We start from the raw sequence: 288,358 nt of genomic DNA, 5'->3' as shown, positions 1-288,358 counted from the left end.
AACATCCTTATAGAATATGATGTAACACTATAGATCAACTTACCTCAGAATATATAAAGCAGGGGTGTCAAACTCAAATACGCAGTGGGCCAAAATTCAAAACTGGAACAAAGTCGCGGGCTAACGTTAATATTTATTGAAATATATTTATTCCTCCAGATATAAGAATGAATCTTTTCTTATGGACTCAAACACATTTTGCTAAAAAACTGAATATGGAACAAGCAAAGCTTAATACTAAACAATATATATATTAGCTGTATAATACCAGTAGGCCAGCTCTGATAGTAATTTGGTATGGCTTCACGGGCCAAATGTAATTAGGCTGTGGGCCAAATTTGGCCCGCGAGCCAGAGTTTGACATCTATGATATAAAGCATATAAACAATTACAGCAATATGATGCAACAAACACAGCAGTGCTACTAACCCAAAATACTCAAAGCTTCATAGAACTGGAACAAACATTTATTTTTAGGTCCATTCTGCTGCTGATACATACTTTAGGTTTCTGAATATTACACTTGTTGCTGCCTTTCATAGTGTGTAACTTGAAGGCCCTGAGTACTTTCTCCCACACTGAAAACACTGGAATGATCAAATTATTTGAACATTACCTAATAAGACTGATTCAGGACAGACAATTAGTTATTTTAAACTTTTCTAGCAGTCCTTCACAAACAGGGAGCAGTCTGTCTATTCTCTCCATCTGTCAGCTGCTGCTGGCTCTTCCTCCTCCTCTTCCTCACACACTGCTGAGTTTGTCCTGGTGGATCATCAGGGGTGCAAAGCCTCACACGTGATGTGCAGCAGTGGGTCCCTCAGTCTGTCCTCACTCTGGACACTTGCAGTTGTCACACATGGAAATCAAATGTGTGATAAGCTGCAGGATTCAAACACAAGTGTGACTTATAAACACATGTTCATACTTTTATTACACAATCAGAGAGAAAGAAACAGAGAGCGAGTGCAGGACAGACAGACAGGTGACAGTCTCAGGTGTATACACTGCTACAAAACAGCACAAAAGAAGGAGGATTTAGTGTTTGTGTTATTACGAAACAAGAAGAGTTCCCAGATGGTACAGTGAACACATGTGTGACTCCTGCGATTAAAGCATCTTTCTTTCAGCTTAACGAGTGAACCGTCAGCTCGTTCAAACACACGTTAAAGTCAGTTTGGCTCGACACCACCGAACAGAGGCAGCAATATAACATAGCTAACATTAACAGTGCAGTGGATCCTGCTTGTGCCGTGATATTCAGGACTGCAAACCGAGCAACATCACTGACTTTCAGCTTGTGGTGTTTGTGGATATATGACTGACTTTAATTATCCACAAAATCATCACAATCTCTGTAAGACTAAGGTCGACTTTATATATATATCTTTTAAAGTAAAGGCTTTAAAACCAAGTTAATTCTGAAAGTACAGACATCGCTAATGTCACATAACTTTCCCGACATGTGGCCAACAATAATGGTTTAATGTTCTTCATTAAAAAAATATTTGCGCATAAATAAGTGACTTAATATTCAGTACTTACTTCTGAAAGTTTACTCTTCCTCCGCTCCACTTCCACCGTTTTTTTTCGGCAAAATTATCCACACCACCACCGCACTATGAAGTCTGGGATATGTTGGGCCATGAAGGCTACACCGACCCATCCTTAAAATTCAGGGAAATTAAGGACGCATTTGAGGGCCGCATGTAGAACAGCCTTTGAATTGGGACAGCCTTCTCTTGTCGCTGTGACATAATCGGCCTTAAAATGCGGCCTTTAAGGCTGCAAACCCTAAATCCGGTCATTGGTACTTCCTGGCTTGTGTAGTTACTAGGTAACAAAAGCTCAACACTGCCCCTAGCGTCCTGGAGCACTTCCGTTGTGTTTTGGAATTTGCACGTGTTTTTGAGTTTGCAAGTGTTTTGGCTTTTGCAAGTGTTTTAGATTTTGCAAGTGTTTTGGAGTTTGCAAGTGTTTTGGAGTTTGTACGTGTTTTGGAGTTTGCATGTGTTTTTTAGTTTGCAAGTGTTTTGGATTTTGCAAGTGTTTTGGAGTTTGTATGTGTTTTGGAGTTTGCATGTGTTTTTTAGTTTGCAAGTGTTTTGGATTTTGCACGTGTTTTGGATTTTGCAAGTGTTTTGGAGTTTGCAAGTGTTTTGGAGTTTGTACGTGTTTTGGATTTTGCAAGTGTTTTGGATTTTGCAAGTGTTTTGGAGTTTGTACGTGTTTTGGATTTTGCAAGTGTTTTGGAGTTTGTACGTGTTTTGGATTTTGCAAGTGTTTTGGAGTTTGTACGTGTTTTGGAGTTTGTACGTGTTTTGGAGTTTGCAAGTGTTTGGGATTTTGCAAGTGTTTTGGAGTTTGCAAGTGTTTTGGATTTTGCAAGTGTTTTGGAGTTTGCAAGTGTTTTGGATTTTGCAAGTGTTTTGGAGTTTGTACGTGTTTTGGAGTTTGCATGTGTTTTTTAGTTTGCAAGTGTTTTGGATTTTGCAAGTGTTTTGGAGTTTGTACGTGTTTTGGGTTTTTCATGTGTTTTTTTGTTTGCAAGTGTTTTGGATTTTGCAAGTGTTTTGGAGTTTGTACGTGTTTTGGAGTTTGTACGTGTTTTGGAGTTTGTATGTGTTTTTTAGTTTGCAAGTGTTTTGGAATTTGTATGTGCTTTGTCTCTAGGGGCCACCGTACCTTAGGGACTAAGTAAAGCGCTATACAAATGCATCCCATTTACCATTCCTGTTTTATTTTGAAGGACTATGTCTCATGTCAGTGTTTCTAGTTTCGCTTCCTCTGTCTCGTTAGGTCTCATTCCTCCCAGCTGTGTTAACCTTCTGTCTCTAATTCCTTGATGACTTCTTCAGTGTATTTATGCCCCATGTTTCTTTGTGTCAGTGTTGCGTCGTACCCTCAGATTGTACCTGTGTGTTCCAGTTTGTGTTTTCCCTGGTTTGGTTTATGTTTTTGTTTTCTGCCAGCAATAAAGCTGTGGTTTTTGAGTTGCATTCAGTCTCCAAGTCCTGCATTTGGATCCTCACTTCCGCCTGCTCTCACACAGAGCCCTGACATTTTTATATAATACAGACATGAGTAATATTACCTGCATAACCAGGAGCAGTACTTTATACAGATAACTGGAACTACTATGTGAATAAAATGAGGATTTTTAGCTGGGCTGGGTCATAACTCAATTCATAAGAGAGCACCCTGAACAGGTGTCCAATCTGTCGCAGAGCTAACATGGGAAGATAGACTCACCTCCAGTCCAGATCGCCTGGAGGAGACCCACTCAGAGACAAGGAGGCGCATCACATAGAAATCCCCAAGTGTTTGCAGACAAGTCGACATGCAAACTGCAGGTAACCATGGTAACCTGCTAATAAACTGCTGCTAACAACTAAAGCCATCACATTAAGGTGTTTGGGTGTCTATGAATGAGTTCACTTGACAAAGCCAGCAACCAAAAAGGTGAATAAGACGCATTTGTCCCTCGTACCGAGGGTCGCATCACACCTGATATGATGGACGACTCTCGAGCAGAGTGTGGATGACATCATCTGAGGATCCTGTGAATGCTGCCCTGACAGAGCACTGACTGACATTTCAGTTTGAACACTCTCTTTAAATAACACTCCTACAGAAGGAGTGAAGCAGCTCTAATTAAAATGTTCAACTGATGACTTTCTAATCAGCTCACTGCTGTGTCTTTAAACAGAGAGATTATTTTAGTCAGCACAAACTCAAACAGTCTGATGATTTCTGGGCGATTTCAGGACAAATATATTTGTTATGTTGTGGCTTTAAAGTCTGTATTTGCTCCGTGATGGCAGCTGTCAGAAACTCGGACCCCTGCTGCTCTGCGACATCCATCTGCAATCATCCCGACGATCAACCTCTGGGGCTGCCATGCTATTTCCCAAAGACTGCCCGAGCAGAAGCTGATATTTTACAGATCATCTCCTGGGAATCGTGACATTCCGATCACATCATTATTCCTGGATCAGCTGTGAGAGCTGAGCTTCACCTCCTGTCATCTGTCTGCTGCACAATCGATTCCCCGGCTGAATGTTTTCGCTCCTGCTGGAAAAAACGCCGCCGCTCGCCTCAGTGCAGACCGCTCACTTATTTTTAGAAACAACAACCAAGGACACAAAGTGCCCGAGAGGTTTGTACCGGAGCCGTTCTGCTGGGGAAAGAGGGCCGTGATTACTGGGATCCTGTGTGAAAGTGAGGATTTGTTTCAGCTGCACAGTCACAGCAGCTCACACCAGCCCCTCTCAGCTTGCCTCCACCTGCAGCGCTCACTTATAAAAACTCGAAAGGCACGGGTGCCATCAGAGGACTAAACTACTTTGACTACTATAAAGTATTTTTACTTGAATATTTATTTAATGCAAGGTTATGTTTCCACTAATCGTGTTGGCTGCGGGGACGCTCGGCTGAATAAAGAGCCCGCTTCAAATAATGACACTTTTCAAGTTTCACAGTGAGACTTTCACACCACCTTCTTCTCTCAGAGGTGAAGCCTTTCATTCCTGGAAATATTCAAGTAAATAAATCTCGTGCTCCTGTATTTATTCATTGAAATACAGGAGCACGAGATGGCTCTCCACATGAGACATGAGATTCTCCTTTGCAGGATGGAGCCGAGCAAGAGTCCCGCTGCTCCACCCTAACCACCCAGGAGGCACTGGAAGGACACCATTGTTTGCTGGCCTACACCGATGCTTGGCAGAAAATAGAAAAGTATTCATATTTTTATGTTTCCGTGAGTGTCGAGCACTGCATGAAGTTGCTTTACATGTGATGACAGATGTCATGTTTTTTGGTTACGCTCCGTGATATTTGTGTTTTCTGTTATTCATTGTTCCATGGCTTCCTGTTTATCTGAGCCATTTTCTCATCCTTCTTTGGGTTAAATCCTGTTGAACTTTGCCTGTTTCTGTGTTTTCACTTCTCTCCATCTCTGCATCTCACCAGCTTCATCCTCAGCTTCTCATTGTGAGGTCGTCCAGAGGCCTCCGGCCTAAAGGCAGTTCAGCACAGCCGGGATGTCTTTCCCTTTTCTGCCTGAACGTGATGATAGTCTAAGGATGGTCACGTGACACACGAGTCAGCCACATCTGACCAATCACAAACAGGAGACATCACAACATCATACAGGCTGAGCGCACAGACAGTAAAAAATGTGGACGTAGCCACCCTGACGTCCTGTCAATCATTAGCTGGTACCTAATCAGCTGGTAGCCAATCAGAATATCCTAGAAAATTCTCCTTTGCAAAACTCAGAATGACCAAAATCTACAAAATTAACTTTTGAATGTTTTTTTTATTCAGAACAAAAACAAGCGCCTGACCCAAAAACCCCCAGGAAAGTGCTATTGAGGTCATGGCCGATTTTCCACAGACTTGAGGTTTTGCAGACACAACGTTAGCTTGTTCGCCTTATTGGGCTGACAGTCATGTAAATGAGACCCCAGACACACAGACCTGCAGACCCAACTGAAACCACCGGGTAGCAGGGAAACATGTTGCCGTGTTCGCCAGCAGTCAGAAAAACATGTTTCTGTTACATCTAATATGCAAGACAACTCTAAGGTTATATGAGAAACCTCAATAAGACCACAACAAGTGTCTCCCCTTGATGGTCATTAGAAAGGGTGCAGGTTTAATATTTAAAAAGAGTTTTAAAAATGAAAACTGTTAACAGACTACCACAGTTCTGTCATTAAGACGGGGAGGGTGTGACTGGAGTTACAGCTGCATGGTCATTAAAACACTTTCTATTGTTCGGCTGCAGATCCGCTGATGTTCATCGGTCAAGAGGAGGAGACACTTGGATGCAGGCCATCAAGCACAAAGCTCAGGTGCTCTGCGTTGGGATCAGATCGCTGCAGTAAGACATGAGGAACAATAATATTGTTTATGTGATTCTGAGCCAGAAGAATTTTGTATGACTGTCACCTGCAGACCACCCGGCCTGCGAGCAGGACCTCCTCTGCATGATTGTGCAGTTCTGGGTGTTTCTGTGTCTCTGTAATTCCCAGAAACATTAGAACGAGCCTCCAGCACCACCCGCCACGCTGCGAGGATATGACTCTGTGATTGAGTGTGCAGGCAAACCGCGCAGATTATTATTGTGCATGTGGATAGAATGAGAACTGAGTGTGAGTTTTCCCTTTGCTCAAATTTAATTAGTCTTTGCATGATGATATTCGCTTCACAAAATAATATTTGTGCGCCTGCAGGAATCTTCCTGTTCTCAAAAAGGTCACGCTATGAAATAAATGTGATGATACATGATAACAGCATGCTTTTATGTTATTTAGCTGATGAGCATGCAAGCATTTCTGTGGCTTTTCAGATATATTTAGCTGCAGGATCATTGTTTTCTCCTTAAATGAGCTTCGTTTCATGCCATCTGAAACTCAGACCCAGACTCTCATAAATACTGTTCAGAATAGAACTTCAGCAAAAACTCAAAGTATGCTGGATCATATAATTCGAGAGGCTGGTATAGATTTGACAGATAGAGGCATAGATCTCATAATAACTTCTGGACATTTCCCAGAAACATATGTTGTTAAAAGAGGCTCATTATATGTTTGTAAATGTTAAAATCTGCACCTTGTTTTAATGGACAGATGGGTGGAAATGATACTCCAAATCCTGCAGTCCTGCAGGGACCATGAACGCCTCAGAAATGGCTTTACTGTGGTCAGAGATCAGGTGGGCTCATTTCCTGACAGATTTCCATCCAATCATATTTTAGAGGAGTTCTCCTGGTTTGAGGAAAGAAGGCAGTTTAAAACTCTTCAGCATCGGGTTCACCTTGTTTCTTATAAACATCTATGAAGTAAATCCCACCCACATGTAGAGGAGTGGCTAAAAATCCCCCAAATTATTATTATCATGCAGTTATTTCTGCACACGGGGGGTCACACAGGACACCAGAAGCAAAGGTCCACCCTTCACTGATGCTAATTTAGATAATTTTCCTCAATAAATGAAGGCTTTGTCTCATTTTTATCCTGAGATCTCATTAAGTACTTGTAGTACATGTGAAGATGTGTTTTAGGATATTCACGCAGAAATACTTAAAAAATAAATCGAGGGTTCTTAAACTTCCCACTTCAGCCGAGTGCACCTTCACAGCAGAGTCACCTGTGACTAATAATTTTATCTGAGGTGCCATAAAATCTGTGAGGACACTCGAGAAAAGTTCACGTACTTTAAGCCTGAACTTCTTGAGTGAAGGTGCTGCACTGCACGCCTCCTTTCACACACTGTCCTATTTTCAGCGTGTTTCTGGGAGGATTTCGCCTCCTTGGCAGATGTTTGTTTCTGTCTGAGTTTCCATTTGTTTTGCCCTTCAGTGCAGATTAACTTTAAGCTGTTTCCATGACTGTGTGAATCCATTTAAATAATCTTTACATGTATAGATCTGCACTTTAAACGCCTGTGAGTAATTACAGTGGATAGCAATGTCAGCCGTGATGCCATCCCATTAATTACAGTTATTATCCGGAAGCGCAGGTATGCTGCATCTACATAGATACAAACGGTTCTTAGTGGATCGCCGATCAGCTGTGATTAATAAGAGGCCTGAAATAAAACAGCGTAAAGAGTGAAAAAAATATATAATTACAGGAGGAAACAGAACAACAGCCTTATCTCATGGAGACAACACCCACACCTGCTCTCACCTCTGACTTTTCCACAGAGCAGAACAAGAACTGAGACTAGAAGTGAACTCTGCTCTGTACGTTAGCCTCTGATAACGAGTGTCATCGCTGCTTTCACTCCTCAGCCAGAAACATCAGCCTCACACATCGTCACAACCTTTTTTGGTTCGTTTTCTAGTTTGAGTTTCTTGTTTCCAGTTTAGTTTTGTATTTGATGTTAGAGTTTTTCCAGCAATAAAGGCGCCGTTTTGAGTTTATTCTCTGCGTATGAGTCCTGCGTTTGGGTCCTACATCCTTCCTGCCACACAGCAAACATGACACCAAGATTCCTCACAGTGTTACTGGAGGTCAGGGTAAAGCCATCCAGGGTAAAGAAGTAATGGTTGGACTGCAGCCTCTGGGATCAGGTGTCCCACAGTGACTATTTGAAGAGAAAAATCCCTCTCAGTGTGGACATGAAGCTGCGGATCAGGAGTTTTTGCAGAGTAAACCAAAACACGCAGCAGTGGATTAATGACTAAGATCGTACTGTGGACGGATCATCTCATGGTGTCATGATCAGGCTGTGTGCAGGCAGGAGAGGACCCAAACGCAAACTCACGGGAAAACAGGACTGAATTCAAAATACAGCTTTATTGCTGACAGAGGATAAAGGCGATACAAAATAACATGAAACTAAACTGGGAAGTACTAAGGAACTGACTCACGAGGAAAGACACGGAGGGGCACACAGTCATGTGGGAGAACGCGACACAGAACTGAGGGAGACGCAGACATAAATACACAGAGGGTTAATGAGGGAAGTGGGAGCACACGGGGAACACAGCTGACACTGATAATCATAACAAGACACAGCAGGAGTAAATGCAAAACTGACGGGAGACTGTCAAAGTAAAACAGGAAGTACACAGCGGTTCAGACAGGAGGAGAGAGAGCACGGATATAACGGGCTGGGGAAAACATGGAATAAAACACAAGGAGGGGAAAACAAAGGTTCACAGAGGGGCACACAGGGGGTAACCAAATAAGGAACATCTTAACTAAACAACCTAGGAACCAAGGCATAACTAAAGAACAAAATACAAAACACACAAAAACTAAGAATACTGGGCCAACATTGCCCAGGACCATGACACATGGTCTGTTTATGGCATCAACGTGAACCCTTATCCTCCATCATCATGTGTTTCCATCAACCACGCAGACTTCACCAACCCTCCAAATGTCTGGTTGTAGTTCTCTTGGCTGTAAACTCATTTTTCTGTTCAGCAGAAATAAACAGCTGAACAGGCTTCAAACATGATCCGTGCTCTTGTTGTCTGTTACCTACTCTCAGTGTTGTTCTGTAGTAATTATATGGTATAGTTTGTAGTTTTTATGAAGATTTGAATAAACATCACCCAAACATGAATCTGTACATTAGTGCTCTGCTCTGTATGAAAATCTGAGCTGAAGCTTTCAGATTTCCAGTTGTAAAAGCTGTAACTGAAATAATTCATGCTAGTCATTCTCATTTTGTCCCTAAGCTTTCCACAGCACTGAAACGGGAGAGAATAAATCCATTATTCATAATCCACCTCTTTTTAAGTTTCAAAGTCAATAATATATTTAACAACACACTCCCAGTTTGCTCCTCTCGTGTCGGCATCACAAGGAGTTAACCGTTGGTCTTCTCGAAGTTAATTAGCCAGCGGTGTTTGGAAAAACCTAGAAGGTCATTTTTTGGAAAGCTCTCACCGAGACTTCTCTAACCATGAAAACATTCTGTTTAATAAACTCATTTGCAGCACAGCAACAGGACGTTTCCTTTTAATCATTAAGTGGATGGATTTTATTCATTTAGAAGGTTAGAAGAGAAAAATAACTGCAGATCCTCGTTTTCCCCGCATACAGGTGCCATTATAATAAAGTAATCAATGTTCTCACCTGTCAATCATTAAAATTTTCTGGCTGATTAATGCGCTATCATTGTTTTGTTTTTCTGTGAAGTCTTACTGAGAGGCCTGAATACTAACTTCAGCTGTCAGATAAGGTAACGCAGTAATCTTTCCCTCTGAAGCTGAAAATGGTTAAATTTACTCCATGCAGGTGCTTCCATGCAGGTTAATGCAGGACGACCTCCCCCCTTTGCCACATCTGCGTCAATGACATTGAGAAAGAAAAGAATTTGCGTAAAGCTGCTGACTCAAATCCTATTAAAATTCACCAGGTTGTCAGCTCCTTTGTTTTCTGCTTTGATTTGTGCTGAGTGTGGCTCTCACACAGGGGAGGTATTCTTCATTGTTTGGTCTGTGTCGCCTCAAGTTATGCTTTCATGAGCTGAGGAGACGCCCGCCTCCAAATCCCCCTGCCTCGTCCTTTAACAGGCGGCTGAGGCAGGAAGGCTTTGAACAGAAACACACATTCAGTATAAACACGAACACATCCCTTAACAAGCGTGAATTCTTTCATTTTTCTCCACGCAAACACCAATAATCACACTCTGATTTGCATGTTTGGTGTGATTGATGGCGTTTAAAGCCACACAGCACAGTGTGTGAATCCAGACCTGGATGATCAAACTGGGATCTGCTCGAGGAAAGATGTGATGCAGAGGAGAAATGGCTAGTTTTTGTGTAGGTAACAGTGAGTCAGTATGTTCCTAATTTGAGTCAGTGGGGAGCTGGAAAAGATGAAAGCACAGTGCTGTTTCCAGTTTCCTCCTCACACTGAGATCTCCGTTTGACAAAACACAAAGTGCGGTTAAAAGGATCAGAGAGTTCAAGTCGATTTTTGTTTCTGCAGCTACTTTTTCTGTTTTTTTAGTTAGCGTTTGGCAGCAGAGGGCCGAACACTCGCGGCACGGAAACAGGAAAGTGATCAAAGCTGTTCTGAACCAAACAAATGGGTTAAATTGGCCAATATGGCTTCGAACATAGCGGAGGAATTTATTCTGATCCAAATTGAAAATCTTTGCATGGATAATTGAATAAAAAAGACATTTTAGAGGGAATTATGAGGTGTGTGGAGAGCAGATACAGATCAGAGTCGAGTCTCAGGACTGTGGTTTCTGTAGCAAAAGCTTTAGTGCATTTCATCCAAACCTCTATTTAAAGCTTTTGATTCCAACCAAGGATGCAAGTCCTCCAGGATGTTCTTCTAGAGGAATTTGAGATACTCTACAAGTGCACCCTGAGTTAATGCTGGTACTACTTCCACAAGATTGTATAATTTAAAGAATGAATGCACACAAATGATGAGAGAAATGGGACAGACTGAGACCACAATCAGTTAAACAGACTTTGTTTACACAGGTACAGGAGACAATAAACTAGCAAAACTGCATAAACTGAATTTTCTTTATGAATTAAGCTGTAATTTTTTAGTTATTTAGGCATTTTTCTCAAATGCTGTGATTGCAGAGAGGCATGCCGGGAAATATATTATCTGTACTTTCTGACCTTGCTTGGTTGTTGACGTCAACTATGCAACAAGTTGTTTTTGGTGAGCGTTTTATAGCCCACTTAGTTGGTGCAGTGGCATTTTAAATTATGTTTAGCGAGCAAAGCTTCCTAACAGAAGATGAGTATACCTCTAACCCAGCCATGGAGAAGGTCACGTCTGGAAGGACAATCCACTTAAATTTTTGGCCAAGTCAAACATGTGGATAGTAAAGAATGAGATTTCAATACTGGATTTCAGTAACCACCTTCAGTATTGGTCAACAGGGTGGAAACTGTACTACTGCTGGCCAAAGACAAAGGAAGAGGAGAGGGGGAAAGCATGTTACAAGGCAGTGAGAGAGAAGGAAAGGCAAGAGTTTTAAAGTAAGAGTATAGACTTTAAATATCGGGACTATGATTGGTAAAGAGAGAGAAAAGACCTCAGAGAAAATTCATGGATTCAGTGAAGGAGGACTTGCAGAGGGTTTGTGATTAGAGGAGGATGCTGGGATAAAAATGAAGGCAGATAAGCTGGTGTGACGACCCCTAAAGGGAGCAGCTGAAAAAAGAAGAAAAACACAATTTATATGTTAGCAAACGTTATAAAATATGCGATCATACTGTAAAATGTGTGTGTCATTCTCTTATAATCAGTATTACTGAAGGAGAACGAAATGTCAAATTGCATCTTATGTAGAGACAGTTATTAATGCTGGCTTATAAAATCATAGTATTTTAAGGATAGAGAGCTTATTCTCTGAGCACATGACTGTTGCATTTGGTGGTAGATTCCAGAATGTGGATAAATTGCATTCGGAGTACTTTTTGCTGTGCTTGCCCTCTGTGTTTGTGCTACTGCAGTGCTGATTGAATGCTTTAGCTCCATTTTTCCATCATAGTGAAAATAATATCTGTTGCTGAACTGAGTCATCAGTGATCCCTGAGTTCCTTATTTCTTCTTTCTTTTCAGGTAAAAATCAACTATATCGCTTAAAAATATGTTTCCAAAAAAGGAAACCGCATTCTTTATTGCATTCAAATCATTTTTTTCTCTCTGATATAAGTTTAATTTAAACATTTCATTTAAAAGACCAATAAAGTTATCATGAACAGACGAGTAAGGTGCTGGAGGTATAGACCACAAAACGTTTAAGCAGGAGGTTTTATTGCCATGTAGGACAGCTCAGTTTATTGGTGTTTTGTTTTTTGAAATTTCCGTATTGTTCACTTCAGTTTTGTGACCCAAAGAGCTCTGTTTGTTCGTTTAAAAAAAAAAAATCTTGTCCTGTCTGGCAGCTTTTGCAATCAGAATTATGATCTGAGTGCTCGGTGATGATGCTGAACACATTTTGTTTTTGCAAGTTGTATGTACCCTATCTCCTCAGAGGCTTGGCTGAACTGCACAAACACCGTCACTCCTGCAGCGATTATTAACATCTGCAAGTTTAAAAAACATTTACTATAAACTCCAGTTCTTTGGATGTTTGGATTCATCATCATGCCGCGAATGCGATGTTATGCTCTTCGTTTGTGTTTGTTTGTCACATTCAGCAGAAGTTGCTATATACCACCAAAATTTGTATCCACAACAGAATTTAGTTTGTCTCACCACTAAATGCAGGGCAACTGCATTTCGTTGCCCTGTACCTGTGCAATGACAATAAAGTTAAATTCTAATTCTAAATTCAGAATGCAGAGTTTAAAAAAAGCGCTGCAGGTCCTAATAAATAATAACAAACTTTACTTTCATGTCACCTTTCAAAGTGCTTCAGGAATAAGAAGCAAACAAACTGCAAATCAAACTTTATAGAGGAGATTCAGGTGATCAGCTGTAGGTACAGGATTCAAAGAGATTCCAAGTGATCAATAAATAAAATTAAACCTAGACAGATTAATTAAAAGCAAACATAAAACAATTAAGATACATTAAAGGAGAGTGTGATTAAACAAATGAAGGGCATCATAGAAATAGCTCAAATCTCCTCGGTGGGATCATTAAAGAGATTGATACCTAACTTTTGTTAGGTATGATTTATGATTCATGATTTATGAGCTGAATCATCGTACATTTGCTACAGTATCATACAATTGGTATCGATACTATTGATACTGGAGTGCTCTGCTCTAGTTCTCAGCCAAGATTGTTGGATGACCAGCAGAGCCTCAGCTGAGAACCTGTTGTTACAGCCAGGGGCTGTGCTCAGAGTGGCACTTAAAGGAGATTAAAAGTCAACATTGAAATCTTAAATTAATTGTTTCCTTTTTCAGGTTTCAGGAAGAAGTCTGGCTGCGGCAGTTTGGATCAGCTGAATGAAGAACTGCAGTAATCTGACCTAATCTAGCTCTAATTTATTTTTTGTACAAAACTCAGCTGACCTTTCTGAGTCTCCTAAACTGAATAAAACACAAATGGACAAGTGACATGCTTACTGATTCATGCTGGTGGCAGGAAAGACACTGGCCACAAATATTTAGAAATGCAAAAGAAAAAGACCGTTTGAGGCCGATGCATAAGAGGAAGCATGAATTAAAACCTGAGTATGACTCATGCAGATCTACTCAGTTGAATTCACAACATAAAACAATCATAATAAACAGAACAGTTCCTCTTTGCAGGTAAACTCCACATAAATGTGTTAACATAGAGCAGGTTTGGGTCCACGTCCAGAATAAATGCCTCTAACATTTCGCAGATGGATTGTGAAAACAATGTTTTTCCGAATTGACAGCCTCTCAACCTCCCGAGTTCAGAGGATAAACTGTCCGCAGGACCGTGGGATGTTGTTAATATTCTCAGGTGTTATCGTCATCATCGGACCTCTGTCTGTGCATCCTGCACAGCTGACATTATGCCAAAGACAAAGACGCACTGCTGAAATGTCCAAAGTTTAAATGAGGATGGCCTTGCATGCCGCCGACTTCACCCGCAGCTATCTTCTTGCCATTTCCTAAAAGGAATGTAATTTCTGCAAAAATCAAAACAAAAAGCCAAAACAAATCTTGTCTGAGGCAATTTTCAGCTATTTACTTGTCAGGCCAAGCTTTTTAAGATGCCAGATTGCTCAGAGACGAGTGCAGACAGCAGCTGACATTCACAGATGCAGACAAATTACACATGGACACTTCAGCTGCAGAGAGAGCAAAGACAAAGACAAGTGCAAAATATTTGAACACAATTACTGATCCCGAGACGGAGTCAGATCATGCCATCGATTGCACGCTCGTCTGAGAAACCGCTGCTATTAAAAGATGGGACCTCCTCAGAGAAATAAGAAGCCTTCACAGAACATGAATGGTTGGTGGAACAAAGATGACAATGACTCTGACCCCGACCAACCACACCTTTGATGGAAAAAACCTCCCAAAATTAATCAGTTAGGCCATTCAACACCACTGGTAAAGTTTTCACGCAAATCTGCTCATCTTAATACAAAACAGGAAAGAAATACAGGTAACACTTCCAGAGAGAAATGGCTGCAAAACAGTTGAAATGCACTCAGTGGATGCTTCTTCTTGTTACCTGAGGACTCTGATTTCCTCGAAATATCATCAAATACTTCTTCGTCATATGAATCTTCACACGGCATTTGTCGAGGTGGAACCTCTCTTTCTGTTTGTCTTTAATACAATCAGGTCATTTTGTGTGAATTGCATATATATAGAGATAGATATAGAGGGTGGGCCATTTATATGGATACACTGTAATAACACGGGAATGGTTGGTGATATTAAAGTCCTGTTTGTGGCACATTAGTATATGTGAGGGGACAAACTCCTCAAGATGGGTGGTGACCATGGTGGCCATTTAGAAGTCGGCCATCTTGGATACAACTTTTGTTTTTTCAATAGGAAGAGGGCCATGTGACACATCAAACTTATTGGTAATGTCACAAGAAAAACAATGGTGTGCTTGGTTTCAACGTAACTTCATTCTTTCATGAGATATTTACAAGTTTCTGACCACTTATAAAATGTGTTCAATGTGCTGCCCATTGTGTTGGATTGTCAATGCAACCCTCTTCTCCCACTCTTCACACACTGATAGCAACACCGCAGGAGAAATGCCAGCACAGGCATCCAGTATCCGTAGTTTCAGGTGCTGCACATCTTGTATCTTCACACCATAGACAATTGCCTTCAGATGACCCCAAAAATAAAAGTCTAAGGGGGTCAGATCGGGAGACCTTGGGGGCCATTCAACTGGCCCACGACGACCTTTCCAGAAAACTGTTCATCTAGGAATGCTCGGACCTGGCACCCATAATGTGGTGGTGCACCATCTTGCTGGAAAAACTCAGGGAACGTGCCAGCTTCAGTGCATAAAGAGGGAAACACATCATCATGTAGCAATTTCAAATATCCAGTGGCCTTGAAGTTTCCATTGATGAAGAATGGACCCACTATCGTTGTACCCCATATACCACACCAAACCATCACTTTTGTTGTTCCAACAGTCTTGGAGGGATCCATCCAATGTGGGTTAGTGTCAGACCAATAGCAGTGGTTTTGTTTGTTAACTTCACCATTCACATAAAAGTTTGCCTCATCACTGAACAAAATCTTCTGCGTGAACTGAGGGTCCTGTTCCAATTTTTGTTTTGCCCATTCTGCAAATTCTGTGCGCCGATCTGGGTCATCCTCGTTGAGATGCTGCAGCAGCTGGAGTTTGTAAGGGTGCCATTTGTGAGTAGCTAATATCCGCCGAAGGGATGTTCGACTAATGCCACTCTCCAGTGACATGCAGCGAGTGCTACACTGTGGGCTCTTGCTGAATGAAGCTAGGACAGCCACTGATGTTTCTTCATTAGTGACAGTTTTCTTGTGTCCACATTTTGGCAAATCCAACACTGAACCAGTTTCACGACACAGTTTGCTAACTGTAGCATGGGAGATGGGTGGTCTCGTAGGGTGTATTGCATTGAAATCTGCTGCAATGACCTGTTTACTGCGTTCACGAGATATCAACACAATTTCGATCCGCTCCTCACGTGTTAACCTCTTCGACATGTGAACAAGGAGAAACCTGTAAATAACTCATGAAAGAATGAAGTTACGTTGAAACCAAGCACACCATTGTTTTTCTTGTGACATTACCAATAAGTTTGATGTGTCACATGGCCCTCTTCCTATTGAAAAAACAAAAGTTGTATCCAAGATGGCCGACTTCTAAATGGCCACCATGGTCACCATCCATCTTGAGGAGTTTGTCCCCTCACATATACTAATGTGCCACAAACAGGACTTTAATATCACCAACCATTCCCATGTTATTACGGTGTATCCATATAAATGGCCCACCCTGTACATATACACGTGTGTGTGTGTGTGTGTGTGTGTGTGTGTGTGTGTGTGTGTGTGTGTGTGTGTGCGTGTGTATAGGTCAACAGCTGGTTTTGACAAGCTTCTAAAGTGTGTTAGACCTGGCCTACACTAAACCGTCCTAAACCTGTCAAGAACCAGTTCAAACAGCTTGACTCTGACCTTTACGGGCAGAAAGCATCTGACATTTTGTCACATTTATCACAAAGAGATGTTTCAGATGGTGCTAACAGGCTAATCATCGGCACTGAAGGATTTTACTGAACGTCTTATTTACTCCAGCAGAAGAATGCAGGGATCAAACCAGTTGGGTCGGCAGGAGTCTGACCTACAACAACCATCTGACGTAAACCGTCCACATCAAAGTCCCAAATACAATGTGAAATGTCACTCAGCAGATTGGTTGGATTCAGAGCCGGTTTGGAATATTGGAATATTCCTTTTGCACATGCAGGCTTTCTTTTGCTTCTGGATGTGGATTCGCCATTCATTGACTTTTGAATTAACATTTGCTTTAAAAGACAAAAAAACCTAGCTGTAAACTTCAGATCAAGACTGGCATAGTCGCTAGACCATTACCCACTGACGCCTAGATTGTAGCTTCATGACTGCCATGATCACAGAGAATTTCTAACACCAAAACTGAAGCTCAGCCTTCTTGGACGTCTGTTAGTACATCAACCTCACAGCAGCCATATTATTGGTCAGATGATATCATTAAAAATGCTCAAAAAAGCTCCAACAGCACAAATATGGTCCAGAGGTCCAGTTCAGGGACTCCAGTTAGCTGGGGTGAAGACTAGCAGAGAATAGCTTAATATAGTTTAAACAGGTGAGTTATAAACACATGTTGTTATAAACAAGCAAATTGTCCACAGAGACCAAACAGTTTGTGTATCAGGCTGTAATGGTTTAATGGTTTAATTATTTATATAGCACATTTAATTACAACAGGAGCGTTGACCAAAGTGCTGTACAAGAATACAACATACATAATAAAAAAACTGTACAAGAATACAGCATACCTAATAAAATAATAAATAACTCTCATGCTGTATTAAAAGACAGTAAATAAAAATGCGTTTTAAGATAAGATTTAAAAAGATTGACAGTGGGAGCCTGTCTGATGTATAGGGGTAAATTATTCCACAGCTTAGGCGCTACGACTGCAAATGCTCGATCGCCTCTATGAACCAGCCTCGACCTTGGTACAGCTAAAAGCAAAAGATCACTTGATCTAAGAGATCTAAAGGGGGTATAAGTCTGCAAGAGGTCAAACAAATACCCGGGAGCCTGTCCATTCAGGGCTTTGTAGGTCAACAATATAATTTTAAAGTTAATTCTGAAGTGGACAGGGAGCCAATGAAGAGAGGCGAGCACCGGGGAAATGTGTTCACATCCTTTAGTACGTGTCAGAAGACGAGCTGCAGCATTCTGGACCAACTGCAGCCTTGCCAGGAAGGTCTGGCTAACTCCAGCATATAAGGAGTTAGAATAGTCCAGCTGGGATATAATAAAAGCATGAATCGCCCGTTCGAAGTTTTTAAAAGATAAAAATGATCTCACCTTAGATAAAAGCCTCAGTTTGAAGAAGGACCGCTGTACAACTGAGCTAATTGGCTGTAAACACGTTTATTTCTGCTGGAAAGTTTTAACATGGGAGTCTATGGGAACTGACTCACTGCTGCCTCTGCTGGACGGTAGAGAAACTGCAGGGTTGGCCAGCTTGTTTCTGTGGGTAACTCTGGGACTTGCTGCTGGCTCTGATGTATCTGTAGCTGATGTATATCGGTGTTGTTTTTCTCAGAGTGTAAAACTATTCTTTGTTTCAGGATATTCCGTTTAGCTGAGGGCAAATTCGAGTTTCTGTCTTCACATTTTCCTTTAACAGTATTTCCAGTCTTTGTTCGCTGATTATACGAGCTTGTTACAGCTGCTACAAAGACCCTTATTATGCATTAAACTTGATTTAAACAATGTCTTAATAGAAGGATAACTGAGTGTCGAGCAGTAGACTGGAGGCTTGTTACTGGCAGATGAGATTCCTCTGAAAGAGCTTCAGAGTGAGTATTGATTTTGTGTTCTTGTATCGGTGCCTGTAAGCCCGGGGAAGGGCTGGAGCCAGATTTGGGCTGTCTCCATCCATATTGATTCATATCTCGCTGAAGTATTGGGGTGTCACTCTGTTTTGTGTTTTTGGCTCTGGGTGTTTGTTACCACGTCAGGCCTGCCAAACAAGTCAGAAAGAAAGAGACAAGCTGAAGGTAACATGTGGGTCACATACAGAGAGTGTCACTCTCAGAGCTTCAGTCTGAAACATAAAGCAGATAAAATAGTTCCAGTGACCCTTTCAGTGAAGTATGCGTTGACTATGAACACAATCAGTTTCATGTATTAGCACACTGTTTTCAGTTGGAGTTGGACCCACCTACGAGGGCGAGATGCCGGCTGGTGGCTGCTGCTGATCTACAGCTGGGACCTAATAGTTTTCAGTGCTTCCAAACCTGAAGGCAGCAGGTGAGGTGAGGACTGAGACTGCAGTGCTCGTCTTCTATTATTCTTTTTCTTTACATTCATTGTGTTGTGCAGTGTTTATTTGTCTCCCAGGGTGAGACTGTCAGTGCATTCTTCTACTGTAACATCCTAGGGCATCTGAGGGAAAACACTCAAAGGAAACAGAATGAACTCTGCCAGCCTCAGACTGAAAACAGAGGTTTGTTTCTTGCCCACGCAAACCTGAACGGTTTCACCTGAACGATGCACCAGGTTTACCTGCCTGCAGCTTCTTCCAACACCTGGAGACGACCATCAAGTTAAAGGAGCTGCACCAGTACAGGACGACATTCCAGGACTGCCTCTGAAAGATCTAATTATTTAAGTCTCTATGTATTAAATTTATATTAAATCTATATTCTCTGTAATGGCCAGCAGGGGGAGACTGCTCAAGGAAATGTGATTGGACACACGCAGTGTATATGACAATAAACTTGTTGAATCTTGGACAGAAGCCTGTGGGTTAATTAGTTTGAAGTCTTAATGAATGCACCATGATGTTTACTCTGTGACTTAGACCCTGTTGGTTAAAACATATAACTCAGTTTTGCAAATAAAACAGCAATGGGAAGCTGAAGGCCGTCGACTGTTTGGTCTAACTGGGCATCTTTAACCCCATTAGACCTCTTTGAACTGATGTAGAATCAGATCAGAGTGCGCTTTCAGCTCAGTGGTCCCGCAGGCTTACACTGAATGACTGTTCAAGTATAAGCCTGTTTTTAATGGTTTTATGTCTTAAGCACATTGAGTTAATGTGCTTTATAAATAAAATTGCCAGGATTGTGGTGATGTCACTGTTTAGAATAGAATAGAATAGAATAGAATTCAACTTTATTGTCATTGCACATGCACAGGTACAGGGCAATGAAATGCAGTTTGCATCCATCCAGAAGTGCTTTAGTGATATAGATATATTACAATATATATTAGCAATGGTATAGATATGTAAGTATATTACAGAAATGGGTCTATTATGGTACGTTATAATGTACACGGTATGAAGTATGTTGTGAATATTCTATAACTATAAGTATGTACAGGCTGTAGTGAGTACAAGCTATGTACAGGCTATGAACAGGATATAAATATGAAAAACTATACAGAATATGAAATAAATAACTTTACAGAATCTGAGATATACAGCTATACAGAAATGGGAACTATGCAAGTTGTAAACAGTTGTAGGATTAAAGATTATCGAATGTACAGAATGATTATTTACACAGAGCTATACAGTAGTGCAGTTAAGATAAGTGAGGGTGTAGATAGTTTCTACAGAGGCTGTATAAAGTGCTAGTGGTTGTGAGTGGTGGTTCAGTCCATGTTATTATTGTGTGTTTGAGGGTACAGTTGTCCATTGTGGGTGTGTGTATGTTCAGTCCATGAGTTTAACGTGGGTCAGATGTCAGGAGGCAGAGTTCAGGAGTCTGACAGCTGTGGGGAAGAAGCTGGTGGTCTTAGTCCGGAGGCTCCTGTGGCGCCTCCCAGAGGGAAGGAGGGTAAAGAGTCCATGTGATGGGTGACTGGGGTCTTTGATGATTTTCCCAGCCCTTTTCAGACACCGCTTCCTGTAGATGTCTTTTATGGCAGGAAGTGGTGCTCCGGCGATGCGCTGGGCAGTTTTCACGACCCTCTGCAACGCCTTCCGGTCCGAGGCAAAGCAGTTCCCGTACCAGACTGTTATACAGTTGGTCAGGATGCTCTCGATGGTGCAGCGATAGAAGTTCACCAGGATGTCTGAGGACAGGTGGTTCTTCCTCAGAGTCCTCAAGAAGAAGAGGCGCTGGTGAGCCTTCTTGACCAGCTTGGAGCAGTTGGTCGTCCAGGTGAGATCCTCGGAGATGTGGACTCCCAGGAACTTGAAGCTGCTCACACGCTCCACAGCCGTCCCCTTAATGTGGATGGGTGGATGTGGGTCAGCATTCCTCCTGTAGTCCACGATGAGCTCCTTGGTCTTCTCGGTGTTAAGCAGCAGGTTGTTTGTCCGTGACACGACCAGTGAGACTAGTGAAATGGGTGCTGTATTCCAAACACAGCCATTTCTGTGACCATATGCAGACATCAGATCGATCCAAGAGTAAAAAAACTGATCAAGTGAGTGTTCATAGCAGCCCAAGCTGTGAACTCACAGGGATCAGTGCACACACACACACACACACACACACTCACACGCGGTCATTTGAGTTTAATATGTGCGCTCAGCGCTGGATCAGAAGAATCGTATCTGTGTCTTTCAAAGGGACTCTGTTGAAGGTTAGTCAGTCACTCTGCGGAGCATGAACCAGGGACGACCAAAATAGCATCTCTCTATTATCTAAACAAAATTATTTAGATAATATTATATTAATATTTACCAGTGGTAAATAATAATAGTGGTAAATAATAATAATATTATTTACCACTGACAGATTTACCAGAAGTCCTGCTCGGTGTATCTCTGTATCCTTTGGGTTTGTTAGTGATGTGTCGGTCGCGAACAAAATGGCTCTTAGAGCCGGATCTTTGACGTGAACAACGCGAGCCGGCTCCTTATCGCGAACCGTGGGGTTTTTTTTCTTTCTCTCACCCTCTCTCTCTCTCGCACTTTTTTCCCGCTTCACTCTGCACGCGACCCTTGTGTTTTGCGCTGGGAAGAGGGGGGAAGGGCGGTAGTTACACTTGCAGTAGCGCAGGAACAGAGCGGGAGGGAGAGACAGAGAAAGAGAGCCAGGGAAACAACGTCACATTAGAAAGGTATAGTAATCATCCACAACTATTTTCAGTTGCAGATGATAAAGGATTCAGAAAGTTTATTCATGCAGGCCCATATGACAGAGAATATGCATCTTCTTTTTGTTTTCATATTTTAATTTATATTTAATTGCATTGTGGTTTGCAGTGTTTTGTGTTGTTTCACTTTAAATTTGTTTAAAAGGAAAAAGCTGAAAATTTAAATAGTTAAAAGTTGTGTTGAATAGTTGGTTTTTGTATTATATTGTGGCGTGTTGGGGAGCAGCTAGTTCTCTCCCATTATCAATCAATCAATCAATCAATCAATCAATCAATCAATCAATCAATCAATCTTTATTTATAAAGCACTTTTCATACAGAAAAAATGTAGCACAAAGTGCTTTACATAGTTAAAAGCAGCCCACCCCACCCTCCAACTCACTCCCCACACTCTCAATACACATATATCCCCCCATCCCCACCCACACACACATACACACACGCGCACACTTAAAGAGTAAAAATTGGGCTGGGCTCGCATGAGCCAAGTGAGGAAACATTATAACAGAGAGCCGTCTGCACCGGGAGCCGGTCACAGACCGCAGCCTCCAGGCTGGGCACACAGCAGGAGGGAGGCCAAGGAGCCCCCCAACCAGGCTGAGAGAACCCCAGAGACCCAGCAGCCACGGTCAATAACAGCCCCGGTGCAGAGAGCGCCCTCTGAGGAAACACTGGAGATATGACGCAATACGATATATACAGGGTAAAATGATAAAATAAATAAGAACAGGATACAATATAAATATAAATAGAGTAAGAAGATTAAAAAATGAATAAGAATAAAATCAAAAAATATTAGGTAAATCCTAAATTAATAATAGAATAACAGGATAGAATAAATAAGCATAAAAAATAAATAAACGCTAAGTAAAAGCTAAATTAAAAAGGTGGGTCTTGAGCCTGTTCTTAAAAACATGTACGTTCTCTGCGGCCCTGAGCTCCTCCGGCAGGCTGTTCCACAGACGAGGACCATACCACTGAAAAGCTGCCTCTCCGTGAGTATGTGTCCTGACTTTAGGGACAATCAAAAGGCCAGTGCCAGAGGACCTCAGGGTCCGTATGGTAAAAGCAGATCTGAGAGATAAGAAGGCCCAAGACCATTAAGACATTTAAAAACCAATAAAAGAACTTTAAAATCGATCCTGAAACACACGGGGAGTCAGTGCAGCGATTCTAAAACCGGTGTAATGTGGGCCCGCCCTCTGGTCTTCGTCAGCACACGAGCTGCCGAGTTTTGCAAGAGTTGTAAAATTGAAATATTCTTCTTAGGAAGACCAGAGAGCAGGGCATTACAGTAATCAATGCGACTGGTAATAAAAGCATGCATCAGCATCTCCGTGTTGGCCCGAGAGAGAATAGGGCGGACTCTGGCTATATTTTTTAGATGATAAAATCCAATTTTGGTTACATGTTTAACATGTGGGATAAAACCAAGCTCAGAGTCAAAAATAACACCCAGGTTTTTCACTTGTAGCGAAGGACATAGTGAAAATGCCTCTAATTTAGACAAGAGTTTCTCTCTCTGAGCCTCAGGACCGACAATTAAAACTTCAGTCTTGTCCTGGTTAAGCTGTAAAAAGTTTTCTGCCATCAAAGATCTTATATCCAAGATACAGTTAAAAAGGGCATCCATTGGTCTGGTGTCATCAGGAGACACGGAGATGTACAGCTGCATGTCATCAGCGTAACTGTGGAAGTTCACTCCATGCCTCCTGATGACACTGCCGAGAGGCAACATATACAAATTAAAAAGTACAGGGCCTAGAACCGACCCTTGAGGCACACCACATGTCATTTCATGGATCTTAGAGGAGCATGTATCCATACTCACCATAAAAGTTCTGTCAGAGAGATAGGAAGTGAACCAGTTGTGTACAGCACCAGAGAGGCCCACCATGTGTTTTAGTCTGTTTAAAAGAATAGCGTGGTCTACTGTATCAAAGGCTGCGCTTAGATCCAGTAGCACCAGGACTGAGAGCTTTTGGGCGTCCCAGTTACATCTAAGATCATTTAAAACCTTTAGGAGAGCAGTCTCTGTGCTGTGGTTCACCCTAAATCCAGACTGGAATATCTCCAGGATCTGTCTATCATTGAGAAAATCAGTAATCTGAGTAAAAACAAGTTTTTCTAAGACTTTACTTAAAAATGGTAAGTTGGATACAGGTCTGTAGTTATTAAAATCATTACAATCCAAATTGCTCTTCTTCAGAAGGGGCTAGATATGTGGTACAGGGTAACTGCGGGGGGGGGGGGGGGGGGGGGGGGGGGGGGGGGGGGATCTAATGGGGGACTAGATCAGGTGAGGATGTAATGGCCTTGGGACATGTGCTGCTGTTTAAATGTTCTTGTTTTATTGTTTATGGTTACGTTACTTTTAACTGTTATCTTGAATGTTGTGTTTACGCTGTGGTGCAGAGCCACTGACAGTTGTTGTTTTGTAGAGAGAGTGCTGTACCATGAGTGACTTCTGTTGTGCTGTTGTTGAACCTTGAGGCACATTGTAGCACCGGCAAGTGTTTTAATAGAGAGCTCCCCCTACGAGCTTGGGGTTGAATAACAAGTTCAATCTCTCTCTGTGAGCTTCTTTGTTAAGATTCCTCTGCATGCCACAATATGATTTATTTATTACATTTTATGCGGAGTGAATAAATAAAAGTATGTTTACAGTGGCCCCAAGAGACAAAGCACGTACAAACACGTTCGAACTCTGAAGCACGTACAAACTCCAAAACACGTAAAAACTCAGAAGCACATAAAAACTCAAAACATGTACAAAACACAACAGAAGTGCTCCAGGTTGCTAGGCGGAGTGTTGAGCTTTTGTTACCTAGTGGCTACACAAGCCAGCAAGTACCAACGACCAGATTTTGTGTGTGGTAGTAACAGGTAAATGACCTTTTTTTTTTTAAATTATTTGAATATATATGAGTGCTTGTGTATAAATACACAAGCAATACACATATGCTTTCAATTGTGTAATTTAAGTGATCTAGGTAGCTCTGTTTTGGAAGTTCAGTTACCGCTAGAAATGTGTTTTGGAGTTTGTACATGCTTTGAAATTGTACGTACTTTGTCTCTAGGGGCCACCGCATATATTTATATATAAACATTGATAAATAAAACCACTTTTTTTTTTTACAATTAATAATTCCTTTTGTGCATAATTTTATATTATTGTTAATAATAAATTAAAGCAAAAAAAAAAAATCAACCCGAAGAGCCGGTTTGGAGCTGAAAGAGCCGGCTCTTTTTAGTGAGCCGAGCCGAAAGAGCTGGTTCTCTAAAAAGAGCCGGAAATCCCATCACTAGTGTTTGTGTGTTGTGTGGTGTACTATTGTACGATTGCTGTGTGATTTATTACTATTACTGAAGGTCTTCATGGTCTTGATGTATTTGTGTTCTTGATGTTTGTGTGTTCTTGATGTTTGTGTGTTCTTGGTGTTTTTGTGTTCTTCATGTTTGTGTGTTCTTGGTGTTTGTGTGTTCTTGATGTTTGTGTGTTCTTGGTGTTTGTGTGTTCTTGATGTTTTTTTTTTGTTCTTGGTGTTCGTGTGTTCTTGGTGTTTTTGTGTTCATGATGTTTTTGTGTTCTTGGTGTTTGTGTGTTTTTGATGTTTTTTGTGTTCTTAGTGTTTGTGTGTTGTTGGTGTTTGTGTGTTCTTTATGTTTTTGTGTTCTTGGTGTTTTTTTTGGTCTTGGTGTTTTTGTGTTCTTGGTGTTCATGTGTTCTTGCTTTTCGTGTGTTCTTGATGTTTTTTTTGTTCTTAGTGTTTTTGTGTTCTTGGTGATTTTGTGTTCTTGGTGTGTTTGTGTTCTTGATGTTTTTTGTGTTCTTCGTTTTTGTGTTCTTGATGTTTTTGTGTTTGTGATGTTCGTGTGTTCTTGATGTTTTTGTGTTCATGGTGTGTTTGTGTTCTTGATGTTCGTGTGTTCTTGGTGTTTTTGTGTTCATGATGTTTTTGTGTTCTTGGTGTTTGTGTGTTCTTGATGTTTTTGTGTTCTTGGTGTTTGTGTGTTCTTGGTGTGTTTGTGTTCTTGATGTTCTTGATGTTTGTGTGTTCTAGATGTTTTTGTGTTTTTGGTGTTCATGTGTTCTTGGTTTTTGTGTGTTCATGGTGTGTTTGTGTTCTTGATGTTTGTGTGGTCTTGGTGTTTTTGTGTTCTTGGTGTTTTTGTGTTCTTGGTGTATGTGTGTTCTTCAGATTACAGAATGCATGCCCCAAAATGTATTTTGTAACGTATTCCGTTACGTTACTGAATGAGAGTAACATAGTCTGAATACTTTGGATTGCTTAAGATATTATCATGCTTTTTACAACTACATGGGTGTACTATTGTACTATTGCTGTGTGATTTATTACTATTACTGAAGGTCTTCATGGTCTTGATGTTTTTTGTGTTCTTGATGTTTTTGTGTTCTTGGTGTTTTTGTGTTCTTGGTGTTTTTGTGTTCTTGATGTTTTTTGTGTTCTTGGTGTTCGTGTGTTGTTGGTGTTTGTTTGTTCTTCATGTTTGTGTGTTCTTCATGTTTTTGTGATCTTGGTGTTTGTGTTTTCTTGATGTTTTTGTGTTCTTGGTGGTTTTTTTTGTTCTTGGTATTTGTGTGTTCTTGGTGTTTTTTTTGTTCTTGGTGTTTTTGTGTTCTTGATGTTTTTTGTGTTCTTGGTGTTTGTGTGTTCTTGGTGTGTTTGTGTTCTTGATGTTTGTGTGTCCTTGGTGTGTTTGTGTTATTGGTGTTTTTGTGTTCTTGGTGTATGTGTGTTCTTCAGATTACAGAATGCATGCCCCAAAATGTATTTTGTAACGTATTCCGTTACGTTACTGAATGAGAGTAACGTATTCTGAATACTTTGGATTACTTAAGATATTATCATGCTTTTTACAACTACATGGGTGTACTATTGTAGTATTGCTGTGTGATTTATCACTATTACTGAAGGTCTTCATGGTCTTGAGGTTTTTTGTGTTCTTGATGTTTGTGTGTTCTTGGTGTTTGTATGTTCTTGATGTTTTTGTGTTCTTGGTGTTTGTGTGTTCTTGGTGTTTTTGTGTTCTTGATGTTTGTGTGTTCTTGGTGTTTGTGTGTTCTTGGTGTTTATGTGTTCTTGGTGTTGGTGTTTTCTTGATGTTTTTTGTTTTGTTGGTGTTTGTGTGTTGTTGGTGTTTGTGTGTTCTTTATGTTTTTGTGTTCTTGGTGATTTTGTGTTCTTGGTGTGTTTGTGTTCTTGATGTTTTTTGTGTTCTTCGTTTTTGTGTCCTTGATGTTTTTGTGTTTGTGATGTTCGTGTGTTCTTGATGTTTTTGTGTTCATGGTGTGTTCGTGTTCTTGATGTTTGTGTGTTCTTGGTGTTTTTGTGTTCTTGGTGTTTTTGTGTTCTTGATTTTTTGTGGTCTGTGTGTTTGTTTTTGATGTTTTTTTGTGTTCTTGGTGTTTGTGGGTTCTTGGTGTTTGTGTGTTCTTGGTGTTTTTGTGTTCTTGATGTTTGTGTGTTCTTGGTGTTTGTGTGTTCTTGGTGTTTATGTGTTCTTGGTGTTGGTGTTTTCTTGATGTTTTTTGTTTTGTTGGTGTTTGTGTGTTGTTGGTGTTTGTGTGTTCTTTATGTTTTTGTGTTCTTGGTGATTTTGTGTTCTTGGTGTGTTTGTGTTCTTGATGTTTTTTGTGTTCTTCGTTTTTGTGTCCTTGATGTTTTTGTGTTTGTGATGTTCGTGTGTTCTTGATGTTTTTGTGTTCATGGTGTGTTCGTGTTCTTGATGTTTGTGTGTTCTTGGTGTTTTTGTGTTCTTGGTGTTTTTGTGTTCTTGATTTTTTGTGGTCTGTGTGTTTGTTTTTGATGTTTTTTTGTGTTCTTGGTGTTTGTGGGTTCTTGGTGTTTGTGTGTTCTTGGTGTGTTGTGTTCTTGATGTTCTTGATGTTTGTGTGTTCTTGATGTTTTTGTGTTTTTGGTGTTCATGTGTTCTTGGTTTTTGTGTGTTCATGGTGTGTTTGTGTTCTTGATATTTGTGTGTTCTTGGTGTTTTTGTGTTCTTGGTATATGTGTGTTCTTCAGATTACAGAATGCATGCCCCAAAATGTATTTTGTAACGTATTCCGTTACGTTACTGAATGAGAGTAACGTAGTCTGAATACTTTGGATTACTTAAGATATTATCATGCTTTTTACAACTACATGGGTGTACTATAGTACTATTGCTGTGTGATTTATTACTATTACTGAAGGTCTTCATGGTCTTGATGTTTTTTGTGTTCTTGGTGTTTGTGTGTTCTTGCTGTTTTTTGTGTTCTTGGTGTTCGTGTATTGTTGGTGTTTGTTTGTTCTTCATGTTTGTGTGTTCTTCATGTTTTTGTGATCTTGGTGTTTGTGTTTTCTTGATGTTTTTGTGTTCTTGGTGGGTTTTTTTGTTCTTGGTGTTTGTGTGTTCTTGGTGTTCAATTCTTCTTGGTGTTCGTGTGTTCTTGGAGTTTTTGTGTACTTGATGTTTTTTGTGTTCTTGGTGTTTGTGTGTTCTTGATGTTTGTGTGTTCTTGATGTTTTTTTGTTCTTGGTGTTTGTGTGTTCTTGATGTTTGTGTGTTCTTGATGTTTTTTTTTGTTCTTGGTGTTTGTGTGTTCTTGGTTTTCATGTGTTCTTGGTGTTTGTGTGTTCTTTGTGTTTTTGTGTTCTTGGTGTTTGTGCGTTCTTGATGTTTTTGTGTTCTTGGTGTTTGTGTGTTCTTGATGTTTTTTGTGTTCTTGGTGTTTTTGTGATCTTGATGCTTTTTGTGTTCTTGGTGTTTTTGTGTTCTTGGTTTTTGTGTGTTCTTGGTGTTTTTGTGTTCTTGGTGTTTTTATGTTCTTGGTGTTTGTGTGTTGTAAATGTTTTTTGTGGTCTTGATGTTTGTGTGTTTTTGGTGTTTTTGTGATCTTGATTTTTTTTGTGCCCTTGGTGTTTTTGTGTTCTTGATGCTTATGTGTTCTTGATTTTTTTTATGTTCTTGGTGTTTTTGTGTTCTTGGTGTTTTTGTGTTCTTTATGTTTTTGTGTTCTTGATGTTTGTGTTCTTGATGTTTTTTTTGTTCTTCGTGTTTTTGTGTTCTTGGTGTTTTTGTGTTCTTTATGTTTTTGTCTTCTTGATGTTTGTGTTTTCTTGATGTTTTTTTATGTTCTTGGTGCTTTTGTGTTTTTGATGTTTGTCTGTTCTTGGTGTTTTTGTGTTCTTTATGCTTTTGTTTTCTTGATGTTTTTCTGTTCTTGATGTTTTTGTGTTCTTGATGTTTGTGTGTTGTTTCTTTTGGGTCGAAAATTGGTCGACGCATCGGGCAGTGGACGACCCGAGGGCTTTTCTCCACTGCCGTCATTAAGGGTTACTGATCATCTTCGCCCTGATTCAGTCGATACTGAGGTTCACTTGCTGTTTCCGTTGCATTTGGAGTTTTTACAGGGTGGGGTTGCTAGCCCCACGCCCAACCCTCCTCCTTTCTCATCCGGGCTTGGGACCGGCAATGGCGTCGAACATTTATGGACGATCTGAGAACTGTCGACATTGCCTGTGACGAAGCTGAAACAGTCGCTGCTGACCGACATCGATGGAGATCACTAGCTGCCCGATGCGCCGCCCGGCGTAGGAGGAACTAAGTCTAAGTAGTAAGTAAGTAAGATATTTGTGTGTTCTTGATGTTTTTTGTGTTCTTGGTGTTTGTGTGTTCTTGATGTTTTTTGTGTTCTTGGTGTTTTTGTGTTCTTGGTGTTTTGTGTTCTTGGTGTTTGTGTGTTCTTGATGTTTTTGTGTTCTTGATGTCTTTGTGTTCTTTTTTTTATGCTGTTGATGTTTGTGTGTTCTTGATGTTTTTTTTGTTCTTCGTGTTTTTGTGTTCTTTATTTTTTGTGGTCTGGGTGTTTGTGTTCTTGATGTTTTTTTGTGTTCTTGGTGTTTTTGTGTTCTTGATGTTTGTGTGTTTTTGATGTTCGTGTGTTCATGGTGTGTTTGTGTGTTCTTGATGTTTTTTGTGTTCTTGGTGTTTTTGTGTTCTTGGTGTTTTTGTGTTCTTGATGTTTGTGTTTTCTTGATGTTTTTTGTGTTCTTGGTGTGTTTGTGTTCTTGATGTTTGTGTTCTTGGTGTGTTTGTGTTCTTGATGCTTGTGTGTTCTTGGTTTTTGTGTGTTCTTGATGTTTTTGTGTTCTTGGTGTTTTTGTGTTCTAGATGTTTTTTGTGTTTTTGGTGTTCGTGTGTTCTTGATGTTTTTGTGTTCTTGATGTTTGTGATTTCTTGGTGTTTTTTGTGTTCTTGGTGTTTATGTGTTCTTGGTGTTTGTGTGTTCTTGGTGCTTGTGTGTTCTTGATGTTTTTTGTGTTCTTGGTGTTTTTGTGTTCTTGATGTTTTTTGTGTTCTTGGTGTTTTTGTGTTCTTGGTGTTTTTGTGTTCTTTATGTTTTTGTGTTCTTGATGTTTGTGTTTTCTTGATGTTTTTTGTGTTCTTGGTGTGTTTGTGTTCTTGATGTTTGTGTTCTTGGTGTGTTTGTGTTCTTGATGCTTGTGTGTTCTTGGTTTTTGTGTGTTCTTGATGTTTTTGTGTTCTTGGTGTTTGTGTGTTCTTGGTGTTTTTGTGTTCTTGATGTTTTTGGTGTTCTTGGTGTTTTTGTGTTCTAGATGTTTTTTGTGTTTTTGGTGTTCGTGTGTTCTTGATGTTTTTGTGTTCTTGGTGTTTTTGTGTTCTTTATGTTTTTGTGTTCTTGATGTTTGTGTTTTCTTGATGTTTTTTGTGTTCTTGGTGTGTTTGTGTTCTTGATGCTTGTGTTCTTGGTGTGTTTGTGTTCTTGATGCTTGTGTGTTCTTGGTTTTTTGTGTTCTTGGTGTTTATGTGTTCTTGGTGTTTGTGTGTTCTTGGTGCTTGTGTGTTCTTGATGTTTTTTGTGTTCTTGGTGTTTTTGTGTTCTTGATGTTTTTTGTGATCTTGTTTGTCATGGTTCTGGGTCATTTTGACCCATCATTTTCTGTTTCTTATGTTTTTGTGTTTTTCTCAATTATGATTTATGTCTGATTCTTTAGCTATCCTGTTTTGACGAGTACTATAAATCGATGTTTCAGTTTTGCTCTGGTCATGAGTTTAATTTGATGTTAATTCTTCTTTAAGTCTCTGTCATCTCTGCGTTCCATGTGTTATATTCTTTCAGCCTGCCTCTCAGTGTCAAGTCTACATCTTTGTGCTTTGTTTTGTGTTTTGTTTTATTTTGATAATCCCAGTCTGATGTCAGTGTGTTCAGTTTTACGTCTCCCCTGTCTCTTTAGTCTAATTTCTCACAGTTGTGTCTCTCTCCTGTTTCCCATTCCCTGATTACTCCCCTGTGTATATAAGCCCTGTGTTCTCCTTTGCTCTCTGTTGTGTTGTTCCCTCACCATGCTGTGCTGGCTTCCGTGCTCCTTGAGTTTCCAGGTTTCCCAGAGTTTTTATTAATAGTTTTTAGTTTCTAATGTGGTTTTGTTTTTTGCAACTTTATGTTTTTGTGGAATTCTTTCTACTGCAATAAAGTAGCCTCTTTCAGTTCGAGTCCTGCGTTTGGGTCTACATCCTGCCTGGGACATTGGTGTTTCTGTGTTCTTTGTGTTTGTGTGCTCTTTGTGTTTGTGTGCGTTCTTATTTTTTTGTGTTCTTAATTTTTTGTGTGTGTGTGTTTTCTTTTAAACACCTTCATGTTAGCTTCCCACACAAACACTTTTGGATCAGCTCTGCCATTTTAAAATCTTTTTATCAACAAACCTCAAGACTCTAAAGTTCCTGTTTGGACAACGATGACATTTTCAAACGTTTGAAATTTGAAATTTAACTTGTATTATTAATACATTTTAATACATTTTAAAAGAAACAGGAGTGTTCTTAAGTTTAGACCATCTCTGTGCTACCCCTTTGCATGTGTTTCACTGTACACGATTCATTTTTTCTGGTTTTCTTTTTCTCTCAGGTTGCTGGTTGTGGAATTTGGAGCTGCAGAGATTTGAGCTGTGCTCCAAAAGTGCATGTTGAAGGTACCTAATGCTTTCATATTATTTACTTTTTCCTTAATACGCAATTTTAGATTTTGAACTCTCTTATTTGGTCTTTTAGGTTATGAATGTGGTGTTGTAAGCTTTGCTCTTTAAACAAACAAATAATCAAAACAAAGATGGATAAGACATTTGCACACAGAAGAAGAGAGGTGATTGAAGAGATGCCATTCATCGCAGAGTTCAAGAGCAGATGGCCGGCCCTCTTCAAAGTACCTGAGGTATGAGTTTGAGTCTTGGTTAAAAACTGGCCGTGAACAGAAAAGTACTGCTACAAAGCTGATGTCACCGAGCTGATGTCTTTTCAGCTTAGTGCAGCTAAATTGTGTTGTGAGAAGGGCAGCTCCAATAGAATGAAAAATTTTGGGAAAACAGGACGTTGCTAACATGATACACGTCAGTTTCCTTTTACAACTAAAGTGCAAAATTTGTGCATTTTGTGATTTTTTTTTTTTTTTTTTTTTTTTTTTTTTTTTTTTTTTTTTTTGTACTGCATGGGTGAGGCACTCTTTTGCAGCCACCTGATTCTGCCGGTCCATCTATAAATGTTTTGGGTGGCATGTTGGAATAACTTATGTCGATTTAAAAATCTTTTTTTTTCCTTTTTTGTAATCGTAATTGATTTTGCACATTCCCATCTGATTAACCAATTCCCCCCCCCCCCCCCCCCCCCCCTTTTTTTTTTTTTCTTTAAATCAAACCTGGACAGCACCAGAACTTTTTGTCTGGGATTAGATCAGGTTTGGTCTGGATTTAGTCCCGTTTTGAGCTGAACTATTTAAAAAATTTATTTTTGAACTTTGTAGATCAATGCGGAGTTCACCCGAATCACCACAGTTCCACTGCTGTCCACATTCATGAGCAGTCTTGACCAGTACTCTGACCAGTTGATGAAGATTCTATGAAAAAAAAGGAGGGGAAACAGCGCGGCGGATCACAGCAGCGTTGTCTGCAATTTCACAGGTATTCTGTCTTGTTAAAATGTTCTGTAACTAATAGATTAGTTGCAGGTTGATCTCAGGTCTGGTTATTAACCTGTATTTTTAACTTTCTTGGGTCATTTCATGCTTGTTCTCTCCTGCGTTATACTTTTCATCTCGCTTTTGGCTTATATTCTGGATTTGGTCCTGACACAAAGCAGAACTAAGTAACTCATGCCCCTAGAGGCCATAAGTGCCGCTGCTGGCATTGTAGCTTTTTTCTTTTCTTTTTTTTTGTTACTCATTAATTGTCCAAAGGAATAATTAGCTACACTGAGAAAAGACAAAGGCAGACAACATTTCACATTTCGCCACAACTCAGTGACACAATAGATTATTTTTTTTCACTCTTGGTATAAATACTGCAAATGTGGTGGTAGCCCACATACCTCATATTAACGTGACAGTGTGTAGTTTTTGTCATTAATTTTTGGAAATCTCTATCAAAATGTTTTTGATTCCTTTGAACAGCACTCCTATGCAACAACACTTTTCTTCCTTCTTTCGGGTGGTACACCACGCTAAAGCTGCATTTTCCACGACCCAATGTATCGCAATCAGTGTAATTGGACTCATAACTTATAATCTTTATGGGTATGAATTGGTAAGCTTCTCATTCTCTAACACAAAATACTACTTGCTTGCAAAAAGCATGTTTAAAATTTACTTAGAAACAATTATGAATTGGTTAAACAACAATAAAAATTGACTTAAGTTCTGTGGGGGTCTCTAAAAACTTCAAAAAAGTAATTGTGCTGCATGTGTTGTTTTGTTTAGAGTTCCCGAATTGAAGTGAAGCGTGAATGCATCCTTAAAGCTGTGATTATATACCTGAATGAGAACCCTGAAAATCTCATCAAAGAGTACATGGTAAGTTTATTTTTAAAGGGATATTCCACCCCTCAGTAAAATTTTGACTGTCATAATTCCCAGAGTTTTGTAAGTTGAAAAATGTATTTTCTAAACAGGCCCCAGGCATTCTCCTGATCTGGCAGCAATCAGTTTTCTTTAAATTAGCTTACAACAATAAAGTGCATGGGAAATACTAGGATTTTGTTTCCATTCACTTACATTGTTTTATGCGAAACTAAAGAAAATGACCCTGGTCAGCAGAATATTGATAATATTATTAATGCATACTCCTTCTGCCCTCTGTCCATGTTTCATGTATCTTCTTCTTGGTCTTTATTTGATAGTCTTAAATCCACATTTTTCTTTGGTCTGTTCTCCTCAGTCTCATTCAGGGATATGTGTAATTAGGGTAGTGTGGACCATTTTAACTAAAATGGAGTGAATAGATAGATGATGCGATGACCAAAATACAACTGATTTAAAATATTTCTGTCCTTTTCAGGCTTTCAACGTGATGGAAGCTGAAGAGCTCGAGAGGATGGATTTGGGTGTTTATAAAATAATCCATGAAGGAGCACAGCCTGATGACTCCCTTGAAGATGTTGGCATCATTATCGAGAGATGCACCGTCTTGCAGGATCTTCACGATGTGGCGAGCGGGTGTGCACTTTTGTTTGGGCTAATTTACTGCCTCAATCTGAGTTACCCAAAGCCACTTCGCTACACATTTGAGTTCTTCCAGAAGGTGCTCATGGGACTGGAAGACAAAAAACTGTCTAACAAAATACAAGTGCTGAAGAACAAACTCTGCCAAAAGGAGACGCAATGACTCTTCTAGATCAAAATGTCCCCCAAAATAAGTGCTCTGTTTCACTGTTTAAAAGTTTATAAATTGTATATATGTTGATCCTTGTTTGTAAATATTTTGTCATAGCTTTTAATATTTAAGAGATTTACTGAATGCTTTTTTTTTTTTTTTTTTTTTTTTTTGATTGTGGAAAAGAAAACATAATTCAGAAACTGAGTTTTTTGAACTGGGGACAAAATTACCCAGATGGATATATTTTCTTGTTTCACAACATTTTCTTTAGTTTGAGTTGCTGTGGTAATTCTGCAGACTGTAGCCATTGCAGACCTACAACTGTACTACACTGCACTGTCACTTAGTTGAAACTGGAAAGTTGTTTCAGATGTTTACATTTTATTTTACACACCATTTAATGTTGCATTATGCAGTGTTGTTTCCCTGTTTAAGCTTTGCCTCATTGAAGGCTTTTGTTCAAGTTGTTAAAGCAACACAATTTATTTTGTATTTACACTTCATATTAGTTCTCGTGTACCAGGTTTCCATTGCAGGTCAAAGATCTTGAGTGTTATAAATGTTAAAGTGTATGTGCAAACAAATGTGAAAAGGTTCTAAGGTTGTCACCTGTACTCAAGTTAAGTACTGGATTTTTGGTCTTAGCATTTAATTAAGAATATTTTGAGATTTGCTATACGCATTTTTTATTGTAAAATTTATTATATAATAGAAAACTTAAAATTCTGAATCAGATTTTTGTAACTGGGGACTAAATCGTTTTTACCTTTTTGTGTCACTTAAATATTTTCTGTAATTGCATTACATACAGTGATTTAAGTGATTTACAATGTCACTTTGTTGAAACTCGGAAAGTTATTTCCAATTTTTAAATTTTGTTCATGAACTTTAAGCATTTAATATTGCCTTATGCGGTGTTGTTCCCTGTAGAAGCTTTGCCTTGTCAAGGCTCACAGTAAATAAAGTTGTTGATGCAGCACCCTTTTTTTGCATTTACACTTTATGTAAGCTTTGGCGTAAGAGTTTTCTATTGAAGTGCAAGGATCTTGAATGTTATAAATGGTAACGTGTGAGCAAGTGTAAAAAGGTTCTTGAGTTGTCACCTGTACTCTGTAGTTAAGTGTCAGACCTTTGCTGAAGACCTCTGAAAGGTCCAAACACCTAATTACAATGTATAGATGACAACTCAGGAACCTTTCTAGACTTGTTTTGTTGATACCTAAACATTTAGCATATAGATGAAACTATTAATTAAATCATAATTAATCAAATTAATTAGGTCCAAAACGCAATCTAAATGGTGCCATTAAATTCAAATTAATATTGTCAATTGAACCTAAAGCAATACAGTTAATAAAATGAACAAAGTGTTTAAATTCTAATTAATGGTGTTAAATAGTAACAATGAAAGGAAAGCTGTTGCTTTTATACAACAATTTCACTTCTGATATACATCACCATTGAAATTGCAGATAACAGCCATATTGATTTATGTTTAATTGACCAGGTTTTGTGGAAAAGATTGCCTTAACTTTGTCAATTAAATCCAACGTTTTATTTCTTAGAGTGTGGAGGCTAAACTTACACCCCAGCCCAGGGGAAACCGGTGTGCAACACAAGGAAAATTAAAAAAAAGAAAAGAAAGGAAAGTGCCCCCACACTCCCTGCTCTCAAGGAAGACGAACCAAAAACTGCCACAGATTTACAACAACCAGTCAGTTTATTAAGTCCCAAAAGGTAGCGGGCGTCAGGGTGAGCATGGCCAAAACAACAAACAAAACTCTCTAGAAATGAAGTGCAACTGGCTTACTTACACGGAAAAACCCCCACCTGCCTCCCTAACCAAAAACAGGAGAAAAGGTTCCAAAAGAAAATGGCTTCTCACCTCTAAATCTACTGAGTAAAAGTATTTACAACTATTTACAACAAAACTATTTACAACACAGCAAAAGCTTCTCATTCCAGAATACAGATTCATATGCAGCCACATGCACAGTTCGTTGGGAACAGGAAGTAGTTGTGAGGCGTGTCCCGGTTCAGAAGGGTCCTCGTTTATAGCCGGCCTCTCCCAGTCCTCCATCAATGGTCAGCCTACACCCAAAACCCACATAACATCAATGACACAGGACACAAACTATGCCGCCCTCTGGTGTGGCCGACAAAGTGCAAAACATCCATAACACTGAATCATAATATACCCCCCTATCCAAGATCAAACTTTTCGTCCTCAACGGGAAGTTTGATTCATGATCTAGACAGCGCATCAGCCATGACATTATCTAAGCCCTTCTTTTAACAGATTTCAATGTTAAAGTCTTGGAGGAGTAAAGACCAGAGCATGAGCCATTGGTTGCTGTTCTGCATCTGAGATAAGAACACGAGGGGGTTATGGTTGGAAAATACAATGGTTAGTAGAGGATTGGACCCAAGGTACACTTCGAAATGCTGCAAGGCGAGCAGCAAAGCTCTAAGCCTCCTTTTCAATCATGCTATAATGTAGCTGGTGTTTTATGAATTAAAAAAAAAACAAAAAAACAGACAGGATGATCAACGCCATGTTCATCCTCCTACAGGAGCATGGCGCCAGCCCCCAAAGCGCTGGCGTCCACCTCGAGCTTGAATGAACATGTAGAGTCAGGGTCAGTAAGTACAGGATCAAACCCGAGGAAACTGACATGTCTCTGACCACACGAACAGTGACTTAGGACTGGCAAGGCTGGTAAACGGGGTTACTACCTCAGAGAAGTTTTTGCAGAAACTACGGTAGTAACCGGCCATGCCTAAAAAACAATGCAGCTCTCAACGCATTTGAGGAGCTGGGAAGTCTAATATTGCCCGCACTTTCGCGGCAAAAGGGAGGACTCAATTCAGTTCAATTCAATTCAAATTTATTTATATAGCGCCAAATCACAACAAAAGGCGCCTCAAGGCGCTTCATAGATACAGAGAAAAACCCAACAATCATATGACCCCCTATAAGCAAGCACTTTGGCGACAGTGGGAAGGAAAAACTCCCTTTTAACAGGAAGAAACCTCCGGCAGAACCAGGCTCAGGGAGGGGCGGCCATCTGCTGTGACCGGTTGGGGTGAGAGAAGGAAGACAGGATAAAAGACATGCTGTGGAAGAGAGACAGAGGTTGATAACAGATATGATTCAATGCAGAGAGGTCTATTAATACATAGTGAGTGAGAAAGGTGACTGGAAAGGAAAAACTCAATGCATCGTGGGAATCCCCCGGCAGCCTACGTCTATTGCAGCATAACTAAGGGAGGATTCAGGGTCACCTGGTCCAGCCCTAACTATATGCTTTAGCAAAAAGGAAAGTTTGAAGCCTAATCTTGAAAGTAGAGATAGTGTCTGTCTCCCGAATCCAAACTGGAAGCTGGTTCCACAGAAGAGGGGCCTGAAAACTGAAGGCTCTCCCTCCCATTCTACTTTTAAATACTCTAGGAACAACAAGTAGGCCTGCAGAGCGAGAGCGAAGTGCTCTAATAGGGTGATATGGTACTACAAGGTCATTAAGATAAGATGGGGCCTGATTATTTAAGATCTTGTATGTGAGGAGCAGGATTTTGAATTCAATTCTGGATTTAACAGGAAGCCAATGAAGGGAAGCCAAAACAGGAGAAATATGCTCTCTCTTTCTAGTCCCTGTCAGGACTCTTGCTGCAGCATTTTGGATTAACTGAAGGCTTTTCAGCGAGTTTTTAGGACATCCTGATAATAATGAATTACAGTAGTCCAGCCTGGAAATAATAAATGCATGATCTAGTTTTTCAGCGTCACTAAGAGACAGGATATTTCTAACTTTAGAGATGTTGCGCAAATGGAAGAACGCAGTCTTACATATTTGTTTAATATGTGCGTTGAAGGACATATCCTGGTCAAAAATGACTCCAAGGTTCCTCACAGCATTACTGGAGGCCAAGGTAATGCCATCCAGAGTAAGAATCTGGTTAGATACCATATTTCTAAGCTTTTCAGGGCCGAGTACAATAATCTCAGTTTTATCTGAAGTAAGAAGCAGAAAGTTAGCGGCCATCCAGGTCTTTATGTCTTTAAGACATTTCTGCAGTTTAACAAATTGGCCTGTGTTGTCTGGCTTCATGGACAGATAGAGCTGGGTGTCATCTGCATAGCAGTGAAAATGTATACTATGTCTTCTAATGATGCTGCCTAAGGGAAGCATGTATAATGTAAACAGAATTGGTCCTAGCACTGAACCCTGTGGAACTCAATAATTAACCTCAGTGTGTGAAGAGGACTCTCCATTTACATGCACAAATTGGAGTCTGTTAGATAGATATGATACAAACCACTGCAGTGCAGTACCTGTAATACCTACAGCATGTTCTAATCGCTCTAATAGGATATTATGATCGACAGTATCGAACACTGCACTGTGGTCTAGCAGGACAAGCACAGAGATGAGTCCACTATCTGAGGCCATAAGAAGATGGTAAATGGTAAATGGTAAATGGCCTGTATTTATATAGCGCTTTTACTAGTCCCTAAGGACCCCAAAGCGCTTTACATATCCAGTCATCCACCCATTCACACACACATTCACACACTGGTGATGGCAAGCTACATTGTAGCCACAGCTGCCCTGGGGCGCACTGACAGAGGCGAGGCTGCCGGACACTGGCGCCACCGAGCCCTCTGACCACCACCAGTAGGCAACGGGTGAAGTGTCTTGCCCAAGGACACAACCAGAGGTGTGGACTCGAGTCACATGACTTGGACTCGAGTCAGACTCGAGTCATTAATTTTATGACTTTAGACTTGACTTGAAAAAATGTTCTAAGACTTGTGACTTGACTTGGACTTTTACACCAATGACTTGGGACTTGAATTGGACTTGAACCGGTTTACTTGAAAAGACTTGATATTTTACCCCAAATATAAAATTTAACATGCATATTATATAGAGATTGAAAATGTGACGTCATTCACGGGTAGAACCGCAAAGGATTCTGGGAACTCGTGGCAAGCGGTACTAGCGCACGCAGGCTTTCAATTAAAATCAGTTACACAGCGATAAAAAGAAACACAAAAAATGGCAAGAAGCCGTTGTATTATTAACTGCAATAGCCGGTCGCATGACAGCCACGGGAAGCCGACGGGTAAAGAGATCGGTTGTTATCGGATTACGTCGTTGAAGAGAAACTGTTCAAGACATGTTTCCGAAGTAACAAAGACGCGACGGGTGGCCTGGATTGCAGCCATTCAAAGATCAAATATAACGTCCCAGAACACTCCAGCTCACAGGTTAGTCTGCTCCAAGCATTTACACGAAGGTCAGTGTTTTTTAGTAGTTAATACGTCATTTTCATAACATAATTAGTGATATAGGTTACAAGCAAGTCTGGCGCTGAACAGAAATTGTCGCGCTATGCTCCTTTGTTTATTGTGCATAAACAGTGAATTGTCCTGACACAATATTGCGTTTCGCTTCTGTTATTATGGTACATTGACAAAAACATATACTTTTATTCACAGGATAAAACAGGTTTTTTGTATCACTAATTGCCCAGTACGATTACAGCATACAATATTGTTGTCACTGCTACATTTCTGTGATGCTACCAGAAATTATTTCCACTGCTAATTAATTACCGTTGAGCTCAAAGGTCCTATTAATAAACGGTTAAGGAATGTGTATTTATGACGACAATTTGTGAGGCTGGTAAACTTATGATACGTACTGTTGTGATATTTTGATACTACAGTTATCATTTACAGGATATTGTTTTGTAGTAATATTATACAGGAGAACTGTTACTCAATAAGGCCCATTTACTAGTTGTTTTTCTCTTTCTCTCTGACCCATGTATTGATGTGTAAGACTCACAGGCTGGTACCCCAAGGTCGAAAATACCACAGAGACGAGACCACTTCCTTACTCCCATCCTCCCTTCCTTATAATTTAGAAAAGAGCTTGTTAAAGGCCAGGTGGTTCGTTTCAGAATTCACTAATGAAAGAACTCTGTATTCTATGTCTAGGAGTGTATTTTGCTGGGATGATCATAAATTGTAGCTGAACTGATAAACTACACAAAGGATACTTCTTTGCTCACAAGGCAGGAAGACGTTTCCTTATTTGGTCTGTACCGGTTTGAACTGAGAACCTGCTGACACACGAACCTTTTTTTCCTCTATATAAGCTGTTATGTACTAAATAAACCTTTGAGTCGATTTGGGAAGGCAACCTGAAGCAGTCTGTGTTTCCTTGTTCTCCCAAGCTACTCCCGACGTCGTAACTAACCCAGCTGAGCGGCATACCTGAGTGTTACTTTGAATAATTAGGAATCTTATAAGGAAAGGACAAAACTCTGCTTATCGGTGCTCACGCCTTGGAGGGAAACCGGGACGGAGATTTTCTCTTCACGTACGATGGTCTTTACTTTCTACACGGTGCATTTCAAGGTCCTGCACCCATCCGTCGGTAAACTGTACCTGGACTTGTTGCAGTGACCTGAAGTTACTAAACTTCATGAGTGTATGCACTCACTCCAAGAACCGTATGATTATAAATATGCATATAAATATGCTACGATGAGATAGCTGACTTCATCTAACTAGCAAATGTTGTCCAGGCTACGTTGGTGATGCAGTTTTTTTTAATATGTATGATATCTTTGTCATGCGATTTTAAAGCCGGTCCTACAACCGCATCCAAGAATAACATGCAGCTTATCTCAGAACTGTCGGTGAAAATTATTCTTGGAGCTAGGTTTAATTGAGCTGCATTTTAAAGAGGTGCAATTTCACAATTTGTGTATATTTTCTAAGTTCACTATTTTGTCATGTGTTGAGAAAAACACAGATTTTAAAATTACATGGTCTAATATTTACATTTAGCATATAACTGCAACATTATTTTTTCGTTTTTTTTTTTTTTTTTAAAGACTCGAAAGGACTTGAAATTCAAAGTTTCAGACTTGTGACTTGACTCGGACTTTTACACCAGTGACTTGAGACTCGACTCTGACTTGCCTGACATTACTTGAGACTTGAGGATAAAGATTGAGACTTACTTGAGACTTGGTCCCACCTCTGGACACAACGACCGAGACTGTCCGAGCCGGGGCTCGAACCGGCAACCTTCCGATTACAAGATCATTTGTAACCTTCACTAAAGCTGTTTCTGTGCTGTGATGAGCTCTGAAACCTGACTGAAACTCTTCAAATAAGCCATTCCTCTGCAGATGATCTGTTAGCTGTTTGACAACTACTCTTTCAAGGATTTTTGATATGAAAGGAAGGTTGGAGATTGGCCTATAATTAGCTAAGACTGCTGGGTCTAGAGGTGGCTTTTTGAGTAAAGGTTTAACTACAGCCAGCTTGAAGGCCTGTGGTACATAGCCAATTATTATTTTTTTTTTTAATTCATATTTTTATTAAGGTTTCAAAAGCAGGCATTCACAGTATGTACATCATGTAAGCATTCTTCATACTTAGGTTATCTGCCTTAAATACTGAAATAGTATTTTAATTTACATCCAAGTCATAAGGGAAGAATACTTACAACGATAGAAGTAATTGAAACCATCACATAATCCGAAAATCAAAAAACAAAAAACAAAACTAACAAACCTAAGAAAAGAGAAAAAACAAAAAAAACAAAACAAAACAAAAAAAAGAAACAAAAAAAAACAAAAAAAACAAAAAAAAAAAAACACGGATGTGTTGGTATGGGGTGATCCTATAAATATATATACATACATCATAATTATTGGTTTGTAATAGTAAAATCTGGCCTATGAGGCGTGATATATTTAACCCAGTTTTCCCAATATGATGTAAATTTCTCCAGCTTGTGGTTAACAGAAGCTGTTATCTTTTCCATGTTATAAATTTCCATTGTGATTTCCATCCATGTACTTATGTTTGGGCTCTCTGGGGATAACCATTTTCTGGTGATATTCTTTTTACAGGCCACCAATAAAATATTTATTAAATGTTTATCATATTTAGGCCATTCCTGAGGTATATATCCAAAGAACATAGTCTTACTCTCGAGAGGTATTTCACGTTTAAAGATATCCTGTAAGGCATTATGTATTTCTCTCCAATAATCCCTCAAGATTGAGCAGTCCCAGAAAATATGGTAATGATTTGCACTTTGATTTCCACAGTTCCTCCAACAAGCAGGGGGGTTATCATCATAATGAGACTTCTGAGAAGGTGTTATAAAGTATCTAATTAGGCACTTCCAGCCAAATTCCCTCCACTTTTGTGAGCTGGTACACATCCACTGATATCTCCATATTGCCGTCCATTCTTCCTCTAATATTTTTATCCCTCCTTCCTTCTCCCATTTTGTTCTAATATATGAAGTCGAATGTGGTTTCAAATCCATTAGACCCTTATAGAGACATGATACAATTCTATCAATAGTTTCTGAGTTATAGCTTTTTATAAACAGTTCCATCAAGCGTGTGTTTATCATTGTTACGTTTCTCATCTTCGTGTCGGCATAGTGCCTTAACTGCAGATATCGATAGAAGTCTTCTTTTTCTAATGAAAATGTTTTTCTAAGCATGTCAAAGCTGAACAATTTTCCATCCTTCATTATACTGCACAGGGCTGTTATGCCCTTACCTGTCCAGTCCTTGAATCTAGAATCCAGTTCATTAGGTTTGAACTCTGAGTCGTAAGCACACCATTTAAGAACTGTAATATTGGTCTCGAGTTTATATTCCTTTATAATAGTTCTCCATGTTTTAAGGGTCCTTTTCACCCACATGTTATCAGTATTTTTTATATAGGTTTGTAAGTTATTGTCAGCTAGAGTTGCCTGAATAGGTATAGACAGCATTTGTTCCTCAATGGTTTTCCATTGGGCAGTGTATGATTGGTTACACCAGCATATTATTGCTCTCATCTGCGCTGCAAAATAATAATATCTGAGGTCAGGGAGGCCCCATCCTCCCTTTTGCTTAGCCAGCTGTAGTGTTTTAAGGCGAACCCTTGGTCTTTTACCTTGCCATATATATCTAGATAACATTTTATCCCACTCATTAAATTGACTTTGGTTAATCTCTATTGGTAGGGTTTGAAATAGATACAAAAATCTTGGCAATACATTCATTTTAATAGAATCAATTCTTGAATTAAAACTAAAGAAAGGAATTAAATTCCATCTTACTATATCTTCCTTTATTTTTTTGTATAAGGGTAGGTAGTTCTGTTCGAATAGTTTTGTAAGGTCTTTCGGTAAATTTATGCCTAAATATTTAAAACACTCCGTTTGCCATACCAGAGAGTAGCTACATTTTATTTCTTCTGGTGGGCTGTAGTTATATGAGAGTAGCTGGGTTTTACCTATATTAATTTTATAGCCTGATAATTGGCCGTATTGTTCAAATGACTGCATCAGCTTGGGTAAAGAATATGTTGGGTGTCCAAGGTAAATCAAAATGTCATCCGCGTAGCAAGCCAGTTTATATTGTGTCCCTTTGATAAAAATTCCCTTAATGTCCTTATTTTGCCTGATGGATTGAGCTAGTGGTTCCAAGTATAGTGCAAAAAGTAACGGTGACCATGCACAGCCCTGTCTAGTGCCCCTTTTTAGGGTAAAACTGTTGGATAGGCATCCATTAATTTTGATCCTGGCTGTAGGATTATCATATAATGCTTGTATCGTTTTAATAATCATATCATGAAAGCCAAATTTATATAGTACCCTGTAGAGGAACTTCCAATTGACAGAGTCAAAGGCTTTTTCAGCGTCTACACTCATCACAATTGCTTTGATTTTGTGTTTTTGTATATGGTCCATAATGTGTAGTGTCTTTCGTATATTGTCCTGTGTTTGGCGTTGATGTATGAAACCTGTTTGATCATTACATATCAGTGTTGGTAGGAACTCTTCTAGCCGTTTGGCCATGATAGATGTGAAAAGTTTATAGTCCACGTTAAGAACAGAGATTGGCCTGAAAGATCCACATTCCATTTTATCTTTGCCTTCTTTTGGTATAACTGAAATAATTGCCTCCTTCCAACTGGGGGGCATTTGTGCCTTTTTCAAAACCCAATTCAATGTAGGCAGTAAGACAGGTATCAGTTCCTTTTTAAATTCTTTATACCACTCTGCCGTGTAACCATCTGGTCCTGGTGATTTACTTAATTTAAGCCTATTAATTGCAGCTTTTAATTCTTCCTCAGTTATATTCATTGTCATTGCTTGATTTTGTTCTTCATCTAGAGTGGGTAAGTCTAGAGAGTTCAGAAAGCTATCCATCTGAGCTTCAGTCCCGCCCGGGGCTTCAGAGTATAGGGTTTTATAAAATCTTTCAAAGGCTTCCTGTATTTCATTTAATTTATTTTTTATCACTTTTGTACTTGGGTCCCTAATTTTATAAATTGTATTTTCCGCTATCTTTTTTTTCAATTTCCACGCCAATATTTTGGTAGATTTAATGCCACTTTCATATTGTCTCTGTTTCAAAAACATTAAATCTTTCTTGATTTCTTGTGTGGCTATATTGTTAATTTCGTTCCTAATGTTTTTGATGTCCCTTAATATATCCTGTGTTAAGTCCCTTTTATGTCTTCTTTCTAATTCCTTTAGTTTCTTACTCAACTCTTCTAATTTTCTATTCTTATCTTTTTTCCTAAATGAAGCTATTGCTATAATTTTCCCTCTTAGTACCGCCTTCAGAGTATCCCATAGTATGGGAGGTGGTACTTCTCCGGTATCATTGAACTCTAAAAAGAGACTAATTTCTGATTTAATTTGTGCCTTGAAAGGTGAATCATTCAATAGACTTGAGTTCAATTTCCATGTATTATTTTTTAACCGTAAGTTAAAATCAATGGATAAATATATTGGTGCATGGTCACTTATATCTATCGTTCCAATTCCACAAGTATATATTTTATCCTTATCTTTACCAAATGTTATAAAATAATCTATCCTTGTATAAAGAGAGTGTGGGGCAGAGTAGTAAGTATAGTCCTTTCTATTAGGAAAAAGGTCTCGCCATATGTCCATTAATCCTACCTCCTCAAAAAGTGCATTCACTTTGATATATGGAGATTTCATATCGTATGTTTTCTTGCTAGACGAGTCTAATTTTGGCTGCAGGTGTATATTTAAATCCCCTCCACAGATCAAAAGGCCTTCTGTTTCTGTTACCATAATATTAATAATCCTTTGGAAGAAGCTAATATCACTCTTTGGTGGGGCATAAACATTTAAGAGGGTGATCAAATTCCCATCTATTTTCCCTTTTACTAGAATAAATCTGCCCTCTTTATCACCCATTTCAGATACTTTTTCAAAGTTTAATTTGCTTGAAATAAGGATTGCAACTCCTCTCCTATGTCCTGATTTGTATGAAGAAAAAAACAGATTAGTAAAACCCATTCTCTTTAATTTTACGTGCTCCTTATCTGTCATGTGGGTCTCCTGTAAGTAGACTATATGGGCTTGTTCTGCTTTCACTTTAGTTAGGATTTTAGTACGTTTAATTGGATTTAACAGCCCATTAACATTGAAAGATATAAATTTTACTTTATCACTAGCCATATGTAATCAGCGTATGTCCATAAAGCAAGTAAAATTAAACTTATCAGATCTACTCCCTAAACAGACAAACATATCAAACATAAACATCAAATACAGAGAAAAAAAACAAACAAAAAACTGTGATTCCAAGGCTGGGGTCTCTAAGAAATGACCCTGTGTAGAGCTAGAGAAAACGTCTAGCTGTGGAGGAAAGCCTCTCCCATATATGGGCTGAGGGCCCCCATCATGGCACTTGAGGCGGCAGAAAACAAAGTCGTTGTTCATTTCACAAAAAGTGTGTCCTTATGTGTCTCTCGCTTATATCTGTGTAGTCTCATCCAATTGGGGTAAAGATATTCTCACAAAACATCTTGAAATATATTTAACACCACGTATTTTTACCTCATTTTAACGTCCGACAGTACTTATAGCTCCTCTGGCGAGGGCATGATCTGTCTTCTGAAGGTTCGCAGTCTCGCCCTGATATCTTTCTCTCGCTCGTCGTCTGTCCCTCGCTGAGTTGGACCTCTCGTGGTTTCCCAGGCGGTACGGGACAGCTGCTCGACCAGACTCTCCTTCGGTGTAGTCACATTAACTGGAAGTCCTCTGTCCTTCATGTCTGTAGTCGCCTCCTCCGCCGTCTGATACAGAACTATTCCATCCTCATAAAACACTCGTAGTTTTGCCGGGAACGGAGTATGGAAGCGGATGTTTTTCTGCTTTAACACCCGCTTCGCCTCTACGTACTCCTTTCTCTTCTGCAGTACTACTGGAGGGTAGTCATGGTCAAAGAATATCAATTTCCCATTCAGAAAAACTTTCTTCTTTTCCCAAGCTCTACGTAGGATCTCTTCTTTAACCCTATAGCGGAGAAATTTGACTATTATTGATCGCGTTTTATCTTGCCTGTCTCCGGCGGGTCTTAAAGCCAGCGCCCGATGTGCTCTCTCGATGCCAAACTCCTCGTTAGGGTTTATCTCCAGAGTGTCCCGCAGTAGTTTTTCCACAAAGTCCACCATAGACGAGCCCTCGGCTCCTTCCGGGACATTATAGATCCTTAAATTTTTTCGTTGGGATCTTCCTTCATAGTCAAGTAGCTTATTTTCTTGTTGATGCATGACTTTTATCATCTTATTCAGAGTCTGTTCCAAGTTTTGAACACGGTCTTCCACTTTTTCAATTCGTACCTCTGCCTCTGTTATTTTTTGATTAACGCTGGTAATCTCTGATTTAATATCAGTTAATTGTTCTTTTATGTCTTTTCGGAAGTCCCGAATCTCCTCCAGGATTTTTGTCAAACTTACGTCGGCACTTGAGAGAGCTGGGTTAGCATTAGCTTCGCCTTCTTGTCCCTTCGTAAGAGAGCTGCTCCTCAAATTTTCTGCATCTGCAGTTTCTGCTGCGGTGGTTTCTTTGTTTGCACGCGTCTTCCCCATTCTTGCCCCTCTCATCTATTCGAGTATTATTTGTAGGTCTAGTATTTGATGTTCTGAAGGGACGAAATAACTATTTTCGCGAGGGAGCTATTGCTTTAGCCTGCCATTCGGGATGGTGACGTCACCGGAACCCATATAGCCAATTATTAGAGATAGGTTGATCATGATCGAAGAATTAATTAATGGCAGGACTTCTTTGAGCAGTTTTGTAGGAATGGGGTCTAAAAGACACGTTGATGGTTTGGAGGAAGTAATTATTGAAGTTACTCAGAAAGATCAATTGGAGAAAAAGAGTCTAACTTAACATCAATGGTACTAAGAGTAGCTGTAGATAATATTACATCTGTGGGATGATTATTGGTAATTTTTTCTCTAATGATAAAAATTTTATTTGTGAAGAAGTTCATGAAGTCATTACTAGTTAACTTTAAAGGGATGGTTGGCTCAGTAGAGCTCTGACTTTTTGTCAGCCTGGCTACAGAGCTGAAGAGAAACCTGGGGTTGTTCTTATTTTCTTCAATCAGTGATGAATAGCAAGATGTTCTGGCTTTGCGGAGGGCTTTCTTATAAAGCAGCAAACTATTTCTCCAGGCTAAATGATGATCCTCTAAATTTGTGACACGCCATTTCCTCTCCAGATTACGAGTCAACTGCTTTAGGCTACGTGTTTGAGAATTATACCACGGAGTCAGGTACTTCTGATTAGAGACCTTAGTTTTCACTGGAGCTACAGTATCCAGAGTCGTACGTAGTGAGGAGGTGAAATTATTAACAAGATAATCGACCTCTGTTGGAGTAGCGTTCAGATAGCTGCTCTGCTCTGTGTTGGAACAGGGCATTGAAGATGATAACAGTGGGCGGATTATATTCTTAAACTTAGTTACAGCGCTTTCAGAAAGACATCTACTGTGATGAAGTCTACTCTCCAATTCTGTGTAATCCTTTATTGTAAATGTAAATGTTATCAGGAAATGATCAGACAGGAGAGGGTTTGCAGGAAACACTGTTAAATGTTCAGTTTCTATGCCATATGTTAAAACAAGATCTAGAGTGTGATTAAAGTGGTGGGTGGGTTCTTTTACATTTTGAGAGAAACCAATTGAGTCTAATAACAGATTAAATGCCATGTTGAGGCTGTCATTTTTAGCGTCTACATGGATGTTAAAATTACCCACAATAATTATTTTATCTGAGCTCAGAACTAAATTAGATATAAAGTCTGAGAAATCAGACAGAAACTCTGTGTAAGGCCCAGGTGGACGATAGATGATAACAAGTAAGACTGGTTTCTGAGTTTCACAGCTGGGGTGGACAATGTTAAGCATCAGGCTTTCAAATGAATTAAAAGTCTGTCTTGGTCTTTCATTAATTAATAGGCTGGTGTGAAAAATTGCTGCCACACCGCCCCCTCGGCCTGTGCTAGTTAGAATGACTCGGGGGTGTTGATTCATTTAAACTAACATAATCATCCTGCTGCAACCAGGTTCCTGTAAGGCAGAGTAAATCAATTTGTTGATCAATTATTAAGTCATGTACTAACAGAGACTTGGAGGAGAGAGACCTAATATTTAATAATCCACATTTCACTGTTTTACTCTTTGGTTCAGATGTGGATACTGTATTGTTCTTTCTTTGTAATTGTTTATTTTTAAGTTGTTTGTTGCTGGTTTTTAGTTTGTTTTTTGTCCTTTTTTGACAGTCTCTATGGAGATGGGGTTTTTTTTGGGGGGGGGGGGGGGGGTGTGTAGCAGGAGGAGAGAAGCTGCAGAGAGGCGTGCAAGACTGCAACTCTGCTTCCTGGTCCCAACTCTGTGTCGCGGGGTCCTCTTTTAATCCTCTCCCGGACAACAAACACAGGCGTAGTCGGTAAGGTCTTTTAGTGTGGATAATTTATTTAGCCGGCCTCCCCAGTGCACAGAAAATTATTTACAGCAAATAGAATTGACTTGGGTCAGTGTCAACAAAACGTCTGTATACCCGACCCAGCCTGCATGTTACCCTCCTTGTAACAGCTCACTGGACTCTCTCTCCCACCCCGTATGACCTGTCTCTTATATCCCGTAGCCCCTCCCCCTAGACGTAACAATCATTTCTTTATTATTACTTTAATCCTCACTGTCCCCCCTCAGCTTCTTTCCCACTGTAGTCTCACAACACACATGTATATACAGACTCTTAGGCAACTTCCAATCAGCCTACAATGTTTCACAAAACATTAAAACAATCCAAACAAAGGATGCAGTTCACGTGATCGTCCAAGCCCACGTGAACCCATTATTTAAACCCCGGAACACCATACCATCGGCTTGCATCATCCCGCATCATTGAAGATCACAGCGCGTCTCCTCGACCGACTTTATTAACAAGGTGAGGGGAAATAAGTTGGCCACCCTCTATGCTGCTCCAAATCCCCCCCCCCCTTCACCCCTTTTTGTTTATTGGTGTCTGTTAGAACTAATGGTGGCGGTGCGTATATGCGCCCCGATCAGCTGTCTGCGGCTGGGCGATGTAACGCCGTCACATCATCCCCTTCCACCCGGAGGTGGCCGATGTGCGGCAACCTGGAAAGATAATCTGCCACCACATTGAGCTTGCCTGGTCTATGACGGATGGTGAATCTGAAAGGCTGCAGTGACAGGTACCAGCGGGTGAGTCGACTGTTATGATCCTTCATGGACTGGATCCAAGTGAGCGCTCGGTGATCGGTTTCCAGCTCAAACTCTCTTCCAAGTAAATAATACCTGAGCTTGTCCAACGCCCACTTAATAGCTAAGGCCTCTTTTTCCACCGTCGAGTAGTTGGTCTCCCGTGGCAGCAGCTTGCAGCTTAAGTATAGGACTGGATGTTCCTCTCCAGGGTCCCCTTGAGCCAGCACTGCTCCCAGGCCACTTTTGGAGGCATCCACCTGGACCAAAAACCTCTTTTTGAAGTCCGGGCTCCAGAGAACTGGGGTCGTACACAGGCAGGTTTTCAGCCCCTGGAAAGCTTGTTCACATTCTGCGGTCCATATGACCGGATTCCGTTGGTTCTTACCGGTCAACGCAGTAAGAGGGGCCGCAATGGTTGCAAACTGGGGCACAAACCTTCGGTACCAACCAACCAGCCCCAGGAAAGACCGGACCTCCCCTCGATTCGGGGCATGGGGTAAGCATCAAACTCAGAAATGGCATTAAGCTTCCGGAAGTCAATGCAGATACGTAGGGAGCCATCTTTCTTGAAGATAATGACCACCGGGCTACACCATTCAGAGCAGGATGGCTCGATCACTCCCAGCTCCAGCATCTGCTCCACCTCCTGTCGCAGCTTACCCACTAAGTGTTGTGGAACCCGGTATGGCCGTTGGCGGATGGGATGTCTCTCCTTTAGCCGTATCACATGTTCCACCAAGGTAGTCCTGCCAGGGTTAGCTGAACACAGCGATGGAGTCTCCCGGAAGATTTCCAGTAGCTCAGCAGCCTGCTGTAAGGTCAGATGAGCCAGTACCGGAGACATTGGATCGACTCCCTGCTCAGGTTCGCGCTGTCCTTCTCTGGGCACTCCCCTGGCCATCAGTGCCTCCATTGGGGCCTGATGGGGCTGCTCCGCCCATTCCTTCAGGAGGTTCACATGGTACGTTTGCTTCTGTTTCCTTCTCTCCGGATGATGAACCTCATAAGTCACGGGTCCCATTCTGCGCAGAATGGTGTAGGGGCCTTGCCATTTCGCCAGCAGTTTACTGTTGGATGAGGGGAGAAGTAACAACACTTTTTGACCGGGCTGGAATTCACGTTGCCGGGCCTGTTGGTCATACCAGATCTTCTGGCTTCGTTGAGCATCTCGCAGGTTGACTTCGGCCTCTGCCTGGTATCTCCCCAACCGATCTCTCATCTCCAGCACAAACTGCACCACTCCTTTCTCATTTTGAGCCGAAGCAGGAGTCTCCCAACACTTCCGGAGGAGATCCAAGGGCCCCTGCACGTCCCAACCATAGAGTAGCTCGAATGGTGAGAAACCAGTGGAAGCCTGGGGAACTTCTCTGTACGCGAACAGCAGGAAAGGTAGCCACTGGTCCCAGTCTTTCCCAGTGTCTGACACAAACTTCTGCAACATCCTCTTCAAAGTTTGGTTGAACCTCTCCACCAACCCATCTGTCTGTGGATGGTAAGGTGACGTCCTGATGGCAGAAATGCCTAGCTGCTTGTGGAAGAGCTGCATCAACTTAGAGGTAAAGTTAGTCCCTTGGTCAGTCAAAATCTCATCTGGTATCCCCACCCGGGAAAACAACTGTACCAGTGCACGCAGAACATTAGGTGCCGTGAGCGCACGCAACGGGACCGCTTCTGGAAAACGGGTCGCATAATCACACACCACCAAAATGTACTGATGACCCCGGCTACTTTTTACCAGCGGACCCACAATATCCATAGCTATCCTACGGAAGGGTGTGGAGATGATTGGAAGGGGCTGTAGCAAGGCCCGGTCCGATTTGCGGGCTGGACATGTTTTCTGACATACAGGGCATGTACGGCAATAATTTTGGACATCAGTGTACATCGACGGCCAAAAGAAACGAGAGCTAACTCGCAGATAAGTTTTTTGGCGACCCAAATGACCTGCCCAGGGGAGGGTGTGTGCTAAGTGCAAAATGAGGGATTTACAACTAGCAGGAATCACAAGCCGTTGGTGGTCCCCGTCAACTGCATACAACACATTTTTATCAAGAATAAACTTCTCTTTCCCTCCCCATTTCCCCGTTCCTCCTTCAATCACATTAGCGAACAACACATTTAACGTTTCATCCTCCCTTTGCAACACAGAGATATTTTCGGGCACATCCCATTTCATGTTCTTAGTGTCCGGCTCTTTTGACCATAGCTGCTTCTCAAAGCGGCGTTGGCGGCGAGATTTTCCTGGCCCTTTCGTGCCACCATCGCACAGACTACTGTCAAAGTCTGGCAGGGGTTGGCATTCAGCCTTCGCCCGGGCCCTAGTGACCACCGGGCCTAACACATTCACTTTAACCTTCCCCGCTTCCCCCCTCTCAGTCTCTGTGGCCCGTTCTTCTTTTTCTTGCAACAAATCCATAAGCACAGGCAAGTCCATCCCCAGAATAACCTCTACCGGCAAATTCTGTACCACCCCAACTGACAATAGGTATGGCTGTTCATTAATAGTCACTGTTACTTCCACCTTTGGGTATGGGTGTTTATCACCATGCACACATAACACTTCTTCTTGTCTGCTGTAATCCACACAGTTCACTGGTACCAAGCTTTGCTTAATTAATGACATGAAACTACCAGTGTCCAGCAAAGCAGTAACCTGCTGACCATTTACTATCACTTTTTTATAGCGTTGCACATCCACTGGCTGGACCCTTGTAGGCTCCGCCTCCAGTCGGGGTGCATAGCAGGCCCCCGTGACTTTGGCCTTCCGAATAGGGCACACCGAGGCTTTATGGCCTGGCTGCTGGCAATAATAACAAAGAAAGTCCTTACCCGCTCCTCGTAGATTAGATACCTTGGGGATCCCGGGTGGCTCGGGGTTGCTCTCCCTCTTCAAAAACCCCGACGATGGCAGTGGTGGTCGCTGTGGCGTCCCAGACGAGCGTGCAGGTGGTGCTCCTTTACGCGCGTTGATGTACTGTGACACCAGCTTAGCAGCGGCCAGTCCATCTGCTGGCTCATGCTCCCTCACCCAGGTCCTCACCTCCCCTGGCAGTACTCGAATTAACTGCTCCAAGATGATCGCTTCTCCCATCTCGTCCTTCGTGTGCTGCTCTGGTCGGAGCCAGCGTCGATAAAGTCCTTTCAGGCGATAATAGGTCTCGGTGGGGCTCTCACCAGGTGGAATTATATTAGAGCGAAACCGCTGCCGATACGTTTCCGGTGAAATGTCAAATTTAATTAACAAGGCAGTTTTGAGATCTTCATACCGATGGGCTCTTTCTTCATCCATTGCAGTATAGGCCTCCAACGCCTTCCCCGCTAGCAGTGGAACTAGCCGACAGGCCCATTCGCTCTCTGGCCATCTCCATGTTCTGGCCACCCGCTCAAAACGCAACAAATAGTTCTCAATATCTTCCCCCATCTGATAAGGCGGGATCTTCGGCCCCGCCGATCGCCTCCACTCTCCCCCTGACGGGTCGATACTGCTAATCCCTCCTTGGGACTGACGAGAGGGAACCTCCGCTGGCGACTCCCCGTATTCCCTCTGCCGCGCCGGTGTAGGCAGTACCATTCGGGGGCTGCTTGCTGTTGCCGTGCTTGGCGTAGCCGTTGCTGCCGTGGTGCTAGCTCCAGCTAGTGCGGGACCTGGGCTTTGCTGACCAGCCACATCTGCGGGCAGCGGCGCATTAGGAGGGAAAACGGTCCTCAGTCCCCTGAGTTCTGCCAATAACACCGTCTCTCTCCTTTGCTGTCCCGCCAGGAAGTCCCTCATCATCGCAATCAGTTCTCCATCACGTGCTGCGGTCGAGGTTGTAGGCAACTCCGGACCAATCCTGCCGGAAATCTCCTCCTCCTCTGCTGAAGAAGACGACGCCGGCACTGTGTCCCACGCCAGCTCCTCTGCTGTCTTCTCCCCCGGAAGCTCATGCTGCTGGGACCGCAGCCCTGTGCGCTTCGCTGGGAGGCGCGTTTTCCTCTTCCGACTAGCCATCCCACTCCTGACACCATATGTCGCGGGGTCCTCTTTTAATCCTCTCCCGGACAACAAACACAGGCGCAGTCGGTAAGGTCTTTTAGTGTGGATAATTTATTTAGCCGGCCTCCCCAGTGCACAGAAAATTATTTACAGCAAATAGAATTGACTTGGGTCAGTGTCAACAAAACGTCTGTATACCCGACCCAGCCTGCATGTTACCCTCCTTGTAACAGCTCACTGGACTCTCTCTCCCACCCCGTATGACCTGTCTCTTATATCCCGTAGCCCCTCCCCCTAGACGTAACAATCATTTCTTTATTATTACTTTAATCCTCACTGTCCCCCCTCAGCTTCTTTCCCACTGTAGTCTCACAACACACATGTATATACAGACTCTTAGGCAACTTCCAATCAGCCTACAATGTTTCACAAAACATTAAAACAATCCAAACAAAGGATGCAGTTCACGTGATCGTCCAAGCCCACGTGAACCCATTATTTAAACCCCGGAACACCATACCATCGGCTTGCATCATCCCGCATCATTGAAGATCACAGCGCGTCTCCTCGACCGACTTTATTAACAAGGTAAGGGGAAATAAGTTGGCCACCCTCTATGCTGCTCCAAATCCCCCCCCCTTCACCCCTTTTTGTTTATTGGTGTCTGTTAGAACTAATGGTGGCGGTGCGTATATGCGCCCCGATCAGCTGTCTGCGGCTGGGCGATGTAACTCCGTCACATCTGGATAGTCATATTTTGGACTCGACACTGTCCTACTTGCTTGCCTAGGTAGGTTACAACAGCCTTTCCAAACTGACATTTAGCCAAGTTTAGTGTCAGAGAGGGATCACACAGGTGGTCAAATATTTCGCTAAGGGTTTTGAGGTGTTCAGTCCAGGTGGATGAATAGGCCACTATATCATCCGAATACACTTCAAAATTCCGGACTCCACGTAACACAGTTTTCATCAGTCGCTGGAATGTGACTGGGGCATTTCTTAACCCGAACGGCATGACAGTGTAGTGCAAAAAATTATCAGGTGTAACAAAGGCACTGATTTCGGCGCACGTTTAGTTAACAGAACTTGCCAGTATCCCTGTGGATGTGAGCGCATCTTGATGTGTTATTGGCTGCTTTGGAACATTGGAGCGTTACACCGCTACACGTTACACTGCTACACGTTACACTGCTACACGTTACACAGCGTTTTACACCCTAAACATGTGTTTAGGGTGTAAAACCTTGTGATAGATTCTCAGGCATTGCTTCTTTATAAAAACAGCTTTTCTTGGAGGAGGTTATCAGTCGAACAAATCTATACCTTCATATGTGAAAACTAAGTGATGGAGGAGCTCTGTGGTGGAGCTGCTGCGCCTGAGGTGTAAAATCCGACGAAGGCCTCTGCCCCCTGCTGGCCAAAAAAACTTGAAGGAACCCGACCTAGCAGCTAGAAACCACAGTAAGAAGAGGTGAGAGGAGTTGACTGCCTCCACCTTCCACAGCAGACTCACGTGAGTCAACTCTGCATGTCGGGCTGACTCCGCCTCCGAGGCCAGCATCCTGTGGTGAGGCTGTTAGAGCGCTTCACCCTGCTTCTCCTGCCTGCATATTGTCTCCTTTCTTGCCGTCGGCCTGTGATTATCTTCCCTCCACTGACGTTCAGCGTCTGATGCCGGAGGTGCTCAGGAGCAGCAGCGTTGCCATCATCTGTCACGGCCCTGCTGCGCCCTGTGTTTACGCTCAGTGGGAGCTGCTCTTTGGTATTCAGTGGCGGCGATGGCGACAGCGGCAGGAGTTCGGTCAGCGGGCTGTCGCTTTAGCTCGCTCACACCGCCTGAACGCACAAACACGCTGACAGAGAGAGTGTTTATGCACATTTACACATGATGCAATACATGAAGTGTGTGTCTGTGCGTGTGCATATGTGTGTGTGTGTATGTGAGAGAAAGAGTGTTTGATGTGTTGCAGTCACAGCAGGAGGCAGAAAGGCCTGCAGTGTTTGTCAGGATGCGTGCGCACCTGTATGTGTCATGACATTGACACAAGTGGAGGAGAACCAAGTGATGCAAGTCGGAATTTCACCACATTGATACTACATGATTGCTGATTGATGAGGTAATATTTAATAGATCACAGAAACTCAAAAACACCATAAGCCAGTTTTAAAGAAAGCGCTGTGAATCTGCACCAACCGCTAAAAGCGTCCCCCTTCACCTGTGTTCCACCTCTAAGCTGAGCTTCATCAAATTTGTGCTGGTGTTCCGCATTCCTCCGCCTTGGCTCTCGCTTCAGGGGAAACAGTAGCTATTACTTCAAGTAAAATAATAATAAGAAATGCAATTCCATTATAAAAGAATATTTTCATTTCACTTCATTTATATGCATTAAAGCCCAAATTTAAAAAACAAACAAACAGACTCTCCTGTTATTAGTGTTCCCTGTAACTAAACACTGAAAACAGCCAGACACAGTCATTTAACATCAGAGCCAATACTTAGCTCAAGCCTGTATCATTAGTGAAGCAGCTAATGTCAGCTAACATTAGCCAGAAGAAGTCTAGTTTTATCTAATAAAGCCTGTCTGACCAAACAGGGCGTTGATAATTGGGTTAAAACTATGGGTGATATCAGCAGGACATTTGAATCTGATCCACTTTCTTCTGGCTAATGTTGACTGACCTGCTAGCATGAACTGGAAACTAACATCCTTTAAATTACTGCCATCTTGTGACGGCAGTTGGAAATTGTCTCTGGAAGCAGGGCTCCATGTTAAGCATCTGTCGTTTTGATAGCACGTGTGTGTCCAGTTAACAGTGGCTAGTTTACATGTATGTTTTATGAATAAATGTCTGTTCTTTGATGAGAAACCGATGCTAACCACTGACCACAGAGTAGTTAGAAGCTTAAACACCTGCAGAAGTAATATTATTCCATTTAACACTTTCACTAATTTTATGAAAGAAACGCATAATTACTCACAGAAAGGTGAGGATGTCCATGCAAAGCGCAGCAAGACATACAAGTCTGTCAGCATACAAGAATAGCATGAAAGAATAAAAGATCGGCAGCATAAAACCATGAAAAGGCGTTTTAATCTGGTCCAGTTTGTTAAACAGTGGAGGAAGATCATCATCAGGTTGCACGCTGCTGTTATAACGGCGTGTGCGCGTTATACACACTGCAGCAGGTGTGTGTGAATGCGAGTGCATGCGGCAGTGTTTGCAGCACCAAAGCCTCTGGGAGCTAAATGAAGATAAGGGGATGAAAACGAGGTGGGGGTGTTGGTGGTGGAGGTGGAGGTGGGAGGGCTAAATCTGCAGCTGCAGACTCACATGCTTTCTGACTGCTCTCCATCCACATTTTGTCTTTCATATCTGTATGCAAACACGCTGTAGCTGTCCTGGTGATGAAAGGAAATCGCTTTGATTGCTTCTGTATAATTTTTTGTTGCGAGTAGAACAATACAGGCTGCCAGCTTTGGTGTTGATGCAGTGTAGGTGTAGAGAACAACCATTTAAAGTCATTCTGCTGCTGATGAAAAACACTGGATTCTCAGTTTTCTTACTTTGTAGTTCTGAGAATCTGAAAAAAAAAAAGAATCTCACTCTATTTGTCTCTGCTTTTATGGTCTTTACAATCATTTGGAAATGCAAGGTTTTCACCTGACACCATGTACTAGTGCTCCAGTGTGAAATGTTCCCACAGTGTCTGCTGGCCTTGGATGATTCAATAATACATTCATCTTCACACAAAGGGAAAGTTTACATTTTGTAGCTGAAAATCCTGAATAGAAACAAAGGAAGAAATCTTATTTTTTTTCATTGAATTAGAAAAAGTAAAGTGTGGAATCTTTACCAAGAGAGAAACTCTGAACAGAATCAGCAGTTTGTTGTTGTGCCGAAGTTAACTCTGCTTTATAGCTGCTGAAGTCTGTTTCTGTCAATTTCATGAATATCCAAAGACTGTGCACTGATTATGTAGATTATTATGAAGACAATAATTAATTATTATGATTTATAAAATAAAGATCTTATTATCAGCAGCCAGTTAACACAATAAACCTCTGGACCGTGTTTGTGCTGTTGGAGCATTTATGATTACATCATGTGACCAATATACCAATACAGTATATGGCCATTGTACTAACAGAGCGTCCAGCAGAAACTGGATGTTACTGAGTGTTGATTAGCCGGAGTTAATTCCAGCTGACAATTTGGTACATTATGGCACATTTCTGACTCCCAAAATTCAAGATAGTGGTAACCAAAACTCTAATTTCACTGGCTGGGCCCACGTCCTCATTTTAGGTTTGACAGCGTTTCAGTAGGTAAATGTGAATGCTTGGACATGAATTGAGCTGCGGTTTGGGGAAGGCCTCGAAGGAGACTGGCGATGGCTCCCGGGCCTGGCAGATCCCCATGTACTAAATAGGAGTAAAGAAGTTAAAGAATTGAAAAGGGGAGAGAGGGAGGGTGGGGCACGTAAGTGAGAATGAACAGCTTGCAGAACTGGGGGAACCTATATAGATGAGAACCGGAAGGAGCGTATTTGGAGCTGTGGTCCCGCTCCTGAAATTCCGATAAATAATCCAAATGATAAATCCACAATCAGTGGGTTACATCATGGTAGCCATGTACATTGTTTAAGTACAGTCTGTCCCCAGGAGGTGCAAAAACAAAAAAACTAAATAAAAGTGTGGCAGCTCAGTTCTGTAGTTTTGTCAGACCCTGGAAGTCTCTGCTGATGCAGTGCATGTATTTTAAGTATTCAAAGATAAAAGCCACAGTGGATGTATTGCTTTTATTGTCTGCCTCCTGCCTGTCAACTGTAATTATATAGCAGTCACAGCATCAGTCCTGAGCGCTCAGAAACACATTTAAAAACTGGACTGTATCCATAACTACCACCTAGACTATGTGTGTGTCAGAGGAAATATTTATGTGTGCGGGTGAAATAGCTCCTATTAGAGCTGTGGGTTGAGATAAAGGTGAAAAATAAAGTGCATGTAGAGACAGGGATGGAGGGAGTCTAGAAGACAGACAGAAAGACGAGCGGCAGATAGACAGCGAGATAGAAAGGTAGGTTGGCTTTGCATAAACTCTGTAGGGACACAAGGGTAGTATTAAAAAAGTTAAAAGAGAAAACCTAATTAATGTTATCTGAGCGTCCCCACGGAGGGAGTCGAAATTAAATTAAATTAAATCAATGTCAGCTCGGAGGAGGCAGCGAGAAAGTCTCCAATTACAGCTCAGAGCTTTGTTACCTAACCAACATGTCTCACACTGATACCGCCTCTCAGGTGTGCTTCTTCGTGTGTGTGTGTGTGTGCGTGTGTGTGTGTGTGTGTGTGTGTGTGTGTGTGTGTGTGTGTGTGTGTGTGCATGTGTGTGAAGACAAACATAAAACAGAATGCCGAAGCAGCAGCAGGAACAAGAGTTTGCTGAGAAAAGGTGCAGAAGGCGTTTTTTCTCTTTTAGAAGAGCAGTGAGCTCGTGCAGCTGGAACATCAGCTGTTCAGGTAATAACAGAAGAAATGTCAGCAGGTTGATGGATAAGACACAACGTACTCTATTTATCTGCAAATTTGGCAAAATCCTGGAAAATTGCTGCCTACTTACAGCCTGAGCTAATCCAAAGGATAAAGAAGGTCATGGACATGAGCTTGTGGGGGTTTTTTTCAGCCTGGTGTCTCCCGTAAATTTCAGTAAAACTTACAGGTAGGGATGGGTACCGGTATCCGGTGCCATGATGGCACCGGTTCTGACATAAACGGTAGTAACCAGACCAAAAAGCAGCGCACATTTCGGTGCTTTATTTCGGTGCTTTTTTTTCCTGAGCTGTGATACACTTTAGATTCTAGCCAATCATTTTATGTTTCCGAGGATAGTAGGCGGGCCCAGGTACGTACATTCTTTTAGAGCAGAGCTACAGATTTAAAAACGCCCAAGGCGAAGCGGTCGAATTCTGGCTGTACTTCACAGCAAAAGATGCAAACTCAGCAGCCTGCAACAAGTGCTTTAAGCTGATACTGTGATACTGTGCAAAGGAGGTAACACCTCGATTCCGATGAAACACCTGGCAACGCATAGCGTTTTTTTTTTAACCCTTTAAGACCTACCATAGAACCAAGTCCGCCAGAGCTTATAGTATATTTTTACATGCTGTGGAGCCATTTTTTGGAGCATTTCAAGTTGCTATACATCAATACAACCATTATAGCCCAAATTTTAATAATATGTCTGCATTAAGTGCATAGAAATTACCTAAATTGCAAAAAAGTGCAATAAACTACAAAAAAATTGAAAATCGTTTTTGATTTTTTAACATATTTCTAGTTAGAGAAATTTAAGAGGCTTATCCCTCAAAACTGTAAATACAAAAAAGTTGCACAAACTAGTTTCCCACCAAAGGAAATTTATTTTAAGTGTCTTCATAGTTTTATTTTTGAGATACACCAATTTTCATATACTGCAGGAAAAACGAAAAAATATATTATAGTGCAAATTTGCAAAATAACAGCATATGCATCACAGTAAACTATTTCCAGCAGTGCAATAGGAGTCCTCAGCATCCCAGAAATGACACAGAAAGTCATAAAGTCAAACATAACTTTGAAAAACACAAGTATAGGCTCATAAGGCCACGATGGTAAAAAACTACATTTCCACAAAATGACGTCACTTCCGGTTTCGGGCAGGTCATGCGGTCATGTGATAGTTCATGCCGATGGACGTAGGAAGTGTTACAAACAGCTGATCGGATTGGCAAAGCGTGTTTCTGGAATATTATGTTTTTGTTGCTGCAAGTGCTTTTTATGCAGTTTTTGCAAAGCTATATGTGGAAGGAAACTGTGACCAAGGACAAGCTGATGGCATAAGATGTAAGTACAACTCCTCCGGTTTCATATGCAAAAGAAAATTATTGCGCTAGCTTACGTGGTTGCAGTGCTACCGGGATTTAAAAATAGTTACGCAAAATGGAGCATGCCCGCTCCGACTGGCTTTAAAGGGTTAAAAGCAGAGAAATGTGCCATATTTGATAGCTTGCTGCGAGACCTCACACCGAGCACATCTATTGCGGGTGTGGTGCCTGTTATTGGATGTTAGCAACATCCCCCAAAAACCCGAAGATTAGAGTCCTGGCCCCTAGCCCTGCCAGTGTAGCAGAAATGATGACAGATGATGATGGCAGCAGCAGCCGTTCTTCTCTGTGTGAGTAGCTTAATGTTGTTCGTGTGTAGGGTTGCCAACCGTCCCTTAAAAAACGGAATCGTCCCATATTTCGAAACAAAAGTACAAGTCCCGTATTGAGCTAATAAGGGACGCAGTTTGTCCCGTAATAGGCAAGGCAAGGCAAGGCAAGTTTATTTGTATAGCACAATTCAACAACAAGGTGATTCAAAGTGCTTTACAGAGACATTAGAAACAAGAACAAATAAAAAGCATGATTTAAAATTGATTACAGCCCAGCATTAGAGCAGCAATGTGATAATCAAAAGTAGTCTATAACTTTTAATGGAATTAACGCTTTGTTTGAAAACATAATTCCCAGCCCCTCTCCTGCTTTGTGACCAATGAGCTGACAGCACACTTATGACAATTCGAGTATGACAAGTCAGATTACCGCTTATCTCATTGGTCGAGGAAAGGTCGCTTACGGAGAAAATACTGGAAGACAACAGATGACCACAACAAGAAGCATGGCCAACAGGGAAACAAACGCCAACACTGCGGTGCAAGTCTCGGACGACAGTAAACCTAAAGCTGGGCAGACACTGTGCGATTTTCAAACTGCACGATTGACTCGCAGGGGTTAGAAGTTGGTAGGTCACGATGCAGGGTCTCACCCGATGCTCTGATGCGACCTGAGTGCTCACACTGTGCCTCCATAAAATGAAGGTTATAACAGAAAATCTGTCGCTCTCTCTCTCTCTCTGTCTTTCACTCACACAGACACACCACCACCATCAACTTTGCTAAATTGCTAATGAAAAACATTGATCAGGCAGCTGTGATTGAGCAGCAATGTAGATCCAACTATTTTCACGGTTGTTGTGGTCGTGATAATTTTGTCATGCCACATCGAAAAGGCTCGGATGAGCTTTCCAAAGTTCTACAAGTTGTGCCTCCATCGCTTGTGTCCAGATCACACGCTGCACAGCCGTGCTGCACCGTCTTTTTCACTGACGTTTACCTGTTTGCGCGTGAGCAGTGTGAGCGGCTCACGAGCGATTGATGATCGGGAGCTGCTCGAGGTGTTAATCGCTTCTCGTTACCCCACGTATACTACACGATGCACGATGAAGGCCAAAATTGGGCCGATCACCAAATCGGTCGCACGACTCAAAAATCAGCTCAAAATGGGCCAAAAATCGCACAGTGTAAGCCCAGCATTAGAGCAGCAATGTTTGTTCCCCTCAGAGAAAGAAAAAAAAGGCTGCAAAAGTACAGGGAGGAATGAGAAAAGGGAAACACCTGGCTGGAAAAATGCACGATAACACCTATAAAACGCACTGCACAGTGTGCCGGCGCACTTTTTCCATAGGCATGCTTCTAATGGTGGGCACATGAAGAACATAAGGGGCGTGAAAGCTTGGGGAACCCTTAACCAATTTTTTGTCCACCAGGCCACGGCAGAAGCAGATATGGTATGTAAACATTGGTTTGTTTTTTTAAACCCTCTGGTTAAGGTTAATATGGGCATGTGCAGTGAATATCAGCGCTATGTGGCCAGAAGTGTGATAATATAATTTATTTTGTGTAATAAACAACTGCAAGGATAGATGATTACAACAAATAGATGACTAATACATAAAAGTAATACATAGATGAATAATGATGATGAGTTATGATGCGTAATCATGGGAACAAGCGGGTTTACAAACAGGAGCAGCTGATTAGCATTAGAAAAGCTGAAATAATACCTCAACTGAAGCCAATTGTACTAAATGCACTATATGTGCACTGTTACAAGAATATTTTTGTTCTATTGCTTTCTATTAATTTATATAATTTTAAGTTAAGCAGGACAGAGTTCTTTTAAAGAAAGATTTACTTATATTCTCAAAAGTTAAGCATAACAGGCTTCTGTTTAAGAAAGAGACCTGTTTTACTGTGTTAATGTTGTCATTTTGAGCTAAAAATAAATGGCTAAATGATCATTTGTTTCACATATGGTCATATCACAAAGAAAATGCATCTGCTTAAATCAAATTCAAGTCAAATGGTTAAAAAATAATTTCACACACAAAAAAAAAGAGCTACCACACTGGGAAGGGTGAAGACAACTGGGTTGCCCGGCCCTGGCCACGAGGTGTCCCTTATTTATTTTTCAGGGAGTTGGCAACCCTATTCGTATGTAATTTACGTTGAGTAGGCTAACCACGTTATTAAATTAATGCATGTAAGGTGAACTAGCAAACATCATCATAGCTACATTCGGCTGTCTTCTTGTTTGATGGCAGATGCTCCCTTCACCCTGGCCAAAAAGGCTAAAATGACCAAAGAAAAAGTGGGAAACAGCTAAACATGAGAGGTTTAGGACAAAGTTTGTGTTTTTTCCATTGTTTAAGCACTGCTTCCAGCCAAGAGTGATACCATATATGCCCTATAGCTGCAGAAAAGGCTAACATTGTTATCTTTTTACAAAAAAACAGCTGAACATGAGAGGTTTTAGGACCAATTTTGTGTTCTCCATTCTTTAAGCACTGGTTTGAGCACCGTTTAAGCACCGGTATCGGATAAAACCTAAACGATACCCATCCCTATTTACAGGTGTAAAAAGGTCTCTGTAGAGGCGAGCTCCATCTACTCTACCTATGTGAAATTTGGTCGTGATTAAGCAGTGTATTCCTTGTATCATTTTCCCCAGGAATGTTTTCCACTCCCTTGCCTGGGATTCTGAGGTGTTCCCAGACCAGATCCAGCAGTTTCTTAGTCTACCTCTGAGCTTTGCATGCCCGCCAGATTCTGACACAGAGAGAAGAAAGTCACACAATAGAGAGAGTCATTAAAGGTTTGCTTGTCTGAGTGTTGAGCCGTGATAGACTGTAGGGAAACGCGTCCTCATCATACTGAACATGAGCAGCGTCTGTAGAGTGGGAGGGAGACGGTTAGGTATGCTTTGTTTATTAAAGGGCAGTAACTGAAAGGGTTTGCAGGATGAGGTCTTATTTGAGAGTCCAAGCAAGCAGAGCTCAGGAGGAGGTACCAGTGGGCAGTGGAGATCTGTGAAGAGTGGGCAGTCAGGTGAGTGGCAGGTAAGCCTTAAAATCCACCAGGGGCATTTGCCTGTGTGGGTGACCAAAGCTTGAGACCAGTCAGAAACTGTGCCGGCCTCTTTTACCTGCAGTCTTGTTCTTCTGGTCAATACTGAGATATCATGAACACAGAAGACTGAATGATTCAAAGGCTCACTTTACTGTTACAGGATTTCCTCGGCCTGTCTGTAGGGCTCACAGGAAACTTGTGTCTTATCTGTATATTATCTGTATATAATCTGCTCTTATTGCACTTACTGCTTTTGCACTTATGATTAGATGCAAACTGTATTTTGTTACCCTGTATTTATACATGTGTAATGACAATAAAATTGAATCCTTATCCTAATCCTTGTATCTGAATCTGTTCACTTTGGTCATTATTGAGAGCTCAGGATGACAATTGAGGTAACATTTAAGCTTCACTTTAGTCCAGCACAGCGCTCACATTACCACTGACCCTGCAGATCCACTGTCCAGATCCCAAAATTCATAAACTGCTCCCTTTGGGGGCAACGACTCTTATTCCACCGTGTTCCAGCGAACCACAGCTTTATCCACATCACTTCACGCTTGGTGCAAACTGAGGTGGATTCTGACTAAGCCAGCAGAAGCACATCGCCTGAAAATAAAAGCAAAGGCCTTTCTCTGAACGAGACACTGTCCACTCACCCAATCAGATCCGTCATTATCACAAACACACAACACACAACACTGCATCAACGGGACTCTTCACAAAAGGAGTCCACCTCTTCTTCAGCTCATATTCTCAGCAAATTTAGATCAGTCAAAGCAGAGAGGAAAAATCTCCTCTTTGGCCTCAGAGTTTGTCAGCCTAAAGGAACTAAAACAAGAAGGTCATCAGTCTTTATGTAAGCTAGCACCTTTGGTGGTCTGAATCTGATTGAGTTTCAGTTTGTGATACTAAGCACATTTAACATTCCCCGCAAAGGACACTTAACCAGAGGGAAGTGTTTTAGATTCATAATGATGAAGATGATGATAATTATTAACATATTATTACTCTTTCAGTCATCCTTCTGAGCTCCATGTGATGTCCTTATGCTAAAGTAGCATAATTTTCTGATTCAAATGTGATTTAACATGATCTGAGATTTAATTTCAGATTCAGTTTGGAGGAGAATTGATTTAGCGTGCAAGGTGGATATTAAACCTGCAGAGAAGTTGACGCTGGATGTCTGCAGCTTCAGATATAATTACACCTTAATTAAATGAACAAAGCTGAGTGTGAGGTACTGTAAAAGCAAGGAAAAGGTGAGAGTGGAGGGGTGGCGAGGATTCAGATGTGACGAATCAGACGCAGGTCACCATAAAGTAATGAAGACGATTACAGCAAAGCAGCCTGGGAGGCCTCTCAGAAGACCTGACTCGGGTGACGGCACGAGGGTTAAGTCTGATCTTCATGGTCAGAGTTCAGTAAAGATCCATTTCTGTCCTCCACACATATAATCTGCACAAACTGACCACTGAGGCTCGTTACTGGACCTCAGGATAGCCTTACAAGACCTAGAAATGTAAAAGGTTCATATTTGGACTGTTTTCTGGATTTAAAGAGTCATTTCAAATGTTTTAACTGAGAAAATGTACCATTTAAATAAAAATATGAGCTCATTCGAAGCAACTACAGGGCCATTCTTGGACTCTCACTGGAGAGTCTACTGCGAAGATATACTCCAAAATCATGTCCAAAACTCGAAAACGGAAAGATCGCGTTAAGTTACAAAGAGCAGAAGGTGGAAACGCTCACCACTGTTGTGTCATAAAAAATCTAATGATCAATTTTGACGTTTAAAGAGTTTAGATCGATCAGTTGTTTACATCACTCAACACAAGCAGAACTGCATTACAAAATCAGAAGACACATCGTCCACATTCAGAAGCACATCTCTGTATAGTGACTGGTTATGGGCCCAAAATGTGGTCATAAATATTTTGTACTTGTAAATCGGTTTTGTATGTGTAAAAAAATTTGTGTGTGGACTTAGCCAAAAAAAACCCCCTGCAAGTTACAAGTACGAATTTTGACCCTAGTTTTCTTCCTTTCATCTGATTGGTCAATGGATTGTTACATCACAAATGTAACAATCCAATCAGAGAACAGATGGGTTTGGCTGTCGGAGGGGCGCTTTTTTTGAACTGCAGGTCTTTGAAGGGAATAAATGCCCTTTTACATGCCAACCCAGCGTTTTCCTTCATCACCACGAAGGAAAACAGTCTGTGGTCGTCCGAGTTTGGTGATTTTTGTGTCACAGGTCTACGTGTTTAATACAGGGACTTCCACAGCCTTTTCAACAGCGCTGCGGACCGTGGGGTGGGGGCGGGCAGTGTTTTGGAAATGACAGTCTTCATTACAAAACACTGCCTGCCCCCGCTTTCTTCGTTATGAATTAGCATACATGTTTTTATTGAACATTTGAAGAACCAGCAAAAAAACCCAAACTCTTGTAGAGGACATAAAGTCAGAGATAGAAAAGACAAGGAGCAGGTGCATCTAGTACAGGTAGAGCTGCTGCAAAAACCCACAGAGCCCAGCAGCCAGTGCAACAAATTCTGGATCCTTTGCTTTTAGTTAGCATTAGCAGCACATCCTGCGTCCCATGTGAAAGGACTTTTATGCTGCGCACTGTGACTCACAGCAATGGTCCCGGGTCAGCCCTGACTTTGTGTTAAACTAATCCTAAAGTAATAATGGTATTTCTAACCACTGATATACCACAACTTTACCCTTTCAACAACTGCTGAAAATTAGTCGACCTAGCTGCTACCCTTCAAGGACCTGCAGTTCAAAAAAGCGCCCCTCTGACAGCCAAACCCATCTTTTTTTTTTTACACATACAAATCTCTTTTACGCACACACAAATTTTTTTTACACATACAAATCTTTTTTACGCACACACAAATTTTTTTTACACATACAAATCTTTTTTACGCACACACAAATTTTTTTACACATACAAATCTTTTTTACACACACACAATGTCATGGTCCGTGGTCCTGTGTCTGTGGAATGCGTGATGCTCGGGTAGCCACACCCCCGGGCTGGGCCATCACCAGCACACCTGCTCTCCATCACGGTGATTACACGGAGATCCACTTAATCCGGCGCTGACGGATGCTCCACGCCAGTCCGTTAGTCATCCCCACAGTGGTAACCAGACTTCCACGAAAAGTGTGCGTTCTCTTCTGCTTGGAACTTTGTTTAACCTGCCTACTTCTGTCCAGGTTTCTACTCGGCGTCTGCTACCTGCCTGTCCTCCGACTGGATCTCGCGGTGCTCACCCGGCCCACTCGCCATTCCCACGGACTTCCTGCCCCCACGGACTGCCACACTTCCCTCCCGAGCTCCCACGGTCCCGTTCTATCGTAAGCCCCTACTCTAACTCAGTCCTGATATGTTTTCCCCGCTTCCTGGCTCCCTAGTAATCATCTCCCCTTTCTATTGCAGCCCCCCGCCGTCCCGATCCCGGCTTCCTCGTGTCATTGTTTCCCCGGGTTTTTAGTTTCTGTTTTGCTCTCTAATTTCCCCGGGTCGCCTTTCGTTGTTTCAATAAAGTGTCTTTCTGTTAGCTCGGAGTCTGCGCCTGGATCCTTTCGTGCCCGCGCACCACGGCCCATGACAGACAAATTTTTTTACACATACAAATCTTTTTTACACACACACAAATTTTTTTTAAACATACAAATCCTGATTTACAAGTACAAAATATTTATGACCACATTTTGAGCCCATAACTGGTCTTATGATTTAAACAGGCAAATGTTCAGCATTCAAACTACAGGTGAAGAATAGTCAAACCAGAGGTTTCCCCCTTTATGTCGAGATCAGCTAGTCAAGTACACATCTACACAGCATGTTAACAAACCGTGAAAAAAGCCACACAAAAAAATGAATGATTGCTGGTAAGGGTTTCTATACATTAGTATTTACGAAGGGTATGTTGTGACTTACCTTCAAAATTACAGTGGTCCCTCGCTATAACGCGGTTCACCTTTCACCTCGCTGTTTCGCAGATTTTTTATTGCAAGTTTGCATGCTTATTTTTTAAGTCACATTGTGTCCTGCGTCCTGATCACTGCAGACGATCTCCTCCATGACATCTCTCCTGTACAGTACAGAATCGCTGCATCGATCGCTAGCAGTGTGACTCTGAAGTCAAAATATCGACAAGTCGATGAACATCATTTACAGATATATTGGGTAAATGCCCAAGACATCTATAGAAATGTAGATCGCCGCTTGATTCATTCATTTGCTTAACTTGTTTTGGACCGTAAACAGGGACGAATAGGACACCGGAAACAAAGCTCCCCACAGGAGTTTCCCCCCCGGAAGTAGCATATGCTAACGTGCACATAGTCAATTACGAAAAATAGAGAGAGCATAGCCTAACATATGAAACAGGAAAAGACCGCTGTGTAATCCCTTTATTTCAACAAAGTAACACTATTCTGAATATCACCTTTTAAAACGGTAACTGTAAGAATACAGTTACTCATATTTTGTATTTTAAATACGTAATGCTGGTACATGTATTACGTTACTCCCCAACACTCATTCTTACATTGAGTGTAACGATAAGTAAATAACTAGGCACAGGAAACTTAAAAGAAGATAGGAGGATGCAATAGAGACAACAAGGAAGACAGGGCTATTTATACACATGGATGATGGCAGAAAAATTAAACCCAGCTGAAAGTAATGTAGTTAAGTAGATTTTGGGGTAGACTTTTACGTGATGTCCTTGAATGCAGCGCACCTTTCCAGCTGATAATTAGAGGCCTTATAAGAAACGGCTGCGCTTCACTACCACACGGAGGCATTTGGCAGTCCGTTCCCATCCAAAGTGGCCAAGAGCGTTAAGCGGTTAAGCATTGTAGAGCGGTTTGATTTCTCCAGGAAAGCTGCTCATTTCAGTATTGCCCTTTAGAGAGTGGATTGTGCCACACTGCTGTAGCCATGTTGTCATTTTGCAAACGTTTATGGACTGGCCTTAACTGACTCCGGGTTTTATGGTCTTTTACTCTGAATTGTTTGATATATTTTAATCATGTTTTTATAAACCATAACTGTACCTTAGGGAGTATTTGTTTCGTTTATATCTCTTTTACTGATTTGTTTAATGTTTTATATGTTTTGTTGTTTTGTTGCTTTAGTGGAGGTCATTTATGTCCACTGTGAGCGACCATCTTTGAACAGAGGCGGTGGCCTACGACATCAACTATGCATCTATAATCCAGTTTTGAGATCCCTTCCCAGACGCCTTAACACCCACTCACACCCTGGGCCATCTGACCTCAGGAAATCACATTATAGGGTGGGTCCAGGTTTCACAATGAGCTCATCCGAAACCCTGGCTGATTGTGACCTACTCCCGTTTTCACACAATGGCTCATGTGATTAGGTAGAGGATCATCAGGGGTCCTTTTGTCCCTCTTTGGGGAGAAACTCCCACAGGGGTTTAAATCTGGGACTCTCTACCATTTGACCATTTGAAGAAGCTTCTTGGATGAGAGGTGTAACATCTTCAAGCAACTTTTTTAAGTTGCTTGAAGACGCTTTTCTTTCCAAGCTCCTTAGACTACAATGACCTGGATGACTGAGAACCTTCACAGATATATTTCCTGGGGTGTAACTCCCTCCCCAGGTGGCATTGTCAACATCCCTTAGTCACCTTCACTGGTTATCCCTTCGCACCTTATAATCTTGTGCGCCTCATGTATGAGTTCTGATGCTTACTGCCCTCGAACTGATTTTTACTGAAGTTGGGCTAGCTGGTATATAATAATGTGCTACGTGATCGCTAGCGACACACCTATGTTAGCATAACATAAACACAGTGAAGCTGGAGGAGGAACACTAACTTTTTTCCACTCCATAAAAGTTAATGTGAGGGTTCCCTATGGTTAGGGACAAATGCAATCGCATGGCAGGATGCTATGAAGGGACCAAAGTTCAGTCAGGAGAAAAACTGAAATAATTCATCAACAATATGAGGTTAGTCATTATTATACTGCAACAACATGGGAATAGAGCAGCTGCGAGAGAATTCAACATTAATGAATCGGAAGTGGAGGAAGCAAGCAGAATGAGTTGAGTAAAGTTTGACTTATCTGATTTTGTTTTGCTTAATGCGCTTTATAATCCAGTGTGCCTTATGTATGAAAACGGACCTGTTCGTGGACAGTGCGGCTTATAATTCGGTGTGTTTTGTGGACCGAAAATTATGGTATCTAAAGTGTGTTCTCACTACATCTTCCAGAAACTAGTGTAAGTAATCCCAGCCAGATTTATCTGAAAACAGCCTAAGAGCCATGCTTCGGGTTTAAATAGATAAAGCTACCTCTCCGTTGAGTCTTATCATATGTCTGTATTATCAGTGGCATGAAAACCTGTTGTTCCTGTTCTGACAGCACTAAGAATCAACATGTCAGTAAGACAAGCTTATACACCATTAGCTGCTTTTCTGCTTCACTTCCTCACTGATTTTGTTGTATGGCACCATAAGTGACTCCTCATAAAAAGCTAATGACTATGTGCAGGCAAAAGCATTCAGACAGTTTAATTACAGAGTAACGTGCAGCTACAATACATTCTGTATGTCTTCAGCCTGAAAAAGGTAAGACTCAATGAAGCTTTTAACACTTAAACTCCCAGAGACCAGACCAAGAGCGATGATGCTGCTGGGTGTTTGGCTCTACAGTGGTCCACAAGCACTGCACAGCAGACGTTAAAGAGACACGATGCCTTTTTCTTATCTGGACGGCTAATATAGGAGAGGGTTGATGAAACTCTGAGTGAAATTTTAACTTCAGCAGGGGATGACCATTACTGCTCATTCAGTGTTGATATGCTGCTCACACTGGGGACATTTACAGCTCAGTGAAGCTGTGAGGATGTGTTGAGGCTCCAAGTCTGGTCCTCATCCATGACTCTGGAATCTAAGAGTCTTCTTCACAAGTGAGGGAAGAAAGCAGGTGGGGCATCTACAGTTACGTGATAAAGAGAGAGTTGAGCGTGAAGGTGAAGCTGTTGATTTACCCTCACTGATGGAGCTCTGGGTAATGACCAAAAGAATGTATCTGAAGACACAAGTGGCAGAAATGAGTTTCCTCTGATGGGTGAAGGCAATCGAGTACGGCTGCTACTCCTCCACATCAAAAGTGGTTCCGCATCTGGAAGCAGCAGGATGCCTTCTTGGACTTTATTCGTATTTCAGCAGACATAGTCACCATATATTAGGTAACAATACAATACAACAGTCTGTTATCAACGTTGACGTAGTTTTTCTGTTTTCAGAGTCACCTTTGGCCTGGAGTCACACAGCTTCTGATAAGGGGAGAGTGATTTGGGCCAGATTTGGATTGCTATTGATCACATTGTAAACCTCTGGCCTTGCTTTCCCCACAGTGAGCGCTGATTCCTCCTCTAATGACTGTGGGTGTGATTCACTTCATAGCTCGCCTCCGTAATTGTCCCCCACTAATGTTGTCCAATCACTCTATCTCGGATGTATCCTCTGACTTCACCTCATTAATCAGTGTTAATTATAAATGCCTTTTCTAGTGGCTGTTGTAATTGAATTAGTGCCAGGAGACCAAGGTAAAAGAGGTCAGCGTTGCAGCAAGTTCGGGTTTGTGCTGCTGCACAAGAGGGAAAAAAGAGCAACAAAAGAGAGAGAGAGGCAGAGAAGAGCAATCAGAGAGATGAAGTTTTAACGAGAAATAGGAATGAAGGCGTGGATAAGTAGAGGGCATGTAACAGGGAGGGTGATGAGAATGGAAATCATGGCAGACTAATCCTGAGAGCTTGTTGTAAAAGTGATTTCCCAGCAGACTGCATCTGGTTTGAATTGTCACACTTTCTCCACTTAATTTTCACACACAGGAATATTTCTTTTTACCATCCAATATTTGCCTCTTGCTTGAGTCTGTGGCACAGAGCAGTTCCTGTTCAGACATCATGATATAGATTCTGTGGGTTTCGTCTTAGTCTATTTCAGTCTGTTGTAGAAAGAAAATGCAAAGCTTCTTTGTAGGAGCTGTTATCTCAAACGCCTCTTGTGCCTTGTGATGTGAGGGTGATTGTGTTGCAGCCAAGCCAGTGCCACTGCAGAAACTCCTCCACTGTTTGTGAAATCTGGCATTGGCCAGCATTCTGCTGCAGGCTGCAATTTCAAGAACATCCAGACAGCATGCTCAGAAAACTTCTAATGAACCCAGCTCACTACTTTAATGTCACAACAAGTCAATGAGATCTCTGATAATAGGCTGTTAATGGCTGCTAATCAACACAAACACCTATTTATAAATGCATCTGTCCACCTCTCTGTGGTCATGGTATTCCAGTCATGCCTCTGCCTAACAAAACCCAGGACATTTCAAGTACAAACAAAAAGGATAATCTCCTCACTGTGTTCTGGGTCCAGACGATGTCTGGAAAAGCATCAATGAAGGGGACTCAGGAGGACCTGAACCATCTCAGAAGGGTCCTTTTAACATAAAGAGACTCAGCTCTGAACTCCCCTCTGGACATCTGAATGATTACACTCAGACCTCAAAGAAACAGAAAGTTCAAAGCTGCAACACATTGTCCTGGAGCAAGAGCTCACATGGAAAGATAGACAGAAAAAGAAGTAACCTCCAGGGTTAAAAATTAAGCCAACTTGGAAGTGCACTCTGTCAAATTACCTGTTGAGGCTGGCTCCAAAACGGAGTAACGTACTTGGATTTAGAAATGATCAGATTAGATTTGATGGTCACAGGTCAACGTGACTGCAGGGGCCTCTTTCAGCATGATAATCAGGAGTGTTTTAGACATTTTTAGCAACATTTTAAGAAATCAGATCCTTCAAATTTCTTCAAATCTTAATCTCATCTGGGCATCTGTGGAGTGTGCTGGAAAGCAAGCCCAAGCCACAGAGCACCAACCATGAAACTTCACATCCAGCAGATTCCACTCCCTCTGGTTCCGATCTTTGACTTGCTGCCCTCAACAGATGAGACTGTCTTACTCTGAGCAAACTCCACTGGAGGCAGAGTTTTTACAGTTCTGTGACTAATTACTTTCCCTGATGAGATTCATATTTTGTGACAGAAGTCTGCTAATTGCTGTAATCCTCCCTGCAGGTTTCAGAGTAAAATTATAAATGCGGAGTCTTTGTGTTTTGATCCATGTCACCTGAGGTTCACAAAAACCAGGACAGCAGCTTCAGCTCCTGCTCTGAAGGAAAGGCCAACCAAGGGCTAGTCTGAGGAAGCGATGCTGGTTGTTTGCTCCTTTTCCGGTAAAAATACAAATCATTTCTAAATGAGTTGTATTTTTACCGGCTGATGCAGAGCTCCGTGTTCCCTCTGCAGCTCCTTTGATCTGTTTTGGCAAATTTGACATAATGAGGGGGCTGCATGCTGCCCTTTGTGGCAGTGTGCTGGTTGGGTGAACACATCACAAATTGAATGCATTATTTAGTTTATTATAAGGAAGAAGAAGCTGGACATGTTCTTAGCTCAGGCTTCATACTGCTGCTTGGTCCAGTGTTTACATGCACTTCATACTAAAGTATAAATTACCCAGTAGTCTGTAACTTTACTATGAAGAGAGCATCCTGGAGGAAGAAACCTGCATAATTTCACTCGAGATTACAGGGAAACTAATATGAATGTTTTTGAAGAAAAACAAGCAAAAAGGGAGTTTGATCATGTAAATCTTTTTTATCTAGATTTTTGATTCACTACAATTAAATCTGGATGCTTTTTATTATTGACAGTTATTTATTTTTTTTAAGTGAGCTGTGACTTGTGAACTTTGTTTAGATTCTGAAGTGATGCACTAAAAATGCGAGAACTATTGACTCAAACCACTGACTATGGACAGGAGCTAAAAAACCTTTTTACAGATAATTGTGTTCTCACTGAGAACCATTTGCTGGGAGTAAGGGCGCCCTCCGTTTGCGAGGTGCGCCTACTGCTCGCGGCACAGGGAGGAGAGGGCGGGGCGGGGCGGGGGGGGATTCTCTGGCTGGCTGGAGCAGCATCTAATAACCTCCAGGGTTTGATGTTTGATGATTTAACGTCTCACACACAACCTGTCGAAAGGGGAGGGGGGCCGGCTGCTTCCAAATAGAGCACATTTCCTTCATAATGTTATAAATCCAAGCCCATTATGTATTCATGATTTGAATCCTGGGTTGTGCGAAATCCCAGAAATAAACCCTAGACAAAGCATATCTGTGAACTAAGGTGTAGGTCTATTAGGTTATGTTGTGGCAATCCTCGAGTTGGGGGATTTGTGTTCATACTGGAGTGCAAAATTAAAACCAATGGAAGATGGACAAAAAAAGTTCAAAGCCATCAGGTGATCAGTTTAGAAAAAATAAAAAAGAAGAGGAAGGGAGTGTTCGCCCAGGGCGCCAAACAGGCTAGGACCGCCACTGATTCTGAGCTATCTTAATGTAATCTGACATTGCATATTTACCTTATATGTTTAATATATATGTTTTATACATTTAGCTGTTGAATAAAAACTAGAAAAAGTTGCATTTCCTGCGAAAATACTGTGTGAATGCCTTGTAGTGGAATCTGAAAAAAGCAGAAGAAGAACTATCTGCTGAAAACACTGTGTGGAAGCTTTTGTCTTTGTTGAAAACTGCTTTATTTGAAAGGGTAGAGTGAGTGCAAGAGGAGAAGACCTAGGGCATCAGCTACAGGTAGGATTTGAACCTGCGCCACTTGGTCTCAAGGCGGCTGCTTATCTCACCGAGCCAAACTGGTTCTCAGGTGACTGAAACGATATGAAACTGAAATTTTTCCTTAAAAGAGGTGAAGATTCTTAAAATTCTGTTGAAAAGAGCAGAAGAGGCTGAGATTTGTGCTGAGAACAGGTGAAAAAGCTGAAAATTCTGCTGAAAAAAGTGAACTTGTGGAATTTTATGGTAAAAAGACTTGAAGAAACTGAGAATTCTGCTGTAAACAGGCCAAGAAGCTAAAAATTCTGCTGAAAAGACTTGAACTTTCACTGTGATTTTCATAGCTCTTTGTACCTCCGTCGATATGACGAGAGAAGAAACTGCTTCATTTCCAGAGAGGTAAACTTTTATGTGAATGGTGAAGTTAACAAACAAAACCACCGCTATTGGTCTGACACTGGATGGATCTCTCCAAGACTGTTGGAACAACAAAAGTGATGGTTTGGTGTGGTATATGGGGTACAACGATAGTGGGTCCATTCTTCATCAATGGAAACCTCAAGGCCACTGGATATTTGAAATTGCTACATGATGATGTGTTTCCCTCTTTACGCACTGAAGCTGGCACGTTTCCTGAGTTTTCCCAGCAAGATGGTGCACCACCACATTATGGGTGCCAGGTCCGAGCATTCCTAAATGAACAGTTTCCTGGAAAGTGGATTGGTCGTCGTTGGACAGTTGAATGGCCCCCAAGGTCTCCCGATCTGACCCCCTTAGACTTTTATTTTTGGGGTCATCTGAAGGCAATTGGCTATGGTGTGAAGATACGAAATGTGCAGCACCTGAAACTACGGATACTGGATGCCTGTGCTGGCATTTCTGCTGCGGTGTTGCTATCAGTATGTGAAGAGTGGGAGAAGGGGGTTGCATTGACAATCCAACACAATGGTCAACAATTGAACACATTTTATAAGTGGTCAGAAACTTGTAAATATCTCATGAAAGAATGAAGTTACGTTGAAACCAAGCACACCGTTGTTTTTCTTGTGACATTACCAATAAGTTTGATGTGTCACATGGCCCTCTTCCTATTGAAAAAACAAAAGTTGTATCCAAGATGGCCGACTTCTAAATGGCCACCATGGTCACCACCCATCTTGAGGAGTTTGTCCCCTCACATATACTAATGTGCCACAAACAGGACTTTAATATCACCAACCATTCCCATGTTATTACGGTGTATCCATATAAATGGCCCACCCTGTAGAATGGGAGACAGAGCCTTCAGCTTTCAGGCCCCTCTTCTGTGGAACCAGCTTCCAGTTTGGATTCGGGAGACAGACACTATCTCTACTTTTCAGATTAGGCTTAAAACTTTCCTTTTTAACCCTTTAAAGCCAGTCGGAGCGGGCATGCTCCGTTTTGCGTAACTATTTTTAAATCCTGGTAGCTCTGCAACCACGTAAGCTAGCGCAATAATTTTTTTTGCATATGAAACTGGAGGAGTTGTACTTACATCTTATGCCATCAGCTTGTCCTAAGTCACAGTTTCCTTCCACATATAGCTTTGCAAAAACTGCATAAAAAGCACTTGCAGCAACAAAAACATAATATTCCAGAAACACGCTTTGCCGATCCGATCAGCCGTTCGTAACATTTCCTACGTCCATCAGCACGAACTATAGCATGTCCGCCATGTCCTGGCCGAAACCGGAAGTGACGTCATTTTGCGGAAATGTAGTTTTTTTTACCATCAGGGCCTTTTGAGCCTATACTTGTGTTATGTTTGACTTTATGATTTTCTGTGTCGTTTCTGGGATGCTTAGGACTCATGTTGCACTGCTGGAAATAGTTTATTTTGATGCACATGCTGCTTTTTTTGCAAATTTGCATTATAATATTTATTTTCGTTTTTCCAGCAGTATATAAAAGTGTATTTCAAAAATAAAACTATGAAGACACTCAAAATAAATTTCATGTGGTGGGAAACTATTTTGTGCAACTTTTTTGTATTTACAGTTTTGAGGGATAAGCCTCTTAAATTTTCTAACTAGAAATATATGTTAAAAAAGCAAAAACGATTTTAAATTTTTTTGTAGTCTATTGCACTTTTTTGGAATTTATGTAATTACTATGCACTTAATGCATACATATTATTAAAATTTGGGCTATAATGGTTGTATTGATGTATATCAACTTGAAATGCTCCCAAAAAGGGCACTACAACATGTAAAAATATAATATTAGCTCTGGCGGACTTGGTTCTATGGTAGGTCTTAAAGGGTTAATAAAGCATATAATTAGGGCTGGACCAGGTGACCCTGAATCCTACCTTAGTTATGCTGCAATAGACGTAGGCTGCCGGGGGATTCCCATGATGGACTGAGTGTTTCTTCTTCACTCAGTATGTGTTTATACATCTCTGCATTTAATCATTAGTTATTATTAATCTCTGGCTCTCTTCCACAGTGTGTCTTTGTCCTGTCTTCCTTCTCTCACCCCAACCTGTCGCAGCAGATGGCCCCGCCCCTCCCTGAGCCTGGTTCTGCTGGAGGTTTCTTCCTGTTAAAAGGGAGTTTTTCCTTCTCAATGTCACCAAAGTGCTTGCTCAGAGTCTGATTGTTGGGTTTTCTCTGTATTATCATAGTGTCTTTATCTCACAACAGAAAGCATCTAGAGGTGACTGCTGTTGTGATTTGGTGCTGTATAAATAAAGTTTAATTATGTTAATAGAGGTGAGGATAAGTGAGATTCATATACCAGGACATGTGAGTGTATTTCATTATCCTGCCATGGTCTCACTCTGGATATTTTATAGTTGGAAACAAAACATAACTCTGCCACTGATCTCACACAACACTATGATTACATGTATGATTGAGTTTTTCCTTTCCAGTCACCTTTCTCACTCACTATGTGTTAATAGACCTCTCTGCTTTGAATCGTACCTGGTATTAATCTCTGTCTCTCTTCCACACCATGTCTTTTATCCTGTCTTCCTTCTCTCACCCCAACCGGTTGCAGCAGATGGCCGCCCCTCCCTGAGCCTGGTTCTGCCGGAGGTTTTCCTTCCCACTGTTGTCAAAGTTCTTGCTCATAGGGGGTCATATGATTGTTGGGTTTTTCTCTTTATCTATTATTGTAAGATCTACTGTACAATATAAAGCGCCTTGAGGCGACTGTTGTTGTGAAATTGAATTTAATCTAATTGAAATTCTCCGGCTAAGTCCCTCAGAGTGTCCACTATGGAAATAAGCTGACTGTCATGAATGCTTTTTTTTTTTTTTTTTTTAATTTAAAATTGTGATTTTTATTTTGAATCTAATATGTTTAATACAAATTATGCCATCTTCCAATTTATCAAAGCTCTTTTTAGGATAAATAAAGTGATTGTCAGGCTCTTTCACCATCATCTTAGTTCCCTTTTTCGATTAGCAAGGAACAGGCTGTATCTAACATGTCTACTATAAATTGAAGCAAACATCAAGAGGGGATTGATTGTCATGTTTTGCAACAGCCTGGTCATGCACTGTTTAGCATCCAAAACACACTCCCAGTTGCTTAATTCTTCTGAGAAAAGCCCTCGATAACTGATGACCCAAACTGCGTGTCACAAATAACAAAGAAAACAAAGGTTTGCAGCATCGCCACAGATGTTCGCCTGTTTCTGTCTGATTTCTGTGTACTCAGTGTCTGAAGGTGAACTAAAGTTACCTGTGAGGTGGAGGTTTTTAAATAGGGACGGGTGGGTGCTGCCAGCCAGTAGGCCTGTAAATGTTTGCAGCCTGTTCTGGGGAGGTGGATGGAGGGGGGTCTGTTACCACAGTGGTCCAAAAAAAGGCCCATGAGGTGTAATTAGCTGAACCAAACCTTTTTATAAAATACCCCGAATGTTTTGCAGTTCTCTGAAACCTAAAACTCCTGTATAAATGTTACAGATCGCACCGACACGTTGCTTTCCCTGGATGAACACCAGCTTCTTGTAGACTCTGTTTGTACCCCAGAGACATGCCACTGTAACACATCAACCCTTTCGTTGACAATTCAGAGTGTTTATTTTATTTTATTTTATTTTTTTTTCATGAATGCTTTTTGATGCTTACTGCATGCTCTTCATTTTTAGATGTATTAAGCGTACTGTGCTGCAGTGGTTTGAATCATTTTCATCCAACAGGGTATAATTCTTTGTTAATATAAAGAGTCTTCTTCACACTGGAGTTCGTTGGGGTTGTGTACTCAGACTTATACTTTTTTCACTGCAAAAATTTTCATTACCCACCAGATGATACCCAGCGTTATCCATGAACCCAGAGTTCTTCCTTGCCTTTTTCACCAATTGCTGCTCATAGGGAGTCGTCTGACTGTTGGGGTTTGAACTAAAAAAACTGAAGATGTTTGAACAGGCTTTTAGAAATGATAGACTAACCCTCATGACCAAAACTCTGAGTTTCCAACCTCACCTTTACAGGTTAACCACATCTACAGTTCTTTGCTTGCCTGGTCATGTCTGTCTGGCTTTTCAGTCATCAAATCAATAGTCACTTCAAAGTGTATTATACTTTAAGATAAAGACCCTACTATAATACAGAGAACACCCAACATTCAGACAGAGGACAATGAGCTGGAGGCTGAAATGTTTCCATCTGTGAGACTCTCAGCACATGAAGAGGAACCTCTGCTTGTGGTGCATGAATCAACCTGCTGTTGCAGAGAGAGCAGAACCCCTTATAACAGGGGTGGGGGAACTCCAGGCCTCAAGGGTCGGTGTCCTGCAGGTTTTAGATATGTCCTTTATCCAACACAGCTGATTTAAATGGCTAAATTACTTCCTCAAATGGTCTTGAAGTTCTCCAGAGGCCTGATAATGAAGTAATCATTATCACCTAGGGTGATATCTAAAACGTGCAGGACACTAGCGCTTGAGGCCTGGAGTTCCCCACCCCTGTCTTATAGCATAAATGATGGGAAAAAACCAGAAGAGTTATCCAATAAATGATTTTCAGAAAGTTTGTTTGATGATAAACATAGCTCACACACACACACCTGTTGATTGCGCATTCAGCCCCACTAGTTTCACTATGTTTAACATAGGGAAGGAATTCCTTATGTTCTGTCACTAGGTGTATGAAAAGTGATGGACAGACTTCCTCGTCAAAGGAGCTTGCAAAGACTTCCTCAATTTGGGGGAGTCTGTCCATGCTTTTTAAAGATAAAGCAAAATTTTACACCTGTGTTCGCTCACCATGTGTCATTTGGTATTTCTCCCACAAGAAAGCGATGACCATATTAAAGGCCCACGATTGACAGCAACTGACAGGGGCATTCGAAAACAGTAAACAGTCAGTTAATCTTTTAAATCTCATTTAAAAAATCTTTAAAAAAAAATATGAACCTATCGCTATAAAATTATTTTTGTTTCTCGGGTACTTATAAAGATGTTTGTTTCCTATCACTAGTTGGATGTGTTTTTGACCCCCCTCTTATTTCATGATTTGGTTTGTTCCACGTGCACGTGCTCCTGGACTGCAGTAGGATGGCTCCATTAAAAGTGAAGGCTGGGTTTGAAAAAAATGAAAGAGGGACAGGTGGAGTGAAGTGAAGTGAAAGAAACTGCCGCGTGTCCCAGTGGTAGCTAGCTTACTTCCTCACTAACAGGAAGCATGTGCTCGGTGAAGCCTGACCCTTTGTACACGTGTGCACTACGTTACTTACGTGGTGCCACACAGATCACACCTCTAGCTCAGGCTCAGCTGTCCCACTCACATCTCCCCACAGCCACACTGCTGACACTGAACCAGCCCACTGACACCTGAAGAAACAGGGAAGCTCTTTTAACTTAAAACGTGTGTCTGACTGCAGGAGGACCCGTGGGAAATGTATTTTTATTCTACACGCTATTTATTTCATAATAATAATACATTATCCCTATAACCCACATAAACAGAGCAGTTATGGAGACGTGTGTGTTGCTCTGCACATATTTTGCACACGGATTTACTTTGTTTGAACACTAAGATCCAAAGGATTATTTAAGTTATATTTCCCAATACTTAATATTATGAATACAATGTTTTAGCAGTAAAAATACTTTACACCATTTTATAGATGAGAATGAAAAATTATTTCTGTTCAAAGGTTTATGTATATTTAATTTGTATTTTGTGTAAGGTACCAATCAACAGAAATAAAATTTAAAAAAATTAATAAAATTATAGTATTGTTATCATTAAAATAATTAAAAGCATATATCTCATCAACCTTGCATGAAATCATTAATTCTATTTATCCATTTTTCATGTCTGCACAGTGTTTGTGTGTGGTGCCCAAAAGTGATATTATTATTTATGTCCCATATCTCTGGTGGCACCCCTGGTGCTAAATGACAGAAAACAGACACAAAATGACTCAAACTCAAATTTATTCAGTTACTCATAAAAAACTCAGTCAGTCAGTGTGACCTAAAATTCTTGATCCGGGCTCGATTAAAACAAGTTTTTAGGGTATTGACTCACTGAACAACACCCTCAGTCCAAATAGAAATATGACAACAACAAAAAAAGAGAATAAATGATGCATTCACACAATAAAACGTGTTTGATACTTTCGTATAGTCTGGTCCAGGGGTCGGCAACCTTTCTGATGGCGAGTGCCATTTAAAATTTCCTCAGAAGTCAGTGTGCCATATGATTGCATTAGGAATAAATTTAATAACGCTCTATATGAACAGTTACACAATATATAGAACCACTTTAAAGAATTATATTTGTTTGCAGATGTTGACAGCTATCAGCGAATAATATCAGCTATTTTGAAACAAATCCATAATAACAACTCCATAAAAGCAAATGAACTGCACAACAGACAATACAAATCCTATTTATGGTCTCCTCACAACAATGATAAGAAAAATAAACTAAGTCAATATGGCATGTTTGTTAATACAGAGACACACATGTTAATGTGATCTCTGGTCTCCCACTCAGAGACACAGGTCTCCAAATGTCCAGCATTCAGACGGCTACCTGAGGACTCATGTGAGAGAAAATCTGCTCACACAGACATGTAGAGCCAAATACTGTCAATAAGGCCTCTGCAATGTTCTGAAGACAGTTAAACTTGTCAGGCAGTGATGTCCAGCAGGTGAAAATGCAAGCTCCATGAACACGCAAAGCTGTGGATTCCGGCTGCTTCGATGTTGCATTAACTGGCATTAACTCAGCCAGTTAATGCGAGACAAATCTAGCTGCTCATTAAAGATTTCCGCTTTGATCAGAAAATAGAACATTGGTCCATACACCTGAAAGTCCCAAAAATGCATTGTGTCTCGAGTCTACGGATGTATCCGTGTGTTTCCGTGGTGCTGATGCTGTGCTGAGCAGAAAGCTCCTGAAGCTTTTGAAGTGTCGGAATGTGGAAAGTTAACAACGTCCCTCTCACCAGTAGGCCAAGTTATTTTTAGCCAATTACAAGTTGAATCTGGTAGTTGGGTTTGTTAGCTAAGATACCGTCATTAAGAAGAGGCACAACTAATGTGTCTATGCGAGCTGATTTGCGATGTGCACCGCTGGCGCAGCCATTTATTTTTTAATGCACCATCTCAGATTAGTTCACTGCGTGTCGTGCCCAGGGCTGGACTGAGACAAAAAATCGCCCCGGGCATTTTGACTAGAGACCGGCCCACCAGGTACTAAAGCCATAAAGCCTTTGAATGAAAACAAACGCTGTTGTGACAGTGATGTACACAGTCTTGTTGGTATATTAATGATTTCTATACATTTTACATCAGATAAAAACTTTGGTTGTAAGCTTCAGATAATTATTTAATAACAGCAAGACATTTTAAATGAGAATAAGAAAGTATTTCTCTGTGCCCCCTCTCCCTGTTAATGCCCTACCTGGCCCCCCTGGCAAAACTTTGCTAGACCCGCCCCTGCACAGTTACCAGCTGTCAGCTACATAGAAAAGGATCCTGGTGTTATTTGTCTCTCAGAAACAGTTCATAACTTCCCTTCAACTCATTCATGTCACCTAAACCTGTTTCTCCATCACCTGTTCAGCTCTGATGATTCAGTAAGGACATCTCCTGGTTTCATCTTCATGTTTCCCTCTCACCAGATATACAAACCGATATCATGACCAGCAGCTTTACAGCTGTGGCTCCAGCAAACATCAGCTGATACTAGAAATTAATATTAAATAAATTCTAACAACAGCTGATCAAGCTTAAACGTGCTGCTGTTGTTTAGCGCGACATCTGGCGGTTTCCTCTTTCTGGCGCAAAGTGGGCGATAAACAAACGAGAGAAAAGCCGATCAACTGATCACTGATCAGTTTAATGATTGAAGTAGAAACAGGAGAGGGAGGGGAGAGAATGAGAGAAGAAGAAGAGGCAGCTGACAGCGTAACGACAGAATAACTCCAGCTTTGTGTCTTTTTCCATTCTAGCTGAAGTCCGGGACAAACTGCATCCCTTCTCAGCTCAACACAAAATGCGTAATATTTTCTCTGAATACGGGACGATTCCATTTTTTACAGGAAGGTTGGCAACTCTACTAACTAACCTTATGAATAAAATAAAGTTCATTATCAGTTACATCATAGCACCGTCCCAGCTGTATAGAAACTCCATCATGCTAGCTAGTACGCAGTACGAGTTATTCTAACTGACTGTAAAACGTCAGCACAACAAAAATAAACTGCACCTAAACTTGGTTTATATCTGACCCAGATAGACTGCAGGTCATAACTTCTTACCTGAAGTTCAGTTCACCTGACACTCGGACCGGCGGCCGCCTCGGGTCTCTCCTCCTCCTGCCTCCCCTCTCCCTCATCCACCTGCTGGCCTTCACCACTTGTTAATTTTACTGAATCTGTGGAAGCTCCACAGATTCAGTACCAAACTACTGAGTTATTTTTACACACCGGCCAGGATCTGGCCAATCCACCACCTTTCCTTGTTTATACCGTTGCAAAGAAGAAAAAAGTCACCGGGCCACTGAGCAAATGCCCGGTATGCCCGATGGCCAATCCAGCTATGGTCGTGCTATTAGTTAACCCTTCGCGTGCCAACTGTGGCACGCGTGCCTAGGGTTGCCGACCCCTGGTCTGGTCTAACCAAGTGACCTAAGTGACCCAGCATTAGGTGATATTTTAGCATTTGTCACTTCTGGCTCCAAAAAAAACAAAACAAATGAAAAACAACATAGTGGTTGCTACAAGTCCGGAAGCTTTGTTGTTTATGTCACAGAGCCCACATCTGTCTGTGTATAACATCTGGATGCCAGAAGCCTCCAGGCTGTACTCAGGGTTTAGACTGAAAATAGTTTTTTAATTGATTTTGTCTACAGAAAGTAAAATTAAAATGACTTTTTGTAAGAATGAACTCTTAAGTTTGCCCTGTGTTTTCTTTGTTACACTTCCTCATCTCTGGAAGCACAAAAACACATTTTATCATTTGTTGTTTGTTAAAGTCATGCTGACCTCACGCTTCTACAGCCAAATAATGTGAGATCAACAATGAGCTGGAGTTAGGAGTGAGCCCTGTGATGCTGCTCATTGGGAGTGTATTTCAGCTCCTGCTGATATGACTGATCACAGTGCACGCTCTGAGAGCTCAGTCTGTGTATTCATAAGTCTTCTTCATGAGCTCTGAGCCTCTCTGTTTTTTTCTTCCTGGGAGACATGAGCACCTACAGGCGGTGAATTTAAATGTGTCGGCCAGGGATGATAAAGGCCGACTGTCCATCCATCTTCACTGCTCAGCAGGACGAGTGCTGCTGCTGGTGCTGTTGCTCGACCACAATCAGAAGCACATCCTGAACCAGTATCAGAGCGACGTCTGTGAGCTGAGACACAGAGTCCACAATCTGCAACTATCAGTCAACCACACACACACCTCTCTCTCTCACACACACCTCACACACACACACACGCACACACACACACCTCTCTCACACACCTCTCTCACACACACACACACACACACACACACACACACACACACACACACACACACACACACACACACACGATTATTTACAAAATTAAGGCAAATGGATTGTTGGGATAAAAACTATAATTAAAATAAAAATATTATGTAAAACATTTCACTAAATGCTTCAAGACCACATAAAAATAACTCTCTAAGTCAAAAGTTCAGAAAATAATAAATGTATATATATAAATAAATTATTATATCTGATTACTCCCCCTAAAAAACCCAAATATTAAAACAATATTAAATAATTACATACACAGATTAAAAAGATTTTTAAAAAAAAGCAATAATCAGAACAAGAATCCTGAAAAAGAAATAAAATTACAACAGCATTATGGAGTTGGAGAGGAATTAGAAATAAAAGACATAATAAATCTACGTGATATATTCTTTTTTTTTTTTTTTTTTTTTTCTGCCTGTCCCATTTGGTTCTTTAGCCATCAGAATTGTTGTCTGAAGACCAACAAGGATACCCAATGGATTTACTTTGCCAAATGGATCATCGTGGCATTGCCGTATTGGTCCATTTGGTCGATCTTTGTTTTTATTATTTATTATATTTTATTTTCAGATGTTACAGACGGGACAGACATGAGTGAGAGATAGGAAAGGGAGAAAGAAAGAGGAAGGAAAGGAAAAACAGAAGGGGAGAGGGACAGTGAGAAAGGGGGGGAGAAAAAAAAATAAAAATCTCCTGGATCACCTGTTGAGAGAAGAATAGAAAACAAGCAAAAAAAGACCAAAAAAACAACAACAACAAAGCAACATACTAAACACAACACCATCGCATTAATCTAGCTAAGTGTAAACAGCAGTAAATACTAAATATTCAATGTTGTTGTGCAGCACGCAGGACAGATGTGCTTCGAAGTAGCAGCCAAGAAAGGTGTAATTTGGGTCTACGAGCAGTGAACACCCATGGGCATACCTGTGTGGATCAGCGCGCTTGTATTCCAAAGGTTTCTCCATGTAACGATCTGCTAGGGAGTGTGGGGGGGGCCACAGCCCCGTCCTCCAGGGTGTGATATATTCTAAAATAATAAAGGTAGATCAAAAAAAAATATGTTAAGATGAAATTATAATAAAAAATTAATTATAGTTATGTGATTCTAACTTTAATTTAATTTAATATAAGTTTAAAAAAGGGAAATAAGGAAAAATATAACTACAGCACAAAAAGGTAAATAATAAAACGAAGAATAAAAATAAATTAATAATTAATAATGACAATAATTAAAATGTAAAATAACAAAAATAATTACACTAAAACTATACATTCATATGTAAATAAAAAATGAATATAAATAAAATGTATGATTAAAATATAAAATACCTGGGACATTTTCAATAATAAAAGATAAATAAATAAACAGTCATTACAGTAATAGCAGATCGTGTCTTTCAGTCAGATGACGTTGCTCTGAGGTCACACTCCGGGTCAACGTAAGGAGTAAACGCGCGTGTGTTTGACACCCGGAGAAAGGGAGAAAGAGAGAGACAGAGCGAAAGAGAGTCTGAGTTTTGGGTGAGGAGGGGGTGAGGAGGAGGAGAAGGAGGTTTCGAGGTTTTCCTCAGTGCTCGCACGCGCTGGGCTTGCTGAAAGACGCACGAGGCTGCTACTGGAGTAGATTCTAACCGGCGGGAGACGCGCGTGCCGTTACCCACCGGGCAGCTCCGGTGTGTGACTGTGTGTGTGTGTGACAAAGAGGAGGAAGAGTAGCGGACAGAGTCACATTGAGCCCGGAAAGTTGGAGTACAGCTGCGGAGTGATCGGGGGCAGCTGATGTTCTTCACCGAGGACAGAGCTCCATCTCCGGGAGAGCCGCTCCGGAGCATGCGCTCCTGCCCAGACTCCCACGCTTCTTCGTCTTCTTCTGCGTCCCTGCCGGGGCTGCTGTGAGCCCAGGACGGCGGGGTGGGAGGGGGGGATCCCACCGTGTCCGGGGTTCGTGCTAGTGCCACTATGTCGGTGGCAGTCCGCGTGATGTGCGGAGAGAGAGAGTGAGAGACCCCGACGCTCAGAGCGAGAGAACCATGACTTCCTGTGGGATTACAGCAGCACGCGACATGATCCTAATCGGCGTCGTCTGCCTGCTGCTCGTGCTCGGTGAGTACACCTCCGCTGCCCGCGTGCACGCGCACAGGTGAGGGCAGAGGCTCGGTTTACGCCTCTGTCAGTCAGCTGGGTCTAAAGATGCTCTCGTGCTCTGAAACACCGAGTAACCGTCAGCAGGAGTACTCGGATACTCACAGAGATACTCCATTACAAGTGAAAATGTTGCAGTGCATGAAGTTAACTTTTAAATCTCCGCAGACAAATAGCGCGCGCCCTTACCCTCAGACCCATGTACCAGCCGTGACGTGTTAGAATAGTACAGAGTACTGTGTGTGCAGAGTACTGTGTTTACAGAGTACTTGGTGTACAGAGTACTGTGTGTACTCTGCTGTACATTCTGTTTGGATTTCTATTATGTTTCTATTGATCATCAGAGCCATAAAGAGCATCTTTGTTACATTCAGTAAATGAAATATATTCAGGTGAAGTACTCTCTGAGGTACTGCCATTTTATCCCTGACAGGGTGTAGTTATTTGTACTCCTAGGGGTTTGACTACTTCTACACCTCTGCCTTACTGTGAGCTTCTACTAAAAGATGCTGTTACCATGCTTGATACCAGGACTGAGGACAGCAGGTCTTGGGAACATTTGTTCTGATCCTGAATATTTTAATCTGAACTTTTTACTGCTGCACAAACATCCACGTACCCCTGAAAGGTCACATCGTTACCCCGAGGTCCAGTAATTAGCTCTTTGTGTGGCCCTCACCTGTGGGAGCTGTTCCTCTGCCCCTGGTTCTGAGCACTGGTCTGATGTGTTGCAGCTTGTTGAGGTGGAGCTGTGGGGTGGGTGACACAAGCTTGTGGTGCTGGAGCATTTCTGTCTGCAGTGGAACAAACAGAGTGTGGAGCCGTGTTTTTTCGTGCCACCTTTTTTTTGTGTCTCTGCAGAGTGTAAATGCACGTTTCATGAGAGCAGCACAGGATTTTGTCCCACTGTTCCAGCAGGGGGCGCCTGGTGCCCTACTGACCTAGCACTAACCACAGGAAAGTCTGTAGAGTCATCCAGGTTATTTTTTACAGATACAATGTGCAGATGTCCCCTGCAAGCATCGCGTCAGGTGCTGATAAAGTGTGAGATGAGGGGAGCCTGCAGAGTGTCCCACAGCTTCCATCAGTTACTCATCATAGGAGACTCAGTGAAGGCCAGCTCAGGTCTCAGGTCTCAGGCGTCAGTCCCGGTCCAGTCAGCTTAAAGGTGTAGCATTGTTCACCAGCTCCAGCAGCTCCACTAGCTCCGGTTCTGAGGTGGCTATGTTCCACAGTGCTCTCCTTAGACCAGGTGAACAGGAAGAGCCTCCTCGAGTGATTGTGAGGATTAAGGAGGACTTCAGGGACCACAGCCTGTGTGGGACATCAGTATTCACTGCAGACCATAGAAAGCATATAAAGATGTGGATGAACCCACAGTAACAGCCTCGTTCATGAATGTTTTCACACGGATTACAAAGAGTTTAGGTTCATGGTTAGTTGAGAGTAACGGGTTAACGGTCCACCTGGCTGTAACAGACAGCTCACCTGTAAGAAACAGCTGCCTCTTCGAGAGGTGGGCTTAGCTTTAGTTTGCACTGCTCTTCACGTCATCATTGCTGATCTCACCACCTCAAACTCTGGGACGGCCGTCAGCTTTCTGAACTGTAAAGCCTTTCAGATGAGAGCTCAAACATCTGCAAGGACAAAAACAAGTTCAGCTCAAGCACCTGATTGTCTTCTTCAAATCCCAGAATCAGGAAGCTCTGAAACACATCTGACAGTTAGAAATGGTCCAAAGATGTTCTCCAGATGTTCTCACTGAAGGATTTCCCTGCTAGAACTTTAGACAGAAAGAAAAAACTGAACAGCAGCAATATTTGGAGGGCAGGTTGAGGTATATCAGTCGTTACCTGCAGAGCTGTGGTTAGGCTCGTATGAACACAGAGAAGATGGAGGATAAGGGTGAAAATCTTCCTAAATGAAAGTTCACTTTGAGGTCCCTCAATGGGCAGAAGGCACAAAGAAGATGCCAAACGAATCAAACTTCAGCCGAGAGAATGGGTGAGATGATCTGTCCACAGCATGAGGTCAACCATTCATAGTCTGGATTACTCACTGTGAAAGCCATGATCCCCAGCTTCTGGTCCACATGTGAGGTTTCAGGAGCTGTACCAGGGACGAGTAAAATGGAAGGAGGAGCATGCTGCAGCACTTTCACTTTTACTTTGAAGGAGAACTACAGCTCTTTGCACTTTTATTTTGAAGAACCGCAGTTCTTTGCACTTTTATTTTGAAGGAGAACTACAGCGCTTTACATTTTTAATTTCGAAGAAGGACTATGGTGCTTTGCGCACTGAAGGACAAAGATCTGAATGTGTGTTTGTTCCACATCGTGTTTCCTCGCTATAACACAGCCTTTATATTCATTCACAGAATTATTATATGATTATGCTTCTGGTTATCATAGGTAATTTTTGGGACTGTGAAATGTCAGCGGCATGTAATGTAATAGTTTACTTTTACCCTCCTGCCTGGTTTTGTGCCGGTTAACCGTTAGATCGTGTTGTTTGTTGGCGTTCAGCATGTTATGTCTCTAAAATAATGACTCCAGCAGCTCACACACACACTTCCTGTTTCTGAAAACCCTCGAAATCCCACGAAATGCACACACCTGCTATCTGCGGCTGCCGACAGGTAAACATTCATTTATCTGGTCCCTGTGATGCTCGCTTAATTGGATTCACCCGCATGCTATTGTCTCTGCTGGACGGAAGCTGTTGAACTGCCTGACAAAGGCCACGCTCGACACAGATGGAGCTGAGTCTGTGCGCCCTGGAGGAGATGTCGAACCGGATTAGTGTGGGATATTTTCTTGAGGACATCCGCGCAATGCCTTCTAATGTTTCCTATTTCAGTTTCATATGTTTCTGTCACAGCTAACGGCCGCTGGAACAACAATAATCTACAACAGGAAGACATATATGATATGATGCTCTATGAACACGTGCTGGCTTTATCCTCAGCTTCTTATCAGGAGATCACCTCATCTCGATCCGAGATCCATCACTGAGCCTTCAATCTGCAATCCTGAGTTACAGCTGAGAAACTGAGGCATAGCATACAGACACACCTCCACCTGCACCAGAGGAAAAGCCTGCCTGAGTCTGCAGAGACGCACATTTATCTGACGAATAGCCCCATTAATATTTTTACATTTAGTTTTAAACGAGCTCTGTTTGAACTGATTAGTTTGCTATGTTAAAGAGGTGGAAAAAGATCACAAAGAAGCAATAAGTGACAGTAAACAGGTGCCAAAAACTACAAAGAGACAAAAATATTGGAAAAATATTTAAAAAGACCATACGCACACACAAAAATTTAACAAAAAGCAGAGCAGAGACACACGGTGACTCTAATGAGACACAAAATGACTGCAAATAGATAAAATGATCACAAAAGTAAACAGGAAGTAAGTGAAGCTAACACCTCTGTGTCTAACTCCCGCCTTCTCCCTGTTTTCCTGCAGATGTGTGCGTTTGTGACTCGGAGCTCGGCACCCCCGGCTGGAGGGAACCTCTAGACTGTGTCCGAGCCTCCGAGCTGTGCAACCAGAACAGCCAGTGCAGCTCGCGTTACCGGATCATGCGCCAGTGCCTGTCGGGCGGGGACAAGGAGCGCAGCGCCATGCTGGCCTCCAAGGAGTGCCAGGGGGCGCTGGAGGTGCTGCAGGACTCGCCGCTCTACGACTGCCGCTGCAAGAGAGGCATGAAGAAGGAGCTGCAGTGCCTGCAGAACTACTGGAGCATCCACATGGGCCTGACTGAGGGTAAGCCTCCCATGCTGGGCCCTGTCCAGAGCTAATAAAGCCTCCTGCTGCCGCCGATGGAGCACAGCAGCTTGCTGGTGTTTTTATGTCAGGTCTTCTCTTCACACGCTGAGGTCGTCTGTTGGCCTGAAGCGCAGACAGAAAGTAGAGAAAGTTTTACTCAGTGAGCACTTGCAAACAGCAGCTAAAGACGTGAGAGAGTGCAGGGGAGCAGCCTGAAGTCTGATGTGACAGGAAGTGTGTTTATTCAGGAGACGCTCAGACATCATCACCAGAGTATGAAGAGATTTGACAGGAATGGGGAATGGATGAGTTACACTGTGTCTGCAGTGCGAGCCCTGCTGTTTTTCATCAGTATAATTTGAATTGGCTGGATTCTTCATGCTCCTCTGGATTGTCAGGGAAGCATCACTGATCCCTCAATCTCTGCAGGTTCTGCATCCTGGGCAGAGTTGTTTTTCTGGCTGTTTATGTGTGATGGACAGTAGATGTAGTGAAATTCTCAGCAGCACGAGCCACCCTGAATCTAATGACAATGGGATCGTGTCTGTGCAGTCAGGTTTGAGGGAGTTATTACTGATTGTTTGACAAAATTGCTGCAATCATGTTGATTAGTGGGTGACCTTTAACCTGGGCCAGCTGCTGGTTCAGATCGACTCATATTTGTGCTATTTTTTTAAGATTACTCTTATTTCACCAAACTATTATTTCATTATTGATGCTGGAGTTTTAGGGCCGATATTGATAACCATCCCACCATCTATCGAACGCCTGGTTTTGGGTCCATGAGGCTTGGTTGGACACCTACTGAATAACATGGATCTGCTGCTCAGTGAGCCCACCGCCCCAGAGGGCCTGGGGTTGGGTGGAGTGTGAGCTGGGCTGTTGACAAAAGTGGGATTGGTGTTTATGGACCCCCAGACTGGACTCAGTTAATGATTTTTAAAATCCAGATGGTAGTTAGCTGTAAATACATGAAGTCAAAGAGTGTTGATTTTATCTATCGGTAAATCTCGTGTAAAGGCTCAGAGTAAAGATGCTTTACTACCATTTAGTTTCTATAATAACAGACAGTTAGCTGTAGCATAGCTTCACAGCATGTATTCGACATGTGACTTCATCACATCCAGGTCAGGTGTATATGAAACACAGTTCATACAGCAGAGCACTGTACCCCAGGCTGCCTACAGACCCCCACAGTGTCTGTGACCTGTGGGTGTCAGGCGTCCCTTCCTCTGCCATGTTTCACTGAAATCTGCAAAACCCAAAAACTCTCAGTCCAAATAAACCTGCAGCAACGCTGAGGTTCACCCGGGGCTGTGTTCCAAACTTTGTCAGCTCTGACTTTGTGATTTTACAAAGGGAGGGCGGCGTGTTTGTTTAGCTGTTTGGTTTTCTGCAGAGGAACCTAAAAATGATTTTAATCCTTTTAAAGTGTCCATCGCGAGCGCTCCAGCGGTGCGCCGACAGACGAGCCTCTGACGGCTTTCCGAGATGCTTCTTTGGGAATTTTAGCACAACAAACGAGCCGCTCACATGAAACGCTCGCTCGCTGCAGAGCTGCTGCGTTCTCAGTCACCTGGATAACGCCCGTGGCTCGTTCACATCCCACTGCCACACACACACACGTGCACACAGCCCGTTGGCTGGCCTAGTTTAGGTCTCGGCAGTGGCAGAGCTCATTAAGAGCCTTTGTCTTTGTTCTCCTTTCCATTGAGGATGTCTCTGTAGTGCCAGCAAAGCTAGCAAAGTCTCCACATCACACACACACACAATGCTGTGCGGAGACACACAGGCCGTGTGTTTAAGCCTGACAAAGTTGTAATGTACAGAAACACAAACATGCTGTCTGACACGCAGCAGAACAAATATCTATACCCACTAACACTGCACGTGCTCACACGGCTTTCCTTCGTGCTGTGTTTATGTGTCTGAGCTCTGCAGTGTGTTTCAGAGTCTTTTTGCATTAAAGCATCACATCTTAACCTGGCGATCAAACATCTTGGTCGCACACAGCTGAAGGTGGACCAGTGAGAAACGCTTTGAGATCCAGAGACAGAGTCATGTGCAGTTCTTAATGATCTTCCAAACCTTTATTATTTCCTCTGCACTGATCTTGTTCACTAAAATCTCTCTTTTAGTGACTTTTAGCTCAAGCTAAACCAACAGTGAATGACTTTTAGGGAGGGGCAACGGGAGTGTTTGGTTTATTGGACAAAATTAAATGAGCTTGCCTTGTTTTCATCATCTCTAAAAGCCAAATTATAATCTGATCAATCCTCCAGCCCTGCTAGAGGCTGATGACCAGAAACACTGTGTTTATTCAAAGACAGGACCTGAGCGTGAAAATTACAATGCTAGCTGTCACAGAATATGTCCAGTTTGGACCCTGAGAGGAGGTGGAACTGAAAGTCAGTCCTCAACTGGGCCCAGCTTGCACAAAAGCAGAGGAAAAAGAAACAGGAGCCATGACTTCACACTTAAAGGTAAAGCTTGCAGAGTTCAGAAACCATCAAGCTTCCAACACAGAGCCTCAGTAGAGGCGACTGTGCATCTGAATGACTTGAAAGTATTTGGCAGAAGTTGCCGTCCTCTTTCAGAAGAGCTGGAAGCCTCTTGGGGAGGTACTGAAGATGGGTGTCCAGGTTTGGTGAGATGTTTGAGGATTACCTGGTTACTTAGCCTGATGATGGACACCTGGATGAATTAGGGTTGGGCGATTGGACGAATATATTGACTATCGTTTTTACAGGGGAGATTTATTTGCCCATCAGTAAGTTTGCTAATAATGATGGAGCTAATAGAAGCAGTCAACAGAAAAAAAAAAATAGCGCTGTTTTAACAGCACCCTCTTTCATCTGTGAGCAAATGCACCCTCCTCAGAGTGCGCCCAAATGCTTGTTGATGGAGCTGCAGAAGCTAGTGATCGCCGCATACTCAGCCGGATGGTGGACACGTACATGCTCATGCAAATTAGTCGCGTTTGAGTACTTTGCTCGCACTATACGTCTGGACAAGTGGCACACCACTTTGGTTACATCCTTAGGTTTACCTCTTTCATCTGGTTTAGAGCCAAAGAAATCCCAAATTGGCGACTTTATATTTTTTTAGTGCTGTCAGTGCTAACTAACGCGATTAACAATTAACCCATCTGGAGGGTTAATTGTTAATCCGACCCTACTGAGTCAAAATCCCTGAAATGTCTCTGTCAATGCATATCGGGCAGTTTGTCCAAAAGTTTGTTCATTCTGCGCTCCAGATGGGTTGAGCGCGTTAAAATTTTTAATCGTGATGACCATGTTAACGCTGCATTAACGCGTTTCTTCCTGTCAAAAGGGAGTTTTTCCTTCATGTTGTTGCCAAAGTACTTCCTCACATGGGGTCATGTGATTGTTGGGATTTTTCTGTAATCCTGTAGGGTCTTTACCTTACAGTATTAAAACACCTTGAGGTGACTATTTTATTGGTGCTATATATAAAATTGAAAATAAAATTGAATTGAATCAATAGTTATGTTTTTTTAGTGGGTATGAGGGATGATGATCAGTGCTACAAAGCTGTCGCATCAGAGACTACAGTCCTCTCCAAACCTTGAACAAGGTGACAACTCAAAGTTAAAAACTCAAACAGTGTTTGTGCACTTTCAGCTAATGAGCAGGATTTCAAGGGTGCAGGTAAATGGCTTGATGTGGCGCGCAGCCTTGAGTCATGAATCTTAAAAATGATTTGAACATGGCAGCAGTCTGTGCAGATTGCTAGGAACGTCAGCGTGACTACAAAGAAGCTTTAAAAGGTTTCTCACAGGAAAGTTCATCTGCTGCTCGCTTAATTACATCCTGCTTCTGATGGGTTTATAAAAATTGTGCTCCTGTAGTTCTGGCTTCCAGCTATATTTTTCTTTCATGTGACACTGAACAAAAGATTTTCTCTTGCACTGTTTGTCTCGTTCATGCATGACGGGCAGGAGGGGATGTGTTGGCTTTTCAGCTTAAAACTTATAATAGAAGTCAGGAGGAAGAACAGGTGAGACTGAAAAGACTCCGAAGTTTCTCCCAGTACGAGGTTCAGCCTGTGTTTATGTGCCTGGAGAGGTTGATTTAGGAGACAGGTTCAAAACTCAGAGCTGTGGTCATCAGAGGAGCCAGTCTTTAACTACATAATGATAATAATAATAATAATAAGAACAACAACAACAACAACAAAAATGTCACTAAGAAATAATGATAATAATGATAGTAATAATAATAATAATACAAATTTTACAATGACTGTTACATCACACACACACAGAAAATCTACAAACACAGGAGTGAAACTAAAGTGTGCAGCAGACATCCAGTTTGAGATCTTTAATCTACTCTTAGGTTTTTAATCTGATTCATGTTAAAATTAGTTCTCGGTCTCAAACTTGGTCTTTAGTCTGATTTTCATTCTTACATGTTTAATCTAGTCTAAAGATTTTAGCCAAGTCTTTATGTGTTATTCTGGCCTAAATAATCATCAGTAAATTCCAACCTAATCAGGATTAGTCCTGTCAGATTATTGGATTTTTGGCTGCTAATAAAAAATAAACCTTGAAACTAACACACAACGAAATGTCTTTTGTTTTGGAAATGAGAGGTTGGGGTCGCTGAGGGCCTCACATAGATCATCTAGTCCTTAGTGTTACATTTAGACCTGAGTCTTGTCTTTAGGCCTAATTCTGTAAATTTCAGTCTAATCTCTGCTCACTGCTGGGCTCAGCGCTGTGTTCAGGAGACCTTCCAGACATTTCTACATATTTTCGTGAAGGGTTTTCCTCTCGAGACTGCAATGCTTCCACCGCGGAGGTTATTTGTGTGTTTTTAGTCAAAGATTTACTTTAATTGTTATTAAAGTTCATGTAGATGGGCGAAGACTCTGTCACTGTGTGATGCTAACTTTCAGAAATAATGCTGTCACATCCTCTGAAGTGCGTCTTCACTCCTGAATGTAGTCTTTAATATGTGATGAAATCTTTACTTGTCATTGTGTTTCTGAGGGTTTATGGTTTAGTTTGTTGCCTCACTCTGGTTTTGGTTTCTGTAACGTGCCCACCTGCATTCCAGCAACAGCCAGTAATCGTTTCTTTTCTTGCAAATATTTTGTCGATCCTTTTGTTCAGAGCACAGAAAGAGAAAAGAGTCAGAAGTGAAATGGTCTCTGAAATACCAGCATGCTCTGGAAATGTGTTTAAATTGCTAATTACACGTAGTTCACTCCTGCGTGACGCTGCTTTTATAGTCTGATACAGAGTCTTTCACTTAGTCTTAAATATGGTCTTTGTGAGTCACTTGAGTAAATCAGCAGCCTGTGGCTTAATTAGGAGAGCTGTGATTGACGGCAGCATCCAGGTTTCACTTTGCAGACTCTCCAGTGAGTGTCTCTGCCCGGCAGATCCTCCGAGAGCTGCCGGGAAGGTGTTGAAGGGAAGGGTGGAAATGAGTAATGAGCTGAGGGACAGAAAATTGGTTGTGGGTGGAGAGTGCCGAGTCCAGAGATGGAGGACTGGAGTCTTTCCTGAAAGCTTTTCCTCTGGCATTCTTTTCATTATTCGTTCTTTGAGGGCTGCAGAAGAAACACTCACCCAGGAGGAACAAAGTGGGGTGACAGAGACTCTCAGAGGTTTCCTCCCACCTGTTATTATGTTCACTGTGAATGTGAAGGAGGTGAGTGGAAGCACCTTAATAGGAGAAGGAAACTTACAAATTATCAGAAAGTGAGGCACAGAATAAAAACCTGGATATGGTTAGAGATGCTGAATAAATCTATTACCACAGTAGCTATGATGATGACGACTGTGATGTCACCATGACTCACCTGTGGAAAGACCTGCATCATCTGTTGATTTAACATTTTGCCTGTCATTTTGTTACCGTATTTTCACGACCATAAGGCGCACTTAAAAGTCTTAGATTTTCTTCAAAAAGTGCGGCGCGCCCTATGTGTTGTAAGGAGGACGTAGTAGAGAACACCATGAGAACGTTAAAGGGTGAAGTGTGGGCGTTGATCGTATATACCGGGACAATCGCACATACCTGTATAAAAGAACAGGTATGTGCATTATGCAGGACATCGTTGTTTTAACAACCCTGAAAATGGCAAAGAGACACGCTTACGAAGCACAGTTTAAACTGAAGGCCATCAGCTACGCGGAGGAACATGGAAATCGAGCAGCGGCGAGAGAATTTAAGATTAACGAATCGATGGTTCGCAAATGGAGGAAGCTGGAAAACAAGGTCCGGCAGGTCAAGAAGACGCAGCTGAGTTTCCGCGGACATAAGGCGAGGTGGCTCGAGTTGGAGGAAAGACTCGAGCGGTGGATCATCGAGCAAAGAGCGAGCGGGAGAAGCGTTTCGACGGTCACCATTCGGCTAAAAGCAGTTTCACTTTCACTTTTTATGAAACGGTGCCATTTTTCCATCCGGACCAGGACTACGGTAGCGCAGCAACTTCCAGCGGATTATAAGGAAAAGCTGGCCATCTTCCGCTCCTACTGCAGCAAACACATCGGCGACAAAAACATCCAGTCCAGCCACATCACAAACATGGACGAGGTCCCGCTCACTTTTGACATCCCGGTGAGTCACACTGTGGAGAAGAAGGGGACCAGCACGCTAGCGATACGCACAACGGGGTATGAAAAGTCTTCTTTTACTGTTGTGCTTGGCTGCCATGCTAATGGACAGAAACTGCCGCCTATGGTGATTTTTAAGCGAAAGACTTTGCCTAAAGAGAAGTTTCCAGCAGAAATCATCATTAAGGCAAATGAAAAGGGCTGGATGGATGAGGAAATGATGAAAGACTGGCTGAGGGAGGTGTATGTAAGGAGACCAGGTGGTTTTTTCCACGCATCACCATCGCTGTTGATCTGTGACTCTATGCGTGCCCATCTCACAGCCGATGTGAAAAAACTTGTGAAGCAAATGAACTGTGAGCTTGCTGTCATTCCGGGAGGCCTGACAAAGGAACTCCAACCGCTGGACATCGGTGTGAACCGCCCGTTCAAAGTAAGGCTGCGAGCGGCCTGGGAGCGATGGATGACCGGTGGAGACCACAGTTTCACTAAGAGTGGAAGGCAGCGCTGGGCGAGTTACGCCACAATTTGCCAATGGATTGTAGATGCTTGGGCTAACATCTCTGCTGGCACTGTTGTTCGAGCTTTCGCAAAAGCCGGCATCATTTCCGAGGAGCCGCACGGCATGGAAAGTGACTCTGACGGTGAAGACAGTGAACCTGGCATGTTTGATGGAGATTTAGCGCAGCTGTTCAATTCAGACACAGAGGATGAGGACTTCGATGGGTTTGATTGATGATAAAAATGTGAGTACCAAACTTTGTTTTGCTCCTGCTTTATTTTTAAATACGCACACTTGTATGCTTGTGTGTTGTTGATGATGACGATTATTGGTAATAAAAATGTGAGTACCAAACTCAGTTTTGCTCCTGCTTTATTTTTAAATATGCACACTTGTATGCTTGTGTGTTGTTGATGATGACGATTACCGGCATAAGGTACCGAATTCAGGTTTGCTCCCGCTTTATTTTTAAATACGCATACGGTACTTGTATGCGCCCTATGGTCCAGTGCGCCTTATGTGTGTGTTAAATACAGTAAGGGCACACATAACTGAGACTGCGCCTTTTAGCACAGTGCGCCTTATGGTCGTGAAAATACGGTAATATATTTCTTTATTTTATTTACACGGACTTAAGGTGGACTGATGATTGAGGATTTCATCACTTGGCTTGCAACACACATCTGTTCGCAAGACATAGCTATAGTTGCACACATTACAAAACCATGGCAAAGCTAATCCCATTACCAGGAATGGGTTTGGGGGGTGGGGTCACAAATCCATCTGTGAGCTCTTGCTTGTCAGGTGAACGTGTAAAGCATTAGTCTATGGAGGCCTGATGGTATCAGATTTCTGAGTAGGATTATTTCAGGTAGTCAGGTATGACTAGAAGGTGAAATGTTATTTAATTCTCTGAGAGCTACAAGAGCATCCTCTTGGTGGGCACCAGTGAGTGGACCCGCAGTTGTTCTAGCATAAAGGTAATATAGAATGGTAAACAATCATCACGTCTTTAAACAGAAAACACCATTCAGCTTTTCCATCTGAGATGCAGTGATGATGACTGTAAGCCGGGGCCCGAGGGCAGAATGATAAACAGCATCGAGGGCCTTAAGAGCAGCTGCAGAGCCATGCCCATAAATCATATCGCCATAATCCAGAACAGAGAGAAAAATGGCCTTAGCTACTTTTTTCTGTAAAACACAGGGAGGTTAGTTCTTTGCAAAACAACACACGTCTGAGCTCCATCATTTTATTTTGTTTGCTTCCCTCATGGGTCTCATGGCACTTTTGCCTTGGACCAGACGTTCACAGATTTCTTTCCTGCAGACCTTTGCTTGACCCAGAATAATGTCCTGCTCATTGGTAGTAGCTTGAACCGGATTGGCCAAAGCAGAGGTTCCCAAGGTGTGGGGCCCGCCTCCTGGGGAGGCGCAGAGCTATTGCAGGGGGGGCGCGGTATGAAAAGAGAAAAAAAAAAGAATGCTTGGACACTGCTAGCATAATGAACAAATTTTTGACGAGGCTCCCACACAAACGCAAAGCAGGAGATGAAGCATCGCCAAATATGTTTCCAAACCAACCTCCTTCCAATCCAAAGACTAGAAAATATGATGAAGCATATCTTCCCTTTGGCTTCACCTGCACAAGTGCCAAGTTAGGTCTCTGCAATACAATTAGTTTTCCCTGCATTGGAAGCACGCGCTGGGCTCTCCAAATCACAGACAAACAGTATCCCACATTTTTTATTTTTAGTTCACAAACACCATCCATCCATCCATCCATTCATCTTCATCCGCTTTATCCGAGGCCGGGTCGCGGGGGCAGCAGCCTAAGCAGAGAGGCCCAGACCTCCCTCTCCCCAGCCACCTCCTCCAGCTTATCCGGGGGAACACCAAGGCGTTCCCAGGCCAGCCGAGAGATATAATCTCTCCAGCGTGTCCTGGGTCTGCCCCGGGGCCTACTCCCGGTGGGACATGCCCGGAACACCAACCCCGGGAGGTGCCCAGGAGGCATCCTTGCCCGAACCACCTCAGCTGGCTCCTTTCGATGTGGAAGAGCAGCGGATCTACTCTGAGCCCCTCCCGGATGGCCGAACCTCTCACCCTATCTCTAAGGGAGAGGCCAGCCACCCTTCGGAGGAAGCTCATTTTCGCCGCTTGTATCCGCGATCTCGTTCTTTCGGTCACTACCTACAGCTCGTGGCCATAGGTGAGGGTAGGGACCTAGATCGACCGGTAAATTGAGAGCTTCGCTTTTACACTCAGCTCCCTCTTCACCACGACGGACTGGTACAGCGTCCGCATCACTGCAGCCGCCGCACCAATCCGTCTGTTGATCTCTGGCTCCCTTCTCCCATCACTCGCGAACAAGACGCCGAGATACTTGAACTCCTCCACTTGGGGCAGGAACTCATCCCCGACCCGGAGTGGGCACTCCACCGTTTTCCGGCTGAGAACCATGGCCTCAGATTTGGAGGTGCTAATCCTCATTCCCGCTGCTTCACACTCGGTGCGAACCGTTCCAGTGCGAGCTGGAGGCCATCACCTGATGAAGCCAACAGAACCACATCATCTGCGAAAAGCAGAAATGAGATTCTGAGGCCACCGAAGTGAAAGCCCTCCGCCACTTGGCTGTGCCTAGAAATCCTGTCCATAAAAATTATGAACAGAATCGGTGACAAAGGGCAGCCCTGGCCGAGCCCATCACCCACCGGGAATGAGTCCGACTTATTGTCGGCAATGCGAACCAAGCTCTTGCAACAGTTGTATAGGGATCGAATGGCCCGTAGCAATGGGCCAGACACCCCATACTCCCGCAGCACCTCCCACAGGACACCCCAAGGGACACGGTCGAATGCCTTCTCCAAGTCCACAAAACACATATAGACTGGTTGGGCAAACTCCCATGCACCCTCAAGTATCCTTGAGAGGATAAAGAGCTGGTCCAGTGTTCCGCGACCAGAACGAAAACAGCAGTGTTCCTCCAGTATCCGAGGTTCGACTAGCGGACGAATTCTCCTTTCGAGCACCCTGGCATAGACTTTCCCAGGGAGGCTGAGGAGTGTGATCCCCCTGTAGTTGGAACACACCCTCCGGTCCCCCTTCTTAAAGATGGGGACCACCAACCCGGTCTGCCAGTCCAGGGGTACTGCCCCTGATCTCCACGCCTCTACAATGTTGCGTGGAGTTCACAAACACTTCTTGTAATAAATAACTACTCCTGACATTTTGGAGATGTTAGCTCTTTATACAGTAAAGTTACAGTGGGATACAAATAATATCAGGCTGATCCTGCCACAATTTGTTCTCCCTGTCCAAATCACAGTATCCCACAGTTGTTTATGTTTTTAAACCCATTTTGCACAGAGAGGCATTTTTGAAAAATTTATTGATAGCAATGTTGAATATTATTACAAACGAAAAAACAACTACACGTAAAATAATGACGCCGTGACGCCTCTGCCTTTCTAAATGGAGGGACAGTAACTGTGTGTGTGTAATTGTAAGCGTGTAAAAACTGAAGATAGTAAGATTAACAGTAACAGTATTTTGTCTCTATCTGTCATTGTAGAAATTAATCTCATGCAAACAATAACGTGGCGCACAGCGTGGCGTGAAAAAAGGCACATACCTTTGACGTTGCGTGACAAACTCTGTATTCCTCGTCCACACGTAACGCAAAAACTGAGTTTTAAAACATTGCCGTTTTCGTTTATTCAAAACGCCGTTTACGTGTGGACGAAAGGCCCAAACGCATAGAATCAGCTGCATTTTCAAAAATACCATGTAGGTGTGGACGTAGTGTAAAAGAATTAGAAGTTTATTTCATTTCTACGTGTAATTTATTGCAGTTTACTTGTATTTGCTTAATTGTTTACTAAATGTTTGAGGTGTGAAATAAACCACGATGGAGGTTATTTCACACCTCAAAATATGGGTGTGTGTGGTTGGGTGGTGGGGGGGCGCGAAGATTTTTCTTGTAATACAAAGGGGGTCTAACAAAATATGTTTGGGAACCACTGGGCTAAAGTATCGAAAAGTTTACATCAGGTCCCACTAGGGTTGGGCAACATGTAAAAATTTTCCAAGCGACAATTGTCAGTCCAATAACCGACGATAGGCAATATATTCACGCATGTCCAGACTTTTTGATGGGAGGAGCAATGTAATCATGCACGGACTGATTTCTGTGTTTGGACAAACTAATTGCCAAATTGCACACTGGAGGAAAAGGCTCAGATAGAAATGAACCGTTATCTCAGCGAGGAGGTCGTAAACGGAGAAGACGATCCACTGGCTTGGTGGAAAAGGCATGAAAAATGTTTAGAATAGAATAGAATAGAATTCAACTTTATTGTCATTGCACATGCACAGGTACAGGGCAACGAAATGCAGTTTGCATCCATCCAGAAGTGCTTTAGTGATATAGGTATATTACAATATATATTAGCAATAGTATAGATATGTAAGTATATTACAGAAATGGGTCTATTATGGTATGTTATAATGTACACGGTATGAAGTATGTTGTGAATATTCTATAACTAAGTATGTACAGGCTGTAGTGAGTACAAGCTATGAACAGGATATAAATATGAAAAACTATACAGAATATGAAATAAATAACTTTACAGAAATCTGAGATATACAGCTATACAGAAATGGGAACTATGCAAGTTGTAAACAGTTGTAGGATTAAAGATTATTGAATGTACAGAATGATTATTTACACAGAGCTATACAGTAGTGCAGTTAAGATAAGTGAGGGTGTAGATAGTTTCTACAGAGGCTATATAAAGTGCTAGTGGTTGTGAGTGGTGGTTCACTCCATGTTATTATTGTGTGTTTGAGGGTACAGTTGTCCATTGTGTGTGTGTATGTTCAGTCCATGAGTTTAACGTGGGTCAGCTGTCAGGAGGCAGAGTTCAGGAGTCTGACAGCTGTGGGGAAGAAGCTGTTCCGGTACCTGGTGGTCTTAGTCCGGAGGCTCCTGTGGCGCCTCCCAGAGGGCAGGAGGGTGAAGAGTCCATGTGATGGGTGACTGGGGTCTTTGATGATTTTCCCAGCCCTTTTCAGACACCGCTTCCTGTAGATGTCTTTTATGGCAGGAAGTGGTGCTCCGGCGATGCGCTGGGCAGTTTTCACGACCCTCTGCAACGCCTTCCGGTCCGAGGCAGAGCAGTTCCCGTACCAGACTGTTATACAGTTGGTCAGGATGCTCTCGATGGTGCAACGATAGAAGTTCACCAGGATGTCTGAGGACAGGTGGTTCTTCCTCAGAGTCCTCAAGAAGAAGAGGCGCTGGTGAGCCTTCTTGACCAGCTTGGAGCAGTTGGTCGTCCAGGTGAGATCCTCGGAGATGTGGACTCCCAGGAACTTGAAGCTGCTCACACGCTCCACAGCCGTCCCCTTAATGTGGATGGGTGGATGTGGGTCAGCATTCCTCCTGTAGTCCACGATGAGCTCCTTGGTCTTCTCGGTGTTAAGCAGCAGGTTGTTTGTGTCGCACCACTCAGCCAGACGATCCACCTCCTCCCTGTAGGCGGCCTCATCGTTGTCACTGATGAGGCCAATCACCGTGGTGTCATCTGCAAACTTAATGATGGTGTTGGAACCATCAGCAGGTCTGCAGTCGTGGGTGAAGAGGGAGTAGAGGAAAGGGCTCATCACACAGCCTTGTGGTACACCGGTGTTCATTGTGATGGTAGATGAGCAGTGGTTATCCAGCCGGACATGTTGGGGGCGGTTGGTCAGGAAGTCCAGTAACCATTTGCAGATGAGGGAACTGATGCCCAGGTCTGTCAGTTTCCTGATGAGTTGTGAGGGGTGGATTGTATTGAATGCTGAACTGAAGTCTATAAACAGCATTCTGGCGTAGGTGTTGTTGTTGTCCAGGTGTGAGAGGACAGAGTGCAGTGCGATGGAGATTGCATCCTCTGTGCTCCTGTTCTGGCGGTATGCGAATTGGTGGGGGTCCAGGGTGGGGGGGAGACAGGATTTGAAGTGTGCTAGGACCAGCTGCTCTAAGCACTTAGTGATGATGGGGGTGAGTGCTACTGGGCGGTAGTCATTGAGGCAAGATGGGTTGGAGTTTTTGGGTATCGGGACGATGGAGGTGGATTTGAAGCAGGCCGGTACCACAGCGTGGGCCAAGGACAGATTGAATATGTCTGTGAGCACTCCTGCAAGCTCCCCAGAACACGCTCTGAGAACACGCCCGGGGATGCCATCAGGACCTGCAGCCTTGTGGACATTGATCCTGCTCAGCACCGCTCCTACATCGGTGGGGGAGAGAGTCAGAGGTTGGTGGTCTGGCGTCATGTCTGCTTTGGTTGTGGTTGTGGGGTTCCCTCGCTCAAAACGAGCATAAAAGTTGTTGAGCTCGTTGAGGAAGGAGACATCAGAGGATGCGGGGGAGGGTTTGGTGGTCCTGTAGTCTGTAATGGTCTGGAGTCCTTGCCACATTCGTCGGGGGTTGGAGTTGGAGAAGTGTTCTTCTACCTTCTTTTTGTAATGGTGTTTGGCTTTTTTGATGCCCTTCTTTAGATTAACCCTGGCTGTGCTGTAGGCGTGTGCATCTCCTGACCTAAAGGCAGTGTTGCGGGCCTTCAGGAGGAGACGAACATCCCGGTTCATCCAAGGCTTCTGGTTGGGGTACATGGTGATCCGTTTCTGGGTGGTGACACTGTCTGTGGTTTCGGAGATGTAATCCAGTACAGATGAGGCGTACTGGTCCAGGTCTGTGTGGGTGAACATATTCCAGTCTGTGTTTTTAAATCTGTCCTGGAGCACTGCCTCTGTCCCCTCTGGCCACACTTTAATTGTCCTCACAGCAGGTTTCACACGTTGGATGAGTGGTGAATACCTAGGTGTAAGGAACAGGGAGAGATGGTCCGATTGTCCAATGTGGGGGAGGGGTGTGGCTTTGTAGGCTCCAGCCAGGTTGGAATACACATGGTCTAAAGTCTTGTCTCCTCTGGTGTGGCAGGAGACATGTTGGTGGAATCTGGGGAGGACTGACTTTAAGTTGGTGTGGTTGAAGTCGCCAGCAACAATAAAAGCAGCCTCGGGGTGTTTATTCTGGTGTTTGTTAATGGCTGCAGAAAGTTCTTTCATGGCCAACCTAGCATTAGCGTCGGGGGGGATATACACGGCAGTGAGTATGATCGAAGTGAGTTCTCTGGGGAGATAATAAGGTCTGCATTTGACCATTAAAAACTCCGCATTAGGTGAGCAGTGACTCTCAGTAGTAGTGGAGTTCATGCACCAAGCATTGTTAATATAAATGCACAAACCTCCACCTCTGGTCTTGCCGGAGTCATCTGCTAGCCTGTCGGCTCGGTGTGTGTGGCGTCCTGCTAACTCGATAGCATTGTCCGGGCAGCTGTTGTTCAACCATGTTTCGGTGAAAAACATGACATTTGAGTCCATAATCCGTCTGTTGTTAGTGATGGAGAGCCGTATCTCATCCATTTTGTTTGCCAGAGAACGGACATTGGCGAGGAAAATACTGGGTAAAGGCAGCCGGTGTGGTGTTAGCTTTAGCTTAGCCCGTAGCCCTCCGCGCCTACCTCGCCTTTGTTTACGATCTCGGCGCCGTCTGCGTGCACTTCCGCCCGGCCGGGGAGAGTGGGCAGCCTCCGGTGTTCTGGAGATCTCTGGGATGAGTCGGAGATCGGCGATAAAACTGTTGGAGTTGTGAGTCCAGATGTCCAGAAGCTCTTGTCTGCTGTAGGTCAGCAACGCACAGCAATTCTGGACGAATAATCCGGTTAAAAGTAGATAAAAAACCGCTAAATAGCAGATTCTGGAGAGACACTGAGCCTCGCGTTGTTCACGCGCCGCCATATTTCCCATTGATGTCACACATGGTTCGGAAATATCTGCGTATACCAGCCACAAGCAAACCTTCAGAACAGGTCTTTCAACACCACCTATTGTTAACCACCTGCGCACACTGCCAAAACCTGATAAAGTAAACATGCTTGTTTTCCTGTCAAATATGTCACAAACGGTTGCGGGGACACAACGGGCTGGAGAGCACCGGCTTGACCTGGGACACATGAAACACGTTATGAATGCGCATGTTGTGCGGTAACTTGAGGCGAACAGACACAGGGTTAACAATGGCGTCTATGGCAAAAGGGCCAATGAACTGGGTTGACAGTTTTTTAGATTCGACCCATAGTGGCACAAAGCGAGTAGACAGCCATACCTGTTGTCCCACAGCATACGCCGGGGCTGGCATCCGACGGTGGTCAGCGAGCGCCTTGTTCCGTTCTTTAGTGCGGAGTAGGATGGCTCGAGTCGCACGGCGGCACCTACGGCCTGTGAGCCTGCACAGAAGGAACGGTGTGCTCACCTTCAATAGCAGGAAGCAAAGGCGGTTGGTATCCCAGGGATGCTTCAAAAGGAGACTTGCCCGTGGCAGTGGAGGTGTGGCTGTTATGCACGTATTCAATCCACAGAAGCTGTTCACTCCAGGTCAATTGGTTATGGGAGGCGACGCAGCGGAGGGCAGCCTCAAGCTCCTGGTTAGCCTGCTCAGATTGTCCATTACTCTGTAGGTGAAACCCGGAAGAGAGACTGACCTTTGCTCCCAGAGTGGAGCAGAACTCCCTCCACACTAGGAACGTAAACTGCGGCCCTCTGTCCGAGACGACATCCTCGGGGATCCCGTGGAGCCGGAACACCTGGGCGGTGAGGAGCCGAGCTGTCTCCAGGGCCGTGGGAAGTTTCAGAAGGGCGACGAAATGAGTGGCTTTGGAGAAATGGTCGACATGAGCAGATGGTATTGCGGTGTTACCTGAAGAGGGCGGTAATCCAGTGATGAAATCCAGGGAGATATGTGACCATGGGCGAGCCGGTGTGGGGAGAGGCTGAAGAAGGCCCGGGGGAGGACGATTCTGGGCGCACGTAGAACAGGCTGACACATATTCCCTGGTATCCTTTGTTATACAGGGGCACCAAAAGTAGCTTCGGAGGAAGGATACAGTGCGGAGGACCCCCGGGTGGCACGAGAAATGGGCGGTGTGAGCCCACTGGAGAACTTGAGGGTGAACAGATGTAGGAATGAAGAGGCGGCCGGGCGGGCCGGTTCCCGGGTCCAGCTCAGATTCTTGTGCCTCCTGGATGAGCGACTCGATCTCCCATAAAACTGCCCCAATAACACAGGCGGACGGGAGGATGGGTCCAGGGTCCGATTCCTCCTCTGTGCTGACAAACTGCCGGGAAAGGGCATCTGGCTTCATATTCCGTGACCCCGGCCTGTAGGACCTTCCGGCATAGTGATAGTGAAATAAAAGCGGGTAAAAAACAAAGCCCACCTGGCCTGCCGGGAGTTGAGGCGTCTGGCCGAACGAAGGTACTCCAGGTTCTTATGATCCGTCCACATGATGAATGGCTGCGCTGCTCCCTCCAACCAGTGCCTCCACTCCTCCAGGGCGAGCTTGATGGCCAATAGTTCCCAGTCTCCGATGTCATAATTACATTCTGCGGGAGAGAGGTGGCAAGAGTAGAAGGCACATGGGTGGAGCTTGCCATCCTCCTGCTCGGACAGGACCGCTCCCACTCCGGAGTCCGATGCATCCACCTCCACAATAAACTGCCGGGTGAGGTCCGGTTGACGGAGAATGGGCGCTGCAGAAAGCCTCTCCTTGAGCAGGGTAAAGGCATGCTGCGCAGCAGAATCCCACTGGAAAGAAACTTTGGGAGAAGTAAGTTTAGTGAGTGGGAGAGTGATTGTACTGAAATCACGAATGAATTGCCTGTAAAAGTTTGCAAATCCCAAAAAACGTTGCAGCTGCCGACGATTTGGAAGGTCGGTCCTTCAGTTCCTCCTCTCGATGACATAGCCCAGAAAAACCACCGAGGTCACGTGGAACTTGCACTTCTCCCCCTTCACAAAGAGCCGGTTCTCCAGAAGGCATTTGAGGACCTGCCTCACGTGAACTTGGTGCTCCACAAGCACCTTTGAAAGCATGTCATCCAGGTACACAAAAACGATTGACAAAGTCACAGAGCACATCATTAACCATGGCTTGGAACACTGCGGGAGCATTGGTTAGACCAAAAGGCATCACGAGGTATTCAAAGTGGCTCAAGTGGGTGTTGAATGCAGTTTTCCACTCATCCCCCTCCCTGATACGCACCAGATACCTCCTGCATAGAGCCCACTCACACCTGGATGGGGGAAAAGGCACGGTCAGGATCCTGTTTCTTGACTTTTCCAGTGCCTTTAATACCATCCGGCCCTGTATGCTTCAGGAAAAACTGAACAGGATGGAGGTGGACCCCTGCCTGGTGGGTTGGATCTCCGACTACCTCACCGACAGACCACAGTACGTCAGGCTGAAGGACATCACGTCTGACACTGTGGTCAGCAGCACAGGAGCACCACAGGGAACTGTGCTGTCCCCTCTTCTCTTCACCTGTACACCTCTGACTTCTGCTACAACTCTGAAGTATGCCACATTCAGAAGTTTGCAGATGACACAGCCATCATGGGGTGTATCTGGGATGATCAGGAAGAGGAGTACAGAAGTCTGGTGAGGAACTTTGTTGCATGGAGTCACACAAACCACCTGCAACTCAACACCTCAAAGACTAAGGAACTGGTTGTGGACTTCGGGAGGTCCAGAGAAGGTCCACTGCCGGTTCAGATAGAGGGGGAGGAGTACCTCGGGCTGTGGGTGGACAATAAACTGGACTGGTCATGCAACACAGAGCACCTGTATAAAAAAGCCCAAAGCCGACTGTACTTCCTCAGGAGGTCTGCAGGAAGCTCCTGAGGATGTTTTACCAGTCAGTGGTTGCTGGAGTACTTTTCTATGCTGTGGTGTGCTGGGAGAGCAGCACAGCAAAGAAGGACTCATCCAGGCTGGAGAAACCAATCAGGAAGGCTAGCTCTGTGGTCGGCATGAAGCTGGACACTCTGGTGACAGTGGCAGAGAAAAGGACACTAAAAAACTGCTGGACATTATGAACAATGCTGGGCATCCTCTGCACACGGCCATTAACAACCAGAAGAGTCTGTTCAGTGACAGGTTGCTTCTCCCCAAGACAAGAACTAACAGACTTAAAAACTCCTTTGTCCCACACGCCATCAGACTGTTTAACTTCTCTCTGGAGGGGAGAGGGAGGGGAAACAGGAGGACAAAGGAGGGGGGAACAACTAAGCTGTAGTGCCTCGTCACTTCACTGTGCAATAACTTTTGTGCAATACTTTTGTTAATAGTCAACAGTGCAAAAGACCTCAATACTTGAAATGTGCAATTCACTTGTATTTTTATTTTTATTGCTATTTATTCTATTTATCCCCTTCGTATATTTTATTTATATATGTCTCTGTATTTATATATGTGTGTGTGTGTGTGTGTGTGTGTGTGTATATAATATTCTGTAACTCTGTAACTTCTGTCGGTGCTGTGCTTTTGGAAACCGAATTTCCCAGAGGAACCCGCCCGAGGGATTAATAAAGTTTTATCTTATCTTATCTTATCTTATCTTATCTTATCTTAGCTTATCTTATATTATCTTATCTTATCTTATCTTAGATGGTAAGCATTGCGCAAATCCAGCTTGCTAAAAACAGTCATGCCTTGAAGCAGCTCAAAGGCAGAGGAAAGCAACGGCAAAGGATATTTGTTTTTCACAGTGATCTGGTTCAGGACCTGATAATCTATGCATGGCCGCAGAGACTTATCCTTTTTAGCCACAAAGAAAAACTTGGCCGTGACAGGTGAAGAGGAAGGGCGAATCAAGCCTGCCACGAGCGACTCCGTGATGTAGCGCTCCATGGCGTTTCACGGGCGAAAGCCGTGAGCGTCCCAGCTCCATGGGCTCCTACTCCTCTTCACTGGCCTCAGATTCACGCAGCCCACAAGTCGCTGTGGAGGCTCCGTGAAGCCCCAGAGGTTCATAACGGGAGGGTGCGTGTGAACTCCAGTGCGCGCGTACTCGATTGTCCACTCGAATACACAGGGTCATGAGAGCAACTAGGGAGGAAGGCAATTCACAAAGCATCAGTTCATTTTTGAGTTCATCAATAATGTTAGTCAGTAACGCACTCTTGAGTGGCTTTTCCCCCCATTTCATCTGCTCAGCCGAAGTGGAAGAGAGCATAGAAAAATTGGCCATGCTCCGCTTACCTTGTTTGAGAGCGAGTAAGCGTTGGCCAGCGGCGGCTGCAGTGGACTTTTTGTCAAACACATTTTAAAATTTATCAAGGAAGTCAGAAAAGGACATTTCAGGGGTAGCGTGAAGCACTGCTTGCGCCCAGGTCAGTGTGCGATACTGGAGTAACTGGTCAATATAAGCAATTTTAGCACCATCACTAGAAAAAACTTGCGGCTGCTGACAAAACTGGAGGAAACATTGAGTGAGCAAACCAGTGCATTTACCAAGTTCTCCAGAAAAAGCTTTAGGTGTAGGGAGAAATCTGTCTAATAGAACAGGTGTAGGAGCTGGTGGTGTGGCACTTACAACTGGTGCTGGCGTCTCCTGTGGGGGGTGCGGCGGCGGGTGGATTCACCGCCAGAGGTGTTTGCTGAGCCACAGCCTGCGTGAGGTTTGCAAGCTCACCTCGAATGTGGATAAACATTTGCTCCTGACGCTCCAGCATCGCTGCCAATGTGGCAAGAGTGGGGGTCGAGGTCGCTGAATCTGCTGAGTCCATTTTTGTGGCTGGATGATTCTGTCACAAACTGTTGCAGGGACTCGCTGAGCGCAGAGCAGGTTGTCAGTTCCAAACACAGAGTTTATTTACAAACACCAAGTGCAGAATATATACAGTGGGGGAAATCCAGGGTTCTGAGGGTCCAAGGGAAAGGTCCAGGGGAAAACTCTCTTGCACTCGTTCTCTTCTCCTATACTCCAACACACACACGTCCACACAGCGGGGAGGTCACGGGTCCGGGGGGGAGAACTATCACACAGGAAAGGCAGGTTAGACAAAGTCACGAATCTTACACAAGCTAACGTTCACAAGAGCTAGAGAGGATCACTAACGTGTCTCACACAATCATCCAGCGACGAGAAGTCTGTGTCCCAGCCTTAAATGGTAGAGACATAATGGCAACATAACAGTGACAGGACCGGGAGACCGCAGTGAGCTCCGCCCAGGCAGAGCGGCAAAGGAGAGAGAGAGAGCACTTTACTGTATACAGAGCTAACATCTCCAAAATGTCAGGAGTAGTCAGTTAGTCATTACAACAAGTGTTTGTGAACTAAAAATCAAGAATGTGGGATACTGTTTGTCCGTGATTTGAAGAGCCCAGCGGTGCTCCCGACTAAGGGAAAACCAATTTTGCAGGGGAGACCTACCTTGGCACTTGTGCAGGTGAAGCCAAAGGGAAGATATGCTTCACCATATTTTCTAGTCTTTGGCATAGAATGAAGTTGGTTTGAAAACATATTCAGCAATGCTTCATCTCCTGCTTTCCGTCTGTGTAGGCGCCCCATGCTAGCAGCGTTGTTTTTTTTTGTTTTTTTTTCCCTTTTCATGCCGTGCCCCCTCTGCAATGGCTCTGGGCCCCACACTTTGGGAAGGTCTGCACTAGTCTATGTATCACTTTCATCTTACTAGTGACTTGGACAAGATGACAAACAGAATCTCATGCTGAAGATGCTGTCTGGTCTTCATGAGTTTCATTGTATGTGTATATGCATGTAGGGTTAGTATGGTTAATGCATTTTCTGTTTGTGTGTGTTTTATGTACCTCTCATCACGTTTTCATTATTCTTATCACTGCTTAAAACAACACACATTTCTCTCTCTGTTTTTTTTTAACCCTCCTTTCTTAAAAAAAAAGAAAGTGGGATTGCAGTTGTTTCAGGCTGAGAAACACCAAACACTCTTCATGTTATCATTCATATTTCATCCATACAAATATTTTATTTCTTTGGCCACTGGGCAGGTGACCTGCAGTATCACGTCTGCCCCAGCTGGATACCTTTTCACACACACTGTGACGTCAGACACATTCACCCTCACTTTTGTTTTGCACACAATTTCACTTCATTCTTCAACGGTCTACACACCACGTGCTGCCCAATAAATACTTTACAGTGTATTTCATCCTCTTTCAAGGGAGACTTACTCAGTTTATTCTCCATTACAAGACAACAATCAGCCACACTCACGCAGACCACGTCTGGCCCGCACACACACAAAATAGACACATACAAGAGCTCTGACCTCCTTTCGGTGGAGAAAACCAACACTCAACGCCCTCAGCGGCGGAGAAAAACGTTTTTAACTCTCCTTCTATTCGGTGGAGAAACCTGCTTAGACCTCCTTAAAATTGGTGGAGAAACCATCTTAAATCTCCTTACAAAAATTAAAAACACTGGCGGAGAAGCCAGACCTCCTTGAAACTGGCGGAGAAGCCAGACCTCCTTAAAAAAAATTACAGAAAAAAACTGGTGGAGAAACCAGGTAGCTTGCGTCTACACGCACAGCTTGCGCACTCATGTACCTGCGTTTAACCACACGGTCACGTAGGCGCTCTCTATTGTTTTAGGTTTGCGTGAAACCGCGCAACCAGCGCTCCCCCGGACCCGCGTCTGCACGCGCAGTCTCAGTGACGTATAAGGCCTTTTCTACTCACTGTTCGTGTTGTTTTCGTTCATCGGAAAATTCTCTGGATCCCGTCAATCGCCATCCAACCCGAGGGGAGTTCAGACGCAAACTGTCCGGCCTGGTGACAAAGTTAAGCACCAGGGCTTTCGTCAGGCGTCCCAGACGCTGGCTACTAGCAGACTACGGCGGCGTCATCTCCCTCTCCTCGGTGGATGCGATGTGTTGGGTTCCAGCTCGGAAGGACCAAATAAATGTTGGGTCAGTGTTTCCACAAGTCCCGCTAATTCTAGAGACTTATTCATCATGAAGAAAACAAGACAGTCAGCGATCGATCGATTTACTTGCAAGGGAGGCCTCGTCGGTATCTCAGGAACGCACTTCGAATCCTAGCACAAAATGACCCCATATCCGGCCTCCGCTTGCTGCCTTTTATTGGGAAAACAGTTCACACAATACACATCACAGCAAAAGCACCTCCCACCGTAAAAACCCCAAATCGTTCTAAGACAAGGCACTATGTGTGTGAATGTGTAAACATCTATATGCATGTGCAAGAACGTGTGTGTGTGTATGCATGTGAGAATGTGTGTGTATGTGTGTGTGTGTGTATGCATATGAGAATGTGTGTGTATGTGTGTCTGTTTGTGTTTGAGTGAGTGTGTGAGAATGTGTGTCTCTCTGTGTGCGTGATTTCCAACTGTTTCTAACAACATCCTTAGTCATAAAATGGTAATCTCCCCCACACCCAATATATGGTTCAGTTTCTTCTTTGGCTCTCGGAGGAGGCGGACGCACTTTTCCTCCTCTCCCTTATCGTCCCTGCTTATGTCCTTGTCTAGTCTCGTGGTTTTTTTTGTATTTTCCCTGGAACATTCTCTCACAGTCTGTTCTCTAAAACCTAAAAGAGGAATTATGGATTGGATCATCTGGTCCTTAAATGCAATTGACACCCCTTTCTCAACGAGAAGTTTGGGCTTGGGTGAGCCTGAGTGCTGAAGATATCTACCTATAGTGGGGCAAAAAAGTATTTATTCAGCCACCGATTGTGCAAGTTCCCCCACTTAAAATGATGACAGAGGTCAGTAATTTGCACCAGAGGTACACTTCAACTGTGAGAGACAGAATGTGAAAAAAAAATCCATGTATTCACATGGTAGAATTTGTAAAGAATTTATTCGTAAATTAGGGTGGAAAATAAGTATTTGGTCACCTCAAACAAGGAAAATCTCTGGCTCTCACAGACCTGTAACGTCTTCTGTAAGAAGCTTTTCTGTCCCCCACTCGTTACCTGTATGAATGGCACCTGTTTGAACTCATCATCTGTATAAAAGACACCTGTCCACAGCCTCAAACAGTCAGACTCCAAACTCCGCCATGGCCAAGACCAAAGAGCTTTCGAAGGATACCAGGAAAAGTATTGTAGACCTGCAGCAGACTGGGAAGAGTGAATCTACAATAGGCAAGCAGCTTGGTGTGAAAAAATCAACTGTGGGAGCAATCATCAGAAAATGGAAGACATACAAGACCACTGATAATCTCCCTCGATCTGGGGCTCCACGCAAGATCTCATCCCGTGGGGTCAAAATGATCATGAGAACGGTGAGCAAAGATCCCAGAACCACACGGGGGGACCTGGTGAATGACCTGCAGAGAGCTGGGACCAAAGTAACAAAGGTCACCATCAGTAACACACTACAACGGCAGGGAATCAAATCCCGCAGTGCCAGACGTGTTCCGCTGCTGAAGCCAGTGCATGTCCAGGCCTGTCTGAAGTTTGCCAGAGAGCACATGGATGATACAGCAGAGGATTGGGAGAATGTCATGTGGTCAGATGAAACCAAAGTAGAACTTTTTGGTATAAACTCAACTCGTCGTGTTTGGAGGAAGAAGAATACTGAGTTGCATCCCAAGAACACCATACCTACTGTGAAGCATGGGGGTGGAAACATCATGCTATGGGGCTGTTTTTCTGCCAAGGGGACAGGCCGACTGATCCGTGTTAAGGACAGAATGAATGGGGCCATGTATCGTGAGATTTTGAGCCAAAACCTCCTTCCATCAGTGAGAACTTTGAAGATGAAACGAGGCTGGGTCTTCCAACATGACAATGATCCAAAACACACCGCCCGGGCAACAAAGGAGTGGCTCCGTAAGAAGCATTTGAAAGTCCTGGAGTGGCCTAGCCAGTCTCCAGACCTCAACCCCATAGAAAATCTGTGGCGGGAGTTGAAAGTCCGTGTTGCTCGGCGACAGCCCCAAAACATCACTGCTCTCGAGAAGATCTGCATGGAGGAATGGGCCAAAATACCAGCTACTGTGTGTGCAAACCTGGTAAAGACCTATAGTAAACGTTTGACCTCTGTTATTGCCAACAAAGGTTATGTTACAAAGTATTGAGTTGTATTTTTGTTATTGACCAAATACTTATTTTCCACCCTGATTTACGAATAAATTCTTTACAAATCCTACCATGTGGATTCATGGATTTTTTTTTCACATTCTGTCTCTCACAGTTGAAGTGTACCTCTGGTGCAAATTACTGACCTCTGTCATCATTTTAGGTGGGGGAACTTGCACAATCGGTGGCTGACTAAATACTTTTTTGCCCCACTGTATTCGGAACCATGGTAGCAGGGTTCTGGCTGATCGGAGCTGGCTTGGCCCTGGCTTATTGAAGAATTAAGAAAGTGGAACCGGCTGTTCAAACCCCCACAAGGCTGCCTGCTGGGATTGGAACGATGGGGGAGGCGTGAGTTTCTCAAAATGGGCTCATTGAGTCAGCACGGATAAGATCTTGGAGAGGCTACGGCTGCTGTGAATACTCAGAATAAGATCTCTGACTGCAGACTGGATACATCTCGGAAGGGCTAGCCCAGAATAACGTCTCTGGGCGCAAATTGGATGACATCTCGGGGAGGCACACTGCCGTGGGTTCTCAGAAATTGGCTCCTTCAGCACAAGAAATGACAACATCACAGAACGCAAGTATGGCGAAGCTCGCGGCTCTCCAACGGGAGATTGAGAGACCAGTGTTGGACTGTAGAACTGCTTTGAAATTCATATGAGTTGTTCGCACTAAAGTAAAAAATACCATCACTTATGCGGATACCCCTTTGGCGCCAGCTGCAAGGCCGGAGCTGAACAAAACACCCTGATAACGACTGTGTTTAGTCTGTTCCTTCCCATTCCATGCAAGGCCACCTGGGTTGGCTGGAAGACTGTTTACTTAGCCTGGCAGAGCGAAGGACACTGTCTCAGCTGAACTATGGACACGCTCACACATACATATACTGATACTGATAAGCACTCACTGACGCATCACCCTCCCTACCCCGGATCCAACGCCACCTCCAACGCTTACCTCCCCTCTGATGTGGACATCGTGTCACGACCTGCAGGGTCGGCAAGGCACTGATCAGCAATCTCTCTCCCCCTCCCCTGTTTTGCCGGGGCGGAACTCATGGCGGGTTCACGCCCTCGGCCCACGCCCTCCCGGATCATGCACACCTGGGCCTCATCAGACCAGCTGGTATATCAGAAGGAGGAGATCAGCTGTTCAACGCTGGATTGTTGTGAAGACTCCTGTCAGTACACGTCGAGCCCTAGTTTCCCACACTTCCGCCTCAGAAAGTAACACTTGTCTCTCTGTTCTAGATTCCCCGGACCCGTCCCCGTGTTTCCCCGTGTGGAGCGTGTATGAGGTGGCTGGTCACTAGCGGAGAGAGGTTGGCGTGAGCGTGTGTGTGATCCCCTTGTTTTCCCTGGAGCCCTGGAACCCGTCCTCGCACATCTTGTATATAGCACTGTCCTCGCACTGCCTGTAAATACACTTGGTGAAGATATTTGTGAATAAACTGTCTCTGTTACAACACACTCCGGAGTCCTGCGAGTGGATCCTCAGAGCAACCCGTGACAGTAACAATCCAGCCATACTATGGATCCAGCGGACTCAGCTCTACAACCCACCCCTCCTCCAGAAGCCGTGTTGGAGCGACACGAGCAGATGCTACAACACATTAACCAACAGCTGATCGCACTCACTCAGGCTCTCGCTCAGCACGTTCCGCTGCCAGGTCCCGCTATGCCACCCCCGTCTGCTCCTGCACAGCCGCCGGCCCCGGAACACTCCACGCCACCAGCCCCCGCTTCCGCGGAACCCCTGGAACGAGCTCTACCGTCACCGGAGCCATTCGCTGGTGAGTTCCACAAGTGTGCTGGTTTCCTAACGCAGATTACGTTGCAGTTTAGGCAGCTGCGGCGAACGTATGAAAGTGATGGAGCTAAGATAGCCTTTTTCGTTCAGTTACTCCGCGGTCAAGCCTTGAACTGGGCCCAAGCAGTGTTACGGACTAGCCCGGAGATTACCTATGCTGATTTTCTCTCAAAGTTCAAAAGTGTGTTCGAAAGGGGCACCGGAGCTGAGGCAGCGGGCCACCGTTTGCTGAACTTAAAACAAGGAAGACGGAGTATGGCGGACTTCTCTGTGGAGTTCTGGACACTGGCTGAGGAGACGGGATGGGGGCAGCCTGCGCTGATAAGTACTTTATTGAACAATGTTTGTGATGTCCTTAAGGGCGAACTGTTAATGAGGGAGCTGCCCAAGACTCTATCGGAGGTGATCGCCTTATGTGTTAAGGTTGATGAACATTTGAGGGCGCGTCACCGCGCCAGCAACTACGGTTCCCAGAGGCCTGTGGGGCGTGCGGAGTCAGCTTCCGGCGGAAGCGGAAGTAGCGATCGGGAAGTGGACCGCGGCGACGAGCAGGAGCAACCCATGCAGATCGGACGCTCTCAACTCTCCCCGGAGGAGAGGGCACACAGATGGCGATCCGGTGAGTGCTTTTACTGCGGCCGCAAGGGCCATCTCGCCAAGGTCTGTCCTGCTCGGCCAAAAGACCCCGCCCGCCGGTAGAAAGGAGGATACGGGTGGGCGAGGTCTCCTTTTCACATTCTCCTCCACGCTTCATGCTAGCCGCTAAAGTGACTGTCCACTCTGCCTCTCACTCTCTTCAGGCGCTGATTGACTCTGGTGCGGAGCAGAGCTTCATAGATGCTTCCCTGGCTCTCAAACTTAAGATTTCCGCACGGGCATTACCCCACTTGTTGCAGGTCACCGCTTTAAACGGTCAACGTCTTCCCGACATAACTCATGTTACAGAACCCGTGTCCCTAACGCTGTCTGGGAATCACACTGAACTGCTGCAGTTTTATGTCTTTGAAGCCCCTCTCACGCCCCTGGTGCTAGGATTTCCATGGTTACGCCAGCATAACCCCGTGCTCGACTGGAGGGAGGAGAGGGTTCTGGGGTGGGGGGAGGAGTGTCACATGACCTGTTTGACAGCAGCTACTCCCGTTAAAGCAGCTAAACCACTACCACACGAGCCCCCTGACCTTTCAGCTATCCCGTCAGAGTATCATGATCTCAAGCAAGTGTTTTGTAAGGACCGCGCCCGCTCTCTTCCCCCTCATCGCCCGTACGACTGCAGTATTGATTTGCTCCCGGGTGCACCCCTTCCCAGTAGTCGCTTATACAGTCTCTCTCAACCTGAACGTGAATGCATGGAGAAGTATATTAATGAATCCTTGGCTGATGGACTGATTCGCCACTCTTCATCCCCTGTGGCTGCCGGGTTCTTTTTCGTCACTAAGAAGGATAAAAGCCTTCGGCCATGTATTGATTTCCGGGGTCTCAATACCATTACTGTTAAGAATAAATACCCTCTGCCGCTTTTATCCTCCGCCTTCGAACTCCTGCAGGGGGCGACCATTTTTACTAAGCTCGATCTGCGGAATGCTTACCACTTAGTCAGGATGAGAGAGGGTGACGAGTGGAAAACGGCCTTCAACACGCACCTGGGCCATTTTGAATACTTGGTCATGCCGTTTGGACTGACTAATGCTCCAGCTGTCTTTCAGAGTCTAGTCAATGATGTTCTCCGAGATTTCATCGATCGTTTTGTGTTTGTGTACCTTGACGACATTCTCATCTTCTCCCGCTCTCTCCCGGATCATGTACATCACGTCAGACAAGTCCTGCAACGCCTCCTGGAGAATCGGCTGTTTGTTAAAGGGGAGAAGTGCGAGTTTCATGTGAGTACTGTGTCGTTTTTGGGCTACATCATTGAACGGGGCGATTTAAGAACCGATCCAGCTAAGGTACAAGCAGTCTTAGACTGGCCCACGCCGCCTAACCGTAAGCAGCTTCAACGGTTCCTCGGTTTTGCAAACTTTTATCGGAGGTTCATTCGTGACTACAGCAAGATTGCTTTGCCACTAACCCGTTTAACTTCCCCTAAGGTGCCTTTCTGCTGGGATGATCAGGCTCAGGAGGCTTTTTCCCGGCTAAAGAAACGTTTCGCGTCGGCGCCCATCCTCCGGCAACCGGATCTCAAGCGGCAGTTCATCGTGGAGGTGGACGCCTCGGATGTAGGGGTCGGAGCAGTTCTCTCCCAGCAACTAGACGGTAAGCTCCACCCTTGTGCTTACTTCTCTCGTCGTCTCTCTCCTGCAGAGCAGAATTACGACATCGGGGACAGGGAGCTGTTGGCAATCAAACTCGCCCTGGAGGAGTGGCGCCACTGGCTAGAGGGCGCAACAGAACCCTTTGTGGTATGGACTGACCACAGGAACCTCGAATACATCCGGTCGGCTAAACGACTAAATGCTCGACAAGCCAGGTGGGCTCTGTTCTTTACCAGATTCTGCTTCACCATCACCTACAGGCCCGGCTCCCGGAACGTGAAACCCGATGCCCTTTCCCGCCAATTCACCACCTCAGAGGACCCCACCCGTGAGGCTCCCATTCTCCCTCCCACGTGCGTTATCGGGGCCCTGTCATGGGAGATCGAGTCCGCCATACGGGAGGCCCAGCGGGCGGAACCGGATCCAGGTACTGGTCCCCCGGGAGTGCTCTTTGTTCCCACGTTGGTTCGCTCACGAGTGCTACAATGGGCCCACGGCGGAAAACTCACCTGTCATCCGGGCGTTCATCGCACCGTCACCTTCATCAAGCGGTTCGCCTGGTGGCCTACATTGGCCAAGGACGTCCAAGACTTCATCGCTGCCTGTCCAACCTGTGCCCAGAATAAGCCGGTCAACCAGCCTGCTGCCGGCCTACTTCATCCCTTGCCTACGCCAAGCCGCCCCTGGTCCCACATTGCGGTTGACTTTGTCACTGGTCTTCCGCCGTCATCAGGTAACACAGTCATCCTCACCGTTGTCGACCGTTTCTCTAAAGCTGCCCACTTTGTCGCTCTCCCCAAGCTCCCCACTGCCCTGGAGACCGCCCGGCTTCTGTCAACTCATGTGTTTCGCCTCCACGGGATCCCTGCTGAAGTGGTCTCGGACCGAGGCCCACAGTTCACGTCACGTGTTTGGAGGGAGTTCTGCGCCTCCTTGGGGGCCCAGGTTAGTCTCTCGTCAGGTTTTCATCCACAGACCAACGGTCAAGCGGAACGGGCCAACCAAGAACTCAAAACGGCTCTCCGTTGCTTGACGTCCACTAATCAGACCACCTGGAGTGAGCAACTGACGTGGGTGGAGTACGCTCACAATAGCCTTACCTCGTCGGCCACAGGCGTCTCCCCGTTCGAGGCCTCCCTGGGGTACCAACCTCCCCTGTTCCCTGCCATCGAAGGTGAGCACTTTGTGCCCTCTGTTCAGCAGCACCTGCGGCGGTGTTGGCGCGCGTGGCGGGCCACTAGAGCTGCCCTTCTTCGCACGGCGGACCGGAACAAACGGCAGGCGGATCGCCGCAGGTCCCTGGCCCCGGCCTACTCACCTGGACAGAAGGTTTGGCTCTCGACCCGGTATGTGCCTCTCAGGACGGAGTCGCAAAAGCTCTCCCCCTCCTTCATTGGCCCGTTCGAAGTGGACTCCATTGTTAACCCCGTTTCTGTGCGTCTCAAGCTCCCCAGGACCATGCGTATCCACAACGTGTTTCATGTCTCGCAGATCAAACCTCACTGTTCCAGTCCTCTGTGCCCTCCTTCCGGACCCCCTCCGCCCGCCCGGGTCGTCACTGGCCGTCCGGCCTTCTCCGTGTCTCGGATTATGGACGTCAGGCGCCGGGGCCGTGGCCTGCAGTATCTTGTGGACTGGGAGGGCTATGGCATTGAGGAGCGTTCCTGGGTCCCGCGGGCGGCTCTGCTGGACCGGGCCATGGTTCGGCGGTTCCATGCGGCGCACCCTGGGAAGCCTGGGGGTCGCCGGGAGGCTCCCGTTGGCGGGGGGGTACTGTCACGACCTGCGGGGTCGGCAAGGCACTGATCAGCAATCTCTCTCCCCCTCCCCTGTTTTGCCGGGGCGGAACTCATGGCGGGTTCACGCCCTCGGCCCACGCCCTCCTGGATCATGCACACCTGGGCCTCATCAGACCAGCTGGTATATCAGAAGGAGGAGATCAGCTGTTCAACGCTGGATTGTTGTGAAGACTCCTGTCAGTACACGTCGAGCCCTAGTTTGCCACACTTCCGCCTCAGAAAGTAACACTTGTCTCTCTGTTCTAGATTCCCCGGACCCGTCCCCGTGTTTCCCCGCGTGGAGTGTGTATGAGGTGGCTGGTCACTAGCGGAGAGAGGTTGGCGTGAGCGTGTGTGTGATCCCCTTGTTTTCCCTGGAGCCCTGGAACCCGTCCTCGCACATCTTGTATATAGCACTGTCCTCGCACTGCCTGTAAATACACTTGGTGAAGATATTTGTGAATAAACTGTCTCTGTTACAACACACTCCGGAGTCCTGCGAGTGGATCCTCAGAGCAACCCGTGACACATCGGGTCAGTTGGAGGCGCAGTCGAAAGATTGCAGCAGTCCCAGATCAGATGTACACACTGGAACTCTTTCCCATGTTGCTGTCTGTGTTTATTGTGCTATGGTGTGTTGATATCTGTGCATTCCTGTATTATCCTTTTGTGTTACACATTTCAATGTTTTTTTTTCCTCGCTACCTAGCCTGACCTGTCTCCCCAATGTGATGTTTGTGTATTGTATGTACGGTCGGCAAGGTCTGTCATCTCGGTTGTGGGCAAAAGACCTGCAACTGACAAATAAAGGCTATCTCATCATCTCATCTCATCATCAGTTCCTGTATTGTTTCACCATGCACAACACAGTGAAGCCACAGAAGGGCAGGAAGCTTACCACACAAGAATCAGATCTTTCAGATAGGATGTATCTGCAATAAAACCTCCCCCAGCACAGAGTGGCTGGAGAGGTGGTCAGAGACAAAGGAATGACTTTGATCCTACTGCTTGAACTAAGACTTTACAAATTTAAGAACCACAATGACACATTCAACAATTTGACTTAACAATGGGGACCATGACAGTACCCACCCCTCAACTGGAGCCTCCCGGCGACCCACCAGGCTTTGCACAAAAGACTTAACTTTATATCACAGATATTTTTTTATGTTCACTGGAAGAGATATTTTGACTTTTAACATAGTTTTTATTTAATTTTGTATTTGTTGTTTGGCAGAGTGTGTAAGACAGATAAACAATAGAACAGCCTGTAAACACAAAAGAAGCCAGTTTCTCTTTGTTTCCTTCACCACCATTGTGTTTTTTTATTTAAATAAAATATTTTTGTTTTTTCTTAACATAGGCTAAAAGTTTTTTCTTAACACCAAAGAGCCCTCTTTGGTGGAGATGCCTGAGCCAGTCAAATGAAGTTTCATTCATTCTGACCTCTCAGTTTTCCTTCCATAGCTTTTTTATTTGGCTTTTCCAAATAAGCAGAAATTCTACAAACACAGGTCGACTGTGACCAACCCCGAACCCCAAGGATTACAGCTTTCATTGGCTGAAACATAGACAACACCTGGCTGGAGGGTCTGTGTGAATGCAGCCTCTGACCTGCAGTTCGGAGTGTGCTGCGTTTCATTTACTGCAGTCTGAAGATGAAAACAGTGCAGACTCTCTCACACCTTTCTGCTGTGAGACAGTCATCAGGATCAGAACCTAAAGTTTGAGCTCTGGCTGCTCTGTAGAGCCAATATCTGAAACATGCAGTACACCGTCTTCAGGACCAGACGTCTATGCTGTTTGTCTGATGGATCTATTAAACATGTTGCTGTTCAGCAGACATTTTATTTTGGTCCTAACTCTGGATTCATGGCCTCCTGTGTGCCGGAGAGATTTTCCACCCTTCTGCAGCACGCGCTCACTGAGGTAAACAGGCCGAATCTGTGACATCTCAATTAGGAGGCGTGAGGCACTCTGCTCTCCTCTCCGCTGGCCTACTTTAGACTTCACACTGATAAAACGGCTGTGTTTGAATACCGCTCGCAATTTGGGTGGCTCAGAAAGCTCATCATCCATCCTAATTTGTGTTGTTATTCAGCAGCCTGCAGGTGAGGGCAGCAGCAGTCATGTTATTTATCACGTCAGCGCAGACCACTGTACTCATATTTATTTTACCCTACTCAAATTCAATTTATGATACATTTTATTTTGAAAGATTTAAAATGGTTCTTTAAAGAACCATTTTTAAAAAGGTCCTTCAAATCGTTCTTTTAAAAGAGCATTTTAAAGAACCTTTTTTGAGTGGTTCTTTAAAGAACCATTTTAAGTCTTTCAAAATAAAATGTATCATAAATTGAATTTGAGTAGGGTAAAATAAATACGAGCACAGCATAGACATATATTAATGGTTTATTGTCATTTCGTAATATACCAAAAGACAAAAAGGCATTTTAACCCTCAGCACAACATCACTACTAATACATGTCACATATTAGTCATTTAAACAGTAATAATTAAATATATTTGCTATACTATAAATAAATATATATATAAATACTATATCTACAGATAACACCACAATTAATACATGTATTGTTTAATTAATAAAACATCAGAAAGTGATAAAACACATTAGAAATAGCAACACCTTCAAAACAGACCAATAAATCAACACATTTTCATCAGCAGATGTTTGCATGTTCAGTAAAAATATTTCAACAAGTTTATGATTAAAATTATCAATGAACTTCAGCCTTACGTTATGTAAGGTAAGTTTCATGTTGGACTCACGGTCCTTTGTTAGTCCAGTTTAGGACAATGTCTCTGACATATGTATCATATCAAATATATGTCATATCAAAACAAGCCCACACCTGCAGTTGTTTCAGTTTTTCACAGGCGTTTCCTATCAGCTGGCAGTGTTGGGTAAGTTACTTTAAAAAAGTAATTAATTACTATTACTAATTACTCAATCAATATTGTATTTAAAATACTTATCTAATTACTGTGTCTGAAAAGTAACTTAATTACTCAATAAGTAATTTAACTAAATACTTATTAAAATCCCCATAAACCTTGAGTGGACAAACAATATAAATTAAACTCTTAAAATAATAAATCATTTAAAAATACGAGTCAACATGAAATAGTTTCGCCTTTTCGCTTCCTGAATCATCTTTATTACATTCTATTAAAATAAGCATTCTTTAATATTTACATTTTTTAGTAAGGAATGTAACTTTCCTTAGCTAGGAAACACAATTTCAGAATAACAAATATATTTTTCTGCAACATATCTGAATAACAAAAAAGCTTAACTTAAGAAATGTTAAACATGACATATTTCACGCAGTAAACATTAAAATTTTTACATTTTCAAAGCAATGAGTAACATATTCATACATAATGTATGTAATCATGTCATGCGATTCAACAAAGTGAAGTTAACTCTGAACTTTGGTTAACAAACAGAATTCCTCTGAAACTTCCTCAAACCAATGAGCACCATATTTCCTGCATGCTGTATGCACTCATGTTTTCCAAAACATTTTTTGTACTACTTAGCTGTGTTGTTTTTGAAAAAGTTGTTGTATCTCATTAATGTAAGTCTCTCAAAGCGTTCACTTGACAGTCTGTTCCTTCTGGGTGTAAGCACAAGATTGCCGAGACTAAAAAGCCTTTCGACTGGTGCGCTTGATGGTGTGGCTGTGTTGTTCCTCAGTGAAATGGCCTTAATCCTGGGAAGCTGGCTAAGAACACCCAGCTCAGACCCAGCAGATTTCAAATATTCCATCACCTCTGTTTCAGCAGAGTAGGTAGAGTCGTCCTCCTCAAATGAAAAAAAGTCATCAGTGGAGTCAGCAGGGTTCTTGTGATCTTGAGCAGGTTGTTGGTCTTCAAGAGACAACCCACGGCACTCTGTAGTAAGCATTGCCCTAACCATGTCTTTTTTCTCTTCTTCTCTGATCCAGCGTAACTTAAATTTAGGCAAAGTGACTGCAGCCAGGAGAGCTTCTTTATTGTCCATCATTGAGGAAAAGCGCACCTTGATCGCCTATGAGAAAAAAATACATCAGACACTTCACATAAGAGCATGATAAATAAAACAAAAATTTATTTTAGGGTAATGCTATATATAGATTACCTTAACAATGATATCAGGGAGGGATGCTGTCAGCTTAAGCTCGTCCTGCAGTGCCAGCGTCCTGGACATTAGAATCTCCAGAGTTGGAAGAAGGATTCCAAAATAGCAGTTCTCTTCTCCTTGCAATATGTCTAGTGCAACAGTGAGTGGCTTCAACACGATACAATACTCCTTTAGGAACAGATACTCCCGATCAGTGAAGCATTTGATTCCAAACTGAGTGCAGACAGTATTTAATTCAGCAAGGGGAATGTCAGTGATCCTGAACAGAGCATCGTGAAATGAATTCCATCGTGTTGAAACAGGTACTATGAGTTTTTTCTTGAAAAAATTATCTACCAACTCTTAAGCAACAGAAGAACGGTTTGCTTTTGTCCACATTGCAGAACACTTTGAAGTTGCACTTCTGTAGATTAATTTTGCCTCATTTTCTTGAAGCCATTTCTCAACATCATGAAAAATTAAGTTCAGTGTGTGTGATGCACACCTTAAGTGTGGAGGGAGAGAAAACTATCCTTCAGATTCTGTGGAAAGGGTCTGCTCAACATCAGTAAATGTCATCTCTTCATCTTCTTCCGATTCCTCATCAGAGTCTGATTTTTGGAACATTCTGAAAGCTTTGATAAAATTGGACCCGTTGTCTGTCACGGTGGCTGTCACTTTAGAGTTCAGTCCATAAGCCGAATGTACTTGCTCGATTTCATTGCCGATGACATCATATGTGTGTCTCCCTCGAACTCTTTTACATGCTAGCGCAGCATGTCCTCGTACAAAAGTAGAAGGATCAATCCAGTGTGCCGTCATTCCGAGAAAACTTTTGTTATGGTTCGTCTAAATGTCAGCAGTCGTGGAAATATATTCCAAACTCTCGAATGTCTCTTTAAGCTCCATTTCCATGTCAGCATAATGGTAAATGGCCTGCATTTGTATAGCGCTTTTCTAGTCCCTAAGGACCCCAAAGCGCTTCACACTACATTCAGTCATCCACCCATTCACACACTGGCGATGGCAAGCTACATTGTAGCCACAGCTGCCCTGGGGCGCACTGACAGAGGCGAGGCTGCCGGACACTGGCGCCACCGGGCCCTCTGACCACCACCAGTAGGCAAACACGGGGTTAGTATCTTGCCCAAGGATATTTGGCATGCAGCCAGGAGGCAGCCTGGGATCGAACCACCGACCTTCTGATTAGTGGCTGACCTGCCACCTGAGCTACAGCCACCCTTATCTAAGTAAGTAAGTAACACTTATCTAAGTAAGTAGAAAACGTTTTTCGATCATGCAGTGCTGCTTTTTTGCCACACACAGGTATTTTGTTTAATATGCACCTAAAAGACAGAGACTCTACAGTACGCAGCGGTAGCATCTCTTCCACAACATAACCTGCAATCATTTTCTTAAGCTCACCTTCAGACACTTTCTGTGTTGCTGAAGTGAAATCAAGTTTCGTCTGCTTAGCAGGAGTTGCCGCGGTGTTATCCATGGATGATGAAGATGGCTCACTCGGCAGCACAGACAAAGCCTTCTGTGTCAGGTGCTTCAGCAGATTACTTGTGCTATTGACAGCGGCCGATAATTTTTTCTCCCCAGGACACAGCTTACATATTACCGTAATGTTCTTGTCTGCTTGTTTTAGAAAAGTGAAGTGACGGGAATATTTCCATTTCATAAAACAGGCCCTCGCTTCAGCTGAGTCCGACATCTTCGGCTGTAGAATACGACTATGCGGCAAACTGGCGCGAAATGACGTACAGCTGCACTACAGCGATGTTAAAGCGGCAGAGTTTATTTTTACCTTTAGAAGATAAATTATTGAAATTAAATAATGATTTTCAGCGAGTTTAGTTATTTTACAATGTAACGCAAGTACATAGTAAGTAACTGTATTTAAAATACCTAAAAATGAACAGTAATTAGTTACTCTACTTTTTCAGTGGAAAAGTAATTTAAATACAGTAACGCGTTACACCCAACACTGTCAGCTAGTCAACCTCACTCAGGCGGACATCCATATCAGCCAACCAAATGACAAGCTCCTCTGTCACGATCTGAGGGGACAGACCGTGCAGTGGTGTGTGTGGTGGACCCAGGTGCGAACACAAGAGAGTAGACCGGAGTAAACTTAAACTGAAAGCGAGCCTTTATTGTGGCTGATGACAGGTCTCAACACAAAGCAGAAACACCGTGACTAAACTGAACCTAAACTAAACTGGGAAACAGATACTGATAAACTAAGGAGACTCAGAAAACCATGACGATGATTGTACAGACTGGCCGTGAGGACATGGAGGGTGGAAACACAGACGACGCGACACAGACTGTATGAAACACAGAGACTAAATACACATGAGGGATGATCAGGGGAAGTGGCCACACATGGGAGCACAGCTGACACACATGAACTTAACGACGGGACAGGAGAAGTGAAACTGAATACACTGACATTGAATACAGACTTTCAAAGTAAAACAGGAAACATCGAGATTAGACATGACATGAACTAAACATAACCACGCAGACATGACGCATGAACCAGGGAGACTTAGTACAGGGGGAGATGACATAAACAACTAAGGAACAAAGGACTAAACAGCAATCTCAAAATAAACTAGATGAGCTAAACTAGGGCACAAATGAATACAAAAGATACATAAAACTCAAACACTGGGTCGCTCGACCCAGGACCATGACATCCTCCCTTTGTGCTTCAAATCCCTCCCACTCTGAGACAAGGAGCTGAGAGAGAGAGGAAAGAGTCAATTATACGGAAGAGAGAAAAGTGAAACCGTCCTCAGAAGGTCTGACTCGCTGGCTCACTGGCGTTCACGTCATCCCTCACCGATGCCAGCAGCCGAGTCTGCAGGGTGCCCTGGAAGAGCTGAGTTAAGGTAGACTCCTCATGGTCAGGCTCTCCAGCTGGATGATCCGAGGTCTCTCCTCTCACCGCTGCCTCTGAACACAGAAACACAAATTGCATCTGAAGCAGGAGGTGCAGATTTTTTTTGCTATTCTTTTCTAAATCCAGGCTAGATCACGTGGAGGTATTTGGAAAACTTTTTTGGCCAGCGGGCGACTGTTGTCTTGCAGAAAGTCAAATCAAACATACGCGATACACAATCAATTCACAAGAACACATTATAAAAAACAAGTCCAGTTCTTGCCTGATTTCAAGTGAATTCTGCATCAAACAGGGTAAAACGAGTGTTTGCAGCAAATGTGAGCACAAAGCCTCACTTTGTACAAGCCTGCTATTAAAGTTCTCCTCTAGCAACGTAGCAATAGCAATAAAGCAAATGTTGAGGCTTCAAAATACTAAGTCCATAAACCAATGGCTGACATGGGTTTTATCATAAGGGTGATAAATATACAGATTTCAGTCTGTCTTAGAGATTTGATGTTCATTTACCTGCAGATGCACTATACGTGCTATACTATACTATACTATACTATACTATACTATACCATTTGACCTTAGAACTGAAGAAGCTTCTCAGATGAGAGGTGAAACGTCTTCAAGCAACTTAAAGAAGTCCAGACGCTTTGCTTTGCAAGCTCCTTTGAATACTGTTGGGTGGTTTGTAAAGTTTACAATAACTAGTATTATCATTATGCTATATGTTCAAAAATATATAATGTACTGTTCTCTCTATGTGTTAAACTCCCTGAGTGTGAACATAGATAAACAGCCAGCCAAACTACTTTTCAAGAGCCAGGAAGGTGAGCGTCCAGAATTCATCAGCAAGTACCTGTACTCGTCTCCACTGGCACTTCAAAAGTTCTTTTCCAACAAACTCGCCAGCTGGAGGTGGTACACCAGGTTTCTGCGTTACTATCATAGCAGGAGTCAGCAGCAGTGGTGAAGAAGGATCGGAGGAGACTGGGATTAATGGCCTTGCATTGATTATAGCAGACACCTCTGCCATCAAGGTACAGAGCACTTCATGAGTCAGGGAACTGTGTTTACCGTGAGACAACATGGAGTCCAGTATCCTCCTGGTTACACCAATCCCACACACCTCCCATATGCGAGGCATGTGTAGGGTTGAACTCTCATGTACAGCCGTGTTCGTAGAGGTATCTCAGGATCTTGTCTTGACTCTGATCATCTTGTCTTATTCCTAATTCAGAACATGCTCCAACAAAGTTTGTACCACAGTCTGACCTCAGCTGCTTCACAGGCCCTCTTAAAGCAAAAAGTCTGCGTAATGCATTGATGCAGCTACTTGAGTCCATGGACTCAATGACTTCTATATGCAGAACCCTGGTACTCATGCACGTGAAAAGGATCGCCCATCGCTTACTCTGAGCTGCTCCACCTCGAGTTCTTCGGGTGATTACCTCCCACGGACCAAAAACATCCAACCCTACATATGTAAAGGGAGGAGACATGCTCAGACGTTCTGGGGGAAGGTCGGCCATTTTCTGGACTTCCAGTTTTCCTCTCTGCTTTTGGCAGACAATACAGGGATGGATTACAGAGCTAATCAACCTTTTGCCAGCAACAATCCACAGGCCTTCCGCTCTGATTGCCACTTCTGTAAACTGTCGTCCTTGATGTTTTATCTTTTGATGGTAATGGGTCACTAGCAATTTGGTCACATGATTCTGTTTTGGGAGAATGATTGGATTTTTCATTCCAAGACTAACAGTGGAGTGTTTCAGACGTCCACCAACCCGTAAAAGACTGTTGCACATGAAAGGGTCTAGCTTGAGGATTGTGCTTGTCTTTGAAATTGCTCTATTCTCTTGCAGTGCAACATACTCTTCTGGATAAGCGTCCCTTTGGACCAACCTAAGTATGGTCAGCTTTGCTGCCTCCAGTTTTTCTGGAGTATGAAGTTTGTTGCACATATGCCATCCTCTACATGTATTTGGGGGGTTGGTACTGAATGATTGAGTCTGGTGGCTCAAGAAGGCAATCGCTCTCAGTAAAGACCTCCAGGTGGAGAAGCGTTGGAACCTATTTGAAGTTAACTTACCCTCGGTTATATGGGTAGCACAGGATGTCAGCTGTGGTCTTACCTCCACATCTGCATCTGGTCCCACCAGCTCAAAGGGCTCATGTGTTTCAGCCACAGGAGGCTTGTGAAGAAAATCTGGACCTGTAAACCACATAGTCTCTCCAAGCCGAGATGCTGGACCGATCTGGTGGCTAGGTCAGCTGGATTCTGATCTGTTGGCAAGTAGTTGTCTGTCGAATTCGGTGAACATGATTGTGCACATACACATAGAATCATTTAGAATCATTGTGGATGTATCCGAGAACCACCTTGCTGTTACAGAAAAACTTCACAGTATCAGGTTTAAGATCGAGTTTCCTGAGGATTAGTTCTGCCACTTTGACGGCCAGCACTGCACCACAGAGTTCCAGGCGAGGGATTGTGGGCTCTGGTTTAGGAGCTAGCTTGGCTTTTCCAAGTACAAAGCCGACTCGACACTGTCCGTCTGTAGTGATGACTTTCAGGTAAGCTACTGCTCCTATGGCCCAGTTTGAGGCGTCAGAAAATACACACAGCTCAGTATACATGGCAGTGGAGAGGGACTGTTGTATGTAGGCACGAGGAAGCTGAAGATTACTTAAATCCTGTAGTGATCTTCTCCATGTTTCCCATTCATTTAACTTGTTTGTGGGAAGTTCTGTATCCCAGTTGCATATGTCAGCTGAAAGTTCCCTTAGTAGTGCTCGTCCTCAGATGGTCACTGGAGCAGCCAAGCCCAGTGGGTCGAAGAGGCTGTTAACTGTCGATAGCACTCCTCGGCGAGTGAAGGGTTTATCGTCAGCTGCAACCTTGAATGTGAAGTTGTCAGAATCTATCCTCCAGCACAGACCAAGGCTTCTTTGTGCTGGGAGAACTTCCTCATTTAGCACCAAGTCTTTTAAACCTGTAGCCAGATCTTCAGGGGTGAAAGCCTGCATCACTCTGATACTGTTGGAGGCAATCTTATGCAGTTTAAGATTAGATTCTGCCAGTGATGGTTGAGTGCACTTGAGAAGGTCAATAGCCTCTGCTTCTGTCGAGAGAGAGATCAGTCCGTCGTCCACATAAAAGTGTCTCTCCACAAACTGGCGTGTGTCAGGTCCGTATTTGTGCTCACCCTCTTGGGAAGCTCTTCGAAGTCCATATATAGCGACTGCAGGTGACGGGCTATTCCCAAACACATGCACACGCATGCGGTATTCCCCTACTTCCTTTGTCAGGTCATGATCTTTGTGCCAAAGAAATCTTAGATAATTTCTGTGGTCCTCTCTCACCATGAAACCATAGAACATCTGTTGGATGTCGGCTGTCACAGCAACAATGTCCTTTCTGAACCTGAGCAGCACTCCTAACAGGGAGTTATTTAGGTCAGGGCCTGAAAGCAGGACGCCGTTAAGAGAAATGCCACTTTCTTGTGCGCTTGAGTCAAATACCACACGTATTTGATCGGGTTTTTGGGGGTGGTAGACCCCAAAAATGGGTAAATACCAACATTCTTCATGTTCTTGGAGAGAAGGTGCCTTCTCAGCGTGCCCATTTCAAAGAGCTTCTTCATGAACGCAATGAACTGCTCTTTCATTTTAGGATTTTTGCCCAATGTACGATCCAGAGAGTGGAGACGAGACCAGGCTTGAGCACAGTTGTTTGGTAGGCGTGGTCTGGGCGACCTGAATGGCAGAGGAGCAACCCAGCTGTTTTGTTCATTCTGACAGAACTCCTTCTGCATGATGTTCAGAAAGCTCTCGTCTTCAAACGACAAAGCCGGTTCGTTATCACATGTCTGTCTTGTGAATACGCTTACCCCAAGTTTTTCCTCAGCAGGCATGTTGATGGAGCCATAACTGGACAGGCAAGGGTAAATATCGGGTCTTTGCTCCCCGCCATACGCCAACTTTTCTTTCACAGATATTTCATTCTGACATGGCACCATGAAAGATGGACGTCCATTCGGCAGGACACTAGTCTTATAGACATCTACAGTAGGCTTGTGTGCCCTGTTGATGCAAACTTCCCCAACTATCACCCATCCCAAATCCAATTGCTGGGCAAAGGGAGAATTGTGGGGGCTGTTAATTTGTTGCCTTACTTTGTGCACACGTATGAGATCTCTTCCTAGTAAGATCAAAATCTGTGCTTCGGGATCTATCTCAGGAATGTAAGGCGCTATGGGCATCAAGTGGGCATGGGAACACGCAACCTCTGGTGAGGGGATTTCGGACCTGTTGGTCATGATGTCATTACATTCAATGAGTGGAGGTAAGTCTAAGCACACTTCACTGTCTAAAGCCTCAATCTGGAAACCGACTACCTTTCTCCCTGTCATCTCAGTAGTACCAGCGCATGTCTTCAGCAAGTACAGGGAAAGGTTGCTACTGATCCCAAAGAGTTGGAAAAACTCAGATTTGGCCAGCGAGCGATTGCTCTGGTCATCAAGGATGACATACATCTTGACTGAGCGCTCTCGTTGTCCCTTTGGAAAAACTCGCACCAGGCAGATCTTAGTGCAAGATTGTTCAAGGAGACCAACTCCACAGACTTCAGTGCACTTTGAGGTTACCTTTTGTTGTGGAGTTGTTTCGCTGGTCTATATCTGACACTGATGCAGGAGGCGACGCTTCTGGGAGAGCAGTCTCCAGATGAAGAGCAGTGCAGTGCTTATCACTCTCACATTCATTGCACTGTAGCTTCATGTGACATTCCCTCGCAACATGAGTAACTGAGCAGCACCTGTGGTCCTTTAATAACTTCTTCCGTTCCATGAGTGGTTTCGCTTTAAAGACCCTACATTTTTCCAGAGGGTAGGGTTTGTTGTGAAGTGGACAGTACTTAGCAAGATCATTTGCGCCTCTCCCATCTGTTTCTTCTCTATGTCTGGAGCTTGGATTAGCTACTGTAGAGACGTCTGTGAAGGTTCTCAGTCATCCAGGTCATCGTAGTCAAAGGAGCTTGCAAAGAAAAGCGTCTGGACTTCTTTAAGTTGCTTGAAGACGTTTCACCTCTCATCCGAGAAGCTTCTTCAGTTCTAAGGTCAAATGGTGGAGAGTCCCAGATATAAACCTAGTGGGAGAAACCCCCCACAGAGGGACAAGGACACTCTTTCGAGGATGCCAATGTTCACATTTTGGACAGAGAGGACAGATGGTTTGAAAGAGGAGTGAAAGAAGCCATCTATGTCCACTGTGAGCGACCATCTTTGAACAGAGGCGGGGGTTTACGACACCAACTCTCTGCCATCTATAATCCAGTTTTGAGATCCCTTCCCAGACGCCTTAACGCCCACTCACATCCTGGGCCATCTGACCTCAGGAAGTCGCATGATAAGGTGGGGCCAGGTTTCACAATGAACACACCCGAAACTCTGGCTGATTGGGACCCACACCCAGTTTCACACCTTGGCTCAGGCGATTAGAGGATCATCAGGGGGTCCTTTTGTCCCTCTGTGGGGTTTATATCTGGGACTCTCCACCATTTGACCTTAGAACTGAAGAAGCTTCTCGGATGAGAGGTGAAACGTCTTCAAGCAACTTAAAGAAGTCCAGACGCTTTTCTTTGCAAGCTCCTTTGACTACTGTAGAGACATTTGTCTTTCAAACGGCTATGGCAGTTCTCCCACCATCATGATTTGCCATGGGTTTTTCATTTCGATTATAACAACGGCTGCTGTTTGTCAAAACAAAACTGGGATCGTTCCTAGCCTTGGCTTCACTGTTCACAAAATCCACAAAAAAGGCAAATGGGGGAAAGCATACCCCATTTGCCTTTTTTGCCACAAAAAAAGCAAATGCTGAGGAAGGATGACTGCCAAGCTCTGTAGCCTTCTGGCTGATCATCAAATTTAGTGAGACCTGTGGTTACTAATTCCCTGCGTGCCAGATACTTTGCAAAGTCTAACATGCCTGTAGATGGAGTCTGAGAGTTTTGCTGTATCCTGATCCTTTGAGAAGTATCTGAATGCCTTATGTGTGGACTGTGTTCTGAAGATGCCTTACAAAAATAGCGAGGGCTTAATGGAGTGGACTGAGGCGAGAATGGCTGTTGTCCTGTAGTTGGCTGATGCTCACTTAGCTGTGAGTAACCAGGGTTTGTGGATAAAGTGTGATATTCTACGTTGGATTCTGGGAGTTCTTGTTTTGTTGACAGCGATGCTTTCTTAACATAGATGGGACTCAGTGTGGCTTGAGAATCTATGGCAGGTTTAAAACTGATTCCAGCTTGATCTTCGAGGTATGCCTCGGTTTGCTGTTTTATGGACAAAGGTGAGATGCCACTCCTGTTGCTCTGTATATCATCACAGTCTATGGCTGTTACTGCTTCTAAAACCTCAGCCTCAGCAACAGCAACGACAGCTGCTTTTTCAAGTTCCAATGCTTCTAGATCTGCCTCAAGAGTAGCCTTTTCTAAATCCAACTTGGCCTTTTGTTTTTTTTTTATTTCGAGCTCCCTCTGTGCAAATGTGGCCCTGGTGCGTGCAGCTTCAGCGATAGCTCTGACTTTTGCAGTGGCGCTGGCTACTGAATGCTTTGAAGAAGAGGTGCGCTTGGAGCTGGAGAGCGATGACACTTTGTCGTCCATTTTGGTATCCATAACTATGCTGGAGAATCCCTCTGACGAATATAGTCTTTCACTGTACTGTTCTCTCTATGTGTTAAACTCCTTTTCAAGAGCCAAGAAGGTGAACGTACTTGCTCCTTTAATGACTCCAAACATAGCAATCATCTTCAACTGACAACATTGAACTGGAGTGAAAGACTATTGCTTTCTGAAGGACTCCTTTGAAGGATTGCTTTGGATTCCACATGAATGATTACAAAAGTGTAGACATGCTTTTCCCACTGTTCTCTGCATTTCCTGCTTCCTGCCTATGCACATGTCAAAATAAAAGCCTTCCTGTCTAACCAGTTGTCAAAATAAAAGATTCACAATTTTCCAATGTATAACAATAGAAATACACTTTACACTTATTTGTGTCATTAGCATATGAACATATTGAAAACAGAACATATAATAATCTCAAAAGTAATGGCTTGAAGCAGAAATTAGAAATACTTTATTAAAATTCATTATAGTGAATAAATATTTATGCCATTTTACACCATCAAACTTAGATAGCTAAGGATGAAGAACCTTTTGTTCTTTAAAGAACCATGGTTCTTTAAAGAACCATGAAGACATCTGAAGAACCATTTAAGAACCAAAATTTTTTCTGAGAGTGTGTCCCAAAACGTCGGCTGCATCCTCCGGAGGCCGCACTTGAAGGCCGATTACGTCACAGCCAGGCGACGAAGGCTGTCCCAATTCGTCGACTCCTTCAAATGTGGCCGACAAATGCGTCCTTCATTTGAAGGATGGGTCGGGTGTGTCCTTCGTGGCCCACCATATCCCAGAATTCATAGCGCGGCCTAGCCAATTTCAGTTTCCAACAATGGCGGCCGCTACTAAGTTTTAAAATTACTCTTATTAATCTTTCTGGGTCACAAAATGAACTTTTAACATATTTAACGAGAAAGTAGCTGTGTAAACTTTAAATATCTGCTTGGTTTATCAAGACATCGCATATTTGCAAAAGTGCGCCAACGTTTTCTAAGACGTCTGTTACCCACCCGCTCGATAGGAAGCCGGGGGGTTCAATGGCCACTCGAGCCGGCGAGAGCAGCGGACTTGCTACTCAGGTTAAACATGATATATCACTCGGATAACTTAAAAATGTAATTGTTTGGCTTTTGTTTTATTTGTTCCAGAGTAAATTGTTTTGGCTGAAATCAATGTTATTAGATTATTAGATTAAATAAAACTTTATTAATCCATCGGGTGGGTTCCTCCGGGATTTTCACACAGCTGAATAAACGTCAAGCAGAAAACTGATTAAACAGAAGTGTGAGACGGTCGAGAATTTATGCCAGTGTTTTGTTATATTTTAGATAGCAAGGAGCAGACGGCTGAATTTATTAAACTCCACCGAGACAGCGGTGACGCAAATCTGAAGGCTAGACCGTCCCATTTCACAGCCTCGCACTTCCGGCTGTCTCGGTCTTCGAAGGACCCGGCCCATGTAGACCGCGAAGGCCGGGTCCTCCGTAGGATGCAGCCTATGTTTTTGGACACAGCTATAGTCTCTCTTTCTCACACACACACACACACACACACACACACACACACACACACACACACACACACACACACACACACACTATAAGGAGATTGCTGTATTATGTTTCTGTGTATTTTATACTTTTGTGTTCCAAGTTCTGTACGTTTGTTTCTCTTACAGGAGCGACAGTCAGTGATATCTTATACATTTCTATTTGTACTGTATCATTTTATCATGCCCCCCCCATTTTGGTTTTTTTCAATCTGGCTCCAATTACTGAGCCAGCCCTCCTCACCAGTTTTTCCACTCTTCTTGCATCCGTTATATAAAGCGCTATATAAGAATCAGACCATTTGCCATTTTTGATGGCCCTTGATATTGATAAAATGTCACCAAGCAAAATATTGGATGGATTTCCCCCACCCATGTTTCTTCAGCAGCGTGCACAGATCCTTTGCATATGAAGCTGCAGCGGGTATTGCACGTATCACTTCCTGTTGATCTCTTTAACGTTATGATTTTTGCGATTCCTTTCACTGGATGCTTCTCTCTGTTTAATTGGCTGCTAGTTCACGGTTTTGAGCTGCGATCATTAGAAGATGAATTCCAACTCTTACTGTGGATCTTGTGCAGCTACATTATTAAGTGTTATTTAATTGCTTACACAATGCATACAAATATTGTTTGACAGCAGATTAATGTGCACAGCTGTCTGCAGTCATGGAGTTAAAAGAATGAGTCTGCAGGCTGTTTGAAAGGAACAAGCTGCTGATTAAACTGCAGCGTTTGTGTGAACAGCAGCAAGACGGCGGGGCTGAGGGTAACTCAGAGGATCAGCAGATCAAAGACTGATACCCCGGGAATCAGATCAAAGTGTGATGACAGCAGATGACAGACGAAGATGCAATTTGAGGACAGGGAACAGAAAGAGGAGGAAATGGTGCAGAGCAGGGAGAGATCAGAAGGAGGAGTTCAGATAGACGAGAAGGTGGGCGACACAAACCTCTATTTCTCTGCCGCTGGTCGTTAAAGGATTCGGACCGGCAGCTTGGGTGCAGGTTAAGTCTTCCTGTTTACACGGCTCACTCTGAGGAGGGTTTGCTGTTTTTTGGTGGCAGGAGCTGTAAAACGCTCCATGAATCAGTGGCTGGCTGTTTGATTACGGCGTGTCGAGCTGCTGAGGTGATGTATGGAGACTTGATTTCTGATTGGCCTGCGCAGATCCATCACCGTGGCACCGATGCGTGGTGCCTGCCCGCCATACGGTCACGTGTTTGTGCCACTTGCCGGTCCATTAAACGATACTGAGAGTGACGACCATCACAGCGTTTATGTGTCCTTGAGCACAAACAAAGAGAAGAGAAGCACTTAAAGGCAGAAGCAGAGAAAAATGGAAATATTCACAAACATCTGCAGCTGATGAAGAGCCGCAGAGGGCCTGGATATCCAATGCTAATAAAGAAAGATTATTTGGTACACTAATGTCTGTACGCTTGAAGACAAACAGCTTGGGTGGTTTTTTTTTTGGTGTTTTTATCTCAGCCCGTTCTCACTCCCAGGGCGTAGCATACCGACGTTTTGTCATGTCCCGCAGTGTTCCTGAGGAACGCGAAAGGTGACCTTCGGCGTGAACGAACATGCGTAGATTGAGTCCAAACGGTTCTCATGTTTTCTCATTTTTCCGATCTCGTCATTTAGGAACGTGTTGGGTACCCGAAAGCGTAAAATGTTGACGATTTGTCACCTAACGTAAAATATTACGCTTAAGGAGTGAGAACGTGTTGTTTATCTTCATGGCAAGCATTCATGTTACAGTTCTGTGATGAATGTGGGGTTAAAGGGTAGAGGCTGAGCTGCAGTTTGAGGGGTAGAATAAAAAATGCTGCATTAATCACTGCAGAGAAACCACAGCCATTTCTATACACAGATCCCATTGTTCTCACAGATGATTTTTATTGGTGCCCTTCCACTTGGGAGTAAAGCTGATTTGACCTTAAATAGTCTTACTGATGGAAGACTGGTCACTGATGACCTGCTGTATTAGTCTAATGGTGAATGAGCGACTTTTCGTCCAGTCTTGGTGCTTTTGGCTTTTTTGCTCTGGATCGTTTCACTGCCAGAGGAGTGCTTAGGCGAGTCTCTGTTTCCCTCCATCAGCTTGAAAATCCTCTAATTCCTCTGAGCCCTGAGGATTGACAAGGTCAATACTGACACCCTGATAATACTTGATAGTTTATTGTTTTGATATCATGGGGAAGATCTCGACCCCGTCCTACAACAACAGGAGTAATTGTCGAAAAACTCATATCTCGAAAAAGTGAACTTGTTTTCACTTAATTTTTCCAGTTATTAGTGAGATTGAACAAAATAAGTATACATTAAGAATAAATTTAGAGTTTTTATGTATTTTTTAAAATGATTGTCATTGATGGATTGCTTTATCACAGAGTGTGAAGATAAAATAAGACAAACAACACAATACTAACACATCTAAATCATTTAATTATTGTAGAAGAGGATGATTGTGGAAAAGTTCAAATGTCCTTTGGATAAAGTACAAAGCAGATATAAAAACAGTTCTGTGAAAGATTGAACTAATCACAAAAAATAAAGAAGCCTCTGCTGACTGGCTGCTTTGGTCCAGGTTTGACTCTTTATTTGCTCCGGACTCTCTGCTCTGTTCAGCTGTGTTATCCCCGCTGCTCTGCACAGCAGGATCTCGCTTGCTTCATATATCCTCAGTCCGCTCTGTTACAGTTCAGTATTCCATCTATGACTCATTAAGCCTCTATAATTAGTCATCTTTATCTAACTACAGTCTGCTAGCAGCTACACTAATCGGGTAACCTCTAATAGTTAAACAGCTAACGTGTTCACTGGCCAGGTTAACATTTCTGTTTAATATTTCAGTGCTGTTGAAACAGGAGCTCACTGCCTCTCATCCATGTTGAGTGTGGCCTGCACAGACTCTTCTCCATTTAAAGGGATACAGTGGCTTGCAAAAGTATTCGGCCCGCTTGAACTTTTCCACATTTTGTCACATTACAGCCACAAACATGAATCAATTTTATTGGAATTCCACGTGAAAGACCAATACAAAGTGGTGTACACGTGAGAAGTGGAATGAAAATCATACATGATTCCAAACATTTTTTACAAATAAATGACTGAAAAGTGGGGTGTGCGTAATTATTCAGCCCCCTGAGTCAATACTTTGTAGAACCACCTTTTGCTGCAATTACAGCTGCCAGTCTTTTAGGGTATGACTCTACCAGCTTTGCACATCTAGAGACAGAAATCCTTGCCCTGAACTCAATTTGTAGAGCTCCGGACTACTTTATCCAGAGGAGAGCGTTATGTTCATCTGCACTGATTCATATTTAGTGGATGTGGTGTGATCTCGAATAATCCTCCTCTCTTTAATGACCAAAATCAGAACTACTGTGAGACTCGAAGGGTCCACGGTGACCCCCAGCTGTGGGGATTGTTTTTATCTGACACAGGAGCTGCTGGTCCACAGCTGCCACACTCTGTGACTTTGGTGTTTTGCCTTCTAAGATGTTAAAGATGAAAAGTGTTCTGCTGTGTGGATGGATGCGATTGGATTCAGGTAGCAACATGTCTCAGGTCCAGTTCTAACCCACTGGATGCTGAGCTGCCATTAAAAGAACAAATCACCTTCTTCTGCCTGAAAATATACAGAGACATAAATGCCAACAAAGCTGAGTGGGTAGTAACAACAGATGGCCACCTTTACAGAAAATAAAAGCATGAAGCCAGTGACAGAAGCACAAACAGCTGTTAGAGGTGTGATTCAGCCTTTTGTTCTCACAGAGTCGCAGCAGATCGGGGTGAAATCAACACGTCTGGCATTTCTCGCGAAGGAGCACATCCAGGTGAAAGTACAGCGAAAGGATAACTCACTTTGTCAGACTGAACCAAGAGCTGAAGATGAGCTTTGAATCCAGTCTTCTTCCACACATTTCTAGTCCCTGAGAGATGAAGTACATTGGGACTCGTCACACTGTGACAGACTAGCACAAAGAAACATAAATGGATATGAGACGATATGAGTGGACCAAAAGAACAGAGTTATTGTTTTATCTGAGCGAGTGTGGCTGGGAGTGGAGTCAGGGTGGAGGGTGGAGGGTTTTGGCCAGTCTAAGCTGTCCCCAGAGGGAGTTGGATAGAGGATGGGAGGCATTAGTCAGCTCTCTGCATTGTCAGTTGATTCCTTCAGCTCCGCTCCGAGCTCCCACTGCGACCGATCACCTCCATCTCCTGCAGCTGAAACATGCAGAGGGGGCGGAGGTAGGTGAGGCGAAGCCACCTGTGGAGGTAGCAGGTGCTCAATTGGAACAGGTTTGGATGCGTCATACCTGAACCACACCTCCACACTGCCACCATTGCCATGGTTGCCAGATAGAAACAAGGACTGACACCTCATCAAAGAATGGTATTGGCCAGATGTTTCCTTGTGACATCACTATCAGTTCTTAACAGTGAAGCTTGAGGCTTCAAGACTGAACCCGTGGGTGTGGTCACAGCTGTAGTAGTCTGAAGTAGTCTCACCACAAATGTTACACACGGGGCTCAGCATGCACTCTGCTTGAAATAAGTCAGTCTGAGGCTTATTTCCACTGTTATAATCATTGAACACTGTGACCAAAACAGCCTTTGAGAGCGCTGCTTCCTCTGTCTTTGTTCTGTCTTTCTGTGATCTTCACAGTTTACATGGAAATGCAATTAAAAAGTCATTAAGAGAGTAATGTGGGAACGGCAGAGCTCGAGTAAACAGCGCTCTCATTATGTTAATGTGATCAGAGGAGGCAGAAACACTGAGGATATACAGATATTCTCCCCTCAGCCATCTTTCTCAAATGTATCAGCTGACTGTGAGTTCTACCTTTGTGCACAAAGGTAAAACGCATGTGCAGCTTTAATGGTTTTATGTCTTTTGTGTTTGCTTCAGTCTCACTGCTTTCTTACGATTACAAGAAAATAACCCATAAGTCATAAAGAGTGACAGATGTGCGTCAAATCCAGATGTTTTTAGAGTTGAACACATGGTGCAGGTTCTTTCACTGCCTGGCAGTGCTGCATAAACCATACACTTGAAATTTGACTTTCAGATAAAGAGATGCTGTTTTTAACATTCTTTGAATTTTACCCAAATTTGTTTTCATCTTTTTTTTTGTGCCCATCTGCCTGCGAACATTAATGATATTCAGATTTACGGAGCTCTTCTGTCCTGGAAACAATTTAAAGTCGACTATAAAGGATGTGAGTGCCTCAGCTTCCCGTGATTCTCACCCAGCGGAGCTGTAATCCCAGAGGACGGCTCAGCGGTTTCCTGCAGGCATGAGGAGCTAATGTGGAAATATGGAAATTATGATTTAATATTAAAAATATGTCCATACTGAGTTTAGGAAGAAAATAATGGATCCAAATAAACTTAAAACAATGTGCTGCCACAGAGAGAGCGGCCATGAAAACTCATTAACAAGCAGCCAGAAAATCCCCAAAATAAAAATCTTTCAAAGAGCAGATCATTATGAAAAGTAACGTATAGCTAAACACAGGGCATGCAATATGAACAGTCAACTGAATAATGGAGGATAAAAAGGATGTGTTGTTATATTGTACACATACTGTACAATATACATTTGAAAAGGCTGCCAAAAAAAAACAATTAAATATTCAAAATGCTGAAATAAGATTCAGAGCATTCAAAAGTAAAGAACAAACTGAAATAAAGCTGAATTTGTTTAGAGTCAGATGTTTGGTAGAAATTGTTTTTGCTTAATAAATAAATGATAACTGGTACTTATATACTTATATAGTTCCTCTATACTCAGTGTGAGCACTCAAAGGGCTATCTTGCTACAAGTCTCATTTACTAAATCACGCATCCACTGGAACACTATTGATATAACGTCGTTCTCACACCTGAGCTGGTTAGTCTGTTTTATCAACCTCTTATGTTCTCCTGAAAGTCCGGGGACGTGGGAAAGTAACAAAAAGGAAGATGCTATCACTTCCATCCAGTCTGCAGGGCATGACGGCTGTTCTGCTGAGCAGGACAAAAAGAGCGAAGGCAGGCCCCTCAGGGCGAGTGCGAATGAGCAAAAACCAACTGCAGAAGGCACATAACAGAATCAAAATACTACAATACTACTACAACACTACCACAAGAGGCGTGAGTTTCTCAAAATGGGCTCATTGAGTCAGCACGGATAAGATCTTGGAGAGGCTACGGCTGCTGTGAATACTTAGAATAAGATCTCTGACTGCAGACTGGATACATCTCGAAAGGGCTAGCCCGGAATAACGTCTCTGGGCGCAAATTGGATGACATCTCGGGGAGGCACACTGCCGTGGGTTCTCTGAAATCGGCTCCTTGAGCACAAGAAATGACAACTTCACAGAACACAAGTATGGCGAAGCTCGCGGCTCTCCAACGGGAGATTGAGAGACCAGTGTTGGACTGTAGAACTGCTTTAAAATTCATATGAGTTGTTTGCACTAAAGTAAAAAAGCACCATCACTTATGCGGATACCCCTTCAGCGCCAGCTGAGGTCGCAAGGCTGGAGCCGACAAAAACACCCTGATGACGACTGTGTTTAGTCTGTTCCTTCCCATTCCATGCAAGGCCACCTGGGTTGGCTGGGAGACTGTTTACCTAGCAGGGTGAAGGACACTGTCTCAGCTGAACTCTGGACACGCACACACATACATATAGACTGATATGCACACACTCATCCCCCCTCCCTTTCCAAACGCCTTCGATGCTTATTCCCTTCCGATGCCACACCCTTTACCCACCCCTGTTGCTTGTCATGTGTTTCTTTGGTGTATTAAGAGTTTTTTTCATGTGCTATGTGCAGAGGTGTTTTTTCTGTTCTCAAACTGATCTCCCTGTTGGAGCTCAGTCTGGGGGGAGTTTTTTTTTCTACTTATTTTTCCTCATGTGGTGCATTTTCCATTGTTATACCTCTCTGACCTGTCTTCCCCATGTGATGTTTTGTGTAATGTACGTATGGTTGAAGGGTAAGATGGCGCCGCCATTGCGTGCAATAGGTTGGCAGCCTTATGAAATTTCCCCTTGTGGGACTAATAAAGGTATATCAAATCAAATCAATACTGCTGAGGCTTTCAGTAGAAGAGCTAACGAGGGAAACTTGAAATGACTCGATATCAGCCATGTACACAGACTGAGGTCACAGGGTGATGACACGTTTAATCTCATATTTCGGACAGTTCATGTTCCTCAGTTGTAGGTGACCTTATATAAGCTGAATGAAGCCAAACATCAGGATCATGTTTAACCTTTTCACACAAACAGAAGAAGCTGATTGTTTCACAATAAAGTTGTAAAGTTCATTTTGGGAGCAGACTGAGTCTGAGTGACTGATGTAACCCACAGTGCTGTGGAACAAGGCAGAGAACCTTCACTGTGGAGTTTACACATTGTCCTTGTTCAACTAAGGTTCATTTAAATATGACACTGAGGCCTCCAGGCTGTTCACCTTCCCGCTAAAGCGCTAAAGTAATGTCCTTCAGTGACACAGGTGGTGTCCTCCGGTGCTATTTAATGTAAGGTAAAGAGCCCACAATAACACTTTATATTGAAGCCTGTTAATAAGGGTATAATTCCCCTGTAAGTACATGTCATGTCAGCATGTTTTATTTTAAATCACAGTGTAATTATATTTACCTACAAATACTTAAAGCCAGGCACACTGGAATAAGGAGGTATCGAGTCAAGTTCTTACCGACCCTACAGTATTAGAAAGAAACCCCAATAATCACATGACCCCTAAAAGCAGCACTTGGTGACAGTGGGAAGGAAAAACTAATGTTTAACAGGACGAAACCTAGGCAGAACTAGGCTCTCTCTTTCTATCCTTGATTAATTTGGCTAAGTATCTGAGCCAAATTAATCAAGGGTTAATGTCACGGCCGGCAGGCTGACACAGGCGGAAGGACTCAAGTGCAGACACCACTCAGAGGCACGTGAAGCGAATGCAAATATCCGAAACTTTATTTACAACATATAACAGAACCGACAGGGTGACAACTCAAATAAACACGACACCTGGTGTGATTTACTAAACCCTGGGGAATAATTAAATTCAGACCAGTCACTGTAAGTTCAGATTTAGCTATGACTTCAAATGATGAAAACACAACTAGCTCATCTGATTGATTATCATCACAACGAGCTAATAAATCCCTGCAGCAGAGAACAGAATGCCACTAGTCACACTATGAAGGTTAAACTAAGATTCCCTGGAATCTAGGAAAGTTACACAAGCTCAATACAAAAACACTCCAGGTGAATACTATAGACGCTGCCCTACCGAAAGAGGCACTATGTGAGTCACTCTATGTACACATTTACAGTGAATACATGGTTCGCATTAATCATTAAGTGGTCAGTGAGGGAGTACATGAGGGAGCCTTGGGGCTGTCGTGGACATGGCTGGGAACCGACACTGGGAAATATCCAGAGCAGGAACCTGGGAAGAGGGGTAGAGGAAAAAGGGTGGAAGCGTGAAACTCAAGTCACTGAAACAAGAAGTTAGTTACTATTCCAAACACAGGTCCCAGAAGTAGGTTGCATCTGCAAACCGTCTTACTTTCTACAGGCGGAGGCGAAGCATAGAGGGGGAGACGGCCTGGGTGACACGAAGAAAGTATTCAATGCACAATCCATCCTCTTGCTCTGTATGACATCATAAAAATCCCAGAGCTTGCCATAACTTCACTGTTGAAAGCAGCCTGAGCTTTGTTACAGGGATTACTGTCCTGGTTGTTTCTTTACACGACAGTGAGGAATAAACAGTCTGCAGGCTTGGACTGGGATGTTTTACGCTGTATAACCTCCTTCAGTGTTTCAGTTTTTCTAATGATTTTAATGGTTTGATGTCTTTGTGTCTGCATTCAGAGTGAGTGAATTGTCCATAAAGACGAGAGTTTTGTTGGCCACAGTAAAAATCCTTTTTGTTGTAGCAGGGACCTCCTGTGGAGCTGCCTCTGCTGCCTTTGTGTAGATATGAATAAAAGTGTTTGGGAGTCGTGCAGCTCGCTGCAGCCCGAGCTGCTGAAAGTGCAGGATTTCCTGCGGCTCAGGCACACAGTGACCTGACAGTATTTAAGTAATTGCTTGGAGTAGATTGCCAAATCCTTTAGCTAATAGATCAGGGCACTTAGTATTGACTGAAGCCATTTAGCATGCATGCTAATGTGCCGGGCTTTAAGTATTCTGTCCAGTGACTGGCTTGTAGCAGCAGCTAATCACAGAGGTGCTTGGAGTTCAGCCTGCTAAATGACACATTTAACACTGACGTTGGTATTTAGCATGTAGTCAATAAATGGCTAATTTACCAGTCTGACTAATGACTGATGTGTTTAGCATGCAGGCTAATGAGCGAGGTATTTAGCATGCGGGCTAATGAGTAAGCTGGAGGCTGATTAGTATTGCTCCGCAGAGAGACACCACTGTTCGCTGTTTACTCATCTCATTCTCAGCTGCGTGTCACACACACACACAAACACACACACACACACACACACACACAGAGTCAGAGTGTGTATGTGTGTGGCGAGCGTGAGCAGGGAACGACTGCAGTCACACGTAAGAACGAGGTTTTTACTCAGATTAAATCCACACCCATTCCTTCTCCTCACAGGAACCGTGAGAAAAAACCAGGGCTGGGCAGTTAATCGGAATTTAATTTGATTTTAACTTTCACCAATTATGAGACCATAAAGAGGATAAATCATCCATTTTAACAAGGTAATTTTCCACAGATTTCTTGTGCTGTAAATGAAGTCCACCTCTTTTCTGTATAGCTGTGCATTTCCACCTCTGCCTAAAAGCCGAGTTTAGTATTGAGAAGACAAAATCATGCCAGGTATTCGTAGGTGAACCTATGCAGGGCGACCCTCCCAGCCCAAGAAGTTAAAAGTGCATGGAGAGCTAATGCTAACATGCTGGGATGGCAGTAATCTGAATCCTGGTGATTGAGCAGCATGAGTACAAAAAGCCTGTCAGTAATCTGTAATGTCTGCAGGAGATTGAGGGCCCCGGTCAGTGTCTCAGCAGAAAATGTCCCTGTTTGTGTGCAACAACATAAACCCTCCTGACGTTGTGTTTCACATCTCAGCAGAAGTTTCAGCAAGTACGCCGCAAACAAAACAGCTTTTTCTAGCTTCATTTCCTCAATTTAACACTAACTCTGAGTCGTACTCTGAACTTCACACCATCACTCAAAGAAAGTGCTGCAGAACGACGGTGTGCAGTGGAGCTGCGATCTCATTGGCTTTTAAATGGTCACTTTGAAGGCGGGGACAGGTGACACTGGTTTGTCTAAGGCTGAGTCGGTCTGTCATCATTCTGCGAACAGGGTTACGTTGGTAACTGCATGCAGTCTGTTTTTAATGACACTTTGATCAGCTGTCGTGGATTATACACAGAAAGAGTCCAGCCAAACGGTGCAGACGCGGTGACGCAGTGTCTACACAGCGATATGGGCATGGCAGCAGAATATGACGCTGAGCTGAGCGCTACAAACACAGATGAACTGAGCTCATCGCTGCAGACCAGCTCAGTGTGGTCCTGTCGTGTTGGCATTCTGTGTGTGTTTAAATGATTTAATCTTCAGCAAACAGAGAGCAGCCACAGTCGGTCCAAGTCACACTGTGATCGTTAGACACGGGTTGCCTTCCACCAGGTTCCTCAGAGGTTGTGGGAGTTGCATGCTTGAAGTCTGGGTAACCAGTTGGTCAGTGGGAGAGCTGGCAACCAGCAAAGTTGGTTTATGACAGCAAAAAACTGATTTTTGCTTTTCACAAGGAGGTTAGCGTGTATTTTCACTCTGGTGTGAGCTCTTAGGAAAGGCTGTGGGCATTTCACTTTCCTGGATTAGGACTCATTGATGTAGTAACCTGTGATAACCTGCTGACTGTGAGAATTATTCCACCCTCAGTGCTTTACCATTATGAGTGGCATCCAGATACTAATAGAGATGATGTGCTGAAGTGTTAAAGTTAAAATTACAGCCACTTAGAAACTTTTGATGTTAATAAGAAACGACAGAAACATAATGTGTGTCATAGTCTGGCGAGGGCAGACTGTATGAATTGAAAAAGGACCCAAAATGCAGACTCCAAGGAAAAGGGAACAAAACTTGAATGTTAACAAAAAGCGAGCCGTTTAATATGGCTGGAAAAAAAAGGTACAAACAAAGGGCAAGGCAAACTGAAGCAAAATTAACACAAACCTAAACTGGGAAATCTAAACAAACAATAAGAAAAACCTAGACAAGAAACTTGGAAGCATGGCATAGGAAGCATGGCGTGGACAACCTGACAATCACACACTGAAAACAGAGGACTTAAATACACAGGAGGTGATTAGGGGAAGTGGAGACACATGAGGAAACAGCTGGCACACATGAACATAATGACGTCACAGTGGGAGAGTAAAACTGAACATGATGAACACAGAACACCAGACCTCTTCACAATAAAACAGGAAACATAATGAGACATAGACATGACAACCCGAACTTGACAACGTAAGACACAGACATGAAACGCATGAAGAGCAGGGGAGATTTAACATGGTTGGAAACACGAGGGGAAAATAATAACTAGAAACACTTAGGCATAATAATACAAACTTGATAACATAAGACACGCAGCATGAAACACGAAGGGTGAGGGGAAGCTTAAATACAGGGGAAGAAAACACAAGGAGTCTAATAACCAAATGAACTTAGATAACCTAATGAACAAAATAAACTCAAACTTAAAACGCTGGGTCAAAAGACCCAGGACCATGACAATGTGTTTGTTTTTATTTGTTTGATGTGATGTTTTTTGTCTGAACCAGAACAGCAAATAGACACATTCTGTTAAACATTAAACAATAAAAATGCCTAAAAATGTTCTCTAAAGCCTCACACACCCACACCTACCTGGAACTGTAACATGCAAACTCACAGCTGTATAACACACACAGGATTTTGCACATGACAGGAATCAGTATAGATTAGTCCCACAGTCTTCAAACGCTCCACTGCTCAGTCAATGAGCATAAAGATCGAAGCTGCAAGCTGCAAGCTGCAGTTTCACAACAGAAGACAGTTTAGTGGAGCTTTATAGCAACAGCAGAGCTCTTTGGAAGCTTAATTATTTATGAGTAGATGGTCCGGCTCTAATGCCACACAGCGGTACCAGACACGGCACGCCATCGATTATCTGAAAGCACAGAAAGTTAAGAAGGAGTGCGCCCGCGTTTATCGGCTGCCTTGGGATGCTGCTGACCGCACAACTTCCCCAATCGACAACTAACGTGTGTGTGTGTTTTAGTTGGGGGGGGGGCTATCGAGCAACTACGCTTCACAGCACACACAGAGTGAACAAAGAACCACAGAAAATTTTACAGTTCTCACAGTTTTAACAAGACTTTCCGGCTTTAGCTCAGCTTTGACAAAAAGGCGTAATTTGTCTTTAATGTTGGGCAAAAAAAGTTTAGCTGCTGAAGATGAACTGAATAAAAGTGAAGCTGAAGCTGGATCTGAGCACGCTCCTCTGGTGTTGGATGAAGCCTGACTGTATGGACGTCTATGAGAAACCAGAGCCCTGCACTGCAAGCCAGGATTTAGCCCTATCCAGGTAACTTCAGGTTAACCCTGGGCTCTGGGCACTAAAGGTAGTTCACTGAGGTATATCACCATGGTAACTCATGCTGCAGGTTAGAGTCCAACATCATCATCTTGATGTTTTCAAGAAAATATCCCAAACTAATCCAGAACCCTTCTGGCTGCAGCCACTCCTGTCCATGTTCAGGTCTGAAGTCTCTGATTTGCGTGAAATTTGTCTAAGAGCAGCGTGAACAGACCAATCACAGCTGTTTGCCATGTGCAGGTCTCTGTTTGCTCATGGGTTTAAGGCAGCACTATGAATGAAGCAAGATAATCTTAATCTAAACCAGAGCTCACTCCAGACTTAACTGAGTCCCCGCATTGCCTCTGAGCAAACACAGCTATGTCCCCACAACATGAGGAACACACACACACACACACACACACACACACACAGAGTAATTACAGTGATTAGGCCTGAAATGATTCTCACTTTCTTATTTGGCAGCGCTCACTCGCTCGCTCTGTGTTTACTCATTTACAGACACACACACACACACACACACACACACACACACACACACACACACACTCGACAGGAATAGTAACGACAGCATTTGAGGTGCTCACTAATCGATTGAAACATTTGTTGTTGGAAAGCAGCGGAGTCAGACTGGACTCTGGAGGAACACCTGCAGTCATCAACCTGCAGCTCTCCTGAGCTGTGACCGTCCAATCAGAGTACTGCCACAGTCTCATCACCACACCAGCAGGTGTGTCTGTGTTTGCCCACAGGTGGGAGTGCTGTGGAGATGCAGGCTGCGTTTAAAAACCTCATTGACTTTTCAATAATTTAAGCAGAAACCGTCAAACCTTTCTCTGCGCTGGGTCATGAGTGTGATAAGTGTGTTTAAACTGTGGTTACATTTAAAAACTATCCACATATGCCACGTGGAAATGTTCCAGCAAATGAATGAATAACTCCTGCGTGGGGATTCAGCCGCTGACCTCAGCTACATTTTACTGAAGTTTGTTTGTGGTTGGGTGCAAAGTTGAATCCTGCTGGTATGGCTTACCAACAAGCCACACAAATGATTTATTATTAATCTGACTTCTCAAACCAACCAAACCACTGTTAGGACCTGCAGACATCTGAGTGAATATGCGTGTTTAGTTATTCTACTCAGAGGTTTCAGTTTCTACTTGCAGACAAATATTAGAGCCTGCACAGGAAGTGATATCATGACCTTCCTCTCTTACTCTTTGAATGGTACTAATACTCTTTTATTAGAAGAATTCTCCTTCTCTGTCTTAGTGTTGTATTGCTCCAAGCAGTCTGATTATGATTCCTCAGACCCCCAAAACAGATCCTGACCACAGTGCGTACGACAGATTTGAAAAGCTGCGTTGTGGACGAGGCTGTGGGCTCGTCCAACAGCTCACAAAGTTTCCTTTTACAGCTGCAAGTAACATAAAGTCACGATGTAGTAATGGGAATATTACATTCCCACAGGCTATTGTAGTAATGCCTGAGGCCATATTATTATTGGGGTAATAGTAGCTCAGCGGAGAAGTCGTAGATGAAGTCTGATGCACGTCAAATGTCTTTGGAACAGGAAAAGGTCATCAGCTCATCAAGCTGACGTTAAAGCGTGAGCATCCTTTGAGTTTGGGGTTCTCGTGCATGCAGGCTCATGACTCAGATTCAGGTGGAGAACCAGAATTAAAATATCACCGCTCATCTTACATCGTACTGTACAGTGGGGCAAAAAAGTATTTAGTCAGCCACCGATTGTGCAAGTTCCCCCACTTAAAATGATGACAGAGGTCAGTAATTTGCACCAGAGGTACACTTCAACTGTGAGTGACAGAATGTGAAAAAAAAATCCATGAATTCACATGGCCAAGACCAAAGAGCTTTCGAAGGACACCAGGAAAAGTATTGTAGACCTGCACCAGACTGGGAAGAGTGAATCTACAATAGGCAAGCAGCTTGGTGTGAAAAAATCAACTGTGGGAGCAATCATCAGAAAATGGAAGACATACAAGACCACTGATAATCTCCCTCGATCTGGGGCTCCACGCAAGATCTCATCCCGTGGGGTCAAAATGATCATGAGAACGGTGAGCAAAGATCCCAGAACAACACGGGGGGACCTGGTGAATGACCTGCAGAGAGCTGGGACCAAAGTAACAAAGGTCACCATCAGTAACACACTACAATGGCAGGGAATCAAATCCCGCAGTGCCAGACGTGTTCCGCTGCTGAAGCCAGTGCATGTCCAGGCCCGTCTGAAGTTTGCCAGAGAGCACATGGATGATACAGCAGAGGATTGGGAGAATGTCATGTGGTCAGATGAAACCAAAGTAGAACTTTTTGGTATAAACTCAACTCGTCGTGTTTGGAGGAAGACGAATACTGAGTTGCATCCCAAGAACACCATACCTACTGTGAAGCATGGGGGTGGAAACATCATGCTATGGGGCTGTTTTTCTGCCAAGGGGACAGGACGACTGATCCGTGTTAAGGACAGAATGAATGGGGCCATGTATCGTGAGATTTTGAGCCGAAACCTCCTTCCATCAGTGAGAACTTTGAAGATGAAACGAGGCTGGGTCTTCCAACATGACAATGATCCAAAACACACCGCCCGGGCAACAAAGGAGTGGCTCCGTAAGAAGCATTTGAAAGTCCTGGAGTGGCCTAGCCAGTCTCCAGACCTCAACCCCATAGAAAATCTGTGGCGGGAGTTGAAAGTCCGTGTTGCTCGGCGACAGCCCCAAAACATCACTGCTCTCGAGAAGATCTGCATGGAGGAATGGGCCAAGATACCAGCTACTGTGTGTGCAAACCTGGTAAAGACCTATAGTAAACGTTTGACCTCTGTTATTGCCAACAAAGGTTATGTTACAAAGTATTGAGTTGTATTTTTGTTATTGACCAAATACTTATTTTCCACCCTGATTTACGAATAAATTCTTTACAAATCCTACCATGTGGATTCATGGATTTTTTTTTCACATTCTGTCTCTCACAGTTGAAGTGTACCTCTGGTGCAAATTACTGACCTCTGTCATCATTTTAAGTGGGGGAACTTGCACAATCAGTGGCTGACTAAATACTTTTTTGCCCCACTGTACCTTACGGACTGACAGGGGGCATCCGCCAGCTGCTGAGGGTGAGGGCCCTCCAGCTTCAGGCTCAGAGTTTAGTCTGAGGGTTGAGAGTCCAGCGGCTGTTTAGATGGCCGTTAGCTGTGAATGATAGTAATTATTCGTGTTTTCATGCAGCAGCTGATGACAGGACCCACAATGAAGAGGCAGCGAGTTGATGCCGGAGTACTATAGATGAAGCGTTTGACAGAAAGTAGAAGATGTGTGGCGGCGATGGTAGCTGCAGAGGGTGGACACGCTCTCCCTCTTGTCAAGAATAATTAAACAGGGGGAGTGAAAGGAGAGAGGAGTAGCAGGGAGGAGTGCAACTAAGCACTTTGAGATTCTTCAAAATCAGCGTATTACATACACACACGCACAGGCTGGACAAGAAGCAGGCGTGCAGCTTCACACAGGAGCCACAGCTCATCAGACCAGCTGCTGACAGAGTCCTTGTACCGCCATCACTCCTCATCATCATCAGGCTGTCACTAACTAAGTTATGGGGGCGGGGTTAGACACGCATGCATCTGAAAACAGCAGTGCAGTTCACACTAGAGCAGGGGTCACCAACACGGTGCCCGCGGGCACCAGGTCGCCCGCAAGGACCACATGAGTCGCCCGCGGGCCTGTTCTAAAAATAGCTCACCATAACAACTTACCAGTAAGCTGCATCTATTTTTATTTTTTCTTGCTATTTTTTTTAATCACAATTGCATTGGCGTTAATTTGTTAGAGATAATATATTAAAAAAATGTTTATTATTAAATATTAGATCATGATCTAATATTTAGTGCTAGCTGGTCTCCACGGAAACAGTTGCCGTGAAGACCAGCAAAGGCAAAGGTGAGGAGATGAGGAAAACATGGCGGAAAAAAGGAAGAAAACATATAATTTTCACAGTGAATGGGAGGAAGAGTTTTTTTTTACCACTGTGAAAGATTCATGCGTGTGTCTCATTTGCGGGGCAACTGTGGCAACGGCAAAGCGGCACAACGTGGAGAGACATTTCCGAACGTGTCACACAAGCTACCATGCTAACTACCCAAAGGGCAGCACACTGCGAGCGGAAAAGGCCCGCGAATTAAAGGCAGGTTTGAGCAAACAGCAGTCTTTTTTCACGAGACCGGTGAAAAACTCTCAAAAAGCAACCGAAGCCTCATTTAGAGCTACACATTTCATGATTAAGAAAAAGAAGGCATTTTTAGACGGGGAGTATTTCAAAGAAGCAATGATGATAATTGCAAAAACTGTGCTTAAAGACGAGAAATATGGAAACGATGTAATCTCCACTCTCTCTGATGTCCAGCTGGGGGCAACTACAATTGTTAGAAGAGTGTCGGCTATGTCCGGGAACTTGGCCGATCAGTTGGATCAGGATCTGGCAAAGTGCAGTTGGTTTAGCATCCAGTGTGACGAGTCCGTCGACAGCAGCAGTACAGCACAGCTGATGGTCTTTATCCGGATGGTATTTGATGGTTTCTCCACAAAAGAAGAACTTCTGACACTACTGCCGCTAAAGACAACAACGAAGGGAGTTGACATCTATAACGCGGTGAAGGAGTTTTTCGCGAAGAAAAAGGTACCGTTGGAAAAGCTGGTATCAGTGACTACCGACGGGGCTCCTGCTATGATCGGCCGACATACGGGATTCATCGCTCACTGTAAAGGTGACACAGAGTTCCCAAACTTCATGCATTACCACTGCATCATTCACCAGCAGGCGTTATGCCCAAACGTGATCGGCTTCGAGCACGTCATGACTCCCGTCGTGAAGATCATAAACAGCATCCGCTCCAGAGCTAAACAGCACAGAACATTCAAGGTGCTATTGGAGGAGCTGTCAGCTGAATATGGTGACCTGCTACTACATACGGAAATCCGATGGCTCAGCAGGGGACGGATTTTGATTCGTTTTTTGTCACTTTTGGGTGAAATCAAGGAGTTCATGCAATCCAAAGGGGAAGACACATCTCTGCTGGAGGACACTGAGTGGACACTTGACCTTGCGTTTTTAACAGACATTACTGGGAAACTGAACCATTTGAACTGTGAGCTGCAAGGCAAAGGTAAGACTGTTGCTGACATGATAAGTGCTTTAAATGGATTTAAAGCCCAGATGAACATTTTCTCTGTGCATTTACAGAGAAAAAAGGTGCTGCACTTTCCCTCTGTGCAGATGGTGCTGAAAGACAATGCTTCTGCATCTGAGACTTTTGACAAAGTTGCAGAAAAGTACACTCAAGTCATAAACCGACTTGGTCAAGAGTTTGAGAACAGGTTTTGTGACCTTGATCAGCTTGAGCCATGTGTCTCATTTGTTTCCAATCCTTTCATGAATGTGGACACAACATGCATTGCTGAGCAACTAAGTTCAATGTTCAGCTTGGATGCTGGACAGGTGGAAATCGAAATTGTAACATTGCAAAATGACGTCCACCTCAAAGCCTATCTGGAGGCACCAAACTTTTGGTGCCTTGTTGACACAGAAAAGTACAGTGGTGTTTGCACAGCAGCTATGAAGGTTGCCAGCCTGTTTGGTTCAACCTATCTTTGTGAATCAGCCTTTTCTGACATGAACTTCATCAAGAACAAACACACTGGTGAACAGCATGCAATGCCAGGTTTCCCACTAACAGACAAAGAAAGCCATATTAGATGTTCTCAGTGGCAACATTACAGTGTCATGTCAAAGTTTAATTTAATTATTGAAAAACAAATGTGTTTGTTAAGTGTAACATGTGACAATTTGCTTTAAAATGCTGCCAATTTGGTGAAAAGTTCTGTAAAATTTGAAAGTTGATTTTTTGTATGTTACATACATACAAAAATAATGTATGTAACAGTGCATGATTTGTTAAAATTTGTTAGTGGTAAGTGAAAATGTTGTAGAAGTGATCACTTCAAAATGTAAATACTTGCAGAGATATATAGAAATAAAGCGTTGCATATTGATATTTATGTTTCCTACCTTGTTTCCTAATTGCATTCTTTATAATTATGGTGAAAAATAATTAACATAATTAGTGTCCGTACATAGATGAATATCATTAATTATTAATGATAACACATAATTAAGTTAAACTGAGGAAATTTGTTATTTGAGAAGTGTGTGTCAAACTGGTAGCCCTTCACATTAATCGGTACCCAAGAAGTAGCTCTCACTTTCAAAAAGGTTGGTGACCCCTGCACTAGAGCCTTTCAGCACTCAGAGTGATTCAAAACATCTGCATCCAAACATCCATTACTTCAATTCAATTTTATTTATATCGCACCAAATCACAGCAGCAGTTGCCTCAAGATGCTTTATATTGTAAGGTAAATACCCTTACATTATACCCAATACAGAGATACCACAACAAACAGAATAAGCGCTTTGGTGACAGTAGGAAGGAAAAACTCCCTTTTAACAGCAAGAAACCTCCAGCAGTGCCAGGCTCAGGAGGGGCAGACAGTTGGGGGAAGAAGACAGGACAAAGACACGCTGTGGAAGAGAGCCAGAGATTAATAATAACTTATAATTACATGCAGAGATGTATAAACACATAGTGAGTGAAAACGAAACACTCAGTGCATCATGGGTATCCCCCGGCAGCCTACACCTATTGCAGCATAACTAAGGGAGGATTCACGGTCACCTGGTCCAGCCCTAACTATATGCTTTATTAAAAAGGAAAGTTTGAAGCCTAATCTTGAAAGTAGAGATAGTGTCTGTCTCCTGAATCCAAACTGGAAGCTGGTTCCACAGAAGAGGGGCCTGAAAACTGAAGGCTCTCCCTCCCATTCTACTGTTCTTGGTCATCACATTTTTTATATTACAATTTTTATATGTTATAAGCACAAAGAGCACCTTTTCAATTTCAGTTGTTTTATTTTGTCTCGTGAATTCTTGCTTAATGTCCTTTTTTGTCGCTGTGATATTGTGTTTGTTGAAGGTCTAATGTTGACCACAGACAGAGACTCACTGTCACAGTATTGTCATTCGTGGAAAACCTCTGTGTGCAGCTGATGGTTCAATAAAACATTTCAATTCATTCAGATTTTTAGTATACAAAGTCGAAAACATTGAATGGTCAATTTGAATAAGTGCAACTTTAGGCACTATATGGTTGAAAATAACATTTGTCTGTCATATCATGATATTAGATTTTCCTCATATCGCCCAGTACTATTGCCAGCTTGAAGGCCTGTGGTACGATTATTAGAGATAGATTGATCATATTTAAGATTGAAGCATTAATTAATGGTAGGACTTCTTTGAGCAGTCTTGTAGGAATGGTGTCTGAAATAGGGTTGGGCGATATGTAAACATTTTCCAACTGAAAATCGTCAGTACAATAATCTCATCTGGAGCGCAGAATGAACAAACTTTGGACAAACTGCCCGAAATGCGTTGACAGAGACATTTCAAGGATTTTGACTCAGTCTGCGCTCCAGATGGGTTAATTGTTAAACGTGCTAGTCGTGATGACGGCGTGTTAACGCTGACTAAACAATATGAAGTCACCATTTTGGGATTTCTTTGGCTCTAAACCAGATGAAAGAGGTAAACCTAAGGATGTAACCAAAGCGTTGTGTCACTTGTCCAGACGTATAGTGCGAGCAAAGTACTCAAACGCAACTAATTTGCATGAGCATGTACGTGTCCACCATCCGGCTGAGTATGCGGCGATCACTAGCTTCTGCAGCTCCATCAACAAGCATTTGGGCGCACTCTGAGGAGGGTGCATTTGCTCACAGATGAAAGAGGGTGCTGTTAAAACAGCGCTATTTTTTTTTTTCTGTTGACTGCTTCTATTAGCTCCATCATTATTAGCAAACTTACTGATGGGCAAATAAATAAATAAATCGCCCTTGTAAAAACGATAGTCGATATATTCGTCCAATCCCCCAACCCTAGTCTAAAAGACACATTGATGGTTTTGAGGAACTAATTACTGAAAAAAACTTAGAAAGATCAGTTGGAGAAAAAGACTAAATGAATATCATTAGATAATGTTACATCTGTAATTTGTTCTCTAATGGTTACAATTTTACTTGTGAAGAAGTTCATGAAGTCTTTACTAGTTAACGATAAAGGAATGGTTGGCTCAACAGAGCTCTGACTTTTTGCCATTTCCTCTCCAGCTTACAAGTCATCTGCTTTAAGGGAGACGGGTTGCCTTCCAGCATTAAATGGTAAAGCAACAGGGAGTTGATGCAATCTTAGGTTGCTCTAAGGAATTAGGGGCGGAGTCAGTCAAGCGATATCTGTTCTAATTGTAAAAGTACTGTTTTTATGCAGTGAGTTTAATTATACAGCTGTAGTTTGAGGAATCCGTGCTTCATTTTTGCAGTAGTTTGTGTCAGGAGTTGCTGTGTGGATGTGGAGAAGAGGGACCCAAACGCTGGACTCGTGGTGAGAATTAAGGTGTTTATTGGAGTGGCAGGATGAACAGAACGGGGAAGAAGGCAGGCAGGCTGGCTGGCTGACTGACTGAATGACTGAACTGAAAGGCAAACACGTGGAATAGACAGCAGTGACAGCATCAGTGACACGACACTGAACTGATGAAACTGAGGGACTTAAGTACACAGGCTGAATGATGAGTGATTAGAGACAGGTGAGTGAACAGCTGAACATAATAAACTAATGATAAATGGGAAGAGAACTAGAACATAATGCACACAGAGTAAGGCTAACACAATACAACAGGAAGTGGAACATACAGAAGATAAACAGCCAACATGAACTGAAAATACTGGGTCAATGACCCAGGAACCCTGACAGTTTGTTGAAGTGAAGAAAACAGACATTTGAATTGTGTAGAACCCGAGCAGAAACAAAGACTCACAGGAAACGTGTGGAAGTTCTGCTGAGCGTAACACAAACGAAAAGTCTCGTCTGCTTGAAACTACAAGGTGTTGATCCTATGAGAGTATTTACATTAGTCAGTACGACGTACTGCAGCTCACACCAGGTATTCATAATCTGTACAGGCAGTCATTGGACACGTGCATGCCACTGCAGGTGTGTGTGCCTGTGGGCTGCTCTGTTTACACACACACACACACACACACACACACACACACACACACACACACACACACACACACACACACACACACACTGTCTTCATTAGAATATGATTCCACTTCCTCTGCTCCTGACACACTCTCCTGGTTTCGAGGTGGCTCATCATTCAGGAACATGTTGCTGATAATTAACCTTCAGGTGGAGACAGTCGCTGTGTTATCATTAACCGTATGGCTGAGCGGAAAATTTAAATGAGGACGTGCATTAAAATGATGTCAGCGCTCCGTAACCGCTCATTACGCCGCCTTTTTAATCTTAAGGTCACTGCATGTATTTGTTGGCTTGCTTTAAGGCTGCTGCGCATCTGTTTGCTCGGAAGCTCGCTTTTTATTTCAGTGTACGTTGCTCTGTTTGCAGCAGGTCCAGTGAAAAATGGGAAGAATGACAATTAGAATATATAAAGCTGTGTGAGAGCAAGGACAGACAAATTGTTTACAAGGTCCAAACCTGAGCTCAACTCCTTTCCTCTTTTATTAAAGGTGAGCAATAGCTATGACCTGGTAAAGAGTCATTAAGACATCAAACCGAGCCGTGCACACTCTGAGATTATATCAGCTAACTCAGTGATGCTTTAGATATGCTCATAAAACCAAATATAATTATTCAGACTCATATTTTTACTGTTTAACGAGTTTTTTGTTTCATTGATTCAGTTAATTGTTTTCAGTGTGTGTGCAGTGATCCATGTAAATGCTCTAAACACTCCGTTTATTAAGTTTTTTTTCTGCTCGGGTCTGTGTGATGTCACAGAGGCTTCTGAGGAACTGCAGCCCCTCCCAGAATCATGCAAAGCTACTCTAGAATGACAACACCCTGATGGAGGTGAGCTACACCACAATGGTGGAGTAACTGGAGTTTTGTGGTGGTTGATTTAAATATGGGAATATTTTTTGGTTTTGCCCTACGTTTCTAGCTTCTCTTCCTCACATCATTAACAGAGTTGGTTATCCGGTCACAGTGACCTTTTCTCTGCTGTTTCTTTGTAAAAATGCATTTTTAGGATGCAAAAGCCGCTCGTGGCAGTAATTGCAGACACACAGCGGCACTCTCTCCTTTCATCTGCTCTCAGTACCAATCTGTGGACAGAAATAGGCAGCATTTATTTACAGAGGCTGCCGGATCAGAAATCCTTCCCGTACGGGAGTCAGCATTTCTCTTATTTCCTCATGAACACAGCGAGCATCTGGTGTCAAAGCCTCGGCACATGAAACGAGATCAGATGGGCAGGTGAGGCGCGGGAGTGTTTCCCTCTGTTTATTGTTGCAGCAGCTCGGTTTGTCTCTCTCAAACTATCATTTTACTCTGTGAGAGTAAATTAGTTGAAACTCGGCGGGATGTGATGATCTCAGCTCTGTAACTACAGGCAGGAGCGGTGCCAGCGGCATGGCAGGAGGGCGCGGTGCTGCTAAATGCCAGACGAATGCTCGCGGGTGGAAAACAATTGTGGGGGGGATTCAGCATTAATGCGGCAGTAAATCAGCCGCTGAGGTTTCCGGGCTCAGTGCAGACCTGTAAACAAAACAGCAGCAGAAGAAGAACGGGAGCCGGTGGTTTGGAGGTCCTGGTTCAGCACGCCGTGAAATGTCGCATTCACCCAGCCCTGCATCTGAGGGCTGGCTGAATATGACATTTCACGGAATCAGCCGCTGTCCGCTTCAACTGCAGGATGAAAGCTCTTTGATCGGCGGCTGTGTTGCTAAGCTCGCATGTCAACATCACACTCAGTGTTTGTGGTGAGCAGCGGTTAGGTCAGTGTTTCAGGAATGATCATAGGGCAGGAAGCACCGTCCTGCTGCGGACTGAGAACGTGCACACGTGACCCAAGCGACATGATGCGAGGAGTATCATACCTGCTGTATGTAGAAGAGGGGATGATGCACCTGACACAGCCTCACATGAGTCACTCACTGGAAGTCTCGTTAAGCCCACCTGCCAGATGAGGTCCTGGCGAGATCAGGAGCTGCCCTGGGCACCGGTTCCTGATTAGGGTTGGTCCTGAGACAATGTTGCTCAAACACACATGCATCATTAAAAAAGCAGAGTTTCCCTCATCAGGACCACCACACAATGCAATTAAAGTTCAAAGTTCGCGACATGCTTATTGTTTTAGAGTAGTCTAAATAGAAGTAGTTTGATTTGTATGATAACGAGGACGATGGTGAAAACTGGAACAGTTAAGTCTGTAAAAGAATTCCTAGGGATGGGAATCGAGAACCGGTTCTTGTAGCGAACGGTTCCCAGTAGTCCAATTCCTTGCAATCATCAGTTTTCCCACTTATCCGTTCTTGCACTCTCACTACGGTCAGCTGATTTCAGTTCGTGTGTGAGGAAAATAGTGAACATTACTTTTATTTTTATTGCACAAAAGAATGAGAGCGCAATTGTAAAGTGGAGACTGCATTATACTGTTAGAACAACTTCGGCTCTTCGCAAGCACCTGCACAGACAGCATGGTAATGCTAAGCTAGCCAAGAACCCAGAGTGATGGTGAAGCTGAGTTTAGCATTTTCATCTTTGTTTTGTGTTATCGGCTTTGTGTTCATACCTAAACACTAAGAGAAAGATCACGTGTGTCCTCATTAGGTCAGGGATTTGTGTTGGTGTGTGGGGCTGTAGTCTGTAGGTTTATATTGTTGATTGGTGATAATGAGACAGTGTGTTTCAGATTATTTTACAGAGTAACATGAAAGTAACGTAACAAGTAGTGTAACAAATGTCTTTATCCTGGGTGTAATTAAGTAATGTACTGCATTACTTTTAAGAAAAGTATTCAGTATAATATGTGCAATAATTACTTTTTTGAGTAATGACCCTAAAACTGATCATAAAAAAGAGGAGAAATACCTCCAGCATGCGTGCATTTGAGCATGTGGCATGTGGTTAATTTTTAATAAGATATTGAACTGATAACTGATATTGATAACAGAATCAGATTTGCTACACTGTTATTAATTCCCATCCCTAAGGATTCCTGTATGAAGTGAATGGGCAACTTTAAGGTTAACAGAGTGTGAACCTGCACAGGTGGAGCTGGTGCTGCTCTATGTAGCTCAGAATCAACTCTGAGCTACAGAAATAACTAAATTCAGCAGGTTCCACTCAGACTTCTAGCCTCCGTGTGCTGCAGGCACCGGTGAGCTCATATCAGCTGCTGCAGGCTGAGCAGCGGAACATCAGGATGTAAACATCACGTAATATGTCAAAGGCAGCACACTGATATCGCGCACACACACACACACACACACACACACACACACACACACACACACACACACACACACACACACACACACACACACACACACACGTGTTTAAGCTGTTTCCTCTTGGTTTCAGTTAGCATTTCTGTGACAAGAACCTGTGAGAGCTGCTAGCAGAGGCCTGAAACCACGGCTTCTGTTGCCGATTACGTTTCCATCATTAACTCATTAATAAAGAAATCAGCTCAGCTTTCGAGCACCGGTTGATGTGGACACGTCTCTTTAACAAAGACAGGTGTGCAGTGAGGAGAACAGCGCTGTGATGCAGCAGAGATCCAGCTTCCTGTTTGGATTGTCCTGACTGAGGACACATGCGGTGGTCGGTCTGTGAGGTGTTAGTGCACAGTGTTATGTATATGCTGCAGTGAAGGAACAGCTGCTGGAGACTTGCTGACAGCCCAACACGTTCAGATGGAAACAAAGGCGCTTGCATAATTACAACCCACCCGCCTCATTGCCTGTCATGTTGTATGTTTTGTGTGGGAGAGAGCATGCAGCTTAAAGCTCAGGTATAAATATATAGGATGTGCTAATGCACGCAGCAGCATGCAACGCTCCACATTCTTCAAACGGGGAGTCAGCAATCCTCTTCCATCTTTTATGAGAATACCAGACTCACACTGAGAGGAAATTTGTTCCACTTAATTCGATCAAACTGGAATACACGTTCCAGGAACCCACCATTCTGCTTTGTAGTCCTTCCTGTCATCCCAGCTCCATGAACCTCCGATGCAGCGTCCTCTTTATAAACAGTTTACCCAGTGACATCCAGCAGGACTCGCACATTGGCTGGAAAAGGCTTCTTTTACCTAGTCAAGTGAGGTTGGCGTGGCGTCTTCAGTCGCCTGTAGGCCTGTGTGACCCTGCGAAGCCTTACTTGTCTTCTTTGGTTAGGTTTAGGCATTAAAAGCTAAAAGTGGGTCAGGACAGTAACGCCACTGTTTTGCACATGTCTCACTCTGTATATTTTATTTTATATATTTATTTATTGTTTACTCTATTTAATTTGTAAAATATGTGTACACACACACACACACACACACACACACACACACACACACACACACACACACACACACACACACACAGAAAAATATTTAGTATACACATCCAGAAATGCATATACTATTATATATTGTACATATATTTATTAGTTTCAGATGTAGCCATTCTTGTATTTTGCTTGTTTACATTATTGTATTTTGCACAACTCTGTTGCTTGTGAAGCTCGCACACAAGAATTTCACTCACATGTGCTGTACCAATGTACCTGCACATGTGATGTGACAATAAAAGTGATTTGATTTGATTTGATTTGAGGATTAGAAAATCGAGCTTCTGCTGTTCTGCTTTCCTCCTCTAAAGACCCTCCAACAAGCAGCAGACAGATTCTACTTCCTATTCAAACACGCTGTTTCAAAGTCACGCTGAGAGTCGATGGAGTTGTTTGTTACTGTTTCTTAAGGTTTCCCTCCACAGCGGCCTGACACCTGAAAAATGTGCTCTGCAGCTATGTATTCGATTAAAATGTGGAGTCAGTGTTAATGTGTGCTAGCAGAACACTGACCTGAGTTAGCGGGCTTCATAGCCATGGAGAAACAGCAGCAGCGCAGCAGACTCTGATGGAAGATCAAACTGGAAAGCCCCGAACTCAGTAACCCCAAAACCCTCCAGGATGTAGCAGGCTGTTTGTTCTTGTGAGGCAGAAACAGGAGCTGAACAGGTTTTCAGAGTTAAGTCATTCAGTCTCAATGATGCTGGTCACAGCTGGTTGTTAACAGGTGTAAAGTTCAGGTGAAGAAGTTTAGTAGGAGTTGGTCTGGCCCTCAAACCTCCCTGCTGATCCAACAGTATGGACTCTCAGACTCTCAATGTCTGTGGGTTTTGTTCTCTGCTCTGTGAGCATTTCTGCAGCAGAAAGTGATGCTGATGGTGTTGCAGATCATCGTGACGTAACGTTCAGTGTTTCCCGTGCTGCGTTTGTACCAACAGTATGACGGGAATCTCTGATGGACCCTGCACAGCACAACCACAGCACTGGTCATGATGTTGTAAAGGAAACAGGAGTCCCTTCAGAGAAAGTCTCAAGTTTTTTCTGTAATTCCAATTTTTTTATCCAACATTACAGCAAATTAAAGATGTACGGCAGATGCAGAGTTATGGCAGGAAGTAAATTTATCTGAAAGTTATGCAAAGTAACTGTGAGAGTATAATTTTACGTAGATCATCGCTGGGTTAGCCTTCACACATGGTTGTTTGTGCCATTCATGTTTTGGATGTTCTGTTGCAAGTAAGGGTTAGGCATGAAAAATGGCTCCGTTAGTTTTAGGAAAAGATACTGGTTTTGCTCAAAGCTCTCACAGCAGCTGAAACATGGCACATGGGAGTGACGTGTCAGGAGAGACCGAGCATTCTCACAAATGCAGAAACTCAGGAATGAAAACAGATGTAAAACTCGATGATCTCTGTGGGAAACTCTGTCTTTCCAGGATCCGGCTGTGCAGTGGTGCACAGTGTCCTAGGAGGATGAGTCACACAAAAATCTAAATGACAGTTTGAGAAGGTTGTATAGACACTACTGAGAGAGGAGTGAGGTGGGGAAAGCTCATTCCATAAAAAACAATAAAAACTTTATCAGCTTTAGTGGAAACAAGAAAGTCTCCTTTGGTTTTTGCTGGTCGACAGACTCCATGATCAGCTGTTAGCTGTACCTGCACCTACTCAGACAGCACCTTTCAGCCTAAAAAGGCCTAAAATATTCTCAGTGATATTATTGAGGAATCTGCCAAACTTATTTAAAAAAAAAAAATCTTCGATCATTTTCTGAGACGGTGCTCGTAGACGGCCACTTCATTGCTGGGCCTGAAGAGGTTAATGGAGCTGAGAGCTTCAGCAGATAAAATTCACTTCACCTTGAGCGGACCTCTCCTGGGCGACCTGCTTCTTCATGCAGAGGAGGGGGCCTCTGCATGAAGAGGTGAAGGGATTTTGAATGTGTGCTGTGACACGCAGTTATTTAAGGATAGATCCAATTTCTTGGTGTGTTTGATGACTTTGGCAGCAGCCGTGTGGACGAGCTGCAGCTGTCTGAGTGATTTTTTCCTCAGACCTGTGAAGACACAATTAAAACCGTCTCGCCTGCTGAAAATAAACGATTCCACAAATTATTTCCATATGTGGCTGAGACAGGAATCCTGTCACTCCTGCTCTGCTCTAAAGGGGGAAGGAGGACCGTTTCACTTCAAGTGGATGTTAAATGAATCGGCTCACCTGCAGCTCTGATGTGTAGATTTTTGTGTATTGGACTTTGAGTGAGTGACCTTTTGATTCTAATTTGTTGTTTAGTGATAAAAAAACAATAATTCCAGTTCCTGACGAAGGCCTGGCTTTTTTAACTGATGATTCATGTTTCAATAACAATATCAGGTCCTGTGTTAGCAAAAATCACTTCAGCATATTTCACTGATAGTTGCAACAACACCCTGGATCTGCTGGGATTTATTATATAACCATTAAAAGCATTGTTACAAAATATCAAAATCAATCAATCAAAATTTTTTTATATAGCACATTTTTAAAGACCGAAGTACACCAAAGTGCTTTCCAGTAAAATCATGATACAGATAAAAATCACAATATAAAATATAAATTACAGATATAAATAAAATATAAAATAATTACATAATCTAAATGCAAAGCCAGATGTAAATTACCCTAATTCGCCTTGAATGCCAGGTTAAACAAATACGTTTTTAAACGTGATTTAAAAGACTGAATGGAATCTGATGCGCGAATATGAAGAGGAAGAGTATTCCATAACCTGGGTGCAGCAGCGGCAAAGGCACGGTCTCCTCTGGTCTTCAGCCGAGACCTAGGTTGCACTAAGAGCAGTTGGCCCAATGATCTTAGTGCTCTCTGAGGGCTATACAGACAGAGGAGATCAGCTAGGTAGTCAGGTGCCATATTGTTTAGAATTTTATAAGTAGACAATAAAATTTTAAAATCAATTCGGTATTTAATAGGAAGCCAGTGTAAATTTGCCAGAACAGGGGTGATAGAATCGTACTTTCTAGTGCCGGTCAAGAGACGTGCTGCGGCATTTTGAACCAGCTGCAAACGCTGAAGAAGAGAAGATTGTAGGCCCAAGTAGAGAGAATTACAATAATCCAGTCTTGAAGTGATGAAAGCATGAATGAGTTTCTCCAGATCTTTGTGTGGTATGTAAGGTTTAGCCTTAGAAATTAGGCGTAGTTGGTGAAAGCTGGTTTTTACCACAGTAGAGACCTGTTTATCTAGTTTGAAGGAACTATCCATGAAAACTCCAAGATTCCTAACAGCATCAGTGAGGTGGTTAGCAACAGGCCCGAATGTGCCAGTCAGTTGTCCCAGAGGCATATTTCTATCAAAAACAATAATTTCTGTCTTCTTTTCATTTAAAGTAAGAAAGTTACGTGATAACCAGTCTTTGACATCGCTCAGACAATCAAACAGAGGATGTAGTGAAGATGAAACATCCCCAGTCAGGTGGAGGTAGATTTGAATATCATCAGCATAGCATAGCAGTAGATATAAATAGATATATATCCTCACTGTTACATTATCAAAACACCCTAATGACCACCAGCTATAATTACCAATATTCCTTTAACATTAATCAACACTTTTCACTTACACTGGCTGCGAACTGCTTCCTGAGCACTCAGAGCAGTGATGGGAGATTGACTGGTGTTTCCTGCACTCACTGAAATGGCAGCTCAGGTGACTCCTCACGGTGCTTGTGTTTGCAGGTGCACAGGGGACGAATGCGGCCTGTAACGCTCTGCTCTGTCATTTCCTTAGCCGTGGTCTTTATGGGTACTGCGTGCTTTTACACTCAAAAATGTCTGCCACAACACGCCATGGTCACGGCATACGAGTGTCCATCTGCACTGCAGCTGTAAACCTTTCATATGAAGCACAAGCCACAGGAAGTAATGGGTTTCATATCGCAGCAGAATGTAACCATGGTCGTGTCCAGCTGGTGCCGGTCTCAAGATTAAAGATTCCAAATCACTGTTTTCCTTGATTTGACTCAGACGGGTGGATCTAAAATACGTCTCGGTAAACACTGGTCAATTTCAATTCGGAACAGGCTCAATGTATATAACCTCTATATATGTATATGACCTTTAGATCACTATGAGAAAGGTGATCAAACTTCAGGTTGAAATAATAAAATTTAGGGTATTTTACTGCTGTCAAAGGTCAAAATGTGTCTGACCTGAACAGTATGTAAGGGTTAAACAGAGTTTTGTGATGTAGAGAGTACAGAATCTTATTGTTGTGTTTTAGTTTGTCCATATATATACAACACATACATAGATTTTCACCATATCATATACCATATCAGTCATATCTTCAGCTCTGATGTTAGGAGACTTTATGAAGCAACAAGCATGGAGATAAAGAGGCCCGAGAACGGACCCTTGAGGAACACCTACAGGTTTTTGTTCAGTTTTCAGTTTTATTTGTCATATGCAAGTTAGCACAGGGTCAACATTGCAATGAAATGTGTTTGACGAGCAGCAGTCACTCAGCAGCATGGTACAGTAGAAGAAAATATAATAAAATATAATAAAATAAAATAAAATAAAGTAATAAAAAATAAATAAATAGAAAAATAGTAAAGAGCAAAATATTAGAGAGACGCGGTAAAAGAGAAAAGATGACTAAATATATATGTATCTATAAATATTAATATATGTACACTAGTGATTAAATAAGAAAATCTTGAAAAGAAATATGATGGGGGGCAGGTGGGATATTGCACAGGAATGAGCAGCAGAAAATTACAGTATTGCACTTTTTAAACATAAATATCAATAACAATGAAGTGGAGTGACCAGTGCAGATTAAACAGAGTACTTGTGAAGCTGCAGGGTAGCTTCTGAGTGCGTCCTGTGGACTGTGTTGTGTGTGTTTAAGTGTTGTGGTTGAGGTGTCGTATGGCTTGATGGTAGAAACTGTTTTTGAGTCTTGCAGTCCGAGCAGACAGGCTCCTGTAACGTCTGCCAGATGGTAACAAGGAGAAGAGCTGAGGTGGCTGTGGTCCTTGCTGTGTGCTTTACGGAGGCATCGCTGGAGATAAATGTCCTGAATGGCAGGAAGCCTCGTGCCAGTGATGTGCTCTGCTGCCTTCAACACCCTCTGTAGTGATTTACGGCTGCTGGCAGAGCAGCTTCCGTACCAAACTGTGATGCAGCTCGTCAGCAAGCTCTCAATTGCACACCTGTAAAAATGTAGGTGATGTTGGCGTTCATGCTAAACTTCCTCAGCCTCCTCAGTAAGTAAAGCCGCTGGCGAGCTTTCCTGATAGCAGTGTCTGTGTGAAGGGTCCAGGAGAAGTCCTCTGTGATGTTGACTCAAAGGAACTTGAAGCTGCTGACCCTTTCGACCTTGACACCGTTGATGTGGCTGGGCTGGTGTTCCCTGACTGGTCGTTTCCGGTAGTCCACTAAAATCTCTCTAGTTTTGCTGATGTTGAGAGTCAGGTTATTTTCCAGACACCACTCTCTAGCGCCATCACCTCCTCTCTATAGGTCGTCTCATCATTGCCTGTGATGAGGCCTACGATGGTTGTGTCATCTGCAAACTTGATGATGATGTTGGACACGTGTTTAGCAACACAGTCGTGTGTGAACAGGGAATATAGGAGGGGGCTAAGCACACAACCCTGTGGCGTACCTGTGTTTAGGATGAGTGATGAGGAGGTGTGTTTACCAACTCTCACCACCTGGGGCCTGTTTGTGAGGAAGTTTAGAATCCATCTGCAGATCGGTGTTCCCAGCCCAAGGTCGACGAGCTTCGTGGCAAGTTTTGAGGGGATGATGGTGTTAAATGCCGAGCTGTAGTCGTTGAAGAGCATCCTTGCATATGTATCTGTCATGAACCGAAGTTCCAGGCACAAGCTGGACCCAGGAGCAGAACACACACACACAGCGGTACGAGAGAACAAAAAATAAACTTTATTATAACTGAGGGTGTCCCGGGAGGGTAGAAGGGAAAAAACGCACGGAACCAGAAAAACCGAGGGACCGGGAGGTGAATCGCGCAGGAACGCCGAGAGCGGGACTGTGGGAGGCTGAAACAGAAAAAGGAAAAAAGGATTATTGGGGTGTGGGAAAACGGCAGCATACGAAGGGAAGTAGAGTACGCGTCTTACGATGATAGCGGGGCCGAGGGAACCGGAGGGAGGGGTGAGGGTCCGTGGGGAGAAGCTTCAGAAAGGTCGAGGCGGCTGGGGCTGATTTTGATCCAAATTCCGGACAGGCAGGTGGACAGGCTGGTGGCTCAAACACGCCGAGCTGTGATCTGAGTATACAAGGCAGAGTTAGTGTTAGTTCACACGGATAGGTTTACATAAGGGCTTTCCCGCAGGTGTACGTTACCGCAGAAGGACGACTATGGACTGGCGTGGAGCAGCAGGCTGGGCAGGATTAAATAGTCCACCTGGTGATCGCCCGGGATGGGATGCAGGTGTGGAGTTAGCAGCCACGCCCACGGGAGTGGGCATCCCATCAGCACCTCGGACGCCGGGCCGCGGACCATGACAGTATCGACTACATCTGTTCCTTCAGATTTCTGAGAGTAGAGAACAGCAGCAAATAGTTTTCTCCAGAAAAAACTTTTCAACAGTTCCAGGTGACTGATTTGTGAGAGACAGATGTTTCATCCAATTACCTGCTGACCATAGTGACGCAGTGCTCAGTAGTTTTCAGTCAGTTTCCAAGAAAGAGTTCAGATGTGCCTCTGTCAAGCGGTCCATCTGCTGTCAGGTTACCAATTCTGTGGGTATTCCCAAAAGACGGCTCAAACCATCTGAAGAAAAAGCAAAGATGTCCATCATCTTCATTCTTTATTTTTGAATTCAGAAACTTCAGTGTGAGTCACATCAGTCACAACTTTATTTTTACATAATTTATTTTTATTCTTGTAAGCTTCTCTACGCTCCACACATGCTTCATTGCACGATGACTGTGTGAACGGCTGTAGAGCTGAAACAAGAAGTGGAATGATGTCACAGTAGCTTGTTTAAGCCTTAAATTGTTTATATTCCAGAAGATCAGGTACACCAAAGCTGCTGTCAACAGTTGTTTTCTGTGCTCCTGTGGACTGAAACTGCTGCTGAATTGCTCTGAATGTTCTCGGAAGCGTGATACGTAGATTGCTTTGTAATCAGCCATGTTTGTTTTCTGTCTGATTTAAATGAGCTGCAGTGATGATAAGTTTCCAGAATGATCCGGATCCAGCTCTTTTCCTGTTTGAGTGTGTGACTCAGTGCTGCAGGCCTGGCTTCTCTGTAGCGCTTTGTTTCTTTTGTCTGTCGTCCTCGCTTCATTTTAGACGTGTGAACACGGCGTTCTCTGACAAACAGAAACCTTTGGCGGTAAAGCTCCAATAAAATTAGAAACATGAGAAAGGATGACAGTCGGGTTCGGCTCAGCGTGGAAGTCCCATAAAGGAAAAAATTACTGGGGATAAGATCGAGAAGAGAAAATAACTGTCATATAGGAGCTTTTTTTACTGTTCCCACAACAAATTCTCACATTAAATTTCTCTTTCATTCTTGAAACAACACAATGTTCAAAAAGGAGACAAATGATCATGCTTTTTTTATGTTTAACAGGCTCAGTGTTAAAAAAAAAGGCACGCAATTTTGCACATAGGTTTTAGTGTTTCAGCCGTTGCCATTTTGGGTTTTTTGGACTATATTTGTGTGGTTAATAGTCTGCATCCCCTAATTGTATAAAAAAAACAAACATCTAAATTGAAGCTCTGCCTTTGTGGATGCTCTGTTAGAAGGAGAACTTTATTGATCCCCGTAGGGAAATTCCTCTCTGCATTTAACCCATTCACTCAGTGAAGCAGTGGGCAGCCATTGGGCGCCCGGGGAGCAGTGTGTAGGGTACGGTACCTTGCTCAGGGGTACCTCAGGGTAGCTGTTCAGGGGAATCGAACCCCCGACCTTCTGATCATGGGGCTACCACTCTACCTACTGAGCTATCCCTGCCTGTGAAGTTAGTACAGTAACTTCACAGCAGCCATATTATTGGTCACATGATGTCATTAAAAAGGCTCCAAAAGGCTCCAAAAGCACAAACACAGACCAGAGGTCGAGTTCAGGTGAGTCCTAGTAGACAGCTAGCAGCTACAGCTGCTTGTGTCACCATCCACCTGTCAGTCAAAGAGGCTACGCCCCTTTGACTGACATCAATGACAGAGCCCTGTGGAACACCATGAGCTGTAAGAAGGCACTCTGTGGTGGTTTTTGTTGCTCACAGTGATTTCTGATGGTTACTGCTTCCAGTAAAACTCTGGTTTGAATGTAAAATACTTCAGGTCAGACCTTCAGAGGCTCATCATACATGCGGACTTATGTTTCTTAATACAAACATTTCTGTTAAGTTTATTGTGTATTTTTAATATATATACAGTATCATTAAATAATAATAATAATGGATACTTTATTGATCCCCATGGGGAATTTACTTGTTTTTTCTCTGCATTTGACCCATTCACTCAGTGAAGCAGTGGGCAGCCCACTAAGCAGGCGCCCGGGGAGCAGTGTGTAGGGACGGTACCTTGCTCAGGGGTACCTCAGGGTAGCCGTTAAGTGGATTCGAACCGCCGACCTTCCGATCATGGGGCGACCACTTTACCTACTGAGCTATCACTGCCCCCACAGCACTTCTGCTTCTCTGTGTGAAACTAAAGGCTATCGTGAGTATTTTGTCTGACACTGACACCAGGTCAAATGTTCAGATGATTTACCAAAGTTACCACAATACAATTTAAACAGGTGAGTTAACATGGGAGTCCATGAGGACTCACTGCTGCCTGCGCTGGTCGTTAGAGGAACTGCAGGTTTGGGTTTTTGGCTCTGGAGGTTGAGAAACGTTTTCATGCACAGACAGGAGACCTTTGAAGGTCGTGCGCGAGTAGATACAGACGGTTGGGACTGTACACTGAACATGTTTCTGTTTTCTGTTCCTCAGGGGAGGAGTTTTACGAGACGTCTCCATACGAGCCGATCCACTTCTCTGAGGAATTCAGACATGCCTCCATCATCTCAGGTAACGCCACTGTGTGTGTGTGTTTGTGTGTGTGTGTGTGTGTGTGTATGTTTGTGGGAGCAGACTGAAGCAACGGACACACACTCATCTAGGTTGGTGTGGGTGGAGGAGGGGCTGATTAAACTCGGGCCACTCGCTCCATCTGTGAGTGCGTGAATGAATGCGTCTTTGTAATTACAGACGTGTGAGAGAGCGTGCAGCTGAAGCAGCTCTTTCATAAAAACCTATTTTCCGTCCAAAATGCGTTTGTGCCTCTACATACTGCGCTCATTATTCAGAGGGCAGAGAGATAACCTCTGCTCCTTTTCATTACAGGCTGTCACATATCGTTGACATCCCACATGGATCAGTGTGGAGGTGGAAATGTGCTCAGGGCTGCAGCTAATTATTATATTTTCATTATTGATTAACCTGCAGATTACTCTTAATGAAATTATGAAATATTAAGTTTATTAAATGCAGAAAAAATGCTGCAAAATTGCTCATAAGTATTTTTTGGAGAGTTTCAAGTTTTTTCCCGCTGTTACGTTTCTGTTGCTTTTCACTGCACCTCTGTGGAAATGTCTGCCGTGGAAAGTTTAAAGTATTCACAGATTTGGAACGTCATGCAGTCTTTTGTTTAAAGCACACAGGTGTGGGTGGTGTGGCTCGTTTAGTGGCCAATAAAAAGCTCTGATTAGCACATCTCTTTGTGGAGAGTGCTGCTGTGTGTGTGTAATCATAGTGTTATGTGAGATCAGTGGCAGAGTTACGTGTTGTTTCTAACTATAAAACATCCAGAGTGAGACCATGGCAGGATAATGAAATATACTCACATGTCCTGGTATATGAATCTCACTTATCCTCACCTCTATTAACATAATTAAACTTTATTTATACAGCACCAAATCACAACAGCAGTCACCTCTAGATGCTTTCTGTTGTGAGATAAAGACACTATAATAATACAGAGAAAACCCAACAATCAGACTATGAGCAAGCACTTTGGTGACACTGAGAAGGAAAAACTTCCATTTAACAGGAAGAAACCTTCAGCAGTACCAGGCTCAGGGAGGGGCGGCCATCTGCTGCGACCGATTGGGGAGAGAGAAGGAAGACAGGACAAAGACACACTGTGGAAGAGAGCCAGAGATTAATAATAACTAATGATTAAATGCAGAGATGTATAAACACATACTGAGTGAAGAAGAAACACTCAATGCATCATGGGAATCCCCCAGCAGCCTACACCTATTGCAACATAACTAAGGGAGGATTCAGGGTCACCTGATCCTGTCCTAACTATATGCTTTATTAAAAAGGAAAGTTTGAAGCCTAATCTTAAAAGTAGAGATAGTGTCTGTCTCCTGAATCCAAACTGCAAGCTGGTTCCATTCTACTTTTAAAAATTCTAGGAACAACAAGTAGGCCTGCAGTGTGAGAGCAAAGCAAAGCGCTCTAATGGGGTTATGTGGTACTATAAGGTCATTAAAATAAAACGGAGCCTGATTATTCAGCACCTTGTATGTGAGGAGCAGGATTTTGAATTCTGGATTTAACAGGGAGCCAATGAAGGGAAGCCAATATAGGAGAAATCTGCTCTTGCTGCAGCATTTTGAATAACTGAAAGGCTTTTCAGGGAGTTTTTAGGACCTATCCTAGTTTTGTATCATGTGTCACATGACTGTTGGTACCACCTGGGCTTCTCAGATGCCCTGAAGTGCAAATGGCAAAAATTTTAAATGAGTTTCAATAAACTGATTTTGGTAAAGTATTGGTTTTTCTTGAGGCATATGTAACGCATAGTTGCTCATCAGGAATGTTTGAAGGATGAAATGAGAACAGCGAAGCGGTTAGGCTCAGGCACTAAATCTACCAGGGTCATGTAAGGTGCTGAAAGCTGCTTGTGAGGTTCAGACGCCCTGCAGTCACTGAGTGAAACTGTTGGATGTGTGTGTTCAGTCTTCTCCTTCATACGTTCCAAAGAACCTCCTCGCTGTTGATATCACGGCTGCTGATGACTCAGTTATCATCACCACAGGATCCCTGCAGAGTTATCTTCTTTATCCTCATGCAATGAGCCAGCACCAAAAAATAAAACATGGAAAGGATGTTTTTGGATGCCATCGATGAAGGATTTCATGAAAAGATGCACTTAAATGAATCGATGTATTAAAAATGTGTTTTTCACTCTCTGTCAGCATGTTAGCAGGACTCCATTAAAGCTGTGCATGGCTCTCCGTCTCGGTCTCACACGTTTCTGAGGAGTGTTTAAATGTCAGACGCCCTGAGCGATACAGCGTCATTTACACTTTCTTTCTGTGTGTGTGTGTGTGTGTATGTTAGTGTGTGTGTGTGGTCAAACATCTGTGAAATAGACTCACGGCTCTGTAAATTGGCTTCTGCTCTCTCAGATTAACACGAGTCCAAACAACACGGTCAACGCAGGAGTGCTGCAACCAACACAGCTTCAAAAGCACTTTCTGTTCCTAACACACTCACACTCTCTTTCACAAACTCTCTTTCACACACACACACACACACACACACACACACACACACACGCACGCACGCACACACACACACACACACACTTGTCTTCATATCTTAGTGAGGACATCTAAATGACATAACCCTTTCCTTAGCTGCTTACCCTAAACATCAAAAATGAATGTCTAACCCTAACCATAATCCTAACCTACCTGTAACCCTGACACTGAAACCACATTTTGAGTCTCAAAAATGTCTTCAGACTCGTGAGGACGAACACTTTGTCCCCATAAGTTGCAACTATAGTAGCAATTTTTGGTCCTCACAAAGTCATGTAAACACGGTGCACACACACAGACACACAGAGGACACTGGTGCAGGTGTTGTGTAAAGTTTCCCTTATTTCCTCTAACACGACGTCACCAAACACAACATTAATCTGTGGCCGCTCCTTTGCACGCGTGCAGGACAGGCGCGTGGGGGGAGGGGCCGGCTTGCAGTCCAATCACCTGTCATCAGGAGTCTGACTGCATGATGTGAAGATGTGCAGCGAGAGAAGCTCGAATGCTCCATGCTGATAAAAGACGACGGGGGTGGGGGGATAAGAGGATCATATAGAAGTGTGTTAAACAGCAGTGGCAAGAAGAAAGAGCCCTGGAACATTAAAGTACGTTTCAGACAAGAGTGTCGCAAATTGATTGGAGGGAAAGGCTAAGCGTGACAGAGTTTTTGTGAATACGGTGTGTGTGTGAGTGTGTGTACTCGAGAACTTGTTAACTGTTTGCAGACTCGAGGCGCAGTGAGAATACTTTAGCGTGTGCAGCGAATTAGAGCTGTAATGATTCAGCTCATACAAGCAGCTGCAAACCTGATTATAAAATTTAAATATTGTTATCTCCTCTAAACAAACTCTCTGTTTGCATTCTCGGAGCGCCGCCACCAGAGGCGGAAAAAATGGGCAAAGCTTGTGGGTCTGCAGACTGAAGCGCCTTAAACCTGCGTTCCTCCTGATGCCCAGCACGGGGCAGCTCCTGTCATGTCAGTAGAAACATGAATGAAGTCAAATTGTCCTTTGCGAGCAACTGATGTACTTGCAGCAGTCCACAGCAAATGTAGATATGTGTTCCATCCATCAAGTTCTCGGGCCAACCTGAGGTCACCTCCAATAAAGGCCAAGCCCACTTTACCTGCTACCTTTTCCTCTGTCTGCACTACATCAGTCCAGTGCAGCCATAACCTGAACACATGAAACATGCATGTAGGTAGCCATCCACTGCACAGTTGTCTTATAGTGGCAATTTCTCTGATGGCCAGCAGGGGGCGACTCCTCTGGCTGTCTGATTGTATAGAAGTCTTTGAGCGATTGAGCCTCCCACTCCCCTGATCTCTGAGCTCAGTGAACATCATCCTGATGAGTTCATGGTCTCAGTCACTGCTTTCAGGTCTCACTGAATAAAGCATGAAGCTTATTTTGAAGATCTGGAGAGTCAAAGAGGCACGATAGGGCGGTGTCCCTCAGTCAGTCATCATTCATCACATTTGAAACATGGGACAGCAAAGCTCCCCAGAATCACAAAATCAGCACAGAGTGGAGGTCAGGGTGGAGGGGTGTGTTAGCAAAGCAGTGATGATATACTTTATTCCTAAAAGTTGCAAAATTCATGTGCAACCTATAACAGAATATTTAGGTCAAACTCAGCAACACAGAATCTGACAAAGTAACCCAGTAAGGTAAAGTTACTGAGACAGAAAAAGTAACAGAGTTAAATAAGTACTTTTCGCAAGTTTATCGCCGCTCATCATCCACGCCTCCCGCTGAGCGCGTAGCGCTACTTTGAAGTTTGTTTTTTGCGCTACTTTGTACGGCACTATGTTGCCTGGCGGATGGACATGTGACCAACATACCACTCTTGAACCCCGATGCTGTGTGTCTGATCACATGCCCTTCCGCCAGGCAACGTAGTGCCGTACGACAGCGGGACAAACAAAACAAATCGTCTTACGATATGACAAAAATCATGGACAATCCATAGAAAAGCCGCACCTGACTAAAAGCCGCAGGGTTCAAAGCTTGTGCAAAAAGTAGCGGCTTATAGCCCGACAATTACGGTAAATAACCCGAGATTCACAAACTTTACAGAAAATGTAAAGTTTTTGTGATATGTATTGTTGTCGGGATAATAAATGTCTTATATCGGGATATGAGATTTTGGTCATATCGCACAACCCTAATTTGTTGATGGATGTGCAGATGGATGGGCGGGTGGGTGGGTGGATAGATGGGTTGGTAAACTTTGAGTTTGGATGAAATGTTGTGTTCACAGACACAAAAAGTGATAAACTGACAGCAGCTCTGGTGTCTTACAAAGTAAGGCAGTCATTAAGCAGCAAGAGAGGCGGCGCTGTAACAGGTATGTGATCTGATATGAGAGAATACTTTAGTGAGCAGCCGGTAGTGTTACACTGTCAGGTGTTGTAAGTGAAGCTGATGCTGGACAGAGACCTGCAGAAAGACCCAGAGGCTGCTGTCAGACTCAGTTTACACAGCAGCCACTGAGCTGAGAGTTCATCCTCCCATAGATGGAAATGTGCAGAGCAAAGCCCACAGAAGCAGCAGCTGTGATTATAATGCAACAGAAGCAACTTGAGAGTTTGTCTGAGTCAAACTCTGTTAGGTTCACTCTGATGGAGGAGTTTGGTGTTAGGCTGATCAGGTTGGGACCCAGGGCAGAATTTAAGTTTACCAAAACTTGCTTTGACCCTCAAACAATGAAACTTCCTTTAACTTGTACGTTACATCACCTCACCAGACAAGCACGAAGCTCAGTGTTTTAGAAAATCTCTAATTAAAAATCCTGTGAACAACTACAACTCCCAGGGTGCATTTCACTAACTTATAACACTCTGTTAAAAATGATAACATTTATAACTTTATAACATCCTGTTATAAAATTTCAGTTCTTCTCCTTTAGCTATCCCAGCATCCTCCTCTGTCTCACCAGCCCTCTTCATGTCCTCCTTCACTCCTTCCTCCTCCCTGCAGCTCCACCTTAATCCTCTACCCTCCCTCCTCTGCACATCTTCAAACCATCTCAGCCTCTGGGACTCTGATGGACTCCCAGTGAACATCTGAACATCTGCAGCTCAGCGTCATGGATAACATTTTAGCTCAAGTTAACTCTTTTAATTAGCTTAAAATGAAATACTGTAGTTGTAAATAAAGTGTTGCATGTATTCAACTTTTAATGGTGTTTAGATGCACTTACTGTGGAATCTAAAAAGCAGCAGTTAGAGTCTCTGTGTGGTCACTTTAATGTTGGATTTATTGTAATGTTTTACTTTGAAAAGCATCCGTATACGGTCGTGTGGTTTAAATACAGCTTGTTTGTTTCCTCTTTGTGCTGATGATTCAGAGACTGCATGATTCACTTAATCAGACACAATCACGCTGCAGCTGATGGCCAGGCTCATCATCACCACTCACCCATATAAAGGGCTCTTCATCTTCTTCATCTTCATCTCTAAAGTCCCTAATCTGCATTCATTACACCCCTCTGCATGTTTTCAGAGACTCTACAGCTCCAGATGTTTCCCCTTATTCAGCTGTCTGACCTGATCAAGGTCTGAGCCTGTTCAGAGTCCACGTTTACATCTGAAACAACAATACAAAGACACAGCAAAGATGCAGCTGTCCTCACTTCAACTTCAGCTTGGGCTCAATTATATCTGGAAGAGATATGAGAGGGACAGAAAGAAAGACAAAGGAGGTGAGACAAGAGAATATGAAAGGATAGATAGAGGAAAGGACATGGAAACAGTGACGCCAGAGGTCCGGAGGGAGCAACGGGAGGAAAGAAAACCGAGAGGAGTGGAGATGATAAGAGAGGAGGAGAAATGTGAGACGAGAGCTTGGAAAAGCAGAAAGTGAGGAGAGTTGATGGCAGCAGAATGGAGAGCGGGGCAGATAATTTAACCACAGGGGAGGAAGACGTTTCCTCTGACGCAGCTTCGTCTGTGCGCTCGCGCAGGACACCGTCCGCCCAGCGTCCGCCCAGCGTCCTCCACGTTCAGAGGAGGTAAGTGGGTTTTTCTGAGATTCACTCTGACTTCAGACACTTCCCTGCAGCTGTTCACTTCATCATCACAGTAAAGTGAGAAATTATGTTTAATATAGAGGGGGTCACTCACTGTTAGCCGAACATATAACTGAACGGTGCTGAGGTCAGAGGACAGCCAGGTAAGGTGCTGCAGGGATGTCAGCATGCAGGATCCTCAGGCCTAGCGCTGCGACTGCTCTCCATCATGGCTATTGGTAGTGGGCGGGATCTAGCAGAGAGCAGGTGAACATGTTGTCCTCAGAGTTGATATTAGAAGAAGATTTTGGGTGCAGTTTGGGTCAGAACATCTCCAAACCTGCAGCACTGTTGGCGTTCCTGGTCTGCAGGGGCGGGATCTATCAGAATGACTCAAGGAAGGAACAGCGGTGACCCAGGGTCACGGGCGTCTCACTGATGCACATAGGGAGTGAAGGCTGGCTGTGTGGTCCGATCCAACAGACGAGCTGTTGGACCTCAAACGTTTATGCAGACTCTGATAGGATGCACAGAGCATCACCTCTGACCCCTGTCTACGTCTGAAAGCTCCAACTGTGACCCAGATCACAGAGCTCGTCTGCACCACAGCACTGGATGGAGACCAGTGGAGTCTCGAGTGGGGTCTGATCGCTGTCACCTGACTCATGATCTCAGTTCAGTTCAGTTTCAGTTTTATTTGTCATATGCAAGTTAGCACAGGGTCAACATTGCAATGAAATGTGTTTGACAGCAGCAGTAACTCAGCAGCATGGTACGGTAGGAGAAAATATAATAAAAGAAAATAATAAAGAAAATAGAAAAATAGTAAGGAGCAAAATATTAGAGCGACATGGTAAAAGAGAAAAGATGACTAAATATATATGTATCTATAAATATAAATATATGTACACTAGTGATTAAATAAGAAAATCTTGAAAAGAAATATGATGGGGGGCAGGTGGGATATTGCACAGGAATGAGCAGCAGAAAATTACAGTATTGCACTTTTTAAACATAAATATCAATAACAATGAAGTGGAGTGACCAGTGCAGATTAAACAGAGTACTTGTGAAGCTGCAGGGTAGCTTCTGAGTGCGTCCTGTGGACTGTGTTGTGTGTGTTTAAGTGTTGTGGTTGAGGTGTCGTATGGCTTGGTGGTAAAAACTGTTTTTGAGTCTTGTAGTCCGAGCAGACAGGCTCCTGTAACGTCTGCCAGATGGTAACAAGGAGAAGAGCTGAGGTGGCTGTGGTCCTTGCTGTGTGCTTTACGGAGGCATCGCTGGAGATAAATGTCCTGAATGGCAGGAAGCCTCGTGCCAGTGATGTGCTCTGCTGCCTTCACCACCCTCTGTAGTGATTTACGGCTGCTGGCAGAGCAGCTTCCGTACCAAACTGTGATGCAGCTCGTCAGCAAGCTCTCAATTGCACACCTGTAAAAATGTAGGTGATGTTGGCGTTCATGCTAAACTTCCTCAGCCTCCTCAGTAAGTAAAGTCGCTGGCGAGCTTTCCTGATAGCAGTGTCTGTGTGAAGGGTCCAGGAGAAGTCCTCTGTGATGTTGACTCCAAGGAACTTGAAGCTGCTGACCCTTTCGACCTTGACACCGTTGATGTGGCTGGGCTGGTGTTCCCTGACTGGTCGTTTCCGGTAGTCCACTAAAATCTCTCTAGTTTTGCTGATGTTGAGAGTCAGGTTATTTTCCAGACACCACTCTCTAGCGCCATCACCTCCTCTCTATAGGTCGTCTCATCATTGCCTGTGATGAGGCCTACGATGGTTGTGTCATCCGCAAACTTGATGATGATGTTGGACACGTGTTTAGCAACACAGTCGTGTGTGAACAGGGAATATAGGAGGGGGCTAAGCACACAACCCTGTGGCGTACCTGTGTTTAGGATGAGTGATGAGGAGGTGTGTTTACCAACTCTCACCACCTGGGGCCTGTTTGTGAGGAAGTTTAGAATCCATCTGCAGATCGGTGTTCCCAGCCCAAGGTCGACGAGCTTCGTGGCAAGTTTTGGGGGATGATGGTGTTAAATGCCGAGCTGTAGTCGATGAAGAGCATCCTTGCATATGTATTCCCTTTCTCCAGGTGAGTGAGGGTGGTGTGCGTTGCCAGGGCGATGGCATCCTCTGTGGCTCTGTTTGTCCGATAGGCAAACTGAAGAGGGTCCAGTGTGTCAGGGAGGGAGGAGCAGATGTGACCTTTGACCAAGCGCTCCAGGCACTTCATGATGACGGATGTCAGTGCAACAGGACGGTAGTCATTCAGACAGGAGACCACTGATTTTTTGGGAACGGGAATGATGGTGGATGCTTTGAGGGACGTGGGGACCACTGACTGCCTCAGGGAGAGGTTGAAGATGTTGGTGAACACCTCTGCCAGCTCGCCTGCACACACTCTGAGTAGCCGGTCTGGGATGCCGTCTGGTCCTGGAGCTTTGTGAGGATTTACCTTTTTAAAGGTCCACCTCACAGCTTCTGTTTTCAGAGTTAAAGTTGCAGCCTCACTGTCCTCCTGAGGGTAGAGGATCTGCTCTCTGTTGTCCGCGTCAAAACGAGCATAGAAGTTGTTAAGCTCGTCTGCAAGAGATGCAGTGGGCTGAACACTGACTGTGTTGACCTTCTTGTAGTCAGTGATGCTGCGCAGTCCATTCCACAGTCGCCTGGTGTCAAAGCTGTGGTAGCTGGACTCCATTTTGTCCCTGTAGTCCTTTCTGGCCTTTTTTATGGACTTTTGGAGGTCGTACCTGGCTGCTTTATATGCATCAGCATCCCCGGAGTTAAAGGCAGAGGTCCGCACTTTTAGCTTGGCGCGAACGTCTTTATTTACCCAGGGTTTCTGATTTGGATATATGCGGACAGTGGTTTTTGTGATGGTATCATCCATGCACTTTCCAATATATCCAATGACAGAGTCTGTGAGTTCATTGATGTTGCCATCAGCTGCATCCACAAATATCTGCCAGTCAGTTGTGTCAAAGCAGTCCTGCAGGACCTCCTCAGCCTCACTGTCCCATTTGTAAATAACCCTGGAAGCTGGTTTTTCCTGTTTCAGTCTTTGTCTGTATGCAGGCAGCAGCAGTATGGAACAATGGTCTGCCTTACCAAAAGCTGGGCGGGGGAGGGGTTTGTAGCACTCTTTGAATGGAGTGTAACAGTGGTCCAATGTTTGATCACCTCTTGTGGGGAAGGAGATGTGCTGATAGTATTTGGGGAGAACCTTCTTCATGTTGGCTCTGTTGAAGTCTCCCAGCACAATAAAGGCAGCTTCTGGATTTTTGTTCTCAAGTCCAGTAATGATGTCATACAGTTCGTCCATAGCAGCAGCTTTATCAGCATGTGGGGGAATGTAAACAGCTGAGAGGAGAACTGAGCTGAACTCCCTTGGGAGGCAAAAAGGCCTGACTTTAATTTTTTTTTTGGTCAGCAGCTCGAGGCTCTGAGAGCAGTAAGTTTTTAAGATACACACATCTCTAGCCCACAAGGAGTTAACCATAAAGCACACCCCTCCTCCCCTTTTCTTGCCTGAGTCCTTCGTTCGGTCTCCCCGGTAAAAAGTGAATCCATCCGGCGTGATGGCGCAGTTGGGGACGCTGGGCTCCAGCCATGTCTCTGTGAAGGCCAGAACGCAGCAGTTGCTGATGTCTTGTTGGTGTTTAATCCGTGCACGCAGCTCGTCAAGTTTCTTGTCCAGAGACTGGAGATTTGCTGTAAAGTCCGAACTGGCTGACGAATGTAGCTCCAGAAGCGTTTGTCTGTCATACCGAGTGTATGATCGCGCTGTGCGCACAGAAATTGAAAGCAGTACAAAATAAATAATAACATTTTTGCTGAGATGACTGGGAGCTCTCGTCGGTGCAGCCATCTTACGGCGCAACCGGAAGCTGCTTACATGTCATTACTCCATCAGCACACAGCTTATCCGCTGAAGTCCCTGCAGCATGCTACATCTCACCTGCACCTGTACCTTTCACCATCACTTCCTCAACTCTGGGACATGAGCTGACTCCCGCTCCACTGCGTCTGGATTTCTTCTTCCACTTCAGCCTAAGTTTCAGTTTCTAGTTTCTGCTCCACCTAAACTTATCTCTGAATCCCTGTTTTGACCTTGCTGGAAATGGTGTTGCGGTTCTTTTTTGTTTTTTTTGTTTTGTTTTGGTTGTTGTTTTTCCATAACTTGTGTATCTGCAAATATACACATTCTGTATTTTTCATATGAAAGAAACTATACTGTGGTGGGGCTTGCTAATTTCTTGTTTTGATTTATGTATGTTATGTTTTGTTTTACTTCATATGTTTCATATGTTGTTTGTTTAATTTAAGACAAAAAAAAATTTAATGAATGAGAGGTAAAACTTGAGGGGGTAGGGACAAATAAGTAAATACTTCAGCCTACTCCTTTTCAAACAAATAATGGAATGATATTTTGTAATGATTGTGAAGGCACATGTTTGAAATGTTTGAAATAAAAATGAACTGAACTGAACTGAACTGAACCTTCATTTCAACTTTTTCACTAAGTCCTTTAATCTGTGAGTTCCTCTGCTTTAAGTGATTAAGTGCTCGCACCCTCCCCGGCCTCTGTTTTTAAGAAGAAAGAAAACTTGTCTTTAACAGTTTGTTTTAGAGTTCATTTCGATTCAAGAGCAGTTTTCTGGCTGCCACAGTGCTTTAACAGCTAAACTTTTATCCTCCTGTGTTGTTTATCTGCTTTCAGAGGTTACATTTCAGTTTATTTCCAACATCATTTGACACTTCAAACCCCTTCAGGTTGTTTTTAAGGAAAAGAGATGAAATGGCTTCTTTCAGCTTCCTTCCCTTTGTTGAATTTGCCTGACTCGTCCCTGTTTGACGCATCACACCTTGTCAGTCATCTGTCAAACCAACACACCAGAAAAATTCTGTTAATGTGCATTTTTCAACCCCCTTCGTTTTTTTTTTTTTAGTAAAAACTTGCCAGAGTAAGCATATTTCCTGTGCTTTGCTCTTTCACAGTCATAATGAAATTAGCAGATTAGGTTTAATCTCACTGAACGTTCTGTGTAGCAGCAGCAGGCAGCTGGACATGCCGCCGTCAGGTCGACACAACAACAGCATGAACTAATGAAAAATGTGTGAAAAGCACGATAGTTACAGAAAGCCGTTTGATTCTGACTTTAATGGGGACATTAGGATTAGCACTGGCATTAGGATTTGGATTAGGATGAGGATTAGCCCGGTGCTACACGATGCAGCACAGCTACTCTTTGGAGACCAGCAGCCCAAATACAACATGTGATATTTAAATATTTACAAGACAAAATTAAAGTGTTCTTCATTTAAGAGTTCAACACTTCCATAATTAAAACAGACTTTCTGAGTGTTATGTAATGAACCACACATAGTTTTTACTCATTGGCTTACAACGAAAATATGGTTGTTGAAATTCTCTGTGATTCGTAGTTTGCTGGTCATAGTTATAATAATAATAATGGATTGGATTTATATAGCGCTTTTCAAGGAACCCAAAGTGCTTTACAATGCCACTATTCATTCACTCTCGCATTCATACACTGGTGGAGGCAGCTACGGTTGTAGCCACAGCTGCCCTGGGGCAGACTGACAGAAGCGAGGCTGCCATTTCGCGCCATCGGCCCTTCTTGCCAACACCAGTAGGCAAGTAGGGTAAAGTGTCTTGCCCAAGGACACAATGACCAGGACAGAGAGCCCAGGGATCGAACCGGCGACCTTCCGGTTACAGATACGCTTCCCAACCCCCTGAGCCACGGTCGCCCGTTATGTCACACAGAGCCTCAGAGAGGCTGACTGAACACCAAGGCAACCAGTTTGGAGCTGTCAGCTCCAAAGTGATGCTCGCTGTGAGAGATGAGAGGCTCATATGAACACCGGTTGGAGACCACAGTTATAGCAACCGTTGCCTTTGAACCGGGGACCCAGTGTGTTGCTGTCGTGTCTTCACTCTGCTCTGGCTGATGATCATGTGACTGTACTCTAACAGCTGCCACGTGTTGCCACCTGTGCCCAGCTCAAAATCAGGACGTTTGCAAAGCAAGTAATCCAGCAGATTAATGACAGACCTTCTGCTGTGGATGGATCATCTCGTATGTTCTCTCACCTGGTTTCTCTGTTTTCGGCATTGTCTTCCTGTCATGTGGCGGTGTTCGTCTCTGCCCATCAGGAACCCTAACCCTTTACTGAGTAACCCTCATCCTCCATTTTGCAGGTAGCTAGCCAGCAGTTAATCCATTCTTATATAATCTAGTTTAGGCACAGCAGTGCTGTATGTTGTTTGTTAGTTCCGTCAGAATGAACTTTACTGAAACAGCTGGAAGCACAGACACTCATCATTTTATTTTTTAACTCTGAGTTATTTTTAGGGAGTGAAGGAGGATTTAGACTCGGACATGGTAAGTAGTGTCCGTATGAAGTTTGGAGAACTTGTTGTGGTATGATATTCTGTCACATGTAAAATGATTAACTCATTAAGTCTTGAGAGCCTGCTAGCAGGAACCCTTGAAGCTGTTTGCTGAGCTGCGAGGTTTCTGTTGTATTTCAGGGTGCTTAAAGAACCACATGCCTGGGTTTGTTCAGAAATTAGTGTAGCTACACTCACAAAAACCCGGCAACTCTTCAAATGGTGCTCAGAACACATCTTCACTCATACATGTGGAGGTGTCAGAACTCTTCATTAGGGGTACAGACTTGTCACATGTCGAGTTTAGAAAGTCAAAGAGCTAAGCCAGTCAGACTCAGTAGCTGTGACTGCAGGTTGTTTGTGTGGGTGGTGGATCATTCTTCCACCACATGAAGCTGAATGCAGGTGCGAACCTCCCGGTGTACCACAGAAATGCTCCTCAGGCTGTTTGGGGTCACCTGTGAAAGGTGGAGCTGACAGAGCTGCAGGTGGTGTGGGTGTGCTCCATCCTGCTGCAGTCACGTCTTCCCTTCTTGTCTTCATCTTCTCACTCTGTCACAGCTCGACCTCTTTTCCTTTTCCCCTTCATCTCCCCGCTTGTTCGCTCTCTCCTACGCCCACATCCTCCCTCCAGTTCTGTTTCTGACCTCGTTAGATCATGTCTCCGTGGTGTGTATATATCTATAACGGACACTGGAGCAGTGTTTTAATAAAACATTATGTGTGTGTGTGTGTGTGTGTGTGTGTGTGTGTGTGTGTGTGTGCGTGCACGCGCGCGCGTATAGCCCTGAGCGGGGCTCTGTGTGTATATCCTGTTGAGACTGTGTGTGAGGAAGATAACAGGACAACCTAGGGCAACTCTCTAATTGGCCCACACTCCTGCCCTGGATACTCGCTCTCTTTCTCTCTCTATATATCTGCTCCTCTTCAAACATTGCGCTCATATCATTCCTTCTTCTTCTTCTTCTCTGCTGGAAGGTAGAGAGAGCCGGGTAGAGGGAGGAAGACACCGTGGGTCGAGAGGGTTAAACAGCGAGACAGACTCTAATGAAACAGTCACTCTGAAGGAGGAGGAAGCGGCTCTGTTATGTATTCAGCTTGTGCTAGCACACAATCAGTGCTCTGCAGCGCTGTGGTGTGAAGCAGTTTGAAGTGAGGAAGGATTTAAACGTTGTACCTGAGTCAGGTTTGGAAATCTTTTCGCCTGCAGTAGTGGGAAAAGTGCTTTCCTGTACATCTTTAATTCATGGAGCTTTTCTCTACTCTTAGTTCAAAGCTGATGTTAAAGTTAAGTTTAACAAGAAAGTCCAGTTCATGAATGACACGTGGAGGCAGGCTTTGCTGACTGGTATATGTGGATGGTATGGATGGTATATAAAAGACAGACATAACTGAACTGTTGCTGCACACTAGTGTATGATGATCTGTTCTAAATGCTCAACATTTGCATGGTGGTCACCTGCTAATACCTACTAATTAAAGCCTCACCCCCCTAAATTGGAGCTCTTCTTGCATGGTCTGTTAGCACAGTAACCTCATAGCAGTCATACTATTGGTCACATGATGTCATTAAAAAAAAACTCCAAAAGGCTCCAGCAGCACAAACACGGTCCAGAGGTCCAGTTTAGGTAAAGCCTAGCAGACAGCTAGCAGCTACAGCCACCTTTGTCACCATCCACCTGTTAGTTAAAGAGGCCACGCCCCTAATAATGCAAACTTTAAGCCTTAAAACAGGTGAGTTATAAAAACACTCTGCCCCATAACATTGTTACAAAGGAGGAAACGTTTTGGGCTGTGACAAACAAGAACATGATTTAAATGTGTAAAAAGTAGAGGATCAATAATAGAGCCCCGTGGAACGCCACGGCCCCAAGAAAACACTCTGTGATGCCCTGTTCCCTTTTCTTGTGACTCACGGTGATCTCTGATGGTTACTGCTTCCAGAAAACCCTCATTTATATGTGGACTCATGTTTCCTAAAACAAAAAATGCTGCTATTTGAAGTCTTCAGTCTCTTAATACATATGGCAGGTCTAGTGCTCATTTAACCACAGCTTTTCTGCTTCTCTGTGTGACACTGAAGGATGCCTTCAGTATTTGACACTGACACCATGTCAAATATTTGGATAATTTACCAAAATTCATGCAATTATACCACAGTGCAAGTTAACAGGTGAGTTATAAAAACATCCTCCCACTGTACAAGTGATATGAAGGTGTTAGAATTATCCACAGAGACCAAGAAGTTTGTGTATCAGGCTGTAAACATGTTTATTTTTACTGTAAAGATTTAACATGGGAGTCTATGGGGGCTGGCTCACTGCTGCCTCTGCTGCTTTTCTGTTTTTCTTCTTTGTTATTGCTCCATAATAAATCACATGCACAGCTTTTCATCATATTCATGTCCTCTCCCCAGTCTGTGAATACTGGTGTCTGCAGCTTCCATGTTAAAAAGAAAAGAAAAGAAAAAAAAGTCCCTAAAAACAAAAACTGTTGTCAGTCATAAAAAAGCAGCTCTCAGAGTTTCTGTTGAAATGTGCAGCTGTTATTTCACAGTTAATGAAAATATCCCAGCAGCTATTTTTATCACATCCAAGTGCAACATGCACAATGTGAAGCACTTTTACACAACAGTCAGTGGAAATCTGGCACCCTGCTGTAGTCTCATAATTTATATTTTAATAGTGCATACTACTCATTTTAAATAACTTTTATTTTTATGCCTCAAAAGTTTGAGGGGACCCAGAAAAGTTTCTTTCAAACTTTTATTTAACAAATGAGCAGCATGAAGAGGGAGTGCATAAAAAGTACAGCGAAGGCATTAACAAGGATCTTTATGATTTTTTTCTCATAATGACGTTCTTGTGAGAAGAAATGGAAACATCCTCCTGTACACCTGCGTAGATGTCCCATTAAGATCACTAATGATTAGTGATTTGTGATGTCATTAATCATTAAAACTTCTGCTCAACTTTATGCTGTTTTGTGCCATCCTTTGAAAACAAATGTGGCCTTTTTTTGGTTTTATGCAGCTTTTCTGTGCTTCCAAACTGAGTGTTTCTTCAGTTATAGAGCATTAAAGAGGATTCTGCAGTTTAAATTGATAATAATGCATTCCCTCAGGCTGATGTAGAATTTAGTGTCATATTAACAGTGACAGCCTAACCAGGTGATGGACTGTTTCTAATCTGGACAGAGGGAGCAGCTGCCTCTGCTGTGCAGAGCCACAAAATTAAGACGAGTGCGTGTGGAGCGGAGGAAGCCTGCTTCATTTCACAGAATCAATATAATCGGGTGTGAGGAGGTGTTAGCTGCCCCTCAGAGACCAAACACGCCCATTTAACTAAGTGCGCTATGGAAACACTGAGAAGGCTGCATAAATTCAGAAATTATTCATGGGCTGGAAGCACAAGTTTTCTGTATGTCCCTGAACGTGCCGTGAAACAGTGTGCATAACGAGCGCAGCACAAACCTCAGCGACGCTGAGCTACCTTCATTTCGATTTCTGGACATAAGCTGTTAAATCTTCGTGCATGTTCTCTTGCTGTTTTGTCCCACTTCAAAGCCGGCGCTGTTTGGATGTGGAGAATGAGAATGTTCCGGCTGTCCTGCAGGAATATAAGCACATTGTGGCTTTATCTGTGCTGTCTGTCAAGGATGAAGATGTCGAGTTTCCGCCACATTCAGCTCAGCAAGAACGACTCCAAACTGCTGAACTTTAATGAAACCAACCAGGCCAGCAAGCGTTTAGCTGCTAAAGCTGCTGTGGAGGCAGAGGTGATATCAGGCCGATCAGGGTGATGAAGCAACTTCAAGCTGGAAAATGAGCTGCAAGTCAAAAAGGTTCAAACAGCCTCGCTGTCCTCAGTTATATTTGCATACTGGCTTTAATGCACCTGATTACCTCATCAGCTCATTAGCTGCCCAGCATCACTGGTGTGGATATCTCTAGTAGGTGTGACCAACACCTGGTTGTAGGCTCAGTCATCTGTTTTCACCTTATTAAATGGTGCTGATGTCGCGCTGATGAAGTGGCTTTTAGGCCTTAAGTGGCTGTCAGCTCAAGGACAAAGACTTATTTTAGAGGTTTTTTTGCATAACATGCACCTCCCAGTACCTTTAACTGCCTTTATCTGAACTTCAATCAACTTTCAGCTCTTCTTCTGCTTTACTGCAAAAAGTTCTGTATGTCTTCCACAAGAGAACCAGTGACAGAGAACAGAGAACAGATGTCGTCTGACAAAGACAGACTAATTTTATCAACAGCACAAAGCCCCCTCATGAGGAAATGAATCTAATGGAATAAAAAAACAAAAAACTTGCATGAATAACAAAATCAAAGCAATTGATATAGTATAGTTTAATATTTTGAGAAAATTAAAGTCAAATTTATACAAATGTTTATTTTTGCATCAGAGCAACTTCATGTCACATCTGCAGCTCAGCGCCATCAGCAGGCAAAGCAGCAACCTTCCAAAATAAGTCAGACATGTAGCTGTGTGAATAACTGGGCAGCCAGATAATTAAAGTGTTAATTTTTAATGAGAATAGGAACGAGTCTCAGGGAGTTGCTCCGAGGTAAGACATTTACAGAGTTGGAGACACTGAGGCCGTGCACAACATCATCTACTACAGTCAACAACATCCTACCCAATTGCCTTCGAGTGAATCAGCAGCCCTCTCCAACATCGTTGATCCCTTCAGGAGGCTCTGAAACATCCTCATCATCAGCTCTGCCAGCCCGGTCAGCTCATTCATGATTGATCTGGTAGAAAGATCTACCAACCCAAAAGTATGATCAAAGTTTGCTGTTGGAGACAAACAGAGTTACAGCTCATCGCTCTGCATTCAGCGTACTTCTCTTCCACCTCCACCTCCTCTCTCTGCCTGTCAAACGTTTTCTGCTCAGTTAGATAAAGTGAAAAGTTTGGATGTGCTCGACGGTGGACGGCTCCATCATTTCCAGACGACTCACTCTCTGCACTCAGATGATGGGCAGACAAAGTTTTTGGGGAAAGTGCTTAAAACAAAAACTTTCTGCAGATCATTAGCATGAGCGAGACATCTGCTGGGAATGTAGGACGCTGGCTGTTGTGCAGTTTATGCATGAAGCAGCATCACTCAGTCACAGCATCTCTGCCTCTTCACCCTCTCAAACATTATCAGTTTCTGTCGAAGGACCTTATCATTGATTCTTTTCCTCATCAGAAGTCAGTTTTCAGTACATCTGTGGGTGGGCAATGCCCAAACCTTAAAGCCTCTGCAAACCCAAACCAGCAACAGCCTGCTCTGGGTTTGGGTTTGCCTGACATGCTGCTGTGGAGGTGTCGGGGTAAATATTCAGCTAAGACCCTTAGAACCAAAACCACAAGCTGACCAGCAAGTAAAAGCACAAAATAGAAGCAGAGTAGAGAACAATGAGAACAATTAAAAAACAATACTCCCGCAGGATAACATGTCCAGTTTCCCCATGCAACTTGATTGGTCTTTATAAGTAACCGACAACTCGCTCCAAATAACTCATCCTGACTCCTTCACATGTGAATGATTCCACAGTCTTTAGGGCTTGACAGGAGAGTTAGGGAAGCACCTGGAACAGATCTGGGTTTAACCTTTCTTCTGGTTTTTATTTTTCTGCATCAGATTTAACAAGTGTGAGAAAAAACTCAAAGTATGAGTGATGTTTCCTGAAAGACGTGTGGGTGGTGAAGACGTCTTCACGATGGCTCGACTTTCTGCTTTCATGGAGCCACAAAGTAACACCTCAACAGCTCGAGCTTTCTTGGAAACACACAACGGCTAGTGTGTGTGTGTCTGTCTGTGTGTCTGTGTGTGTGTATGTCTGTCTGTGTCTGTGTGTGTGTGTGTGTGTGTGTGTGTGTGTGTGTGTGTGTGTGTGTGTGTGTGTGTGTGTGTGTGTGTGTGTATTGTACTCTGTCAGTAGATGTTTGAGCTCAAAGAAGAACATGTTCCATGAGGGCCGACTCTGTCACTGATAATAAAATGTTTTAAACCACCAGAGAGCATCCCATCCTGTAAACTTCTACATGTGTAGCACACGGAGAGCCTGAGTGTGTCTGTTTGTGTGTGTCTGTGCGTGTAACTATGTGTGTGTGTTCGTGTGTGTATGTCTGTGTATGTGTGTTTGCGTCTGTGTGCGTGTGTTTTATGCAGTGTGAAGATGCTGATAGGACCCTGCAGAGGTGCATTGATGGTGACCACATTCATATTTAATTAGTGAGGTGTCAGTCAGAGGTGATGGCAGCTCACAGTGGTGTCCTCTCCATCACCTCGGCTCACTCCGGCCGTATCGACACAGACGCGGTGCAGAAGTTCAAAGGGTGAAACGATGCTGCTGCATAGCTGCAGATCTGAGCAGCAATCACAGGTTGAGGGTCTTCATGGAAGCAAATGACATCAGCGATAAGCAGAAGCATGTTGTTGCTGTATAAAATACTGACAGTGGTTTTTGCTAGATGGCATAAATATGAAAATCCAAGGTCACTTCCTTCTGGAACTGGACCTCTGACAGAGTTGGAGGTGAAGTTGTCTGAAGGTGTAATATAGATAAATGTTCCCAGCTTTGAGGCTGAAGACCTGCAGGGACCAGCTGTTACCTAAAAATCCACCACCTCCACCTTTTCCTAATGAATTTGAATCATCTTAAAAGAAGTGACTTTTAAAAGGTTTCGGTTTAGCGCACAGCATGTTAGGTATTTGAGATTGCAGTATTGACATCATCCCCCACTCTTCCAGAGTGGATGAATCTGCATCCGGTGTCCCGTGCTGCTCTCAACCTGAGGAGGTTCAGCTTGATGGTTTTTGTGTAAACAAAGAAACTGGCGCACTGAGCTCATACCTCCACCGAGGAAAAGCCAATTTAAGTCATATTTCTGAGGTTTGGAGGCTCCGCTCCTTCGAGGATTCTCTGCATGAGATTATTTTTTCTGGGGTTTCATTGATCGTGCCCAGTTTTCTGCCTCACAGGAAGCCTTTGATTTCTCTGCTCAGCACTGGAGGCGTTGTCAGTCACTGATGTAAATTTGCTAAAACACTGTGGGAAATGTCATGATGCCACGCTTCATGATCTGTCCCTGAGCCGCAGATACAGCTGTCTTTTCCATTGGAGTTGTGTGATTGGATGTGTTAGGCTGAGACTTAATGGTGTCCACACGTGTGTGTTCACACTCGACATGCTGGTGTGACATTCACACGCTTGATTGGATCTCACCGTAGCCCTGGAGACGAGAAGGTGTCGTTGTTCTGTAGATCCTGATCATGTTGGAGGGCAACAGACATGTGCTCAGCTCTGCTGCTGCAGGTAGAGCCGCAAACATCACGACCCACCCACCCAGTCTCTGAGCACACCATTAAATACATAATCACCGCCCATTTTATTAGGTACACCTGTTCAACCCCTCGTTAACACTGATGTCTAATCAGCCAATCGCACGGCAGCAGCTCAGAGCCTTTAGGTGTGCAAACATGCTGAAATTCAAACTAGAGGTGGTCTCGTCCAGGTATCGATAGTATCAGATCGATGCTTTGTTTCTATCCTCTATGTGCAGCTCACTGAAGCGTGTTAAATAAGTAATTTTTTAAATAAAATTCTACACCCCGAACATGAGCTATGAAACATGTCTGTGCTGACTGTCTGCTTTATTTACAGCCTGCAGCACAGTTAAACTACAGACGCTGAGCCAGACAACTCTACATTCAGCTCAGTTTCAAAATAAAAGCTGGAAGGTGTGTTTTACTGTGTTAACTCCTTATTTTAAAAGTAAAAGTCACAGTGATTTAGTGATACTTAAAATGCCTTCAGAATTTGCAACCTGATGATGGTTCATCTCATAAATCAGGACACACTGCGCTCCTCAACAGCAGCTGCCTGTAGAAATAGTTAAAAATATCACTATTGGCATCGGTATCAGTGGTACTGGCCCTGTAGTTACCTGGCGTTGGATATACACCAATCTGCAGAGTGGCGCAGCACGAGTTCAAACTGAGCATCAGAATGATAAGAAAGTTGCTTTAAGGGCCTGAGGGCGGCGTGGTTGTTGGTCTGAGTGTTGCACAATCTGCTAATCTGCTGCGATTTTACCACCAACCACCATCACAGACATCAGCTCTCTGGGAGGAAACGCCCTGCTGAGCTCAGAGGTCAGAAGAGAAACAGCAGACTGCTGATAGAAAGGTACTCATTACAACCAACGTCTACAGAAGAACCTTCAAGCAGATGGGCTGCAGCAGCAGGAGACCACATTGTGTCATTCCTGTCAGTAAGAACAAGAAACTCAGACTTACAACACAGTCTGGTTTCTGAACATGACAAGTTCGCTGCACTCAGTCCAACAGAGCACCCTCACCTTCATCACAAAGGCAGCAACACACCTGCAGAAACTGTGTGATGATGTCATGATGATGTCATACCATGGAACAAAGTCTGAGGAACGTTTCCAGCAGCTTGTTGAGTTAAAGCAGCTCTGAATGAAAAGAGCCCATCCACATCCTAACAAGGAGTAACTAATAAAGTGGCCAGTGTTTAATTAAAGTCTAAGAACACATTGGCGGCATAAAGTAAATGTAAAGAAATGAACACACACACTGTGTCCTGTCCCTCAGTAGGCTTCCAGACGTTGGCCATCAGGAAACAGGATGATACAGAAGGATGATTCTTAACTGTGAATCATGCAAAGCCACTCTGATAAATTCCATGAGTGAAAAACGGAGCAGGTCATGATCAGGGAGCACTTCATTTAAACCCATTAAACTCAGGATGTTCAGTATTTGGATGAAGCCGCTCATGAGAAGAAACCTCAGCCTGTCAGTCACATTTAATCAGCACTCAGGTAAAACAGATCAGACTCAATGAAACTCAGCTCGTTAACAAAGAAGCTGCACTGATGCTGATGGTGTCTTACCACGTTGCTGATGATATCGTTTAATCAGCACCTCACAGGCCGTCAGCTGACCCCCTCTCCCTGTAATGTTCTGTAGCCAGTGAGCAGAGACCTGTCAGACATGCCGCCAGTCCTTCGGCCTGCTTCTGCTCCACTTAAGACTATTTGCCTGTTAGCAGCTGACCCAGGGTCAGCCAGTCTGGGCGTGTCCCTGTGTATCATGCGCTCATCAGAAACGTCCTGCACAGCGAAGGTGGTCAGAGCAGTCTGCCTCACAGGCAGGAGATGCTAATCAGCACCGCTGTACATGTGAATGCAGGTGATTACATGTAATCACATGTGGGTACATGTGATTGCAGCACTCAGACCTGACATGGACACGACTACAGCACTTTCACTGCTCCTGCAGCGTGCTCACTGTTAAACCCTAACACAGCTGCAGGACACAGAACCACAAACACTGCCTCCTGTTACAGTCCTAATTAGGTCACATGGTGAGTGCACTGATGGAGCTGAAGTTGTTGATGGAGGAAAAACAGACTTCTGTGCTGCTGTTTGTTGGGTGGATGTGAGCAGGTGGATGCTGTTGTCACGGCCAGCGGGGGCAGACCGTGTGGAGAGTGTGTGGTGGACCCAGGCGCGAACACAGGCGAGGAGACAGGAGTGAACTTAAACTGAAAGAGAGCCTTTATTTGGGCTGATGCAGGAGGGAGTAGACAAAACATAACAGGGACAGACTGCAACTAACCAAAAACCTAAACTGGAAAAATACTAACCTGACTGTAAGGAATAACTATGATCACTGTGAACAGAATGCTGTGCAGATGCATGGAAACTGTGAACCAAATGGCATGACGAAACAGACATGACCTGCACAGAACCTCATCGTGCGGCTGCATGAAAAACAACAGAAACCAAATGGCAAACCTGAACTGCACAGAATCCTGAAAAACACTTAACTTGACCAGAGGGGAAGTACACAGACAACGCGACAACGAACAAAGGAAGACTGAGGACTTAAATACACACATGAGGTGATCAGGGGAAGTGGAGACACATGAGAACACAGCTGACTCGAATGAAACATAATGACAATACAGGGGAGAGAAACACTAACTACAATGAACAAAGAACACCAGACTCTTACAAAATAAAACAGGAAACACGGAGACATAGACATGGAGATAAAACATGACATGAACTTAACCGCATAGACATGAAACATAGACGCAGGAACCAGGGAGACTGAGTACAGGCGGAGATGACAGAAATAACTAAGAAATAAGGCCTGAACAGCAACGTAGAATTTAACTAGACTGAAAATAAATACAAAAAAATACATAAAAACTCAAACACTGGGTCACACGACCCAGTACCGTGACAGCTGTGCTGTTTAGGATTGTGTCACAGTGAGCTGGCTCTGAGAGCAGGGAGCCCTGACTGACGGAGGCATGTTCTGTGTCTGTTTGTGGGTCTGTGTGCGGCGCTGATTGCTGTTTTGTGTGGTTTTCTTTCTTCACAGTCTGAGTTGTTAAAATGTTTCTGTGTGGATGTTGAGTCTCTCTATTAAACACGTCCAATATATAAAAGTCGTTTTATATATTTGAAGAAGGATGCAGACTGATTGACTCATGGAGCAAACTTAAGCAGTAAGTGGTTTACGCAGGATTACAGAGGATTAGTCACATGAGCTCGTACAGCGTACCAAAGACAGCTCTTCTTCATTTAAGTTTATCTGAATTCATCACAACAACTCAGACATCCTGATAAAAATATCATTTATAAAATCTCAGCTTTGTATTTAGAGTTTTCTGTTTTAGGAAGAAACACAGTTACAATGATGACCTTTAACCTGTCCAATCACGTTGATGGACGTGATCTGTGATCACTCTGCTCTCATCCTGTGATTATTGGGCATGCGGGTGCAGGCTAGAGGGCTGACGGAGCAATCAGTCACACATCGTTCGTGTGATTTTAATATGTTATTCAGTGCAAACATGTCACTGGGTTTACACAAAGATCGCAGGTTAGATAAATCAGAGATGTTCCTGGCGACCAATTTCTTCGTCTACTAAAAAAAAGATTCTTCAACAATGAACCATGCCGCTTCATTATCAACATTACATGTTATACTCCAGACAGCAAGGCAGAAAAACACTTTAAATAAACTAATGTTAAATATTGTATGAAAACATGTTAGTACAAAAGTTCACGTGTTATTAAAACTGTGACTGAGCAATGCGCCGTGCATTATTGAAGCTAGTTCATCCACTTCAATAAAAGTTCAAATCTAAAATAACACATTAAATCATTCATTTATTTTCTTCTGCTGATCTGAAGTTGGGTCTCGGGGGCAGCAGCAGGGAAGCCCAGACCTCCTTCTCACCACGTCCTCCAGCTTATCCAGAACCATCAAGGCGTTCCCAGGCTAACCTCCTCTCTGGAGGACAAGCCCGGCCAGAATAGACAGGAAATGTTTACTTTTCTACAACAAGCGAAGCTTCTCTGTAGTTATTATTCAAATTCACCTGTCTAATGGTGCATGCTGTAGTAGTGTTCTTATTATTTTGTCGAAGGTGACTTTCTGTTCCTCCTCTGAGTTTCTCTTTGCTTTTGTTTTTCTTTGACCTCCGGCCTTCGGACTTTTCAAAGTAAGTGGAGAAGCAGAAAAACACGGTTAATCATAAAAACAGAAATCGAAGCTTTCAGTCTAAAAGTGTCTTTTGGGAGACGCGAGAGTGCCGCGAGTGGAGTGATTACAGCCTTGCTGATTGGAGCCTTGCTGAAGTCAAGTCGCTCTCTGAAAACGTTCAATTATCTTTCAGCAGATTATTTCATTAAGTGCACAAATTAGTGCAAGCTGGGGCACAAAGACGTGTGTGAGTCTCTTTAATTTATCTTTTATCTCTTCTCTCTCTGCAGATTCATCTCTGACCAAGATGAGCCCCTGCTCCGAGGCAGGGAAACCCTGTAACCCCTGTCTGGATGCGGCAAAGGCTTGTAACCTTAACGAGACGTGTAAACGTCTCCGATCTGCCTATAACTCCATCTGCAGCAAGACCACGCCCCCGCAGCCCTCTGCGGGCTATCAGGAGCCGTGTAGCAGGAAGCGATGTCAGAAGGTGGGTGCAGCGCCTCAAGTTTGAGGGGAAATCCTGAAGCAGTGAGAAAACTGCCCAGCGTTCAGCTCAGCTGCACGAAGCTCAGCTTAATTTCACACTTTCACAAAGCGTAGATAAAAAAAAAACAAACTCCGAACCTCTCCACAACAGCATCCTGCTCCAGCGTCAAAGGCAGGGAATGTGGGAAATGTAGCAGGGAGGTGGTTTAAAGACAAGGAACATAGCTCTGACCCAGACTGCAGGTACATGCTGCAGGTCACAGGCAGGGGATGCTTAATAAGGCAAGGCAAGGCAAGTTTATTTGTATAGCACAATTCAACAACAAGGTGATTCAAAGTGCTTTACAGAGACATTAGAAACAAAAACAAATGAAAAGCATGATTTAAAATTGATTAAAACAAGCAAACAAACAAACAAACTAATTAACAAACAAACAAACAAAACAGTATATAAAATCAAAACAGATAAAATCAGAAATAGATAAAATCAGTAGTTAAAATGTTAGTTTTGAAATTTAAGCTTAAAAGTGTGGATTTGGTGCTTTATTCAAATGCAGCTGAGAACAGGTGCGTCTTCAACCTGGATTTAAATAAATTGAGTGTTTCAGCTGATCTGAGGCTTTCTGGGAGTTTGTTCCCGATATAAGGAGCATAAAAGCTGAATGCAGCTTCTCCGTGTCTGGTTCTGACTCTGGGAACTGATAAAAGACCGGATCCAGATGACCTGAGGGATCTGGAAGGTTCATACTGGGTCAGGAGGTCACTGATGTATTTTGGTCCTAAACCATTCAGAGCTTTATAGACCAGCATCAGAACTTTAAAGTCTATCCTCTGATGGACAGGCAGCCAGTGTAAAGACCTCAGTGCTGGACTGATGTGGTCCACTTTTTTGGTCTTAGTGAGGACTCGAACAGTAGAGTTCTGAATGAGCTGTAGTTGTCTGACTGATTTTTTAGGTAGACCTGTAAAGATGCTGTTACAGTAATCAAGCCTACTAAAGATGAATGCATGGACTAGTTTTTCCAGGTCCTGTTGAGACATCAGATCTTTTATCCTTGATATACAGTGGGGCAAAAAAGTATTTAGTCAGCCACCGATTGTGCAAGTTCCCCCACTTAAAATGATGACAGAGGTCAGTAATTTGCACCAGAGGTACACTTCAATTGTGAGAGACAGAATGTGAAAAAAAAATCCATGAATTCACATGGTAGGATTTGTAAAGAATTTATTCGTAAATTAGGGTGGAAAATAAGTATTTGGTCACCTCAAACAAGGAAAATCTCTGGCTCTCACAGACCTGTAACGTCTTCTGTAAGAAGCTTTTCTGTCCCCCACTCGTTACCTGTATGAATGGCACCTGTTTGAACTCATCATCTGTATAAAAGACACCTGTCCACAGCCTCAAACAGTCAGACTCCAAACTCCGCCATGGCCAAGACCAAAGAGCTTTCGAAGGACACCAGGAAAAGTATTGTAGACCTGCACCAGACTGGGAAGAGTGAATCTACAATAGGCAAGCAGCTTGGTGTGAAAAAATCAACTGTGGGAGCAATCATCAGAAAATGGAAGACATACAAGACCACTGATAATCTCCCTCGATCTGGGGCTCCACGCAAGATCTCATCCCGTGGGGTCAAAATGATCATGAGAACGGTGAGCAAAGATCCCAGAACCACACGGGGGGACCTGGTGAATGACCTGCAGAGAGCTGGGACCAAAGTAACAAAGGTCACCATCAGTAACACACTACAACGGCAGGGAATCAAATCCCGCAGTGCCAGACGTGTTCCGCTGCTGAAGCCAGTGCATGTCCAGGCCCGTCTGAAGTTTGCCAGAGAGCACATGGATGATACAGCAGAGGATTGGGAGAATGTCATGTGGTCAGATGAAACCAAAGTAGAACTTTTTGGTATAAACTCAACTCGTCGTGTTTGGAGGAAGAAGAATACTGAGTTGCATCCCAAGAACACCATACCTACTGTGAAGCATGGGGGTGGAAACATCATGCTATGGGGCTGTTTTTCTGCCAAGGGGACAGGACGACTGATCCGTGTTAAGGACAGAATGAATGGGGCCATGTATCGTGAGATTTTGAGCCAAAACCTCCTTCCATCAGTGAGAACTTTGAAGATGAAACGAGGCTGGGTCTTGCAACATGACAATGATCCAAAACACACCGCCCGGGCAACAAAGGAGTGGCTCCGTAAGAAGCATTTGAAAGTCCTGGAGTGGCCTAGCCAGTCTCCAGACCTCAACCCCATAGAAAATCTGTGGCGGGAGTTGAAAGTCCGTGTTGCTCGGCGACAGCCCCAAAACATCACTGCTCTCGAGAAGATCTGCATGGAGGAATGGGCCAAAATACCAGCTACTGTGTGTGCAAACCTGGTAAAGACCTATAGTAAACGTTTGACCTCTGTTATTGCCAACAAAGGATATGTTACAAAGTATTGAGTTGTATTTTTGTTATTGACCAAATACTTATTTTCCACCCTGATTTACGAATAAATTCTTTACAAATCCTACCATGTGAATTCATGGATTTCTTTTTTTTCACATTCTGTCTCTCACAGTTGAAGTGTACCTCTGGTGCAAATTACTGACCTCTGTCATCATTTTAGAATCAGAATCAGAATGGGGTTTATTGCCAAATGTTGAGCAGGTTTACAACATTAGGAAATTGCTGCGGTGCTTCAGTGCAAACATGCTGTCATAAATAGCACTTAAATAGACATGGAAAAAAATAAAAGTAGGGATAAGAATTAAAAGTGCTACGTGGAAAGATATGTGCATGAGATATACATGAGATATATACATGAGAATAAGAATTAAGAGTGCTACGTTGAAAGATATATACATGAGTGCAGGTGGTGATCAGTGCCAAACATAGAATGATGCAGTGACACAGCGTAGGGTCATGTGTTAGTGGCGGGTACAGTCATATGGTTATTGTTCATGTGTCCAACAGCAGAGGGGAAGAAACTGTTCTTATGGCGAGAGGTTCTGGTGCGAATGGACCGGAGCCTCCTGCCTGAGGGGAGCAGGTCAAACAGACTGTGTCCAGGGTGAGAAGGGTCAGCTGAGATCCGAGCTGCACGCCGCAATGTCCTGGAGGTGTACAGGTCCTGCAAAGATGGGAGTCTGCAGCCAATCACCTTCTCAGCAGAGCGCACAACACGCTGCAGTCTCTGTTTGTCCCTGATAGTGGCTCCAGCGTACCACACGGTGATGGAGGAGGTGAGGATGGACTCGATGATTGCAGTGTAGAACTGCATCATCGTCCGTGTTGGCAGGTTGAATTTCTTCAGCTGCCTCAGGAAGTACATCCTCTGCTGGGCTTTCTTGATGACGGAGGTGATGGTGGGCTCCCACTTCAGGTCCTGGGTGATGGTGGTACCCAGGAAGCGGAATGAGTCCACAGAGGTGATGGGGGTGTCAGTCAGGATGATGGGGGGGAGTGGGGCTGTGTGCTTCCTGAAGTCCACAATAATCTCCACTGTCTTCTGGGCATTCAGCACCAGGTTGTTGTGGCTGCACCAGGACACCAGACGTTCAACCTCCCTCCTGTAGGCAGACTCGTCCCCGTCCGAGATGAGTCCAATAACGGTGGTGTCATCTGCAAACTTGATTAGCTTGACAGACTGGTGGGTGGAGGTGCAGCAGTTGGTGTACAGGGAGAAGAGCAGAGGAGAAAGAACACAGCCCTGAGGGGAGCCGGTGCTGATGGTCCGGGAGTCCGAGACATTCTTTCCCAGCCTCACATGCTGCTTCCTGTCCGTCAGGAAGTCAGTGATCCACCGGCAGATGGGATCAGGCACATTCATCTGGGAAAGCTTGTCTCGGAGATGGTCTGGAAGGATGGTGTTGAAGGCAGAGCTGAAGTTCACAAACAGGATCCTGGCGTAGGTTCCTGGGGAGTCCAGATGCTGCAGGATGAAGTGTAGGGCCATGTTGATGGCGTCGTCTACAGACCTGTTGGCTCTATATGCAAACTGCAGGGGGTCCAGGAGGGGGGCCGTGAGGGTCCTGAGATGGGAGAGAACTAGGCGCTCAAAAGACTTCATGACCACAGATGTCAGAGCCACGGGTCTGTAGTCATTTAGTCCAGTGATCCTAGGTTTCTTGGGGACAGGGATTATGGTGGAGGACTTGAAGCAGGCAGGCACATGACATGCCTGCAGTGAGGAGTTGAAAATGCCAGAAAACACTGGGGCCAGCTCGTTTGCACAGTGTCTGAGGGTGGCAGGAGACACACCGTCTGGGCCGGGAGCTTTCCGAGCATTCAGGTTCTTAAACTGCTTCCTCACATCTGCTTCATGAATATGAAGAGTTGTGGTGGGAGGAGGTGGTGTGAAATCCTCTTTTGTGTGGGGTGAGGAGGGGGGTGTCGTAGGTGAACGGTTTGAAGGTGGTGATGGCTCTATGGAGGGGAGAGAGGTGGGGGAATTAGTGTCCAAAGTATCTCTATTGTTGGGGCCGTTGGAGGTGTGAAGGCTGCCTGATGGCTCGTCAAAACGGCAGTAGAAGTCGTTAAGGGTGTTGGCTAAGAGCAAGTCATCAGTGGAGTGGGGGGTTTTAGGCTTGTAGTTTGTGATATTCCTAAAACCTTTCCACACAGAGGCCGAGTCATTCTCTGAGATCTGCTGCTGCATCTTCTCAGAGTGCTGATGTTTAGCAATGTCCACTTCTTTAGTGAACCTGTACTTGGCCTCTCTGTAGCAGTCCCTGTCTCCGCTTCTGAACGCCTTTCTCTTTTCCAGCCACAGCTTTTTGAGTTTAGGAGTAAACCAGGGTTTGTCATTGTTATAACTCACCCTGGTGCGTGATGGCACAATGCTGTCCTCACAGAAGTGGATATAGGAGGTGACAGTGTCCGTAAACTCATCCAAGCTGTTAGAAGCAGCCTTCAATGTGTCCCAGTCTGTGGTCTCCAAACACGTGCGAAGCTCCTCCACAGCCTCGTTGCTCCACAGTTTTTTAGTCCTCACGACAGGTTTGGAGAGCTTCAGCCTCTGTCTGTACGCGGGGATTAGGTGGATCATGACGTGGTCAGAAAGTCCGAGTGAAGCGCGGGGCACCGCGCGATAGGCCCCGCTGATCGTGCTGTAACAGTGGTCTAATGTCCTCTCCTCTCTGGTCGGGCATTTAATATACTGCTTATATTTTGGAAGCTCATGGCTCAGATTGGCTTTGTTAAAGTCCCCAAGAGCAATGATGAGAGAGTCCGGGAATGTCCGCTCCGTGTGGAGAATCTGCTCCGCGAGTGCGCACTGAGCTGCCTGCGCATCTGCGTCTGGCGGGATGTAAACAGCGGCCAGGATGAATGAAGCGAACTCCCGCGGAGAATAAAACGGTTTGCAGTGGATAAAAAGATATTCCAGAGAGGAAGAGCAGTGCTGAGCAATCACTGTCACATCTGTGCACCAGCCACTATTGATGTAGAAGCAGAGACCTCCACCTTTGGACTTACCGGAGAGAGCTGCCTGCCGGTCCGCGCGCAGCAGATGGAAGCCCTCCAGCTTGAGCGCGCAGTCTGGGATGTTCTCACTGAGCCACGACTCCGTAAAACATAAGACACAGGAGGAGGCAAAGTCTCTGTTCATGCTTCTCATCAGGGCCAGTTCGTCAATCTTATTGCCGAGTGAGCGTACATTAGAAAGGAAGATCCCAGGAAGAGCAGTTCGCAGTCCGCGTCTCCTCAAACGCACGAGTGCGCCGGCTCGCTTCCCTCTCTTTCGGCGTCTCGCTTTCCTGGTCAGAGTCAGCAGTAAATCTGCCGCAGATGCGACAAATATTGGAAATAAATCCACAGGCGTTGTAGTCCTGTAGTTAAGGAGCTCTTCTCTGGTGTACGAGTATCCAGAGGAGTGCCCAGACACAGAGAAAATGCACAAAAACAAAACAAAAGTAACGCACTGAAGCACCAGGGCGACCATCCGCGGCGCCATCTAGGTGGGGGAACTTGCACAATCGGTGGCTGACTAAATACTTTTTTGCCCCACTGTATTCTTGAGGTGATAGTAAGCTGATTTTGTTATTGTCTTAATGTGTTTTTCTAAGTTTAGGTCTGCATCCATCACTACACCCAAATTTCTCGCCTGGTTTGTGGTTTTTAGATGTATAGATTGAAGTTCTCTGGTGACCTGTAATCGTTTTTCTTTGGCGCCAAAGACTATTACCTCAGTTTTGTTTTTGTTTAGCTGAAGAAAATTGTGACACAACCAGTCATTAATTTCCTCAATGCATTTACCAAGAGCCTGTACAGGGCCTCGGTCTCCTGGTGACATTGTGATATATATTTGTGTGTCATCTGCATAGCTGTGGTAGTTTATTTTGTTGTTCTTTATAATCTGTGCCAGTGGGAGCATGTAAATGTTAAACAGAAGGGGTCCCAAGATGGAACCTTGGGGAACTCCACATGTGATACTTGTCTGCTCAGATGTGAAGTTACCTATTGATACAAAGTATTTCCTGTTTTCTAAGTATGTTTTGAACCAGTTTAGTACAGTTCCTGAAAGACCTGCCCAGTTCTCCAGTCGTTTGAGTAATAGGTTGTGGTCAACTGTGTCAAATGCTGCACTGAGATCCAGTAAAACTAAGACTGACATTTTTCCACTGTCTGTATTCAGACATTTGTCATTAAACACTTTGGTCAGAGCGGTTTCAGTGCTGTGGTTCTGTCTAAAACCCGACTGGAAGGCATCATAGCAGTTATTCTGTTTTAAGAAGTAATTGAGCTGTTGAGAAACTGCTTTTTCAATGATCTTACTTAAAAATGGGAGATTTGAGATCGGCCTGTAGTTGTTCATTTGTGTCTTGTCAAGATTGTCCTTTTTCAGTATAGGCAGCATAAAACAGTATAAGCCCTGTTTTATGCTGAAGGTCCTTCAGGCCTCATCCTCCTGGTCACACAGGCACAATTTTCTGTATTGAAACAAGTGGTTTAACTCACACTCACTCGGATGGATGCACCAGGCTTTAGTATCTTGCCCAACGGTACTTCAACATACAGACTGCAGTAGCAGGGGGTCAAACCTCCAACCTTCTGATTCGTCAATAACTGCTCAGGGTGGCAGTTGAGCTCAGTGCGTTGAGCAGGCACCCATGTGCTGTACGGCTGAGAGCGGCCGGCCCAGGTTCAAATCTGACCCGCGGCCCTTTGCTGCATGTTTTCCCCTCTCTCCCTCTGCTTTCCTGCCAGTTCTTCACTGTATCTGTCAATAAGGCCAACATAAAAATTAAATAAAGAACCGTTTTTCCTTCTGAGCCTCTGACTGAAACTAGTTCATGTAAATTGAGAGCATGCAGCACTCACTCACAGACTGATCTGTTTACCAGGTCATAATACCTGCAGGTGTAAATTATGTAATTATTCTCAGATGATCTTTTAGTACAGTAACCTCATAGCAGCCATATTATTGGTCAGATGATGTCATTAAAAAAAATGCTCCACCAGCACAAACATATGCACGTGTGCAGTAAGCACACAGCTAGCACTGACAGCTGCCCGTGTCTCAGCGCCCTTCAGAGTGATTGAGCATCATTTACAGCATTTGTGGCACCTGAGGCTCAAACCTCACGGCCTCCATGTTTAAACCGTCCGAGGGTCTCTCTGATGACGGTGATGATGGTGATGATGTGACAGCGCCTGGACTGCAGAGCTGGTGTTATGGTATCAGCGCTGCGCAGGCTGTGATGCTAAAAGCTTTCTAAAGGCTAAAAGGTTATTAACGTTTCAAGTTCCTCCTCCTCGGTTTCACTTTTACGTCAGTGGCAGAATTACACAAACTGTTTGTTGGAATAAAATCTTTAAAAATAGTCAAGTAAAAGTGCAGCATTTAAAATGCTTTTTTAATACGGTTATATTTCACCTGAGAAAGCATCTAAATTCAGCTCCACAGCTCCGAGGCTGAGATGAACACCCCTGGGCTCCATGGATCACAGACTCCTGGGAAAATCCAATAAGTCTGTGTGTCCTCATCACCGGGCCACAGCCAAACACCTGCAGAAAAACTGCCAGTTTTGCTCCCGGCTCAGAGTAGTGAGGAGTTTTTACCAACTGTGAGTCAGTGACACTGAAGATGCTCAAACACAGATTCAGTGCAGCAGATTTTACTGTGAGGATCCAGAGCAGCCTCTCTGAGCGTGTCAGGAAACATCACAGCTGAAGTAATTCTAGACTCGTCAGGTTTCGGCTTCAGTATTGCCTCAGGGCGTTTTATATTGTAAGGTCACGACCCTGCAATTATAATAATGCAAAAGGTAACATCCTGTTTGATTCAGTCACACCTGACAGGAAACAGTTAACTGAGCTCAGAGACCAGTTGAACAGGACGCTCAGACTTCTCGAACAGACTTCTATCCAATCAGACCTGAGGAATCACCCCCTGATGGACATGAGAAAGACTGCAGGCAAAGTCCATCTTTTATCTACAGTTTATGTCTTCAAATGATGCCGCAATTAGGGATGGGTATCGTTTAGGTTTTATCCGATACCGGTACCAAACCGGTACTTTTGAAACGGTGACGGTGCTTAAACAGTGCTCGAACCGGTGCTTAAAGAATGGAGAACACAGACTTTGTCCAAAAATCTCTCATGTTTAGCAGTTTTTTTTGTAAAAAGATAACAATGTTAGCCTTTTCTGCAGCTATAGGGTATCATTCTTGGTTGCAAGCAGTGCTTAAACAATGGAAAAAAAACACAAACTTTGTCCAAAAACCTCTCATGTTTAGCTGTTTCCCACTTTTCCTTTGGTCATTTTAGCCTTTTTGGCCAGGGTGAAGGGAGTATCTGCCATCAAACAAGAAGACAGCCGTATGGAACTACAACGGTGTTTGCTAGTTCACCTTACATGCATTCATTTAATAACGTGGTTAGCTTGCACACGAACAACATTAAGCTACTCACGCAGAGAAGAACAGCTGCTGCTGCATCATCATCCGTCATGATTTCTGCTACACTGGCAGGGCTAGGGGCCAGGACTCTCCTATTCGGGTTTTTGGGGGATGTTGCTAACTCCGGTCTGATAACAGGCACCACACCCGCAGTAGATGTGCTCGATGTGAGGTCTCGCAGCAAGCCATCAAATACGGTGCATTTCTCTGCTTTTAACAAAATGCTATACGTCGCCAGGTGTTTCATCAGATTCGAGGAGTTACCTCCTTTGCACAGTATCACCTTAAAGCACTTGTTGCAGGCTGCTGAGTTTGCATATTTTGCTGTGAAGTACAGCCAGACTTTTGACCGCTTCGCCTTGGGCATTTTCTTCTTCTTCTTCTTCTTCTTTGTGTTTAACGGCGGTTGGCAACCAACGTAAAGGAGCATTACCGCCTCCTACTGTTCCGGAGTATGGGTCAGACAGTGAGTTCACAAGCTGTATAAAAAAAAAAAAAACCCTACCTTGGGCATTTTTAATCTGTAGCTCTGCTCTAAAAGAACGTACGTACCTGGGCCTGCCTACTACGCTTGCAAAGGTAAAATGATTGGCTAGAATCTGAAGTGTATGACATCTCAGGGGAAAAAAAGCACCGAAATGTGCGCTGCTTTTCGGTCTGGTTACTACCGTTTATGTCAGAACCGGTACCCATCCCTAGCCGCAAACAATTCTGACAAGTCTAACAAGCAAAACAAATGAGCTGCATCCAAAGAAGTTTAGGCCTTCACCGGGATTCTAACAAAAACATTTAGACCTATTGATCTTTGAGCCCAGATGTTTCAGACCCGTGAGATGTGTGGAACGCTATGTTAGTACTGGGGTCACTGCGCCGCTCCAGATCTCCTTCAGCATTAACATCAGCACAGAAGCTGTGTGCCAGGAGGTTCACGCTGAGGGCCTCCTGCAGGTGTGACATGAACAACTTTTATCCGTGTACAACCCCAATCCTGACAAAGTTTTCATGCTGAATTAAACGTGAATAAAAAGAGAATGCAGTGATCTCAGAAATCTATAATTTATTCTCAGTATAAAACAGAAAACCTGTCATGTGTTTAAACTGAAGAAATTCAGTTTTAATAAAAATCTAAGCTCATTTTGAATCATTCAGATTTCTTTTTAACATTTTACTCAGCATCCCGACCATGTGGATACCTGTGGACACCAGTCTCACTGGTTTGTTGTAAAGCTAGTGAGTATTAAATCAAAGGGACCAGTGATGCTGCAGATCCCTCCTCAGTGAAACAGACCACTTTGCCACTTTTCTCTTTCCAGATATTTTTTCCTAATTTGGGAATTCCTAGTTTATATTCCAGATAAATGCAGACACCAGTCCCGGCCAGGCGGTTGTCTCCCTCGGCACTTAGGAAAGTGATATTATTATTTAACAGGCTGTGCTATACTGTTAATGCAGGCTTCTTTTCTCATATTAAGGAATAATAGTTTAGTGCTTTTAGCTTTTTCGCTGCACTCAATCACCTGTACCACATTCCTCGTCTTGTTTACCTTTTTCTTCGCGTCGTGTGTTTCAGGCCCTGCGACAGTTTTTCGAGCGGGTGTCATGGGAGCTGAGCTACCCCCTGCTGTTCTGCTCGTGCCCGGACCAGGCGTGTGCTGAGCGTCGCCGTCGCACCATTGTCCCGTCCTGCTCACACCAGGAGAGGCACAAAGCCAGCTGTCTGGAGCTGCGGCGCACCTGCCGCTCGGACGCCCTGTGCAGGTGAGCCACCCTTGTTAGGCCTCGTTAGGGCTCCTCAGCATGATTTCCGCCAAGCCAGAGGAGGAGCTAATCAATGAAATCAGCAGCTCAAGAGCTTAATGGGGAGAAATCTCATAGACGCACAGGTGCAAATTACACATTTGATTGGTAAGCACCGGCTTTAAAGGTGAGAGAGGCTCAAAGTGGGCCAGTCAGCATTTCACACACACACACACACACGCACACACCTGCCCCCTTTAGTGACTACAGGCCAGGCGTCCTTGAGAAGGAAGCACTGCCGGGAAAATGCTCACACATGATTGGATGTTTTTTTTTTTTATCTGCGTGAGTATGAGCTGAATCCACTGATGGAGGCAGCACCTGACCTGAGACAGAGCTGCTAGGTCATGTGACTGATACTGCAAAGGTGCCACACACTTAGAGGAATCATCAGAAATAACGCTATGCACAGTTTCAAACCCACAGCTGCAGGAAATATTTACACTCTGAAACAGAAGAAATCTCTATTTTTCCACATGTGCAGGTCGGGTCTTCTAAACATCTGGATTTATGCTTCTCCATTGAAGTAGCTGCATCTGAAGACAGTCAAGCTTAATCTCATCATCACCTCAAAAGCACTCACAGTGCATATGTTCCTGTCCCTCAGTTAGAAAAATCAAGTTTATCTTAATATAATAAAGTTCCAAATATGAAAATGTGAGAAGAAAAGAGCCAGAGTGGTGAGAAAATATGACGAAAACTGTACATCAGAGACTCTTTACCCCCCTCCCTCCACGGAGGGGTAGTAGTTTGCTTACAGAGCAAATCGGTCCATCGCCCTTCACAGAGAGTGCTGAGCCATCTGGAGAACAGGAAGAGCTACGTGAGGATGTTCTTCATAGACTACAGGTCAGTCATTTTATTAATATCCGAGAGCTTTGTTTGGATTGATGACCATTTGAACCTGAACCTGTTAGTCGAGCTCCTGTAGGTCAGTTTTATCGCCACCTTCAGTCCGTCAGTCCCTGTTTGGTTTTTTATTTCCTGCTACACATTTTCAGCATTTTCATTGGTTCAGCCTGGCCGTTGAGGCTGAGCTCACAGAGCTCACTGCCATCATTTAATGATTCAAACTGTTTCCTTCCAGCACCTTCATACATTCAGCACAGAGTTGAGGTCAGACTCATCTCATCAAGCTTATTCATGTATGAGTGGGGAGTGTGTGTGTTAGTGTGTATGTGTGTGTTAGTGTGTATGTGTGTGTGCGCACTCAGCCTTGAGGGTGGAGGTTAAGCACTTGATGGACTTGTCTGATTAAAGTGAGCACATGCTGTCTCTTCGTGGTTTTGAGTGATGAAGCTGCTTCAGCAGAGAAACAGAAATATCAGATGTGCAGTCACACAGTGAGGCCGGTGTTTCCAGATGTTTCATACAAATAAACACAGACATCTGTAACAAGGACTGATTACCTGCATGAGTCAGGCTTACAACATGAAGAGGAACTTGAAGTTAGAGTAGGGCGAGCCGTCACAGCGGCACGAAGATAATGAGCGAACACAGTGGACATACAGTCAACTCTGACACATGTTTATCAGTCATTGATATATCGATCGGGTTATTATTGATGCTAACGGGCCCCCTGACTGCTGCCAGGGTATATAGTTTCTATAGATATTAACAATAATGATAATAATAATAATTATTAATAATAATAAGTATAAAATAATAAGTATAAAATAATAATAATAATAATAATAATAATAATAATTATTATTATTATTATTATTATTATTTAAATTATTTTAAAAGCGCCTTTCAAGACACCCAAGGACACCTAACAATAGAATAAAACATATAATAGAGATGACAAAATGAAGGACAATAAAAACAAAAACAAACAGTGGGTTCACAGTGAATATTCAGATTTGAACAGATAGGTTTTGAGTTAAAGATTTAAACAGGGGGAGGGAATCAATGTTTCTTAAATCTGGGGGTAGAGAGCTCCACAGCCTGGGAGTAGAGCAGCTGAAAGCTCTCCTTCCCACTGTGGTGAGGTGGAAAGAAGGCACGAGATAGAAGAAGAAGAAGAAGAAGAAGATCAAAGTGAGTGGGCAGTAGTAGCGGGTAGGTAGTGCTTAACAGGTCAAAAAGGTAAGGAGGAGCAAGGTTATGAAGGGTCTTGAAGGTGAGCAGAAGAAGTTTGTATATTATCCTGAATTTCACTGGGAGCCAGTGAAGTTCCTGAAGAACAGGGGTGATGTGCTGGTAGGAGGGGATTCTGATAATAATGCGAACAGCAGAGTTTTGAACCAGTTGAAGCTTATGGAGGGATTTTTGGGGTGTAAGATGGTGTAAGTTGATGTACTCAGTCTTGTCCTGTATGGATTTCTGTCGATCGCTGTTTTCCTCAACTAGTAAATCTGCCCTGGATTGTTTTCAGGTAGTTCTGAATGCTAATACCAAGGCTGCTTACTTGCTCGAGCAGACAGAACCATTCAATCACTGTGACTGCTAGCGTCCTTTCACTGGTTCTGTGTTAGTGTCGGGGTGCAGTTCAAAGGTCAAACGTTTGTTTCGTGCATGTATCTGATGACCGGGAGTGCAGCCTGAGCTCCGCTGGTGCGGTTTGGTGGAAATTCAAGCTCTGTGACATGAATGTTAACGTTATGTACAGGTACGTTTCATAAAGTACTCTTTATGCTTTGGAAATATATTACATTTTAATTTAATATGACATTTTTAGCTGTGTATTGTTCCAGATGCCAGCCCTAGTACACTTGGTGCCTATGGTGAAACAGTAAAGTGAACAAAGTGAAGCTTTGGTCCAGATAAGATTCATGCAACCACCTCTTCATGTGGACTTCAGTTTCAGCCTTTAAAGAGGAGATCAGGTCTTTTTTTAAAATGAGCTGATAATGAAACAGTGGTCAGCAAACAGCCAGAGGGTCCTTGTGTGGATCTTCTCCCACTCTTGTCCTGGTCCTGGATTTATTTATGTGTGATTACAACTGATAATGTACCGTAGTTTTTGGACTATACGGCGTACCGGATTATAAGGCACAATATCAATGAACGGGTCTATTTTGTTACAGAAGGCGCACCGGATTATAAGGTGCATTAAGCAAAACAAAACTGTTACATAATTCAAACTTTAATCAACTCATTCACGATAACTCTCAACATTGTTCAGTTGTAACACATAAAATACAGAACAAAACACTCACTTTTTCAGTTCATTCTTCGTCCAGAAATCCATCAAATTCTCGATCTTCAGTGTCTGAGTTTGACAGGTGGGCGATTTCGGCCCGTAAGCATGTCTCTTAAAAGGTGCCATTTTGGGGTCCTTATAATCACACCATAATATTATGTTGAAGCAGATTTTTGAGTGTCGTGTACCACAAAAAATCGGTTTGAGGTCAGTAAGCTCAACCAGAATTCATACATAAGGCGCACTGTCGATTTTTGAGAAAATTAAAGAATTTTAAGTGCCTTATAGTCTGAAAAATACAGGAAATATAGAAATACAGAGGAAAACCTCTGAAGCAGGTGTAAGAATCACAGTGACTCACATTGAAGTCACTTGGCTGTTTACATGTAAATGCCAGGCAACCTTTAAAATCCCCAGAAGGGGCTCCAAGCTAAAGGTATTCCCAGAATCCAGACCTCAAACCATCTGGATGAAACAAACAGCGATGCGGGTGGGACGGTTTGGTAATCTCGAGGAAAGGTGCTAACACCTGAAGGTTGAACTGAGATCCTTTGTTAGTGCACCAGTGGCATATTTAATTCTCACACGGTGGCCGGAGAGAACTCATCCCGAGGTTGTTCTGCCAGTTTTCCGGGGTTTACCGTCTCTATCCGTCCTGCTGTCAGCTTTCAGTCACATATTCTGTCCTCCATGTGGGTATCAGTTCAGCGGGTTGAGCATGCTTAGAGAGAAGCATGTAAACAGCTGACCTGCCTGCTGGGCTGAGCTCTCTTCCCATCAAAAGTTGCTTGTTGCTTCAGCAGCAGCAATGCTCCTCCACAGCAGGCTGGATCTCTTCACTGTGAAGAACCTGTGAAGGTGATAGATTGATGCTCTTATTGCTCCCACATGTGCAAAAGTTGTTTTTAAGAATGTGTATTTCCAACATATGATGCAGGAAAGCTCCTCCACTCTTCAATCAGCTGATTCAGCAACTCAACTCCTCGATGACTCCTCGGGACCTAACCTGGGCTGCTTTTAGGACTCACTGAGAAACCTGGCAGAGAAGTCCAGAGTCCAGTTCGGGCAGTGGCTCATGTTGGGTTGCCCACATATGGAGAGGTTATGTCAGCTGTTGGGTGGGCGCGGCATGGCCCGAAAGTCATGACGTGGTTATTGGTGGAGTATTTAGATGATCCTTTGCCCCTGCAGACAGCTCCCAGGTTTTTACAAGCTCCTCTCGGTGACAGCAGCAGGAGGTTTCTGTGGTTTCGGTGTCTAAGTGTGACCTATGGAGAAGCAGCAGATACATCAGTGAGTGGGAGTTGGAGTAAGACCACCAAAAGAACCTGAAAGCCAGAAGGCAAAAATCCAAATAAATGTCCCCACGACCCCCCCAACGAGTCCCCTCCCTCCCCTCAGAGTGCACTGCAGGTGACGGCCGGTATCACACATGGAGCATGAATCGTGTTTGATTGCCTGTAAAAAGAATCCGGAGCAGGCTCGTTCTTTTCCTTTTAGCCTCCATTAACCCCGGATGGAGAGCGGAGAGCTGCATAATCATGGGAATCCCGCAGGTCCTCCGGGTCTCGGCGGCCTCGGAGGGTGGCTTGCCTCCCACTGAGGCTGAAAAGCAGCCGGGATGAAACGACTGCTGGGAGAGGGACTCTGAGTGACAGAAGGAGTAATTAAATTTGGCCTTTGCCACAGGTAATGTAGGAGAAACCTACGGGGTGCTCTAAAAGGTTTTTGGACTTTATTTGCATTTCAAATAAGAGCACAGTCAGACCTACTGTTCATTTTCACTGAGCCAAAGACGGCGGCACCTCTCAGAGCTCCCGCTGAGTGCACACACTCACCTGTGTGCACTCAGGCTTCACCTGCAGATCTCTGCACAGAGTCATGGTATACACCAGCGGTCTCCAACCTTTTTTGCGCCACGGGCCGGTTTATGCCCGACAATATTTTCACGGACCGGCCTTTAATGTGTCGCGGATAAATACAACAAAATAAAACTAGTACCGGCACCGAAAAAAAGAAGATTTATTCATAACACACGTGAAAAGACCCAGGAAAACCGAGTTAACAATAAAAACGATAACAAAATAACGCTGAAAACCGATAAAAACCCTGAAAACCATACATTTCACACCGGAGCCTCAACTCTCGCGGCCCGGTACCAAACGACTCACGGACCAGTACCGGTCCGAGGCCCGGGGTTTGAGGACCGCTGGTATACACCACCTGTTAATTTACATGATTTGCTGTCCTTGTGTCCATCATGGCTGCTGAGGGTTTGTCCATATACAGGTGTGGACCTGTTCATGCCTGGTATACATAACTGTACTTATAACACCTGACTTGAAAGGGAATCATCTTTTAGACTTGCAGAGACTAAAAACATTCTCTCATCTGCTGACTTTGATGAAGTAATTCATGCTTTCACTTCGTCCAGGCTTGATTATTGATTCCAGCATCTGCAGCTCTTCTCTGGACAGGCGCTCGTAAACGAGATTGTGTTTCCCTCTTTTTCACTTTAGTGCGCTTTAGAATTGATTTTAACATTTTATTGTATGTTTTGAAGTGGATCAGCACTCTTACCTTTCTGAACTTTAACTAAGCACAGTGCTAACAGCTCGTTAAGGTCAGCAGCTCAGCGGTCTGGCTCTTCAAATTATGACCTCTCCAACACTCATCTTTAAAATCTTTGTTTGAAGTCTTTACATCTTTAGTTTCTGACACTTTTCTTTCTTCTAGTCTTCAGTATTTTCTTGCTTTGCTTTTTTCCAGCTAGTTGTGTGGCACGTTGGTCCACCATGCTCATGAATAACTTGACGTGACTGGGTTTTAGAAACTTGTTTAGCACGTGGCTGCAGTGACCTGGTGGATGTTCTCTCTTCAGTGCTTCCACAGAGGTGGTGTTTGCGTCCGGTATCAGAGGTGTGGTCTCTCTGAGGCGGCCATGGTGGTGGTTTGGTCCGAGGGCTCGGGCGTGAGTATTTAGTTGGGCCTGTGGTTCCGGCTGTGGTTCTGGGGCTGAGAACAAAGCAAGGCACTGAAGCTGCTCTGAACTGCAAACAGCACTCTGGAGTGATTTAGATCCTGGTTTGGATCTCATTACGATGCGCAAACATGGCGCTGTTTGTTCTGAATATGAGGGCGAGCGGCAGGTAGGGGCTGCTCTCTGATTGGTGGCATCACCGTGGCGCTCCTCCTGAATGTTTAACCTGGGTGCACACAATTTCCTGTCTGTGTCTGGTGATCTTGCTGCTTTGTTTTCTCTCGCTGTTTCTTTAATTAAGAGTCCCTGAGTGGGAATGCTCATTTGCATATTTACATATTAGCATAGCTGACGAGCCAGCGTCTGCATCAGGATGGCTCGCCCTCGGTCACACTCATGGTTATATTGCTTTCTGCACCATCTTCACAGGGTGAGCTCGTCTTACTGCCCCCCCAACCTGGAAAGCAGGCTTCAGACGAGTGCAGAGGAAATGAGATGAATCACAAGCACGTCGGCGCGAGCGGACGGGCCTGGTGCGTGTACCGGCGTCCTCTGTGACCTACAGAAAAGAGGCAGCTATTTCCATCACGGCACCACCCCACCTCACTGACCGTGTAATGGAGCGCTGCCGCTGCTAGATTGGCTCGCTCGCCTTAAAGCAGCACTGAGCTGCCGCCTCCGTCGCTGCTGGTGGGTTTGGGGAAGCAGTTTAGTGCCATGCACCTCGGCAAATGAGTGTGTGTATGTGTTTGCATACGCCCCGCTGTCATTACAGCGAGCATTCTCAGTCTGATGGGGGTCACAAGGAATCTGATGCACATAAATCCTCACATTTGCCAGATGTGTCCCGGCGGAAAGCTCCAACAAGTCTATCACAAGTTAAGTTAGAAGTTATTAAAGGATCAGTTCACAGAATTTAGAAAAAGGAATTCTTCTGCTTTTAGACCCATAACAGCTCCAAATACTGAGGAGGACAGGAAGGAAACACACTGACATCATGAGCTAACTTACCCTCCCAATCATTTATGAACCTCCTTGCCCCAGTCTGTAGTTACTCGCCTTACAAATGGTAATGTCAGAGTAATGGCTCCTAATGAAATTTGAGTAGTGTTGGAGTTGCAGAGAACTGCACAGTTAATCATCAGCAGGAACTTTACAAAGACGGGACCTTTATTACTTTACCTTTAGTTACCTTAAGTGACTATTTCAGTTGTTATCACTATTAACTCAGTGTAAATGAGAGAAAGCAAGTATTCTTACAATCACACACATGAAAAAAAGGAGGTCAAACTTTTAGAAGGCTTTCATTATTTTAAAAAATTTAAGGAGAGAAGAAGAGAGGAAGAGGAAGAGGCTGCAGAGTTCGTCTGTCTGAGCTCTTCAGATTTCAGGTGAAGCTCAACTGTGTGAGAGGATGACTGATGTGGAGGACAAAGGACAGCGTGGATGACCTGCTCTGAGTCAAAGGTCCAATGGCGGTGCTTATGCTGGGTGGGATTATTTTGCACCATGAAGCAGAGCGAGTGTGTGAGTCATCAGAGCTGATGGGCTTTAACAGGACACAGAGACTAGGCAGCCAAGGCCATCGCTCTGCACGATTAGCCCTAGGGCTAGCATGGTGATTAACACGGGACCCAAAATGGATCCCTGTGGAACCCCACAACACTTTACCTCATATACGTCCTCAGATTCATGTGAAATAGACTCTGCTCAAAGCGCCACACTGCTGTTCAGGTGCTCTAGTCATCTAAATGAGTAGAAAGCAAAGTGATACTCATATACTCAAGCACTTATATAATATATATGGATTTATGATCCACTGTTACAGCTCAGTGTTACTGATGTGAGCATCCTGCTTGTTTTATAGTTATCTGATTTCAGTTACCCTCATGCTGCGGGGCTTTTCTCTGCACTTTCTCATGCACTAAATCTTTTTCTAATTATATCTACGTACGTGCAGCGCCCGGCGGTGTCGCATTCGTGTCCTGAGGTCTTTACAAGGGCAGGGACAGGAAACGTGCACACGAGAGCTCTCTGTTGGTCCTGGATTATTTCTGGATTTAGGAGCACGCTGCAGCTGGAAGGATTAAAGGGACAGTCCATCCTGCTGTCAGACATTTCTGATGTGAGCACTAATTGCGCTACTGATTGCTTCTGAACATGGAACCTGATGTTGAGCTTCACTACTCTGCATCCACAGACTTTTATTCAAGTTTTATATCCTCTCATCAGTGAACATGTGGGGGTTCTGCAGTGGTCCAGGGACCCTGAAGTATTCACACGTGTAATGTTGAGCTGCTGAAAGCTGAACTCGTTATAATGTCAGCAGTGATGGGTGTGATGATGCGATTGCAGTGCTCTTGATGGAGCGATGAGCTTCACTGCGTCTTGTTGTTGTGTGGAACTTTTATTCCTGTGTTTTCTCTGTGCTGATGAGTTGATGGGGTGGTTCTTTAAACAGGTGTGACTCCGCCGTGTTAACCTGTCTATTTTCCTTGGAGTGTCTGCACTTTAATTTTTCATGCACAATAAATCTCATAATCAGATCAAAAGTTTGTCGAGGCATGTGCACCAACAAGTACTCAAATCATAAATCATTTATTACACATGAGTGAATGAATGAACTCACTCGCAGGTTTCAAACTGCGTGCCTAACTCATGACGACATGTGGAGCATTTACACACCGTAGATGACTAATCATAATTAAATGGCCCATCACAAAATCTGCATTTCATATTCATCAACCATGGATTTGTGATCACTTCATGATCGCTTGCTTATGACATGTCACATTGATTATCCTCTAACTGATAACAAACAGTTCTGCACACAAAATCAGTCTGAGACATGGCTGAGTTAAAAACACTGAAAGGCTCCAATAACAGGATTAGCACAGCCAATCGAGGCGTCCCTGAACGAGAGGATTCAGGTTCAGCTGAGTTATAAAGTTAGCAGCAGCTTAGCAGTTTCATCTGAAGGTCATAAACTGTACTCCTTCTCCAGACGTTCCCAAGTCAGCAGAGAGACGTAATGTCCCGGTGCTGGTCACCCAGGCGCCATGCAGCCCAGCTGTCAAACCAGCCCAGCTGTGGTCGGCTGTTGATGTGAAGGAGCAATGGCTCTTCTCCTATGGACAGCCCTCACACTCCTTCAGTGGAAGCCCATTTCCACCTCAGTCACCGCCCACACCTCGGTACAGCAGGTGAGGGCAGAACATCCTTCACACTCTCCTCAGTCTTCACCCCAGCGCTCTGCTTCTCTGAACCCTGGCCTCAGACTTGGAGGTGCTGATTTTCACCCCAGCAAAAGTGCCGCAGTGGAGTCATTGCTTGGTAACACCCACAGAAACACATCAAACAGGCTGTGAGGCCCACCCGTCTGTCCATTATGGTGATGCAAACCAAGCACGTCTACAGGGGCTGCAGTCAGATTTCTTCTCCAGGTCCAGAAAACACAAGCAGACTGTCTGGAAAAACTCACACGCCCTCGAGGCTGCAAGGAGCTGGTTCAATGATCTGCACTGCTCCTCTTGGGTTCTTGAAGGATGGACCCACCTCACTTTAGAAGAGTGTGAGCCCCCTAAAGCTGAAATACACATTCTGTTCCCCCACTCACGAAAGCTTCTCCAGGTTTGAGGAAGTTTATTTCCACTGGTATCCTGTTTTTCTGCCACGCCACACAGTTCTGTTTAGTGAGCATTAATGTGCGCTGAGTATTCACATAGGTGTGTCTGTGTGTGTGTGTTTGTGCTTTGTTTATCCCCGTTAATGCAGACCTGATAATTGAATAACTCTTGAGGGATCTGTGAGTCTGTTACACCATGACTGACAAGTCAGGGTCAGAGTGGGAGGATAAGGGAACATACATTCTGCATGGACGGCTGATGGAAGCTCTTATAAATCACCATATACACTTTTAATGTGTGTTTGTCAGGATGTACAGCAGAGCTAATTGGATTCATTCGTTCCAGCAGGGCCTGAGTGTGTGTGTCTGTCACTGCGAATACATCGTGCTGCCTGACAGTCAGTAATGAGGGCATTTAGACTCACTCAGCCTCGCTGTAATTTCATTTTAATATTCTTCACCTTCCCTTGCACACACACACCACCGCAGACACACATGCACACACAGACACAAACACACTGCACAGCGATAAATGAGAGCAGGAAAACAGACGATCTGATTTATCGGAGAAACACTAAATATTAATGTGTGAGTTTGTGTGCATGTGTGTGTGTGTGTAATAGTGTGTCCTGTGTGAATGTGTTATTTATTAGTTGGGAACAAGTGATGCATTCGTGCTCCGTGGGTATTTACAGTGTTGATGTTGTCATGTCTGCACACTCTCGATCCTGATTGGTTATATTTTGTGTTTGTGTCGTGACCTTAGCAAGGAAAAAACTTTGTGCTGAAAAGACTCTGAATTTCAACTTCACATTGAAATTCTCACTTTTTAATTTGAAATTTTCCATATAATTTTGTAAAATATAAAATGTTCTGCTCTAATTAAATTTACTCAACTGTTACACATTCATTTCTCACTGAGCACATTTTAATTAAAGATTAATTGTTTGAATAAATAAATAAATCTTTGATTTTATATACTTCAGTTGCATTGTACTCAAAAAATTGGCTTCATGTTCATGAAGTTGAAGTTGAAGAGAAAACCCTGCCTGTGGACACAGCCTGTAAAAATTCAATGTAATACAATAAAATGATCGAACACAAATCTGAACAGATGGTATGAAAGGCTAGCTACAAGTGCAGCTAAAGATATTGCAGGGCAGACGTGACTCATGAACACTTGCTGTCTAAAATTCTAATAAAAATATTAACGTTTATTAAAGAAAATATGGAAAAATATTTTAGCTAATGTTACAAATAAAAGTGTTATCTAAACAGAGGCTAATGAGTTGAAAATGGTCCCTTAATGGAATAAATCTCCACGAAGTGGAGCAGCAAACCGAGGCCTCGGTTGTCATCTGATGTAGACGGCTGAGTCCAGGACTTCTATGATGGCTGCTGCCTGGAGCGTCTGAGCGGTGGCTGTAAAGCCGGTACCTTTAAACCAAAATTCAAAGAGCGTGCTAAATGTAATGACCGTAAGAAGAAGTTCATACAAACATGTCTGAACACGAGACGATGGAAACACATCAAATCAAAGAAAGACTTGAACGCTCGGGAACTTCCTGCCGCTGTCACACGAACACCTCCGCGCGGTAACCTGCAGGCATGACTTTTTCAAACATATTTTTTCATGCATGCTGTTCCAGAGTCCTGGTATTACGAGGGTCTGAGTCTAATTCAGAGGAAACATCTTAGGTCAGGCAGCGTACAGTACATCTGCTCCATCTCTCTGCCGGTTGATGATTAGTGGAGATGAAACTTTAACGAGCCCTGCAGGGAGATGAGTGCTCGGCAGGATTTGATCAAGTGGTTTCTGAGGCAGCAGACTGCACTCCTCAGCTAAATCTGCCCCAACTCCTCTGCTGTCTTTGGCTCTGCCATCATCGCTCTCTGACCTTCATTTGTCACCATGCTAACTACTTCCTGCACGGGTAAAGCGCTTTGTTTCAGGGTAAAATACTCTGATTATTTTAGTGGTGGTGGATATGAGTCTGGATATGAACCCGTCAATGCCTTTACTGATGCCCTCAGGTTCCTGTCATCAGTCTTCTCAGGTTTCACAGAGTGGAGGAAAGAGTCTGAAACATCCGGTCTCAAAGATGAGTCAAAACCAAACCTGTGCCTGCTCAGTCTTTCTGTTCATGAGTAAAATATTAATTAAGAGATTAATAAGATGTTCAGTGTTTAAAGCCAGGTTTAAAATTTGATGTGAATCCACTTTTCTGGGTCATGGCTTCCATGCGTGTTGTATTAAGTTTGAAGAGCTGATTAATTTGACTGAGCATCCTAAACTTCAGCAAATATTCTGTCACAGTCTGGCTGAGGCAGACTGTATGTAGTAAGGAGTGGACTCAAAATGCAGACACGAATGAACTGATAGAAAAATACTAAGGCAAACAAGAGGAGACTAAATAAACAACCTAAAACTGACCCTGAAACTGATCAATAAAACAAAAATGTTCACAAGAAAACCTGGAACTCAAACAGTCCGAAACAAAAGGCCCACGAAAGGCACAGGAGCCCAGGAAACAGTTAATAAACATTTCAGGAGCTGACCCTGACTCCAGGTGAACAAAGGGGCTCTCCTGGGCCTCCAGCAGGAACAAAGGCAAGGCCAGCAGGTATGGAGACCTCCAGCAGAAGGGACGCTAACTGTAGCTGCATGGGGCACACAGCCGGCACAGGATGCAACGGCTGGGGCAGTGCAGTGCAAACAGTCTGTCCGGGATTTATTAATAATAATAATAATAATTATTATTATTATTGGATTGGATTTATATAGCGCTTTTCAAGGCACCCAAAGCGCTTTACAATGCCACTATTCATTCACTCTCACATTCACACACTGGTGGAGGCATGCTACGGTTGTAGCCACAGCTGCCCTGGGGCAGACTGACAGAAGCAAGGCTGCCATATCGCGCCATCGGCCCCTCTGGCCAACACCAGAGATGCAGTCCCCTGCTGGCTGAATGAGCTCACCGGAGCTTCCAGCAGAGGATGGAAGTGGCTGAAAAGATGGCTGAGCAACTGACTGAGCTGGTGACAGAGCTAATGGGTGAACTGGAAACAGAGCTGATGCCTGAGCTGAAGACTGAGCTGAAAACTGAGCAGGTAACAGAGCTGACAACAGCCAGGTCTCCTAAGCCTCCAGAACACGATTGTACCCGTGCATGTACGACCAAAGCCTCGTACATGCATGCACGTTTGTGACTGTGTGATGACAGAAGGAGGCATAAATGAAAGCCCTTCATAAAACCCAAAGCAAAAGGCACTATAGAGGTGCAGACCTACTTTTTAAGTTTTCACCCAGTAAACGTGAAGGTTTGAAGTCAGACAGATGGAGCTGATCCTCAGGTCACTCGAAGTAATTATTAGTAGGAAAACTGCAGGAAGGTCATGGGCTGATGGTGGTGATGTCCTTTAAAAACCAGCCTCGTGTGGTAAACCCTCTCCTCATGCATCCTTAAAACTAACAAAGAGCTCGACGGCAGTTGGCTCATGCCTCACATGGCATCTGCCACGACGAGGCAGCAAAGGGCGAAGGGGCAGGTGTGTGTGAGTGTGTGCGATGGTACGGTGTGTGTGTGAGTGATGGTACTTCTGTCTCTGGAATGAGCAGTTTGAAGGTTAGGTGAGGTTTGAGGGTGCAGACTCAGTTTAGCCGCAGGTCACTGGCAGGCTGGTTTAGGTCAGGATGGTCCTCTCATAAACACAGCTCTGGTCTCTCATGTGAGAGCAGGTGTGTGTGCTGGTATGTGCAGGCGATTCAAACACAAAGATCAGATTTAACAAAGACACAAAAATAAGCTTATAAACTAGTCTGAGTCTCAGTAAGGTCTCATGTTTGTGCAGTTACTCACAGACCCACACTAACCAGTCCGCACCATCATCACCGATCTCTGCCTGTATTTCAGCATAAAGCTGTAATACAGGCTCCAAGCTTACTGAGGATTTATGCTTCAGCTGGAAATCTGCGCCATAACCAGCGGTGTAATCTGACCTTTCACTTTTTTAGAGATCTACAGCTACTGTCATTGGTCTGTTCAGCACTCTATCAGTTAGAGAGAAACGGTCATCGTCTTAGCATAAAGAAAAATAATCATAATCATCAACAGAAGGACTCACAGATGTCAGCAGTTTCCTGGAGAGTATAACGTCCCCGCATAGTTTCTATGAGCTGGACTGGCCGGGACACGAGCACATGGGACTCAAAATACAGAAATACAGCAACATCATCACACACTCACAGAGACAGGCCTGCAGTGGATGGACGGATGAAGCACTGCATTCCTGTGAGTTTTATTTTTTTGGTCCAGCCTCCACCAAGTTCTGGAGGGTCTGGTTCTGCTGAGGCCCGGGAACTTGTGAAGTTTAGCAGCAGGTCTGAGAAAGCTGAGATCACTTGACCTTCATCAGTGACAGCCTTCCTTGGAGATGCTTAGAGGATGTGTTCAAGTGAGTGAGTTTTGTCATAATGTGCCTGTGTAAACACACACGCACACACAGACACGCAGACCCACACACAGACACACACTCAGTGGCCTCTGTTTGAAAGTCACTCTGCAGTCGGCCTGTCACACCCGATCACTCTCTACAGCCACCACACAGTCATGTCTTCCGTGTCACGCTCTCGTGTCCTCTCTGAGGACATGATGCAGTCCTGCGATGGCAGCCAGCTAAAGCTCGGCGTAAACACAAAGCCCATCACGCTGTCTCAAACAGCGACAAGATCACACGTCTCCGTCACCACACGCCACCTTTCACCTCACCTGTCTGTCAAAAATTTTCAAGAGAGAAGAAGAAGAGCGACGTTAAAGAGACGAAGCAGGTGAGAGGCTTTAAGAGGAGAGCGAGACAAAGGAAACCAAGAGGAGAGACGGGATGTGAAACACAAAAGTAGGACAGGCAGTAGATTAAGCTCAGCAGCTTTACTCTTATTGCCTGTGACAGTTTCTTGTGCATTAACATATGCATGATGTAGTGGATACTGCAGGACATGCACGCAGGAACAGCAGATAATCTCCCAAACTACTGCATGAATCAGGCGGATATTTCCACAAGGATTTTCAGCTCTCAGGAGAGTTTGCTGGGCATCTGTTCGATCTGTTTTTAACAATGTTTGCATTTCTGAAGGACTTTACACTTCGACAGTGCAAATAACGGCAGTCTGAGTGCTACATACCCACTTTATACTCCATTCACAGCACTTAAACAGCATTAACACAGGCGTTGTGTTGAAATCTCTCTGCTCAGTGGATAAACTGGGCATGGCGTGAATGATTTGAACTGGTTGACTGGGAAATGTCTGTGTTTTTACCTCAAGAAGAACTAAATCCAGAAGAGCAGACTCTTTGAAACAGGACTCTATCCTCTCCCTGTTATCAGAAAATACTGGAAGCATATCAGCAGATTAATCTGTCATCGAAATAAAGTAAATTATGTCCTTACAAGCTGTTTTGGTTACCTTCCCAGTGACAAATCATCAGACCCCTATAGCACCTCAGCCGGGTGGTGGGAACACTGCAGGGCAGGCTCTTTCAGGCAGGGTCTCAGCCATAAGCCCATCTGTCTGGGGAGACCCTCTGCCTTTGTTCGATTCACAGTCTGGTCCAGTTTTCCTGATGGTGGCATTATCAGATGATCCAAACAAAAGAAATAAAGCTTCCTTCAAAGCTGTCTGTGCTCGGCCTGAGAGGCAGGCTCCTCCACATCGAAAGGAGTCAGCCGAGGTGGCTCATCACCTATCCAAACAGCGGGATGGGATCCTGGAACAGACCGAGGACAAAACAGATAGAATGTGTTCTCCACCTGATTGGTTAAACCCATGGGCTAGTCTGTCCACATGTCAGCTGCTAAATGGTTCCTGTCTACATCCGGCCATTTTAAAAAGCCTGCTCCCAGCAGCAGTGTTTTGGTCCTGTCCCTGATCTCCAAACCTCTGATAATTCAATGTTTTACATGGAGAAACAGTAGCTCTGCTCCCTGCTCGTTACCTAAATTGTGTAGTTTAAATGGCTGCTCTCTCACCGCGGTTGTTTTCCCCTGTGTTCAGTCAGTTATGGAGTTTGGTGTCATGTAGGGATGCATGTTTAATGCATCTTTGGTGTGCCGCCCTTCCTCTTGACTAAACATGTGTTGATAAACTGCACCTTTAACTGAGAATTACTGGTTGGTTTGTGGGCGAGGCCGTGGACTGTGGTTTAACATTAATTTGGCCCTCATAAATAGCAGGAAGTGGATGCATGCATGGACAGTGACATCACTTACTGCAAAGAGTCCATCAGAGTCTGGCCCTTCTCTCTCTTTCTTCAGTCAGGTCTGAATTTTTTGCACATGCACAAAAGCTGACTCATCAGTTTGTTTTGAGGGCCGAACCGGACTCAGCGTGAGGTCCAGACTGCAAGGCAATGAGAGGCAAGCCCATGAAGCTTATTAAACACAGTTTGTTCATCTCTCATAAGCAGCCAACTGTGGCACTGCCGTCGCCCATCTTTCATGAGGGGAGGATATTTTTCCCCCAGTGTCTCATTAGCATCCACGCTGCTGCCAAAACAACCCGTCTTCTTTCCAAAGAGTCCAAATCAGCCACTTTTTGTCTTTGGAAATTTTGGTGTGAAAGACTTCAAACATAATCTGTTGGATTTACTTCCACTCGTCTGTGAGTGTGGGACAGGTCTGTATGATAAATGTAGAGAGGAAAAACTGTCCCCTTCACATCTGCGAGAGTCGGCTCCCATTCATTTCCATTTCTGTAGCTGTTACAGCGTATGATGCCATCTGTGAATCATTTTCAGCTAAATAAAATTGCTCTTTTCTTACTTTCTTTATGTTAGTCACTCTGTAAATCCATCTGTTTTAAAAGTTTGCTGATCTGAGCGAGATGCAGGGTGAAGCTCAGCGATAATCAGGGCGTGTCCTCAGCATCGAAACTGTTACACAGAGCTGAACGTCATGTTTCCCACACGCCTCCATTGTTGGCGCTTTGACTGGGGCTTTGACGTCACCTCGCCACACTCTTTTCTTCTTCTGTGGTTTAATGACACCTGCTAAATCACCTCCACCAGCTGTTGTGCTCCATCAACCGATGATAAATCCCATAAAAAAAAAAAGTCAACCCCAGAGGTTGTTTGTGCAGCTGCTGCTTATTACAGTCCATTGTTAGGCTTAATTACTAAGGACCACTCAGTGTCATGTGACCATCAGTCCTTCCTGCAAAACCCCCCAAAATGACACGTGTTTGCTTTCAATGTTCACGGGAATGATTCTGCAGACGTGACGAGCAGCATGCAGGATTTAAAAACACACTCTCATTGAACCACCCACAGCATTACACTGCCTGTCCCTTGTGCCTGTTCAGCTGGGGCACACCAGGAGGCGCTCGATGGAGTGAATAGAACAAAATGTTATTTCCAGCTGATTGTACACAAAAGTCTGTTTCATTTTTGCTTCCATAAGTCCAGCATGAAGGAAAACTACTCTTCTGTCCTTTAGTTTTTCTCACAGCGATTGCCATAAAATGCTAGCACTCTGCTAATGTGTGCTGATTAGCTGGTTCAGGATTTAGGGCAGGTCTTCCTCCCTCAATGGTGTCCGTTTCGAAGCGATGACTCTAGCAGATGTTAGCAGCGTCGTTAAAGCCCAGCAGAAGCTACCATGTGTGTAGAAGCAGCAGCTGATTGTGGTGGTTGAAGGTGATGCTAACAGGGGGCTGCTGCTTGCTTTACACCCCAATTCAAGATGGGGGACGCCGTTTCCGTAAACTGACAGAAAGGTCTTTCATGAACATCTAAAAATAGAAGTGTTTCGATTGTCTCAAGCCCTTTGGGGGAGGTTTATTCTCCAGAGGCAAAGAACCCCATTCACTCTAGGCAAGCTTGACAGCACCCCCCCCGACACACACACACACACACACACACACACACACACACACACACACACACACACACACACACACAGCTGGTAGCTGTTGGCCAAATTACATCATGTTACTGATGTTTTTTGTTGTGTTGCTTCCTGTTGCAGGTCTCGGCTCGCTGATTTCCACATGAACTGCCAGGTGACACCACACACCGTCACCACCTGCCCTCACGATAACTACCACGGCTGCCTCATGTCCTATGTCGGCCTCATTGGTAAGTCTAGCCTAAACTCGGCTAACCTTCTGATGTGTACATCATCAGTGGTGATGGCCCCAACCCTAACCCAAATACTGGAAACAGAATTAAAGTGTTTGATGGAGTCGGTTAGACTGTCGTTACAATACTGCTTGCCTTTTATCACAGTTTGGGTCACACATGCTGAAAACTGACATCTGAATGACTTCATTAGTACGGTGGCCCTGAGAGGCCAAACGGACTGCAACTTAAGAAAACACCAGCAATAAGAAAAACGCTGCAAAAGCACACAAAACACAACGGAAATAGGAAAAAACAAAACAGAAATAGGAAGAACAAAAACAGAAATAGGAAAAAACAGATTTCCAAAAGCACAAGGGAAGTGCTTCTGGGGAGACAATAACCCGACGGACCAGTTGCAGAAACCCAAAACATGGTAGGTGTGTTTTATCATGATTCATATAATACTGATGACAGATTCTTAGGCTAATAGTTAGGCTAACACACTTACCTCTCATCTTTTCTTTCCTCACAAAACCATTAGATCCTCCACTTCTTTTAAGTGTCTCCCAGCGCAATTCTTAGCACATTTTGATTCCTGCAACTGGTTCGTCGGGTTATTGTCTCCACAGAAACACTTGCCTTGTGCTTTTGGAAATCAGTTTTTTCCTGTTTCTGTTTTTGTTTTTTCCTATTTCTATTGTGTTTTGTGTGCTTTTGGAGCGTTTTACTAATTGCTGGTGTTTTCTTAAGTTGCAGTCTGTTTGGCCTCTCAGGGCCACCGTAGATTAGTAATTAATTCTGCTTTCTCAAAATATCTTCCTGTTTATAGTAGAACCTGACCTAACCTGTGACAGGTGTTTGGTACAGAGATCCTCCAGCACAGAGTTAGTTGTTTAGATCTAATGAGTTCAGGTAACTGTGCCTTCCTCTAACTTTACCACATGACCTGTTTAGTGAAGCCAGCCTGTTCGTTTCTGGCTGTGATCAGCAGCCACTTGACCGTTATTTAAATCTTTCAGTTGAGAATTAAGAGCAGAGAAACATTCTACTGGTGACTCATTTCTTCTCTGGAAATCTTTCAATGATTCAATTCCCAATTTGCAAAAATCCTCTTTACCTTTCTTCCCGGCTAATCTCCACCCTAATTCTTATTCCTCTCCTCCTCCCCCCTCCCTGCCTCAGGCTCGGATGTAACGCCAAACTACAGCGACAGCAGCCCATCCAACATCACTATGAGCCTGTGGTGCACCTGCAGGGGCACCGGCCACCAGGAGCACGAGTGTGAAGCTTTCCACCGCGATTTCACACACAACACCTGCCTCAGTGAGTGCTGCATGCCTGATCAGGAGAGTCAGAGCTGTAAAGTGCTGATCCTCTCCAGTTAGTCTGGAGAATATTTACCTAAATAATCCAGAAAACAAAATTATTAATCAAACAGGTTATAAGCCAATCAGCCTTCACACTGCTGTAACAACATGTGAACATACCTGCAGGTAGTTTTATGCTATATGTTTTCTGTTTGTTGTCTGATGGATTCAGTCATTTATGGATCTGAGTTTATGAAGCTGCTGCTAACAGAAATGTATCTTCCCCCTTTACACTGAAGGGGTGGAAATTCATGGAAATTCAAAATTTCAGCTCTATCATATTACAGAACTCAGAACAGAATTTTTCATTTCTATGTTGCTTATCAATGATGTTGCCTGTTTAGGTTATGCATTTTCCAAAAACTGTTAATTGATTATTCCATAAAAGGAGAGTGATTTGGGCACTATAATTTAGTTTACAAATATGAAGCATAGAAAAGCAGAAAATATTCACACTGAATAATTTCTTATGTTTAAATGTCTTAATTATTGATTGTAGAAATTATTACATTTAAAAGTAGGCTTCATTTTGGGAAACCATTAAATGGTTCATAAATAATGAGACTTTCAGACTTTAATGTAGAAATGTTATCAAACTCTAACCCAAGCTGTGCAGAGGTGTGGAACTGCAGTATGAGGTTAAATCAATGAATAAAATCATGATACATGTTACTGTTAAATGTGTCGTCTCAGCACATGAAATGCTGAAAACGTTGGCATGGTTAAAGAAACAGAGGTGTGAGTGAGGCGGATAATTGAGGGGAAAGGTTAGTGGAGGAGGAAAAACAGAGAAGTACGAGCCGATGTATTGAAGATCCCCAGATACCTTCTTTAAATAACACTGACCCAGCTCCAACATCACCTCTGCGCCTCCTCCATCACACACTTCATGCATTCATGTATATGTGAAAGTCAGTCAGTTAATGAAGGATGAAGCCTGTTTATGATGTACATGTCTCCAAATATTCAAACCCAAAAGTACTCAGATTACTGGACTGTGCTCTGATCAGGCTCAAAACTGTGAGCTCTGTCAGGTGACGGGAATAACACTGATTATCTCTTCATCACGGCTCCTGTTAGTGTGCGGGAGTTATCATGGATCAGGTGAACTTCGGACCCACATTCCAATCCATGGAGGTCCACCTCCCAGGTTACGGCCTGAAAGCACCTGCATGTTGGTGCAGATACCTGAGCACAGCGTCAGGGCTCGAGTACCCTCTCCATGATCTCCCGGTCTTTCAGAAGACGCGGCGGCACGTTAACGTTTAACAGGGGCGGAGAATGCTCTCTGCAGTCGAGGTGTAGTCAGACCTGGACAAACACGTTTTGTGTTCAGATGCAAGAATAACCTTCAGTTATCTGAACGTGATTTGCTGCACTGAGGCAAGCAACCTCTGCCTTGTGTTGAGTGGGTTGCATTGCACCACTGTGTTCATTAATCATTCTCCAAACAGACCACCATGGATCCTACCAACAGACTCCACAGACCAGTGTGTTGGGCTTAAAAAGTTGTTGGTGTATCTCTGTGCTGGTCTCAGTATGAATTCCCATAAACACACACAGTTCAGCCAGACTGTGGTGTAAATACTAACTTGTGTATTCTTTATTCTGTATTCAGCCCTCGTGAAAATGGTCGATAGTCATTCGTCTTCAGTTTGTTAGGTTATATTTTCATCTCCAAGGCCAGTGGATCCCCAGAATGTAAAAAAGACCAGAAAAAACACTCAAAGCCATAAAAGAAGGTTAAAATTTGATTTTCAATGTGCATTATTCATATGTATAAACCAGGATTCCTGCAATCCATAAAAGGTCTTTAATTAATTAAACCAAAAATGACATAACTGGGGTTAAATCAATCTTTTAAAAGTCTTTGCAGTGAAAGAAAACACCTGTGTCTCCAACCCTGTGTCTGTTTGTTTCTTTAGTTTTATAGTTGTCATGCTGGCCTTGAATTTCATCATGAGTTGCATTTTTAACCCTTAAAAGTCTTACATCGAATCTGAATCTGGTCTGAAGCCATAGCGTCACTTATTACTGTGAAGGTTTTTCAGGTTCAGTACTCAAAAATCCCATTATTCAGTGCAGTAAACATCAAAGTATTTGGACTCCTTCAAATGAAGAAACAGCAGATAATAACCAAGTGATCCCAAATCATCCTCAGGGGATCCTGGGTGGACACAGAGTTAACAGTTCACCCAAAACTGTAAATGTTAGCTCAACAAAATTCCCCATCCTCCATCAACCATGGGTATCTGCATTAAATGCCATGGCTGTCCTTCTAATTGATGGTGAGATACTGAGGTATTTGGAGGAGGCTGTGAATGAAGGAGAGGTGGAGTGAGTCAACATCTAACTGGTAGACAGATGACTTTATTCGAGGCTGCTCCGCCTCAGTATCCCCCAGTATGCCCCAGTATCTGGCTAAACTGTACCCATACCAAATACCAGGTTAACAATGACCACCTCGGCCTCTGTTAGCTAACAGGTTGCTGGTGGAAACTGTGCTCCTGTTGGCCATAGAGCAGAGGGGGAAGGCATATTAGAAGGCAGTGAGAGAGAAGGAAAGGCGGGAGTGAGGAGGTGAGAGTAGGGATGCTAAATGTGGGACTACGATGGTAAACAGAGAGAAAAGACCTCAGAGAACGCCCATGGATGTTGTAAAGGAGGACATTCGGAAGGTTGGTGTAACAGAGAAGGATGGTGGGATAGATGGAGGCAGATGATCCATTGTGGCGACCCTTAAATGAATCAGCTGGAAGAAGAATATCTTCTGCAGACTTTCACAAAGCAGCAGCAACATAATCAACATAATCATAATCTTCTCCCAGTCACCACACCTGTGTCTATGTTTGCCTGACGTCTGCAGACAGTAGAGGTGATAAGCTAAGAGTGTAGCATGACCATAAATGATTGCAGAATCTGCAAAGACTCTCACAATATGCTCAGATGAAACAATGGCACAAAGATGGCACACACTGGAAACACTACACATCCTCCAGTGTGACACAAATCCAATGACTTTTGTTTCTGTTGATAAAAAGTTATTTCAGCTATTTAGATTTGTAGTTCTTCGAACTGAGCATTAGATTAGATAGCAGGAAGAAACGGGTTCATTGGTTATGAATATGACTTTAGGTAAGTATTATATATAATATAGCAAAGGTTTCCAGACACCCAGGTGACCAGCTGAATTAGGTCACTTCAGGCTAGACTTGGGCACACTTGGGCTGGATTCTGACAGGTGTGCCTCAGTAATAATTGTCTAAGGAGCTTGGAAAGAAAAGCGTCTGGACTTCTTTAAGTTGCTTGAAGACGTTTCACCTCTCATCCGAGAAGCTTCTTCAGTTCTAGGGTCAAATGGTGGAGAGTCCCAGATTTAAACCCCGTGGGAGTTTCCCCCCAAAGAGGGACAAAAGGACCCCCTGATGATCCTCTACCTAATCACATGAGCCAAGGTGTGAAAACGGGTGTGGGTCACAGTTGGTGTCGTAAGCCACCGCCTCTGTTCAAAGATGGTCGCTCACAGTGGACATAAATTTATTTATTTATTTAGGACAGTGCATGTTAATGAACATAAATGTAAAAAAAATTACATGAATGTAAACATACCAGATTATAGCTACATTGGAGAGACCAAACAGCCACTTCACAAGCGCATGGCACAACATAGAAGAGCCACCACCGACAGGACAAGACTCAGCAGTCCATCTGCATCTAAATGACAAAGGTCACTCTTTCGAGGATGCCAATGTTCACATTTTGGACAGATGGTTTGAAAGAGGAGTGAAAGAAGCCATCTATGTCCACTGTGAGCGACCATCTTTGAACAGAGGTGGTGGCCTACGACACCAACTGTCTGCCATCTATAATCCAGTTTTGAGATCCCTTCCCAGACGCCTTAACGCCCACTCACATCCTGGGCCATCTGACCTCAGGAAATCACATGATAGGGTGGGGCCAGGTTTCACAATGAGCTCACCCAAAACCCTGGCTGATTGTGACCCACACCAGTTTTCACACCTTGGCTCATGTGATTAGGTAGAGGATCATCAGGGGGTTCTTTTGTCCCTCTTTGGGGGGAAACTCCCACAGGGTTTAAATCTGGGACTCTCCACCATGTGACCCTAGAACTGAAGAAGCTTCTCGGATGAGAGGTGAAACATCTTCAAGCAACTTAAAGAAGTCCAGACACTTTTCTCTCCAAGCTCCTTAGACTACGATGACCTGGTTGACTTAGAACATTCACAGACATACTCGCTAATAATTACCAGTTTGATTGAGCTTGGAGGGTTTGGCTTGTTTTGGGGGGAATTTAGGACCCAACAGTGAACCATGTGTGCTGATCTAAATTTAGGATACAGACCAGCGTCAGATTCTTGTTACCTACCTGGAGGAAGGCCAGGTGGCAGCTGCCTCTTGATGAGAAAACAGTAATTGGTTGTCAGGTCAGTGTGGTTCTCAGCAGGTGTAGAAAGTTCTCGCTCTTTCTCTGACCGCCCGTCTCTATCTCCACACAGAAAATGCCATCCAGTCGTTTGGTTACAGCTCGGAGGGAGGGACTCTTTTCGTAACCGAGCCGTCATCCACTTTCCTGCCCCCTGCCGGGCCTCCAGTCATCGCCAAACCTGCTCCCTCTCTGCACGGAAATGCAATCAAACCCCTGGACAGTGCTTGTATGTTTTCCACTTGTGCGAACCTGCAGGTGAGTTTGGATTAGGCCTTAGTAATCGAGTATTCTAGTGATTATTTCATTGATTAATCAAGCAATTGGATAAGAAGTACTTTTGTCTTATTGTTGAGCAATAATAAAAACAGGAGGCAGAAAGAGTTGTGACGGCATTTTATCTCCTGGATGAGGTGGATTTGCTGTGTGTTTATGTTTATGAGTTTTTGTGCGCGTGTGTCTGCATGTTTTACTATGCACGAGAGTGAGTGAGATTGTATCTGTAAGCCTTTAAAGAAAAGGCTTACAAATAAAATGTGGTGGCTGCGATGAAGAGAAATGTATCAGCATTGTGAAGTGTGTGCTGTGCCTTTCTGTGCTGCTGAAAACAAGATGTTATTATGGTGTAGACCTTAATTAATATTAATAATAATTCACTGTCCAACCTAACAATCCTCAGTTTTATTGGCCCATGTACATTTTTAATGGTCTTGCATTTATATATTTTTACATTTTTTAAAATATTTATATTTTGAAATATTAATACAATACTAGTACACCCAATGTCCCTCTTTAGACTCACCCCTGCTTGCTGCAGGTATCAATTCCATGTAAAATAGGACGGCTGCTGTCAGCTTTCAGCGAGCTGTATAATTTAAACATGTATCAGACTAAGTTAACATTTCATCTGCAGATTTTAATAAACTTCAAGAGACTCACTGCAGATTTCTCTGTGTGAAACAAACCTCCTCCACGTTAAACTGTGCCTGCGTCATCATCTCTGCTGCTCTTCTGTTACCAGTGTTTTTGTTGAAGACTGGGGCCTGTGTGTTCTTAATGTGGTTTATTCACTCACTACTCCTGAATAAATCTCTGGCCTGTTTATGTGTCGCTCGTATTTACATGGTAATGATGGAACGAAGCATTGAAGAAAAAAATTTGCTGTGACGATTTTTTTATCATTGAGTTATTTAAATTACTCGATGAATATATGAGAGGCTTGGTCTGGATATAGTTTTTTTGTGGTTTCTGTCTGAGCTACAGTACATGGCTGCTGCCTTATTTATTATATTCTTTACAACAGTACAAAAAAAATTCAAAAATTTAGACAGTCGGCTACACAATAGAACAAGCCATTACACATGATCACAGATGAAGAAAAACCTACTCAAGTAGTTGCATATAAACAAATGCAACCCTTTAAAATGTTCCTGTGAAATCAGACAACACCATTCTTGGGTTTGTTTTTAGCTTATTCCATTTATAGGCAGCGAAGTATTTAAATGCAGTTTTCAAGAGGCACAGCTATTGATAAAATGTCCTGCAAACTGACATTGTAAGTACTGTGTTTAAATTCAGCAAAGGCGCAGAGGTAAGCAGCAGAGCCTGGAAAGACACATGATTCAGTGCACAGAATACACAAAATCAAGAGGCGTCGAGGTGGATATAGAAGCATGCATATGAACAATATCATCGTTAGTGTTCTGCTTATAATGTGATGGTTGACACATTTGCATGGCAAGCAAAAGGTCACTGGTTCTCTACAGACACAGGGCAGGAAGGAATGGAAAATCTACCAAATCAATCACATTACCATCCAAGGCACAAACCTTTTGGCATGGCTGTAGTGCAGGTCATCTGCCAACTGGAAGGTTGGTGGTTCAAGCCCTGGTGCTCCAGTCTGCGTGGAGAGTACTAAACCCAAGTTGCTGTTTGATGCATCCATCGGAGTGTGAATGTCAGATAGAAAGCACTTAGGGGAGAGCGGGGTAAGTTGTCACACGGGTAAGTTGTCACACTGTTCATAACTCCAACACTAGAGGCTCTATCTCAAAAATGAAATAGCCACTTTGTGTGACTTCTTCTTCTATAGTCAACCTCCTGTTCACATGTGGTCAAGACTGCTCTAATCTGAGGTGAGCACATCTTTTTTATTTTTTTGACCTAAAAGGAAAAATAAATCACTTTAAATTTTCTTCAGTACAACTTTGTTAGGTATAGATGTTACAAATTATTATTTTACACAAAATAGAGGAGACATTAACGTGTCTTTTGATACTTCAGCTGATGTGCTATGTTGAGCTAACCCTGACATTTAGCCAAAATTAGCATAAATGTCAGTTTGGGGCAAGTTGTCTCATTAACTTTGGGGCAAGTCGTCACATGTGACAACTTGCCCCAATACAAATAAATGCTCCAAAAAATTGTGATATTGTAATTCATTTGTATTTGCAATAAGGTTTTTGAAGAAAGGAAGGAGAGGCAGGAATTAAGGAAGGAAGGAAGAAAGTAAGATGGTTCGAAATTATCAACGAAAGACAGAGCGTGGCAGAACACCACCTGACATTATGTTAAAGGCAGTCAGGCAGGTAAAGATGCAGAACAAATCAATCAGAAGTACAGCAAAGGATTTTGACATAAATTACCGTACTCTAACTCGGTATTGTCAAAAGATTACCAGAGAAGAAATTGAAAGTCAGACAGCCATGCCAACAACAATGGTTGGTTATACAACGCCAAGGAAGATTTTTTCCCCTGATTTGGAAAAGCAGCTTGTTGAGTATATTACTAGGTCAGCTGACATTTATTTTGGTCTGTCACCAAGTGAGGTCAGAAAGCTTGCCTACCAGTTTGCTGTGGCACACAAACTGAAGTTTGTGCCTTTGTGGGCAGAAAAAGAAAAGGCCAGCAAAGAGTGGTTTACAGGCTTTTTAAAGCGGCATACAACATTGTCACTGAGAAAGCCAGAAGCAACTAGCCTTGCCAGGGCAAGTAGCTTCAACAGAGAGAATGTCAATGCTTTCTTTGACAACTTGGAAAAAGTGTTATGCAAATATGAGTTTGGACCAGGAGACATTTGGAATGTTGATGAAACTGGGGTCACCACTGTACATAAACCAGACAAAGTGTTGGCCAGACGTGGATTCAAACAAGTAGGGTCATTGACCTCTGCTGAAAGGGGAACCCTTGTCACACTGGCCTGTGCTGTCTCAGCCATAGGGAATAGTTTACCTCCATACTTTATTTTCCCGCGTGTCCACTTCCGTAACCATTTCCTGATCAACGGGCCACCCGGCAGCAAAGGAGGGGCAAATTCCTCTGGATGGATGAAAGACACACACTTTGTTGACTTCCTGCAACATTTCAATGAACATACAAAGTGTTCAAAGGAGAAGCCCTGTTTACTCCTTTTGGACAACCACGAGTCTCATCTGTCCATTGATGGACTCAATTATGCCAAAGAAAATGGCATAATCATGCTGTCATTCCCACCCCACTGCTCACATCGGCTCCAACCATTAGACAGGTCTGTCTACGGGCCACTAAAGAGGCACATCAACAGCACGTGTGATGCCTGGATGAGGAACAACCCTGGGAAGACAATGTCTATTTATGACATTCCTGGGATTGTGGCAATTGCATATCCTCTGGCTGCAACCCCATTGAACATTCAGGCTGGTTTTAGGGCGTCTGGGATTCAACCTTACAACAGAAATGTATTTCTGGAAGCCGAGTTTGCACCATCCTACGTCACAGATCGCCCTATTCCGGACCCTGCCCTGCCAGGCCCCAGCACTACCTCTGCACTGCCAGGCCCCAGCACCAACTCTGCACTGCTAGGCCCCAGCACCAACTCTGAACTGCCAAGCCCCAGCACCATCTCTATCACGAGCTCACCCTTACCCAGCACTGCAATTACTGACAGCAGACTACCAACTCCAGAGGACATCCGGCCATATCCAAAAGCTGGCCGCCGAAAACCAAACAGCAAAGGAAGAAAACGACGCAAATCAGCAATTCTAACCGACACGCCAGTGAAGCAGCAACTAGAAAAAGAAAAGAATAAGGCTGAATCTAGCAAAAAGCTGTTTCAAAAGAGAGGGACGCGAGGGGGGAAAACATCTGGACCTATGAAGAACAACGCAGCTAAAAGAAGAAAAATAATTCAAGAGTCATCATCAGATGATGAAGAGTGCTTCTGCCTTGTCTGTGTGGAGCCATTTTCAAACAGTCGTCCAAAAGAGACCTGGGTAAAATGCATAAAATGCAACAAATGGGCCCATGATGCTTGCACCTCAGGCCAGGCAATTTATGTGTGCCAGAATTGTGACTCTGAAGTTGAGTCTGATTAATCAGAAATAGGGCATCTGTTTTGTTCAGAGGATTAACATGTTAAGTAAAGCAAGTTATTTGCAGCATTCCATTCAGTTATGATGGATTTATGTGCAAGCCAGAGAACATTTGAGTTTAAAGTTCAAACTAAAGTTTTCTTTCTACTTAATGTTTTGATTAAAATGTGTATTGGATTGAAATAATTGTTTTTTTCCAAATTCTCTTGGCATAATTGTTCAAATTTCCAGTTTTGGTTTGAATTTAACAATTAAAATCAATAATCACAATTAAGTATTTGTGTTCTTATTTTAAGATAATCTAGTGTGACAACTTACCTGCCGATGGGGCAAATTGTCACAAGTGCACATTCTCCATTCAACAGTCTACAACTCCGTAATGAGATAAGATATGAAAATGTAATGAATACATCATATGTGCCCGAGACTTCCTTCTTTCATTTGGTGAAACATTTATTACGTTGTGATGTATGGTGCTCAGTAAAAGTTAGTCAGTGTGAAAAGTGTGACAACTTACCCCGCTCTCCCCTACATAGAAAAGTGCTTGTGTGAACGGGTGAATGAGTCAAGTTGTATAAAGTGCCTTGAGTGCTCAGGTACAGTAGAAAAGCGCTTTGTAAGAAGCAGTCCATTTACCAAGACTGGCAATGTGCTTGTGAATGAGAAACAAGATTTGTTTCTATGTGAAACTCTAATCTTCATCTTTAATTTTCCTCAATAGTGGTTTTTAAAAGTGAGTCTAACTTCCAGCCAGAGTCCTAAATATTTATAACAGAGAACAATTTTAATGACCATGATGAGTTTTAGTATGGACTGTATGCTGGATATTTTTAGTTGACCTTAAATGCACTCATGCATTTTGTTTTATCAGAGTTTAAAATAAGATTATGTGTGATCAGAGAATTTTGAAATGTACCAAAAGCAGACTGTACATTTGCAGTGGCCTGATCTGAGGAACGGCCAGTGGCATATAAAACAGTGTAATCTGCATAAAAATGTATGTGCAGTTTTAGGTGGCAGAGATTATGCCACCATGTTTGCCAGATGTTTGAAAATTTAAGTCCAAAGGACCTAACCTTTTTTTTCAGCTGGATTATTAATTACAGAAGGATGCAGGAGTATAGAGGCTGAGGTGGTCAAATGTATTATAGAAGCTGTGCTATTAATGGTTGTGTTTCTGCTGAGAGGACATGGTGAACTTGGTTTGAGTTTTCAATAATTGAAAGCTTAGTGCAGTTTACCCTCAGCTAACCAAACACTTCCAGAGCTGACTGAGACACCACAGACAAACCGTTCTCATTACGGTATTTTTCAGTCCACTCCAAGAATGCATGCATAGTTCCTGCTTCAAACTTACTTTCTGATACTGAAATTTACACCCATCCATCCAACCCCAGTGGACCTTCACCTCAGTAGTGTGATTCTTACAGACCTGTTGGCTGTACCATGCTGGTAGTCTAAATCCATGCCAGGTAGCTCACTACTGTTCATTTTAAATCTATATCAAATATAAGGAGCATATAACTATCTAGTTTCTCTTTAAAAACAAATATTAGGTTGTATTCAGTCCAGTATAATCCACAGGAGCATGCCTCTCATACTTCCCATGCCGGGGCTCAGTAAAAATGTGTTTAAGCTTAGGACATGATAGCTCTGTCTGTGTGTTTTCAGCTCAGTCTCAGAACTCTAGCAGGTAGGCAAACAGTGCATCTTACATTCCTGTGTGGAGAGGAGATCTGGAGCTCAGTCACAGGTGTTTTGCTGGCACACCGCGGATTATAAATCTGTAAATCAGGTGGTGGTTAAGCGAGGAAAGCTGATAAAGAAGCAAATGAAGATTCCTGGCTAAGTATTCATATCAGCCCCACGAGTTTGGATGAATTAACTGACCTCATCCATCCACAGTAGCATATTTTTATCTTTGAGATAACTTTCAGTTTTTGGAAAATTAAACCAGCTATTAGTAGGAAGCAAGAATCGTGGAAGGTCTTGTGTTATTTTCTTTCTTTAAAACCCCTGGAGAGTCTTGGGTCGATTTGTGGCTATTTTCAAATTTTGATTACATGCCATTTGCACAGTGTTGAATGGAATATAGCGAAAGTCTGCAAAAAAAAGTTCGGTCACATTTACTGTTAAAATTTCAGTATGACTTCCGGAAATTAGCTTCAGTGGCTAAGCTACAGATAAACTTACACTATTGGTCCTAGTGGTCGATTTGTGCCCCATTGAAACCCATTATAAACGCTATTTCCCATTCCACGGTCATTACAACCAAATAATGGGCCATCTTCCGAATGTTGGTGGTACTCGGGAGTCCGGGCCTTGGAATTGTATCTTTTGGGAAATATTTGATTTCTTTGTTTTTTGGGGCTAAAAAAACAGTGCGGCCATGTGACGAAACTGGGATATAAAGGGTTAAAATCCGCGAAATGTAATTAAAACTTGATATGAATATTTCAAGGAGAAGTAGGTCTAAAAGATTGGCTAATTTAAAGTGGAAAAAAATATTAATATATAGATATTTTATGGCACTTTTCATGGCGTGGTCGATTTGTGGCTCTAGGTCCGATAGTGTATGCATTTTTCTAGGACCCTCCAGGGGTTAAGTTAGTCTGTTCATTATTAGCAATAAAAAAACACATAAAAATATATGTTTGCCCTCATTTTGTTTCTCCTTTTGAAGATGTTTCATAGCCACGATTAAACCACGAAAGCAGGAGAACGCGTACCTTTGGAGCACTGTGACTAAAGTCAAACTGTGTGGATCGCCTCAAAAAATAAAATATGAATATTTGGTTCTAAAGGGATAAATCTGAAAAAGCTAATTTTTTTATAGCAGTATAATAAAAACGGGTGGTTATAGAAAGACAAATGCAGACAGCAGGTATGACTGAGGAGGTCTGAGCACTGCAGCTTTATGTGCGTCGCTCTTCTTCACCTTCACACACATTAGCGTCATCCTGCCTGCATTGTGGGAAAGTGGAATTCCATCCATTATGTACAGAGAAGAGGTGCAAGGCTGGAGGTTATATAGGCCAAACTAAATTGCTATGCATTATGAAAGAGATTTAAAGCATGAATTATAGAAAACTTCATCATATAATGGGATGGATGTGACATTTTACTGAACTTTTACATTTTTAACCCACTTGCATACACATATAACTTTTAATGATGAAAGAAATGAAAACTCTACAAAAAATACCCAACATTAGTTTTGCTGATCATGAGTGTGCACGTTATCCAAGTCAGTGTGTACTGAGTTTGTAGCTTCATTTAATGTGGGCTCAAATACAGAAAAGAGAGAATTCTGCAACAAACCAATGAGTTTAATGAGTTTCTGAGATGTGTAACAATTTACACACCTCAATGAATCAGTGAATCTTCTTATTTAAACCTGGACAGCTAAACAACATCAGCATGCTCAAAGACTGCACCACCCTCAGGACTGAACTAAATGACCAGTCCATAAATGTCACTTCCTGCTGTTGGTTCTCAATTATGACATGGTATCATATACTTTACCATTCCAAAAATACTCTAAAAAACATGCAATGCATATTTAAAACCATATACACACGTACACACAGAAACGTGTAATGTGTAAAACTATCTGTGTTAGACTGGAGAGGCAAAGCAGGAGACACAAGTGGACCAGTGAACCCAGCATACACTGACTGGTACCGCAGAATGTCCTCAACACATTTCCAGGGCCATGATTTCAACTAGCTGCAGAAGCTGATACCTCTCTTTAGTTTGAAACAGACATGAGGGCTACTTTATTAGTTTATTTATAATTATAATGTAAATGCTGGATTTTTTATAGAGTTTATGTTGAGTCTTGAAGTCCAGCCATCCTCTGTTGGAGGGTTTTGGCTTCAGCTGTTTCTATGTGATGGTTTCCTCACATGCAGCCAAATGTCTAACAGATTTTTTTCTTTCGGTCTGTCTGAGCTCTGTGTTGGCAGTCTTGTGCCAATGTGGAAAATTAAAGGTTGAGCCAAAGCTGCAATGTTCTTATTTTTTAAGCACATTGCCAGCATTCATGCCATCCCGGAACACCTCTAATACATTTCAGTTTTGGAGTCACAAAATACTGAGTTAGTATCACTGAAACTGGAGCTGAAGCTGATGTGTCTGTAATAAACTCCAGTCTGCAGTTCTGCAGACTGGGGTCTTCTTCCTATTTGTCTGCTGTGGAGCAGTTTGTGGATTTTGGCATTCTGTTTTAGATCGTAAGCCTTGAATATGTGAAGACTTTCATTTATTTTGGTGCACTCGTACACCTAAACATATGGGTTTTTTTTATTCTCTTTGTCTTTGTAGTAGAGAAAGAGTTTTACAGTTAATATTTTGTGCGGAGGAGACACTAATCCCTCTGGGGTTGAAGGAAGAGCATCCAATATGAAATTCTGCCAAATCAAACATATGGAGGTCCCCGCTGGGAAGGAGGGAGCAGCTAAAAGTAGCAATAGCTCTATTTTGTGCAGATATCTCAGGCATTTCTGGAAATTGTGCTTAAACACCAGCAGCTTTCCAGTGGTCAGAATTCTCATGATGGGACAAAAACAGGAAATCAGCTGATATTTTAGTAAAAAAAAGAACACCTAAGGTGGAGGTTCAGGTTGACGGGTGGCTCCACGAACCTTTAATTAGCAGTGTTGTTCCATCTTCCAATTACAAAGCCATGCATCCCTGACTGTAATAATCAGTGTCTGTTAACCCTAACCAAAGGCCGGTGTACAGCATAGTGATCAGGCCTGTAAAGGTGACACTTCTTCAGCCTGTTTCCACTGCACTGGACTCAAAGGCTCTGATAACTGGTAACAGCTTCAGTCACACTGTAAATTCCACACATAATCCCAACAACAGAAGCAGAAGCAAGTTAAGCCATGCTAAGTTTTGAAGTTCTGGTTACGGCTGGGTGAGCTTGGAGCTTTGTCATTGGAAGGTGAGTTCACCTTCGAGTGACATGTGGCCTCCAGCTTCTACCAAACTTCACCGAGACTACAATGTACCAGCTACCATGTCAGAATAGCATGGCTTCATGCCAACCAATGTGCCCATCCACAGTGTCTACAAGCAAGTATATACCTCTACTACTACCTCTATTACAGATCTTTGAAACTGAAGGATGATTTGTCCTGTTAGTGACAGTAACTGTGGTTTCCAGGTGGTTGCTGATTGTTGTCAAATAACTGGTGGTGATTGGTTTGAGAGGAGAAACCCTGCCTTGCAGTTTTATAGAGTTTCTTAGAAGTTCTGACCCTGGAGTACCCTCTTTTTTTCCCTGTGCACTGCGTGCTTTAGTGACGTTTAACCAGAGGCCCTTTTAGCAGATTTGAGATTACATATCATTATCATGTACTCAGTTGACCTACTCGTTTGTGAGGTTCCAGTTTGAAGGCTCGAGATGAAAGTTTCCACTGTTGACATGTTGGTGTTTTCAAACGACATGTGACGAGAACGGGGTGGGGGAGACTATGAAAGGGAACTCTCATTGGCTAATGATTTAGGACTGAGAGTTAACCAGTGCGTGTATCCCAGATAAACCGTTCTGAAACATCAAACGACCAAAATTTACAAAAGTGACTTTTTGTTTTATTCAGTATCACCTAAAATAAGTTATTGAGCATAAAATCAGAGAAGTGTTTGCAGAGGGTGTAGATTTGTTTTGCAGCCACATATATCACCCCCTGTGGCTGCAGTCTTCAGACCCAGAAGCTCCGCCCACCTATGATACTGTTTATAAATTTTGGTGTTAGAAATTGAAGGCTGCATCTGCCAGTTATTGCATTTGTTGCAGTTACTTCTCACATGGCCTCTGATGACTGTGGTTCCAACTTTAGGATCAGCAGCTTTATGGTGACAGTGAGGTAAAAAAGGTCCCACTAGGGTGGTCCCTGTGACAGGAAGTGCACAAAGTTCTGGTCCTCTTTTCCTGGAATGGAAACAGTTTCTGTAATTCTCATTCTTCAGTGCAGCAAGAATGAAGACCAGGGTTTGCAATTCTGGGACCTTTACGGGTTGGATTTGTTCGGCTTAAGATAAAGAGCAGATGACTCAGTTTGTTCCTCCTCGTGAGGATTGTCCCTGCTTTTTGGACCATTTCTATTCATTTTTATTTCTTTCTGTTTAATTCTTTTGCTGCACAGAGCACAGTGTTCGGATGAATTGGAGCTCATGTGTCTGTTTTCCCATCTCTCAGTCCAGCTGCAGCGTTGATCACTGTGATGGTCGTCTGAACTCAACCGGGCCTCAGGGTCGATGGTGCTTCCCTTTATGTCCAGCCTGCAGACATCCTTGTAGCACAGATATGAGTCTGCATCCAGTCCACATACAGCACAGCACATCGTGGCCAGCATTTCAGCTGTAATGTCTGAGTGGGTGCAGAGTGCTGCAGTGGATCATCTTTATGAAGACGTGTGTGTTCTGAGCTTAGTGTTTTCATTTGAAGTTCACAGACTGCCAAGATGGAAGCGTTAAGAAGGCAAACAGATGGAAAGTAAACTCTGGCGTGTTAAATGTGGCTTTGAGAAACCGGCTGGAAGGATAAAGAGCCGAGGTGAAAGCAGATCATCGCAGGAAGGATGAGTTCTTCTAAAAGTCAGAAAACCAAACTTAAAAACGACAACACAAACAAAGATCATGATCAAAAATCTGTCTTTCTGAATTTCTGTTCAGTGTTTCCCACAACCCCTGGACCTCAGTTGGAAAACACTACATCAGGTCACAGTGATGGTCTGCTCAGACCCAAGTTTTCATCAAGTTTCATGAGGTGCAGAGTCCCACCTAAACCTAACCCACTAGCTGACAGTAAGGAGAACCACTGAGCAGAAGTGAGAGGAAACAGGGTTTTTGTTTTGTTTTTTTAAAAAGTGGAACAATGTTCAAATCACAGAGGTCCAAATGGGACGTGACCTCTGGCTTCCTGTAACCTGTAACTAAATTCTAGTTCAGCGATCTGCTGAAGGCTACTGCTGAAGAACGATGGATGGATGGTTTATTTTCCTGTCTCCATTCTTCAACCAACCCTTTTATGCCAGAGTGCCTGCAGAAGCATTCTGAGCACCTGTAAATGCACAGGAGACCAACCCTCAGTCAGATGATCCAATTTCACAGCACCTGTACTGCACGTTTAACATAGTGTGACAGTATGAATTCACCCTGCAGCCCTCCACCAAGTGCAGAGAGCTGCAGACGGCTACCTGTCAGCACTTTCAAAGCCTCTTTCTAAAGACCTGCGATGTCAGCGTGCATGTTTGGAGTGGGTCTGAATGCTCTGTGGACAGCCGGCAGTGCAGATGGAGTTACATCTGAAAAACAGGCAGATAAAGAGAGAAAGGGATCGGCAGGAATGTGATACTGCTGTGCGCTGCGTCTCTGTTGATGCTGTATATCACCTCATGCATACTGTATAATGGTGTCTTTTCCCCAAAGCTCGTGAATACAGCGATCATTTTCAGCTCTTTTAAAGGAAGCAGACATGCAGAGGCGTCCGGCGTCAGAAGATGTCCATATGATAGCAAATCATCTGCACGCTTTAATGATCAGGTTAAATAAGCCTGTGCGCGTGCACATGGATGCCTATTTGTGGCTCTGCGCATGTATATTTCAGGGAAATGATAATGATCTGGCCACTTGCGATGATTTCCCCGACGCTGAAAAGAATTTTCTTCCTCCTCGCTGAGCGATAAGATCTGATTGACTCACCCACCCAGGCAGCGGGAGGAGATATGCTAATGAAGCACTGACAAAGAAGCTGATGGAGGCCGGAGATAAATGCTGGCATGTGTGTGTTTGAGGACAAATAAGTGTGCATCCTTGTCATCATCAGCACTCTGCATTTTAATGAAGGTGGAGCTCGATTTAAAAACCCGAGGAGGCTGAAACGTGGAGGAGCTGCTTCCTTTAACGGTCTCACAGAAGCAGTGGTCCAAACACCACATTTTACTTCAGGTTTTGACCATCTGCTTTAATTATTGATGATCTGTTTCTGAGGAATCTGTTGTTTCCACTCAGTTTGACAGACATCTGCAGAGAACCCGAGAGCCTTTGAAAACACTGACTGTAATTTTTACCTCTGAATTAAAGCTGAAGTGTGCATGCTGCATTTCAAACCTCTGTGGGGTCCAGGTATTTATGGACCTGACTCTGAGTATTTTTTGGAACTAAATCCTTTTGATTTAAGCAAGTGAATCATTATAAGATTGGGGAAACCTGTAGTCAGCTGAGACTGAAGAAGTCACTCGGATGAGTGACGAAACGTTTCTCCCACTGAAAGCGCTACGTCCACATGAACAGAATCAACTTTTGGGGATTTACTTACCTGGATTATTGAGCATATGCATCAAAACCTCAGTATAAGTACAAAAATCATTATGATTATTAGTCTGTGGTCTGTACTGTGATACAGGGTTTGGAATTTAGGGAGGTTTAACTCTGGGTTCACAGTGGTTACAGCATGATTAAGCCCATGCACTGGCCAGTCAGTTCTGTGGAAAATGGCGCCATCATTTATTGAAAATATTGTGGAGGTCTTTGCGTGCACCATGAGAGAATCTGAGAGTTTTTACAGATCAACTAAAGCCTTCAGCTTTCGCTGACAAGCTTCTGCACAATATTACAGATGAAGACTCTCAGCAGAGGGAGATCACACTTCAAATTCCTGCAGATCTCAGTCCAGCACCATGGCTTGATTTTTCTATTGAAACTCATCAGAAAGCACCTTGTTCACTCACACATTTTATTACTGATCTGAATGGATGGATGGATGGATCTTATTCAATACTCAGCCTGATACTTTCTCACAGTGAGCTCTTGTTTTACAGGATGGAGGACAGAAGTGCATCCCCTCTGATGACTTCGAGTGCGAGGAGGTGAGCAGCTCTGATCAAAACTTTAAAAATGATGGTTGAAGTAATGGGTGGAGGGGTCTCCATCTCCCCCATCACTTGGACCAGCTGATGTGGTGTTCAGGTTGTTTATATGACGCTGACGTGCATCATCAGATCAGACGATGAGATGAAAAATGAACAGATGATTTTTATCAGAGACAGACAGCTTAGAGCCCTTTCACTAAAATCATCTGAGCAAGTTCATTCTGGACAGACCTGAGAGCGCCCCTTATGGAACAGGAAGTCAAGTCCAGACAATGGAAGTTCTTGATTATACTAAACCAGGGGTGTCAAACGCCAGTCCTCAATGGCCAGTGTCCTGAAACTTTTAAATGTGTCCCTGCTGCAACCTTTTATAAAATTAGGTCATTAGCGAGACTCAATAGAACTTGACTGCATGCTGAGGTGGCAACCCCTATCCCTTCTCAAGTAATTTTAAATAAATGTAAGTAAACGTAAGTGTTTGGAAATTTTTACTTCTAAAAGTACTTTTATTGCACCTTGTGCTTTCACTCATGAGCTGCTGTAACATGAATCAAATGGCTGAATTGCCACCTCACCAGCCCTCAAGAACTGAAGTTTGACACCTGTTTGCTAGACGTCTTCTGATTGTGTGTCTGAGAGGGCCACTATTACATCACAGAGAAAGCTTTTATTATTGGTCAACATAATGGAAAAAAGTAAACTTAAGTGGTGTTTTATTACAGCATGGGCTTTTTGGTCGAGTGAGATTATGAGGAGATCATTCTGAGGTGAGATGTGATCTTCAGGAAAGACTGTTAAAGGATGGGTGAAACTGCCTCTGGCTCTGAGCTCAGGAAACTCTTTCCCAATGAGCTTATGGTGTCAGTCGCTGCTTTCAGGCCTGATTTAAGCACCATGTCCATTTTGGAGTTTCAGGTCCTGTTACTCAGAAAGGACCAGAAAAGGGTTTAGGGCGGGGCTACCTGTGACTGACCGTATGAGTGTAGTGTCTGTAGTCTTTTAGAAACGGTGTATGATGGGATGCTGTGTGTACTCAGCTCTCAGTTTCACAGCTGGCACATTAAAAAGCGAGCAGTGTTTTCGCCCACTCTCATTTCTAAGAGTTCGCTGCTAGACTTCCTGTGTAAGCCTCCCTGTGGCCGGTTCACTGAGTGTCCTCCATCTGTTTTCGGGTTAAAGATCCACAGCTGAACTGTAAAGTGTAGTGTGAGGAAACAAAGTGAGGCTCCCTCCAATAAGCTGCTCTGTATTAACACTTGATCACCACACTAATATCTTCATCAGCAGCTGTTACCACCCCAGGTTGGAGAGGAGAGTCACGTGACAGATGGAGAACATGGGAGCACTTTGTTTGAATTTATTGATATATTATTGCCAAACCTGAAGCTGGAGATGAACTTCCAACATGAAATATGCACGAATAAGAAGCTGCAGAGAGTGTGGCGGCAAAGAAAAGGAGCGGCTGCGCCTCGGTGGAGATCTGTCTGTAAAACAGAGAGACACAAAATGAATTACCTGCTGAAACTCAAGCAAGAGAGTTAGACTCAGATATTTAGCAGCCCATAAAAGCTCAGCTCTGTGACTCACTTTACCTTCCTGCAGACACCTCTCCTGCTCGGCCTCCACACACCATCTGTGCTGAGGGCGGCGACCACAGTAGGATACTGCTCCTCCTGCAACAAAATAAACATAAAGAATAAAAGTGAAGCGATGTTACAAATGTGCAATACCACAGATTTTACGCTTTATGTTTCCTCTTCAGCTTCATTTTCAGAGGTTCACGCTCCGAGTTGCTTGCTCTAGTTAAGTGACGCCGCCATCTACAGCTGACAGTTACAAAAGAAATAAATCAATTATTGATAGCAAAATTCAATTTTGGATATCTGAGAGTTTGACATGCAGTCAGTGGTGAGAGACTTTAACACAGCCGTACGTAGATTTATTATTATATTATTATAGCAGGACAAGATTAAACGGTACACATCTGAAAAAGTAGGAAATTATATATTGATGAAGAATTAATATTTAATTGCAGAAAACTTTATCTGAAGCCAGATATGAGGTATGAGGCATTCTAACACCGCCCACAACTGAACCCGCTCGATAGAAAAGCTTTGTTTCAGAAATCTGCAGTCACCAGTGACACACGAATTTTGGATTTATAATATTAGTACTGAAGAATGAAATGTGGCTGTCTGTAATTAGAACGGGAGCTGGTCAGAGGGACTTTATACAAACTTTCATGGATAGATTTACAGGTATATTGATTTCCAGCTAACAAGCAGCTTCATCATTTGTAAGATTTTCAGGACACCACAGAATGAGGCGTTACAAACACTTGTGCACTAATGCTCGTGCCTTTGTCCCCCCTCTGTGCTCAGGCTCTGTTGGCCCAGGGCTCGATAGACTCTCAGGACTCTGCAGGGCCAAGAAGCAGCAGCCGGCCATCAGCCCCACTCCTCCACCTCCTCCCTGTGACTGTGTGTGTGTCCATCCTGCCAGCGTTCCTGTTCCACGTCTCATAAATGTGAACTAGCATACACACATACATGCCCACACACAGATTTACACACACACACACACACACACACACACACACACACACACACACACACACACACACACACACACACACACACACACACACACAGACATTTACAAACACACATACACACAGACACACACACACACACACACTAAATGTCAGCCAGCAGACGTCCAGCATCAACAACTGCCTTTCAGAGGAGGAGGGAAGTTATTCTGGAGGACGTTCGGATTAGCCAGCTCTCTGCACCACACACACAGTGCACACACACCGTGAGAGGGTGTGTTGTGTGTTTGAGCGAGGGTGAGAATGAGAGAGGCAGACACAGAGAGACTCCTGGGATTTTCGATCACATTGACTTCGTTTCCAAAGCTCGGTGTCTGCAGAGTTTGTGTGCAGCCCGGCTCAGACTCACTGCCTCCAGCTTTCTGGGATCCGAGACAGCTGGGCTCAGAAACACAGGGACTTTGGCTCAAGCTTGGAACTGCACACACACGCACACAAACACACACACAAACACGGAGAACAAGTCTTAAAGTTGGCAGCGCGATGGTGAGAGAGACGACAGAGCTGGACAGATGGGACGGATCATTCCTCTGTGTTTGTCAGCTCAATTTATCACTTCCCTGGACCTCTCTGGTGGCAAGAAAGCTATACTGCATACATTCAAACGCACACGCTGTAACCCTCCCCTTAGACCTCGTTAGCGGGCAAACAGGGTCCCCACAAGGACACAAACACTCATGCTGTACACCAGTGTGCTTTTCGCAGGTCTTTCTCTTCATTTTGTTGTCAACATTCTGTAAAAACTTCATTTAATGTGGAATATGAAAAAAGAGTGTATATTTCACAAATGTAAGTGTAAAATTGTGCGAGTGTGTGTGTGTGTGTTTGTGCATGAGTGTCGGTGGCTGAATGTGGATGTACAGACATGTGGAAGCAAACAAAGGAAGAAGGACTCAGCTGCAGGACACACAGCGATGTGTGTGTACTCTCAACCAAACAAAATTTGGGAGTTTTAGGTTTTTTCCTCCTCTTGTCTTGATTGGTTGTAGGTGTATTGCTAACAAAGCTACAGCTGTTATCATGGTATTAGACCACCAAGCCCCTGTCAGTTTAACACAGTCTCAGTTTAAATGGGTGCTGCTGGTGCTGCAGTTACAGCAGGGCAGACAGTGGTGGTGGACACAGACCCACCAAAGTTGTAGAGATCAGCGCGCTGAGACGGGGAACAATGCTGTGACCGCTCACAATCAGATCCAACTTTGGAGCAACTTTGGAGCACCAACACAGCAATACAGCCTGCTGTCCTTCTGTGACTGAACAGGTCAGGTTGGCAATTAAATGCAAGCTGTTCCTAATAATACGGCAAAAAAACATGTTGGTGTCTTCAGTCACACAGTCCAGCCTGAACCTCAGCGGCCTGAAACAGAAATTCCTCAATAAAGAGTGACATCATTTCTGCACAACAGCGATAAATCTGCAGAACTGGTTTTTCTATAAGGATAGAACCAGAGACCTGCCCATCGAGTCATGTCTGCTACGCAAAGACGAGCCACTCTGTTCAGCACAGACGGACTCAGGTTAGAAATGACAGTGAGAGTGACTGCAGTCTGGGGTGAAGCACAGTTGTTGGGTTGTGTCCCACCAGACTTCTTGTCAGTGCTCGCCGCTTCACTGCATTTTTTCGAACCCAAACCAATGGGCTTTTGGATCCCGTTGGTTTGGGTTAGGGGAACAAATAAAAGTCTGTCCTTTGTGATGAAAGTCGGACCTACATTCACTTGCTCATTAGAAGATTTGGAGATTTGAGTTGTACTTCTTCACACACGCAGCGGGCGGTTAAAATAGGTGATTAAGAGCAGAATGGGCAGGGAAAATGTTTACTCCCTGCTTACTCCCAGAGTCTCTGTTTTATAGCTACTGAGCTTCCTCACACAGTTTCTGGATGATCACCAGCTATGCTCGCACTATCAGAAAAAGTGACTCCCACCACCCGTTACAGCTGCAGAGTCTCAGGCAGCTGGGTGGCAGCTGACACCTGACATATTCACAGCAGCTTTATGTCTGCGGAGTTTCTGGTTTCAAATGTACCGTCCCCAAGATGCACCAAAGACTCAACTATATTCATACCTGTATGAAACCATCCTCTGTCCTGGCAGCTCTTGGGGCTGTTGACAAAGACTCTTCAGTTCAGAGCATAAAAGTTGTTTGTGTTCTTACGCTGCTTCTTATCATCAGCGGTTCAAATACGATCATATGAAGTGGTACCTGCTTCAGAGCCACCGTGTTTCTAAGTAGACCACATTTCTTTTGGATCTATGTTTAGCTTCCAGACATCGAGTGCACTTCTTTGGCACCATGTTAGCAGGCGATGCTATCAGGCTGTCGTCACTTCCTCTGGTAGCGGCTTCAGTCACTTAGAATGGAGAAAAGCTGAACTTATCACTAGCTCACCTCGAGGAGCTTTTTCCTCTATTGTCCCTACAAGTTGGTTGATTTCATTTCACTGTAGGTTTTAGGCTTTCTCTTTTAAGCCTAATAACACAAAAAACATGTAAAACTGCTTCAACTATCCAAGAGCAGTCGCCTCAGGGGTGTTTATACTGTAAGACCCTGCAATTAGACAGAAGCTCTCGGCAACAGTGGGGAAGAAAAACTCCCTTCTGAGAAAATGAAAGTTCCAAGAGAACTAGGTGACTGAAAACATCAATAATTCAAGGAAAGGATTTGTCACTAGTGTTAGCGTGTTAAAGGGCAGGGTCACTGTTTCCAGCAGACTGGCTCAGGTTCTTCTGCAGTCAGCCCAAAAAAACACATGTACAGCCTGATACACAAACTGTTTGGTCTCTATAGATAATTTCCCCTTCATAATCACTCTTTATGATTCACCTGTTTAAATTGTATTAAAGTTTACATTATTAGGGGCGTGGCTTCTGACTGACAGGTGGATGGCAAACAGCTGTTTGTAACATTTGGATCACTTCCTCCTGCGTTTGCTTCCCTTAATGTGTTTAATATGTGAGTGTGTGTGGGGTTCTCAGTGTGTACAGTACCTCTGGCCACTCTGTGGGGTATTTTTTATGTTTCATAGAAGCTACCAGGATGCAGAAAATGAACTGTTGTGCTGCAAGGTTGTCACCAGTTGAAGCTCGAGGTAGTCGTCACTTTGTGCCATCCGTGGGCTGGAAAACCTGAGATCAGTTCCAGAGGCGCTGGTGCGTCCTTACTTTAGTGTGATTATTACTGTCATCCCTGCTAGCGGTCAGGAAAACGTATTACCGTGTCTGTGAAGGGTCATTACACAATTGTCCAAATCAGTGAGATTGCTATTAAATTTGTTGTAAACATTGTGATATTTCCCCTTGGGCTTTCAGCAGTATCATTATTAGGACAGATTTGTTTTTGTGTCTGAAATTGGACGATGAAGTCATATATTTCTAATCACCTCGGCCTTCCTCTTGTCCCGTAATCATGTTGCTTTTTTCATCTACTTTTATTCCAGGAGCATTTTTCCCTGGAGTTTCTCATCGGCATCATCCAGACACCTTTTTTCGCTTAAAATGTGAATTAAAATGTGATTTTCATTAACTCAGTGTTAACGTAACGCTGACTGTTCATGATGCCCTGCACATCGGGATCCTGAGTGTTTCATTAGCAGTGTGATAATCCATGGTCCCCAGAGGGGCAGTTCATCCCTCCACTGCCTTAGTGCTGCTGAAGCTTCAGGTTTTATTTCAGAATTAAAGTGCTAGTGTTGAGATAGTGCAGAACTTTATAAATAACAAAATATTAAAATCGATTTCCATAACTTTACTGTAACTTTTCATGATCCCCAGAAGATGATCTCTGGCAGGCTTGATGTTCCCCTGTTTTACAAGCACCATCAACATGAAAACATTTGATTTCAGCAGCACACAAATCACAAAATTATCTGTTTAATGGTAGAAGAATTCAAATTTTGGGAGAAAAATATTTGAAATGAATGGCAGAAATGTCACAATGCAATATTTACAGTAACTTCTGTTAATGTTGGCAGGCAAGTTTATCTTTCACATTTGTACTTAATTTCCTTCCTGTATAAATGTGGTTATCTCCAAGGAATAGGATGGTATCGTCAGCAAAAACTAAAATTAAAACAAATCACTGACGCAAGTGTAAAATTTAAGTTTTTTAAATTTAAGTCCAACGATCGATCCCTGTGGAACACCATGATATCTGATTCATAACAATTCATTCATTACTAATTGTATTTGAAAACAAAGAACTGTTTGTTCAGGATGGATGTCTGATTTTACATTGGTGTTGAGGATGACTGAACAGGGCTTTGTGCTGGTACGACCGTGTGTTGGGAAAGAGTAAAATGAGGACAAAGGTGACGGTGAGGAAGGTTGTAAATTTGCTGATCTATTTGTAAACTTAACAGCGCTCAGCAGTGTAATGAAATATGTGTCTGGAAATAAAAGTAACATCTGTAACAACAGCTGTCCACAAACATTTCTTCTTTAAGTTCTTCGTCTTCCTGAAGCCTCTCTGAATGATGACCTCTGCCTGAGTACCTGACACAGTCTACACTTGTCTTTGTGGGTGCTGAGTTAAGGCCACAAACACGTCACACAGGTGTTCAGTAAAGTGCTGCCCCTAGCCTGATGAAATCCCTCTGTGTGGTCTTACAGTTTGGTGAAGGTTTCCTCTGCATCAAACTAACCTACACGTGTGCAGCCGAGAGGGAACTATGGTGGCTGGAGGCTGAAATCAGAGTGAAGCCATGCTGTTGGCTCCAAACACATCTCTTCAGGCTTCTGTTGACTCATTCAAAAACCACTCTCTCTTCAGAAACAGTCAACATGGCTTTAATCTACACATTTAGGCTTTCTGTCCCATATGAAAAAGAAATAGAAAAAACTTATAAAAGTCTTGCATCAGATGTGGCCTTCATATTGTAAATCATATTAGGCTTATATGATTTACTCATAAAAGTGGCCACTTTCATATATTGTTTTAGTAAGTATCCAAAACATACAAGTTTCATTTATATAATTTTTCAAGGCATCATATATGTGTTTCCACTCTTGTATGCTTTTTATACAAGTTTCACACAAGACAGATACAAACTTTATAGGATTTATATATATCTTTTCCATATGGGGTGGCTCATTTTGTAAATTGTTGCTCTGTTAACAACATTCGAAAGCTTTGGAAACTCTTCAGGTCTCTGACTCGAGCACAGCTCTGCAGATCTGATGTGTCTGTGGCTGTGAAGCTGCACTAAAGCCTCACAGTTTGTACCTGTAATGTTAGTGTCGAACGTTAGCACTAACATCTACTGCATGATCCTGATTACGAGCTATAGATGGACATCAAGCTTGATTTTATTTTAGTTTTTTTAATTTCCTGTACTTTTTAGTCCCGGTGTGTGATCCTGAACCTGCAGCTCCTTATTTCATCCTCTGCCTGAAATGAGCTGTTTTAGTTCTTCCCCCTTTAACCAACCTTAGTCTGATTGGCTGTCCCTCATAAACGCAAGGCTTGAAAGTTTCAGTGCTCACACGGGGATGCTGTGTCCCTGACATAGTCATATAAGGATAGCCTCCCTCACTAACATCATAAAAATGTGCAAGCAGAAGAAACTGTGATAGCCGGAGTGTTTGGAGCTTCAGGCTCACAGTGTTTACTGACCACGCTCTTTATTAGACACTGTCAGTTTAACTTGAGCATTAGCAGGAGGTAAATGAAGTGTTTCTGTGCTGATGCGTCTGAAGGTCACAGTCTGAGGAGGTGATGCAGACTTTATGTAACGTGTTTCGCTCGTTTGGAGCTGCAGCTCATCAGAAACCCTTTCCCAGTTTAGCTGAACCTCTCTGCGTTGTTCAGCTCTCAGGAATAGAGTGAGAGGCACCCTTCCCCCGATGTACTCACAAGAGGCTTTTTAAATGTGAACTTTGACCTGACTCTTGCTGTTCCGTATTTTTAGCTGAGCGTGAGGAATCTGCTGATTGAAACACCGTGAGACAGATTAGTGAGCAGACGGGAGAATAAAAAGAAACGATGTGCACGTGAGAGTTTGTGTCTTTGCTTCTCTGCTCTTATCTCTGCCTTACTCTCAGCTCTGTCACATCTCCTCCTCTCTCCCGGCTAATCCTGATTCTCTCACTTTGATTCAGACGACACTGATAGCAGGTTGTGTGAAATCATCATCCTTCCATCCATCTCCATTCCCTCCATTTCCACACCGAATCCGCCTGTCACGTCTGCTTCAGCCTCCTTTGTGTCTTCATTCCTGAGATCCATCTGCCGGCCCTTTCCTCATCACTTTGTCTTTCCCTCTCATTATCCTCTCATCGCTGGCTGTGCTTTACTGCCTCCTTCAGCCATACCTAACCAGGAAAATATCTGGCTCTGTTAGATGAAGCAGACACTCAGAGTTTGTGTTTCCACTGCAGAGTGTTCAGGTCTGTCTCAGGTGGATCTAGTTAGGAACAAAGTCAAACTAAGCATGGAGCTGTGAAACACTCTGTGGACTAGCCGGGATTGAAACCGGTGACAGTGGGCATCAAGTCATACGTGACAACCAGAACATGCTCTGTGTGTATGTGTGTGTCTGTGTGTGTTGCTGGTTTTGGCTGATTAAAGCAATTACACACAACAAGGTGAGACGAAGTTACTCAGAGATCCTCCAGGTTTACGTCAGGCTGTGCTTTTCATTAAAAGCCTCAAACCATCACGCTAGGACAGCAGGATCTTTTCAGTCTTTTACACTAAATGACTGAAATATTTCATCCTGAATCCAAAGAGCTGCAGATCAATCATCTGTAGCTGCTGCGCAGCATCCTCGCTGCTCCACCCTGCTGCGGCAGGTTGGTGGCGGGTGAGGTAGGAGTTTAACCGTGTGGACATTCACTCTAACGATTAATGTCAGCTGAGCTCCAAGCTCCTGATGGAGCAGCCATCATCAGCCACCAGACAAGGTCAGGTAAGCTCAGGGAGAAGAAGTCCGGGTTGAAGGAGAGCCAACACACCCACAAACAGCCCACCTCCACCCAGAATAAACACATTTAAATCAGTGTGAAAACAGTGAAGAGCTTCCTGAGACACACAGTGTGCCTCTCAGCCCGACAACCCGCCTTCAGCCTTCACACATCCAATCATGTGTGTGTGTTTGTTTGTGGACTTCTCTCAGGATCTGTGATCTATGAAGCTGATGCGAAGGTTTTATGTGCTCCTGTTTCTATGGTAACTGTGTGGACGCCACCATCTATGAAACAGACAAATAAGATGGTGTGTTCCTCCTCCAGGAGCTGGGGTCCTTCAGTAGCTTTCCATGGATGACTACCTGGATGGCATTCTGACACAGGAACAGATCTTTCTGGAGATACTATAAATCTCATTTAGTATAAAAGGATCTTCCAGGAAGAACCAGGATAAAAGATTTGTGTATGGCTTTGTAGTCCTGCGATAAGTGAAGAGACTGGAAGGACAGCTTCCCTCTTCCCCTCATTAACTGAGACAAAGCTGAGTCCAAGTCTGAAAGGCTCAAAGCAAAACTAAACAATCTGAGGCAGAAGAACAGGAAAGGAAGCAGAACAATATCCTGAGAAAAATATATAATCACATTAATAATAAAATAATTTTCACAAGGTAAAAAGCTGAGTGTGAAACTTTAATATCATGCTAATATTCAGGAGGTGCCACTGAGGACAGGAAGTCATGTTCTCAGGTTTACATCCCACATTTACTGGGAAATTATGCGTGATTCTGAAGGCTGATTACAATTTTAATTAGACTCGTGCTCATAAACGAGCAAAGGTCCTTATGATAGTATTGTGCACTTTCAAGACAGAAGAAAAGTGGTGCCCAGTCAGCCTGAGAAAACCTCTAATTATATCAGAAATAATCAAATATTTGTCCACATTGTTACACGCTGAACGTGAAACTTTGATATGCCGTCGGGGGCTGCAGCTTCCACCACGGACAGGAAGCCATGTTCTCAGGTTTACATTTGCATACAAATTATGCATGAGGGCTGATTACAATGTTCATTAGACCTGCTTTCATTAATAAGTTGAGGTGCTGGTGGGGTGCCTGTGGTGGATCTTACCGCGCTTTTGTATAGCAGTGAACTCAACAGACTGGGCCTGAACGATGAGGGATCCAGGTTCAAATCAGAAGCAGAGCTGAGAGCCATGTTCACATAAAAATGAGGTCAGATCCATGTGACCCAGCTCTGTTCATAATCAGACACTGTGATTGGCCCACCACTGGCTGCCTCACAGTTTTATTTTTATATCACAACAACAGTCCCCTCCAATGCTTTATATTGTAATGAAACGTGCCACAGTAATGCAACCCCCCCCCCCACAGCATTACCTCGGACCTGTAATGCACTACACCTCCTGTTAAAGGTGGACTCCCTGAAAGAACCAGATAAACATATGGGAACTGTGGCTGAGTGTGCAGTGCCCACCAGGTTTCACATCACATCTGGAACATTTACAGCAACGCGGTACTTTCTGGGGCTCAGCCAGGCTGTATTATGGAGCGTCTGAACTTTGCCTAATTTCAAGAGGTTTTATGTTCATAATCGAGCCAGTTTTTTTATACAGTTTCATTGTGACTCCATCCCTGTCCAACAGCTTGAAGGTGAAGCCACTCCATAATTCAGCCCCAAAAAGAACAACTTATTTAAATGTAAGATGAAGAAATATTGTTTGTTTTTCCACAAAATTACCAAGAAACTACACAGAAATTACTCATGCACTACATAAAGTTACTAACAAATGTCTTCCATTCAGTTACAGCATCATTATTTGGAATTTCAAATAAAATACATTAAATTCCACTTTACAGTTTTTTACAGACGCTAGGACACATTTCTCAATACTTAGGTCACTTTTGCAAAACTCCTCACACGTTGAGCACAACAGAAGTCTATGTGGGCTAAACTGAGGACCAGTTATCATTGTTTTGGCACAAAATGCATTCAATGACTACATCTCTCAAATTTCATGAATTATCTTCTCACTCAGACACAACAACTGCCAAAAATCTTTGTACGTACAGGACATTTTGCATGTGCTTACATACTGTTTTCAAAACTGTTAAACTTGTGGCCAAAACAATAACACAATGCAAAACTTAAAAAGACAGCAAAATTCAACAGCAATATTTTATTGAAACATATTTTAAATCTAAAAATGCAGTTTAACCAGCCACAGCTTATTCTCATTGTAGATGAACATCTACACAGGTGTTACTCCTTCAATTTTTCAACTCCTTCAGTTCTGGCATGCCAGGAGATTCTTTCCTAGGTGTGTTGCCCTAGATGACATAAGATGTGATGTGGATGAGAACCTGTGGCCAAATGGAGGAGACCGAGTAGATTAGCATTACTATTGTATGTGTATCAGTGGATGGTGTGTATACAAATTCTTGTATTTTGGGATTACTTAGTGCAAAAAACTAAAAATACATAAACAAATATTAACGAATTCTGCATGATGTCTGATTCATTCCAGTAACATATATTGAAATTATAAACAGAGATGTGTCCTTGTTTTACACAGGAAAACACTGTGTAATGCTACATGTTGTTAGTGTTTTTTAGGTCATTGTTTTGTGGGTGACAAAGTGTGTTTGTCGGCTGTCAACCTTTGCTAGTGTTCTGGAAGAATGAGTTTATTTGAGACCTGAATGAAGTGTTTTGGTAGTTGTAGTGCATTTTGAATGTGAAATGAACTGCTTTGCCAAGCTGACGGTCAGTTAGGAGGATTGTGTGAAGAGTTTTGCAAAAGTGACCTAAGTATTGTGAAATGTGTCCGAGCGGCTGTAAAAAACTGTAATACAGGCACATACAGTAAGGGCTGTATCACAAAGTGTAACACTAAGCTGGAGACCTGACTGACCAGCAGGCGACATCCATCTTTTATGCAAGTGTGTGCACCTCAGAGACTGTGAGCCCAGATAAGTTATAGCATATTATATATTTTTATTTTTTCTTTGTTAAAACAGTGAAACAAAAACTGAAATCTGTCACTGACGCTGAGAGAAAGTGTCTGACCTGTAATAAAAATCAGAGCTGCTTCAGATCCAGAGACTCAGACGGCATGTATAGTAATGTGTGCCTGTGTGTGTACAAGGGTGTGTGTGTGTGTGTGTGTGTGCGCGCGCGCGCGAGTGTGTGTGTGCGAGTGCAAGTGTGTGTGCGAGTGCAAGTGTGTGTCTGTGTGTGAGGTTTGGTATGTCTGAAATATCTGGGAGTAAACACACTGTTTTTGCTGTCACTATAGCAACGCGTGTGAGCATATTTATAGGGCTGGCTTTCTCGCTCCTGCCTCATTAAGTCTGAGCCCAGCGGTTCAGGTCGTCCATCTGTCTGCAGCATCTTCTGTTCTTCTCGGTGTGATGTGCCAATCAGACAGCCAATCAAACACTTGAATGCAAATGAAGAAAGGAGATGAAGATATCCTATTGGACGGCACAGACACAAACATATAGGAGCTGCAGGTCTGCTGAATCGTTTTCAGGCTCTTAAAAAGAAGATTCGTTCTTTCATCCAGCATCCCTTTGGCTATCAGACCAACGAGTTCTGGGAGGTTTGTGCACAACTCAAATTAGAGAAAGTCTTCTCTGCTAACACAGCAAGATAAGAAACAGATCATGGAGCTGAGCTCTGGGACTCGCCAGAGACTGTTTAAACCTACAGAAGATTTTTGTTAACCTCTCAACCATCACGGAACTGCAGAAGAACCTCTGAGGCTTAATTTGACCTTAGAGTTCTTCTGCTATGAGACTGCCAATTAGGAGAAACTTCAAATGTGAACACAGGCAACCACAGTGAGGACCTCTGTCTCCACTGAGAGGTCTCCAGTGGAGACAGAGGTCCTCCACCAACCTCTGAGGTCTCCACTGAAACTCAGAGACCTCTTGAAATGGAAACAGAAGTCTCAGAGGGCTCTAACGGAGGTCTGTGGAGACCTGTGTCTCCACTGAGCTGGATCCACATCTTTCCAGCTTCAGCAGAAATATCTCTGCAGCTGTCTCCATCTCTGGCTCTTACAAGAAGTCAAATCTGAATCAAGAGCAACAAAGTTCAAATTAAACTGAACATCCAGCAGGTCACCAGCACAGCAGGGGTCATTTTCATCACAGAGTTCAGCTGTGTTCCCTAAATAAATAACTAAATAAATAAAAACAAACGCACAAGGACAGTAAAGCAGTGTAAAAAAGGCAGGGTGAGTTTGGAAGCTATCCAATCAGGGGTAGGCGAAGGAGCTGTGGTTCACAGGTACAGCTGTACATCAGACTTTATCAGACGTTACCTCCAAATCGCACACCTCTGAGTCTCACAGGTCTGACATGTTTTTGTGAGATTTCCACTATGCAGATGAAGTGGACCTGGAGCAGGTGACCTTCAGAGCAGTAACATGTTGGCTTATGTTCACTTTACTGTTTTGAAACTTTTCATTCCACTGGTGGGCATCACATGGACATAGCTGACCCACAGTGACTGACGCTGGCAGTGTGGCAAAGCAGGTGATGTTTCAGGTCACACCCACCAAACAAACTCTAAACTTAACATTTACAACAACTCACCACATGTTTTACCTTTAAGAGCATCCAGTGGCTGCTCGTGCACAGCAACCACACACGGCAACCACAAGCTGCTGTTGACACAGTGAAATTGGAAAGGAGGAAGTGAGAGGAGGCAGAGGGGATTAAACGGTTGGAAATAGAAACTAGACAGGAAGGAGCAATAGGAGGTGGAAGAATTCCTAAATACAGCAGTAACATCAAAACACACACACACACACACACACACACACACACACACACACACACACACACACACACACACACACACCGGGACACACACAGACACACATACAGGAACACAAACATCAGAGGGATTGATGACCTGAGCAAGGGTCAGAAAAAGGAAATCGTGCTTCAGAGTGAGAGATAACTCGTAGATGTCAGCAACAATCATCATGTGCATCATGATGATTGACAATCATCATGATGACAATCATCATGATGACAATCATCATGATGACAATCATCACAATCATCATGTGCATCGCAGCGGCCGCCGCTGCGATGCACACACTAGTCATCAGGCCGCTCACCACTCCGACGGCGACGTGTGGCTGGAGGAAGGTTGTCGTTATTTGTCTGAGAAATACCGACGTAGATGTGTGAGGGTCGTGTTTCCCGCGAAGAACTCGGCGCTGTGAAATGTGATGTGGGAGCAAAGCCTAAAAATAACCGTAATAAATGAAACCTCTGAAACATTAAATATGATAAATCAGATGCCACGTGTTCAGCTCCTGCTTCATTTACATCACAATTTAAGCCCCGCTGGGACAGGATGAGTGCTAGAGCGGGAGGCGGGGGAGAGATGATCTGCAGAGGATTTTAAGCCTTGTTGTCATTTGTCACATCATCACCAAAGTCTAAAAATATAAAATTTCAGATATTAAGTGTTTAAAAACATAGTTTGACATCATACAGCTGGCAAAATGTGAGTTCATTTAAACACTGAGAACATTTCTATGATTTTTCAGTAACATTTTCCTCCTAAACACTAATTTGGATTCAGACACATGCAGCCCTTTACTTACTTTGTGTTTCTTCGTGAAAATCCTCCACTTGGCTTCACACAGTTTTTTCTACTGTTACCTCAATGTGACATCACAGAGAGGGATATAACACACTGGCCCCACCTACTCTTGATCAGGAAGGGCAGCCAGTCAGAAGAAAGTTGCGTGTTTCGGCTGTGAATCATAAGAAGCTGTGTGAGGAGAGTCCAGAGTTAAAAACAGATAGAGATGAGCAGAATAAAGTCCGCGTTAAGGATTTAGAGTTTGGGGTTGGTGATTAACTAGTTTGAGAGTCGAGAGAACACAGAAAGCAAACATGAATGCATTAACATGGCTCTAACTACCCATACATACCCACTCCCCTCCGACACCCTGTAATTATTTACATCACGCCTGCTGTGAGGCATGTTTCTATCAGCCGTCGACCCGAAAGGAGAGAAACTCCACAACAGGCTCTGAGGCAGTGCTTTCTCACACTGAACGATGACGATCAGAGAGGTGATGAGGTTTGGTGATTTAGGAAGAAGCTCGATGCTGAAAACACGGCACACACTGACGTGAGGCCCAGAGCCTCCGACTACAAATACTTCCTGTAGATTGACTGAAGCCAGAAAGAGCTGCAGGACCACAGAGATGCAAACCCACAAATCAGAAGGAAAATAAACAGAAAACGATGCAAAGGCTGAAAAGAGACTCAAAGACAATTAAGATGAATCTCAGATGACTACAAAGAGGCGCAATCCAATAAAACAGATGAAAGCAGCACAGAGACAAACCTGCATTTCAAAGTCTGATTGGATCCAAGTGTGAGAAATGAGCCCACTGCTCACCTTCCTGATGAGTTTATGGTTCAGTTGCTGGTTTCAAGTCTCACTGAATAAAACATGAAGCTCATTTTGGGAATTAAAGTCCAGAAAACAGATTTTCTAACGTGCACCTACAGCTCCACTCGTCCTTCTTTATTATATGTTTTAGTGGCGCCGGGAGGTGCAGAAAAGGCCAAACCAAAACACATTTCAGCTGAACTTATGGAGCTGAGTTATAACAGCTGTGAGACAACACTGGATGAATGATGCCTCGATACAGGCTCTCTCAAAGCTGCAGGTCTAGTTAAGCACCGAAAAGCTCAAAGAGGAAGAATCCTGAAAAACACAACAGCACGTAGGGGGCTTCGATGATTTACATGGGCGTGTGTAGGTCAACAAGGAACAGGGAAGCCCCAGCATGAAACCTGCAGTCTGTTTAGTGACCAGCAGGGGGCGACAGCTGTGGTTGCAAAAACAGTCTGAGTAGTAAAGAAATCCTGACCCTTGACCCCTGACCCCTGGATCCTGTTCTGGTCAAAGAAAGATGATCCAGGGGATCCTCATGGAAAAATGAGGTGTGACTGTCAATAATAATAATCATCATCATCATCATCATCATCATCATAACCACAACAACAACAATAATAATAATAAAAATAAAACTTTAAACACAGGAAAGCAGTTAGCAATGAGTGAAATGCAGTGTCAAGTTCAAGCATGTGTGTATATGACAGTATCATCAGCATAAAGTGATTTTTACTGAAATCACTCAGAAAAATAGAAAGTAAAATAGAAACGCTGCAGATTTATATTCCTCTGCATGAACACACTGATTTTGATTTACCAGATAATTTCAAAACCATTTAACACAAAAATCTGCATAAATACTTTTTTTTAAACATATGATCTACTGAGTAAAATGCCTTTGACAGCTGTTTCAATTCATTTCAATATAAAATTCCTATGTTAATACACAGGTAAAGCAGTGCAATGCTGTTTCCTGTCCAGGGCCAACTATCACAGCTGTAGTAATGGTACTGTGCCCAGTTCTAACTTGAAATTTTATCAGATAAAAACTGCTTTAACTGTAAATGAGATGAGAGATGAGATGAGATAGCCTTTTTTTGCCAGTTGCAGGTCTTTTGCCCACAACCGAGATGACAGACCTTGCCGACCGTACATACAATACACAAACATCACATTGGAGAGACAGGTCAGGCTAGGTAGCGAGGAAAACATTGAAATGTGTAACACAAAAGGATAATACAGGAATGCACAGATATCAACACACCATAGCACAATAAACACAGACAGCAACATGGGAAAGAGTTCCAGTGTGTACATCTGATCTGGGACCGCTACAATCTTCGACTGCGCCTCCAGCTGACCCGATGTCCACATCAGAGGGGAGGTAAGCGTTGGAGGTGGCGTGGGATCTGGGGTAGGGAGGGTGATGCGTCAGTGAGTGCTTATCAGTATCAGTATATGTATGTGTGTGCGTGTCCATAGTTCAGCTGAGACAGTGTCCTTCGCCCTGCCAGGCTAAGTCTTCCAGCCAACCCAGGTGGCCTTGCATGGAATGGGAAGGAACAGACTAAACACAGTCGTTATCAGGGAGTTTTTGTTCAGCTCCAGCCTTGAGCCCACAGCTGGCGCTGAAGGGGTAGCCGGATTATGATGGTAATTTGTCTTTTGCAACAACTCATGAAAATTTCAAAGCTGTTCTTTAACACTCCGACACTGGTCTCTCAAACTCCCGTTGAAGAACCGCGAGCTTGCCCATGATGGTATCAAACTTGCTGGTGTTTTCATTCTTTTGCTCAGAGAGCTGATTCTGAGAACTCACGACTGCAGTCAGCTGTTCCACAATGTAATCCAACTTTTGCTCAAAGGTGTTATTCTGAGCAGGCCTCTTCTTGATGTAACCCAATATACGCTAGAGGTATTATTCTGAGTATTCACGGCAGCTGTAAGCATCTCCAAGGTCTTAACCATGCTGCTCTCAATGAGCCCATTCTGAGAAGTCGCGCCTCGTCCCATCGTTTCAATCCCAGCGGGCAGCCTTGGGGGGGTTTGAACAGCCGGTTCCGCTTTCTTAATCTTCCGATAAGCCAGGGCGAAGCCAGCTCCAATCAGCAAGTACCCTGTTATCATGGTTCCGAATAGGTAGATATCTTCAGCGTCCTCAATTGACAGTCTCGCCAGGCACACGACCCTCCATTCCTGCCACCCATCCATCGTGTATCCGGCAGGGAAAGTCCCTCCAGGGCACTCGGGCTCTCCCGAGCCCAGACTTCTCGTTGAGAAAAGGGTGTCAATAGCATTCAGAGACCAGTTGATCAAATCCATAATTCTCTTTAGGTTTTAGAAACAGGCTGTGAGAGACTGTTCTAGGGAAAGTAATACAAAAAAACACGAGACTAGACAAGGACATAAGAACTAAGCAGGGAAGATAAGGGAGAGGAGAGGAGAAAAAGTGCGTCCGCCTCCTCCGAGAGCAAATAAGGAAAGTGGCAGAAAATTTACCTCAGATTGAAAGATTGTAACCCATGAAGCTGTTATGCCTGCCATCTTGAAGAAAGTAATCCATAATCTATCATGATCTGTGGAGTTAACCAATGACTGTGTGTTTCACAGTCAGATCCAGCGTTGTTCCTCACATCAGGTTTAAGAACACTAAGATGGTGATGATGAAAAACACTCAGCTCAGGGCCGCCATCTTTCATTCTGTCTGAGACTGAATTGGGGTCTGGCTTGCCAGGTTGTGGAGACAGATTGGTTCAAATTGTGTGTGTTTTGTTGACGACCTAGTAACTTGGGTAACACTAAACAAAAAATTGCATGTAGTAAAATATTCATAATGAAGTTCAAAGTTTGTACAGATCACTGGAGTGTCCCTGATAGAGCAGGAAACGCAGAGGATGCTGGTTTCAAAATGCAGAAGAAGAAAAAAAGAAAAACTAAGAAACCTCGCCATCCACATGTCTGATCGCTGTAAATGTAAACGCAGCTGAACTGTCTTTACTAGTTTGTCAGGATCCTTAAAGCTTTTAATTAAACTTCCTCCCATGTCACACAGAGCACCCTGCAGGGAAGCTTTGAACAACATGAAACCCTGGACAGCCCTGCAGACTCGGCATCTGTAATGTATGCAGCGTGTGTGTATGTGTGTCTGTGTGTGATTGTGCGTGTGTGGGTGTGTACGTGCATGTGTGTATATATGTGTGCGTGCAAGTTTGTATATGTACATTTGTATATGTGTGTGTGTGTGTGTGTGTGTGTGTGTGTGTGTGTGTGTGTGTGTGCGTGAGATGTCTATGGTAGGAGCAGCTAAAAATAAAATGCTCCGTGCTGAAACGTAATAAAAGCAGGAGCCAGGAGACGATGCAGAGCCTGGAGGGGAGCTGTGATCACTGCTCAGCGTTCCGTCTCTGTGCCTCTCAGAGTCCAAGGCCAGTGGAATCACTCAGGTGTTAATGAGACAGGCCGCGAGCCTCAGGAGGTCACCTGCCTTCCCTGTCTGAAGCCAGCGCTGTGAGCCACAGACCTGTGCCGGCACAAACAGGGTGAAAGCACATGCTGTGGGTATTCTTTACAGCTTTAGATCTGCAGTAACTGAGTTTATGTCTAAGATGTTTTTAGCTCTGGTTTTGGTCTCCACCAGCTCAGAAACACCACTCCTGTGAGCTTTAGCAGCCAAGCGCTCCATAAAAGCAACTGATTTCAAAGAGTGTTTGTGGAGCAGCTCATAAATGAAAGCTTTTAACTCCTTCTGTCTGCCTGGTGTTAAGAAAGAAATGGAGGAATGAAAATCATCCACCTGTTAATATCCAGGGCACCCTCAGTGCACTCCCTCAGTTCATCCTCAGTTCTGTCTCTGTATGGATACCCCTCATCTGGAAGCCTACCAAGGGGCAGCAGTGGGTTTCAGGTGTGTCCTGGGGAAAATAATTGTACTTCTGGTGTTGATGAGCAACGTTTTAGTGTCTTATTGGGCGATCGTGGCTCAAGAGTTTGCAGTTTGCCTTGCAATCGGAAGGTTGCCGGTTCGAGCCCCGGCTTGGACAGTCTCGGTCGTTGTGTCCTTGGGCAAGACACTTCACCCGTTGCCTACTGGTGGTGGTCAGAGGGCCCGGTGGCGCCAGTGTCCGGCAGCCTCGCCTCTGTCAGTGCGCCCCAGGGTGGCTGTGGCTACAATGTAGCTTGCCATCACCAGTGTGTGAATGTGTGTGTGAATGGGTGGATGACTGGATATGTAAAGCGCTTTGGGGTCCTTAGGGACTAGTAAAGCGCTATATAAATACAGGCCATTTACCATTTATTGAAGAGACATCAGCACTGGTGCCTTCGATAACACCAGTTACAATCAATGACTGTAGAAAACATAGACGACGCGACACCGCCTCCTCCCATTGTGCAAAAATGAAGCCAAAATATCCCACTTGTGGAGGCTGCCATCTTGCATTTTTGGAGCCAGAGTCTGCGCAGTAGTGACTTGAGGTGGAGCGACTGTGTAACGCTCCCGCCCACACACCCGCTGGACGTGACTGCAAACACACCCCCTTACACTTTTACGTAGTCTGGCTGCTCCAGTTTTAAGCTGGTTTACCGCGACTGGTGACTCGTTTAATTAAGGTAAATACAACCATGTCACTGTTATAAAAAAAGACACACAGCTTATCATCTTATAGTTCTAAAATCACTCTGTTGTTAATTCGTTTACTAGATTAGCCGCTAGCATACACACTGTGTTGGGGGCTTGTTGCTAGCGATGCTACACACCTGCTACTCTAATAGTCTGTGTTACTGAATGATTCAGCACTCCTTATGTTTTTTTTTTATCCATTTTTAGACAGCGATGAGATCAGCTACACACTCCACAGAGTCCCAGAGTTACTGTTAATATCAAAAATGTAATGCTGTCCTTGGAGATTTTAACATTTAAGACTGTGAGTGTAATGGATCTAAAACTGTTGAAATCTCTACAGCCTGGTAACATGGAAACTTTAAAAACAGCAGCATAAGGTTTCAGCAGTGTAGTCTAATTGGTTCTTTTCATTTAATAGTAGAGTCTACATTCACCCTGGGGAGAAACTAGTGAGGGAGACCATCAGGATCAAGCTGGGTTTCTGGGTCCAGAGGTTTGGAGACACTTCTTCCCTTTCTTTCATCACAGCTGTCCTGTGCCAGAAGTTCCGTTGACCCACTGAGAGAGGCTTCATTTAAGAAACACCAGGAAGACTAAAGCTTATTGCATTGATCAATGAGGACTCATGATCTTCACCAGCAGCTCCCTCACAGGGAAATCTTCAGAGCTCCTCTGTAGGCCCATCTCAGAAGATGGATAAACCCAGCATTTCATGAACACTGTGATGGAGACCTTTGGTTTGTGTAATGTTATAAATACTCGGATACTCCCCAGAGGCACTGGACTTTTACATAAAGATAATATATTCAGTCCTGTAGAAAGTTATATATTTAAAAATATATGATCCTCTCTGTTTACTCTGGTATGAATAACTCTGAATCACTTTATGGTAAATAACCATAAAGTGCAAAAAACTGTGAAAGAATTCCAGATCACAAGTCTGTAGTTCAACATACAAGTGACGACCTTTGACCTTCATCAGGTTTTATTTAATTGTGTCAGAGAAAATCTCATGTGCTCTTCATGCAGCTGAGTACATCAAGTGTTTAAAATGGAAGCTGTGCAGGTCTGAGATCAGCAGCTCTGTGAAACACCAAACTGAGGTCCTGTTAATGCTGATATATAGTGACACAGATACACGGGTGATTAATCCTTTTGTTTTTTTTGTCTTTAACTTTATCAATAAAACAGCAGCAGCTTTCACTAACAGCACATGGGGTACTTTAACCTTTGTACTGTTTTCATCAGTTAATCTTGCAGTTAACATGTGAAAATGTTGGATGATCTGTCTGCTGTCACTGGGTGGTGCTGAGGTCTGAATCTGAGGGCAGCTCCTGTAATCACAAAGAGAACAGAACCATCACAAACTGAAATATAAAGTTTATCTCTCAAATCTGAAATAAAGCTGATCCTTCTCTGTCCCACACGCTCAGGATCTGAAGTTCTTCTCTTACATTTTTTTTTTCAGTTCTACAGTTTAATCCACAGTTACTGATTAATGAGGAATTACTGAAGTACAAGCTTAAAAAAAATGGTGTTACTGTCTTTACACATGTGGAGACTGAAAACATGCTGTTGTTTGCACATATGTAATAATCAGCTCTGCACAGGAGCTGCAGCAGGGTGCAGCCTGTTGCATTTACAGTATAATACTTATAATAAAAGTACAGTAACGGTAATTATTGACTGAGCAGCCCGGACGTTTCTCTTGATTTCTTTAGTCGGGGTAAATTCATTCACCTGCAAGGATTAGCTAAAGAACGAATGGAAGCAAGTTTCCCCGACAGCCGAGTGCTCATCTTAGCTAGCTAGGTCTCAGGAACTAGCTAAGGACGGTAGTTACGGATTAGCTTACAAACACGTTTAACTTACCGAAAAAGTGCAGCGGGGCCTCGGGTCCTTGAGGATAGACTTTAAAGTTCTGATGCTGGTCTATAAAGCTCTGAATGGTTTAGGACCAAAATACATCAGTGACCTCCTGACCCAGTATGAACCTTCCAGATCCCTCAGGTCATCTGGATCCGGTTTTTTATCAGTTCCCAGTCAGAACCAGACACGGAGAAGCTGCATTCAGCTTTTATGCTCCTTATATCTGGAACAAACTCCCAGAAAGCCTCAGATCAGCTGAAACACTCAGTTTATTTAAATCCAGGTTGAAGACTCACCTATTCTCAGCTGCATTTGAATAAAGCACCAAATCCACACTTTTAAGCTTAAATTTCAAAACTTATATTTTAACTACTGATTTTATCTACTGTTTTTTTAATCAATTTTAAATCATGCTTTTTATTGTTTTTGTTTTTTAATGTCTCTGTAAAGCACTTTGAATCACCTTGTTGTTGAATTGTGCTATATAAATAAACTTGCCTTGTCTTCTGTCAGGTAGTCCAGTTTACTGAAGGACACCTCAGGCTGTCAGGTTAAAACTAGTGATGTGCGGATCAATACTGAAATATCGATTCCTCCGATACCAGTCATTTATGTTCTAGAATCGATTCTCACATTAAAATATCGATATTTTAGTAATTTAGGGTAAATTTGTAGTTTATCATTAACAAGAACACAGTGGAAAGAAACTATATCATTCGAATTGTCTACATTGGAAGGAACTACTTCCTCTTCCACCTTTCATAGTCATGTGCGAAATACAGCTGTATAAATGTGTCGCAACCCCTTGGCGTGCGCACTCACAACAATGGCTGAGCATAAATGGAGTCATGTGCGGACGTATTTTACATCCCCAAACTGCCGAGACGTGGTTTGCGATACATGTGGCAAGAAAGTGAGGTGTTGTGGCAACACCACAAATTTGTCAAACATCTCAGAGTAAATCATATCACAGAAAATGATGAGCGTATGTTGAAGTGAACTGAAGAGGAGGAGTGGACAGGGACAGGTGCTGCTAGGGCAAGACAAACGTCTCTCACGGAGTCCTTTAGTGCTGCAGGCAGGCAACATGCTCAAATAGCGCACAACTTCAGGTTTTTTATTTCTATATGATGAATTCTGCATTATTAAGTGATAAGAACAAGTAATCAGATGTCCTGTAATCATTATGATGCTATAATTTGAGATACAATAAAAGATACTTTGCAGAAAAACTTTATTTATTTTATTGGTATTGGATCGGTATCATCGATACCACCCTGAATTTTACTTGGTATCGGATCGGAAAGGAAATCAGTGGTATCGCACATCACTAGTTTAAACAGTCGGTCGTGTTTTTGTAACGTAAACGCTGGCCCTCCTCTCAGAGCCTACGCTCTATCTGCTATTCCCGAACAGAGATACGCAAGTTTCACCCCAATTTAATATCATCGCGGTAGGAATTAGAATCAAACTTATGGGAGAGGAGACCCCTCGGACATAAATCAGCGTGATGAGAACTATTGATAATAAAAGAAAGAATCTTTGGAAAAAATGTATCTGGGGAGAATTTATTTATTTTAGTCTGACCCCAGTCCCATCAACTAACATTGAGGATGTGCGGTTTATGACCTATACTGCAGCCAGACACCAGGGGGCAATAGAGACATTTTAGCTTCATTTTTGGGGAGCTGTCGCATCTTCCATGTTTTCTACAGTCATTGGTCAGTCCCTGCAGAGCAGTGTTGCCAACTTAGCGACTTTGTCGCTATATTTAACGGGTTTTCAGACCCCTTAGTGACTTTTTTGCTAAAAAAAGACATGAAAGCGCATATCGCTTTTACTCTCAACAAGCAGCGGGTGCTGTAACGCAGTCAGTTCTTCTTTTACTCTTTTACTCTTATGCTGTTTTGTGGATCACAAGGTTTAAAACTACTTATAAACACACACAAAGTAACTCCACCAGAGTGCCTATTTCGGGTCACTTTTGCCGGTCCAAGCCCGGGTAAAGGAGCAGGGTTGGAATTGTGACATTAAAAAAAACAATAATTGCTAAAAGAAATTTAATTTGTAGTTCTAAATAAACTCTAAATGCATTTAGGATGTTTTTTACTCACTTTATGTCTCTTCCACGATGTTATTTCTCTCTCCAACAACATAGGTTACAATTAGATTAGCATGACCAATTATGCAAATTAGGCGATGACGTCATTTAGCGACTTCTAGCGACTTTGAGGACAACCAATAGCGATTTTCCTTACTGAGGAGTTGGCAACACTGCTGCAGAGGCTAAGGCTAGTTTCCCTCTTGGGGGCACCACAGCGGCTCGCTCCGCATGTTTGACCTTGGCATAGATTTCTGTTGGATATCCTTCCAAATGAAGGACATGATCATCTCCAGTTGGAATTGAACCAGCAACCTTTCCTTTGCAAAGCTGATAGACTCCTATGTTAAACAGTGTATCTTCATCACCAACATGTTTATGTTTAACATGCTGTTGATGCAGAGTCTGCCCTATAAGCTTCCCTTATATCTGCATTAAAAATGATGGAGACATATTTTCCTCTGACTGATTTAGGGACGGATTTGTGTGCCGGGGGCTGTGCACTGTTTGTGTGCAATGACGCGCTCTCAGTCAAACTTCAGGGTTGCTTCAGGTCCACGACCCCCCATGGACATGTGATTTAAACAAACTCATCCTGTGAGTTGAGGCAGGGACATGCGCTGATATAATCATTTATGTAAATCGTGAACACTGGCAGAGAGCTCATCAGCAGCAGCGTGAACATGCACGCCGGGCAACGTCTCTGACACAAACATCCTCTGGCACAGGAGGACGTACTGGCCTCATTGTTCCTGTGTCAGGGATCGGGCCTGAAGGTGACACTGATAAGTGGTGCAACTCGGCGCCTCCAAGCAAACATATTTAATCCTTAATGCGCTGCTGAAATGTCTTCGTATCGAACCCCAGGAAAACAGTAGCGAGCTGTGTGGTCTACCGCAAGTTTACAGGAGCTGCTAAACGTAAGTGGCCATAGTAGCTAAATGGTGCAGAAAATAACAGAGTTATGTTTTTTGAACATCCACAGGTGCATTTCTGCAGGGTTTACGTTGCCCGAGGCTTTCCTTTTTTTCTGCAGACTGCGAGAGAGAAGAAAGAAACCAAACTGAAGATGCACAGAGACAAATGGACAGCTGACCATCTCCATATATTTTTTTTTGGGGGGTGGGGGGGGGGCTGAGCCTGGAGCCTCTACTCTCTCATCTCGTGTGCAGTCTTCAATGTTTAGGACGATCCTGTCCTAAACATCTGTACTTGGTTGCTCTGATTTTGCTCCCCTCACTTCTGCCTCTCTGTTTTTAAATATGAATGGGAACCAGAGCTGCTCTAAATATGAATTTTAATAACAGCGTTCATGTTTTTAAATGTGACATAGGTTTAAAGGAGTCGTCACTGATCATGTTCACAGCTGCACTTCACACAGCATAAAAAAAGAAGAACGCTCCTCCGCTCTCACTGAATATAGTTCAGTCTCTGAGCATTTTCATTACGTTCAGTGACGCAAAGAGGAAATAAACATGTGGAACAAAATCTGGTTGGAGGTCCAGGGATGAGGCGGGATGGGCCGTCGTGGACAAATCAGGTCTTAATTTGGACAAACGGAGCAGTTAGTGCGCTTGGCTTGTTGGAGCGCAGCGCTTCCAACTCTCCTGCTCCTCCCACTTGATTGCTTCCCTTTGCTCAGCTCTTATCCAGCAGATATGCATCGCATGGGTGACGGATGCTCTTATTCTTTCTTCCACGACTGCAGATTTAGCTGATACTGGCACCTTTAAACACAGGCCCTTATCACAGAGATAATGCTGCTCTGAGAGCAGCAGGCAGCGCTTTGAATGTACAAAAAAATCTAGGGGAAACAGATTACACCTCCACAAAATTAGAGTCGACAAAGCCATGGAGGTCTTTTTCTTCTTTTCCTTTCTCGTCCTTTGTAGAAAATGTCACCTTTAAAGACAGCGGAGATGTTTACCTGTCGAGCAAATGCAGCGCTACAGAACGCCAGCCTTGAAGTCTGCAGGCAGAAAAAACATGGAGCAGAACAAAGAATAGAAATGAAAGGAGAGCATGGTTGTTCCACACATTTATCCACTTGGCTAATAACAATAAGTACAGCCCCCACCAACACCACTACAGCTTCCAAACTTCCTCGTTTCCCATGAATAAAGGTGGAGATCAGCCCAGTGTGTCTGTATCAATAGAGGGGGATCTGGTACATCCATGCGCGCACACACACACACACACACACGCGCAACACACAGACACATACACTCGATGTAGTAGAAGCCGCTGCATGTGAGCAGTGTGAACAGTGGTTCATCTGCTTCAGACTCATGCAGCGACAGGAAGTCATATGACAGGCAAAGCCAGGGCGTGACTCGTGTTCTCTGATTAAAAACGCAATTTACCGATGCACAAACATGCGGTGGGCATGACGTTAACATATTCAGAGTGTGGCTCGTGACTCCCAGTGTCTCAGTCTCATTCGCAGAGCTAACGTTAACATTGCTAAGAGCAGCAGGTGAGTTAGGCTAACTCACCTGTGTTGCTGCAGGTGAGTTAGCCACAGTTCGTCCACCATGTTGACAGCTTTCTGTCTGAAAGACAGAGGTGTGGGATATTGGAGCCGGCACTAACCCCGTCCATATGTTAGTAAAATATGAATGTTGTAACCAATGACTGTAGAAAACATGGATGACACGACAGCTCCCCAAAAACGAAGCCAAAACGTCACTATCCCGCCCTGGTGTCTGGCTGCAGTATAGGTCATAAACCCCGCCTCCTCCATGTTAGCAGATGGGACTGGGGTAAATAAATTCTCCTCAGATACATTTTTTCCAAAGATTCCTTCTTTTATTATCAATAGTTCTCATCACGCTGATTGATGTCCAAGGGGTCTCCTTCCCCATAAGTTTGATTCTAATTCCTAACGGGGCGATGTTAAATTGAGGTGAAACGTCATCATAGCAGCTTTGACTGGCAGCTGCAGTCACGGAGAAACTTGTGTATCTCTGTTCGGGAATAGCAGATAGAGAGTAGGCTCTGAGAGGAGGGCCAGCGTTTACGTTACAAAAACACGACCGACTGACAAACAAAGTGGTTTGTTCCAGCTCTCCCCTGCTCTGGCTCTAGCGCCGTTGCTGCCAGAACGCTGGTGGCTGAGATGCAGCGGAGCGGAGGTGTTAGAGCCAGGCTTAAAACAGGACATATTAGCTGCATTTAACCTTCAGTTACTCTTTATAAAGTTAGGTAGGAGTCAGACCATGTTTCTTTTTAGCTGAAAAACATTACACCAGGTAACCTGCTGTGTTGAAAACATGTTTCCCGACTATGTTTGCTACCCTACAATCCGTCCTACTCTGTAGTAAAATCAGCGACATTTGACTGTCCTGTTGCTCCCATTTAAATGTATACAGCCTATTTAAAATCTAAAACTTAACATTGTCCGTAGCCTGCTGTTGTTACCACTGTCCTGTTTGAAATGTAATGAGAGAAACTGGTTATTTTGTCCTATGTACATGTACCGATATTGAACCCAAGGTACTAACTAGCTAGCTGGCTGGATGCCCATTAACCTTATAACTTATAACTGTTGTGTGTGTGTGTGTGTGTGTGTATGTGTGTGTGTGTGTGTGTGTGTGTGTGTGTGTGTGTGTACAGAGAGACAGCCAGGTTCATAATGGATATAAGGAAGTTTTTTTTGCTTCACTCACTCACCCGGGGCTGTGATCTCTCACGTCAGCCAATGAAATCCACCTGTTTGATGCTGGAGACTTCTAACTCTTTAGCCTGTGCCCATGACGCTGTGTGGCTCGTGACTGAGCTACTCTTTGTAGTACCTGGAGTAACCTGGAATCTTTACGAACATGTTACTCGTGAGTATTTATCCATCTGCATTGTTACTAAACCACAAAAATTCAAAGGACAGACAGATTGACATCCTCATGTTAGAAATTAATTGGAAATAATCAGAAACATGAGATCTGCTTGTTAATAAAGCAAAAACATCAGAGGCTCATGGACGGTGGACTACACTGAGACTGAAACTGCCTTATAGCTCTAATGTCTGAATATGAGTACTCAGCCTAATATTCAGTTCCTACTAAATAAACTAAAATTACCAACAGAATGAATACGCATGATTAAATATAGAATAATGAATTTGTCAGGGCCACGTCAGACTAAGAAATAAAACTCACATCAAAATGACACCTGTTCTTAATGTCTTGACAGACAATTAGCAGCAGGACAGACACGAGCTCCAAATTAAGCATTTATTTTGTAATAATGATGATATCTACCACATTCTGCACACAAACTTTTCACCTCTGCAGCCGGAAGATGAGCTGCTGCCTCATTCGCACTTGGTGGTTCAATAATCCTGAGAAACTGATGCTTTTATAGTGGAGAGAAGACAGGAAGTGAAGATAATGAGATGCATCTGTAATCCCTTGGTGGATTTAGGAGACTGAGGTTACGGTTCACGGTCAGCTTGTTAAACCCACCGGTCAGATCCACCTGGGCGACTCTGCTGGCAGTCGGGGATTATAATAAATCCACTGGCCAATCAGTAGCCAGAATTATACACAGAAAACACACACCTTAGATCACATCAGCATGTCTTTGCACAGTGAGATGAAGAGGTGGAGACTGAACCTGAAGTGACACACACGTGGAGCCCGATGATAACTCTGTCATTCTGGTTCTTTGTTTATCAGAGATCTGCCTCTCTGATCCAGTCCTCCATCCACACACACTGATAGCAGTAATTCAGGGCTTCGCGTCCTTGGACACGTAGAGCTGATGATCACACCTTCGACCTCGTCATTAGTGTGTGAGCTGCTCCACTGATGATCAGACATTGATTCAGAGTGGATCCTGGCTACATCTGCACTGCATGATAACACTGTGGAAGTGGAGGTCTGGCTAGGCTAAAGCAAACCTCAGCGGCTCTCTACTGTTAGTTTCATCCAAGCCACACAACAGAAAGTGTGTACTGAGGGCAGATTGGAGGTCACGGTGGTTATTGTCGCCTCTTCAGTGATGAAGTGTTATAATGAGGGTGGACAGGCATGCTAACCTCAGCAGAGAGCCTGCAAAACGTGTTGTTACATCTCTGCTCTGTTATCTTTCAGGCTCTGCTGGTTTCGGCTTCATTTCTCAGCCTCCGCGGTTGATGCTTGGCCCCGCCTTATCCTGTTCGGGCTCACGTGTATGTGCCTGAACTTCCTGTTACTGAAGCCGCGGGATGTTTTCTGCCGAGCAGAACGCTAACATTAAAATCTGCTGTGGGGCACTCGCGTTTCCCGCAGACCTTTAATGCCTCTTACGTCCCCTTTCCTGGCAAACGACTCTTTGACGCAGCGCCTCTGAGGTACAACACAACAACTTATATTTACTGAGGGGGGTCTGCACCAAAATCCACTGCTGTGTGGGGCTTTACGCTCTTCTCCTCCCTCCCCTCTCCATCCTCGGGCAGCACGCCGCATCATAGCTCTGTTTCTGGGCTATTTCAGGAGCAGCAGCGTCATGTTACTGCACTTTTATTTCCCAGCAGCAGCCTTCAACAGGACACATGCTTTATTTGAGGCACACTGAGCGCTTAATAGGACACCGGGCACAGCGGGCTGGTAATCTGGCCCCGCGGCGGCATCACCCGGCTCAGATCACACCGATATCTGCAGCTGTCCTCACAGGCTGCTCAGCAGCACAGACACCACGTCAGAAGTCTTTAACACAGCTTGGAGTTTAATTTCACAGTGATTATCATCGAGCTGTGTTTTAAACAACACACTCCACAGTAAACACACACACACACACACACTAACAGAGTCGTATGATTAAATTCACGCTCTGTCATGAGTAAGTTCAGTTTATTGTGCTGAACACAGAAAATTGAAATCATGTTAGTTTTATTTCACAGCCTCCAAAACAACAACATCATACACACACACACACACACACACACACACACACACACACACACACACACACACACACACACCTATCTCACTTTTATTAAGGAGCATTTTAACTGTAAGACTTAAAGAGCTTCCAGTGTAAACCTGCTGATCATGGGCAGATTCCAAGGTCATCAGTTCAACAACTGTACTGAAGTACAAGTTATTCACATGTAAAAATAATATATAAAATATATAAAATAATAACTAAAATAAAACTGAATTGAATGACCGTAGACATGTTTATGTGAGTAAAGGTGAGGCTGTCAAGCACGGTGGTGGTAGCATCATGCCCTGGGCTGTAGCTGCAGAAAGTAGACGGGATAATAAAGAAGAAGGACTACCTCCAAATCCTTCAACTTCACCTGAAATCATGAGCTATCTGGGTGAACCTTGGACTCAGTCAGGTTCTCCAACAGGACAGTGACCCCAAACAGAGAACTGGTTTTGGATAAAGCAGGATAACATGAGCTTCTGGAATAGCCTTCCCAAAGCTCAGACCTCAAACCTATTGAAGATTTATGGAATCTGGTTAAAAGCCAGCTAACAGACATCTACCCACGTAACAGCTGGAACTGTATTTCTCAGGCACTGCACTGGCTAAAGCTGTGCAAGCCAGATGTGAGCCAGGAGTTACAGCACATATGGACCAGATGTGGCACAAATGTCAGAAAACACCTGAAATGTGGTCAGTACCTGCAGCATCCAGACTTCCTGAGTCAGAGCCAAATGTGACCAGTAGAAACCTGTAGGTGTGCAGGTGTGGACCACGATTGGTCCAAAGATTCATTCCTTTCTGCCTGTCGAGCTTCATTTGGAGGGTCTGAGCACATATTCTTTAATTTCAGCTACATTTCCATTTACAAAGATGCTCAGAGTGTCAGAGGGACAGAGTGTCTTTCATTTATTGCCTGGCGGCCTCGGTCTGTGGAACAAAGAGCAGGAACAACAGCGCATATGTGCAAACAGCTCGTTTACGGGCGCTGCTGCTCAATGAGCTGAACTGAAGCGTGACGAGCACGGAGAGGGGAGGTCAGCCGCTCGAGCTGAGCTGGGAGACAGCACATTTCTACGAGAAAGAAAAATAAAATCCTGAAACTGAGCACTGAACGTGAAGCCATGCAGGAAGAGCTGAACATTTAATTATTCACACGAAGCCACATGAGTCACATCATTAATGCCACTTCATGTTTTTCAGTGATGAAATGAAGAATGGCTCGCATTTATTCCCATCATTCAGAAGTATTTTATTGGATGACCCCCCCCCAAACCGCTACGCCACACCACATTGAACTGACGCAGACTTAGAAGCTGAGAAAATCTCCTGAAGCTCATAATGTTCACCATGTTCACAGCTTCTCCAACATTTACTCATCCAGCAGCAAAGTCCCAGGTTTGCAGATACGTGATTAGAAGTCAGAGACTGGACTGCATCCCTAATGGTGCAGTTCCTCATTTAAATGAAGCCCATTCAAGACTTTCCATTAGTGTGAACCATCCGATGATCAGAGACTGCCATCAACTCCGGCTCTTTATTCTCACCATTGGTTTGTGCCAACACGACAGCCTCCTCCATTAGACCCAAACAAAGTTCGCATGGTTTGGTGCCTGATGTGGCTGTGTTAGTTTCTGCAGGGAGCTTTAATTCATTTGGGGATCTCATGGACTTAAAATGGAGTGCTCATGGAAGGAGAGGAAGAGTTACTCAAATCAAGGCACAGTGTAAAGTCTCTGTGTGGCTTCACTCAGTGTACACAAAGGGCTCTGCAACATCACAATCTAGGTTTTCATCTATTTTTTCATCAGATTTTTCAGTGTGTCTGTCTGTCATGCATTACTTTTGTGATTTGGTAAATGAAAAATGAAAGTGAATTACTTGATGTATTTCTGGATTTTGCAGAAACTTTGGCTGTCAGTCAGATTCTTTCCTTTGACTTTAATACCTGCAGCCTCCCACAGCATGCAGAAACTTCCCAGAGCAAGCATGCAGCACACATGTATTAATACCTGTATATACATACATATATACCTGTAAATACATGTATTTATCCTGTAAAGTCAAGTGGATCACATTTGATGCATGAGTTTCTCAGACCTCTACATCACCTGTGTGATTTATTTTACTCTGGAAAACCTAAACAAAATACACAATACATCCTTTATAAGATAAATTATATAAATTACACAAAAATGCAGCTGTAGCAAATATGATACAAATGAAAACTCCTGATATTTAATTTCTCTTTCTTTTTTACATTTTCCAGAAGGTTCAATAAACACTCAAATTTTAAAATCTTTGAATTTCCTAGCAATAATTTCATATTTAAGGCTTCAGAGATGACGGTGTTATCCTGGGAGGGGCCACCCTGACCTCCACACAGCCCCCATCAACTTCACCTCATATCAGCTGTCAGCTGCCTCTCACTGGTTTGATTTGCCTTGGCTCGATTTTGGATAACACACCTGAAACTTGAGTTTCATGTGGATGTTGTTTGATCAGTCACTCATTCTTCATGTGCGCTGTTAGCAGATTACACTCACAGCTCCACTTAGTAACTCTGTGTCATTAGTTCCAACACAAACTGCTGAATTAACGCTCTTAATGTGACCCTACAGCGTCAGCTCGAGGCACTTTAAGTAAAATCACTGCGGTGTTACAGGGAAATACTCAGCAGCAGCAGCCTGGTGCTGTACTTCACCAAGTACAAGAACAAAGCTAAACAGGAGATAGTCAGGGCTCCTCCCCCGGGGTATGAATTACTCGAGCCACGTTTGGTTATGAACACACAACTAGCAAAACAAAAAAGTAAAACTCAGTTAATAAACCCAAAATGAATCTGCTTGTGTTTCCATAATCACACAGTGTTTTGCCCCTCCTGGGTTCTCATCTTCAGAGCTCTCTCCTCATGACTGAGCATCCTGGAGTTTTGAAGTGTTCATCAAAGACGGTTTGATTTCTCACTGATTACCTTCGTTTCATACGCAAAACAGTTCAAAGAAATAATTGGAAGCCTAATCGATGATGGAAATAATTTGGTTTTATTTGCTCAGCTGGGCTGAAAAAAAAGCTCCTGACGGATCTGAGGCGGAGCCGGTTTGTGCCACAAATAGCAGCAGAGTCGCTTTCAGAGAGGAAAACAAATGACCAGCAGCAGGAAATCAGACAGCAGGTAAAGAGGGAGCTGAGGCAGACTGTAATGTGCACAAAATAAATTGGTCGTGTCTTCACCTAAATATGAGACCGCCTGACATTGGTAAGTAGGTTGCTCTAAAACTAGCGGGCCCTGAAGGAAGGCAGCGCTGTGTCCCGCCGCTCGCCGTCTGAAGGAGGAAATGAGGGAAGTCTGGGGAGATGGCCGAGCAGAGGTGCGGCATAATTGGCTGACTGGTGGTTTTTATAATAGAAGTGAGAAAGCCTTTGTACAACTTGTCTTTGAAAAATACCCTCTGATAGACTCAAAGTAAAGACGTGGTGGGCGAGGGATGATCACGTCCCCATTACAGGAAACAGGAATGCACGTTTCAGCTCGAGTCTTCATGTTCTTTCTTCTGCACAACCTAAAGAGTCCTCGGAGAACAATTAGGACAGCGAGCGTTCTGCATGTTAGGTTTAAAGCTTCAGGAAGCAGAGACTTTAATCTACTGAAGGGCTGACACCATTTTCAGCCTGCCGGCACTCGCTCGCTCCAACCGCTCCTCCTGTTAACAGTCAAGATCCACAATGGCTCCAGTGCAAGCAGTGAAGGGCACAGTCTGCAGCCCTTATGAGGGTTTTATATGGAAGTACTCTGACTCTGAGTCCAAATTACACAAATCTGTGTTTCTTAATAATAATATCCAAAGAATGAAAATTTGAACCAAATACTGAAAAAAAAATCTAAAAGATAACATGAGAGGATAAAGAAATGTTAAAATGATGTCACAAAGACGACACAGGAGTAGAAAAACGATTTCTTTCTTTGTGATTTTACACATTTATTTCTTACCCTCAGACATGCTGACAGATTTCTTTCATTCACTGAAGAAGCTTTTCAGTCTTTTTAAATATTGTTTTATTATTTATATAATTTGAAATGTATTTTATTTTTTATGACATGCAGCCGAATTTCTGTATCATGTAGAAAACCTGAGATGTGCTGCTGAACTGTCGAATATCTCAGGGATTAAATGTGTAGTTAAAGTTTGTGACACTGATTAAAAAACGCTCTGTATGATGTAAATGAGTTTGATGTTCCTGCTTTAAGCGAATAATCCACCTCCTCTGTCACGCCAGCCCTCTGCACGTCCTCCTTCACTGCATCCATGAACCTCCTGTGCTGGAGGGTTTGAACGTGAGGAAGACCGAATGCAAGGGGCCGTGAGAGAAGAGTGAACCTTTCCTTTAAGAAATCCTGCTGTGTGGAGGAAAGCCAGCTCTATATTCCTGCCTTTTCCTCCGATGATGACGATGTTTCACTGTGAGCCACATGATGAATGTCTTCAGCTCTTCTGTTATGCTTGGAGAGGACTTCACAAAGGGAAGACAGATTTATAATCACCAGCCTTCAGTCTGTCATGAATGCTCACTTCAGGCTCTTCAGACTCATTTTCCACACACTCCGTCTCCCTGAGGCTCCGAGGACATCATCACATGTGGGGATGTACAGTATTTACACTCAGATGTGGCCTCGGCATACGGCTGCTGGTACATTAGGAACTCAGCGTGCTGCTCGTGTTCTGGCACAAACTCCCTGGCACGGTTTCAACTTCACTTAGAAACGACGGTGAAGGAAGTGTCGTACTCGTGTTTCCTGCTGCACATGCACAAGGTTTAGTCAGTTATAGGACCCCAACAGCCTGCTGTCATCTCTCAGTCTTCAGATACTGTAGGAGCTAAAAATACGCTGTTTAATTTAAGAGTTTCTGTTCAACGTAGGCATGATTTATACTGTGATCACTAACAGTGCTGTATTAGGGCAGCGATGAGTAAGAAATAAATAACAGAGCCTGCAATCACCAAGATTATAAAGTCAGATATTTACTAGTAAAAAACCCAGTTTTTCAGACTGAGTGCAGACAGTGTGACAGAACATTTCAGGTTGCTTCAGTTAAACTTATTTAATAAGGAGCAGGATTTTAAAGTGTCGATTTAACAGGAAGCCAATGAAGCAATATTCGCTCTAATAGGATATGATGGTCGACAGTATCAAACACTGCACTGAGGTCTAGCAGGACAAGCACAGAGATGAGTCCGCTGTCAGAGGCCATAAGAAGATCATTTGTAACCTTCACTAAAGCTGTTTCTGTGCTGTGATGCCAGCTTGAAGGGTCCAGAGACGATTATTAGAGACAGGTTGATCATATTTAAGATCAGTTAATATCATCATAATTTGGGGCTTTTCCAGCTCATTACTGGAACCAGAAGCAAGAGCACATTTAGCTTGTTTTCATCTTCACTTTGGAGACTTTCAGTACTTTTGAATATTGATGCCATGATTCTGCTGTGCTTCATATTCACACTCTGTCTGCTGTAATTCTGTTAAACCAGCAAAAATAATGTGTCGGTGGCATTATTCACTTTCTAACCTCTCCAAACAACATTCGCATGCATTTTAGCATGAGTTTGTAATCACAGCATCACTTCAGGCTCTTTAAATATCTCCTACCTGTGGATACCGAAGCTCTTTTTTAAAGTTTAAACTTCTGTGGTGAGACAGCTGAACAGTAATCCTGATGCTTCTCCCTGATCTGCTAAAAAACTCTGCATCGACCTCTAACTGCTGATACATTTGCCTGCCTAACTCCACCTGCTCTGACAGGATCTGTAGAGATCATCGTGGCAGCTGAGGTGATGTTAAAGTACAGGCTTCAGCCCTGGCTCCACATGGACACAGCGGGCTGGGGGTCTGATGCCTGCAGAGAGTAGCTTGATGCAGAGGAAAGAAGACCAAGAGGATTGAATAACATTTTTTTTTTATCAGGTAACTCAGTGTTCTGACTAAAGTAATCACAGAAATGACACGTTTCACTCGGGTGTTTTATTTTTGTTCAGAAGCTGTTGACGTGGCATGCTGATGCAAATGCAGACGCTCATCTTCAACCGAGTGCACCTCGCACACTCTGACAGGCGCTGCAGCTGAAATGTGATTTCATCCTCAAAAAAGAGACTGAAGCTGCCTGATGGAGCATGTTCGGGAGGCTGTATGTTATGGATGGGTCTTACTTTGCACTGACAATAAAGTTACACTGAATACAAAATCAGACTCACTCAGGAAAACTTTATTAAGACTGACTGTCAAGCATCACAGCAGCAACAGAAAACTTTAATATGGAATCCAAATCAAATCGTATAAATCATAAATGATCTTCATACGTTCTCCAAAAATACTCAACCCTGAAAACGCCACGAGATTCATTATAAACAAGTAACAACCATAATAAATCAAAATGAATTATCAGTCTCTATGGGAAAGAGTGTGTTACCTCTCAGTTACAACACTGACAAGTCACATAGAGTAAATCCCAGCAGCCAAGCAGTTTACAGTCTGCATCCACAGTGTGTATGTGAGCCTCACTCAGACACAAGTACCTCCTAATCAACAATATCTAATTAAAATAATCAAATTTCACTCAGCAAAGCTGGAGCTCCACCTTATTGGACAGTCTGTTAGAACAGTAACCTCACAGCAGCCATATTCCTGGTCAAATGATGTCATTAAAAAATGCTTCAAAAGTCTCCAACAGCACACACAGTTCAGAGGTCCAGCGCAGGTGAAGCTAGCAGCTACAGCTGCTTGGTCACCATCCACCTCTCAGTCAAAGAGGCCACGCCCTTAATAATGTAAACATTAATCCAGATGATTTTTAAAAACATCCTCCTGTACAGGTGTTGATGATAAAGAAGGAAATTATCCACAGACATCAAACGGTTTGTGTGTCAGCCTGTAAACATTTTTCTGCTGTAAAAACATGGGAGTCTATGGGGACTGACTCACAGCCGCCTCTGCTGGACATCAGAGGAACTGCAGAGTTTTGAAGTTTCAGTGCTATCCTTTTTTTTTTTTTTTTTTTTTTTTTTTTCCGCCTGTCCCATTTGGTTCTTTAGCCATCAGAATTGTTGTCTGAAGACCAACAAGGATACCCAATGGATTTACTTTGCCAAATGGATCATCGTGGCATTGCCGTATTGGTTCATTTGGTCGATCTTTGTTTTTATTATTTATTATATTTTATTTACAGATGTTACAGACGGGACAGACATGAGTGAGAGATAGGAAAGGGAGAAAGAAAGAGGAAGGAAAGGAAAAACAGAAGGGGAGAGGGACAGTGAGAAAGGGGGGGAGAAAAAAAATAAAAATCTCCTGGATCACCTGTTGAGAGAAGAATAGAAAACAAGCAAAAAAAGACAAAAAAACAACAAAACAAAGCAACATACTAAACACAACACCATCGCATTAATCTAGCTAAGTGTAAACAGCAGTAAATACTAAATATTCAATGTTGTTGTGCAGCACGCAGGACAGATGCGCTTCGAAGTAGCAGCCAAGAAAGGTGTAATTTGGGTCTACGAGCAGTGAACACCCGTGTGCATACCTGTGTGGATGGACGCGCTTGTATTCCAAAGGTTTCTCCATGTAACGATCTGCTAGGGAGTGTGGGGGGGCCACAGCCCCGTCCTCCAGGGTGTGAAGCAGGTATGGAGGAGATCAAAACTCCAGACATCCAGAGGCCCCCAGAACACAAGAAACCATGGAAGACCAACAGAGGGGCAGCCGCGCCACTGTTCCAGTAAGAGCTGAGGAGAGTCCCAGATGAGGGTTCACTCAGCAGCCGCGGAGCAGAAGCCAGGGGGAGTTGCAGTGACGCGCCCGTGAGCTCCGCCGGCCGCCAGCTGTGCCTGAGTGACCGAGCCCCAGGCCGAGAGGCCGGGGGCACCCCACCCCCGAAGGGGCCCGAGCGAGCCCCAGGCTCCAGGCCCCGATAAGCGGCCGCCAAGGAGTGAGCCGGTGTGTACCTGGACGCCCACCCCCAGACACAAGGAACCACCAACGCACCGACACCTGAGGGAGTCCGCCACCGGCAGGGGAAGTGGTGGTAGGTGGAGATAGGCCTCCAAACCTTGGAGGGCCTGAGGTGTCCCCAGAGAGGTGGCGTCTGATACCCAACCTGACATATAGACACAGACATACAGGCACACACAGACACAAACATCCATTCCCACCCTCATGCTCTCATATGCACTCACTCCACACTCAACCAACGTGGAGACAGACATAAAGAGACGCTGTACACACGATCACACTCCCCAAGCGTACTCTACAAACCGGGTCTAGGTACCCTTGCCCCTGGAGGGGGGAACTGCACCCAGACCCAGGTGGTGTTACCCTTTTCCCTGCGGTGGGGACAGGCAGACCACCCCGACTCCGTAGCAGCAGGGAGGCCCCACACCCCAGACCGCAGTCGGACGGCCAACTCCTCCTAGCCCTCCCGCTCCTGCAGGCCGCAGAGAATGGGGGTGGGAGAAGACTCCAAACCTCCCTCCACCCGCTCATTGTAGTGTTGATGTATGTGTGTTCTAAGGTGCATTTAAAACCCAGGAGGGCATGGAGCTACCTGCCAAGGAGCAGCAGGTAAGCGCATAGTCCCTCCTGATAGCCCTCAATGTCTAAGTGTATTTAAAATTGTGAGGTGGGCAACGACGCCAGGGGTGAGGTGTACACCCTGATGGTAATTTGGACTCCGTGATTGTGCCCACCCCCAAGATCCTATATGTATGTGTAATGAGAGTGTGAATAATGTGAATGTCTAAGTTGTGGGATAAAATTGAGGCAGAGGCAGCCAGAAGGGGACAGAAGGGGGGGTAGCCTCCTCTGCACCCTGGTGACATACCCCTACTCCAAGGCCCTGCATGTGTGGGTGGTTGTGGTGGAGCGGGAAGAGGGAGGCAGCTGGAGATGGGGAGGGAAGGAAGGGAGGGGCAGGTAACCCCTCCCTTCAGTGCTATCCTTAAACACTAACTGAGGTAACTGGTAACAGCATTCTCTCTAATGTCCAGCAGGGAGTGGTTCCTCTGGTTGTAACAGGTTTGAATGTATAGACTTGTTATGAGAAAATGGGCCTCCCGCTCAACTGATCTGAGCTCAAAAAACTCTTTCGTGATGAGTTTGTGGTCTCAGTCACTGGTTCCTGGTCTGCTTGTATAAAACATGAATTAATAATGGATTGGATTTATATAGCGCTTTTCAAGGCACCCAAAGCGCATGACAATGCCACTATTCATTCACTCTCACATTCACACACTGGTGGAGGCAAGCTACGGTTGTAGCCACAGCTGCCCTGGGGCAGATTGACAGAAGCGAGGCTGCCATATCGCACCATCGGCCCCTCTGGCCAACACCAGTAGGCGGTAGGGTAAAGTGTCTTGCCCAAGGACACAACAACCAGGACAGAGAGGCCAGGGATCGAACCGGCGACCTTCCGGTTACAGATGCGCTTCCCAACCCCCTGAGCCACGGTCGCCGGCTCAGGGGGTTATTAATTATTAAAGTAATAAAGTCGCAGGAAATGGGGATGTTGAGCTGGGGTGGAGCTATAGTGTGACTGAAGTGATGAGCACCTCCCTCAGTCTCAGGCATGTCCACCGCTCACTTCTCACAGAAAAAATTGCTCAAGGTTTCAGAGCAGGACGAATCAATCACCGGGTGACGTTCTGGTGGCCGTATGTGCAAGTTCAGCAGGAATGTGTAGAAATCCGTCTGCTGTCCAAAGGCAGGACTACACTGTAAATCCACATCTCCTAACAGCACTGTGTCTTCCAGCAGTGATGTTGCAGCCGTTTTCTGACTTTGCTCTCATTAAATCACATGCAAATGACACCAAGCTGCTAAAAAGTCACCTGACAAACCTCTGCACTGCCTCACAGGTGTGTGTGAAAGCTGAAAAGTCTTCCAGGAGGAGAGCACTGTGCTCTGCATCCAGGCAGAAGCATAGTGACCTGTGGATGAGTGTGTGCACACACACTGAGCCCGTGATGGCTGAACAGCTGAGCTTATTGAACAGTTTATGCTGACCATCTGCAGCGCAGCACCCTGGGAAATTAAATGAGCAAACACTGTTAATTAGAGGAAGACAAGTACACAGACTTGTCTGTGCTTCCTGCCATCTTCCATTGTGGAAAACACAGAAGAAGACAACACACTCATGTGATAACTGCTGCAGGATCCTTACGTCATGAGGAGCGAGTCAGAGACAGGACTCCATGTTGTTAGGTGAAAGTGGAAGATGGTAGGAAGGTTTTGGCTGGTTCAGGTTATCCTTTTACTCTCTGAGCTGCACTTCTCACAGACAAATCACTGCAGGCTGTGTTGGAAAGGCTCCATACTGTGGATAGATAAACAGTCAGGCCTGAAACTGAGAGTACATCACATGCATGTGACCAGCTAACGACCAGCTTTCCCGTATGTGTTCAGTTTATCCAGAAACACGCCCACTTTGAAATATGCTTCATGTTTTAGAAATGTAAATACCCACAGGCAGTCACTTATGTCTACCTGCACACACTCACAATTTCTGTAATATTAAAAAGGTTCACTCTTCAGTTACAGATTGTGTTAGAGGTGGAATTATATCTGTCCCATGAACCTTGATGTAAAGGTGGAGGTCAGCTCCCAGCTCAGCAAGGGTAGAGGGAAGGGAAGGTGGAGGTTGTAGGGATTGGTGAGGATGTTTAATGTCAAACACAGGAAAAGGAATCAAGAGATGACTTCGAAGACGTGGCGAGAAACCGCAGGGACAGCAGGACCTGAGAGAGCGCCGAGCTAACAGAAATCAGCCAAATCCAGAGCAGCAGCAGCACCCCGCAGCTGATGTGAATCAACACAACAGCTTGTGTGTATGCACGAGTGCATTTGGATGTGTGTGTACACCAGGCTCAACCCCAGGCAGGAACCAGCACCTCGAGCACAGGATTAACCCTGCCTGCTACCTGAGCTCAGCCTTACAGGCGGCTTCAGCACACTGGGTGCCCTAACTGTCCGCTGCTGCATTTACAAACTAAAACTAGACTTTCACACAGTCAAAGCTGAGGATTACTCACACTCAGCCGGGCTTAAACAGGGCCTCTTTCAGGTGGATCCACCAACAAGTGGACTACACTGGGCTCCTAACGAATCAGCAGCAGGTGCAGCCAGGAGGCAGAGTTTCACAGGGCCAATCACAGCAGAATCTACATTTAACCCAAAACACTGGCAGTCAGCACATGGAGGGGAAAACAGGCATGTCTGAAGCAGAGGAGAAGATCCAGTTCACTTTCCTTAAATTTGAAAAACAGGACAGTTCACTTTCCTTAAATTTGAAAAACAGGACACTGTGCTTTCTGTGTGCCTGATATCGGCCTGAATTACTGCTGATTAACTCACTCATGTTTGACGAGTTTTGGAGCCTACACGACTTTCTCTTCATGTTGGAAATGAGAAATAAACCAGCCCACTCTCCCACTTTTGAACCAAGGAGTAAGCAAGTACCAACATCTAATCTAAGTGCTGGAACCACAGACAGTATAAAAGGTGGATGTAGCTACATCACCTGCTGGTGAAATGAGCTGTCGCCATCTTGATTACAAAGAAATGGATGCGATGAGGAACAGATGGTCTGACTGAAACTGCACGCTCATTGGCTAATGACTTATGACTGATGATGAGTGGATGATTTCATACTACAGATAATCCTCCACTTTGAAATGGTATGTCTAAGACTTAAAAAAATAAATCTAGTTATGTATTCAGTATGGCATAAAAAGAGAAACTGTAACTAAGGCCGGTACCAGAAGAGCAACACTGAGCTCAAGCAACACTGAACAAGAGACACTTCCGTTTAAAAATACACATCTGGAAAAGATAATATGGCAAATTTTCAGGAATGTGCTATTTCATATCTTTTTAAGAGGTTATAATGGCAAATGGGAACCGGCTAGTTACACGGGCCTAGAGACCACATGGTAATCAATGGGTAACCACTAATTGCTAGGTAAAAAGCATGAATTCAACAACCAGTTGATGGGTGGTTTATGAGGATGCTGCCACTCTTTAGCGTGGAATTCATTGGAAAGAGGTAAACAGTGCTGCACTGAAACTTTGCAGTTGCTTTGGTTGCTAGCAGGTTGCAACAGTTACCTTTAATTTGCATGGAAGAGGCCATCTTTTCTAAACTCTTGCAAACTTTTCTCTGATTGGCAGTAACTGAAGATACAACCTGGAAATGAAGATAGTTTGCCTTCAAAATATAAGTTGTGCCTTTTTACTGCAACCAGCAAAGTTTTAGTTTGAAGGTAAAAATTCTCAATTTTTTCAAGTAAATTAGAGGACAGTGTGACTGAGGCCGTAATCTCTGTAAGCTCCAACCACATGACATTCATTTCATCATGACTTCAGTTTTATCTGGTTTTACAAGCAGAGGCACAGGCCATCAGGACATTTATGTCTCTGACACATGCCTGTACTTTCACCAGATAATCTGAATTACTTCTTTTAGACAAATATACTGGGGTATCATCTGCATAGCAACAAAATCTACATCAGTCAGTTATGTCATTTATGATCACTCCCTAATTAACCTTCCTGCCTTCTTGGGACCTTTTTGTGCCACTGCTATGTGTTAAATGGCTGCCATTTCCACTGTGTTCAGTGGAATATAACCAAACTTGCCACAGGATAGTTTTTACCTGTCAATGTTAATATTCCAGTGTGAATTCCTTAAATCAGCCTAAAATGGCTGAGCAGCAGAAATCCCCACACCCATCACCCTGGGGACCATTTTCTGCCCATTGACTTCCATTATAAACGCTATTTTTCAACCCCAAATTATCATCATATGATTTTATTTTTTCTTCTTTTCTTGGATGTCAATGAAGACTCAGGGCCTTGAAGTTTTAATTTTTAAATTGCAAAAAAAATGCAAAAAAAATAATGGCAGGTCAAAATGTATGTTGGTGCCAATCTTTGGTCCATCTAAAGGCCTACTTATAATGACAATCACATATTACTTCAACTGGTTTTTTGTGGAAATATTTAGTTTCGTTTTTTGGTTTTTGGGGCTTATAACACAGGGCGCTCATGTAATAACACTGGGATTTGAAGGGTTAAAACAACGAAAATATAATTAAAACTTTACATGAATATTTCAGGGAGAAGTAGTTTTACAAGGTTGGCTAATTTAAAGTGGAATAAAATATGGATATATGGTCTTTTTATGGCGTGGCTGAGAATGGTCCCTAGGGTGATGGGTGTGAGTTTTTTAAAGGATGGCAGGAGGGTTATCCAGAGAAATCAGCACCGACCCAAAGTGCACTGAGAACCGCACTAACCACAGAGCAGCTGGAAGGAAGACAAACCTTCAGCCGTAGTACTAGCTACAGTATCAGCCAGCACACCACTAAGCAAGCTCATGAAAAGATGGATTTAATGTGTTTATGGAAATGATTTCATTCGCTAAATAACTCCGATCCTGATGAAAATAATTGTCTGTCTCCATTTCCTCACACTTTTCCTCCACACTGCCCTAAATGCTGATGCCTTTATCAGAAAATAGATTCCCTGGCCCGACATATTGAATGCAAATGGTGCAGAAGTAAGTTAGATGACCATCGAATGAGGTTTGGACCAACAGCCCCATTTTTATGACTTCAACATGCAAGCAGATAGACTGGCTCCATTACAGCATTTTGCCAGGTCACATATCATTTTATGACTTTTTATTTTGTTCATCTTCTTCTCCATAATGTAGAAATACCCTGTGACACTGCTCCCTGTGCAGATGATGACATGACCATCCATCCTGACCCATCATGCTGGCACCACTGTGACATCTCATTCCCACATAAGGAAATTCTTCCTGGTGCCTTTTTAAACTCTGTGCTGCTGTCAGACTTATGCTTGAGTCACACCCACCCCAACTCATTTTAAACACAAAGAATCACATGAAGCCAAGATGTGTGTTATTGTGAGTTAGTCTCTCAGTTAGTCTATCAGTTCCATGAATTTCCACTAGCAGGATAAAAC

General features: G+C 43.6%; 1 protein-coding gene and 2 long non-coding RNA genes across 3 annotated transcripts; 2 read left to right on the top strand and 1 right to left on the bottom strand.

The window, feature by feature from the left end:
* The first annotated feature begins 31,659 nt into the window (after positions 1–31,659).
* On the top strand, positions 31,660–35,256 carry LOC143419669 (uncharacterized). The gene is made up of 5 exons (XR_013099679.1): positions 31,660–31,740; positions 31,820–31,979; positions 32,565–32,721; positions 33,516–33,608; positions 34,093–35,256. It is a non-coding gene; the product is annotated as an uncharacterized LOC143419669 (long non-coding RNA).
* A 51,273-nt stretch (positions 35,257–86,529) lies between these two features.
* On the top strand, positions 86,530–250,868 carry gfra2b (GDNF family receptor alpha 2b). Its single transcript, XM_004561831.4, has 10 exons — positions 86,530–87,056; positions 90,565–90,864; positions 171,179–171,256; positions 196,040–196,239; positions 206,701–206,888; positions 224,706–224,815; positions 225,983–226,123; positions 230,685–230,869; positions 243,792–243,839; positions 246,224–250,868. The coding sequence occupies exons 1-10, from the start codon at positions 86,984–86,986 to the stop codon at positions 246,365–246,367; spliced, it is 1,467 nt and encodes a 488-aa protein (XP_004561888.1). The 5' UTR covers positions 86,530–86,983; the 3' UTR covers positions 246,368–250,868.
* Positions 168,112–169,048, bottom strand: LOC143419459 (uncharacterized). Its single transcript, XR_013099434.1, has 4 exons — positions 168,864–169,048; positions 168,572–168,764; positions 168,346–168,494; positions 168,112–168,264 (listed from the first exon to the last, which is right to left on the bottom strand). It is a non-coding gene; the product is annotated as an uncharacterized LOC143419459 (long non-coding RNA).
* Positions 250,869–288,358: the final 37,490 nt, after the last annotated feature.

The sequence above is a fragment of the Maylandia zebra genome, linkage group LG7 (assembly GCF_041146795.1).
Source record: "Maylandia zebra isolate NMK-2024a linkage group LG7, Mzebra_GT3a, whole genome shotgun sequence".
NCBI classification, from domain to species: domain Eukaryota; kingdom Metazoa; phylum Chordata; class Actinopteri; order Cichliformes; family Cichlidae; genus Maylandia; species Maylandia zebra.
This window is presented reverse-complemented; position numbering and strand designations above follow the sequence as displayed.

Excerpts from the sequence above, each read along its gene's own strand:
- gfra2b (XM_004561831.4), top strand. The coding sequence starts at position 86,984 with ATGACTTCCTGTGGGATTACAGCAGCACGCGACATGATCCTAATCGGC. Across the intron at positions 224,816-225,982 it reads GTCCTATGTCGGCCTCATTG|GCTCGGATGTAACGCCAAAC; the intron begins GTAAGTCTAGCC and ends TCCCTGCCTCAG. Across the intron at positions 243,840-246,223 it reads ATGACTTCGAGTGCGAGGAG|GCTCTGTTGGCCCAGGGCTC; the intron begins GTGAGCAGCTCT and ends CTCTGTGCTCAG.